The sequence below is a fragment of the Dendropsophus ebraccatus genome, chromosome 13 (genome assembly GCF_027789765.1).
Source record: "Dendropsophus ebraccatus isolate aDenEbr1 chromosome 13, aDenEbr1.pat, whole genome shotgun sequence".
NCBI classification, from domain to species: Eukaryota; Metazoa; Chordata; class Amphibia; order Anura; family Hylidae; genus Dendropsophus; species Dendropsophus ebraccatus.
In genome coordinates this window covers 82640587-82928944 of record NC_091466.1, presented here as the reverse complement: position 1 = coordinate 82928944, position 288358 = coordinate 82640587, and the positions used below count along the sequence as shown (strand labels likewise).

The window sequence follows — 288358 nt, the reverse complement described above, 5'->3', positions numbered from 1 at the left end:
ACACGCCCGGTGACAGGTGGTTGTTAGTGACACGCCCGGTGACAGGTGGTTGTTAGTGACACGCCCGGTGACAGGTGGTTGTTAGTGACACGCCCGGTGACAGGTGGTTGTTAGTGACACGCCCGGTGACAGGTGGTTGTTATTATTAGTGACACGCCCGGTGACTGGTTATTAGTGACACGCCCGGTGACTGTATTATTAGTGACACGCCCGGTGACGGATTATTATTAGTGACACGCCCGGTGACAGGTGGTTGTTAGTTGCACGCCTGGTGACAGGTGGTTGTTAGTTGCACTCCCGGTGACAGGTGGTTGTTAGTTGCACGCCCGGTGACAGGTGGTTGTTAGTTGCACGCCTGGTGACAGGTGGTTGTTAGTGACACGCCTGGTGACAGGTGGTTGTTAGTGACACGCCTGGTGACAGGTGGTTGTTAGTGACACGCCTGGTGACAGGTGGTTGTTAGTGACATGCCTGGTGACAGGTGGTTGTTAGTGACACGCCTGGTGACAGGTGGTTGTTAGTGACACGCCTGGTGACAGGTGGTTGTTAGTGACACGCCTGGTGACAGGTGGTTGTTAGTGACACGCCTGGTGACAGGTGGTTATTATTAGTGACACGCCCGGTGACAGGTGGTTGTAAGTGACACGCCCGGTGACAGGTTGTTGTAAGTGACACGCCTGGTGACGGATTATTATTAGTGACACGCCCGGTGACAGGTGGTTGTTAGTTGTACGCCTGGTGACAGGTGGTTGTTAGTGACATGCCCAGTGACGGGTTATTATTAGTGACACGCCCGGTGACGGTTTATTATTAGTGACACGCAAGCCCAGTGACAGGTGGTTGTTAGTGACACGCCCGGTGACAGGTGGTTGTTAGTGACACGCCCGGTGACAGGTGGTTGTTAGTGACACGCCCGGTGACAGGTGGTTGTTAGTGACACGCCCGGTGACAGGTGGTTGTTATTATTAGTGACACGCCCGGTGACTGGTTATTAGTGACACGCCCGGTGACTGTATTATTAGTGACACGCCCGGTGACGGATTATTATTAGTGACACGCCTGGTGACAGGTGGTTGTTAGTTGCACGCCTGGTGACAGGTGGTTGTTAGTTGCACTCCCGGTGACAGGTGGTTGTTAGTTGCACGCCCGGTGACAGGTGGTTGTTAGTTGCACGCCTGGTGACAGGTGGTTGTTAGTGACACGCCCGGTGACGGGTTATTATTAGTAACAGGTGGTTGTTAGTGACACGCCCGGTGACTGATTATTAGTGACATGCCCGGTGACAGGTGGCTGTTAGTGACACGCCTGGTGACGGGTTATTATTAGTGACACGCCTGGTGACAGGTGGTTGTTAGTGACACGCCCGGTGACGGGTTATTAGTGACACGCCCGGTGACGGGTTATTAGTGACACCCCCGGTGACGGGTTATTATTAGTGACACCCCCGATGACGGGTTATTATTAGTGACACCCCCGGTGACGGGTTATTATTAGTGACACCCCCGGTGACGGGTTATTATTAGTGACACCCCCGGTGACGGGTTATTATTAGTGACACCCCCGGTGACTGGTTATTATTAGTGACACCCCCGGTGACGGGTTATTATTAGTGACACCCCCGGTGACGGGTTATTATTAGTGACACCCCCGGTGACGGGTTATTATTAGTGACACCCCCGGTGACGGGTTATTATTAGTGACACCCCCGGTGACGGGTGGTTGTTAGTGACACCCCCGGTGACGGGTTATTATTAGTGACACCCCCGGTGACGGGTTATTATTAGTGACACCCCGGTGACGGGTTATTATTAGTGACACGCCCGGTGACGGGTTATTATTAGTGACACCCCCGGTGACGGGTTTTTCTTAGTGACACCCCCGGTGACGGGTGGTTGTTAGTGACACCCCCGGTGACGGGTTATTATTAGTGACACCCCCGGTGACGGGTTATTATTAGTGACACCCCCGGTGACGGGTTATTATTAGTGACACCCCCGGTGACGGGTTATTATTAGTGACACCCCCGGTGACGGGTGGTTGTTAGTGACACCCCCGGTGACGGGTGGTTGTTAGTGACACCCCCGGTGACGGGTGGTTGTTGGTGACACGCCAGGTTATTATTAGTCACTTAGTATAGTAAAGCAGCACAGGCAAAAAACTTTTGAAAAATTAGATTAGTGCACGCCTCACCAGACTGGGCTCAATGTCCGGACAGCACTTTGTGTGCTTTGTTAGAATGAAAAACGGTGACCTTTATTCACACCTTAATGTTGCGACGTTTCGGCTATACACATATATCATTAATGGACAACTGGGTGTATAAAATCCTATTAATAAACAACTGGGTGTATAATATATCATTAATAGACAACTGGATGTATAATATATCATTAATAGACAACTGGGTGTGTAATATATCATTAATAGACAACTGTAGTATAATATATCATAGACAACTGGGTGTATAATATATCATAGACAACTGGAAGTGTAAAATATCATTAATAGACAACTGGGTGTATAATATCATAGACAACTGGGTGTGTAATATATCATTAATAGACAACTGGGTGTGTAATATATCATCAATAGACAACTGGGTGCATAATATATCATTAATAGACAACTGGATGTATAATATATCATTAATAGACAACTGGGTGTATAATCATCAATAGACAACTGGGTGTGTAATATATCATTAATAGACAACTGGGTGTATAATCATCAATAGACAACTGGGTGTATAATATATCATTAATAGACAACTGGATGTATAATATATCATTAATAGACAACTGGATGTATAATATATCATTAATAGACAACTGGGTGTATAATATATCATTAATAGACAACTGGATGTATAATATATCATTAATAGACAACTGGGTGTATAATATATCATAGATAACTGGGTTTATAATAAATCATTAATAGACAACTGGGTGTATAATATAGACAACTGGGTGTATAATATATCATTAATAGACAACTGGGTGTATAATATATCATTAATAGACAACTGGGTGTGTAATATATCATTAATAGACAACTGGGTGTGTAAAATATCATTAATAGACAACTGGGTATGTCTATTAATATGTCAGGCCTCAGACATGGGGGGGGGTCACACACACACACACACTCACACACACACACACACACACAGGGGCCTCAGACATGGGGGGGGGTCACACAGGCCTCAGACATGGGGGGGGTCACACACACACACACACAGGCCTCAGACATAGGGGGTTACACACACACACACACAGGCCTCAGACATGGGGGGTCACACACACACACACACAGGGGCCTCAGACATGGGGGGTCACACACACACTCACACACACACACACAGGGGCCTCAGACATGGGGGGTCACACACACACAGGCCTCAGACATGGGAGGTTACACACACACACACACACAGGCCTCAGACATGGGAGGTTACACACACACACACAGGCCTCAGACATGGGGGGTCACACACACACAGGCCTCAGACATGGGGGGTCACACACACACAGGCCTCAGACATGGGGACACACACACACACAGGCCTCAGACATGGGGACACACACACACAGGCCTCAGACATGGACACACACACACACACACACACACAGGCCTCAGACATGGGGACACACACACACAGGCCTCAGACATGGACACACACACACAGGCCTCAGACATGGGGGGGTCACACACACACAGGCCTCAGACATGGGGGGGTCACACACACACACAGGCCTCAGACATGGGGGGGTCACACACACACACACACACACACACACAGGCCTCAGACATGGGGACACACACACACACACACACAGGCCTCAGACATGGGGACACACACACACACACACACAGGCCTCAGACATGGAGACACACACACACAGGCCTCAGACATGGGGACACACACACACACACACACACACACACAGGCCTCAGACATGGGGACACACACACACACAGGCCTCAGACATGGGGACACACACACACACAGGCCTCAGACATGGGGACACACACACACACAGGCCTCAGACATGGGGACACACACACACACACACACACACAGGCCTCAGACATGGGGACACACACACACACACACACACAGGCCTCAGACATGGGGGGTCACACACACACACACACAGGCCTCAGACATGGGAGGTCACACACACACACACACACACAGGCCTCAGACATGGGAGGTCACACACACACACACACACACACACACACAGGCCTCAGACATGGGAGGTTACACACACACACACAGGCCTCAGACATGGGGGGTCACACACACACAGGCCTCAGACATGGGGGGTCACACACACACAGGCCTCAGACATGGGGGGTCACACACACAGGCCTCAGACATGGGGACACACACACACACACACAGGCCTCAGACATGGGGACACACACACACAGGCCTCAGACATGGACACACACACACACACACACACAGGCCTCAGACATGGGGACACACACACACAGGCCTCAGACATGGACACACACACACACACACAGGCCTCAGACATGGGGGGGTCACACACACACAGGCCTCAGACATGGGGGGGTCACACACACACACAGGCCTCAGACATGGGGGGGTCACACACACACACACACACACACACAGGCCTCAGACATGGGGACACACACACACACACACACAGGCCTCAGACATGGGGACACACACACACACACACACACACACAGGCCTCAGACATGGAGACACACACACACAGGCCTCAGACATGGGGACACACACACACACACACACACACAGGCCTCAGACATGGGGACACACACACACACAGGCCTCAGACATGGGGACACACACACACACAGGCCTCAGACATGGGGACACACACACACACACACACACACAGGCCTCAGACATGGGGACACACACACACACACACACAGGCCTCAGACATGGGGGGTCACACACACACACACACACAGGCCTCAGACATGGGAGGTCACACACACACACACACACACACAGGCCTCAGACATGGGGGGTCACACACACACACACACACAGGCCTCAGACATGGGAGGTCACACACACACACACACACACACACACACAGGCCTCAGACATGGGAGGTCTCACACACACACACACACACACACAGGCCTCAGACATGGGGGGGGGGGGTCACACACAGGCCCTATATATGTACACCATCATGCAAGGAGAACCGAGCTCTACTACAGGTATCGTCCATATGGCCCCATTCATACTGAGCAAGAACGTCGGAATGCCGCCTTGCTCAGTGTCTCACTGTGAGTGAATGAGAGGGCGCACGCTCCTCCGCTGCTGCCGTGAGGTGACATGTCATTTCTCTGAGCGGAGAGCGGTGGCAGCGTAGGACGACCAGATCGGGCCCGTCGTCCGGTGACTTTTAAGAATTATCAGTTAACTTTTTGGGGCGATAGGTTCTTGTCCATAGGGCTTTCTCCATGCGGGATATATGATGTCATCCCCGTTACTTCCGTACCAGCGTATAAGTTTGTCATCTCTCGCTGGTGGACATGTTTGGGGGTTGTATCTGACTGTGAAGCAGGGGTGTATACATGACTCATATAGATGTGTGTGTGTGTGTGTGTGTATATATATATATATATATATATATATATATATATATATATATATATATATAATATCACGTGTGATGCGTTGGGGGGAGGGGTCACGTGATGCTGTGATGGGCTTGAGGAGGATGTTTGTGGTGGTAGACCCTCTGAGGATAGGCAGACACTAGTGTGGGGCGGCTGGAGCCTCATGTGCGTCATATTGGTGCAGAGCAAATCAAAACACCACAAATGGAGAAGTGGCTTATAACGCAGGGTAGCGGAGGGGTCCCGGCTCCATTCTGCAGGATAGTGGTTAGTAAGGGCCCTATTCCACAGTAACGATAATCTGCCCCATTTGGCCCGATTCGGACGATTGTCGTTCGGTGAAATAGAGAGAACAATCAGCCGAGATCTTGTCATCGGCTGATCGTTCATTTAGGGTCAGACCTAAAATCATTGTTCCCCCACCGCGCATCGCTACGGTTGAATAGCGGTGTGCGGCGGGCGACTGACGATTTGAGAAGAAGCAGCAGCATCATACATTACCTGGCTGCAGGGCTTCTCCGTGCTGTCTTCATCCCCGGGTCCCGTGTGCTTTATCTTCTGAATGGCCGGTCAGCTGACGGAGCGCTCAGCCAATCACAGGCCGGGACCGCCGCGGCCTGTGATTGGCTGAGTGTGGCCTGTCAGCTGACCGGCCATTCAGAAGATAAAGCGCGCGGGACCCGGAGCGGAGGCCAAGCCCTGCAGCCCGGTAATGTATGATGCTGCAAGGACATTGGTAACAATGTCCCTGCAGCCCTCGCTCAACGATCATCGGGTCGTGGAATAGGCCCAGTAAACCAGCTGCGATCTAGCAGATCGCCGCTCGTTTACATTGTTGATCGGGCCCTCCTCGGCCCGTGAAATAGGACCCTAAGACTTCACAGAGATGCAGATAATGTATCCCCTTACATGTCAGGCTGCGGTTCTGCATGCCTTGTGTACTATAATAGTGGTCCTCATACAAGGTCAGCAGCCATCTCCATTCTGCTCCATATTGGACCCTGTAGAGAGCAGCCGTGCTCATTGGCTGATCCATTTGCATTCCTCCAGGTTTGCCCGTGCTCTCTTTCTAGATTGTGTACATGAGTAATGGCCCTATTTCACGGGCCGTCCAGAGGAGCAAACGAGTGCTCGTTTGCTCCTCGTTCCCTGCTCGCTGCCGCCGCTATTCAACGCGGCTGCGGGAGGGGCGGGGGGGCTGCCCGGGTGATCGCTAATCGTCCGGGCAGCCCATAGGATTCAGCAGCGTCTGCTGCCGATGCTCCTATTCCACGACCCCACCGCAGAAGATCGACCAACGATCAGCCGACATCAACGATGTTGGCTGATCGTTGCACTCTATTCCACCGGACGATTATCGTCCGTAGCGGCCGATATCTGCCGATAATCGTTCCGTGGAATAGGGCCTTAAAGAGTCCCCCCGGGGGCAGGCAATATCAGTGCGGACAGGGTTATGGGCACCATGTTTTACCCCACCCGGGGGCAGGCAACATCAGTGCGGACAGGGTTATGGGCACCATGTTTTAGCCCCCCGGGGACTGGCAGCGTCAGTGCGGACAGGGTTATGGACACCATGTTTTTAGGTAGCTTCATGATGATGGGATATATGGAGCCATGAAATGTCTAATGGCAAACGGGTGTTCGGCCCGGCATGGTCACCGGCCTGAGCTCGCTACAGATGGATGCCACCATTCATGGGGAGCAGTATAGTATTAACAATACCTCCTATTTGTCTCCTCAGATAAACTAGATGGTTTAAAGACAAGGAAGCGGGACTGGGAGTCAATGGCCGGCTGCATGGAAGATTACCTGCAACTTCCAGATGATTACGACTCCCGGGAGTCAGCACCTGGGAAGAAAAGGGTAAAGCACAGTCCATGGGCGAGGATGGGCCTTATATACAGAAGCTGTCTGTGCACATCCTGACCATTAACCCGTCCTATCTCACCAGGTCAGATGGGCAGATCTGGAGGAGAAGAAGGATGCAGACCGGAAGAGAGCCATTGGCTTTATTGTTGGCCAAACAGACTGGGAGAAAATCACAGATAAAAGTGGACACCTGGCCGAGCGAGCGCTGAACCGCACCAAGTATATTTAGACGCCCCTGTGCCGGTGAGTAGGGCCCGATGGCCGCTTCTTGTACTTTATTCTTACGTGTCCAGCCCATGTCCTGGGATGGAGGATGGCGCTGTCACAATGATTTATATGTACTTCACGTAATATACTTCATATTTACTGAGTGGATTTTCTTCATTTTAGGTGAGAAGACGAGCAGGCTGTTCTCTCCTGCCATAAGGATGAGTTGGAGCTTAAGGCCCCTGTAGTAGCTGCATGCCACACTTGTGATCTGTGCACGTAGTCGGTTTTATATTGTCTTTTAGTTTCCTGTTCTCATTATGAAATAAATGAGGTTTGGACCGAGACGTCTTCTGCTTTGTCTTTGTTTGCACGTTCCCATCTCTTTGATTTTCTACAGTCAGTTCTTGGGAAGACATTATTTTTACCTTTGAGCAGAAAACCCCTTAGGCCTTGAAGGACGGTGTGGACAACCAAGAAGCCAGCGAGGTGTGCAGCAGGGTGTATGTGAGCGCCCCTATAGACAGGCCCAATGTTGGGCTACCACTCTGTAAACACTGAAACCACAATAAAACCTTTTTTTTACCAAGCTCATTTTTGTCTCCTTCCATTTCCTACATTTTATATAATTTAGCCTGCTGCGCGGTCTGCTAAGCTCGGTTACCCTACTGTCCGTTCCGGATGGAGAGCTCTGGGAGCATCAGAGACCGCTGCACTAAATGCTCACTGCTTGTGCGTGGGATTCACTGCTACGGACGCGTGTACACTACTCGTCACCAAAGGCGTTTGCCGAAGTCTCCATTGTGCCAATCTGTTAACAAGGCCCCATATTGAAATCTAATGGTACCTTGAAATCCCAAGGATAGATTTATAGAAGTGTTTGCGACGCTGAACGCGGATGTGTGCGCCACTTTGTACAGCGCTCCGAGAGCTGAGATGTCCCGGCAATGTTTGTGCTGTATAAGAGACCATAGTGGAGTTATGTATTATTCGGGGTAGACATTTCCGTGCTGTGTCTTCTCCAGGACAGTCCAGTACAATAAATATTTAGCTTTTCTTACAATTATCATTTTTCTTCTCAGCTCTGCGCCATTTGAGAAACTCGTCTGTTCTCACCAGGCCGCATCGTGTTCCAAATCTCATATAAGCACAATGATGAGGGAGACAATCTGGGGTGATGGAGAAGATTTGTAATCATCGCTGGAAGGAACAGATAAGTATTTAGAGCGGGCTGGAGCAGCTTCCTTGGTTTTGTCGCCGGTCGGAGCAGCACCCTCGGCTTTATCTGCAGTCGTAGCTAAACAATTTGGCTTTGTTGCTGATCGAAGGAGAACAATTTGCCTTTGTCGCCGTGTGAAGCAGCACAGTCTGCTTCGTGACCGGTCATAGCAGTAGCTTTGGCCTTGTTGAAGACTGGAGTAGTTAACTTGGCATTTTCACCAGTCGAAGCAGCAATTTTGGCCTCGTCGTGGGTCGGAGCAACACACTGTTTTGTCACAACATGGGTGGATAGGGAAGCCACATTGTTGGGAGTGCTAACTACATCATCCAGATGGTCTTGTCTTTACTACTGTAGCACCTGAGCCACACTGCACACATCATGTGACCTGCTAATGTTATGGAGAGAGTTTTTGTTTGCTGTTAATAAAGTTATTTTATATAAACTTCTTTAGTGCGGTGGAAATTGTAAGATGCACCCTGTTGCAAACATCAATGAGAGCGGTAACTAGGAGAGGGATGGTGGGAACATGGGTGATTGCGGGGTGAGAGGTCACTAGGAGAGGGGTGGTGGGAACATGGGTGATTGCGGGGTGAGAGGTCACTAGGCATGGTGCAGTTGGGAGTGTGGGGGGATAGCAGGACTGGTATCAGTCACAAGCACACTAATGCTAACAGGTGTGGCAGAGCATCAGGATGATAGGAGCATGGTTCACAATTTTGGCAAAACCCCAGCACTACATGGGAGGACCAGGCACCTTAATGAGGGGTTTCATACTGCAGCCTGTGGAGACCTCTGGTACTTTGCCATGACTTAATCCTGAAGGGTTTTCTTCGTCCTTCTAGGTTTAACTGATGATAATTCTGGCCTATGGAAGGTAAAGAAGCATGGTGGGATGTCTCCCCGCTACTTGTGGTGAGCTTTGCCATTACTGTGGAGGATAGTAGTGATCCAGCTCTTAATGTTCCTCTGATGGGACAAAAGATGGACAAGGTCAAAATGTGGTTGGCACTGTTAACGTGGAAGGAGTTGGAATAGTCATCAGTAGTCTGTGTGCCCCCTGCAAGATCTTGTGACCATGTAATATCATCATCAGTGCCATTGGGGCGGCTCTTGCGGTACAGGCTCTTTAGTGGGGACAGCTTGTAGGGTACAGGCTCCGTAGTGTGGGTGGCTCTTGCCGTACAGGCTCTGTAGTGGGGACAGCTTGTAGGGTACAGGCTCTGTAGTGCGGGTGGCTCCTGCGGTAAGGGCTACGTAGAGGGGACAGCTTGTAGGGTACGGGCTCTGTAATGATGGCGGACTGCATAGTATGGACTACTGAAAAATAATCCAGAACCACCTGAATCCCGCGTCGGCTTTAGATGAACAGTTGATAAAAGTTGAAAATCTTTTCTGATGTAAATTTTGCAGTTAATTGAGAACAGGATACGGGATACCCTGCCGCTCAATAAAAATCAATGTTTCAACAGTGAATAGATCCCAAATCACTGAATAAATATGAAACAAATCCCAGGATGGAATAATTGTATTTTGTCTGGATCTCCGAGATTAAACCTAAGAACAGGCATCCAGCAACAGCTTGCAGGAAGTGAGACACCTGGTGACAATTCAGATGAAGGGTGGGGAAGGGATAGGCATTTTTCGTAAATAAAGTGATTTACAAATATTTTAAGAATCGGATTGGTGCAGTTCTGGGGAATCCTGTGTCTGCATATAAATGTCAATAACCTGTATGATTTGCTTATATAATAAACAGAAAATTAGGATCCTGTGGCCTTATTCTTTTTGCATTTGAAGGTGTATAGTCTAAATTTACTCACCGAAATTTGTTTTTTCTGTGAGTCTGTAGGCAGCACAGGAAAACAATTGTGTGAACATGAGTTTCATCCTACCAGGCAGAAGAAACAAAGCATGAACAGGTGACATATCTTACCCTGCGTACCATGCTATATAATGCCCAGAAAGCACACTACGCAAGTTAATAATGCAGCAATAACAAAACTTTAATCGGGCGGGATGCTGTGCTGCCTACGGACTCATAGAAAGAAATTTCAGTGAGTAAATTTAGACTTTTCTATTTGTCCTACGGAAAACAATTGGGATAGAAAAGCAATTAGAGAATATGGAGAGTCACAAAGTAGCAGCTACTTCCAGCACTCTTTAGCCAAAGGACACCTCCTTGTTGCTGATCACATCCATTTTGTAATGCCTAATGAAGGTGTTGAGAGTTGATCATGAAGCTGCCCTGCAAATATCATCCAAAGAGACTTGGGCCAGATGAGCCCAGGGGGTGGCGGTGGATCTGGTAGAATGAGCCTTGGTTGAAGACCTTGGTTGGAATAGCAGAAAGAGACATCTTTCGCCCAACTAGCCTGGGAGGCTTTCAAAGCCGCTTTCCCCTTATTTGTGCCTTGAAATTGGATTAACAATGAATCTGAAAAATGCTAGAAAAAGGTAGAACAAAATCACCTGTTTCACATCTAGACGATGTAGCCTTTCCTACTCAGCTGCCTGAGGATTTTCACGTAAGGTTAATAGAATTATTTCTTGAGATATTAGAAGATGACGTTACCTTAGGAAGGAACTCTTGAGAAGTGCGAAGTATGAGACAATCTTGGTTAACTCTGAGGTACAGGGGTTTGCAAGAGAAAGCTGGTATCTCTCCAATCCTTTTCGTTGTGGAGATGGCGACAAGGAACAAGGCCTTTCATGGGAGAAGCTTGATGTCAGAATCTTCTATAGGTTCGAATGGGCTCAAGGTCAAGGCATTCAGTACCAGAGAGAGGTCCTAAGAAGCAATGGGCTTCTTTACTGTAGAACTTAAGTTCTTCACTGCCCTAAAGAATCTCTTAATTAAGGTTTGGTTAAAGAACTGTCCCTCGAAAAGATAATTGCTGGCTGAAAAGTGTACTTCAAGGGTGGTATATTTAACATTTTCCTTAAAGCGTTCTTGCAGAAATTTCAGCACAACAGGAGCTAATGTCGGAGGTTATACATTATTCAGAAAACACCAGGAACTAAAGATGCCAGCGATTCTGTCATAAACCTTACTGGTGGAAAGTCTTCTGGGAGACAGAAGAATGTCAACAACATCCTCAGCTAACCCCTTGTCTCTTAAAGGGTTATTCCCCCCAAAAAAACCATTTTTGCATGAAGACATTGTCCACCCGTAGCTTTCCATCTTTCCAATATCAATATATTATGGATTCTGCAGTTTTGCTGTTATCTAGATGCATTCACCCCCACCAAACGCAGAGAATCATCAAATCTAAGTCCAACCCAACCCTGCTCCTGGCCCCCACCCTCCGTGTCGGGATCACGTGTCCTCTGTCTCTTCAATGGACTGGTCAGTGATTCTAACCCTGCCTATTGAAGTGAGGGAGGACACTGACAGCTGCCGCTGATCAGTGTCCCCCAATTCCCTCCCCCCAGGTCACCTGTGGCTCCTGATGTATCACCTGGGGAGCCCTGGACAGACTCTTCCCGCATGAGACCTTGTCTGTCCAAATCCACCACATTAGGTCATTAAGGGTTGCTGGAGAGAGAGAAAAGGGGTTGTCCAGAGAAGACTGGTGATGATCCCACTGAGAGAGCAGGTCCTGCTAAAGGAGTCTCATGTGCGCCCTGGACCAACAGACTGCCTCCAGAGATGAGGTGGATTATAGGGTGTTGGTAAACATATATGGTCAGGTTGATATGCTGACGAAGAAGCTCTTCTGACTGGGCTTTGATGAGCCAGTCGTCCAAGTAAGGGACAACAAAGACTCCTTGGAGTCTCAGGTGCGCAGCTAGGGTCACTACAACTTTGCTGAAGAATCTCGGAGCCGATGAAATGCCGAAAGGAAGACACGTTAACTGCAAGTGACGGACTGTATTCTCTTGCCAAATGGCAATCCTGAGAAACTTGCGATGGGCCGTCAAAATTGGTATATGTAGACGTCATTTAGGCCCAGGGTTGCTGCCCAATTGTTCTCTTGTAAGAAGGTTGTAACTGATCTGATCATCTCCATTTTTTTTTTTTTTAATTCTTTATTTTCGGGATTAACAAGAGTGGAAGAGCGGGGACAACCCCCCCCGTCTCCCGGAAACACATTCTTGACAGTCAGGACAGGACGAAGAAAAACAAAGGAAAGAAAACGTATTAGTGCCTGAATGAAGCAGCGAGTAATAGAAGGCTCGAACTCTATACACCAAATAACATCATGTTCGTAACAATAACCAGTACGAAGGCCCTGTCAATATTACCATTCGTGATGGTCGTCCCCGGGTTAGAGGGCCCACCCCCACCCCGAATCCACCAAGTTTTCCAAGTAGAGTCCCCCTGATGAGGAGGGGGGGGGGGAACCCCCCCTGTCCTCAAATGAAGAGCACAGGGGAAGAAGAGAAAGCATAGGCGCTAGAAGGGGAGGGGAGAGAGCAGAGAGGGGAGCAAGAAGGAGGGGGGAGGGATGGAAGTAGGAAGGAATAGGGAAATGGAGGGAAGCCCCTCCAGCGTCACCCCCCAGGCAGGCATAGCCCTGATCAAACCAGAGATGTCAACCCACCAGAGCATCTCAGGGAGGACCCCTTATCCAGTGTCCAGAGTGTCATCACTCAACAGCGTCCGATAGTCAGGGGAACCTCTGAATTCAATCCATGCGAACCAGGTTGCTGTGAATTTGGCATTCTGTTCTTGGAGGGAAGACGTCAGGTCCTCCATGTGCATAATGTCATTCACCTTCGTCACCCACAAGGATATCGGGGGTGCTGAAGGTTTTTTCCAGAGCAATGGAACACAGGCTCTGGCGGCCACAACCAGGAACCTTAGCAAGGACTTCTTGTAGAGATGAGTGGGAAGTGGGCAGTGATGCAGGAGGAAAAGTGCTGGAGAAAGCTCAAAAGAAGCATTCGTCACTATAGTTTAGTCCCTTCAGAAAACGGGTGTCCATGTTCAATATCCAAAAGGCTTCACGATTAAAAAACTTTTGTGACCGGCTTCCACCTCTACAGTTCTTATTAACCTTTTCAATACCATAAAAAGAGAGACATTCTAAGTCTCCATTATGAATACTAATAAAGTGTCTTGCCGCTTCAGATACATTCTCCCCTTTTTGTCCAGTATCATAAACATGTTCTAATATAAGGAGAGAAGAAAGAGGAAAGCGGGGGCGCCTCCTGGTGCAATAAATAATGATAAAAAGTGTCAGACACGAGAAGGGGTGTTGCACTCACCTAAGAGAGTTGTGCTCAATTATAGGCACAACTCTATAACAGGCATAGAAAATAGGACACCGCAGCTCCTGCCGGGGTACGTCCAAGGGAGTCGTACGATGAGAAGTGTAGTAAACTTCTCATCGTACGATGAGAAAGGCCACCTTATATTTGGCGGCCGAAACGCGTCGTTTTTTAATAAATATCCCTTCCATGAAATAACCACTTCAATCTGTGGTCTCTTGGACACCTGCGTCCTACACAAGTCGGGACTTCATATGGTCCTAAAGCCTGCAGCAGCTGGCAATCTACATAAACATGTTCTAATATAAGGAGAGAAGAAAGAGGAAAGCGGGGGCGCCTCCTGGTGCAATAAATAATGATAAAAAGTGTCAGACACGAGAAGGGGTGTTGCACTCACCTAAGAGAGTTGTGCTCAATTATAGGCACAACTCTATAACAGGCATAGAAAATAGGACACCGCAGCTCCTGCCGGGGTACGTCCAAGGGAGTCTCAATCTGTGGTCTCTTGGACACCTGCGCCCTACACAAGTCGGGACTTCATATGGTCCTAAAGCCTGCAGCAGCTGGCAATCTACATAAACATGTTCTGCAATACGAGTTTTTAATTTCCTCGTTGTACATCCTAAGTACGTTTTGCTACAAAAGGAACAAACAAATTGCATAGATAACATGGTCACTATTGCAGTTAATAAACGTATTAATAGCATAGGTTTTTTTACTATCCTTATTTTTGAATGTAGTAAATTAACATACACTGCAGCGAGCCCCCCCACATGGGAAAGACCCTTTCTGTGATAGCCATGTTTTACCTTTGTGTTGTGGGGGAAGTGATGTTACCTAAAGTTAGGCCTCTTCTAGCTGTTACGTTGCACCCCTGTTCTAAGATTTTGCAGAGTTTTTCGGCTATATGACGTGGTAAAGGTGGGTTTATTATCAAAATTACCCTTTCCTTTTACTATGGAAAAAAACCAAAGACTCACGATCCCTTTGTGCTGCTAATGTTTTTGCTTTATTTGGCATCCATGGAGCATATTTTCTTTTTAGAAGTTTTTCAGCTATTGATTTAATCTCGTTATAATCCTCTTCCCTTGAGCATGCCCTTTTAGATCTAAGATATTCTCCCTTGGGGATGGCCGATATCGTATGCTTTGGATGGCAACTAGTAGCATCCAATATGGTGTTGGTAGCAATCGGCTTGCGATAGAAGCATGAGACTACAGTACCATCTCTGCCATTACCTTTTAGAGTCAAATCCAAGAAGTCAATAGACTCTACAAGATGAGTGAGAGTGAATCTGATGTTACAATCATTATCGTTGATGTATCTCACAAACTCCTGGACGGAGTGGGATTCTTCCCACTTAAAATAATGTAGTGATTTCAGAACTTCTTTGCTGTCTTTAAGGTCTCCTTCACAATTTTTCACTATTGGTTGCAAGAGACTATCCACCCATATACTGATATTTTTTTTTCAGACAATGACCTTATGCTGGAAATAACAGGTCTCAGGGGAGGAGGAAAAACAGCTTTGTGAACCTTTGGAAGTCCATGGAATACAGGAGTTACAGGATTCTCTACCATAAGATACGAACAATCCTTCTCCGTGAGAATTCCCAAACTCCTGCCTTCCTGGAGCAGATGTTGAAAAGAGGCTTTACATCATGGCTCTCCAAACTGCGAAACTACAACTCCCATCATGCCTGGACAGCTAAAGCTTTGGATTTGGCTGTCCAGGCATGATGGGAAATGTAGTTTTGCAACAGCTGGAGGGGCCGCAGTTTGGAGGCCCATGCTTTACATGCACGTTCAGAGTTCTCCCTTACTTTCCTATATGTGTTTGTGTATATATCTGACACATCTTGTTCCATGTTACTACATGTATCACTATCATCATCAAAAAATGTCTCTTTACCATTAATAGTCTAGCAAATTTGTTTACATCCAACAATGTATGAAACAAATCGAAATTCTGACCCAGAACAAAATGCAGTCCTTTTTGCAAAATGCCCCCCCCCCCCCATATACGTCACATATGACATGTTATATAGCGGTTACTATACATTATATATGACATGTTATATAGCGCTTACTATACGTTACATATGACATTTTATATAGCGGTTACTATACCTCACATATGACCTGTTATATAGCGGTTACTATACGTTACATATGACATGTTATATAGCGGTTACTATACGTCACATATGACCTGTTATATAGCGGTTACTATACGTTACATATGACCTGTTATATAGCGGTTACTATACGTTACATATGACCTGTTATATAGCGGTTACTATACGCTACATATGACATGTTATATAGCGGTTACTATACGTTACATATGACCTGTTATATAGCGGTTACTGTACGTCACATGACATGTTATATAGCGGTTACTATACGTTACATATGACATGTTATATAGCGGTTACTATACGTTACATATGACATGTTATATGGCGGTTACTATACATCACATATGACCTGTTATATAGCGGTTACTATACGTTACATATGACATGTTATATAGCGGTTACTATACGTCACATATGACATGTTATATAGCGGTTACTGTACGTCACATATGACATGTTATATGGCGGTTACTATACGATACATATGACATGTTATATAGCGTTATATATATATATATACATACACACTCACCGGCCACTTTATTAGGTACACCATGCTGGTAACGGGTTGGACCTCCTTTTGCCTTCAGAACTGCCCCAATTCTTGGTGGCATAGATACAACAAGGTGCTGGAAGCTTCCTCAGAGATTTTGGTCTATAGTGACATGATGACATCACACAGTTGCCGCAGATTTGTCGGCTGCACATCCATGATGCCAATCTCCCGTTCCACCACATCCCAAAGATGCTCTATTGGATTGAGATCTGGTGACTGTGGAGGCCATTGGAGTACAGTGACCTCATTGTCATGTTCAAGAAACCAGTCTGAGATGATTCTAGCTTTATGACATGGCGCATTATCCTGCTGAAAGTCGCCATCAGATGTTGGGTCCATTGTGGTCATAAAGGGATGGACATGGTCAGCAACAATACTCAGGTAGGCTGTGGCGTTGTAACCATGCTCAATTGGTACCAAGGGGCCCAAAGAGTGCCAAGAAAATATTCCCCCCACCATGACACCACCACCACCAGCCTGAACCGCTGATACAAGGCAGGATGGATCCATGCTTTCATGTTGTTGACGCCAAATTCTGACCCTACCATCCGAATGTCGCAGCAGAAATCGAGACTCATCAGACCGGGCAACGTTTTTCCAATCTTCTACTGTCCAATTTCGATGAGCTTGTGCAAATTGTAGCCTCAGTTTCCTGTTCTTAGCTGAGCGGAGTGGCCCCCGGTGTGGTCTTCTGCTGCTGTAGCCCATCTGCCTCAGAGTTGGCCGTACTGTGCGATCAGAGATGCTCTTCTGCCTACCTTGGCTGTAACGGTTGGCTATTTGAGTCACTGTTGCCTTTCTATCAGCTGGAACTAGTCTGCCCATTCTCCTCTGACCTCTGGCATCAACAAGGCATTTCCGCCCACAGAACGGCCGCTCACTGGATGGTTTTTCTTTTTCGGACCATTCTCTGTAAACCCTAGAGATGGTTGTGCGTGAAAATCCCAGTAGATCAGCAGTTTCTGAAATACTCAGACCAGCCCTTCTGGCACCAACAACCATGCCACGTTCAAAGGCCTCACATCCCCTTTCTTCCCCATACTGATGCTCGGTTTGAACTGCAGGAGATTGTCTTGACCATGTCTACAGTTGCCGCCATGTGATTGGCTGATTAGAAATTAAGTGGTAACGTGCAGTTGGACAGGTGTACCTAATAAAGTGGCCGATGAGTGTGTGTGTGTATATATATATATATATATATATATATATATACCTGCACAAGTTAAAAAAAAAATGCATAAATAAATAATTAAAATTAATTATAAAAAAAATTAATGAAATACATAAATGAATAAATATAAATAAATATGCACATTCCCTGCCCCCTTTGTAAATTATCTCCTATGAATAGGGGAATATAACATGTCATATGTAAGGTATAGAAACCGCTATATAACATGTCATATGTGACGTATAGTAACCGCTATATAACATGTCATATGTGACGTATAGTAACCGCTATATAACATGTCATATGTGACGTATAGTAACCGCCATATAACATGTCATATGTGAGGTATAGTAACCGCTATATAACATGTCATATGTGACGTATAGTAACCGCTATATAACATGTCATATGTGAGGTATAGTAACCGCTATATAACATGTCATATGTGAGGTATAGTAACCGCTATATAACATGTCATATGTGAGGTATAGTAACCGCTATATAACATGTCATATGTGAGGTATAGTAACCGCTATATAACATGTCATATGTAACGTATAGTAACCGCTATATAACATGTCATATGTGAGGTATAGTAACCGCTATATAACATGTCATATGTAACGTATAGTAACCGCTATATAACATGTCATATGTGAGGTATAGTAACCGCTATATAACATGTCATATGTGAGGTATAGTAACCGCTATATAACATGTCATATGTGACGTATAGTAACCGCTATATAACGTCATATGTGAGGTATAGTAACCGCTATATAACATGTCATATTTAACGTATAGTAACCGCTATATAACATGTCATATGTAATGTACAGAAAAATGATGAAAAACAGCTGCAAAATAGTGCTTTTTATTCGTACCACCTAATAATAATAAAAACAAATGATCAGGTTGTCACATGTCCCCCAGAATGGTACCGATGGAAACATCAACTTGTCTTACACAAATATTTTGGCACCATAAGGGCCTGTGTGACGCAGTATAATGGGTAAAAAAAAAAAACAAATAAAAAAAGGCTCCCAAATTCCCCAGGTGTCTGTCTGCGGCCTGTGAATGAGTCAGGTGACGCACTGCGGCCGCATATGGGGGATTTCTAAAAACATTGGAATAAGGGGAATAAATAGTGAGCTCCATTTCTCAGTCAGTATTTGCTGTGTAAGAGGAAAAAATGGATTAAAATAGAATATCTGCCAAAATAATGAAAATTTTAAATTTTCCCTCCAACTTGATTAAATTTCTACGAAACACCTAAAGGGTTAATAAACTTATAAAATGTTACTTTGAATACTTTGAGGGGTGCAGTTTTTACATTGAAGCGATTTATGGGGGTAACTAACATACTGGCCCAACAAATCCACTTCAGAACTGGACTGGTCCCCAAAAAATTTGAACTTGAAATTTTACTGAAAATTAGGAAAATCGCTGCAAAATTTCGAAGCCCTCTAACATCCTAAAAAGTAAAAGGACGTTCACCAAATAAGGTCACCATAAAGCAGACGTGTTGTAGATGTTGCATCAATAATTAGTTCATGTGGCATAACTATCTTTCTGAAGAAAAGAGAATTTTGAATATAAAAAAACGTAAATTTTTCAAATTCTTGCGCAAATGTGTTGATACTACTGAGTGTATCAACCAAAGTATACCACAAACATAAAGAGGAATATGTCGTGAAAAACAGTCTCAGAATAACCGCGGGCTGCTGGGGGGGGGAAACGGTAACGGGCTGGGGAGGTGGTAACGGGCTGCTGGGGGGGGAGGGTAACTGGCTGCTCGGGGGTAGGGGGTAACAGGCTGCTGGGGGGGAGAGGGTAAGTGGGAAGAATCCTTTTAGATGGTTTTCATGTGATGTAATCAGATTATATTCTTGCATTCCCCATAATTTAGTATTCGTGGCACTGGAAGACCATCTTAAAAGGGATAACCTGTATTCTGGAGAGATTAATGAATATATCATAATGGTGGTAAATTACCTTTTAAAAAAACTTTTTATTTGTTGGTTAATCTTAACTCCAGATAACAGGAGCCCCGATGGGGTCATGCTTTTCCCCCACGTTAGCTAACCTATATGGCTTGGTGGCAGAACGTTTCTCTTGTCAGAAAGGAACCCATGAAGACAGTGTATCGTCTGGTACGGGCAGCACATTGATGATCTCTTGATTGTTTGGGATCGCAATGTACCACCCGTCCAGGAGTTTGTGAGATACATCAACGATAATGATTGTAACATCAGATTCACTCTCACTCATCTTGTAGAGTCTATTGACTTCTTGGACTTGACTCTAAAAGGTAATGGCAGAGATGGTACTGTAGTCTCATGCTTCTATGGCAAGCCGATTGCTACCAACACCATATTGGATGCTACTAGTTGCCATCCAAAGCATACGATATCGGCCATCCCCAAGGGAGAATATCTTAGATCTAAAAGGGCATGCTCAAGGGAAGAGGATTATAACGAGATTAAATCAATAGCTGAAAAACTTCTAAAAAGAAAATATGCTCCATGGATGCCAAATAGAGCAAAAACATTAGCAGCACAAAGGGATCGTGAGTCTTTGGTTTTTTTCCATAGTAAAAGGAAAGGGTAATTTTGATAATAAACCCACCTTTACCACGTCATATAGCCGACAGTTCCCTGAAATAAAAAGAATTTTTAACAATTTACCACTTCTATTTCAGGATGAAAAACTCTGCAAAATCTTTGAACAGGGGTGCAACGTAACAGCTAGAAGAGGCCTAAGGGCCCTATTCCACCGGACGATTATCGTTTAGATTATCGTTAAATCGTTCGAATCTAAACTATAATCGTTCGGTTGAAATGCAGTTAACGATTAATGACTGAACGAGAAATCGTTGATTGCTTTATAAGACTTGGACCTATTTTTATCGTTGCTCGTTTGCATTGAATAAGACATCGCTCAGTTGTTTGCAATAGATATGAACGCAATAGCGAAGAAAAAACTATCGCAATTACGATCATAAGTAACGATTATCGTTCCATGGAAATGAGTGAACGTTTTCAGGTCTTACGCAATAGTGGTCGTTTGAGATCGTTAACGATTATGCAAACGATAATCGTCCGGTGGAATAGGGCCCTAACTTTAGGTAACATTACTTCCCCCACAATACCTAAGTGTAACACAAAGGTAAAACATGGCTATCACAGCAAGGGGTCTTTGCCATGTGGGGGGGCTCGCTGCAGTGTATGTAAATTTACGAAAAAAACAACTACATTCGAAAATAAGGATAGTTAAAAAACCTATGCTATTAATACGTTTATTAACTGCAATAGTGACCATGTTATCTATGCAATTTTTTTGTTCCTTTTGTAGCAAAACGTACTACGAGGAAATTAAAAACTCGTATTGCAGAACATGTTTATGATATTGGAAAAACGGAGAGAATGTATCTGAAGCGGCAAGACACTTTATTAGTATTCATAATGGAGACTTAGAATTTCTCTCTTTTTATGGTATTGAAAAGGTTAATAAGAACTGTAGAGGTGGGAGCCGGTCACAAAAGTTTTTTAATCGTGAAGCCTTTTGGATATTGAACATAGACACCCGTTTTCGAAGGGACTAGACTATAGAACAGATTTGATGTACATATATTAACCCCATAACTACCGTGGGCGTACATTTACGCCCCCACTGCCAGTGCCTTAACGCAGGAGGCGCGGTCCCGGGCTATGGAGAAGGCTCATGAATTGAGCTCGCCCCATAGCGGTGAGGACCGGCTGCTATCTGCAGCCGGGCCCTCACCCTCAATCGCTGTATTCAGACCGACCTACAGAATAAAGGAAAAATGCCAGTTTTACCACAAAGTGCATTATATAAACATAGAAGCCCCCCAAAATTTGCAGCATCGCATTTTTTGACCCAAGTTCACCCCATAAATGATATTTTGAAGGGTTCTGTCATTCCTTTTATGGCAGATTGAAAGATGCCATTACAAAGTACACCTGTTACAATTCCAATAGAGAATAAAGAACGTGGCACTCACCCCTTCTTAGAAGTCTTCAGTATCATCCTTTATTCTCGAGTAGAAAAATACATGTAGGCAGACAGACAACACGAGCGGAGCAGCTACAGCTGTTTCTTGCCTATACGGCACTTCATCACGGCTGCGTAAATCATGATGAAGTGCCGTATAGGCAAGAAACAGCTGTAGCTGCTCCGCTCGTGTTGTCTGTCTGCCTACATGTATTTTTCTACTCGAGAATAAAGGATGATACTGAAGACTTCTAAGAAGGGGTGAGTGCCACGTTCTTTATTCTCTATTGGAATTGTATTAGATGGACTGTTGCTATTTACGTAGAACACAACCCAGAAGTCAGCGTTGATTACATGATACCACCTGGTTCAGATAAGCCACAGTGGAGCCAGGGATCCACGAGCAGTGCCGCACTCACTTGTCTCTATTGCTTAGTGACAAAGTACACCTGTTCCTGAAAAACACATGGCCCTGTAGGTGGAAAAATAAGGTAATGTAAAGGTTGAGAGGTGGACCCACTTTGGTGTGAAGAACACCTGAGAAAGGTCTCTAGACAGCTGACATAGCCAAAGAGCTCCGCCCACCGCTACTGTAGCAATGGAGGCTTTTCAAAAAGTAGCAGCTGTTGTATAGATTCTCTTATTATGTCCATGGCGTTAGTATTAAAGATTCTTCTGCCGATAATCCGATTTCCTGAAAAGGCGGGCAACAGGCCTACTCCATCTATACAGTACATGTATACAGGACCCCCTACTCCATCTATACAGTACATGTATACAGGACCCCCTACTCCATCTATACAGTACATGTATACAGGACCCCCTACTCCATCTATACTGTACATGTATATACAGGACCCCCTACTCCATCTATACAGTACATGTATATACAGGACCCCCTACTCCATCTATACAGTACATGTATACAGGACCCCCTACTCCATCTATACAGTACATGTATATACAGGACCCCCTACTCCATCTATACAGTACATGTATACAGGACCCCCTACTCCATCTATACAGTACATGTATATACAGGGCCCCCTACTCCATCTATACAGTACATGTATACAGGACCCCCTACTCCATCTATACAGTACATGTATACAGGACCCCCTACTCCATCTATACAGTACATGTATATACAGGGCCCCCTACTCCATCTATACAGTACATGTATATACAGGGCCCCCTACTCCATCTATACAGTACATGTATACAGGACCCCCTACTCCATCTATACTGTACATGTATATACAGGACCCCCTACTCCATCTATACAGTACATGTATACAGGACCCCCTACTCCATCTATACAGTACATGTATACAGGACCCCCTACTCCATCTATACAGTACATGTATATACAGGGCCCCCTACTCCATCTATACAGTACATGTATACAGGACCCCCTACTCCATCTATACAGTACATGTATACAGGACCCCCTACTCCATCTATACAGTACATGTATACAGGACCCCCTACTCCATCTATACAGTACATGTATATACAGGGCCCCCTACTCCATCTATACAGTACATGTATATACAGGGCCCCCTACTCCATCTATACAGTACATGTATACAGGACCCCCTACTCCATCTATACTGTACATGTATATACAGGACCCCCTACTCCATCTATACAGTACATGTATACAGGACCCCCTACTCCATCTATACAGTACATGTATACAGGACCCCCTACTCCATCTATACAGTACATGTATATACAGGGCCCCCTACTCCATCTATACAGTACATGTATATACAGGACCCCCTACTCCATCTATACAGTACATGTATACAAGACCCCCTACTCCATCCATACAGTACATGTATATACAGGACCCCTAACTCCATCTATACAGTACATGTATACAGGACCCCCTACTCCATTTATACAGTACAGGTATACAGGACCCCCTACTCCATCTATACAGTACATGTATATACAGTGCCCCCTACTCCATCTATACTGTACATGTATATAGGACCCCCTACTCCATCTATACAGTACATGTATATACAGGACCCCCTACTCCATCTATACAGTACATGTATACAGGACCCCCTACTCCATCTAAACAGTACATGTATACAGGACCCCCTACTCCATCTATACAGTACATGTATACAGGACCCCCTACTCCATCTATACAGTACAGGTATATACAGGACCCCCTACTCCATCTATACAGTACATGTATACAGGACCCCCTACTCCATCTATACAGTACATGTATACAGGACCCCCTACTCCATCTATACAGTACATGTATATACAGGGCCCCCTACTCCATCTATACAGTACATGTATACAGGGCCCCCTACTCCCATCTATACAGTACATGTATACAGGACCCCCTACTCCATCTATACTGTACATGTATATACAGGGCCCACTACTCCATCTATACAGTACATGTATACAGGACCCCCTACTCCATCTATACAGTACATGTATACAGGACCCCCTACTCCATCTATACAGTACATGTATATACAGGGCCCCCTACTCCATCTATACAGTACATGTATATACAGGACCCCTACTCCATCTATACAGTACATGTATACAAGACCCCCTACTCCATCTATACAGTACATGTACATACAGGACCCCCTACTCCATATATTCAGTACATGTATATACAGGACTCCCTACTCCATATATACAGTACATGTATATACAGGACCCCCTACTCCATCTATACAGTACATGTATACAGGACCCCCTACTCCATCCATACAGTACATGTATATACAGGACCCCCTACTCCATCTATACCAGGGGTGGGGAACCTTTTCCATGTCGAGGGCCGGTCGGGCATTAATAAAATCATTCGAGGGCCGCATACCGTGCGCGGCAGTTAGTAGCGTGGGTTTGCAGCACCCGGGGCAAGGCACAGTATTGTTCCCCTAGTGCTCCTGCTATTGTAGTTAACCCCCAGTGATGCCCCTGCTATTGTAGTTAACCCCCCAGTGATGCCCCTTGTAGTCTAGTTAACCCCCAAGTCATGTCCCTGGTAGCCTAGTTAACCCCCCCAGTGATGCCTCTGGTAGGCCAAGTTAACCCCCATCAGTCATGTCCCTGGTGGCCTAGTTAACCCCCATCAGGCATGTCCCTGGTGGCCTAGTTAACCCCCATCAGTCATGTCCCAGGTGGCCTAGTTAACCCCCATCAGGCATGTCCCTGGTGGCCTAGTTAACCCCCATCAGGCATGTCCCTGGTGGCCTAGTTAACCCCCATCAGGCATGTCCCTGGTGGCCTAGTTACCCCCCATCAGGCATGTCCCTGGTGGCCTAGTTAACCCCCATCAGGCATGTCCCTGGTGGCCTAGTTAACCCCCATCAGGCATGTCCCTGGTGGCCTAGTTAACCCCCATCAGTCATGTCCCTGGTGGCCTAGTTAACCCCCATCAGGCATGTCCCTGGTGGCCTAGTTAACCCCCATCAGGCATGTCCCTGGTGGCCTAGTTATCACCCCCATCAGACATGTCCCTGGTAGCCTAGTTATCACCCCCATCAGGCATGTCCCTGGTGGCCTAGTTAACCCCGATCAGGCATGTCCCTGGTGGCCTAGTTAACCCCCATCAGGCATGTCCCTGGTGGCCTAGTTAACCCCCATCAGGCATGTCCCTGGTGGCCTAGTTAACCCCCATCAGGCATGTCCCTGGTGGCCTAGTTATCACCCCCATCAGGCATGTCCCTGGTGGCCTAGTTATCACCCCCATCAGGCATGTCCCTGGTGGCCTAGTTATCACCCCCATCAGGCATGTCCCTGGTGGCCTAGTTATCACCCCCATCAGGCATGTCTCTGGCAGCCTAGTTATCCCCCCCATCAGGCATGTTCCTTGTAGCCTAGTTATCACCCCCATCAGGCATGTCCCTTGTAGCCTAGTTATCACCCCCATCAGGCATGTCCCTGGTGGCCTAGTTATTACCCCCATCAGGCCTGTCCCTGGTGGCCTAGTTATCACCCCCATCAGGCATGTCCCTGGTGGCCTAGTTAACCCCCATCAGGCATGTCCCTGGTGGCCTAGTTAACCCCCATCAGGCATGTCCCTGGTGGCCTAGTTAACCCCCATCAGGCATGTCCCTGGTGGCCTAGTTATCACCCCCATCAGACATGTCCCTGGTAGTCTAGTTATCACCCCCATCAGGCATGTCCCTGGTGGCCTAGTTAACCCCGATCAGGCATGTCCCTGGTGGCCTAGTTAACCCCCATCAGGCATGTCCCTGGTGGCCTAGTTATCACCCCCATCAGGCATGTCCCTGGTGGCCTAGTTATCACCCCCATCAGACATGTCCCTGGTGGCCTAGTTATCACCCCCATCAGGCATGTCCCTGGTGGCCTAGTTATCACCCCCATCAGGCATGTCCCTTGTAGCCTAGTTATCACCCCCATCAGGCATGTCCCTGGTGGCCTAGTTATCACCCCCATCAGGCCTGTCCCTGGTGGCCTAGTTATCACTCCCATCAGGCATGTCCCTGGTGGCCTAGTTATCACCCCCATCAGGCATGTCCCTGGTGGCCTAGTTAACCCCCATCAGGCATGTCCCTGGTGGCCTAGTTAACCCCCATCAGGCATGTCCCTGGTGGCCTAGTTATCACCCCCATCAGTCATGTCCCTGGTGGCCTAGTTATCACCCCCATCAGGCATGTCCCTGGTGGCCTAGTTATCACCCCCATCAGGCATGTCCCTGGTAGCCTAGTTATCACCCCCATCAGTCATGTCCCTTGTAGCCTAGTTATCACCCCCATCAGACATGTCCCTGGTGGCCTAGTTATCACCCCCATCAGGCATGTCCCTGGTGGCCTAGTTATCCCCCCATCAGGCATGTCCCTGGTGGCCTAGTTATCACCCCCATCAGGCCTGTCCCTGGTGGCCTAGTTATCACCCCCATCAGACATGTCCCTGGTGGCCTAGTTATCACCCCCATCAGGCATGTCCCTGGTGGCCTAGTTATCACCCCCATCAGGCATGTCCCTTGTAGCCTAGTTATCACCCCCATCAGGCATGTCCCTGGTGGCCTAGTTATCACCCCCATCAGGCCTGTCCCTGGTGGCCTAGTTATCACTCCCATCAGGCATGTCCCTGGTGGCCTAGTTATCACCCCCATCAGGCATGTCCCTGGTGGCCTAGTTAACCCCCATCAGGCATGTCCCTGGTGGCCTAGTTAACCCCCATCAGGCATGTCCCTGGTGGCCTAGTTATCACCCCCATCAGACATGTCCCTGGTGGCCTAGTTATCACCCCCATCAGGCATGTCCCTGGTGGCCTAGTTATCACCCCCATCGGGCATGTCCCTGGTAGCCTAGTTATCACCCCCATCAGTCATGTCCCTTGTAGCCTAGTTATCACCCCCATCAGACATGTCCCTGGTGGCCTAGTTATCACCCCCATCAGGCATGTCCCTGGTGGCCTAGTTATCCCCCCATCAGGCATGTCCCTGGTGGCCTAGTTATCACCCCCATCAGGCATGTCCCTGGTGGCCTAGTTATCACCCCCATCAGGCATGTCCCTGGTGGCCTAGTTATCCCCCCCATCAGGCATGTCCCTGGTGGCCTAGTTAACCCCCAAATAAAAGAAATAAACATCCCACTCACCTTACCTCTGCTCCCACGCTGCCCATGTCCAGGGCCGCCATCAGGGCAGTATTGGCGGTACAGCTGTCAGGGGCCCCAGGCAAAACTGGAATCAGGGGGCCCGGCCATCCAGCCTCCCTGCATAGAGACTCCTGCCAGCTGTACCGCACACTGCAGCTCCCTGTCAGCCTGCTCACTGTCTCTATACAGTAATCGTACTATAAAGAGACAGGAAAGAAGGGTGACAGGGAGGTGTAGACACAAGCAGGGCCCCCTCCTCACTCCCCCGGCCCCTCCCCCACACACTCACTACTTTCTCTGCTAGCTTCCTGCTCTCTATGATGCCGGGAGAGAAGAGGGGGAGGGGCCCGGAGCGGCTGTGAGGAGAAGAGCTGAAGCTGAGACCTGCACCACATGGACCCCTGTAGCTTCCCTGCTGAGTAAGTATATTGGGGGGGGGGGGGGGGGGGTGTCAGTAGGATGGATCATGGATATGTATTGTGCATAAATCTGTGTAAAGTGTGACTGTAGTGTATACAGCATGTGTGTGTGTGTATGATGGATGGATGATATACATGTGTATGTGTGTGTATGATGGATGGATGATATACATGTGTATGTGTGTGTATGATGGATGGATGATATACATGTGTATGTGTGTGTATGATGGATGGAAAGTATACATGTGTATGTGTGTGTATGATGGATGGAAAGTATACATGTGTATATGTGTGTATGATGGATGGATGATATACATGTGTATGTGTGTGTATGATGGATGGAAAGTATACATGTGTATATGTGTGTATGATGGATGGATGATATACATGTGTATGTGTGTGTATGATGGATGGATGATATACATGTGCATGTGTGTGTATGATGGATGGATGATATACATGTGTATGTGTGTTGTGTGTGGATGATGGATGGATGATATACATGTGTGTGTGTGTGTATGATGGATGGATGATATACATGTGCATGTGTGTGTATGATGGATGATATACATGTGTATGTGTGTGTATGATGGATGGATGATATACATGTGTATGTGTGTGTATGATGGATGGATGATATACATGTGTATACACAAGCACACAGCAAAGAATATACATCCAAGCAAACTCAGGAAACCATGTATAGCTTTATTATCCATACAGAAAACTCACTAGAAGTCTGATACTTGGTTCCATAACAAACAAAAGACCAATGACCAATTTCCGCATCCAGGATCCTTTTACAGTGCGCATGCGGCTATCACAACTGCCAGCGGCATCTAACCGCTCCTGAGCAGCTGCATATGCAGCAAGGGTCTGCGGCATATGAAGCACCCACCACTGCTGATGACTGTGGCCCACGATCATCTAACCATTGCAGTCCCGTCCCCTATCATCTCCCTCTTGGATCTGCCGCTGCAGCCAGCGATCACTCGCACCCCAGGTCCACTCCCATCCTCCCCTGGAACCGTCACAGTAGCCAGCTGTCCCTCGCACCCCCAGGGCCACCCCCAAAACCACTCAACAACTACCAGCACAACAACTCCCAGCATATCATGGAGGTATGCTGGGAGTTGTAGTGCATAAAGAAGTATGCCAGGAGTTGTGTTGGGCGGCTGCTGCTGCACAACTGCAGCTCCCAGAATACCTCCTTGTGCACTATAACTCCCAGCATGCCTTGTGCACTATAACTCCCAGCATACCTTCTTGTGCACTATAACTCCCAGCATACCTTCACATACACTACAACTCCCAGCATACCTTCACATGCACTAAAACTCCCAGCATACCTTCTTGTGCACTACAACTCTCAGCATACCTTCATGTGCACTACAACTGTTGTGGTGCACAAGGAGTTATGCTAGAAGTTGTAGTGCACAAGAGGGTATGCTGGGAGATGTAGTGCACCAGGAGGTATGCTAGGAGTTGTAGTGCTCCAGGAGGTATGCTGGGAGTTGTAGTGCACAATGAGGTATGCTGGGAGTTGTAGTGCACAATGAGGTATGCTGGGAGTTGTAGTGCACAAGGAGGTATGCTGGGAGTTGTAGTGCACAAGGAGGTATGCTGGGAGTTGTAGTGCACAAGGAGGTATGCTGGGAGTTGCAGTTGTGCAGCAGCAGCCTCTCCATACAACAATAACTCCCAGCATACCCTCTTGTGCACTACAACTCCTAGCATACCTTTCTGTTCACTACAACTCCCAGCATAGCTCCTTGTGCACAAGGAGGTATGCTGGGAGTAGTTGTGCACAAGGAGGTATGCTGGGAGTAGTTGTGCACAAGGAGGTATGCTGGGAGTAGTTGTGCACAAGGAGCTATGCTGGGAGTAGTTGTGCACAAGGAGGTATGCTGGGAGTAGTTGTGCACAAGGAGGTATGCTGGGAGTAGTTGTGCACAAGGAGGTATGCTGGGAGTAGTTGTGCACAAGGAGCTATGCTGGGAGTAGTTGTGCACAAGGAGCTATGCTGGGAGTAGTTGTGCACAAGGAGGTATGCTGGGAGTAGTTGTGCACAAGGAGGTATGCTGGGAGTAGTTGTGCACAAGGAGGTATGCTGGGAGTAGTTGTGCACAAGGAGGTATGCTGGGAGTAGTTGTGCACAAGGAGGTATGCTGGGAGTAGTTGTGCACAAGGAGGTATGCTGGGAGTAGTTGTGCACAAGGAGCTATGCTGGGAGTAGTTGTGCACAAGGAGGTATGCTGGGAGTAGTTGTGCACAAGGAGGTATGCTGGGAGTAGTTGTGCACAAGGAGCTATGCTTTATTAAGTATTGAATTGGTATCAAGTAAGGATGGTCCGAACCTGAACTCTTGGCAATGATTCCCGCTGTCTTAAACCTCCGTGCAGAGAGTGGATACAGCCTATGGCTATGGCTGTATCCCAGTTTTCCAGGGGGTCCTCCGGCTGTATCCACCCGCTGCACGGAGCCGCCAGACAGTGGGAATCAGAAGCTGAGAGTTCAGGTTCGGACCATCCCTAGTATCAAGCATCGAAATATAAAAGATGGTGTCGGTATAACACATAATTCTGGTGATATTCCTACCTGCTGCAGATAATTGTGCCATGAATGGTTTATTCCCTATATTTTATGTTCTCCTACGCACCATATTCTGGTCTGATATATCATTATTATTGCCCTTGGACATGCTCTCAGTCTGATACATGCATATACAGTTTGAAGAGCACCATCTTTTTTGGGGGCATTGACCAATTCCCCGATATTGGGGGAATATACGGATGACACGTTTAGAAGCATTGGGGGAGATTGATCAGACATGGTGTAAAGTGAGACTGGCTCAGTCGCCCCCGGCAACCAATCAGATTCCACCTTTCATTTTCCAAAGAGTCTGTGAGGAATGAGAGGTGGAATCTGATTGGTTGCCGGGGGCGACTGAGCCAGTCTCACTTTACACCATGTTTGATAAATCTCCCCCATGGTGCTTGTACACTGACCGCACACAGGTTTGTAGAATCATTGTAAATTATTATTGCGGTTCTGTGTAAATAATGGAGCCAATTTAGTTTATGACTTAGTGAGACGATACGTGTGGAGTCTCATCCACTCATGGCAATGTAACTCCATCTACTTGTCCTGCAGATGCCTGAGTCACATGGTAACTGGCAGTGTCTGATATCTGGTCAGTGCAGGGACCTCTATCATTGTTTGTGACAGTGTCAGGTGGGTCTGTGGTACTGTGCCCACCCTGCTCTTCAACTATGGCTAGAGCAGTGGTCCAAGAGCTGGGCGGGTGTGAACAGTGTCATAGATCCGCCTCATTCCTAGTCACCTAGAAAATGCAATGCAGGGAACAGGAAACTGGCAGCTCTAATATGTGCATATCCGTACTTATATAATAGGGCTTGTGCATGGAAATTGGCTGGTGTGAGACATATCCGAAAAAAAACAATCTTCCAGTGGCATCTGCCTCTGCACACCGCTCCGGAGACGTCAGTCAAAGATACGTCTCAGATTGTTTTGTTAATGGGGGGCCCAGACACTTCAGCTGTATGGGGCCCTGAAATTCCTGATGGCTGCCCTGCCCAGGTCCTCTTCTGTCCCAGGTCCTCTGTGCCGATCTTCCCCTGCAGGCGGCGCGCGATGAAATGACGTCATCGCGCGGCCCGCAGGAGACTGAAGACACGCGCCGCTCTGCTGGGGAAGAAGCCGGCATAGACAGCATCCTCCTGTATCCGGCAGCTGTCACAGACACCGGAGGATGCTGTGTATGCCGGCTCCTTCCTCCTCCAGAGCGGCGCGCATCACAGGGGAGCTGCGGGCCACGGGCCGCATCGGGAGGTCTCAGGGGCCGGATGCGGCCCGCGGGCTGGAGGTTCCCCACCCCTGATCTATACAGTACATGTGTATACAGGACCCCCTACTCCATCTATACAGTACATGTATACAGGACCCCCTACTCCATCTATACAGTACATGTATACAGGAGCCCCTACTCCATCTATACAGTACATGTATACAGGACCCCCTACTCCATCCATACAGTACATGTATATACAGGACCCCCTACTCCATCTATACAGTACATGTATATACAGGACCCCCTACTCCATCCATACAGTACATGTATATACAGGACCCCCTACTCCATCCATACAGTACATGTATATACAGGACCCCCTATTCCATCTATACAGTACATGTATATACAGGACCCCCTACTCCATCCATACAGTACATGTATATACAGGACCCCCTATTCCATCTATACAGTACATGTATATACAGGACCCCCTACTCCATCTATACAGTACATGTATATACAGGACCCCCTACTCCATCTATACAGTACATGTATATACAGGACCCCCTACTCCATCTATACAGTACATGTATATACAGGACCCCCTACTCCATCTATACAGTACATGTATATACAGGGCCCCCTACTCCATCCATACAGTACATGTATACAGGGCCCCCTACTCCATCTATACAGTACATGTATATACAGGACCCCCTACTCCATCTATACAGTACAGGTATATACAGGACCCCCTACTCCATCTATACAGTACATGTATATACAGGACCCCCTACTCCATCTATACAGTACATGTATATACAGGGCCCCCTACTCCATCTATACAGTACATGTATATCTACAGGGCACTACAGGTATACCAAACTGTGACTGGGTAACACTGCCACACCAGACCTGACCAATACTGCCATACTGTGACTGGATAACACTGCCATACCAGACCTGACCAATATCGCCATACTGTGCTGGATAACACTGTCATACCAGACCTGACCAATACCCCCATACTGTGACTGGATAACACTGCCATACCAGACCTGACCAATATCGCCATACTGTGCTGGATAACACCATCATACCAGACCTGACCAATACTGCCATACTGTGACTGGATAACACTGTCATACCAGACCTGACCAATACCGCCATACTGTGACTGGATAACACTGCCATACCAGACCTGACCAATACCGCCATACTGTGACTGCATAACACCGCCATACCAGACCTGACCAATACCGCCATACTGTGCTGGATAACACCGACATGACCAATACTGACACACTGTGACTGAATAACACTGCCATACGGGTAAATACAACCCTGCAGGTATACAGGACCCCAAAACTATCCACTACAGGTGCACAGGACCTCCACAAAACTATATACTACAGGTATACAGGACCCCAAACTTTACACTACAGGTATACAGGACTCCGAAACTATACACTACAGGTATACAGGACCCCAAAACTATACACTACAGGTATACAGGACCTCCACCAACTATATACTACAGGTATACAGGACCCCAAAACTATATACTACAGGTATATAGGACCCCAAACTATACACTACAGGTATACAGGACCTCAAAACTATACACTACAGGTATACAGGACCTACACCAACTCTATAATACAGGTATACAGCACCTTCACCAACTCTATACTACAGGTATACAGGACCCCAAAGCTATATACTACAGGTATACAGGAACTCCACCAGCTATACACTACAAGTATACAGGACCTCCACCAACTCTATACTATAGTTATACAGGACCCTCAAACTATTCACTACAGGTATACAGGACCCCCGAACTATATACTACAGGTATACAAGACCTCCACCAATTATACACTACAGGTATCCAGGACCCTCAAACTATAAACTACAGGTATACAAGACCTCCACCAACTATACATTACAGCTATACAGCACCAACTATATACTTCAGGTATACAGGACCCCCGAACTATACAGTACAGGTGTACAAGACCTTCACCAACTGTACACTGCAGGTATACATGGCCTCCCTCAACTATACACTATAGGTATACAGCCCCCCCAACTACACACTACAGGTATACAGGACCCCCCCAACTATACACTATAGGTTTACAGCCCCCCCAACTATGCACTACAGATATGCGAGACCCCTAAAAACTATACATTGTGGGTATACAGAACCCCTCCAACTATGCACTACAGGTATACACTAATTTCACTGATTAACTCAGATGAACAAATCTAATTAACACACTGACACTTTATACCCGGGCAGCGCCGGGTACATTTTCTAGTTAATTATATAATGAAGAAATTAGACCTGCTCCCAAGAGCGTACAGACTAGGATGACTGAGGGGGACGCGAGAGCGTACAGACTAGGTGGACTGGAGGTGATACGAGAACGTACAGACTAGGGGGACTGGGGAGGGACACAAGAGCGTACAGACTAGGAGGACTGGGGGGGACACCAGAGCGTACAGACTAGGGGGACTGGGGGGGACACAAGAGCGTACAGACTAGGGGGACTGGAGGTGATACGAGAACGTACAGACTAGGGGGACTGGGGAGGGACACAAGAGCATACAGACTAGGTGGACTGGAGGTGATACGAGAACGTACAGACTAGGGGGACTGGGGGGGACACAAGAGCGTACAGACTAGGAGGACTGGGGGGGACACCAGAGCGTACAGACTAGGGGGACTGGGGGGGACACAAGAGCGTACAGACTAGGGGGACTGGGGGAGGGACACGACAGCGTACAGACTAGGAGGCGGACTGGGGGTGACACGAGAGCGTACAGGCTAGGTGGACTGGAGGTGATACGAGAGCGTACAGACTAGGGAGGCTGGAGGTGACACGAGAACGTACAGACTAGGAGGAGGACTGGGGGTGACACTAGAGCATACAGGCTAGGGGGACTGGGGGGATACGAGAGCGTACAGACTAGGAGGACTGGGGGGATACGAGAGCGTACAGACTAGGGGGGCTAGAGGTGACACGAGAACGTACAGACTAGGGGGACTGGGGGGGACACAAGAGCGTACAGACTAGGAGGAGGCCTGGGGGGATACGAGAGCGTACAGACTAGGGGGACTGGGGGGATACGAGAGCGTACAGACTAGGAGGACTGGGGGGGATACGAGAGCGTACAGACTAGGAGGAGGACTGGGGGGGAAACAAGAGCGTACAGACTAGGAGGAGGACTGGGGGTGACACGAGAGCGTACAGGCTAGGGGGACTGGGGGTGACACTAGAGCGTACAGGCTAGGGGGACTGGGGGATACGAGAGCGTACAGACTAGGAGGACTGGGGGTGACACTAGAGCATACAGGCTAGGGGGACTGGGGGGATACGAGAGCGTACAGACTAGGAGGACTTGGGGGATACGAGAGCGTACAGACTAGGGGGGCTAGAGGTGACACGAGAACGTACAGACTAGGGGGACTGGGGGGGACACAAGAGCATACAGACTAGGAGGAGGACTGGGGGGATACGAGAGCGTACAGACTAGGGGGACTGGGGGGATACGAGAGCGTACAGACTAGGAGGACTGGGGGGGATACGAGAGCGTACAGACTAGGAGGAGGACTGGGGGGGAAACAAGAGCGTACAGACTAGGAGGACTGGGGGGGATACGAGAGCGTACAGACTAGGAGGAGGACTGGGGGGGAAACAAGAGCGTACAGACTAGGAGGAGGACTGGGGGGGATACGAGAGCGTACAGACTAGGAGGAGGACTGGGGGGGAAACAAGAGCGTACAGACTAGGAGGAGGACTGGGGGGGAAACAAGAGCGTACAGACTAGGAGGAGGACTGGGGGTGACACTAGAGCGTACAGGCTAGGGGGACTGGGGGATACGAGAGCGTACAGACTAGGAGGACTGGGGGGGATACGAGAGCGTACAGACTAGGAGGAGGACTGGGGGGGAAACAAGAGCGTACAGACTAGGAGGAGGACTGGGGGGGATACGAGAGGCAACAAGGGATTTGTCAATGTTCCCGTCATTGTACAAAGAATCTCCAAGTGCCTACAGCTGATTGGGCGAGACGGTCACCCGCCATTTTCTGAGCTCAGGTAGCAGGTACAAAGTGGATGGCACCTGTCAAGAACACGCGCGCCAACCTGCGCCAGCCTGTGACGAGGGGGAGGGGAGACCTGACCACAAGAGGCGGAAAGACCTAAAACAAGGACCAAAGAGGGGAGAAGGACAAGACAAGGGGATCGGAGGAATTTGGGTACTCTGGACTCCCCTGGGTGGCTCTAGCCCTACAGGTCGATTCACCTCACGCACTCACGCTTTATACCCTGCTACCGGGCCGTAACTCGATCGTAAATCGCCACCTGCCGCACACCCAGACACCAGACACCCACTTGGCCACGAACACTGCCTGCTCGTTGGCCAACACAAACACGACACTTCGCTGTATCTGGACCCACCAGTCGCTGTCATACATGTGACCCACTGACCGCAGCCAGACACACATCCACGAAGCACGCACACAGAACTTGGCTATGTAAGGACCCACCAGCCGCTGCCAGACACCCAAACACAACATACATACACAACTTTGCTGCCACCACCCTATCTATTACCTTACTGGGGAGACAGGGAACCCCAAGAGTGTTCCACTCGCAAGCAGACACACCCACACGGTAGAGTAAGCCACCCGGTCATACACTATACGGTCACACACCGCACATGCACTCTTCCTGGAGATAACTAGGTTCGTTTAGGCTACAAGACAAACCATCAAACTTTTAGGTTTAATGCATTAAAATGGACAGTACTTGGTTACAAAAAGATGGTTACAAAAAGACATACAGACACTGCAAACAATGAAAACAAAAGGGATAAAATAAGAAAGTTCTAATACTTAGCACAGGAAGCGTCGTATAGGTTCTTCCTTCCCAGGGGATTTGGGCTTAGAAAGTGGTGCACAAACCAATTCGATTGGATCCCCAACTTTGTGACCATTACATGTTCCCTAGGTCTCACTTTTATGTAAGACCTGAAAGGATTGGTCAGAGGGGCGTCACCTGACATCTCTGACTCCGCCCCTCTGGGCAGAGCTTTAGTCACCGCCCTAAGCCATCAAGGGAACACACTTGGGAATATCAAAAAGATACTTTCCCAGACGCCATATCAATGGTACGGGCCCCAGCCCTTCTTCATAATTCATATCTCACCGTTCTGATTCCTAGCGTATCAAACATGAGGTGCCTCGGACACTCAGAAGGTGAGATACCCCTTATGGCATGATGAGGACAGGTAGACTGGCCATGTTTGGACTCCCCACTATGTCCTCATCATAACCGACGCTAGGAAGATGGTTCTGTGGCTCTATGTTTTATCTGTACCAAGTTATGGAAGATTTCATATTCCTTTTCCTTTCCTCAAAGAGAGTCCACCCCCTGCTGGCATGGAGTCAGTGAGCCTGCCTCAGAGGTGCTGGCATGGAGTCAGTGAGCCCACCTCAGAGGTGCTGGCATGAAGTCAGTGAGCCCACCTCAGAGGTGCTGGCATGGAGTCAGTGAGCCCACCTCAGAGGTGCTGGCATGGAGTCAGTGAGCCCACCTCACAGGTGCTGGCATGGAGTCAGTGAGCCCACCTCAGAGGTGCTGGCATGGAGTCAGTGAGCCCACCTCAGAGGTGCCGGCATGGAGTCAGTGAGCCCGCATCAGAGGTGTCGGCATGGAGTCAGTGAGCCCACCTCAGAGGTGCCGGCATGGAGTCAGTGAGCCCACCTCAGAAGTGCCGGCATGGAGTCAGTGAGCCCACCTCAGAGGTGCTGGCATGGAGTCAGTGAGCCCGCCTCAGAGGTGCTGGCATGGAGTCAGTGAGCCCGCCTCAGAGGTGCTGGCATGGAGTCAGTGAGCCCACCTCAGAGGTGCTGGCATGGAGTCAGTGAGCCCACCTCAGAGGTGCTGGCATGGAGTCAGTGAGCCCACCTCAGAGGTGCTGGCATGGAGTCAGTGAGCCCACCTCAGAGGTGCTGGCATGGAGTCAGTGAGCCCGCCTCAGAGGTGCTGGCATGGAGTCAGTGAGCCCACCTCAGAGGTGCTGGCATGGAGTCAGTGAGCCCACCTCAGAGGTGCTGGCATGGAGTCAGTGAGCCCACCTCAGAGGTGCTGGCATGGAGTCAGTGAGCCCGCCTCAGAGGTGCTGGCATGGAGTCAGTGAGCCCACCTCAGAGGTGCTGGCATGGAGTCAGTGAGCCCACCTCAGAGGTGTGCTCTCAACACTCTAGTCACAATCTACTCCACCATCTTCTTCACAGCTCCATGCTTATTCCCCCTTGCAGAGCCTTTTGGTCTTTTACAAAGGGTAAGTAGACAGCCTGACTCCAAGCTAATCAATAAGTCCATATGATTAGCTGGGAGCAGCTTTGGCCTGCACTAAATGCTAACACACATTAAATTTATAAAATATCAATTACAATCTATAAAATATCCACAGCTTGAATACATATAAGCACACCACACATAATACCACTATGCGTATTCATGACAGGGCTGTCCATAGTCCACACAGCACCAAAGAGGTTATAGAGAGAGGAAGGAGAAGGGAGAGCAGAGAGGGAGACGAGATTAGGAAATGGTATAAGCCTGAAGAGATGAGTCTATGGGGGGGGGGCGCTTGAAACGGGGTGTTGGTAATTAGTCTGAGCTCTTTGGGTAGGGAGTTCCAGAGGACTGGTGCAGCACGAGAGAAGTCTTGGAGGCAACAGTGAGAGGTTCTGATTATAGAAGAGGTTAGTGTGAGGTCATTAGCAGAATGCAGAGCACCGGAAGGATGGTAGGTGGAGATGAGGGAGGAGATGTATGGGGGGCAGAGTTGTGGAGATGAGGGAGGAGCTGTATGGAGGGCAGAGTTGTGGAGATGAGGGAGGAGATGTATGGGGGGGCAGAGTTGTGGAGATGAGGGAGGAGATGTATGGAGGGCAGAGTTGTGGAGATGAGGGAGGAGATGTATGGAGGGCAGAGTTGTGGAGATGAGGAGATGTATGGAGGGCAGAGTTGTGGAGATGAGGAGATGTATGGGGGAAGAGTTGTGGAGATGAGGGAGGAGATGTATGGAGGGCAGAGTTGTGGAGATGAGGGAGGAGATGTATGGAGGGCAGAGTTGTGGAGATGAGGAGATGTATGGGAGGGCAGAGTTGTGGAGATGAGGGAGGAGATGTATGGGGGAAGAGTTGTGGAGATGAGGGAGGAGATGTATGGAGGGCAGAGTTGTGGAGATGAGGAGATGTATGGGGGCAGAGTTGTGGAGATGAGGGAGGAGATGTATGGGGGAAGAGTTGTGGAGATGAGGGAGGAGATGTATGGAGGGCAGAGTTGTGGAGATGAGGAGATGTATGGGAGGGCAGAGTTGTGGAGATGAGGGAGGAGATGTATGGGAGGGCAGAGTTGTGGAGATGAGGGAGGAGATGTATGGAGGGCAGAGATGTGGAGATGAGGGAGGAGATGTATGGAGGGCAGAGTTGTGGAGATGAGGGAGGAGATGTATGGAGGGCAGAGTTGTGGAGATGAGGGAGGAGATGTATGGAGGGCAGAGTTGTGGAGATGAGGGAGGAGATGTATGGAGGGCAGAGTTGTGGAGATGAGGAGATGTATGGAGGGGCAGAGTTGTGGAGATGAGGGAGGAGATGTATGGAGGGCAGAGTTGTGGAGATGACGGAGGAGATGTATGGGAGGGCAGAGTTGTGGAGATGAGGAGATGTATGGAGGGCAGAGTTGTGGAGATGAGGGAGGAGATGTATGGGGGGCAGAGTTGTGGAGATGAGGGAGGAGATGTATGGAGGGCAGAGTTGTGGAGATGAGGGAGGAGATGTATGGAGGGCAGAGTTGTGGAGATGAGGGAGGAGATGTATGGGAGGGCAGAGTTGTGGAGATGAGGGAGGAGATGTATGGGAGGACAGAGTTGTGGAGATGAGGGAGGAGATGTATGGGAGGGCAGAGTTGTGGAGATGAGGGAGGAGATGTATGGGGGGCAGAGTTGTGGAGATGAGGGAGGAGATGTATGGAGGGGCAGAGTTGTGGAGATGAGGGAGGAGATGTATGGAAGGGCAGAGTTGTGGAGATGAGGGAGGAGATGTATGGAGGGCAGAGTTGTGGAGATGAGGCAGGAGATGTATGGAAGGGCAGAGTTGTGGAGATGAGGGAGGAGATGTATGGAGGGCAGAGTTGTGGAGATGAGGGAGGAGATGTATGGGGGGCAGAGTTGTGGAGATGAGAGAGGAGATGTATGGGGGGCAGAGTTGTGGAGATGAGGAGATGTATGGGGGGCAGAGTTGTGGAGATGAGGAGATGTATGGAGGGCAGAGTTGTGGAGATGAGGGAGGAGATGTATGGAGGGCAGAGTTGTGGAGATGAGGGAGGAGATGTATGGAGGGCAGAGTTGTGGAGATGAGGGAGGAGATGTATGGAGGGCAGAGTTGTGGAGATGAGGAGATGTATGGAGGGCAGAGTTGTGGAGATGAGGGAGGAGATGTATGGAGGGCAGAGTTGTGGAGATGAGGGAGGAGATGTATGGGGGGCAGAGTTGTGGAGATGAGGGAGGAGATGTATGGGGGGCAGAGTTGTGGAGATGAGGAGATGTATGGAGGGCAGAGTTGTGGAGATGAGGGAGGAGATGTATGGAGGGCAGAGTTGTGGAGATGAGGGAGGAGATGTATGGGGGGCAGAGTTGTGGAGATGAGGAGATGTATGGAGGGCAGAGTTGTGGAGATGAGGGAGGAGATGTATGGGGGGCATAGAGAGGAGGAGCTGGGGGCTACAGTGTCACACACTACAGATAGAGCGGAGCATGGAGAGGGGGAGCTGGGGGGCTACAGTGTCACATACAGATAGAGCGGAGCATGGAGAGGAGGAGCTGGGGGGCTACAGTGTCACATACAGATAGAGGGGAGCATGGAGAGGGGGAGCTGGGGGGCTACAGTGTCACATACAGATAGAGGGGAGCATGGAGAGGAGGAGCTGGGGGGCTACAGTGTCACATACAGATAGAGCGGAGCATGGAGAGGAGGAGCTGGGGGGCTACAGTGTCACATACAGATAGAGCGGAGCATGGAGAGGAGGAGCTGGGGGGCTACAGTGTCACATACTACAGATAGAGCTGAGCATGGAGAGGAGGAGCTGGGGGGCTACAGTGTCACATACAGATAGAGGGGAGCATGGAGAGGAGGAGCTGGGGGGCTACAGTGTCACATACTACAGATAGAGCGGAGCATGGAGAGGAGGAGCTGGGGGGCTACAGTGTCACATACTACAGATAGAGCGGAGCATGGAGAGGAGGAGCTGGGGGGCTACAGTGTCACATACAGATAGAGCGGAGCATGGAGAGGAGGAGCTGGGGGGCTACAGTGTCACATACTACAGATAGAGCGGAGCATGGAGAGGGGGAGCTGGGGGGCTACAGTGTCACATACATATAGAGCGGAGCATGGAGAGGAGGAGCTGGGGGGCTAGTGTCACATACTACAGATAGAGCGGAGCATGGAGAGGGGGAGCTGGGGGGCTACAGTGTCACATACAGATAGAGCGGAGCATGGAGAGGAGGAGCTGGGGGGCTACAGTGTCACATACAGATAGAGGGGAGCATGGAGAGGGGGAGCTGGGGGGCTACAGTGTCACATACAGATAGAGCGGAGCATGGAGGGAAGGAGCTGGGGGGCTACAGTGTCACATACAGATAGAGCGGAGCATGGAGAGGAGGAGCTGGGGGGCTACAGTGTCACATACAGATAGAGCGGAGCATGGAGAGGAGGAGCTGGGGGGCTACAGTGTCACATACAGATAGAGCGGAGCATGGAGAGGAGGAGCTGGGGGGCTACAGTGTCACATACAGATAGAGCGGAGCATGGAGAGGAGGAGCTGGGGGGCTACAGTGTCACATACAGATAGAGCGGAGCATGGAGAGGAGGAGCTGGGGGGCTACAGTGTCACATACTACAGATAAAGCGGAGCATGGAGAGGAGGAGCTGGGGGGCTACAGTGTCACATACTACAGATAGAGCGGAGCATGGAGAGGAGGAGCTGGGGGGCTACAGGGTCACATACAGATAGAGCGGAGCATGGAGAGGAGGAGCTGGGGGGCTACAGGGTCACATACAGATAGAGCGGAGCATGGAGAGGAGGAGCTGGGGGGCTACAGTGTCACATACAGATAGAGAGGAGCATGGAGAGGAGGAGCTGGGGGGCTACAGTGTCACATACTACAGATAGAGCGGAGCATGGAGAGGAGGAGCTGGGGGGCTACAGTGTCACATACAGATAGAGCGGAGCATGGAGAGGAGGAGCTGGGGGGCTACAGTGTCACATACAGATAGAGCGGAGCATGGAGAGGGGGAGCTGGGGGGCTACAGTGTCACATACTACAGATAGAGCGGAGCATGGAGAGGAGGAGCTGGGGGGCTACAGTGTCACATACAGATAGAGGGGAGCATGGAGAGGAGGAGCTGGGGGGCTACAGTGTCACATACTACAGATAGAGCGGAGCATGGAGAGGGGGAGCTGGGGGGCTACAGTGTCACATACATATAGAGCGGAGCATGGAGAGGAGGAGCTGGGGGGCTAGTGTCACATACTACAGATAGAGCGGAGCATGGAGAGGAGGAGCTGGGGGGCTACAGTGTCACATACAGATAGAGCGGAGCATGGAGAGGGGGAGCTGGGGGGCTACAGTGTCACATACAGATAGAGCGGAGCATGGAGAGGAGGAGCTGGGGGGCTACAGTGTCACATACAGATAGAGCGGAGCATGGAGAGGAGGAGCTGGGGGCTACAGTGTCACATACAGATAGAGCGGAGCATGGAGAGGAGGAGCTGGGGGGCTACAGTGTCACATACAGATAGAGCGGAGCATGGAGAGGGGGAGCTGGGGGCTACAGTGTCACATACAGATAGAGCGGAGCATGGAGAGGAGGAGCTGGGGGGCTACAGTGTCACATACAGATAGAGCGGAGCATGGAGAGGAGGAGCTGGGGGGCTACAGTGTCACATACTACAGATAGAGCGGAGCATGGAGAGGAGGAGCGGGGGGGCTACAGTGTCACATACAGATAGAGCGGAGCATGGAGAGGGGGAGCTGGGGGGCTACAGTGTCACATACAGATAGAGCGGAGCATGGAGAGGAGGAGCTGGGGGGCTACAGTGTCACATACAGATAGAGCGGAGCATGGAGAGGAGGAGCTGGGGGGCTACAGTGTCACATACTACAGATAGAGCGGAGCATGGAGAGGAGGAGCTGGGGGGCTACAGTGTCACATACAGATAGAGGGGAGCATGGAGAGGAGGAGCTGGGGGGCTACAGTGTCACATACAGATAGAGCGGAGCATGGAGAGGAGGAGCTGGGGGGCTACAGTGTCACATACAGATAGAGCGGAGCATGGAGAGGAGGAGCTGGGGGGGCTACAGTGTCACATACAGATAGAGCGGAGCATGGAGAGGAGGAGCTGGGGGGCTACAGTGTCACATACAGATAGAGCGGAGCATGGAGAGGGGGAGCTGGGGGGCTACAGTGTCACATACAGATAAAGCGGAGCATGGAGAGGAGGAGCTGGGGGGCTACAGTGTCACATACTACAGATAGAGCGGAGCATGGAGAGGAGGAGCTGGGGGGCTACAGTGTCACATACTACAGATAGAGCGGAGCATGGAGAGGAGGAGCTGGGGGGCTACAGTGTCACATACTACAGATAGAGCGGAGCATGGAGAGGGGGAGCTGGGGGGCTACAGTGTCACATACTACAGATAGAGCGGAGCATGGAGAGGAGGAGCTGGGGGGCTACAGTGTCACATACTACAGATAGAGCGGAGCATGGAGAGGAGGAGCTGGGGGGCTACAGTGTCACATACAGATAGAGGGGAGCATGGAGAGGAGGAGCTGGGGGGCTACAGGGTCACATACAGATAGAGCGGAGCATGGAGAGGAGGAGCTGGGGGGCTACAGTGTCACATACTACAGATAGAGCGGAGCATGGAGAGGGGGAGCTGGGGGGCTACAGTGTCACATACATATAGAGCGGAGCATGGAGAGGAGGAGCTGGGGGGCTAGTGTCACATACTACAGATAGAGCGGAGCATGGAGAGGAGGAGCTGGGGGGCTACAGTGTCACATACAGATAGAGCGGAGCATGGAGAGGAGGAGCTGGGGGGCTACAGTGTCACATACAGATAGAGCGGAGCATGGAGAGGAGGAGCTGGGGGGCTACAGTGTCACATACAGATAGAGCGGAGCATGGAGAGGAGGAGCTGGGGGGCTACAGTGTCACATACTACAGATAGAGCGGAGCATGGAGAGGAGGAGCTGGGGGGCTACAGTGTCACATACTACAGATAGAGCGGAGCATGGAGAGGAGGAGCTGGGGGGCTACAGTGACACATACAGATAGAGCGGAGCATGGAGAGGAGGAGCTGGGGGGCTACAGTGTCACATACAGATAGAGCGGAGCATGGAGAGGAGGAGCTGGGGGGCTACAGTGTCACATACTACAGATAGAGGGGAGCATGGAGAGGAGGAGCTGGGGGGCTACAGTGTCACATACTACAGATAGAGCGGAGCATGGAGAGGAGGAGCTGGGGGGCTACAGTGTTACATACATATAGAGCGGAGCATGGAGAGGAGGAGCTGGGGGGCTACAGTGTCACATACTACAGATAGAGGGGAGCATGGAGAGGAGGAGCTGGGGGGCTACAGTGTCACATACTACAGATAGAGCGGAGCATGGAGAGGAGGAGCTGGGGGGCTACAGTGTCACATACATATAGAGCGGAGCATGGAGAGGAGGAGCTGGGGGGCTACAGTGTCACATACTACCACTACAGATAGAGCGGAGCATGGAGAGGAGAAGCTGGGGGGCTACAGTGTCACATACTACAGATAGAGCGGAGCATGGAGAGGAGGAGCTGGGGGGCTACAGTGTCACATACTACAGATAGAGCGGAGCATGGAGAGGAGGAGCTGGGGGGCTACAGTGTCACATACAGATAGAGCGGAGCATGGAGAGGAGGAGCTGGGGGGCTACAGTGTCACATACAGATAGAGCGGAGCATGGAGAGGAGGAGCTGGGGGGCTACAGTGTCACATACAGATAGAGCGGAGCATGGAGAGGAGGAGCTGGGGGGCTACAGTGTCACATACAGATAGAGCGGAGCATGGAGAGGGGGAGCTGGGGGCTACAGTGTCACATACAGATAGAGCGGAGCATGGAGAGGAGGAGCTGGGGGGCTACAGTGTCACATACAGATAGAGCGGAGCATGGAGAGGAGGAGCTGGGGGGCTACAGTGTCACATACAGATAGAGCGGAGCATGGAGAGGGGGAGTTGGGGGACTACAGTGTCACATACTACAGATAGAGCGGAGCATGGAGAGGAGGAGCTGGGGGGCTACAGTGTCACATACAGAGAGCGGAGCATGGAGAGGAGGAGCTGGGGGGCTACAGTGTCACATACAGATAGAGCGGAGCATGGAGAGGAGGAGCTGGGGGGCTACAGTGTCACATACTACAGATAGAGCGGAGCATGGAGAGGAGGAGCTGGGGGGCTCCAGTGTCACATACAGATAGAGCGGAGCATGGAGAGGAGGAGCTGGGGGGCTACAGTGTCACATACAGATAGAGCGGAGCATGGAGAGGAGGAGCTGGGGGGGCTACAGTGTCACATACAGATAGAGCGGAGCATGGAGAGGAGGAGCTGGGGGGCTACAGTGTCACATACAGATAGAGCGGAGCATGGAGAGGAGGAGCTGGGGGGCTACAGTGTCAGATACAGATAGAGCGGAGCATGGAGAGGAGGAGCTGGGGGGCTACAGTGTCACATACTACAGATAGAGCGGAGCATGGAGAGGAGGAGCTGGGGGGCTACAGTGTCACATACAGATAGAGGGGAGCATGGAGAGGAGGAGCTGGGGGGCTACAGTGTCACATACTACAGATAGAGCGGAGCATGGAGAGGAGGAGCTGGGGGGCTACAGTGTCACATACAGATAGAGCGGAGCATGGAGAGGAGGAGCTGGGGGGCTACAGTGTCACATACTACAGATAGAGCGGAGCATGGAGAGGAGGAGCTGGGGGGCTACAGTGTCACATACAGATAGAGGGGAGCATGGAGAGGAGGAGCTGGGGGGCTACAGTGTCACATACAGATAGAGCGGAGCATGGAGAGGAGGAGCTGGGGGGCTACAGTGTCACATACAGATAGAGCGGAGCATGGAGAGGAGGAGCTGGGGGGCTACAGTGTCACATACAGATAGAGCGGAGCATGGAGAGGAGGAGCTGGGGGGCTACAGTGTCACATACTACAGATAGAGCGGAGCATGGAGAGGAGGAGCTGGGGGGCTACAGTGTCACATACAGATAGAGCGGAGCATGGAGAGGGGGAGCTGGGGGGCTACAGTGTCACATACAGATAGAGCGGAGCATGGAGAGGAGGAGCTGGGGGGCTACAGTGTCACATACAGATAGAGCGGCGCATGGAGAGGAGGAGCTGGGGGGCTACAGTGTCACATACAGATAGAGCGGAGCATGGAGAGGAGGAGCTGGGGGGCTACAGTGTCACATACAGATAGAGCGGAGCATGGAGAGGAGGAGCTGGGGGGCTACAGTGTCACATACTACAGATAGAGCGGAGCATGGAGAGGAGGAGCTGGGGGGCTACAGTGTCACATACTACAGATAGAGCGGAGCATGGAGAGGAGGAGCTGGGGGCTACAGTGTCACATACAGATAGAGCGGAGCATGGAGAGGAGGAGCTGGGGGGCTACAGTGTCACATACAGAGAGCGGAGCATGGAGAGGAGGAGCTGGGGGGCTACAGTGTCACATACAGATAGAGCGGAGCATGGAGAGGAGGAGCTGGGGGGCTACAGTGTCACATACAGATAGAGCGGAGCCTGGAGAGGAGGAGCTGGGGGGCTACAGTGTCACATACTACAGATAGAGCGGAGCATGGAGAGGAGGAGCTGGGGGGCTACAGTGTCCTGAAATATGTCACGTTCACCCCCACACAAGTCTCCACCCTAGTGACCACCATACCTGACCCCGAGAAACAGCCTATGCCATTCTATAGGCGGATGTGTCAGATTCAGAAGACATATGCTGCTACTTGGCAGGATCTCCATTCCCTTACTGAAATAAAAGCTTCTGACAGCTTTTTACCCCTGATGGCTCCAGCCTTCGACCTAAGTCAGTCCCCACCGACAGATAGCTATCCCTCAGGTCTTACATGTTGCCAACAACTGAAGCAATGGGCACAGGAGGCCCTGACAGACCTACAAGGCCTTAAGGCCCTATTCCACGGAACGATTATCGTTCGTATTCGGCTGATATCGGTCGCTACGGATGATAATCGTCCCGTGGAATAGAGTGCAATGATCAGCCGACATCGTTGCAGTCGCTTGTTTTTCAACATGTTGAAAAACAAGCGACTGATATAGCAGCGATCTGCTGTGGTGGGTCCGTTGAATAGGAGCGTCGTCAGCAGATGTTGCTATATCCTATGGGCTGCCCGGACGATCAGCGATCCCCCGGGCAGCCCCCCCGCAGCTCCCCGCTGCCCCTCCCGCACTCACCCGCTCGCTGCAGCCGCGTTGAATAGCGGCGGCAGCGAGCGGGGAACGAGGAGCAAACAAGCGCTGAGAGCGCTGGTTTGCTCCTCTGACGACCATAGGAATAGGGGCATTAGTCATTGTATATCTCAAGGGGTGAGACACCTGACTGAAGAAAGAAAACGAGCCATCTTGGCTGTCGCCTATCCAACTACTGTTAATTAATTGCAGTCCTTTCTAGGGTTAATCACCTACTGCAGACAGTGGATCCCAGATGCTTCCAGGCTCATGCAGCCCCTCTACGATGCTTTGAAGACTGGCCCTAATGAGGAAGATGTGCCAAACCCCTTCACATATGAACAGTATCAACAGTGTTTCCACCTCCTGAAAAACGCCATTGCCAGTGCTCCTGCCTTGGGTCTCCCAGACTATGTCAAACCATTTCCTCTTTATGTTTCTGAGAAAGATGGCCATGCGTCTGGTGTCCTTGCTCAGGACCATGGTGGTAAACAACGTCCCCTTGGATACTACTCTTGCAGACTGGATCCAGTCGCCAGAACATCACCTACCTGCCTGCGAGTGGCCCATGCAGCCCAGAAGCTCTTAGACAAAGTTGCAGACATCACATTGGGACATGACGTGATCATACAGGCCCCTCATGACCTTGCTGCAGTTCTCTCTCTCACCTTGCCTCGTCATCTTTCTCACCAGAAACACCTCAGACTTCAATGTTCGCTGTTACTCCCCTCCTATGTCTCTTTCAAAAAGTGTACCACCATCAACCCTGCCACAGGTCCCAAGGGGGGAAGGAGAACCTGACCCTGATGAATGGGAAGAACCACCCAACGACTGCTTGCACACGCTGAGCTTATACAAGGACTCATGCAGACCATGGAACTACCCACTCAAGTGGCTGTCATCAAAATGAAAGCACATGGGAGAATCAACAGCAAAGAAGCTAGAGGAAATCAGCTAGCAGACCAGGTGATAAGTCTAAATTTAGATGTTGACCTCTCTCTATGGAGAAAGAGTCTAAAACCCAGGATAAAGGATGGTTTTTTAATTATATCTAGAGTTGTAACCTGCAGTATTACCAGCTCGTCACTTATACATCACGGACACAGATAAGACAATGTATCATGATTATAAGCCTGGAGGAAATGGCCCAAGTTTTATTATGGTAATCACATTTTATAGACAGATAGAATATAGGGTGGTAACAAATGCTAATAAGACATAGATGAGGCGGTGCTAGTGATTTAGATATTCAGTCATGTGCAATGGCGTCTATATTAGTATTCATTATTATTAATCAAAAAGTTTAAAAAAGGGTAGAACAATACATTCTCTGCAAAGATACTTTCTCATGAATCCAAGAGCACAATGTAGTTGTTTTCCATAAATTGTTTATAGATAAGAGTCTCTGGGTCCTTGGGGATTGTGTCTACAAATGATAACTTTCCAGGAGTTGTTCTCAGTGACGTGCGTCCAGCATTCCTCTTCTTCATCCAGAACATCTCTCTGTCACCCTCTGATCATCTCCTCATTCAGAGGGCAGTCTATATAGGTGTAGTCATATAGGTACGGTGCAAGTAGGTAAAATCCCAATACCTGGCCTTATCACAGGCGGCAAAACAAGCTGCTATGGGACCTGTGTCCGTAAGATGGCAGTATATGGACTATCAGTGGGATCCTGTAGATACAGAAGTCACCACGGTGAGTACAAGGGCACAGAGGAAGACATTTCTAGAAAATGAGGATTTGAAAATACCAGCGGAGAATCCAACAGACTTGGTGGTGGTAAGGCCACCCTCTCTAAAACTGCAGCAGGAACAGTTCAGTGCACCTACAGAGGAAAGAAGACAATGGAAAAAAGAAGTATTGGAGAAACAGACAGGCCTATGGAAGAAGGAAAATGTGTATTGCCTCCCACAAAGAATGTACCCGGCCATGGCAGCATGGGCACATGGAGCTACACACAGAGGAAAGAACCAAGCTCTGGCTTACATCAGGAAGTTTTACCATGCTCCAGGAATCAGCACCACCCTGACGGCATACAATCAAGCTTGTCAAATTTGTCAGATCTGCAATCCCAGCAGTACCCAGACTGTTCCTGCCCAACACTTGGCCAAACCAGACTACCCATGGCAAAGGATACAAGTGGATCACATACATATGCCCCTGGCTGGAGGGTATGAGTATGTGCTCGTGGTGGTGGACATGTTCTCAGGATGGCCAGAAGCCTTCCCAGTCAAGAATATGACAGCAAAGACCACGGCTAAGAAGATGCTCATTGAAATTGCCTGCAGATTGGGCATTCAGGAAGTTATTGAAAGTGATCAAGGCCCAGCCTTCACGGCCTCAGTGTTCTCAGAGTTGTGGTTCATGCTTGGTGCACACCAAGGCTTACACACCCCTTACCACCCCCAGAGTTCAGGGAAAGTTGAGAGGATGAATGGCACCCTCAAAACTAAATTACTTAAAATGAGTCAGGAACATCCTCTCCCATGGCCAGACCTGCTGCCTATTGCTCTGTACCATGTCAGACACACACCACAGGCTAGACATGGACTTACTCCCTATGAGATCTTATTTGGGTCCCCTCCTAAGATAGCTGAGATAGACACTCAGGAATTGCAGAAAGGTCAGGATAAACTTGTACAATTTGTAATTTCTCTTGCTCGAGAACTGTCTAACTCTCGTACTGCAGTGTCTGCTTCTCTTCCAGAATCCACAGGAGACACAGTCCATCCGTTCAAACCGGGAGACAGTGTGTACCTGAAGAGACATATCAGGAGAGATTGCCTGGAACCTAGATTCGAGGGTCCCTACCAGTAGCGTAATTTGGTGGGGGCAGAGGGGGCGGTCGCTCCCGGGCCCACACAGGCAGGGGGCCCACTGATGATTTCACCAGTTAATGCTGTCCGCAAAAGCTATTGCTTATGCAGACAGACTTAACAAATGTCTATTGGCTGTAGGTGGCCCCTGGCCAGCAACCAGATCTCCTGGGGGGCCCACACGGCTACCGTATGTTGTGCCTGATTCGAAGAGAACATAGGGTTGAATGAGGCACAGTGATTAAAAAGGCTCTCCACCCTACCAATCACTGTTGTGGCCACAAGAGGCTGTTCCCTCCCTTAGAGCTGTGGGACCTCAGTGATGTCAGTTGTGTGTTTACAGAGCAGGGAGAGAGTTGACATCAGAAGACTAAAGTACTGCAACCGCACAGCAGGTAAGTATGGCTTTTTTCCCTTAATTATACAGGAGGAGACCTATGTGGGTGGGTGGGGCTAACTCCTGGAAAGGATGTTACCTATGGGGGTTGTGGTATGGGATGTGCTGGCTAATTGAAAAGAGGGTACCTAATTTTGAGGTACATTTGGTGGTGGTGGTGGGGTGTCTAACCACCAGGAGGATTACCAGGGAGATTACCGCTGGGGAAGGGGGTGGCTGCATGAGGAATAGATACTGGGGGGATTACCTACATGAGATGGTGCTGGAGGGGATGCCTACATGGAGAATAATACCTTCTATATGAGGGCCCTAACTACTACTATATGGTAACTGAGGGAAATAATAACTATATTGGGCCACAGAAGGTCTAACTACCATATGGATGCACAGAGAAGCTGAATTTCACATGAAGGTACAGAGGGGCCTGACTACTATATGGGGGTGCACAGGGAGGGTCTGTCTTCTACATGGAGGTAAAGGGGGGATAATCTAATATGTTAGGGTATAAATGGTGGTCTTTTTTCTATATGAGAGCATAGAGGGAACTACTGTATATGAGGGCTAAAACTGCGTCTAAATACTACATGAGGGCATAAAGTGGGTAACAGTGTAGAGCAATACAGATAGGGCTGGTGCCTTGGTGAGATGCCTAGAATGTTTGTCTGGCAGAGACGAAGCATCGCCAGGAGAAGTCTGCATGATGGCCGAGCCAGACAGAGGAAAAAGGAAAAGCAAACCACCTAGCAAACACGTCATTACATTTCATGCGGAGAATACGCCCCCAGTGCTTTGTCTGTTCAAGCCTAATGGGAATTGTAATTTTTAAAAATCTGGAAGGCGGTGAGTTTGACCCCCCTGGTATTAGTCACTATGGTGCGAAGGTGGTGTTGAGGTATTACTCGTAAAATTGTCTTATGTTAACTATATATATATATATATATATATATATATATATATATATATGTAATATTATTTTTTTACACATCCTAAAATTTGCTGCAGTCTTTAACTGTTGTGTGTGCCCCATGCCAGGCCCATAATGGTTGATAATCTATAGTAAATAGATATCATACAGTAATTATACCATTTAGTTATGTTGCAGTAGTCTGGCTTTTTTGTATATAGGTTATTTAGTATAGTTGCCTTAGACTTCATGGGACTATTTATTATTACCTTGCATTTGTACTATACATTTACACTATTGGTACTGCGGGTTCACCCTTCAGGTGTTGCCTCTTTGGTCACTGACCATCAGCTATGGTGTAGTCCTCATGCTGCCCAATAGAAATTAGACAGATAGATATGAGATAAAGAGATAGAAGAATGGATGGATGGAAGGAAGGATGGCTAATTAGAAAACAAACACAGCGCCATAGCTGCCCCTATGTTGTGTGTGGTACTACAACTTGGTTCCATTCTCTTTTAGTGGAACTGATCTGCACTACCACATCCAAGCTTTGGAGGTGAGTGGCGCTGTTTCTGGAAAAATACAGCTATGTTTTTGTAATGCTGCATAACCCCTTTAATTTGTACATGGTTACATATGTGACATGTAGAAAGTCTTTCCCACTGTTCTCAGTCCCTGTTCACTATAAATAATGTAGTAGAAAATACCCTTTATTACTCCGAAAGCATCGTCATCTACTGAGGTTCCCTATGGGTAACATAATCGGTTGGGGGCCCACTGAGACTCGCTCGCCCCCCCCTAGGCTGAACCCCTAGCTACGCCCTTGGTCCCTACAGAGTCCTGCGGATTACACCCACTGCTGTGAAACTCGAAGGGAAAGACCCTTGGATCCACGCCTCCCACTGTAAGAAGTCCCCGATCGAGGCATGATGGCGGATATCCTTTTCATTATTATTTGCAGTCTAGCTGCTGCAACTCACGCTTTGCCTGGTACAATCTTTTGGGTAAACACCTCTGTCCCTGTAGTTACGTTCCAATTCGACTATTGTGATGTAGTGAGACACGCTCACGTATGTAAAGAAGGGATTAAATTGGACCATGAGTCATACAACGAGGGAGAATCCTATTTGTGTGTAACTAGACCAGGGAATGAGAACTGTTATTATTGGTCAGACGTGGTTGGAACACAGGGACAGACTGAAATTATAAACCAAAGGAGGGGACTTCCGGTTCCGGCGCGGCCATGTGAGGAGCTGCGCGGCTGAGCTCCCGGGACCTGAGGCACACCTGACCTCTCCAAAACCGCCGGACTGGCGACCGACCTAGTGGGGAACACCCAGCAACTTACGGAGCCGCTGGGGAACCGTCCTATGGACCGGTACGTGCTCCGCAGCACGGCCAAACAGCCTCCCTCAGACGACACAGCAGATCAGGGTCCTGCCGAGATATCCAAGATGGCGCCGGCTGACGGCTCTCTGCAGCGACAGGACGTGCAGCGGGAGCTGGAGCTCCATGACACAGAGGTATCAGGGGATAAGCAGGCTGAGCGCCTGGTAGCTGAAGGAGCTGCAGAAAAGGTCTCCCCCATAGACTTTAAGCACATGGCCACAGAGGTCACCAAACTGATAGTAGCTGATTTCCAGAGACTCCTGGAAGAGGCCCTCAGGAGCTCTCGGACTCAGATTCATAAGGACATTTCTGACCACTCCACTAGACTAACTGAAGTGGAGCACAGGAGAGCGACCCTAGAAGATGAAAATGGCGGGAGAATTTGACCTTTTCGCAGATAAGCTAGATGATTTGGAAAATAGTTCTAGAAGGAACAATCTGCGTATTATTGGAGTGAAAGAATGAGTGCTGCCGGCCGATCTGCAGGCCTTCTGTGAAAGAGACATTCCTAAGGCCCTGGGTCTACCACACGCCTGCCGGGTGGAGCGGGCACACCGCCTGGGCCCTAATCCCGCAACAAGAGGAGAACCACAGACTAATCTTAGTCCACGGCCCCGCCAGGTGATTCTCCGCCTCCGAGACTTTAATGATAAAACTGCCATATTGCGGGCGTACAGGAAAAGTGCGCAACCTCCGGAGGTCAGAGGCATGAGACTGTTATTATTTGAGGATTTCTCGGCGGAGGTGACCAAACGGAGGAGGGCGTTTACTACAGTCTGCTCAGCCCTGTACAAGGCAAAGAGAAAATTTCAACTACAGTACCCTGCAATCCTAAGGGTCTTCCACTCTGACGGTTGTGTCCTCATATACCTCCCCGCGCAAGGCAGAGGATGCTTTGCAGAATTTTAGGGAGCCCTCACCCTCTGAGTCATCCAACTCCAGGCGCCCTAGGGGGAGGTCATTGAACAGATCACAGGATTATTATTCGCAGCCGGGCAGAGGAGAATCCCTTACATCGCATCGGCGCAGAAACCAATCGCCATTGCCACAGCGCAACAGATGCCGCCGCTCTCACGGGAGAGAGAAAGAGAAGATCGAGAACCCTGTCTCCTGATTGAGCTCCCCTGGACAACCTTCCTCTCTTAACCAGCGGACGATATGTCAGGTTTTCTAATAATGCCTCAGTGCGACGTATGCTTCTCTGTTCCTCAAGGGGGGCTACATTAGTTAGCTATTGATTGCCAGCTTCACCTGCTTATATCGTAGTTCCCCTCCCACTTCACTACCTGTTATTTTTTTTCTTTTTACCTGTCCTGGTTCTATCATTGAAAGTTGTAGTTTCTCTCTTCCTCCATTAGATGGCGCTTTAGTTGCGGCCAGTCATGTTTTAGTTAGCGGTGCACCCGTGGAGCTCACCATATGGCTGAAAAAAGAGGAGTCTTCATCTCTGATATGGGGGTCTGGGATATGGATCTTGCCGACCTCAGAGAATGAGAGTGGTTGTGTTTTTGTTTGTTTGATATGTTTGTGTTTTTATGTATTGGGTGATAGACTGCTGATCTTTATATGTATCTCATTGCTTCCTCTTAGACATCGGCCCCGGACGTTATGCACCTCAGATGTGTGGCGATGGGGAGGGAGATCCGAGCGCCCTGCCGCCCTAATTTAGTCAAGAAACCTGACCCCGGCCAGACGCTCAGGTATTTGTTCGCCATGATGGCGGCTTCTAGTACCCCCTAGTTTGGTTGCCATGGCAACGGTAATTACATGGAATGTAAAGGGACTGAAATCTCCACACAAACGAGTACAAGTTTTACGCTTTTTGAAACGGTTCCACCCTGACATTGTTCTCTTACAAGAGACGCACCTAGCGGCTGATGATTTAGTTAGAATGCAACGGATGTGGGTGGGCACGGCGCTCGGATCTCCGGCGGTGGGGGGCAGAGCGGGGGTGATCACTCTGATTAACAAATCTTTTCAGTTTTCCCTAGTTGCTCACAACCATGACACTGAGGGTCGCTTGTCACATATTCTCCTTGATCACCACGGGGAAACATATAGCATCTATAACATATATGGCCCGAATGGAGAAAATAAGTCGTTTATTACAGATGTGGCCGCTAGGCTGCGGGGTGACCCGACTGTGTGGAGGGTGGTGGGGGGAGATCTAAACACGGTGGCGTGTCCTCTGGAAGATAGGAAAACCTCTGCCATGGTCCTTCCAACAACTCGGGCCACAGACAAAATCTTTTTGGAACAAACGGGGTTGGAGGATGTGTGGCGCTTAACCCATCCGGCAGAGCGGGATTATACCCACTTCTCCCACTCCCATCAATCGTGCTCTAGACTAGACTATATCCTCACGAGCCCCTTAGTGAGTAGGAGTAGGAGGAGCATAAGGACTTGATTATCTCCGACCATGCCCCCGTATTGGTGCGGTTGTTCCCTACTACCCCACAGAGACTGACTATATCTGGCACTTCCCCTCCTTTTTAACACAGGATGAATCTTTTCGGGAACTCTTGCAGGGATGGTGGGTGGAATATGACTACTACAATAGTGCCCACAAAGCGGATCCCCTACTGTTTTGGGAGGCGGGAAAGTCTGTTTTAAGGGGGAAAATACTAGCACACATAATAGGGCTGAAGAAACGCACATCTCAACACTTCAAGACCTCCAGTGAGGCCCTTAGGCTGGCCTATACAAATTTTTTACAATCCCCTTCACATGACTCTAAGTCTAAGTGGCAGAAAGCGAGGGAGGATTTTGAGCTCAGGTTGGATAGGCGGGACAGATTATATCGCTCTCACCAAGAGGCAGATTTTTTTCGCTTTGGGAACAAGGCTGGGAAACTGTTGGCAAGGGTAGCGAGAGGCAAACACCCCCCATCTCATGTCCTAGCTTTACAGGATCATCAAGGTATCACTCATACTGACCCTGTACTCATTAATAAATTGTTGGGAGATTACTATAGCTCCTTATATGCCCCCCCCTCGGATCCGGGACCCCTGTCTACTTTTCTGCGCGACATTCGTCTGCCCTCCTTGTCAGAGGAACAACAAGAAATGTTTAACGCAGAAATCGCAGAAGGCGGAGGTGCGCTCGGTCATCAAGTCCGCCCATAGTGGGAAGGCTCCCGGACCTGATGGGTTCAGTGGGGAATTGTATAAATCCCTAGTAGATCAAGTCACCCCAGCCCTGGTCAGTCATTTTAATGCCATGTATGAAACAGGGAACATCCCGGCTGGAGCCAAATTAACGTATATCAAAGTCCTACCTAAACTGGGCAAGGATCCTTTACACCCGGGATCTTACCGTCCCATTTCCCTGATCAATCAGGACATTAAAATGTTGACAAAGATCCTTGCTGACAGGCTAGCGGTTCATTTACCGGAGATAATAAGCAATAATCAAGTGGGCTTTGTCAGGAATAGGGCAGCGGTGATTAATATACGTAAAGTGTTGGCGGTACTAGATAGGGTCCGACACCGTCCTCAGCCAGAAGAAACCCCAGCATTGTTAACCCTGGATGCCGAAAAGGCTTTTGATAGTGTAAGATTGGACTGGCTGTGGGCGGTGTTAGACAAAGTTGGGATACTAGGTAGATGGCAGACCTTTCTCAGGGGCCTATATAGAGATTCCATGGCCAGGGTCCACACGGCGGGGATACTATCGGCCCCGATTCCCCTAGCTAGGGGCACCCGACAAGGGTGCCCACTCTCACCCTTACTGTTCGATCTCGCGATCGAAGCTCTTGCCAGACACCTATGTGAATCAGATTTGTATGAAGGAATCAGGGTGGGGGACCGGGAAGTGCGCTTAACACTTTTTGCTGATGATGTACTCTTATTTATAAATAATCCCCATATTGGCGTTCCAAAGATCTTAGCCTTTTTAGAGGATTACGGTAAACTTACGGGGTATAAAGTAAATCCTGGGAAGAGTGAGATCATACCCGTGGGATTATCGCCCCCCTCTTGGCAGAGGTCTATAGCTTCACTGGAGGTCAGAGTGACTACTAGCCACATCACATATTCAGGAATCAAGGTGGGACGGACTCCGGACACCCTTTATTCCCTGAATTATCCACCCCCTTATAGATAAAATTCTTCTTGAGCTGAAAAGGTGGTCGCAACTGCCATTAGCCTTCTTGGGCAGATGTCACTTAATTAAGATGGTGAGCTTTTCTATCCGCTTCAAACACTACCATTACTGTTAAAGCACACAGATGTTACTAAACTAAGGCAAGCATTTTCTAAATTCATATGGGCGGGCAAACGCCCGAGGATCGCTTTCCCCAAGCTGGCATTATGTAAACCAGAAGAAGGATTAAATTTCCCAAACATCAGGGGATACAATGTAGTGTGCCTATTTCGGCACGTCATAGACTGGATCCACGGATCGTCCTTCCATTCTAATGTTTCTATAGAGAAGGCCTTTGCCCACCCATGGAACCTTACCGCTATTTTGCATTCCTCCCTGTCGCGCTTGCCAGCCTTTATTGAAAGCTCTGTCCTTATGCGTGACACCATCATGGCCTGGAGGGAGGTGCGCAAATTGTCACACTTACCCTTTCTACTATCTAAGCGCATGCCGCTGTTTGGCAATCCTGACACGCCATGGAGTTGTCACCCCTCCTGGGAACCGCTTTGGGTGGCTAAGGGGATAACCACTGTAGGGTCCCTAATCAATACTGAGACTTAAAAATGGCTCCCCCCGTCTGATATCATGGTTGGATTCTCTCTCCCTGCTACTCATTTCCTCTTTGTTCAGCAAGTCCGAAGCACTCCCCCACACATTAGATGGTATCATAGGGGAAGCTGCACGCAAGGTGTCTATATCAGAACTGTATAATGCCTTGAGGGCCACATTCCTGAAAATTGATCCCAAGTCTATTTTCCCTACTTGGGCTCGATGGACTAATGACCCTCAAATTCAGGACTGCATTCTTAAGGGGTGGACGGTGGTGCGTGCATGTATCCTAAACGAGAGATGGAGGGAAACATCATTGTGCCCTTTATGGGTTTAATATTCGGCCCTCACCCAACTTCCCAGATCGGATAACCGCATGCCCAAAATGCAAGGAATCCCTGACTAATTTATGGCATGGAGTATGGGAGTGTTCACACACTAAAGCTTACTGGCGTTCTGTAGCTTCTTACATTGACACTCACTGGCGGATCGCCTACCCAGATACGCCGCAGGCGTTCCTCTTTCCCCAACTACGACCCCCTGATGATGAGTCTCCTGCGACAAAAATCCCTGAAATGATCCACATAGTCTTACATGTGGCCCTCCGGTGTCTGTTTCATGAATGGCTGGCGGAGAAGGTGCCGGAGATGTCCATGATTGTGTCTCAATTAAAACTGCTTTTTAATGTTGATAGGATCTATGCAGAACAACATAAACGTACGGGCACAAAAAGGTTCTTTAAGAGATGGAAATCCTTTCTGGAACCGCACGAGATGAGAGATATTGTCTTTCCATTCAGATGCACTGATTGGTATTGTAGAAGCGACCTGGCAGGTACACTGGGATCCCTCCGCCTTTCACCGTCAGCCATGAGGGGTCGTACTGATTTTACCAACATTTAATGTGACATATTAGTGAGAGGATCTATAGGGAAGATGGGGGTGAGGAAAGGGGGGATGGGTGAGGATGGGAGGGAAGGGAGGGAGATGTCTTGGTATAGAACCAGCAAGGTGAGACATGTGATCTCCAGAACAGAGGCCGATGTCTATTAGTATTAATGTTGATGTTGATATGGCTATTGCTTTTTGTATTCACAATCAGTGACTTTATTTGTACATTCTTCAATGGTAATATGGTGTATACCCCATTATTGTTGGTCCTATGTTTGGACCTTTGTATTGTTGGTTTGTTCTGTTTAAAAAAAAAACTGATAAAAGATTGAATAAACATATATTTAAAAAAAAAAAAAAAAAAACCAAAGGAGGGCAGAGATCGTAAAGACAGTAAGGGAAGATCGCTACTGACCAGAATGACGCTAACTAGAGGTCGGAAAATCCCCTGGGGCCGATGTGCCCTAAAGAACTGTTTCCCCTTGTTCTTGAATATAGAAAACCCTTCTCCCGGTGATTTAGGCAAATATGTTCTCGGGGCACATATTGGTACCATTAATCCCTCATTAGGACTAGTAGAACTCAAGGATATAAAGTTAAAACCCACTGTAGCCCCCTCAGTTATTGGTAGCTTGAAAAACAACTGTGATAAAACAGTCCAGGACATCCTCCCCATTCCGGGACTATCCTGCCAGGATGTGTTTAGCATTGACACCCAGACTACTCCCAGGAAAAATTTATGGATTGAGTGGGTTAGGTATACAGTGAGAACGGCCAACATATCTGTAGGTTGTATAGCATGTGCAGCGGCAAATATATACCTGACTACAATACCCCTAGATCTCCCTGAAATAAATCACACAGAATGCCTCCTCAACTTATTAAGGGGTGAAAATGATACTAAATGTCCAGAACTCCGTCCCCTATTGACCCCCAAACCGAAGGGGAGACCCCCAGGAGAAGTCTATGTCCATGATGGTAACTACACTTGCTTTACAGCCAATGAAACTACTGGTACTCGAATGGGTATTTTTGGCCCTGGTTTCTGCAAGTATAACTCCTCTATTGGTTCCTCAATGTTACAGAATCTGACCCATGCTGTATTTGATGTATTCTGGTTATGTGGGGATGGGAGACTGAAAAACAAGTTGCCTAGCCTATGGAAGGGTCAGTGTACCCGAGTGAAAGTTATTATGCCCTTCCCAGTACTCCCATGGGATCCAGAAGCCCCAGATGCAGAATCCCAACCCAGTAGCCATCATAGACCAAAGAGATCTGCCCTATTGCGAGACTTTCAGCAGGACCCCCAGGTGTATATAGATGCTATTGGAGTGCCAAGGGGGGTCCCAGATGAGTTTAAGGCCCAAGATCAGATTTGTGCAGGTTTCCAGTCCATCATTCCCCAGGTACAGATCAACAAAAATGTGTCTTGGATCAATTACATGTATTATAATGAGCAGAGGTTTGTCCACTACAGTAGAGATGCTTTCCAAGGTATAGTTGAAGAATTAGGCCCCAATACTAGGATGACTGCAAAATAGGTTCATCATAGACATGTGGACAGCTGAGAAAGAGGAGCTTGCCCAATGATAGGAGAAGAATGCTGCACCTCCATTCCTGACAACACTGGAGATGATGGTAAAATCACGGTAGCCCTGGGTAAGATAAAAGGATTAGCTACGGAAATAAAGCAGAATGCTGGAGCAGGCACCAGCTGGGCCAATTGGATGACAGAATGGGCTGGAGGTTGGAAACGCTTCCTCCTCACCATAGGTATGATCTTGACAGGACTACTAATAGCTGGCCTGATTGTTCATACCCATTTATAAGAAATTAATGTTGAAGGTCACTGGGATAGAGATGGTAGTCTTGGGGCGACCAGAAGAGGAACCCCTAGTTGGTACCACAGAAATTGATATACCCACAAAGACTCCCTCATTCTCCAAGAAGTTTGAGTATCTGCTTATCAAGGGTTAATTTAGGGATAGATAAGGGAAGGGTAGACTCTCATGGTGGTTAAGGTCCCAGTGGAAGGAGGAGGTGTTAGGAACACAAACTCCAGTAGCTGGGTGAAGTATCCCCATCCCCTAACCCCCATCAGGAGATAGCTACAAAGGATCAAGACTATCAGTATTAGGGAAAAGAAAAATATAATTTAGGGGGGATTGTCAGGGTAGTTCTATGTTTTTATACTTTTATATTGAGAAGTTATATTTTCCTTTAAACGGACGAGCAATGCTTATGCAATTTAAGATGGTGCCTGTATCCTGCCAAGTATGCCTGAGAGCTGATAGAATAGTGACAAGATGTGAGGTACAACAAAGGAACTGCTGTGATCACGGGGAGAACATTGCAGAATACAGCGAGGGACAACACAGTCGGATACTAGATAGATATGCTTACTATCTGCTTTATACACGTCCTTCCTTTGTACTGTGTGTAAGCTATTACTTTCTCTCTAATAAACCTCGGTGCCGTGTGATGATCCCAAGGGCTGACACTGCAGGGACTGAGATTGAGGGTACAAACCCACACACCGTATACACAGCAGATACGCAGCAGATGTTAGTACAGATTTGATGCTGTGTTCAGTTATTTAGCTCTAATCTGCTGCGTATACGGTGTGTGGGTTTATACCCCTAATCTGAATTTTGCATCAGAGTCTTTCTTAGTGTGCGCACACCTGCCTGAATGATTTGGAGCAAGTGACTGACCACTATTAAAGAGACCCCTGTCCTTGGCGGGAGTCACGACCCCTGTCCTTGGCGGGAGTCACGACCCCTGTCCTTGGCGGGAGTCACGACCCCTGTCCTTGGCGGGAGTCACGACCCCTGTCCTTGGCGGGAGTCACGACCCCTGTCCTTGGCGGGAGTCACGACCCCTGTCCTTGGCGGGAGTCACGACCCCTGTCCTTGGCGGGAGTCACGACCCCTGTCCTTGGCGGGAGTCACGACCCCTGTCCTTGGCGGGAATCACGACCCCTGTCCTTGGCGGGAGTCACGACCCCTGTCCTTGGCGGGAGTCACGACCCCTGTCCTTGGCGGGAATCACGACCCCTGTCCTTGGCGGGAGTCACGACCCCTGTCCTTGGCGGGAGTCACGACCCCTGTCCTTGGCGGGAGTCACGACCCCTGTCCTTGGCGGGAATCACGACCCCTGTCCTTGGCGGGAATCACGACCCCTGTCCTTGGCGGGAGTCACGACCCCTGTCCTTGGCGGGAATCACGACCCCTGTCCTTGGCGGGAGTCACGACCCCTGTCCTTGGCGGGAGTCACGACCCCTGTCCTTGGCGGGAGTCACGACCCCTGTCCTTGGCGGGAGTCACGACCCCTGTCCTTGGCGGGAGTCACGACCCCTGTCCTTGGCGGGAGTCACGACCCCTGTCCTTGGCGGGAGTCACGACCCCTGTCCTTGGCGGGAGTCACGACCCCTGTCCTTGGCGGGAGTCACGACCCCTGTCCTTGGCGGGAATCACGACCCCTGTCCTTGGCGGGAATCACGACCCCTGTCCTTGGCGGGAGTCACGACCCCTGTCCTTGGCGGGAGTCACGACCCCTGTCCTTGGCGGGAATCACGACCCCTGTCCTTGGCGGGAGTCACGACCCCTGTCCTTGGCGGGAATCACGACCCCTGTCCTTGGCGGGAGTCACGACCCTGTCAGCTATATTTATAATAACCAGTTGCAGATTTAACTGTATTGAGCGCAGTGTCATAGTGCCACACTGTTATATACACCACTACACGCACCATAGTGGCGCAGGGTCTGATATCCATGACCCTGGGCTACCCCTATGCACCTTAGGGGTATGGACATGTACTATTCAGCTCACTTAATGGCTCTTTACATGACAATTGTTGTATACCAATCTATAATCCTTTAGCTGTATATATCCAGTGTAGGACCCGTGCCTCACTAGTACAAACAGTTAGACAGGGCCTCTTGGAGTGAGAGTTAGCCCCCCCTCTTTATCGCAGGGTATGAATAGGAGCTAAGGATAGGTTCCTGGGCGGGGCCGCACCTATCAGTGCGATCACTCAGCCTAGGGCAGGGCGAGGGAGGGAGCGGACGTGTAGGATGTAGATAGGTCCCACTAACCTCAATAGAACACCCTACTAATTACCCCTTCCCTCCGGACCGGGACATCCATACATCAGGGTCTCCGACTGCAGAGTAATTGATTTTTCTGGTGTCTGCACCTCTCATCCCCGGCAATTTGCTTTTCTTGTTGTCAGTAAATTTCCTGACGATTATTTTGGTATTTTTCTATATGTTTGTGTGTATTTGCCTAGACGAGGTATTTTACACATTATCTAATAAAAGTTATATTTTAGTTTTATTCTGTGATTCACTCATATACTTCACTGAACTTGGAATGTTACTGAGCATGTGCAATACAGATAGCTAGATAATCAGATAGATAGATAATCAGATAGATAATCAGATAGATAATCAGATAGATAATCAGATAGATAATCAGATAGATAGGAGATAGATAGATAGATAATCAGATAGCTAGATAATCAGATAGATAGATAGATAGATAGATAGATAGATAGATAATCAGATAGATAATCAGATAGATAGGAGATAGATAGATAATCAGATAGATAGATAGATAGATAGATAGGTAGGAGATAGATAGATAGGAGATAGATAGATAGATAGGAGATAGATAGGAGATAGATAGATAGGAGATAGATAGATAGGAGATAGATAGATAGGAGATAGATAGATAGGAGATAGATAGATAGGAGATAGATAGAGAGATAGATAGGAGATAGATAGATAGATAGATAGATAGATAGGAGATAGATAGATAATCAGATAGATAGATAATCAGATAGATAGGAGATAGATAGATAGATAATCAGATAGATAGGAGATAGATAGATAGATAGATAGATAATCAGATAGATAGATAATCAGATAGATAATCAGATAGATAGATAATCAGATAGATAGATAATCAGATAGATAATCAGATAGATAATCAGATAGATAATCAGATAGATAGATAATCAGATAGATAGGAAAAGAGAGATACATTGTCAGTCAGCTAGACACATCTGCTCTTACATACAGTATATACAAACACAATATAATATACAGTACATAGTAAGTCACACACATAGAACAATACAGACAGATCACATCACACATACATTACACACCACACATACATAGAACAGTACAGATAACATCACACATACATTACACATCACACATACATAGAACAGTACAGATAACACACATACATTACACATCACACATACATAGAACAGTACAGATAACATCACACATACATTACACATCACACATACATAGAACAGTACAGATAACACACATACATTACACACCACACATACATAGAACAGTACAGATAACATCACACATACATTACACATCACACATACATAGAACAGTACAGATAACATCACACATACATTACACATCACACATACATAGAACAGTACAGATAACATGACACATACATTACACATCACACATAGAACAATACAGACAGATAACATCACACATACATTACACATCACACATAGAACAATACAGACAGATAACATCACACATACATTACACATCACACATAGAACAATACAGACAGATAACATCACACATACATTACACATCACACACACATAGAACAGTACAGATAACATCACACATACATTACACATCACACATACATAGAACAGTACAGATAACATGACACATACATTACACATCACACATACATAGAACAGTACAGATAACATGACACATACATTACACATCACACATAGAACAATACAGACAGATAACATCACACATACATTACACATCACACATAGAACAATACAGACAGATAACATCACACATACATTACACATCACACATAGAACAATACAGACAGATAACATCACACATACATTACACATCACACATTCATAGAACAGTACAGATAACACACATACATTACACATCACACATACATAGAACAGTACAGATAACATCACACATACATTACACATCACACATACATAGAACAGTACAGATAACATCACACATACATTACACATCACACATACATAGAACAGTACAGATAACACACATACATTACACATCACACATACATAGAACAGTACAGATAACACACATACATTACACATCACACATACATAGAACAGTACAGATAACACACATACATTACACATCACACATACATAGAACAGTACAGATAACATCACACATACATTACACACCACACATACATAGAACAGTACAGATAACATCACACATACATTACACACCACACATACATAGAACAGTACAGATAATATCACACATACATTACACATCACACATACATAGAACAGTACAGATAATATCACACATACATTACACATCACACATACATAGAACAGTACAGATAACATCACACATACATTACACATCACACATACATAGAACAGTACAGATAACATCACACATACATTACACATCACACATACATAGAACAGTACAGATAACACACATACATTACACATCACACATACATAGAACAGTACAGATAACATCACACATACATTACACACCACACATACATAGAACAGTACAGATAACACACATACATTACACACCACACATACATAGAACAATACAGACAGATAACATCACACATACATTACACACCACACATACGTAGAACAATACAGACAGATAACATCACACATACATTACACACCACACATACGTAGAACAGTACAGATAACATCACACATACATTACACATCACACATACATAGAACAGTACAGATAACACACATACATTACACACCACACATACATAGAACAGTACAGATAACATCACACATACATTACACACCACACATACATAGAACAGTACAGATAACATCACACATACATTACACATCACACATACATAGAACAGTACAGATAACATCACACATACATTACACACCACACATACATAGAAGAGTACAGATAACATCACACATACATTACACACCACACATACATAGAACAGTACAGATAACACACATACATTACACATCACACATACATAGAACAGTACAGATAACATCACACATACATTACACATCACACATACCACTGCACATTGTACACATACAGTACTGTACTTACTCCTTGTGATATCCAGCTAGGTGCAGTGTAAAGCAGGGGCGGAACTACTGCCGTAGCAGCCGTAGCGGCTGCTACGGGGCCCCTAGCATCGGGGGGCCCGTGGCCTGGGCCCCCGGAGCTTACTGCCTACAACACCCCGTGGCCTCCCGGGCCTCCCGGGTGTTCAGTGTTCTGATTGACAGCGCAAGAAGCCATAGGCTTCCCGCCCTGTCAATAACTCTTGTGATCGCTTGCCTGCGATCACAAGAGTGTTGCCCCCGACAGATCAGCAGCTTCCAGGCGAAGTCCCAAGCAGCGACATCACTGAGGTCAGTGTGCGTCGCGGTGGCTGGGACTTCCGGTACAGGAAGTGACGCACACCCTGTACCGTTAGTCCCAGCCGCCGCCGCGCACAATGAGCTCAGTGGTGGCGCTGCCCGGGACTTCGCCTGGAAGCTGCTGATCTGTCGGGTGCAGATGAAGAGAGAAGAAGAGGCCGGCGACCGACGGGGGATCGTGTGCTTAGGTGAGTTGTTTTATTTTTAACTGGGCACTTTATATATATATAGGGGATGCACAGCGCTAGGGGCTGTATATATATATATTGTGGACATGTCACGGGAGAAGTGCTCGAGGGGGGTGTACATCTCACCCAGGTTAATACACAGCGTGAGATGGTGAGTCCAGGAGGCATCGGTGCTCAGCAGTGTTATGCTGCTGAGATTATTTATTATTGCCGGGCCTGGACTTACATGGAATGGCAGGTAGGTTGGTAGTGGGACTTGCCATTCCCTCCCCCCCGATCCAGGTCAGGTTTAGGGGTCAGGTGTTTCTGACCCTAATCAGCCTGAGAAGGTAAAAGCCCCGCAGAGGATCCAGTGTTTGCTCTCAGCCAGGGGTGAACAGCCTGCATGCTGGGTCTCCTGGGAGCAAGGAATACTGCCGCTGCTGGAGCCTATTCATACCCTGCGATACCGCCTATGGAAGCATCAGATAGGTGACCTGCCTGTTAGTAAGCGCCCAGACGGGCAGGACCTTTTTGTTTGTTTTATTCTTAAAGCACCGTGCTGCTGTGTTTTGTTTGATGGACGGTTTATGCTGCAAATAAACGCCAAGCTGTTATTTGCTGTGCATCCCATATATATATAGGGGATGCACAGCGCTAGGGGCTGTGTGTATATATATATATATATATATATAATATGGGGGATGCACAGCGCTAGGGGCTGTGTGTATATATATATATATATAATATGGGGGATGCACAGCGCTAGGGGCCGTATGTGTGTGTATATATATATATATATATATATATATATATATATATGGGATGCACAGCACTAGGGGCCGTATGTGTGTGTATATATATATATATATATATATATATATATATATATATATATATATATATATATATGGGATGCACAGCACTAGGGGCTGTATATATATATATATATATATATATATATATATAAAATATGGGGGATGCACAGCACTAGGGGCTGTATATGTATGTATATATATATATATATATATATAATATGGGGGATGTGTGTATATATATATATATATATATATATATATATATATGGGATGCACAGCACTAGGGGCTGTATATATATATATATGGGGAGGCACAACACTTGGGGCTATATATATATATATATGGTGGAGGGACAACACTTGGGGCTATATATATGGGGGAGGGAAAACACTGGGGGCTATATATATGGGGAGGGACAACACTGGGGGCCATTTGTAAGGGGAACAACACAGGGGGCAATCTATAAGGAGGACGTCACAGAGGAGGCATCTATAAGGGTAACTACACTGCGGGATGTATATAATAGGGCATGCGCAGGGGGGGGGGGGTATTTATTTTAGTGGACTAAACAGAGGGGTCATCTATAAGGGAATACACAGAGGGGGCCATATACTACAGGGCAGGGATAGGGAACCTTGGCTCTCCAGCTGTTTAAAAACTACAGCTTTAGCTTTGACTGTCTACACATGATGGGAGTTGTAGTTTTGCAACAGCTGGAGAGCGGAGGTTCCCTACCCCTGGTATAGGGGATGCACAGAGGTTGTCATCTACTATAAACACAGAGGGGCTCTCTACTATAGTAGATGCACACAGGGCCATCTATGTGGTGGACTGAACAAGGGACCATCTATAAGGAGCCAGGGCTACCCACTGAAAGAGGGCTTATAGGGGCCAATACAGATGTGCAGTGTGTATAGAGATGAGGATAGTGCCAGAGTGAGGAGCCTAATACTGTATGTCTGGCAGATTCTGTGGATTCGTGGCTCCGAGAAGTTCTCATAATGGCCCAGGACGGATGGAGAAGAAAATGAAAAGGGAAGAACTCCGATCAGAGGAGACGTCCCCTGTGAGTCACTAAATATAACTGCACTGTAATGTATATGTAGTACAGACCCTGTGTAGAGCTGGGTGTGTTGACGGTGTAGTGGTCGGTTGAGGGGGGGGCCCAGCCATTTCTAGTTACGCCCCTGGTGTAAAGGGTTACCTCAGCAGGCCGATGTGGATAGCAAAGGGCTGGCTGTCTCAGTGTGTGCTCAGGGTTTGCACAGTATTGTCCCTCCCTCCCTCCTCCTTGTAGTCCCGACTGCTGCTCTAATAACTTCCTCACACGCACTCAGGGGGAAGGAGGTGGGTCCGCAGCTTCTTAAGACGGCCATTTAAAGTGGCACTGCCAGCACACAGTGATACTGCTCAGTGCTGGGTATAGTAAACCTCGGCAGCTTCAGACAGGTTTACTTTTATATGGTTCAAGCTACTGCTACAGGGGGCAGTGCGATCATAGAAGCCGCCTCTCACATGGCCCCCTGCTTGATGTGATCCTCTCCTGTCGGCATGTGCAGCATAGGGCAGAGACAGTGTGCAGGAGACTCCTCTGATTACCGGGGGCAGAGACAGTGTGCAGGAGACTCTCCCCTGATTACCGGGGGCAGAGACAGTGTGCAGGAGACTCTCCTCTGATTACCGGGGGCAGAGACAGTGTGCAGGAGACTCTCCTCTGATTACCGGGGGCAGAGACAGTGTGCAGGAGACTCTCCTCTGATTACCGGGGGCAGAGACAGTGTGCAGGAGACTCTCCTCTGATTACCGGGGGCAGAGACAGTGTGCAGGAGACTCTCCTCTGATTCCCGGGGGCAGAGACAGTGTGCAGGAGACTCTCCTCTGATTACCGGGGGCAGAGACAGTGTGCAGGAGACTCTCCTCTGATTACCGGGGGCAGAGACAGTGTGCAGGAGACTCCTCTGATTACCAGGGCAGAGACAGTGTGCAGGAGACTCTCCTCTGATTGATTACCGGGGGCAGAGACAGTGTGCAGGAGACTCTCCTCTGATTACCGGGGGCAGAGACAGTGTGCAGGAGACTCTCCTCTGATTCCCGGGGGCAGAGACAGTGTGCAGGAGACTCTCCTCTGATTGATTACCGGGGGCAGAGACAATGTGCAGGAGACTCTCCTCTGATTACCGGGGGCAGAGACAGTGTGCAGGAGACTCTCCTCTGATTGCTTACCGGGGGCAGAGACAGTGTGCAGGAGACTCTCCTCTGATTGCTTACCGGGGGCAGAGACAGTGTGCAGGAGACTCTCCTCTGATTACCGGGGGCAGAGACAGTGTGCAGGAGACTCTCCTCTGATTACCGGGGCAGAGACAGTGTGCAGGAGACTCTCCTCTGATTGCTTACCGGGGGCAGAGACAGTGTGCAGGAGACTCTCCTCTGATTACCGGGGGCAGAGACAGTGTGCAGGAGACTCTCCTCTGATTGCTTACCGGGGGCAGAGACAGTGTGCAGGAGACTCTCCTCTGATTACCGGGGGCAGAGACAGTGTGCAGGAGACTCTCCTCTGATTCCCGGGGGCAGAGACAGTGTGCAGGAGACTCTCCTCTGATTGCTTACCGGGGGCAGAGACAGTGTGCAGGAGACTCTCCTCTGATTACCGGGGGCAGAGACAGTGTGCAGGAGACTCTCCTCTGATTGCTTACCGGGGGCAGTGCAGTCAATCAGAGGAGAGTCTCCTGCACACTGTCTCTGCCCTGGTAATCAGAGGAGAGTCTCCTGCACACTGTCTCTGCCCCCGGTAATCAGAGGAGAGTCTCCTGCACACTGTCTCTGCCCCCGGGAATCAGAGGAGAGTCTCCTGCACACTGTCTCTGCCCTGGTAATCAGAGGAGAGTCTCCTGCACACTGTCTCTGCCCCCGGTAATCAGAGGAGAGTCTCCTGCACACTGTCTCTGCCCCCGGTAAGCAATCAGAGGAGAGTCTCCTGCACACTGTCTCTGCCCCCGGTAATCAGAGGAGAGTCTCCTGCACACTGTCTCTGCCCCCGGTAATCAGAGGAGAGTCTCCTGCACACTGTCTCTGCCCTGGTAATCAGAGGAGAGTCTCCTGCACACTGTCTCTGCCCCCGGTAATCAGAGGAGAGTCTCCTGCACACTGTCTCTGCCCCCGGGAATCAATCAGAGGAGAGTCTCCTGCACACTGTCTCTGCCCCCGGTAATCAATCAGAGGAGAGTCTCCTGCACACTGTCTCTGCCCCCGGGAATCAGAGGAGAGTCTCCTGCACACTGTCTCTGCCCCCGGTAATCAGAGGAGAGTCTCCTGCACACTGTCTCTGCCCCCGGTAATCAGAGGAGAGTCTCCTGCACACTGTCTCTGCCCCCGGTAAGCAATCAGAGGAGAGTCTCCTGCACACTGTCTCTGCCCCCGGTAATCAGAGGAGAGTCTCCTGCACACTGTCTCTGCCCCCGGTAAGCAATCAGAGGAGAGTCTCCTGCACACTGTCTCTGCCCCCGGTAATCAGAGGAGAGTCTCCTGCACACTGTCTCTGCCCCCGGTAATCAGAGGAGAGTCTCCTGCACACTGTCTCTGCCCCCGGTAAGCAATCAGAGGAGAGTCTCCTGCACACTGTCTCTGCCCCCGGTAATCAGAGGAGAGTCTCCTGCACACTGTCTCTGCCCCCGGTAATCAGAGGAGAGTCTCCTGCACACTGTCTCTGCCCCCGGGAATCAGAGGAGAGTCTCCTGCACACTGTCTCTGCCCCCGGTAAGCAATCAGAGGAGAGTCTCCTGCACACTGTCTCTGCCCCCGGTAATCAGAGGAGAGTCTCCTGCACACTGTCTCTGCCCCCGGTAATCAGAGGAGAGTCTCCTGCACATTGTCTCTGCCCCCGGTAATCAATCAGAGGAGAGTCTCCTGCACACTGTCTCTGCCCCCGGTAATCAGAGGAGAGTCTCCTGCACACTGTCTCTGCCCCCGGTAATCAGAGGAGAGTCTCCTGCACACTGTCTCTGCCTCCGGTAATCAGAGGAGAGTCTCCTGCACACTGTCTCTGCCCCCGGTAATCAGAGGAGAGTCTCCTGCACACTGTCTCTGCCCCTGGTAATCAGAGGAGAGTCTCCTGCACACTGTCTCTGCCCCCGGGAATCAGAGGAGAGTCTCCTGCACACTGTCTCTGCCCCCGGTAATCAATCAGAGGAGAGTCTCCTGCACACTGTCTCTGCCCCCGGGAATCAGAGGAGAGTCTCCTGCACACTGTCTCTGCCCCCGGGAATCAGAGGAGAGTCTCCTGCACACTGTCTCTGCCCCCGGGAATCAGAGGAGAGTCTCCTGCACACTGTCTCTGCCCCCGGTAATCAGAGGAGAGTCTCCTGCACACTGTCTCTGCCCCCGGGAATCAGAGGAGAGTCTCCTGCACACTGTCTCTGCCCCCGGTAATCAATCAGAGGAGAGTCTCCTGCACACTGTCTCTGCCCCCGGGAATCAGAGGAGAGTCTCCTGCACACTGTCTCTGCCCTGGTAATCAGAGGAGAGTCTCCTGCACACTGTCTCTGCCCCCGGTAATCAGAGGAGAGTCTCCTGCACACTGTCTCTGCCCCCGGTAATCAGAGGAGAGTCTCCTGCACACTGTCTCTGCCCCCGGTAATCAGAGGAGAGTCTCCTGCACACTGTCTCTGCCCCCGGTAATCAGAGGAGAGTCTCCTGCACACTGTCTCTGCCCCCGGTAATCAGAGGAGAGTCTCCTGCACACTGTCTCTGCCCTGGTAATCAGAGGAGAGTCTCCTGCACACTGTCTCTGCCCCCGGGAATCAGAGGAGAGTCTCCTGCACACGGTCTCTGCCCCCGGGAATCAGAGGAGAGTCTCCTGCACACTGTCTCTGCCCTGGTAATCAGAGGAGAGTCTCCTGCACACTGTCTCTGCCCTGGTAATCAGAGGAGAGTCTCCTGCACACTGTCTCTGCCCTGGTAATCAGAGGAGAGTCTCCTGCACACTGTCTCTGCCCCCGGTAATCAGAGGAGAGTCTCCTGCACACTGTCTCTGCCCCCGGTAATCAGAGGAGAGTCTCCTGCACACTGTCTCTGCCCTGGTAATCAGAGGAGAGTCTCCTGCACACTGTCTCTGCCCCCGGGAATCAGAGGAGAGTCTCCTGCACACTGTCTCTGCCCCCGGGAATCAGAGGAGAGTCTCCTGCACACTGTCTCTGCCCCCGGGAATCAGAGGAGAGTCTCCTGCACACTGTCTCTGCCCTATGGTGCACATGCCGACAGGAGAGGATCACATCAAGCAGGGGGCCATGTGAGAGGCGGCTTTACTGGGGAACAGTGCGATCATAGAAGCCGCCTCTCACACGGCCCCCTCTTGCTGTGATCCTCTCCGGTCCGGCATAGGGCAGAGTAACCATGTCAGCGTGTGGGCCATAGAGGACAATGAGAGGAGCTGCAGACAGTTCTTCCTGCTGTCCTCTCATTGTCCCCTACGGCCCAGACGCTGACATGGTTACTCTGCCCTATGCCGGACCGGAGAGGATCACAGCAAGAGGGGGGGTTTTACTGGGGGCATTGAGCTGAAACTCTCTGCGGCAATGCCAGGCTCCCAGCCGCCATCTCTGCATGAGCAGCCGCTGTGTGATCTGCGCATACACAGAACAGTTTCTCCGATTGGAGCAAGTGCACAGGGAAGGCTCTGATTGGCTGCAACTGCAGACCAATCAGAGGAAAGCAGGAAGACACAGACTGACTGTGAATGACTGCATATGCAGGAGAGAGAGAAGGTCGGTTAGTGACGCATTGTCACAAAATGGTGGCGGAAAACGGGGGTCGACAGTCAAGAGGAGGACCTCAGGTTTTCAACTTCCTGTGGGGAGGAGCTGGGACCAAAAAGAAGACCAAGCTGCAGGAATCCATTAGGTAAGTATATTGCACTGTTATATAACTTTACCTAACCCTTTCATTGCAGAATAATTTTTTTTTCACATGTCTATTGGCATGCAAATTTAGTAAAGTAATAAGTATCAACTAAGGAAGGTTCCTGAAGTAGGTATATTTTACAATATGTGATAAGTTCCAAGATATACTTGGCTAAAAAATTAAAAATTAAAAGTACCTAACATGTATGGATGCCAAAGATCTGGCATGTCTTTTAATATATATTGAACAAATCTAACAACCTAAAAAAAAAAACCAACTAATAACTTCAGTATCGTATTAAATCGGGCCTGATGGCCCAATTGCCAATCGCCTCCTCCCACTAAGAAATTTCCAGAATCCCTAGTGTTCCTCTAAGATTTTCTCTAATATACCAGTCAGAGTTACAAAATGGTGTCATTAAATTATTCCGCTCTGGTTGCGACAGTTGTTTCTCAATAAACTTACTGTCACGGCCGCGGCGGCGTCCCGTGCTCCGGGCCGCCGCCGCGACCTCCCTCCATCTCATGCAGCTGCCGGGGTCCCTGTGCAGGGACCCGGCGCTGCTACACGTTCGGCCCCGGGGGGCGCCTCACCTCTCCACGCTCCTGTCTCTCGCTGTGCCGGCCGGCGCGCGCGTCCCCGCCTCCTAGGGCGCGCGCGCGCCGGCTGTCTCAGATTTAAAGGGGCAGTGCGCTCCTAATTGGTAGTTGCACCCAATCACTCCCCTATAAAGCCCAGCATGCCCTGTCCCCTGTGTTGGAGCCTCTACATGCTTCCCATAGCGTTTGGCCCAGCTCCCTGTTGTTCCTGTGTCCTGTCCGTTACCTGGTCCCAAGTCCCTGTTCCTGAGTCCTGTCCGTTACCTGGTCCCAAGTCCCCGTTCCTGGTTCCTGTTCCCCTGTCACTCCACCTGTTCCCGTGTCCAGCCTGTCACGTGCTCTCTCATCTGCAGACTATTGCCTGTGCCATCTCCTGCCACGCCTCGCCTGCCGACACCAGCAACCAAGCCAGGGGTAGCGACCTGGGGGTCGCCTGCCGCAGCAAGTCCATCCCGCCTTGCGGCGGGCTCTGGTGAAAACCAGCGGCCCCTTAGACTCCGCTCCCTGGTGAGGTTTGTGCCATCGCTGGTGCCGGTCCAGTGGATCCACTACTCCGGGCGTTACAGTAGGCTCCAACCATGGATCCCGGCGAGGTGCCTGATATCCGTGAGGTAGCCCGAGTGGTCGCCCTACAGGCTCAACAGATCCAGCAACAGTCACAGCTGATCCAACAACTGACTGCAGCCGTACAGCAGCATACCACAGCTCAGCAGTCATCACCCCCGGCAACCTCTTCAAAACTACGACTGGCTCTCCCAAGTAAATATGGAGGTGACCCCAAGTTGTGCAGAGGATTCCTGACCCAGTGCACTATGTATATCGAACTTTTAAGCAGTCAGTTTGCCACCGAGCGCTCTAAAGTGGCTTTCATTATCAGCCTATTGGAAGGTCGAGCTCTGGCCTGGGCCACACCACTATGGGACCGTAATGATCCGGTTGCTGCCAATTTCCGAATCTTCTTGGACGAGTTCCGCTCTGTCTTTGAGGAACCTGCCCGTGCGTCTTCAGCTGAGACTGCTCTTCTCAATCTATCCCAAGGTACTTCCTCCATTGGTGACTACGCCATCCAGTTCCGCACCCTGGCTGCGGAGCTAGACTGGAATGAGGCCGCTCTGATTGCCACCTTTAAAAAGGGCCTGTCCAGTCAAGTGAAGGATGTGATCGCTGCCCGGGACCTGCCTACCTCCCTGAACGAACTTATCCTACTAGCTACCAGAGTCTACACCAGGTTCGCCGAGAGAGAGGAGGAGGTCCGGCAAGGACGGCGTCTGAGTCTGCCCCGTCGCCATCCCCGGCTGGCACCGGTGTTCCAGAATCCCGTGGCTCCCATGTCTCAGTCGCCTCCAGAGGTTCCTATGCAGGTGGAACGTGCTCGCCTGACGACTGATGAGAGGAACCGTCGACTGGCCCAAAATCTCTGCCTCTATTGCGGTGGCGCGGATCACTATCGGCAGAGATGTCCCCAACGCCCTCAGCGTCCGGGAAACGCTCGCACCTAGGTCCGGTGGGAGAGGCCTCCCTAGGTGTGAATGCCACCTCTCCAAGGTTGACTATGCCCGTCTCTATCCAGACACCCTCAGGGCAAGTTTTTCAGTCTACTGCCCTCATCGACTCTGGCTCTGCTGGCAGTTTCATCTCTGCTTCGTTGGTCCAAAGATGGCGGCTACCCGTTATCCAGCTTGCCCAACCCCGGTCTATCTCTTCGGTTACGGGGGAGATTCTTTCCGAAGCTGTGTACAGCCAGACGGCACCCCTTGTCCTCCAGGTGGGCGCCTTACATCAGGAGAAGATCTCCTTCTATGTCTTGCGCCATTCCTCTTCCAACCTCCTGCTGGGTCTTCCTTGGCTGCAATTCCATACCCCTAAGCTGGACTGGAGAACTGGGGAGGTTCTCAGCTGGGGTCAGGACTGTCATAACCGGTGTCTGAGATCTCCTCAACCCAAGTGCTCTACAAGGTCACCTGCTTATGTCAAGCCTCTATCCGGGCTACCGGAGGACTACCAAGACTTTGTCGATGTTTTCTCGGCCAAGGAGGCGGACTCACTACCACCCCATCGGGCCTATGATTGCCCTATAGACCTCCTTCCAGGGGCTTCTCCTCCACGTGGTCGAGTATACCCTCTCTCTGTGCCCGAGACTGAAGCCATGTCCTCCTACATCCAGGAGAACTTACAAAAGGGCTTCATCCGTAAATCCACGTCTCCAGCTGGCGCCGGATTTTTCTTTGTTCAGAAGAAGGACGGTTCCCTCCGCCCATGCATAGACTATCGGGGCTTAAATAAGGTGACTGTTAAGAACCGCTATCCTCTTCCGCTTATTCCGGAACTATTCGACCGTCTTCGTGGAGCTAAGATCTTCTCCAAGCTGGATCTCAGGGGAGCGTATAACTTGGTCCGAATTCGTAAAGGAGACGAATGGAAGACCGCTTTCAACACCAGGGATGGGCACTACGAATATCTGGTCATGCCATTCGGCCTATGCAAAGCCCCAGCGGTCTTCCAGGAATTCGTGAACGATATCTTCCGAGACCTCCTCTATGTCTGCGTCATTGTCTATTTGGATGACATTTTGGTCTTCTCCCCGGACCAGCAGACTCATGTGGCACAAGTGCGTCAGGTTCTACGAAGGCTACGGGCCAATCATCTATACGCCAAGCTTGAGAAGTGTGTTTTCCATCAGCGCAGTCTTCCATTTCTTGGCTATATCGTCTCCGATCAGGGCCTACAAATGGATCCAGCCAAGCTCGCAGCTGTCCTTCAATGGCCACGCCCTGTGGGACTTAGAGCTATCCAACGTTTCCTGGGCTTCGCCAACTATTACCGGCAATTCATCCCTCACTTCTCTACCCTGGTCGCACCCATTGTGGCTCTCACTAAAAAGAAGGCGGACCCCAGACGTTGGCCTCCAGAGGCCGAACAAGCCTTCAATAGCCTCAAGTCTGCCTTTGCCTCTGCTCCTGCTCTAGTCCGCCCGGATGTCTCCAGGCCGTTTTCTCTCGAGGTCGATGCTTCTTCTGTGGGCGCAGGAGCCATTCTCTCGCAAAGGGACACATCAGGCAAGACCAGAACCTGCGGGTTCTTTTCCAAGACTTTCTCCCCTGCCGAGAGGAACTATACCATTGGGGACCGCGAACTCCTGGCCATTAAGTTGGCACTGGAGGAGTGGCGTCATCTACTAGAGGGGGCTAAACACCCTGTTAACATTTACACGGACCACAAGAACCTCCTCTACCTCCAATCGGCTCAACGCCTCAATCCCAGGCAGGCTCGGTGGTCCCTCTTCTTTTCTCGGTTCAACTATACCATCCACTTCCGTCCAGCCGAGAAGAACCTAAAGGCCGATGCATTATCCCGAGCATCCGATGTCATGGGGCAAGAGGAATCTCCTCGTCACATAATACCTCCCGACCGCCTAGTACCAGTTGCCACTTCTGCTCTGCAGAGACTGCCTCCCGGGAAGACTTATGTGCGCCCCGCACTCCGTAAACGCATCTTGAGGTGGGGGCATTCCTCCTTGGTAGCCGGGCATCCAGGAACCCAAAAGACCGGGCAATTGATCTCCCGTCACTACTGGTGGCCCAATCTCCTCCAGGATGTCAAGGATTTTGTGGCTTCCTGTGCAGTTTGTGCCAGGAATAAGTCTCCCCGTCAAAGACCTGCCGGCCTACTTTTGCCCTTGCCAGTCCCGGACCATCCCTGGCACCACATTGGGATGGATTTTATCACAGACCTACCTCCATCTGCGGGCAATACAGTCATTTGGGTGGTGACGGACCGCTTCTCCAAAATGGCTCACTTCGTGGCCCTTCCTGGTCTGCCCTCTGCTCCTCGTCTGGCTCAGTTGTTCTTCCGACACATCTTCCGCCTGCATGGACTTCCTCTTCACATTGTGTCCGACCGAGGCTCTCAATTTGTCTCTAAGTTTTGGCGTGCCCTCTGCTCGCAACTCCAAGTGAAGCTGGACTTCTCTTCGGCCTATCATCCTCAGACTAACGGGCAAGTGGAGAGAGTCAATCAGATTCTGGGTAACTACCTACGCCATTTTGTTTCCAGCCGCCAAGACAACTGGGCCGATCTACTCCCATGGGCAGAATTCTCATATAACCATCTGGACTCGACTTCCACAGGCAAGTCTCCTTTCTATGTGGTCTACGGGCATCATCCTCGTCCTCCTCTGCCTCTCTCTCCATCCTCCGAGGTCCCAGCCGTGGAGGAGTTGTTATCTGACCTGCAATCGATCTGGGAACAAACTCGACAGTCATTACTCAAAGCCTCTAAACGCATGAAGGATCAGGCTGATAAGAGGAGGAGACCTGCCACAAATTTTCTCCCAGGTGACAAAGTCTGGCTCTCGGCCAAATATGTCCGACTCAAGATTCCCAGCTACAAGTTGGGTCCTCGATTCCTCGGTCCTTTCTCGGTGCTAAGACGCATCAACCCTGTCACCTACAAGCTCCGCCTACCCCCCACTATGCGGATTCCGAACTCCTTCCATGTTTCCCTCTTAAAACCAGTGGTTCTGAACCGGTTCTCAGATAAGTCTTCGTTCTCTGCTCCTCAAGCCGTCTCTGACGACGTCTACGCTGTTAAAGACATTCTGGCCATGAAGACTGTCAGAGGGAGAAGGTTCTTCCTGGTGGATTGGAAAGGATTTGGTCCTGAGGAGAGGTCCTGGGAACCCGAGGCTAACATCCTGGACCAAGATCTCATCAAGAGGTTCCTGCAGGTTAGAAAGAGGGGGAGGCCAAAGGGGGGGGGTACTGTCACGGCCGCGGCGGCGTCCCGTGCTCCGGGCCGCCGCCGCGACCTCCCTCCATCTCATGCAGCTGCCGGGGTCCCTGTGCAGGGACCCGGCGCTGCTACACGTTCGGCCCCGGGGGGCGCCTCACCTCTCCACGCTCCTGTCTCTCGCTGTGCCGGCCGGCGCGCGCGTCCCCGCCACCTAGGGCGCGCGCGCGCCGGCTGTCTCAGATTTAAAGGGGCAGTGCGCTCCTAATTGGTAGTTGCACCCAATCACTCCCCTATAAAGCCCAGCATGCCCTGTCCCCTGTGTTGGAGCCTCTACATGCTTCCCATAGCGTTTGGCCCAGCTCCCTGTTGTTCCTGTGTCCTGTCCGTTACCTGGTCCCAAGTCCCTGTTCCTGAGTCCTGTCCGTTACCTGGTCCCAAGTCCCCGTTCCTGGTTCCTGTTCCCCTGTCACTCCACCTGTTCCCGTGTCCAGCCTGTCACGTGCTCTCTCATCTGCAGACTATTGCCTGTGCCATCTCCTGCCACGCCTCGCCTGCCGACACCAGCAACCAAGCCAGGGGTAGCGACCTGGGGGTCGCCTGCCGCAGCAAGTCCATCCCGCCTTGCGGCGGGCTCTGGTGAAAACCAGCGGCCCCTTAGACTCCGCTCCCTGGTGAGGTTTGTGCCATCGCTGGTGCCGGTCCAGTGGATCCACTACTCCGGGCGTTACACTTACGCCATACTTTGAAAACATGAGTTGTGTATCTGTCCGGAGTACGCAGGGTATCCAATCTCTCAATATAAAGTAAATCCTTTAATTGATCTGATAATTCAGATTGTGTTGGGATAGAATCTGTAAGCCAGTGCCGCAACAAGCATTTTTTCAACGCTAGAAGTGTGATCTGAATTCCTTTAGCACCTATCATTGGACGAGAGTTTGCCATATTTGATCTCGGTATATAGTGAAACAAACAACTCGTTGGGGAAAGTTGAATATCTCGTTCCCAAACGCATTGTATGAATGATAAACATTCCGACCAGCCTTTTTGTACTTCCGGACAGGTCCGCATGCAGTGGAAGAGATCCGCACGTGACAGTGCACATTTTGGACAGGCTCTTAAATAATGGCTAGGAGCTTCATCACTGGCTAAATTAAAGGCATATATGGCTTTATGAATGAATTTTAGGTGCGTCTCTCTCCACTGTTCTGACAGTGTACTGTCCCGGACACATCGTAATCCCACCAGAATCTTAGAAGATATGTCACTGTCGTCTAGAGTCATCTTCCATTTGTTAAATAAACTCTCCTCTTCTTTTGTCAGTACATATTTTTTCATAGAAGAATAAATCACAGATATAGAGTCCCTATCTTCTGCTTTACCAACAAGTAGGTCAAAAACTCCTTCTTTTTCTACTCTAGCAAAGTACTAAAGTTTTACAGAAGGAGGTTAGTTGTGCATATTGCAGGACGTGGTGAGACGCCAGCTCATATTTCTGTCGGATTTCCTCCCATGTGTATAAGATTCCTTCCCCTGTGTTGAGCAGAGCTCCGATATTTCGGATTCCCTTGGTCGTCCATTCTCTGAGAAGTTTATTTTGGTGGCTTTGAGTGAATGATAGTATACCTGACACAGGGAGATATTTGGAGAGACAGAATGGCAAGGAGTATATTTTTCTGATGGCCTTCCAGGCCGCTATAGTTATAGGGTGTTATTACAGGGTATATAGGGTGTATAGGGTATATAGGGTGTTCTTATAGGGTATATAGGGTGTATAGGGTGTTCTTATAGGGTATATAGGGTGTTATTATAGGATATATAGGGTATATAGGGTGTATAGGGTATATAGGGTGTTATTATAGGATATATAGGGTGTTATAGGGTATATACGGTGTATAGGGTATATAGGGTGTTATTATAGGATATATAGGGTGTATAGGGCATATAGGGTGTTATTATAGGATATATAGGGTATATAGGATACATAGGGTGTTATTATAGGGTATATAGGGTGTTATTATAGGATATATAGGGTATATAGGGTGTTATTATAGGATATATAGGGTATATAGGGTGTTATTATAGGATATATAGGGTGTTATTATAGGATATATAGGGTGTATAGGGTATATAGGGTGTTATTATAGGATATATAGGGTGTATAGGGTGTTATTATAGGATATATAGGGTATTATAGGGTATATATAGGGTGTATAGGGTATATAGGGTGTTATTATAGGATATATAGGGTGTATAGGGTATATAGGGTGTTATTATAGGATATATAGGGTGTATAGCAGGGGTCTCAAACTCAATTTACCCGGGGGCCGCTGGAGGTAGAGTCTGGGTGAGGCTGGGCCGCATCAGGGTTTCCACAAGAAAAGCTCTTACAAAAACATTCCAATGTCATCAAATGTTTTTATTTTTTCATCTGTTAAAACCACATATAGTTGCTGACTAGAGAAATGTAATTATTATTATTCAGATTCAAATGACAGTTCCTTAACATTTAAATTTCTGAACATGAATGGAACTTTGAACATAAACTTCTGAATGAAACATTGAACATGGCTTCTTCTGCCTACTTCTTGCTGCCAGAGATCTGGCAGCGCTTACTCTGGCATAGCCGAGCCACATTTGGCTTAAGGGAGGAAGCAGTTGAGACCCTCAGTAGGGCTTGAAGATGCTCATCAGTAAGTCCAGGGCTCCAGATGGCGACCAAAATGGTCGCCAATGCGACTGACTTTTTGCAAATGGCGCCCAGATTTATTAATCTGGGCGCCATTTGCGACTGGCCCCGGCGGCGGCGCGCTGTCTCTTTAAGATGCGCGGCTGATGCGCTGATGCGCGGCTGCCGGGGGTGTCCCGTCCTATCCCCGGCAGCGCGGCGCATCAGTGAGCTGCCTGGGGCCCTGACTTCCGGCACAGGAAGCGCGCGTCAGAGACGCTTCCTGTGTCAGAAGTCACAGCCCCGGCGTACAGGAGCTCACTGACGCGCCGCGCTGCCGGGGATAGGACGGGACACCCCCGGCAGCCGCGCATCAGCCGGGGACAGCGCCTGAAGAACAAGAGGATCGCCGGGGGAGCGGGTTGTCAGGTGAGTTTGTGTGTTTGTTTTTTTTAAAATATTGCTTAGCATAGAGGAAAGGGGGGGGGGGGGGGCATCTATAATGGGGGGAAGAGAAGGGGGGGCATCTATAATGGGGGGAAGAGAAGGGGGGGGCATCTATAATGGGGGGAGAAGAGGGGCCATCTTCAAGGGGGGGAGAGGGGGCCATCTATAATGGGGGGGGAGAGGGGGCATCTATAAGGTGAGGGGGTATCTATAAGGGGGGGAGAAGAGGGGGCATCTATAATGGGGGGGAGAGGGGGCATCTATAATGGGGGGGAGAGGGGGCATCTATAAGGTGAGGGGGTATCTATAAGGGGGGGAGAAGAGGGGGTATCTATAATGGGGGGAGAAGAGGGGGCATCTATAATGGGGGGAGAAGAGGGGGCATCTATAATGGGGGGAGAAGAGGGGGCATCTATAATGGGGGGAGAAGAGGGGGCATCTATAATGGGGGGGAGGAGGGGGCATCTATAATGGGGGGGGGAGAGGGGGCATCTATAAGGTGAGGGGGAATCTATAAGGGGGGGAGAAGAGGGGGCATCTATAATGGGGGGGAGAAGAGGGGGCATCTATAATGGGGGGAGAAGAGGGGGCATCTATAATGGGGGGAGAGAGGGGGCATCTATAATGGGGGGGGAGGAGGGGGCATCTATAATGGGGGGGGGAGAGGGGGCATCTATAAGGTGAGGGGGAATCTATAAGGGGGGGAGAAGAGGGGGCATCTATAATGGGGGGGAGAAGAGGGGGCATCTATAATGGGGGGGAGGAGGGGGCATCTATAATGGGGGGGGGGAGAGGGGGCATCTATAATGGGGGGGGAGAGGGGGCATCTATAAGGTGAGGGGGAATCTATAAGGGGGGGAGAAGAGGGGGCATCTATAATGGGGGGGAGAAGAGGGGGTATCTATAATGGGGGGAGAAGAGGGGGCATCTATAAGGGGGGGGAGAAGAGGGGGTATCTATAATGGGGGGGAGAAGAGGGGGTATCTATAATGGGGGGAGAGGGGGCCATCTATAAGGGGAGGGGGTATCTATAAGGGGGGGAGAAGAGGGGGCATCTATAATGGGGGGGGGAGGGGGCCATCTATAATGGGGGGAGGAGGGGGCATCTATAATGGGGGGGAGAAGAGGGGGTATCTATAATGGGGGGGAGAAGAGGGGGTATCTATAATGGGGGGGAGAAGAGGGGGTATCTATAATGGGGGGGAGGAGGGGAGGGGGCTATAAGGGGAGGGGGCCATCTATAAGTGTAGGGCAAACTGGCTGCAGACACTGGGAGATAGATATATGCACAATTATTATTATCAGGGCCCCTCAGGTGTCTGTATTGTAGGGGGTCACTTGCATTAGTCACTAGGTGAGAGATATATCTGTCTATATACACATCTTGTGGGGGGTCACTATGGCTGCAGTCATAAGTCTAGCTCAGTATGTATAGACTGTTGCAAGCTTTTAAAGGGAACCTGTCACCCCCCGTGACGGGGTGACAGGCTCCCAACCCCCCGTTAGAGCCCCCTATACTCACCTCATCGCGCCGGGTCCCGCTTCTGAAGATGGTCGGGTCACGGAGATCTCAGCCGCTGCAGCCCGGCGCGCACACTGAGAGATGAGTCCAACGCTCATAGAGAATGACGGAGCGCTGGACTCTCCCATCATTCTCTATGAGCGTTGGACTCATCTCTCAGCGCACGCCGGGCTGCAGCGGCTGAGATCTCCGTGACCCGACCATCTTCAGAAGCGGGACCCGGCGCCATGAGGTGAATATAGGGGGCTCTAACGGGGGGTTGGGAGCCTGTCACCCCGGCACGGGGGTCGACAGGTTCCCTTTAAGTTCAAGTTCAGAAGAGTAAGCCTCATTAATAGGCTAGCCAAGTGAAGCTGAAGTACTGAGTCAGACTGGATATGGTTGTCAAGTTGCAAGTTTCCATGTTGAACGTTTTCAAACTAAGAAAAGAAAGAATCTAAAGGAGGAGGAGGAGGAGGATGAGGAGGAGGAGGAGGCTGCCGCGGCCTCTGCACACAGTAAGTCCCATTTAACATAACATTAATTTTACATGGTTTAAAATGTTGGCGACCAAATATTCTATTTGGCGCCTAAATTTTTCAGGTTAGGAGCCAATGGCTCCCAGGTAAATTTTTTAGTCTGGAGCCCTGAAGTCTGGACCTGTACTTGGACTTATTAAAGTTCAAGGTAGAGAAGAGCTTTTCGCACAAATATGTGCTCCCAAAAAGACACATGGTTCGCTTGAACATTTGTGAAAGCTCAGGGAAGCTGGGGGGCAATTCCCTCAAAAATTGCCCGAGCTTGTCTGCTTTTCCACTCACCTCCCTAAACTTGGCTTTGAGTTCAGAGTTGCACTGCAGGTCAATGAGCTCCATTTGATACACAGGAGGGGCATCTTGCACATCAAAGGAGAAGGGGTCCGCAAAAATTTGAAATGTCGCTCTGTGCGTCTTGAAGTCTGCAAATCTGTGATCAAATTCCTCCTGTAGCTTCAAAATGACATCCACATACTCCTCACCACTGAATGGTGTGCCTGCATCCATGAGTTCCTTGCATGCTGGGAAATGGCAAAGGTTTGTCTGAGAAAGCTGGGCTTTCCATAGCATAAGTTTTGTAGAGAATGCTCTGACGTTGTCATAGGCAGCACTGACAAGTTGCCCCTGGCCTTGTAACTTCTTATTCAGTACATTAAGCTCATGTGTGATATCAACCAAAAATGCTAAGTCCATGAGCCATTTTGGATCACTTAGCAAGGGAACAGCAACCCCATCTTTCTCCATGAAGGCTTTCACATCTGCTCTCAACTCAAAAATCTCTTCAACATGTTTCCCCTGCTGAGCCAACGCACCTCGGTGAAGTAGAGCACATCCCCATATTCTGACTCCATTTCCTCTAAAAAAGCACGAAACCTTCTATGCTTTAAGCCCCTAGATCTGATTTGGTTGATGCATTTCACAACGAAAGACATCACATTGTCAAACTTCAGGCATTTGCTGCAAAGGGCCTGCTGATGGATAATGCAGTGCAGAGCAATGGCCTCCTCCACACCTTCCTCTTCCAGTTTTTTCTGAACAAGTGCCACCAGTCCATTTTTCCTCCCTGTCATTGATGGCGCTCCATCAGTTGTTATTCCAACAAACCTCCTCCAAGGCAAACCAGCATTCTCAATGGCATCACACAGCTGATGAAATATCTCCTGAGCGGTGGTCTGGCCATGCATTGCAATCACTGTGAGCAACTCCTCTATGACTTCAAAATTGTCATCAACACCACGAACAAAGATTGCAAGCTGGGCAGTGTCGGTAATGTCTGTGGTCTCATCAAGAGCGACTGAGTATACACTGAAACATTTTGCTTTCTCACACAGTTGATCATAAATGTCACTTGACAGGTCAGATATGCGCTCTGCTGTTGGCAGAAAGGCTGATGTTGCTAAACTGACCTTTCTTTTCTGGACAGACAATACTTGCAGCCTGTAATATGCAATTTTTTACAAATTCACCTTCTTTGAATGGCTTTCCTGCTTTAGCGATCATTTCACTAACCACGTAGCTAGCTTCCACTGCTGCATCATTCTCTTTGGTTGCTTTCTTAAATAAATTTTGTTGCCTCAATAGATTTGTTTTAAGATTAGCAACCCTTTGTGCTCTCTCATCTCCCTGGTATTTTTCATACTCTTCAGCATGTCTAGTTATGTAATGACGTTTCAAATTGTATTCTTTGTGCACTGCAACTTTCTCTGTGCAAATAAGACACGTCGGGATGCTCCTATGCTCAACAAAGAAATATTGCACTTCCCACTTTTCCTGAAATTGTCTGTGCTCATCACCAACCTTTCTCTTCACTGCAGGCTTAGAAGAAGACATGTTTGGGGTTGTGTAATATATATTCACTTGGTTTCACTGTGTTTAGCCTCTGAGCTGAGCAGCAATTTTTTTTCTGGGGGGTCCAAAAATTTTAAGAGGAAAAAAATAAACAATACGTTTACCTAATTCCTGTTTTAATCTGATAATTTGAATGTTGTTGTGCAATCATTGTAATAGAAAAGAGAAAAGTGATCCACCTTAAAACGATGCAAGAAAAGCGACCCTCCCTAGCCACGCCCCCATAGCCACTCCACTACAGTCACCACATGCTGCTTACTGAATAGTGCCCTATACAGTATCCAATCCCAATTATAGTGCCCTGTATAGTATCCAATCCCCCCATATAGTGCCCCACATAGTAGACAATGCCCCCATATAGTGCCCACTTAGTAGCCAATCCCCCATATAGTGCCCCACATAGTAGACAATGCCCCTATATAGTGCCTCACATAGTAGCCAATCCCCCATATAGTGCCCCACATAGTAGACAATGCCCCCATATAGTGCCCCACATAGTAGACAATGCCCCCATATAGTGCCCCACATAGTAGCCAATCCCCCCATATAGTGCCCCACATAGTAGCCAATCCCCCCATATAGTGCCCCACATAGTAGAAAATGCCCCCATATAGTGCCCACATAGTAGACAATCCCCCATATAGTGCCCCACATAGTAGCCAATGCCCCCATATAGTGCTCACATAGTATCCATTGCCCCCATATAGTGCCCACATAGTAGCCAATGCCCCCATATAGTGCCCACATAGTATCCAATGCCCCCATATAGTGCCCACATAGTAGCCAATGCCCCCATATAGTGCCCACATAGTATCCAATGCCCCCATATACTGCCCACATAGTATCCAATGCCCCCATATATGCCCACATAGTATCCAATGCCCCCATATAGTGCCCACATAGTATCCAATGCCCCCATATATGCTCACATAGCATCCAATGCCCCCATATATGCCCACATAGTATCCAATGCCCCCATGTATGCCCACATAGTATCCAATGCCCCCATATATGCTCACATAGCATCCAATGCCCCCATATATGCCCACATAGTATCCAATGCCCCCATGTATGCCCACATAGTATCCAATGCCCCCATATATGCTCACATAGCATCCAATGCCCCCATATAGTGCCCACATAGTATCCAATGCCCCCATATATGCCCACATAGTATCCAATGCCCCCATATAGTGCCCACATAGTAGCCAATGCCCCCATATAGTGCCCACATAGTAGCCAATGCCCCCATATAGTGCCCACATAGTATCCAATGCCCCCATATACTGCCCACATAGTATCCAATGCCCCCATATATGCCCACATAGTATCCAATGCCCCCATGTATGCCCACATAGTATCCAATGCCCCCATATATGCTCACATAGCATCCAATGCCCCCATATATGCCCACATAGTATCCAATGCCCCCATGTATGCCCACATAGTATCCAATGCCCCCATATATGCTCACATAGCATCCAATGCCCCCATATAGTGCCCACATAGTATCCAATGCCCCCATATATGCTCACATAGCATCCAATGCCCCCATATGGTGCCCACATAGTATCCAATGCCCCCATATATGCTCACATAGCATCCAATGCCCCCATATATGCCCACATAGTATCCAATGCCCCCATTTAGTGCCCACATAGTATCCAATGCCCCCATATATGCCCACATAGTATCCAATGCCCCCATTTAGTGCCCACATAGTACCCAATGCCCCCATATATGCTCACATAGCATCCAATGCCCCCATATATGCCCACATAGTATCCAATGCCCCCATATAGTGCCCACATAGTATCCAATGCCCCCATATATGCTCACATAGCATCCAATGCCCCCATATATGCCCACATAGTATCCAATGCCCACATAGTATCCAATGCCCCCATATATGCTCACATAGCATCCAATGCCCCCATATATGCCCACATAGTATCCAATGCCCACATAGTATCCAATGCCCCCATATATGCTCACATAGCATCCAATGCCCCCATATAGTGCTCACATAGTATCCAATGCCCCCATATATGCTCACATAGTATCCAATGCCCCCCATATAGTGCCCACATAGTATCCAATGCCCCTATATATGCTCACATAGCATCCAATGCCCCCATATATGCCCACATAGTATCCAATGCCCCCATTTAGTGCCCACATAGTATCCAATGCCCCCATATATGCTCACATAGCATCCAATGCCCCCATATATGCCCACATAGTATCCAATGCCCCCATGTATGCCCACATAGTATCCAATGCCCCCATATATGCTCACATAGCATCCAATGCCCCCATATAGTGCCCACATAGTATCCAATGCCCCCATATATGCCCACATAGTATCCAATGCCCCCATATAGTGCCCACATAGTAGCCAATGCCCCCATATAGTGCCCACATAGTAGCCAATGCCCCATATAGTGCCCACATAGTATCCAATGCCCCCATATACTGCCCACATAGTATCCAATGCCCCCATATATGCCCACATAGTATCCAATGCCCCCATGTATGCCCACATAGTATCCAATGCCCCCATATATGCTCACATAGCATCCAATGCCCCCATATATGCCCACATAGTATCCAATGCCCCCATGTATGCCCACATAGTATCCAATGCCCCCATATATGCTCACATAGCATCCAATGCCCCCATATAGTGCCCACATAGTATCCAATGCCCCCATATATGCTCACATAGCATCCAATGCCCCCATATGGTGCCCACATAGTATCCAATGCCCCCATATATGCTCACATAGCATCCAATGCCCCCATATATGCCCACATAGTATCCAATGCCCCCATTTAGTGCCCACATAGTATCCAATGCCCCCATATATGCCCACATAGTATCCAATGCCCCCATTTAGTGCCCACATAGTATCCAATGCCCCCATATATGCCCACATAGTATCCAATGCCCCCATATATGCCCACATAGTACCCAATGCCCCCATATATGCTCACATAGCATCCAATGCCCCCATATATGCCCACATAGTATCCAATGCCCCCATATAGTGCCCACATAGTATCCAATGCCCCCATATATGCTCACATAGCATCCAATGCCCCCATATATGCCCACATAGTATCCAATGCCCACATAGTATCCAATGCCCCCATATATGCTCACATAGCATCCAATGCCCCCATATATGCCCACATAGTATCCAATGCCCACATAGTATCCAATGCCCCCATATATGCTCACATAGCATCCAATGCCCCCATATAGTGCTCACATAGTATCCAATGCCCCCATATATGCTCACATAGTATCCAATGCCCCCATATAGTGCCCACATAGTATCCAATGCCCCTATATATGCTCACATAGCATCCAATGCCCCCATTTAGTGCCCACATAGTATCCAATGCCCCCATATATGCTCACATAGTATCCAATGCCCCCATTTAGTGCCCACATAGTATCCAATGCCCCCATATATGCTCACATAGCATCCAATGCCCCCATATATGCCCACATAGTATCCAATGCCCCCATGTATGCCCACATAGTATCCAATGCCCCCATATATGCCCACATAGTATCCAATGCCCCCATTTAGTGCCCACATAGTATCCAATGCCCCCATTTAGTGCCCACATAGTATCCAATGCCCCCATATATGCTCACATAGCATCCAATGCCCCCATATATGCCCACATAGTATCCAATGCCCACATAGTATCCAATGCCCCCATATATGCTCACATAGCATCCAATGCCCCCATATATGCCCACATAGTATCCAATGCCCACATAGTATCCAATGCCCCCATATATGCTCACATAGCATCCAATGCCCCCATATAGTGCTCACATAGTATCCAATGCCCCCATATATGCCCACATAGTATCCAATGCCCCCATTTAGTGCCCACATAGTATCCAATGCCCCCATATATGCTCACATAGCATCCAATGCCCCCATATATGCCCACATAGTATCCAATGCCCCCATTTAGTGCCCACATAGTATCCAATGCCCCCATATATGCTCACATAGCATCCAATGCCCCCATATATGCCCACATAGTATCCAATGCCCCCATGTATGCCCACATAGTATCCAATGCCCCCATATATGCCCACATAGTATCCAATGCCCCCATTTAGTGCCCACATAGTATCCAATGCCCCCATTTAGTGCCCACATAGTATCCAATGCCCCCATTTAGTGCCCACATAGTATCCAATGCCCCCATATATGCCCACATAGCATCCAATGCCCCCATATATGCCCACATAGTATCCAATGCCCCCATTTAGTGCCCACATAGTATCCAATGCCCCCATATATGCTCACATAGCATCCAATGCCCCCATATATGCCCACATAGTATCCAATGCCCCCATGTATGCCCACATAGTATCCAATGCCCCCATATATGCCCACATAGTATCCAATGCCCCCATTTAGTGCCCACATAGTATCCAATGCCCCCATTTAGTGCCCACATAGTATCCAATGCCCCCATATATGCTCACATAGCATCCAATGCCCCCATATATGCCCACATAGTATCCAATGCCCACATAGTATCCAATGCCCCCATATATGCTCACATAGCATCCAATGCCCCCATATATGCCCACATAGTATCCAATGCCCACATAGTATCCAATGCCCCCATATATGCTCACATAGCATCCAATGCCCCCATATAGTGCTCACATAGTATCCAATGCCCCCATATATGCCCACATAGTATCCAATGCCCCCATTTAGTGCCCACATAGTATCCAATGCCCCCATATATGCTCACATAGCATCCAATGCCCCCATATATGCCCACATAGTATCCAATGCCCCCATTTAGTGCCCACATAGTATCCAATGCCCCCATATATGCTCACATAGCATCCAATGCCCCCATATATGCCCACATAGTATCCAATGCCCCCATGTATGCCCACATAGTATCCAATGCCCCCATATATGCCCACATAGTATCCAATGCCCCCATTTAGTGCCCACATAGTATCCAATGCCCCCATTTATTGCCCACATAGTATCCAATGCCCCCATATATGCCCACATAGCATCCAATGCCCCCATATATGCCCACATAGTATCCAATGCCCCCATTTAGTGCCCCCACTATCCCACCTGACCCCCCCCCCCCCCCCCCCCCCCCCCAGGCCACCATCCTCACACACACTGCCAACCCCCAAGCCTTCCCACCCCCTGGCCGCCAATAGAATACTCACCAGCTTGCATCCGATCGCAGGGGAACAGCTGCCGGGTGACGTCCGGTGTAAACAAGAGGCAGAAGAGAGGCGCCGCAGGAGCGTGGAGCCGCCGCGGCCATCCATCCAATGAATGAGGGGCTGGATGACGTCACTCAGCGTCCTCAGCGTGCTGTACGTGCTGGGATCCGGCCTCAGGGGAGAGAGGGCCGTGCTGACACAGTGAGTGCCGGAGCGGGGGGGATCTTCTGGGGGCGATCGCTGTCTCGCCTCGGGCCACATATAATGCGGCACACTGGGTGAGGTGGGGGCCGCAAACTAGTGTCCCGCGGGCCGCAGTTGGCCCGCGGGCCGCGAGTTTGCGACCCCTGGTGTATAGGGTATATAGGGTGTTATTATAGGATATATAGGGTATTATAGGGTGTTATTATAGGATATATAGGGTATTATAGGGTATATATAGGATATATAGGGTGTATAGGGTGTTATTATAGGATATATAGGGTGTATAGGGTGTTATTATAGGATATATAGGGTATATAGGGTGTTATTATAAGATATATAGGGTATATAGGGTGTATAGGATATATAGGGTGTTATTATAGGATATATAGGGTGTTATAGGATATATAGGGTATTATAGGGTATATATAGGGTGTTATTATAGGATATATAGGGTGTTATAGGATATATAGGGTATTATAGGGTATATATAGGGTGTTATTATAGGATATATAGGGTGTTATTATAGGATATATAGGGTGTATAGGGTGTTATTATAGGATATATAGGGTGTTATTATAGGATATATAGGGTGTATAGGGTATATAGGGTGTTATTATAGGATATATAGGGTGTTATTATAGGATATATAGGGTATTATAGGGTGTATAGGGTATATAGGGTGTTATTATAGGATATATAGGGTGTATAGGGTATATAGGGTGTTATTATAGGATATATAGGGTGTATAGGGTGTTATTATAGGATATATAGGGTATTATAGGGTATATATAGGGTGTATAGGGTATATAGGGTGTTATTATAGTATATATAGGGTGTATAGGGTATATAGGGTGTTATTATAGGATATATAGGGTGTATAGGGTATATAGGGTGTTATTATAGGATATATAGGGTATTATAGGGTGTTATTATAGGATATATAGGGTATTATAGGGTATATATAGGATATATAGGGTGTATAGGGTGTTATTATAGGATATATAGGGTGTATAGGGTGTTATTATAGGATATATAGGGTATATAGGGTGTTATTATAGGATATATAGGGTATATAGGGTGTTATTATAAGATATATAGGGTATATAGGGTGTATAGGATATATAGGGTGTTATTATAGGATATATAGGGTGTTATAGGATATATAGGGTATTATAGGGTATATATAGGGTGTTATTATAGGATATATAGGGTGTTATAGGATATATAGGGTATTATAGGGTATATATAGGGTGTTATTATAGGATATATAGGGTGTTATTATAGGATATATAGGGTGTATAGGGTGTTATTATAGGATATATAGGGTATTATAGGGTATATAGGGTGTTATTATAGGATATATAGGGTGTATAGGGTATATAGGGTGTTATTATAGGATATATAGGGTGTTATTATAGGATATATAGGGTGTATAGGGTATATAGGGTGTTATTATAGGATATATAGGGTGTTATTATAGGATATATAGGGTATTATAGGGTGTATAGGGTATATAGGGTGTTATTATAGGATATATAGGGTATATAGGGTGTTATTATAGGATATATAGGGTGTATAGGGTGTTATTATAGGATATATAGGGTATTATAGGGTATATATAGGATATATAGGGTGTTATTATAGGATATATAGGGTATTATAGGGTGTTATTATAGGATATATAGGGTATTATAGGGTATATATAGGATATATAGGGTGTTATTATAGGATATATAGGGTGTATAGGGTGTTATTATAGGATATATAGGGTATATAGGGTGTTATTATAGGATATATATAGGGTATATATGGTGTTATTATAGGATATATAGGGTGTATAGGGTATATAGGGTGTTATTATAGGATATATAAGGTATTATAGGGTATATATAGGGTATATAGGGTGTTATTATAGGATATATAGGTTATATAGGGTGGGTGTATAGGATATATAGGGTGTATAGGGTGTTATTATAGGATATATAGGGTGTATAGGGTATATAGGGTGTTATTATAGGATATATAGGGTATATAGGGTGTTATTATAGGATATATAGGGTATTATAGGGTATATATAGGATATATAGGGTGTTATTATAGGATATATAGGGTGTATAGGGTGTTATTATAGGATATATATAGGGTATATATGGTGTTATTATAGGATATATAGGGTATATAGGGTGTTATTATAGGATATATATAGGGTATATATGGTGTTATTATAGGATATATAGGGTGTATAGGGTATATAGGGTGTTATTATAGGATATATAGGGTATATAGGGTGTTATTATAGGATATATAGGGTATATATAGGGTATATAGGGTGTTATTATAGGATATATAGGGTATATAGGGTATATAGGGTGTTATTATAGGATATATAGGGTATTATAGGGTGTTATTATAGGATATATAGGGTGTATAGGGTGTTATTATAGGATATATAGGGTGTATAGGGTGTTATTATAGGATATATATAGTGTTATTATAGGATATATAGGGTATTATAGGGTGTTATTATAGGATATATAGGGTGTATAGGGTGTTATTATAGGATATATATAGTGTTATTATAGGATATATAGGGTGTATAGGGTATATAGGGTGTTATTATAGGGTATATAGGGTGTATAGGGTGTTATTATAGGATATATAGGGTATTATAGGGTGTTATTATAGGATATATAGGGTATATATAGGGTGTTATTATAGGATATATATAGGGTGTATAGGGTATATAGGGTGTTATTATAGGATATATAGGGTGTATAGGGTATATAGGGTGTTATTATAGGATATATAGGGTATATAGGGTGTTATTATAGGATATATAAGGTATTATAGGGTATATATAGGGTATATAGGGTGTTATTATAGGATATATAGGGTATATAGGGTGTTATTATAGGATATATAAGGTATTATAGGGTATATATAGGGTATATAGGGTGTTATTATAGGATATATAGGGTATATAGGGTGGGTGTATGTGTCGGTGAGCCGTGATTGGCCAGCCCTATTACAGATAACATCCCTCCAGCAGTAAAGCGACAATCCATTACCTCACTGCGGCTGCTTGTGTTTGGAGTTCCATAGAGCTGCAATAAATAATGAATACAAAACCCCTTATCTGGAGGAAGTGACCCTTTAAAGTGAATAGAGACCAATTGTAATACCACACACAACCTGAGTACAGATGTGGCGCTGTTTGTAGAGGAAGGCAGCTCAGTGTAATGCTGGATGATCCCATAGCTGCCGCTCCCTCTCCCGCTGGGAATGCTACTTACCAGGTTCCCCCCTATCTATCAGTGGTACGATCTGTACTGTTTTGCTCACTAGAGGCAAGAGCTGACGTCACTTCCTGTCTCTGTCCAGCGGCACTGTCTATACTTCTTTCTACGCTCCGGACTCCGGAAGTGACGTTCCCTGCGCCTCCAGGGACCATAGGAGAGCCAGTTCCTACCGGAAGTAACACTCGCCTCCCCCCTTTCAGGGTCATTGGTCCGGTCCTGTTTCCGGCGTGTCCTTGAGCTGTGTCCCGACCATGTTGTCCCGTTGCCTGGCCCGGGCGCTGCGCTGCCCCGTTACTGCTCTGCGGCGGGTGAGTGACGGGATAAGGGGAGGTGGCAGGCAACCCCTCCCCCGTGTACCCCGATATATACCTCACACCTCCTCACTGTATCCCAATATATACCCCACACCTTACTGTACCTCTGATATATACCCCACACCCCTATGTGTACCCCAATTTATACCTCACACCCCCAATATATACCTCACACCTCCTCACTATACCCCAATATATACCCCACACCCCGATGTGTACCCCAATATATACCTCACACCCCCAATATATACCCCACACCCCTATGTGTACCCCAATTTATACCTCACACCCCCCAATATATACCTCACACCTCACTATACCCCAATATATACCCCACACCCCTATGTGTACCCCAATTTATACCTCACACCCCCAATATATATCTCACACCTCCTCACTATACCCCAATATATACCCCACACCCCGATGTGTACCCCAATATATACCTCACACCCCCAATATATACCCCACACCCCTATGTGTACCCCAATTTATACCTCACACCCCCAATATATACCTCACACCTCACTATACCCCAATATATACCCCACACCCCTATGTGTACCCCAATTTATACCTCACACCCCCAATATATATCTCACACCTCCTCACTATACCCCAATATATACCCCACACCCCGATGTGTACCCCAATATATACCTCACACCCCCAATATATACCCCACACCCCTATGTGTACCCCAATTTATACCTCACACCCCCAATATATACCTCACACCTCACTATACCCCAATATATACCCCACACCCCTATGTGTACCCCAATTTATACCTCACACCCCCAATATATACCCCACACCCCTATGTGTACCCCAATTTATACCTCACATCCCCAATATATACCTCACACCTCCTCACTATACCCCAATATATACCTCACACCCCCAATATATACCCCACACCCCTATGTGTACCCCAATATATACCTCACACCCCCAATATATACCCCACACCCCTATGTGTACCCCAATTTATACCTCACACCCCCAATATATACCTCACACCTCACTATACCCCAATATATACCCCACACCCCTATGTGTACCCCAATTTATACCTCACATCCCCAATATATACCTCACACCTCCTCACTATACCCCAATATATACCCCACACCACGATGTGTACCCCAATATATACCTCACACCCCCAATATATACCCCACACCCCTATGTGTACCCCAATTTATACCTCACACCCCCAATATATACCCCACACCTCCTCACTATACCCCAATATATACCCCACACCACGATGTGTACCCCAATATATACCTCACACCCCCAATATATACCCCACACCCCTATGTGTACCCCAATTTATACCTCACACCCATATGTGTACCCCAATTTATACCTCACACCCCCAATATATACCTCACACCTCACTATACCCCAATATATACCCCACACCCCTATGTGTACCCCAATTTATACCTCACACCCATATGTGTACCCCAATTTATACCTCACACCCATATGTGTACCCCAATTTATACCTCACACCCCCAATATATACCTCACACCTCACTATACCCCAATATATACCCCACACCCCTATGTGTACCCCAATTTATACCTCACATCCCCAATATATACCTCACACCTCCTCATTATACCCCAATATATACCTCACACCCCCAATATATACCCCACACCCCTATGTGTACCCCAATATATACCTCACACCCCCAATATATACCCCACACCCCTATGTGTACCCCAATGTATACCTCACACCCCCAATATATACCTCACACCTCCTCACTATACCCCAATATATACCCCACGCCTTACTGTACCTCTGATATATACCCCACACCCCTATGTGTACCCCAATATATACCTCACACCCCCAATATATACCTCACACCTCACTGTACCCCAATATATACCCCACACCCCTATGTGTACCCCAATATATACCTCACACCCCCAATATATACCCCACACCCCTATGTGTACCCCAATATATACCTCACACCCCCAATATATACCTCACACCTCACTGTACCCCAATATATACCCCACACCCCTATGTGTACCCCAATTTATACCTCACACCCCCAATATATACCTCACACCTCCTCACTATACCCCAATATATACCCCACACCCCGATGTGTACCCCAATATATACCTCACACCCCCAATATATACCCCACACCCCTATGTGTACCCCAATTTATACCTCACACCCCCAATATATACCTCACACCTTCTCACTATACCCCAATATATACCCCACACCCCTATGTGTACCCCAATATATACCTCACTATACCCCAATATATACCCCACACCCCTATGTGTACCCCAATTTATACCTCACATCCCCAATATATACCTCACACCTCCTCACTATACCCCAATATATACCCCACACCCCGATGTGTACCCCAATATATACCTCACACCCCCAATATATACCCCACACCCCTATGTGTACCCTAATTTATACCTCACACCCCCAATATATACCCCACACCTCCTCACTGCACCCCAATATATACCCCACACCTCCTCACTGCACCCCAATATATACCCCACACCTCCTCACTGCACCCCAATATATACCCCACACTTATTCACTGTACCCCAATATATACCTGCTCCTCCTTTCTGATGTGGTGTTGTGTTGCAGGGCCCCGGGGCGACTCGTCCTGTTATACGTGAGTACATCTCCTGCTCGCTGCCTCCTCTGCATTTTCTTCCTCCTTCAGCTTCTCATGTTTCTGTTCCAGAGATCACAGCAGCCGCCGAGCACAGGATCCTCCCGTAAGTGCAGGGGTGGAGTGAGTACAGTGCCCGGGGGGGGGGGAGCGAGTACAGTGCCCAGGGGGAAGGGGGGGGAGCGAGTACAGTGCCCGGGGGGAGTGGGGGAGCGAGTACAGTGCCCGGGGGAAGGGCGGGGGGAGCGAGTACAGTGCCCGGGGGGAGGGGGGGAGCGAGTACAGTGCCCGGGGGGAGGGGGGGGGGGGGAGCGAGTACAGTGCCCGGGGGGGGGGGGGGGGGGGGGGGAGCGAGTACAGTGCCCGGGGGGGGGGGAGCGAGTACAGTGCCCGGGGGGAGGGGGGGGGAGCGAGTACAGTGCCCGGGGGGAGGGGGGGGGGAGCGAGTACAGTGCCCGGGGGGAGGGGGGGAGCGAGTACAGTGCCCGGGGGGAGGGGGGGGGAGCGAGTACAGTGCCCGGGGGCGGGGGGAGCGAGTACTTGCCCGGGGGGAGGGGGGGAGCAAATACAGTGCTCGGGGTAAGGCGGGGGGAGCGAGTACAGTGCCCGGGGGAAGGCGGGGGGAGCGAGTACAGTGCCCGGGGGAAGGCGGGGGGAGCGAGTACAGTGCCCGGGGGAAGGCGGGGGGAGCGAGTACAGTGCCCGGGGGAAGGCGGGGGGAGCGAGTACAGTGCCCGGGGGAAGGCGGGGGGAGCGAGTATAGTGCCCGGGGGGAGGCGGGGGGAGCGAGTATAGTGCCCGGGGGAAGGCGGGGGGGAGCGAGTACAGTGCCCGGGGGAAGGCGGGGGGGAGCGAGTACAGTGCCCGGGGGAAGGCGGGGGGAACGAGTACAGTGCCCGGGGGGAGGGGGGGGGGGAGCGAGTACAGTTCCCGGTGGGAGGGGAGCGAGTACTGTGCCCGGGGGGAGCAAATACAGTGCTCGGGGGAAGGCGGTGGGAGCGAGTACAGTGCCCGGGGGGAGGGGGGGAGCGAGTACAGTGCCCGGGGGGAGGGGGGGAGCGAGTACAGTGCCCGGGGGGGGGGGGGAGCGAGTACAGTGCCCGGGGGGGAGGGGGGGGGAGCGAGTACAGTGCCCGGGGGGAGGGGGGAGCAAATACAGTGCTCGGGGGAAGGCGGTGGGAGCGAGTACAGTGCCCGGGGGAAGGCAGGGGGGAACAAGGGGGGGGAGCGAGCGAGTACAGTGCCCGGGGGGGGGGGGGGAGCGAGTACAGTGCCCGGTGGGAGGGGAGCGAGTACTGTGCCCGGGGGGAGCAAATACAGTGCTCGGGGGAAGGCGGTGGGAGCGAGTACAGTGCCCGGGGGGGAGGGGGGGGAGCGAGTACAGTGCCCGGGGGGAGGGGGGGAGCGAGTACAGTGCCCGGGGGGAGGGGGGAGCGAGTTACAGTGCCCGGGGGGAGGGGGGAGCGAGTACAGTGCCCGGGGGGAGGGGGGGGGAGCGAGTACAGTGCCCGGGGGGAGGGGGGAGCAAATACAGTGCTCGGGGGGAAGGCGGTGGGAGCGAGTACAGTGCCCGGGGGAAGGCAGGGGAACAAGGGGGGGGAGCGAGCGAGTACAGTGCCCGGGGGGGGGGGGGAGCGAGTAAAGTGCCCGGGGGGGGGGGGGGGGGGGGTGATGTGAGGGGGAGCGAGTACAGTGCCTGGGGGTGGGGGGAGCGAGTACAGTGCCCGGGGGTGGGGGGGAGCGAGTACAGTGCCCGGGGGTGGGGGGGAGTGAGTACAGTGCCCGGGGGGGGGGGAGCGAGTACAGTGCCTGGGGGGGGGGGAGCGAAGTACAGTGCCCAGGGGGGGGGGGTGAGGGGATGTGGGGGGGGGGGGGGGGGCGAGTACAGTGCCCTGGGGAGGGGGGGAGCGAGTACAGTGCCCAGGGGGGGGGAGGGGGAGAGCGAAGTACAGTGCCCAGGGGGGGAGAGAGCGAGTACAGTGCCCGGGGGGGGGGGGTTGGAGCGAGTACAGTGCCCGGGGAGGGGTTGGGGGGGCTGAGCGAGTACAGTGCCCGGGGGGGGGGGGGAGCGAGTACAGTGCCCGGGGGGGGGGGGGGGGGGGGGGGGGTGGAGCGAGTACAGTGCCCGGGGGGGTGGGGGGGTGGAGCGAGTACAGTGCCCGGGGGGGGGGGGGGGAGCGAGTACAGTGCCCGGCGGGGGGGGGGGGGGGAGAGAGCGAGTACAGTGCCCGGGGGGGGGAAGAGAGCGAGTACAGTGCCCGGGGGGGGGGGGGGAGCGAGTATAGTGCCCGGGGGGAGGGGGGGAGCGAGTACAGTGCCCGGGGGGAGGGGGGGAGCGAGTACAGTGCCCGGGGGGGGGGGGGGAGCGAGTACAGTGCTCAGGGGGGGGGGGGGGAGAGAGCGAGTACAGTGCCCGGGGGGGGGGGGGGGGGGGGGGGATGTGGGGGGGGGGGGGGGGCGAGTACAGTGCCCTGGGGAGGGGGGGAGCGAGTACAGTGCCCAGGGGGGGGGAGGGGGAGAGCGAGTACAGTGCCCAGGGGGGGAAGAGAGCGAGTACAGTGCCCGGGGGGGGGGGGTTGGAGCGAGTACAGTGCCCGGGGAGGGGTTGGGGGGGCTGAGCGAGTACAGTGCCCGGGGGGGGGGGGGGGGAGCGAGTACAGTGCCCGGGGGGGGGGGGGGGGGGGTTGGAGCGAGTACAGTGCCCGGGGGGGTGGGGGGGTGGAGCGAGTACAGTGCCCGGGGGGGGGGGGGGAGCGAGTACAGTGCCCGGCGGGGGGGGGGGGGGGGGGGGGAGAGAGCGAGTACAGTGCCCGGGGGGGGGGAAGAGAGCGAGTACAGTGCCCGGGGGGGGGGGGGGAGCGAGTATAGTGCCCGGGGGGAGGGGGGGAGCGAGTACAGTGCCCGGGGGGAGGGGGGGAGCGAGTACAGTGCCCGGGGGGGGGGGGGAGCGAGTACAGTGCTCAGGGGGGGGGGGGGAGAGAGCGAGTACAGTGCCCGGGGGGGGGGGGGGGGGGGGGGGGGGGAGCGAGTACAGTGCCCGGGGAGGGGTTGGGGGGGCTGAGCGAGTACAGTGCCCGGGGGGGGGGGGGGGAGCGAGTACAGTGCCCGGGGGGGGGGGGGTGGAGCGAGTACAGTGCCCGGGGGGGGGGGGGGGGGGTGGAGCGAGTACAGTGCCCGGGGAGGGGGGGAGCGAGTACAGTGCCCGGGGGGGGGCGGGGGGGGGGGGGGACTGAGAGCGAGTACAGTGCCCGGGGGGGGGGGGGAAGAGAGCGAGTACAGTGCCCGGGGGGGGGGGGGAGCGAGTATAGTGCCCGGGGGGAGGGGGGGGAGCGAGTACAGTGCCCGGGGGGGGGGGGGAAGAGAGCGAGTACAGTGCCCGGGGGGGGGGGGGAGCGAGTATAGTGCCCGGGGGGAGGGGGGGAGCGAGTACAGTGCCCGGGGGGGGGGGGGAGCGAGTACAGTGCCCGGGGGGGGGTGGGGGGAGCGAGTACAGTGCCGGGGGGGGGGGGGAGCGAGTACAGTGCCCGGTGGGGGCGGAGCGAGTACAGTGCCCGGGGGGAAAGGGGGGAGCAAATACAGTGCCCAGTGGGAGGGGGGGAGCGAGTACAGTGCCCGGGGGGGGGGGGGGAGCGAGTACAGTGCCCGGGTGGAGGGGGGGAGCGAGTACAGTGCCCGGGGGGGGGGGGGAGCGAGTACAGTGCCCGGGGAGGGGGGGGGAAGCGAGTACAGTGCCCGGGGGGGGGGGGGGGGGAGCGAAGTACAGTGCCCGGGGGGGGGGGGGGGGGGAGCGAGTACAGTGCCCGGGGGGGGGGGGTGAGGGGATGTGGGGGGGGGGGGGGGGCTAGTACAGTGCCCGGGGGGGGGGGGGGTGAGGGGATGTGGGGGGGGGGCGGGCGAGTACAGTGCCCTGGGGAGGGGGGGAGCGAAGTACAGTGCCCAGGGGGGGGGAGATCGAGTACAGTGCCCAGGGGGGGGGGGGAACGAGTACAGTGCCCAGGGGGGGAGGGGGGAGAGCGAGTACAGTGCCCAGGGGGGGGGGGGGGGGAGAGAGCGAGTACAGTGCCCGGGGGGGGGGGGGGGGGGTTGCTGAGCGAGTACAGTGCCCGGGGGTGGGTGGTGGGGGTGGCGGGGGGGCGGGGGGAGCGAGTACAGTGCCGGGGGGGGGGGGAGCGAGTACAGTGCCCGGGGGGGGGGGGGGAGCGAGTACAGTGCCCGGGGGGGGGGGGGTGGAGCGAGTACAGTGCCCGGGGGGGGGAGCGAGTACAGTGCCCGGGGGGGGGGGGGGGGGGGGCGAGAGAGCGAGTACAGTGCCCGGGGGGGGGGGGGGGGATCGAGTATAGTGCCCGGGGGGAGGGGGGGGAGCGAGTACAGTGCCCGGGGGGGGGGGGAGTGAGTACAGTGCCCGGGGGGGGGGGGAGCGAGTACAGTGCCCGGGGGGAGGGGGGGAGCGAGTACAGTACCCGGGGAGGGGGGGGGAAGCGAGTACAGTGCCCGGGGGGGGGGAAGCGAGTACAGTGCCCGGTGGGGGGGGGGGGAAGCGAGTACAGTGCCCGGGGGGGGGGGTGAGGGGATGTGGGGGGGGGGCGAGTACAGTGCCCCGGGGGGGGGGGGGGGGTGAGGGGATGTGGGGGGGGGGGGCGAGTACAGTGCCCGGGGGGGGGGGGTGAGGGGATGTGGGGGGGGAGCGAGTACAGTGCCCGGGGGAAGGCGGTGGGAACGAGTACAGTGCCCGGGGGGAGGAGGTGGGAGCGAGTACAGTGCCCGGGGGATGAGGTGGGAGCGAGTACAGTGCCTGGGGGAGGAGGTGGGAGCGAGTACAGTGCCTGGGGGAGGAGGTGGGAGCGAGTACATTTACAGGGGATTGTTATACAGTACAGGGGGCGCCACTGTCTCTGTTTCTCCTCTCTCTGCAGAGTCCCCTCTTTAGGCCTCCACATCGCCAGGTATTATCGGACGTCGGTGGTCTGCAGTAAGTGCCCTCAGACGGTTGTGGGTGGTGGCAGTGGGTATTTTGCTTGTGGTGGCAGGTAGAGTGCAGTGGGCTTGGTGGTTGGCAGTAGTGGTGGAAGCGGGCTCGCTGGTGGCAGTGGTCGTAATGGTGGGCGTGTTGCTTGGTGGCAGTGATGGGCACGTTAGCGGCAGTTGTGGGAGCAAGGGTGGTTGGTAGTAGTGGGGGTGGGCATGGCTGTGATTGGTAGCAATGGTGTTGGGTGCGGTGGTGGTTGGTCATGGGCACTGTTGTAGGGGGCACAGTTGTAGTTAGTGGGTGCGGCAGTGATGTGCACAGTGATGGTCTTGGTGGTGGCTGTGGTGGTTGCTGGCAGTGATGGGTGTAGTGGTCCTGGTGGCGGCGCAGTGGTTGTTGAGCATGCTGGAGGGTGATTGCAGTCGTGGGTGCAGTGGTGGGTATTGCGGTTGGTAGAAGTAGTAGCTCGGTGGTGGAAGGGGGGGGGGGTGATGGAAGTGGTGGCAGTGGGGGGTCCTCCAGACGGCCCGCCTTCCCTCCTCCTCCCGATGGCCCGCCTTTCCTCCTCCCTCTCCCCGTGGCCCGTCTTCCCTCCTCCTCCTCCTCCCGGTGGCCCGTCTTCCCTCCTCCTCCTCCCGATGGCCCGTCTTCCCTCCTCCTCCTCCCGATGGCCCGTCTTCCCTCCTCCTCCTCCCGATGGCCCGTCTTCCCTCCTCCTCCTCCCGATGGCCCGTCTTCCCTCCTCCTCCTCCCGAAGGCCCGTCTTCCCTCCTCCTCCCGATGGCCCGTCTTCCCTCCTCCTCCCGAAGGCCCGTCTTCCCTCCTCCTCCCGATGGCCCGTCTTCCCTCCTCCTCCCGATGGCCCGTCTTCCCTCCTCCTCCTCCCGGCGGCACGTCTTCCCTCCTCCTCCTCCCGGCGGCACGTCTTCCCTCCTCCTCCTCCCGGCGGCACGTCTTCCCTCCTCCTCCTCCCGGCGGCACGTCTTCCCTCCTCCTCCTCCCGGCGGCACGTCTTCCCCTACTCCTCCTCCCGGCGGCACGTCTTCCCTCCTCCTCCCGGCGGCACGTCTTCCCTCCTCCTCCTCCCGGCGGCACGTCTTCCCTTTTTCCCTCCCCCTCCCCCCGGCGGCACGTCTTCCCTCTTTCCCCCCTCCTCCCCCGGCGGCACGTCTTCCCTCCTTCCCCCCTCCTCCTCCTCCCGGCGGCACGTCTTCCCTCCTCCTCCTCCCGGCGGCACGTCTTCCCTCCCCCTCCCCCCGGCGGCACGTCTTCCCTCTTTCCCTCCTCCTCCCCCCGGCGGCACGTCTTCCCTCCTTCCCTCCTCCTCCCCCCGGCGGCACGTCTTCCCCCCTCCCCTCCTCCTCCTCCTCCTCCCGGCGGCACGTCTTCCCTCCTTCCCTCCTCCTCCTCCCGGCGGCACGTCTTCCCTCCTTCTCTCCTCCTCCTCCCGGCGGCACGTCTTCCCTCCTTCCCTCCTCCTCCTCCCGGCGGCACGTCTTCCCTCCTTCCCTCCTCCTCCTCCCGGCGGCACGTCTTCCCTCCTTCCCTCCTCCTCCTCCCGGCGGCACGTCTTCCCTCCTTCCCTCCTCCTCCTCCCGGCGGCACGTCTTCCCTCCTTCCCTCCTCCTCCTCCCGGCGGCACGTCTTCCCTCCTTCCCTCCTCCTCCTCCCGGCGGCCCATCTTACCTCCTCTCTTCTCCCAGTGACCCGTGTTCTTTTCTCCTGGCAGGGCAGGACTTGCTCACGGTGAACACTCCGGCATTCGCTGAGTCGGTCACAGAAGGGGATGTCAGGTGGGAGAAGGGTGAGTGCTGATGGCTGGATGTGGTTGGACGCTGCACAGCCATGTGACCTTCCTGGGGGGAGGGATTTGGAGACATCTTTTGGCCCCGTCTGGTAACGTTTCTCTCTGCCGCAGCTGTCGGGGACTCTGTGAGTGAAGATGAAGTTGTGTGTGAGATTGAGACGGACAAGGTAAGTGATTAGGCAGAACCCCTGACCCCCCCCCGCCCCCATTCCGCTATCTTTACTTCTACCCATTCTCTTTACTCATAGACATCGGTGCAAGTCCCGGCACCATCTGCAGGAGTGATCGAGGCTCTGCTGGTACCTGACGGAGGCAAAGTGGAGGGCGGCATCCCACTGTTTGTACTCAGGAAGTCTGGAGGTACCCGACGTTGTCCGTCCTGCCCGCTCTGTGTCCCATCTGGTGCCCACCGCACAGCCTCACTCACCATATCTCCATGTCTTCTTCAGCTGCTCCGAAACCGGCTGAGACCACAGCGCCCTCTGCAGCTGCCCCACCTGCCCCTGCTGCCCCCACAGGGCCCATCCCCACAGCTATGCCTCCAGTGCCACTCGTGTCAGCACAGCCCCTGGAGACCAAGCCTGGTGAGTGCCCCCAGGGAGGGGTCAGAGGTGGTGGGGGGAAAGACTTCAGGGGTCAGACTGGTGGGGGGGAGGGAGAGACTTCCTCCATGTTACAGCTGCTTCTTCCTCCAGTGTCTGCACTGAAGCCGACCTCCCCTCCCCCCACCTCGTCTGCCGGTGCCGCTCCTGCCGCTGCTCGTTCGGAGCACAGGGTAAGTGCCGCCACATCTGGTTGCGGTTTCAGGTGAGGCGGCTTCTCATCCATCGTTTCCTCTTCAGGTAAAGATGAATCGAATGCGGCAGAGGATCGCGCAGCGGCTGAAGGAGGCTCAGAACACCTGCGCAATGCTGACCACCTTCAATGAGGTGGACATGAGGTGAGTGCTGGGGCCGGAGGAGGGGTCACAGGGGGAGTGGCAGCTGGAGGAGGGGTCACAGGGGGAGTGGCAGCTGGAGGAGAGGTCACGGGGAGTGGCAGCTGGAGGAGGGGTCACGGGGAGTGTCAGCTGGAGGAGGGGTCACGGGGAGTGGCAGCTGGAGGAGGGGTCACGGGGGAGTGGCAGCTGGAGGAGGGGGTCACGGGGAGTGGCAGCTGGAGGAGGGGTCACGGGGAGTGGCAGCTGGAGGAGGGGTCACGGGGAGTGGCAGCTGGAGGAGGGGTCACGGGGAGTGGCAGCTGGAGGAGGGGTCACGGGGAGTGGCAGCTGGAGGAGGGGTCACAGGGGGAGTGGCAGCTGGAGGAGGGGTCACAGGGGGAGTGGCAGCTGGAGGAGGGGTCACAGGGGGAGTGGCAGCTGGAGGAGGGGTCACAGGGGGAGTGGCAGCTGGAGGAGGGTCAAACCAAAAAGAGAACACAAGCTAAACACCATAATAACGCACACCACCAAAATAATATATAATCAGTTTTATTTATACAAGATTCCACAGAAAAACAAGACAAAAAGAAGCACCATAACAAACATGATTAACCCCTTAAGGACAGAGCCTGAAATGGCCTCAAGGACCGGAGCAAATGTTATTCATGAATAAAGTGACACTGGTCATATTCATAACTTCGGGATGCTTTTACCTATCCGGCTGATTCTGAGTTTGTTTTCTCGTGACATATTGTACTTTACATTACTAGTAAATTGGAGTCGATACTTATAACGAATCTTTATGAAAAAAAAAAAAAATAGCGTGAAAAATTGTGAAAAAGTGCATTTTTCCAACTTTAAAACTTTTCTGCTTATACAGAAAATGGTTATACCACATAAATTATATATTAAATAGCATGAGCAACTTTTTTTAGACAATAGAAAGCGTAAAACATTAGCAGCAAATTTCCAAATTTGAGGGGCCTGTATGTTAGAAAGCCCCACAAAGCACCCCATTTCAGAAACTGCACCCCCCACACTCTGCAAAAGCACATCCAGAAACTGTTTTAACCCTTTAGGGGAGTCACAGAAATAAAAGCTAAGTGTGTAAGAAATTAGAAAATTTTATTTTTCTGTGCAGAGATTTTATTGTAATCCAATATTTTTCATAATTATAAACTTATTACCAAAGAAATGCACCCCAATAATTATTGCCCCGTTTCTGCAGTTTATAGAAATACCCCATATGTGGCCCTATTGCGCTATTTAACGCAACCACAAGCCTCAGATATAAGGGAGCGCCTAGTGAATTTCAACGCCTCCGTTATATTTGGTAATTTCTGACTGTACCACTTCAGGTTGGCAGAGGCTCTGGGGTGCCACAACCTAAAAAACACCCCTAAAGGGACACCATTTAGAAAACTACACCCCTCAAGGAATGTAACAAGGGGTGCGGTGAGGATCTGGACCCCACAGGTGCTTCACAGATTTTCCCAACAATATGGCGTGAAAAAAGACAAAAGTATTTTTTACACTAAAACGTTGTTCTAGCCTTCAATTTTTCATTTTCACAAAGGGATAAAAGGAAAAAAAAGACACAAAACATGTAGCGCAGTTTCTCCCGAGTACAGGAAATACCCCACATGTGGCCATAAAGTGCCAAGCGGGCGCAGGATGAGCCTCCAAAGGGAAGGAGCGCCAATTGGCTTTTGGAAGCTGGATTTCACTGGAATGGATTTCAAGGGCCATGTCGCATTTACAGAGCCCTCGTGCTGCCAAAACACTGGAAACCCCCCACAAGTGACCCCATTCTGGAAACTACACCCCTCAAGGAATCTAATAAGGGGTGCAGTGAGCATATGGACCCCACTGGTGACGGGCACAAATGTGGCCGTCATCCAGGGGTCCATATCCTCGGTGCACCCCTTGTTAGATTCCCTGAGGGGTGCAGTTTCCAGAATGGGGTCACTTGTGGGGGGTTTACAGTGTTTTGGCAGCAGGAGGGCTCTGTAAATGCGACATGGCGTTCATCATCCATTCTAGCCAAATCCAACCTCTAAAATCCAAATGGTGCTCCTTCCCTTCGGAGGCTTGCCCTGCACCCACATGGCGCTTTATGTCCACATGTGGGGTATTTACGGACTCAGGGGAAATTGCTCTACGCATTTTGTGTTTTTTTTTCTCTTTTAACCCCTTGTGAAAATGATAAATTCAAGGCTAAACCAACATTATAGTGTAAAAAATGTAATATTTCATTTTCACGCCACATTGTTCCACATTTGTGTCCGTCACCAGTGGGGTCCATATGCTCACTACACCCCTTGTTACATTCCCTGAGGGGTGTAGTTTCCATAATGGGGTCACTTGTGGGGGGTTTCAACTGTCTTGGCAACACAGAGGCCTTTTAACCCTTTAAGGACATGGCCCATTTTCGTTTTTACGTTTTCGGTTTTTCCTCCTTGTGTTTAAAAGGTCATAGCACTTGCATTTTTCCACCTAGAAACCCCCATGACCCCTTATTTTTTGCGTCACTAATTGTACTTTGCAATTACAGGCTGAATTTTTGCATAAAGTACACTGCGAAACCAGAAAAAAATTCGAAGTGTGGTGAAATTGAAAAAAAAAAACGCATTTCTTTTATTTGGGGGAAATGTGTTTTTACGCCATTCACCCTGGGGTAAAACTGACTTGTTATGCATGTTCCTCAAGTCGTTACGATTAAAACGATATATAACATGTATAACTTATGTTGTATCTGATGGCCTGTAAAAAATTCAAACCATTGTTAACCAATATACGTTCCTTAAAATCGCTCCATTCCCGGCTTATAGCGCTTTTATCCTTTGGTCTATGGGGCTGTGCGAGGTGTCATTTTTTGCGCCATGATGTGATCTTTCTATCGGTACCTTGATTGCCCATATACGTCTTTTTGATCGCTTTTTATTACATTTTTTCTGGATTTGATGCGACCAAAAATGCGCAATTTTGCACTTTGGGATTTTTTTGCGCTGACGCCGTTTACCGTACGAGATCAGGAATGTGATTAATTAATAGTTCGGGCGATTACGCACGCGGCGATAGCAAACATGTTTATTTATTTATTTATTTGTTTACTTTTATTTAAAACCTGGGAAAAGGGGGGTGATTCAGACTTTTATTAGGGGAGGGGGCTTTTTACTATTAACAACACTTTTTTTTTTTTTTTTTACACATATACTAGAAGCCCCCCTGGGGTTAGGGTTATTCCCCCCCTGGGGTTAGGGTTATTCCCCCCCTGGGGTTAGGGTTATTCCCCCCTGGGGTTAGGGTTATTCCCCCTGGGGTTAGGGTTATTCCCCCTAGGGTTAGGGTTATTCCCCCCCCTGGGGTTAGGGTTATTCCCCCCTGGGGTTAGGGTTATTCCCCCTGGGGGACTTCTAGTATATACACTTTGATCTCTCATTGAGATCTCTGCAGCATAGATATGCTGCAGAGATCCATGAGATCGGCACTCGTTTGCTTTCGGCTGCTGCAGCCGGAAGTAAACGAGTGCCGAGCCGAGGACGGCGCCATCTTGGACGCGTCCCCGGCCGGCATCAGTAACGGAGATCGCTCCTCCGGGACAAGGTCCTGGAGGAGCGATCTCCCCCACTAGACACCAGGGAAACGTTGCCTCCGGTAATCGGAGGCAGCTGTCAACTTTGACAGCTGCCTCCGATTAGCTAATTAGCGGGCACGGCGATCAGACCGTGCCCGCTAATAGCGGCGGTCCCGGGCTACACGCGGCACCCGGGATCGCGGCACTTCAAAGCGGGGCCGCCGCGCGGCCCCGCTTTGAAGTGCAAGTGAGGACATAGGACGTACCGGTACGTCCTATGTCCTTAAGAGGTTAAATGCAACATGGCCCCTCGAAATCCATTCCAGCCAAATCCAGCCTCAAAAAACCAAATGGCACTCCGTCCCTTCGGAGGCTTACCCTGCACCCACATGGCGCTTTATGTTATAATGGCGATCAGAATAATCCCTGGATCAACGTGACCCCTGAAATAGGAATAAGGGACAGAATTTAGATAATGTAGAACCCCAGTGACGTGTGGTGCGCCTTGGAGCGATCCAGTATGCAGAGGCCGGGGTGATCAGGACAGGTGTCACACTGGAAAATGGTGTCCTTCCTGATCCCCCTGTTACACCACACTCTACACTTCTTCTGGGGTCTCCCTTTCTCCAGTGTGGGGGACGTCACCTGGAAAATGTTGTCCTGGTGCGATACGGGGTCCTTCATATCCAGAAGCGCTGGGTCCGCTCCATGGCTGCTAAATATTAGGGCTGGTATTACTACTTCTGATATTTTCGGATCGTGCCGCAAGCTACAGTAGCTCGGGCAGCGAGGGACCAGAATAGGGGGTGCTGGTGTAAAAGTTATCCCCATACAGGTGGTGACCTTTATCCAGCAGTGGGAAGATCAGTTCCCCAACGATCTTCCCACTAACTCCGAGGATGGGGAGGAATCTGGGGGCTGGATTCGGGTGTCCATTCCTTCATACACTCTAAGGGTACGTGCACACTGCGGAATGGCGAAGGATAACCCTTTGTGCATTCCACAGCTGGCTCCCGCCGGCGGTCTGATACAGGCACACGTCTCCGTTCGTGTCATAGACTCCATTCTATGCACGGACGGATTCCGCTCTCCGTCCAACGTATTCATTCTTTGGAAGGACGATGGAATCCGCCCGTGCATAACATGGAGTCTATGACACGGGTGGAGACACGCGCCTGCATCAGTCCGCCGGCGGTTGCCAGCTGCGGAATGCACAAAGGGTTATCCTTCGCCATTCCGCAGTGTGCACGTACCCTAAATCTGTAAGTGCACCCTGAGGTACTCTCACAGAGTTAGTAGAATTTCACGCCATATAGTCATCTTTTATTGGGAGGGTACTGGCAGAAAAGACGTGTCTGGGAGGCAGCGTACGCTACGCTACCCCCAGATACGTCATTGAAGGATGAGGATAAGGATGAATGGAGGAAAAAAGGATCCCCCCCCATTCATCCTCACTGGCTGTTTCGGTGTCTGAGGCAATAATAGCGTATGCGTCCAATACCGAAAACACACCGGGGGCCACTTTTATATAGGGATTGGTATATGGGGTATGTAGTGGTGTAGTGTCAAACTTTATTCAATGTAGTGTAGTGTAATGTAGTGTTTTTTACGTGTTTTTTTACAGTAAGTATAAAAAAAAAAAAAAAAAACCTACGCCAAAAATGGTGTTGCTGATAAATGCCGCACTTATGTGCGGCACTTATCAGCAGACCGTGGCAGTAGGATATAGAAAAAAAACACCCTACGCCAAAAAGGAGGAGTTGCTGATTAGCAGCGCACTTTCGTGCAATGCTGATCAACACTCAGCAGCGATAGGGTGCGGAAAATAGAAAAAAAAAAAACAAACCTTTATTACATATTGAACATCCCTATAGCTGCTGATACGTGTATAATAATAATAAATAATAAATTTATTTGTATAGCGCCAACAGATTCTGCAGCGCTTTTTTTCTATGCATACAGTACAGAGGTACATAATACGCAGTTAAATTGGAATAAATAAGTACATAGTTAATAAAAATAACAAAAATACAAAATACAGAGTATAGACGAGACCTGCTGGTTGGAGCTTACAGACTAATTTTCATAGACACCAGGCATAAGTGCTTTATTTGTCCATGGTCTGGCCATTGTACATAATTAGAATTACAGGATGAACCAGTAACAACGCCAATGTCTGATGCAGGTAAACATATAAAGTGCAGGAACCGTCAGAGAAATAGAGCAAGGGAAACAGAAGGGGAAACAGTTTAGGGAACGTTATAAGCGAGCCTGAAGAGATGAGTCTTCAGGGCACGCTTGAAACTGTGGGTATTGGGTATTAGTCTGATGTGTTTGGGTAGGGTATTCCAGAAAATTGGTGCAGCACGAGAGAAGTCTTGGAGGCGGGAATGAGAGGTTCTGATTATGGAAGATGTTAAGGTTAGATCATTTGCAGAGCGCAGAGCACGGGAAGGATGGTAGGTGGAGATGAGGGAGGAGATGTATGGAGGGGCAGAGTTGTGGAGAGCTTTATGGGTGAGGAGCTTGAAGTGGATTCTGGATTTGATGGGTAACCAGTGCAGTGACTGGCACAGAGGAGAGACATCGGTATAGCGGCTGGAGAGGAAGATGAGCCTGGCTGCTGCGTTCAGGATAGACTGAAGAGGGGAGAGCTTAGACAGAGGAAGACCGAATAGTAGGGAGTTACAGTAGTCAAGACGGGAGTGGATCATGGCGACAGTCAGAGTCTGAGCGGTGTCAGTGGTGAGGAATGGGCGGATTCTGGAGATGTTTTTGAGATGGAGATGACAGGAGCGTGTAAGAGCTTGGATATAGGGAGTAAAGGATAGATTGGAGTCCAACAAAACCCCCAGACATCGAACCTGATGCACAGGAGTGATGCTAGTACCATAGACTGAGAGGGAGATGTCGGGTTTAGGATTGTTAGAGGGAGGAAATACAAGAAGTTCAGTTTTAGAGAGATTAAGTTTGAGAAACAGAGAGGTCATGGTGTTAGAGAGAGCGGATAGACAGTCACTAGTATTTTGCAGGAAGGCAGGGGAGACGTCACAGGAAGAAGTGTATAACTGGGTGTCATCAGCATAAAGATGGTATTGGAAACCAAACCTGCTGATGGTCTGTCCGATGGGGGCTGTATAGTGGGAGAAGAGGAGGGGACCCAGGACTGACCCCTGGGGAACCCCAACAGAGAAAGGTAAGGGAGAAGAAGTAGATCCCGAGAGGGATACACTGAAGGAGCGGTCAGAGAGGTAGGAAGAGAACCAAGAGAGAACAGAGTCCTTGAGGCCAAGAGAGCTGAGCATGGAGAGGAGAAGCTGGTGGTCCACAGTGTCAAACGCTGCTGAGAGATCCAGGAGAATCAGTATGGAGGAGTTTCCTTGTGACTTGGCCTTCAGGAGGTCGTTTGACACTTTGGTGAGAGCAGTTTCAGTGGAGTGAAGGGGTCGGAAACCAGACTGTAGAGGGTCAAGAAGAGAGTTATCAGAGAGATAGCGGGTTAGGCGAGAGTAGACAAGACGTTCCAGGAGTTTAGAGATGAAGGGGAGATTGGAGACAGGCCGATAGTTGGCTGCACAGGATGGATCTAAAGAAGGTTTTTTCAGCAGTGGGGTTATAATAGAGTGTTTGAATGAGGAGGGAAAGATACCAGCGGAGAGGGAGAGGTTGAATATTTTGGTGAGGAGCAGTGACAGCAGGAGAGAGGGACTGGAGGAGGTGCGAGGGAATAGGGTCACTAGGGCAGGTAGTAGGACGAGAGGAGGAGAGGAGCTTGGAGACTTCTTCCTCTGTCACTGGGTCAAAGGCTGAGAGCAAAGGGGGAGAGGGAAGGGGATCTATGGGAGAAGTAATAGGAGCTATGGGACTTTGGGGCTGGGAGGTAATGTCGGAGCGGAGAGTGTCAATTTTGGTTTTAAAGAAGGAGGCCAGGTCTTCAGCGCAGAGGTCAGTAATGGGTGTCTGAACTTTGGGCTTAAGAAGAGAGTTAAAGGTGTTGAAGAGGTGTTTTGGATTGTTGGAGAGGGAAGAGATGAGAGAGGTAAAGTAAGCCTGTTTGGCAAGGTGGAGGGCAGAGTAATAAAATTTGAGGGTGAATTTGTAATGAATGAAATCAGCGGAGGTTCTCGATTTCCTCCACAGACGTTCGGCCGTCCTGGAGCACCGCCGAAGAAAGCGAGTTTCCGGGGTGTGCCAGGGCTGCCGGCATCTGTGGCGGGGTGTGCGGAGAGTAGGGGGGTCTACAGAGTCTAGGGTAGTTTTAAGGGTGTTGTGGTAGTGTTGTGTGGCTGTGTTTGGGCAGGTGAGGGATGAGATTGGGGACAGTGAGGATTGAAGGAAATCTATGAGTTGAGGAGTGTTAATACCACATAGATTTCTGTATATGTATGGGGTAGGAGTGTCAGGAGGGGGGGCAGATGTTGGTAATGGAGAAAGAGAGAAGGTTGTGGTCTGATAGCTCAGATGGATCGTTAGAAAAGTTAGAAACAGAACAGTGGCGGAAGAAGATCAGATCCAGGGAATTCCCACCATTGTGTGTGGGAAAGTTGGTTAGTTGTGAGAGGCCAAAGGAGGAGGTTAGAGAGAGAAGCTGAGAGGCAGCAGGGGAGATGGGAATATCAATAGGGATGATGAAGTCACCCAGAATAAGTGTGGGGACTTATGTACATAAGAAATGAGGGAGCCAGGTGGCAAAGTGGTCAAGGAATTGTCGAGGAGAGCCAGGGGGACGGTAGATGAGAGCTACTCTAAGGGGGAGTGGGCGGAAGAGTCTGAGGGTGTGAACCTCAAAGGAGGGGAATGAGAGTGAGGGCTCAGGTGAGATTACCTGGAAGGTGCACTGTGGGGAGAGAAGGACCCCAACTCCTCCACCATGCCTACCCTCAGGTCTGGGGGTGTGGGAGAGATGAAAACCACCATAGGATAGGGCAGCAGGGGAAGCAGTGTCCGATGGTTGCAGCCAGGTTTCAGTGAGGGCAAGAAGGGTGAAGGATTTGTTAATGAAGAGATCATGATTCTCAGTGAGTTTGTTACACACTGAGCGAGAGTTCAAGAGGGCGCAGGTGAAAGATGCTTGAGAGACCGAGGAAAGGGAGGACGGCAGACAGTGGTTCTTAGTGAGCTTAAAACAGTTTTTGGATGGAAGTGAAAGAGAAGGATTAGCAGTAAAGGAAGGAGGACCAGGATTAGGAGAGATGTCACCAGCAGCCAGAAGCAGGAGGATAGAAAGAGACAGCAGGTGGTTAAGCAGAAGGTTAAAAGACTTGTGAGAGCGACTTCTGTGCTGAACAGTGGAAGGAGTTGTAGGGAGGTGAGTGAGAGTGTACAGGGTATGGGAGCAATGCATAGGGGAGGAGAGAGGGGCTGATGTGGATGTCATTTATAGTGTGGATAGAGGGTGGGTAGGACAGACAGAGAACACAGGAGGTGCAGACAAGGAGAGTTAGGAAGTTAATGAAGTATTTCATGGTGATCAGATGTAACTTACAAAAGAGTGTATTTTCAGCAGTCCTTCACTGATCAATTCTGATCCAATTCTGGCCTAATTCTGAATTTAGCACTTAAAGATTGCACTTTAAGATGTGCAAAAATGAGACCAAGTGTATTACACTTATCAGCCGCTAGAGGACAGCAGAGCACAAAAACCGAAAAAAGACGACACTGGAGCCGAAAAAAGCCGAAGGGAACCACACGGAAGAAGCCGAAGACCCGACGAGAAGACGAGGACGCCGCAAACCCGGAAGACGCCGATCAGGACCCCAGGACAGGTGAGTAATGTACAAATAGCTGCTCTGGACCCCTCAGCTAACCTAGCTGAGGGGTCCAGAGCAGGTATTTATAACTTTTGGGGACCTTGATCGCCGTGAACGGGCGGCCGGTAGCGGCCGGCCGTTCACGGCGATCGGGCCGGTGGCGCCGTGACCACCATTACTTTTTACAGTAATTGCGGTCGGTGCTGTCCTCGAACAGCACCGACCGCCATTTTTTCCGGGTCATTGGGTCACCGATGGCCTGGAAAGGTTCCGATCGCCGCTATTGGCTGATCTGAATTGATAAGCCAATAGCGGCGATCGTTAACAACCCCCCATGCCGACAGGGAGAGATGGCCTGCAGTGTATTTCTGCATGTCATCTCTCCCGATCGCATGCGGCCGGTCCGCAGCGCCCTCTTAAAGGACCCGCGTACCGGTATGTCATGGGTCCTTAAGAGGTTAAAAACAATTAAAAAACCATATAGGTATGAAAACAATCCAAAGGGTGAGAGGACATGATAGAACTTTCACTACCTCAGGGCATAACCGGAAAAAACAATCTTATCTCATGGTCAGACCAACATATATATAGTAATGTATAAAAACTCTATCCTATTGTGCAGTATAATCAATTATACAAACTGGCGTCAAAAAATTTTATACAAGTGAAAAATAGAACCCAACCGTGACAACTACTTCTCTAAAAATCCTCTCTAAGGGTATAAACCCACACACCGTATATGCAGCAGATATGCAACAAATACGCAGCAGATTTGTTGGTACAGATTTGATGCTGTGTTCAGTTATTTAGATCTAATCTGCTGCGATTTTGCTGCGAGTTTGCTGCGAGTTTGCTGCGTATCGCAGCAGTAAATATGCTGCATATACGGTGTGTCGGTTTATACCCCTAATGTATAATTGTCTATCACAAATACCTAAAAACAACTAAATATGAAAAGTGCTAAACTAAAAAAGTGCTACATACTATGACATAATATAAATATACAAATTGATAAAAACGCCAGAAAAATAAGCACAGATGACAAGACCATGAGATCCGGTGTCCTGACTGAGACCCAACGCGTCTAGTCACCGCAGTGGTTGTTTTTCAATGCAGCTGCAGGAGGGGTCACAAGGGGAGTGGCGGCTGGAGGAGGGGTCACAGAGGTAGTGGCATCGGGAGGAGGGGGTCACAGAGGGAGTGGCAGCTGAAGGAGGGGTCACAGGGGGAGTGGCATCGGGAGGAGGGGGTCACAGAGGGAGTGGCAGCTGGAGGAGGGGTCACAGGGGGAGTGGCAGCTGGAGGAGGGGGTCACAGGGGGAGTCCCGGCTGGAGGAGGGGTCACAGGGGGAGTCCCGGCTGGAGGAGGGAGTCACTTGGGGGTCTGTGTGATAACGCTGCCGGTGTCTCTGTCCAGTACCATCCAGCAGATGAGGAGTCTGCACAAGGAGGCCTTTCTCAAGAAACACAGCCTCAAGCTTGGCTTCATGTCAGCGTTTGTTAAGGCGGCTGCTTACGCACTCCAGGACCAGCCTGCTGTTAACGCTGGTGAGTTCTGTGCAAACTGCCCCCTCCCAGACTCCTGCCTTACTGCCCCCCTCCCCTCCCAGACTCCTGCCTTACTGCCCCCTCCCAGACTCCTGCCTCACTGCCCCCTCCTCTCCCAGACTCCTGCCTCACTGCCCCCTCCTCTCCCAGACTCCTGCCTTACTGCCCCCTCCTCTCCCAGACTCCTGCCTTACTGCCCCCTCCCAGACTCCTGCCTCACTGCCCCCCTCCTCTCCCAGACTCGTGCCTCACTGCCCCCCTCCTCTCCCAGACTCCTGCCTCACTGCCCCCTCCTCTCCCAGACTCCTGCCTTACTGCCCCCTCCCAGACTCCTGCCTCACTGCCCCCCTCCTCTCCCAGACTCCTGCCTCACTTCCCCCCTCCTCTCCCAGACTCCTGCCTCACTGCCCCCCTCCTCTCCCAGACTCCTGCCTCACTGCCCCCCTCCTCTCCCAGACTCGTGCCTCACTGCCCCCTCCTCTCCCAGACTCCTGCCTCACTGCCCCCTCCTCTCCCAGACTCCTGCCTTACTGCCCCCTCCCAGACTCCTGCCTCACTGCCCCCCTCCTCTCCCAGACTCCTGCCTCACTTCCCCCCTCCTCTCCCAGACTCCTGCCTCACTGCCCCCCTCCTCTCCCAGACTCCTGCCTCACTGCCCCCTCCCAGACTCCTGCCTCACTGCCCCCCTCCCCTCTCGGACTCCTGCCTTACTTGACCCCTCCTCTCCCAGACTCCTGCCTCACTGCCCCCCTCCCCTCTCGGACTCCTGCCTCACTGCCCCCCTCCCCTCTCGGACTCCTGCCTTACTTGACCCCTCCTCTCCCAGACTCCTGCCTCACTGCCCCCCTCCCCTCTCGGACTCCTGCCTCACTGCCCCCCTCCCCTCTCGGACTCCTGCCTTACTTGACCCCTCCTCTCCCAGACTCCTGCCTCACTGCCCCCCTCCCCTCTCGGACTCCTGCCTCACTGCCCCCCTCCCCTCTCGGACTCCTGCCTTACTTGACCCCTCCTCTCCCAGACTCCTGCCTCACTGCCCCCCTCCCCTCTCGGACTCCTGCCTCACTGCCCCCCTCCCCTCTCGGACTCCTGCCTCACTGCCCCCCTCCCCTCTCGGACTCCTGCCTCACTGCCCCCCTCTCTTGCAGTTATTGATGATGCCACCAAGGAGATTGTGTACAGGGATTACATTGATATCAGCGTGGCCGTCTCTACACCCAGGGTAAGTAGTAGGGAGGTTGAGGGGAGTGCGGGGTGGTACAGAGGCTGCTCACTGATACCCCCCAATGTCTCTCTGTAAAGGGTTTGGTGGTTCCGGTGCTGAGGAACGTGGAGTCCATGAACTTCGCTGACATTGAACGAACAATAGCTGAGCTTGGAGAAAAGGTGATGAATCCTCAGGAGTACCCCACCCCTCATATCCCACCCCGCCCCTCCCCTCCTCCCAACAGACCCTCATACCCCGCCCCTTCCCTCCTCCAAACAGACCCTCATACCCCGCCCCTCCCCTCCTCCCAACACACCCTCATACCCCGCCCCTCCCCTGCTCCCATCACACCCTCATACCCTGCCCCTCCCCTCCTCCCAACACACCCTCATACCCTGCCCCTCCCCTCCTCCCAACACACCCTCATACCCTGCCCCTCCCAACAGACCCTCATACCCCGCCCCTCCCCACCTCCAAACAGACCCTGATACCCCGCCTCTCCTCCCAACAGACCCTCATATCCCACACCTCATACCCCGCCCCTCCCCTTCTCCAAACAGACCCTCATATCCCACCCCTCCCCTCCTCCAAACAGACCCTCATATCCCGCCCCTCCCCTTCTCCAAACAGACCCTCATATCCCACCCCTCCCTTCCTCCAAACAGACCCTCATATCCCGCCCCTCCCCTCCTTCCAACACACCTCATACACCGCCCCTCCCCTCCTTCCAACACACCTCATACCCCGCCCCTCCCCTCCTTCCAACACACCTCATACCCCGCCCCTCCCCTGCTCCCATCACACCCTCATATCCTGCCCCTCCCCTCCTCCCAACACACCCCCATACCCCGCCCCTCCCCTCCTCCCAACAGACCCTCATATCCCGCCCCTCCCCTCCTCCCAACACACCTCATACCCCGCCCCTCCCCCGCTCCCATCATACCCTGCCCCTCCCCTCCTGCCTACAGACCCTCATACCCCGCCCCTCCTCTCCTCCCAACAGACCCTCATATCCCACCCCTCCCCTCCTCCCAACAGACCCTCATACCCCGCCCCTCCTCTCCTCCCAACAGACCCTCATACCCCGCCCCTCCCCTCCTCCCAACAGACCCTCATATCCCACCCCTCCCCTGCTCCCATCACACCCTCATACCCTGCCCCTCCCCTCCTCTCCTACCAACAGACCCTCATACCCTTCCCCTCCTTTCCTACCAACAGACCCTCATACCCCGCCCCTCCTCTCCTCCCAACAGACCCTCATACCCCGCCCCTCCCCTCCTCCCAACAGACCCTCATATCCCACCCCTCCCCTCCTACCAACAGACCCTCATACCCCGCCCCTCCTCTCCTCCCAACAGACCCTCATACCCCGCCCCTCCTCTCCTCCCAACAGACCCTCATATCCCGCCCCTCCCCTCCTCCCAACACACCTCACACCCCGCCCCTCCCCCGCTCCCATCATACCCTGCCCCTCCCCTCCTGCCTACAGACCCTCATATCCCACCCCTCCCCTCCTCCCAACAGACCCTCATACCCCGCCCCTCCTCTCCTCCCAACAGACCCTCATATCCCACCCCTCCCCTCCTCCCAACAGACCCTCATACCCCGCCCCTCCTCTCCTCCCAACAGACCCTCATACCCCGCCCCTCCCCTCCTCCCAACAGACCCTCATATAACACCCCTCCCCTGCTCCCATCACACCCTCATACCCTGCCCCTCCCCTCCTCTCCTACCAACAGACCCTCATACCCCTCCCCTCCTTTCCTCCCAACAGACCCTCATATCCCGCCCCTCCCCTCCTCCCAACAGACCCTCATACCCCGCCCCTCCCCTCCTCCCAACAGACCCTCATACCCCTCCCCTCCTCACAACACACCCTCATACCCCTCCCCTCCCAACAGACCCTCATATCCCACCCCGCCCCTCCTCCCAACAGACCCTCATATCCCACCCCGCCCCTCCTCTCAACAGAACCTCATATCCCACCCACCCCCACCCCTCCCCTCCTTCCAACACACCTCATACCCTGCCCCACTCCTCCTCCCAAAAGACCCTCATACCCCGCCCCTCCCCTCCTCCCAACAGACCTTCATATCCCACCCGCCCCTCCCCTCCTACAAACATACCTCATACCCCGCCCCTCCCCTCCTGCCAACAGACCCTCATATCCCACCCCTCCCCTCCTCCAAACACACCTCATACCCCGCCCCTCCCCTCCTCCCAACACACCCTCATACCCCGCCCCTCCCCTCCTCCCAACAGACCCTCATATCCCACCCTGCCCCTCCTCCAAACAGACCCTCATACCCCTCCCCTGCTCCCATCACACCCTCATACCCCGCCCCTCCCCTGCTCCCATCACACCCTCATACCCTACCCCGCCCCGCCCCTGCTCCCATCACACCCTCATACCCTACCCCGCCCCGCCCCTGCTCCCATCACACCCTCATACCCCTCCCCTCCTCCCCACACACCCTCATATCCTACCCCGCCCCTCCCCTGCTCCCATCACACCCTCATACCCCTCCGCTCCTCCCCACACACCCTCATACCCTACCCCGCCCCTCCCCTGCTCCTAACAGACCCTCATACCCCGCCCCTCCCCTGCTCCCAACAGACCCTCATACCCCGCCCCTCCTCTCCTACCAACAGACCCTCATACCCCTCCCCTCCTCCCCACACACCCTCATACCCTACCCCGCCCCTCCCCTGCTCCCAACACACCCTCATACCCCGCCCCTCCCCTCCTCCCAACACACCCTCATACCTCGCCCCTCCCCTCCTCCCAACACACCCTCATTATAGTGGCCGTTGTGTTTGTTACCATCAGGCTCGGAAGAATGAGCTGGCTATAGAAGACATGGATGGGGGGACGTTCACAATTAGTAACGGTGGAGTATTCGGCTCATTGTTTGGGACCCCGATCATCAATCCCCCACAGTCTGCTATTCTGGGCATGCATGGCATCTTTGAACGTCCGGTGGCAGTGGCTGGAAAGGTGAGTACACAAAGGTGTAATGTATTCTGGGAGAGGAGCCAGTGTATTCTGGGAGAGGAGCCAGTGTATTCTGGGAGAGGAGCCAGTGTATTCTGGGAGAAGGAGGACGAGTCCTGGACGTTGCATGATGGAGGACCCTCATACCCCGTTGCATTATGGAGGACGAGTCCCGGACGTTGCATGATGGAGGACGAGTCCCGGACGTTGCATGATGGAGGACGAGTCCCGGACGTTGCATGATGGAGGACGAGTCCCGGACGTTGCATGATGGAGGACGAGTCCCGGACGTTGCATGATGGAGGACGAGTCCCGGACGTTGCATGATGGAGGACGAGTCCCGGACGTTGCATGATGGAGGACGAGTCCCGGACGTTGCATGATGGAGGACGAGTCCCGGACGTTGCATGATGGAGGACGAGTCCCGGACGTTGCATGATGGAGGACGAGTCCCGGACGTTGCATGATTTTCAGAGGAGGGAGGAGTGTCGGCTGGTGCATGACTGAAGATGGGGGCTGTTTGGTGCTTGGGGCGGAGTCTGGGGCATACTGGGGGTGGGGTTCAGGCTGCTGGAGGTGGAGGCATGCTGGGGGCGGAGTCTGAGCCGCTGGGGGTGGAGTCCGGGTTGGTGCTTTCTGGGGTCAGGGTTCCTACCGGGGGCGAGGTCTGATTGCCCTGGAGGCGGGGTCCCATCTGGTTTGTCGGTCACACATGGTGGCTTCTCTCGCTCCTGCAGGTGGAGGTGCGTCCTATGATGTACGTGGCTCTGACCTACGATCACCGGCTCATCGATGGCAGAGAAGCCGTATTGTTCTTGCGTAAAATCAAGTCTGCAGTGGAGGATCCGCGGGTTCTGCTGCTGGACCTGTGAGCCGCCCCTGGTTTTATGCTCCCCCTCCTCTGTGTCAGAGCTTTTAGGATTATCTGTGGAGGGGGCCCTGTGTACAGACTCTTCCCCCTCCCCACTGCACATGGAGGACTGGGGTCTCCGCACCTTGTAACCCGCATACCCTGGGAATACCATATTAAAGACCACTTGGTTCTTAAAGGAGTATAAAATAAATGCCTTTAAAATAAAGTCTGGTGAGCTAATGGCCTGAGCGGCCTCCTGCGGGGGAACGGATTGTAACCCCAAATCTGCCTCTGTCTCTACCATCATCTCTGGAGACTGAGAACCATGCACTATGGCAGCCGCACCATCTCTTCTGCCTGCTACTGTATGACCATAGAGTATCACTGCGGGTGTATGACCATAGAGTATCACTGCGGGTGTATGACCATGGATTATCACTGCGGGTGTATGACCATAGAGTATCACTGCGGGTGTATGACCATAGAGTATCACTGCGGGTGTATGACCATGGAGTATCACTGCGGGTGTATGACCATGGAGTATCACTGCGGGTGTATGACCATGGATTATCACTGCTGGTGTATGACCATGGATTATCACTGCGGGTGTATGACCATGGATTATCACTGCGGGTGTATGACCATGGAGTATCACTGCGGGTGTATGACCATGGATTATCACTGCGGGTGTATGACCATGGATTATCACTGCGGGTGTATGACCATGGATTATCACTGCGGGTGTATGACCATGGATTATCACTGCGGGTGTATGACCATGGATTATCACTGCGGGTGTATGACCATGGATTATCACTGCGGGTGTATGACCATGGATTATCACTGCGGGTGTATGACCATGGATTATTATCACTGCGGGTGTATGACCATGGATTATTATCACTGCGGGTGTATGACCATGGATTATTATCACTGCGGGTGTATGAGGTGTATGACCATGGATTATCACTGCGGGTGTATGACCATGGATTATCACTGCGGGTGTATGACCATGGATTATCACTGCGGGTGTGTGACCATGGATTATCACTGCGGGGGTGTGACCATGGATTATCACTGCGGGTGTATGACCATGGATTATCACTGCGGGTGTATGACCATGGATTATCACTGCGGGTGTATGACCATGGATTATCACTGCGGGGGTGTGACCATGGATTATGACTGCAGATGTATGGGGTGTATGACCATGGATTACCACTTCGGGTGTATGACCATGGATTATTATCTCTGCTGGTGTATGAGGTGTATGACCATGAATTTTCCCTGTGGGGGTGTGACCATGGATTATCACTGCGGGTGTATGACCATGGATTATCACGGAATGTGTATGACCATGAATTCTCACGGAGGGTGTATGACCATGGATTATCACGGAGGGTGTATGACCATGGATTATCACGGAGGGTGTATGACCACGGATTATCACTGCGGGTGTATAAACCATGAATTATCACTGCGGTTGTATGACCATGGATTATCACGGAATGTGTATGACCACGGATTATCACTGCGTGTGTATGACCACGAATTATCACTGCGTGTGTATGACCACGGATTATCACGGAGGGTGTATGACCGTGGTTTATCGCTGTGGGCGTATGACCATGGATTATCACTGCGGGCGTATAAACCATGGATTATCACTGCCGGGTGTATGACCATGGATTATCAATTCGGGTGTATGACCATGGATTATCGCTGCGGGTGTATGACCATGGATTATCGCTGCGGGGGTGTGACTATGGATTATCGCTGCAGGTGTATGACCATGGATTATCACTGCTGGTGTATGACCATGGATTATCACTGCTGGTGTATGACCATGGATTATCACTGCGGGTGTATGACCATGGATTACCACTGCGGCTGTATGACCATGGATTACCACTGCGGCTGTATGACCATGGATTATCACTGTGGGTGTATGACCATGGATTATTATCACTGCGGGTGTATGAGGTGTATGACCATGGATTACCACTGCGGGTGTATGAGGTGTATGACCATGGATTACCACTGCGGGTGTATGACCATGGATTACCACTGCGGGTGTATGACCATAGATTACCACTGCGGGTGTATGACTGGATTATCACTGCGGGTGTATGAGGTGTATTACCATGGATTATCCCTGCGGGGGGGTTAATATGGATTACCACTGCGGGTGTATGACCATGGATTACCACTTCGGGTGTATGACCATGGATTATTATCACTGCTGGTGTATGAGGTGTATGACCATGAATTATCCCTGTGGGGGTGTGACCATGGATTACCACTGCGGGTGTATGACCATGGATTACCACTTCGGGTGTATGACCATGGATTACCACTTCGGGTGTATGACCATGGATTACCACTTTGAGTGTATGACCATGGATTATTATCACTGCTGGTGTATGAGATGTATGACCATGGATTATGACTGCAGATGTATGGGGTGTATGACCATGGATTATCACTGCGGGTGTATGACCATAGAGTATCACTGCGGGTGTATGACCATGAATTATCACTGCGTGTGTATGACCATGGATTATCACTGCAGGTGTATGACCATGGATTATCACTGCAGGTGTATGACCGTGGTTTATCGCTGTGGACGTAAGACCATGGATTATCACTGCAGGTGTATGACCATGGATTATCACTGCGGGTGTATGACCGTGGTTTATCGCTGCGGGTGTATGACCATGGATTATCAATTCGGGTGTATGACCATGGATTATTGCTGTGGGGGTGTGACTATGGATTATCATTGTGGGTGTTTGACTGAATTATCACTGCGGGTGTATGACCATGGATTATCACTGCAGGTGTATGACTATGGATTTTCACTGCTGGTGTATGACCATGGATTATCACTGCGGGTGTATGACCATGGATTGTCACTGCGGGTGTATGACCATGGATTATCACTGCGGGTGTATGACCATGGATTATCACTGCGGGTGTATGAGGTGTATGACCATGGATTATCACTGCAGGTGTATGACTATGGATTTTCACTGCTGGTGTATGACCATGGATTATCACTGCTGATGTATGACCATGGATTATCACTGCGGGTGTATGACCATGGATTATCCCTGCGGGTGTATGACCATGGATTATCACTGCGGGTGTATGACCATGGATTATCACTGCGGTTGTATAAACAAGGATTATTACTGCAGGTGTATGACCGTGGTTTATCACTGTGGGCGTTTGACCATGGATTATCACGGAGGGTGTATGACCATGGATTATCACTGTGGGTGTATGACCGTGGTTTATCGCTGTGGGCGTATGACCATGGATTATCACTGCGGGTGTATAAACCATGGACTATCACTGCCGGGTGTATGACCATGGATTATCAATTTGGGTGTATGACCATGGATTATCACTGCGGGTGTATGACCATGGATTATTGCTGCGGGGGTGTTACCATGGATTATTGCTGCTGGGGTGTGACTATGGATTATCACTGCTGGTGTATGACCATGGATTATCACTGCTGGTGTATGACCATGGATTATCACTGCGGGTGTATGACCATGGATTATCACTGCTGGTGTATGACCATGGATTATCACTGCGGGTGTATGACCATGGATTACCACTGCGGCTGTATGACCATGGATTACCACTGCGGCTGTCTGACCATGGATTATCAATGCTGATGTATGACCACTGATTATCACTCGGATGTATGACCACGGATTATCACTCGGATGTATAACCACGGATTATCACTGCGGGTGTATGACCACGGATTATCACTGCGGGTGTATGACCACGGATTATCACTGCGAGTGTATGACCACGGATTATCCCTGCGGGGGTGTGACCATGGATTATCACTTTGGGGGGTGTCTATGGATTATCACTGCGGGTGTATGACCATGGATTATCACTGCGGGTGTATGACCATGGATTATCACTGCATGTGTATGACCACGGATTATCACTGCGGATGTATGACCATGGATTATCACTGCGGGTGTATGACCATGGATTATCACTGCGGGTGTATGACCATGGATTATCACTGCTGGTGTATGACCATGGATTGTCACTGCATGTGTATGACCACGGATTATCACTGCGGATGTATGACCATGGATTATCACTGCTGGTGTATGACCATGGATTATCACTGCGGGTGTATGACCATGGATTATCACTGCGGGTGTATGACCATGGATTATCACTGCGGGTGTATGACCATGGATTATCACTGCGGGTGTATGACCATGGATTATCACTGCGGGTGTATGACCATGGATTATCACTGCGGGTGTATGACCACGGATTATCACTGCGGGTGTATGACCACGGATTATCACTGCGAGTGTATGACCACGGATTATCCCTGCGGGGGTGTGAATATGGATTCACTGCGGGTGTATGATCATGGATTATCACTGCGGGTGTATGACCATGGATTATTCCTGCGGGGGTGTGACCATGGATTATCACTTTGGGGGGTGTCTATGGATTATCACTGCGGGTGTATGACCATGGATTATCACTGCGGGTGTATGACCATGGATTATCACTGCATGTGTATGACCACGGATTATCACTGCGGATGTATGACTATGGATTATCACTGCTGGTGTATGACCATGGATTATCACTGCGGGTGTATGACCATGGATTATCACTGCGGGTGTATGACCATGGATTATCACTGCGGGTGTATGACCATGGATTATCACTGCGGGTGTATGACCATGGATTATCACTGCGGGTGTATGACCATGGATTATCACTGCGGGTGTATGACCATGGATTATCACTGCGGGTGTATGAGGTGTATGACCATGGATTATCCCTGTGGGGGTGTGACCATGGATTATGACTGCAGATGTATGGGGTGTATGACCATGGATTATCACTGCGGGTGTATGACCATGGATTATCACTGCGGGTGTATGACCATGGATTATCACTGCGGGTGTATGACCATGGATTATCACTGCGGTTGTATGACCATGGATTATCACTGCGGGTGTATGACCATGGATTATCACTGCGGGTGTATGACCATGGATTATCACTGCGGCTGTATGACCGTGGATTATCACTGCGGCTGTATGACCGTGGATTATCACTGCGGGGGTGTGACCGTGGATTATCACTGCGGGGGTGTGACCGTGGATTATCACTGCGGGGGTGTGACCGTGGATTATCACTGCGGGGGTGTGACCGTGGAGTATTACTTTGGCCCGGTCTGGGGCTCAGAGCTCTCTTCCTCCAGGATATCCCTGTACTTGGCTGCATTAAACTTTTTTGGAGAGAAAGGTTAAGAAGTACCCCGAGATCAGTATGGCGGAGCTCCAGAGATGCAGCAGGGAGATGGGAGAAAACTCCACAACTATCACTGCAGCCTCCAGCTGTCGGAAACCAGAGAGGATCTGCCAGGAAGAATAGTGGAGGACCCCCAAATCCAGGGGGCTTCTACTCACTACTGAGCACAGGGAGGAGGGGGCTTCTACTCACTACTGACCACAGGGAGGAGGGGGCTTCTACTCAGTACCGACCACAGGGAGGAGGGGGCTTCTACTCAGTACTGACCACAGGTAGGAGGGGGCTTCTACTCAGTACCGACCACAGGGAGGAGGGGGCTTCTACTCACTACGGACCACAGGGAGGAGGGGGCTTCTACTCAGTACCGACCACAGGGAGGAGGGGGCTTCTACTCAGTACTGACCACAGGGAGGAGGGGGCTTCTACTCAGTACCGACCACAGGGAGGAGGGGGCTTCTACTCAGTACCGACCACAGGGAGGAGGGGGCTTCTACTCACTATTGACCACAGGGAGGAGGGGGCTTCTACTCACTACTGAGCAGAGGGGAGGAGGGGGCTTCTACTCAGTACCGACCACAGGGAGGAGGGGGCTTCTACTCAGTACCGACCACAGGGAGGAGGGGGCTTCTACTCACTACGGACCACAGGGAGGAGGGGGCTTCTACTCACTACGGACCACAGGGAGGAGGGGGCTTCTACTCAGTACCGACCACAGGGAGGAGGGGGCTTCTACTCAGTACTGACCACAGGGAGGAGGGGGCTTCTACTCAGTACCGACCACAGGGAGGAGGGGGCTTCTACTCACTACTGACCACAGGGAGGAGGGGGCTTCTACTCAGTACGGAGCACAGGGAGGAGGGGGCTTCTACTCACTACTGACCACAGGTAGGAGGGGGCTTCTACTCACTACTGAGCACAGGGAGGAGGGGGCTTCTACTCACTACTGACCACAGGGAGGAGGGGGCTTCTACTCAGTACGGAGCACAGGGGGGAGGGGGCTTCTACTCAGTACCGACCACAGGGAGGAGGGGGCTTCTACTCACTACCGACCACAGGGAGGAGGGGGCTTCTACTCACTACCGACCACAGGGGGGAGGGGGCTTCTACTCACTACTGACCATAGGGAGGAGGGGGTTTCTACTCACTACCGACCACAGGGAGGAGGCGGCTTCTACTCAGTACCGACCACAGGTAGGAGGGGGCTTCTACTCAGTACCGACCACAGGGAGGAGGGGGCTTCTACTCACTACCGACCACAGGGGGGAGGGGGCTTCTACTCACTACCGACCACAGGGAGGAGGGGGCTTCTACTCACTACTGACCATAGGGAGGAGGGGGCTTCTACTCACTACTGACCATAGGGAGGAGGGGGCTTCTACTCACTACTGAGCACAGGGAGGAGGGGGCTTCTACTCACTACTGACCATAGGGAGGAGGGGGCTTCTACTCACTACCGACCACAGGGGGGAGGGGGCTTCTACTGACTACAGGGAGGAGGGGGCTTCTACTCAATACTGAGCACAGGGAGGAGGGGGCTTCTACTCACTACTGACCACAGGGAGGAGGGGGCTTCTACTCACTACTGACCACAGGGGGGAGGGGGCTTCTACTCACTACTGACCACAGGGAGGAGGGGGCTTCTACTCGGTACTGACCACAGGGGGGAGGGGGCTTCTACTCACTACTGACCACAGGGGGGAGGGGGCTTCTCACTACCGACCACAGGGAGGAGGGGGCTTCTACTCACTACTGACCACAGGGAGGAGGGGGCTTCTACTCACTACTGAGCACAGGGAGGAGGGGGCTTCTACTCACTACGGACCACAGGGAGGAGGGGGCTTCTACTCACTACTGACCACAGGGAGGAGGGGGCTTCTACTCACTACCGACCACAGGGGGGAGGGGGCTTCTACTCACTACCGACCACAGGGAGGAGGGGGCTTCTACTCACTACTGACCATAGGGAGGAGGGGGCTTCTACTCACTACTGACCATAGGGAGGAGGGGGCTTCTACTCACTACTGAGCACAGGGAGGAGGGGGCTTCTACTCACTACTGACCATAGGGAGGAGGGGGCTTCTACTCACTACCGACCACAGGGAGGAGGGGGCTTCTACTGACTACAGGGAGGAGGGGGCTTCTACTCAATACTGAGCACAGGGAGGAGGGGGCTTCTACTCACTACTGACCACAGGGAGGAGGGGGCTTCTACTCACTACTGACCACAGGGGGGAGGGGGCTTCTACTCACTACTGACCACAGGGAGGAGGGGGCTTCTACTCGGTACTGACCACAGGGGGGAGGGGGCTTCTACTCACTACTGACCACAGGGGGGAGGGGGCTTCTCACTACCGACCACAGGGAGGAGGGGGCTTCTACTCACTACTGAGCACAGGGAGGAGGGGGCTTCTACTCACTACTGAGCACAGGGAGGAGGGGGCTTCTACTCACTACGGACCACAGGGAGGAGGGGGCTTCTACTCACTACTGAGCACAGGGAGGAGGGGGCTTCTACTCACTACCGACCACAGGGAGGAGGGGGCTTCTACTCACTACTGAGCACACGGAGGAGGGGGCTTCTACTCACTACTGACCACAGGGGGGAGGGGGCTTCTACTCACTACTGAGCACAGGGAGGAGGGGGCTTCTACTCACTACTGAGCACACGGAGGAGGGGGCTTCTACTCACTACTGACCACAGGGGGGAGGGGGCTTCTACTCACTACTGAGCACAGGGAGGAGGGGGCTTCTACTCACTACCGACCACAGGGGGGAGGGGGCTTCTACTCACTACCGACCACAGGGAGAAGGGGGCTTCTACTCGGTACTGACCACAGGGAGGAGGGGGCTTCTACTCGGTACTGACCACAGGGAGGAGGGGGCTTCTACTTACTACCGACCACAGGGAGGAGGGGGCTTCTACTCACTACCGAGCACAGGGAGGAGGGGGCTTCTACTCACTACGGAGCACAGGGAGGAGGGGGCTTCTACTCACTACCGAGCACAGGGAGGAGGGGGCTTCTACTCACTACTGACCACAGGGAGGAGGGGGCTTCTACTCACTACTGACCACAGGGGGGAGGGGGCTTCTACTCACTACTGAGCACAGGGAGGAGGGGGCTTCTACTCACTACGGAGCACAGGGAGGAGGGGGCTTCTACTCACTACGGAGTGTCCAGTATTGGTGTGGGGGGGGGGGGGGGGTGCAGAGTGACCAGTAATGGGGGAGGGGGGATGTGCAGTGACCAGTAATGGGGGGGGGGGGGTGCAGAGTGTACAGTAATGGGGGAGGGGTGTGTGCTGTGACCAGTAATGGGGGGGTGCAGAGTTTACAGTAATGGTGGTGGGGGGGTGCAGAGTGACCAGTAATGGGGGAGGGGGGTGTGCAGTGACCAGTAATTGGGGGTGCAGAATGTCCAGTAATGGGGAGAGGGTGTCCATAAAGGAGCAAAAATTTAAAGGGATGTGAGTATTTTCTGCCCTTATGCTTGGTGTGCCTCTGGGGTGGACCGCCCCGATGCTTGTTGTGCACCGCCCCGATGCTTGGTGTGCCTCTGGGGTGGACCGCCCCGATGCTTGGTGTGCACCGCCCCGATGCTTGGTGTGCCTCTGGGGTGGACCGCCCCGATGCTTGGTGTGCACCGCACCAATGTTTGGTGTGCACGGCCCCGATGCTTGGTGTGCTTCTGGGGTGGAGCGCCTCGATACTTGGTGTGCCTCTGGGGTGGACCGCCCCGATGCTTGGTGTGCCTCTGGGGTGGACCGCCCCGATGCTTGGTGTGCCTCTGGGGTGGACCGCCCCGATGCTTGGTGTGCCTTTGGGGTGGACCGCCCCGATGCTTGGTGTGCCTCTGGGGTGGACTGCGCCGATGCTTGGTGTGCACCGCCCTGATGCTTGGTGTGCCTCTGGGGTGGACCTCCCCGATGCTTGGTGTTCTTTCGGGGGTGGACCGCTCCAATGCTTGATGTGCCTCTGGGGTGGACCTCCCCGATGCTTGGTGTGCTTCTGGGGTGGACCTCCCGATGCTTGGTGTGCCTCTGGGGTGGACCCCCCCGATGCTTGGTGTGCTTTTGGGGTGGACCGCCTTGATGCTTTGTGTGCTTCTGGGGTGGACCTCCCCGATGCTTGGTGTGCTTTTGGCGTGGACCTCCCCGATGCTTGGTGTGCTTTTGGCGTGGACCTCCCCGATGCTTGGTGTGCTTTTGGCGTGGACCTCCCCGATGCTTGGTGTGCCTCTGGGGTGGACCTCCCCGATGCTTGGTGCGCACCGCCCCGATGCTTGGTGTCCACCGCCCCGATGCTTGGTGTGCCTCTGGGGTGGACCGCCCCGATGCTTGGTGTGCTTTTGGGGTGGACCTCCCCGATGCTTGGTGTGCCTCTGGGGTGGACCTCCCCGATGCTTGGTGCGCACCGCCCCGATGCTTGGTGTCCACCGCCCCGATGCTTGGTGTGCCTCTGGGGTGGACCGCCCCGATGCTTGGTGCGCACCGCCCCGATGCTTAGTGTGCACCGCCCCGATGCTTAGTGTGCACCGCCCCGATGCTTGGTGTGCCTCTGGGGTGGACCGCCCCGATGCTTGGTGTGCTTCTGGAGTAGGGGCGTCAGCCCTTCGGGTGGACTGGAACTTTCCTTGCCCCCTTTACTCACTCGGCTGTCGGGAGCAACAATCAAGGTTTTCCTGAATGGGTGATAAATTTGGGGGGGATGTGAGGGGGGGGGGGGGTCTTTCTGACCCAACAAGCTAAACCCAGGAGAAGCGGCACACCACACTGCCCCCGACCCTAGTGATGGAGAAACCTTGAATGGCCTGGTGGGTGGCTTCTCTAGGTCTGAGGAGCTGCTGCTTTCTCCTTCTGCTTCTTGGACATCTTTCTGACCTTGGGCTTCCCAGGAAAAGAGATTTGAGGGGCTCCCGGACGATCCTTAGCTGTTCCGGCCTATGACCTCCTGGCGGGAGCAGGGACCTTATTCCAGGGATTGTGCAGAAGTGGGTCCATCTTTGTTGTCGCCTGGACACCCAATCCTCCCCGCAACGGCCAGACACAAACACCAGGCAAGATTTGGTTCTTTATTGATCAAGTGGCAGCCGTCTCACTGGCTATGACATCACTGAGTAGCAGCAGCACCATCACTGACCTCACAGGTCTGCTAACCAGGTGTGACATCATTAGGAGGGTGACCAGCTGTGCCCAACCTTGCTCAGCTTTGTGCATCATATAGCGATTGTGGTGTGTGACTACATGCATCTGCCGGCTCCTCCTCCTCATAGCGCGCTCCACTGGACGTCACTGAAGAACGGGTGCGACTTAATCCTTTGTGCTCCTCCAGGACCGGAGCCGAGACGTTTGTCTGGATCATAATTGAGCAGCTGAAATGAGGACAGAGGGGAGGTGATGGGGCAAAGACGGGACCGACCAGTGACCCCCTCCTATGTCTGTAAACCAACAGAGACCCCTACAGCCCCTCCTCTGCAGGCCGTCACCCTTCTCAGAGTCCCCCCTCCCCCCCCTTTCCAGGCCGTCACCTTTCTCAGCCCTCCCCCCCTCTGCAGGCCGTCACCCTTCTCAGCCACCCCCACCTGCAGGCCGTCACCCTTCTCAGCCCCCCCACCTCCCCGCAGGCCGTCACCCACCACAGAGCCCCCCCTCCCCGCAGGCATCAGCCACTACAGAGCCCCCCCTCCCCGCAGGCCGTCACCCACCACAGAGCCCTTCCCTGGCAGGCATCACCCACCACAGAGCCCCCCCTCCCCGCAGGCCGTCACCCACCACAGAGCTCTTCCCTGGCAGGCGTCACCCACCACAGAGCCCCCCCACCTCCCTGCAGGCATCACCCACCACAGAGCCCCCCCTCCCCGCAGGCATCACCCACCACAGAGCCCCCCCCCCCACCTCCCTGCAGGCCGTCACCCTTCTCAACCCCCCCCCCACCTCCCTGCAGGCGTTACCCACCACAGAGCCCCCCCACCTCCCTGCAGGCATCACCCACCACAGAGCCCCCCCACCTCCCTGCAGGCATCACCCACCACAGAGCCCCCCCCTTCCCGCAGGCATCACCCACCACAGAGCCCCCCCCACCTCCCTGCAGGCCGTCACCCTTCTCAACCCCCCCCCACCTCCCCGCAGGCCGTCACCCACCACAGAGCCCCCCCCTCCCCACAGGCATCACCCACCACAGAGCCCCCCACCTCCCTGCAGGCATCACCCACCACAGAGCTCCCCCACCTCCCCGCAGGCGTCACCCACCACAGAGCCCCCCACCTCCCCACAAGCATCACCCACCACAGAGTCCCCCCTCCCCGCAGGCGTCACCCACCACAGAGCCCCCCACCTCCCCACAAGCATCACCCACCACAGAGTCCCCCCTCCCCGCAGGCGTCACCCACCACAGAGCCCCCCACCTCCCCACAAGCATCACCCACCACAGAGTCCCCCCTCCCCGCAGGCGTCACCCACCACTGAGCCCCCCACCTCCCCGCAGGCGTCACCCACCACAGAGCCCCCCCACCTCCTCGCAGGCGTCACCCACCACAGAGCCCCTCCACCTCCCCGCAGGTGTCACCCACCACAGAGCCCCCCCACTTACGGCTCTTAGCAGAGACACGGCATCGGCACTGAGCTCCTCGGGGAAGGGGATGTCCATGTGACTGCGGAGCCCGGACATCAGGCTCTTGTACAGCGGCTGAGGAGACACAGAGTCAGCCATCCCCACCACACCAGCGAGCAGCCAGGAGCCGCAGCCGCCATGTTCTCACCTGACCACTCATCATCTCATACAGCAGCACTCCCAGACTCCACCAGTCACAGGCCTCGTCCACCACGGCCACTCCCGAGACCTCTGCAAGACAACAGGAGGAAAAAGTCAGGGTGAGGGCCGGGGGGCGAGGGCGGAGGTCCGCTGCACCGGAACATGGAGCCTACCTGGGGCAACATACAGCTGCTCCGCCGCCTCCGGACAACACGAATGGTCGACCTCTCGCCATCGGCCAAAGTATGTGAGTAGTGCATCACCTGGCGAGACATAGAAGAGAGGTCACCCCAGAGCGTGCGTCCCCGCCACACAGCTGCCCACAGCGCCCGCTCACCATTGTCTCCCAACAGCACATTGCGCGGATTCAGATCCCTACACAGAATCCCTTCCTGGTGGAGAGTGTCCAGCGCCAGGACTAGCTGTGCCCCCCACCGCCTGACCTGGGACTCCAGGACCCCCCGCACAGGCTCATGGGATGGGCTCCCATGGCTGACCAGACGCTGGCTGTCCTGAGCCTGGTATTTCCTGAGATGTCCCCAGAGACGTCCGGCTGCAGGAACAAAGCGGGAGATGTGAACACACGGACAATGGAGACCCCCGACCCCTGACCTCCAACCCCAGCAATGTCTGACCTGGAATGTGCTGCAGCTGAAGATACAGAGAATCTTCCCCCACGTAAAACTTCTGCAGCTGTACCATGTAGGGGACGCTCTGCGGAATAACCGTGACCGATCCATGGCCACACCGGCCCGACTTCATCAGAGACTGCAGGGAGAGCACTGTAGGCTGAGGCTGCGTGGGGGTCCCCAGCCCTGCCCCCCGTCCCAAACTCACCACCCCCCTCCCCCGGCCATACACACCAGGCACACAGCCCCCCAAACCCCCGGACATACACACCAGGCACACCGCCCCCCGAGCCCCCTGACATACACACCAGGCATACCGCCCCCCCGAGCCCCCGGACATACACACCAGGCACACCGCCCCCTGAGCCCCCTGACATACACACCAGGCATACCTCCCTCCAAACCCCCGGACATACACACCAGGCACACCGCCCCCTGAGCCCCCTGACATACACACCAGGCACACCGCCCCCGAGCCCCCTGACATACACACCAGGCACACCGCCCCCGAGCCCCCTGACATACACACCAGGCACACCGCCCCCTGAGCCCCCTGACATACACACCAGGCATACCTCCCTCCAAACCCCCTGACATACACACCAGGCATACCTCCCTCCAAACCCCCGGACATACACACCAGGCATACCTCCCTCCAAACCCCCGGACATACACACCAGGCACACCGCCCCCCGAGCCCCCTGACATACACACCAGGCATACCGCCCCCCCGAGCCCCCGGCCATACACACCAGGCACACCGCCCCCTGAGCCCCCTGACATACACACCAGGCATACCTCCCTCCAAACCCCCGGACATACACACCAGGCATACCTCCCTCCAAACCCCCGGACATACACACCAGGCACACCGCCCCCCGAGCCCCCTGACATACACACCAGGCATACCGCCCCCCCGAGCCCCCGGACATACACACCAGGCACACCGCCCCCTGAGCCCCCTGACATACACACCAGGCATACCTCCCTCCAAACCCCCGGACATACACACCAGGCACACCGCCCCCTGAGCCCCCTGACATACACACCAGGCACACCGCCCCCGAGCCCCCTGACATACACACCAGGCACACCGCCCCCGAGCCCCCTGACATACACACCAGGCACACCGCCCCCTGAGCCCCCTGACATACACACCAGGCATACCTCCCTCCAAACCCCCTGACATACACACCAGGCATACCTCCCTCCAAACCCCCGGACATACACACCAGGCATACCTCCCTCCAAACCCCCGGACATACACACCAGGCACACCGCCCCCCGAGCCCCCTGACATACACACCAGGCACACCGCCCCTCGAGCCCCCTGACATACACACCAGGCACACCGCCCCCGAGTCCCCTGACATACACACCATTCACACCGAGCCCCCGGCCATGCATACCATTCACACCGAGCCCCCGGCCGTGCACACCATTCACACCGAGCCCCCGGCCATGCACACCATTCACACCGAGCCCCCGGCCATGCACACCATTCACACCGAGCCCCCGGCCATGCACACCATTCACACCGAGCCCCCGGCCATGCACACCATTCACACCGAGCCCCCGCCCATGCACACCATTCACACCGAGCCCCCGGCCATGCACACCATTCACACCGAGCCCCCGACCATGCACACCATTCACACCGAGCCCCCGACCATGCACACCATTCACACCGAGCCCCCGACCATGCACACCATTCACACCGAGCCCCCGACCATGCACACCATTCACACCGAGCCCCCGGCCATGCATACCATTCACACCGAGCCCCCGGCCATGCACACCATTCACACCGAGCCCCCGGCCATGCACACCATTCACACCGCCCCCGGCCATGCACACCATTCACACCGAGCCCCCGACCATGCACACCATTCACACCGAGCCCCCGGCCATGCATACCATTCACACCGAGCCCCCGGCCATGCACACCATTCACACTGCCCCCGGCCATGCACACCATTCACACCGCCCCCGGCCATGCACACCATTCACACCGCCCCCCGAGCCCCCTGCCATACACACCAGGCACACCGCCGCCCAAGTCCCCGGACATACACACCAGGCACGCCGCCCACCAGGCACACTGCCTCCCGAGCCCCCTGACATACACACAAGGCACACTGTTCCCCGAGCCCCCGGACATACACACCAGGCACACTGTTCCCCGAGCCCCCGGACATACACACCAGGCACACTGTTCCCCGAGCCCCCGGAAATACACACCAGGCACACCGCTCCCCGAGCCCCTGGACATACACACCAGGCACACCGCTCCCAAAGCCCCCGGACATACACACCAGGCACACCGCCCCCAAAGCCCCCGGACATACACACCAGGCACACCGCCCCCAACCCCCCGGCCATACACACCAGGCACACCGCCCCCCCGAGCCCCCGGCCATACACACCAGGCACACCGGCCCAGAGCCCCCGGCCATACACACCAGGCACACCGCCCCCCCGAGCCCCCGGCCATACACACCAGGCATACCGCCCCCCGAGTCCCCGCATATACACACCAGGCACACCGCTCCCCAAGCCCCCGGCCATACACACCAGGCACACCGCCCCCCGAGCCCCCGGCCATACACACCGCCCCGCGAGGCACACCGCCCCCCCGGGCCCGCGGACATACACACCAGGCACACCGCCCCCCCGGGCCCGCGGACATACACACCAGGCACACCGCCCCCCCGGGCCCGGGGACATACACACCAGGCACACCGCCCCCCCGGGCCCGCGGACATACACACCAGGCACACCGCCCCCCCGGGCCCGCGGACATACACACCAGGCACACCGCCCCCCCGGGCCCGCGGACATACACACCAGGCACACCGCCCCCCCGGGCCCCCGGACATACACACCAGGCACACCGCCCCCCCGGGCCCCCGGACATACACACCAGGCACACCGCCCCCCCGGGCCCCCGGACATACACACCAGGCACACCGCCCCCCCGGGCCCCCGGACATACACACCAGGCACACCGCCCCCCCGGGCCCCCGGACATACACACCAGGCACACCGCCCCCCCGGACATACACACCAGACACACCAGGCACACCGCCCCCCCGGACATACACACCAGACACACCAGGCACACCGCCCCCCCGGACATACACACCAGGCACACCGCCCCCCCGGGCCCCCGGACATACACACCAGGCACACCGCCCCCCCGGGCCCCCGGACATACACACCAGGCACACCGCCCCCCCGGGCCCCCGGACATACACACCAGGCACACCGCCCCCCCGGGCCCCCGGACATACACACCAGGCACACCGCCCCCCCGGGCCCCCGGACATACACACCAGGCACACTGAGCCCTGGTCATGCACACCATTCACCCCCCCCCCCCCCGGAGCCCCGGCCATGCACACCAGGCACACCGCCCATTCGGACCGGCCCCCAAGCCACCGGCCATACACACCTGGCACACCAGGCACACCGCTCCCCAAGCCCCCGGCCATACACACCAGGCACACCGCCCCCCGAGTCTCCGGACATACACACCAGGCACACCGCTCCCCGAGCTACCGGCCATACACACCAGGCACACCGCCCATTCAGACAGGCCCCCGAGCCCCCGGACATAGACACCAGGCACACCGGCCCCCGAGCCCCCAGCCATACACACCAGACACACCGAGCCCCCCGCCATACACACCAGGCACACCGCCCCCCGAGCCCCCGGCCATACACCCCAGACACACCGAGCCCCCGGACATGCACACCATTCACACCGAGCCCCCGGCCATGCACACCATTCACACCGAGCCCCCGGCCATGCACACCATTCACACCGAGCCCCCGGCCATGCACACCATTCACACCGAGCCCCCGGCCATGCACACCATTCACACCGAGCCCCCGGCCATGCACACCATTCACACCGAGCCCCCGGCCATGCACACCATTCACACCGAGCCCCCGACCATGCACACCATTCACACCGAGCCCCCGGCCATGCACACCATTCACACCGAGCCCCCGGCCATGCACACCATTCACACCGAGCCCCCGGCCATGCACACCATTCACACCGCCCCCCGAGCCCCCGCCATACACACCAGGCACACCGCCGCCCAAGTCCCCTGCCATACACACCAGGCACGCCGCCCACCAGGCACACTGCCCCCCGAGCCCCCTGACATACACACCAGGCACGCCGCCCACCAGGCACACTGCCCCCCGAGCCCCCTGACATACACACAAGGCACACTGTTCCCCGAGCCCCCGTACATACACACCAGGCACACTGTTCCCCGAGCCCCCGGACATACACACCAGGCACACTGTTCCCCGAGCCCCCGGACATACACACCAGGCACACCGCTCCCCGAGCCCCCGGACATACACACCAGGCACACCGCCCCCAAAGCCCCCGGACATACACACCAGGCACAGCGCCCCCAACCCCCCGGCCATACACACCAGGCACACCGCCCATTCGGACCGGCTCCCGAGCCCCCGGCCATACACACCTGGCACACCGGCCCCCGAGCCCCCAGACATAGACACCAGGCACACCGGCCCAGAGCCCCCGGCCATACACACCAGGCACACCGCCCCCCGAGCCCCCGGCCATACACACCAGGCACACCGCCCCCCGAGTCCCCGCATATACACACCAGGCACACCGCTCCCCAAGCCCCCGGCCATACACACCAGGCACACCGCCCCCCGAGCCCCCGGCCATGCACACCGCCCCCCGAGCCCCCGGCCATACACACCAGACACACCGCCCCGCGAGGCACACCGCCCCCCTGGGCCCGCGGACATACACACCAGGCACACCGCCCCCCTGGGCCCGCGGACATACACACCAGGCACACCGGCCCCCGAGCCCCCGGCCATACACACCAGGCACACCGCCCTCCGAGCCCCCGGCAATACACAACAGGCACACCGCCCCCCGAGCCCCCGGACATACACACCAGGCACACCGCCCCCGAGCCCCCGGACATACACACCAGGCACACCGCCCCCGAGCCCCCGGACATACACACCAGGCACACCGCCCCCGAGCCCCTGGACATACACACCATTCACACTGAGCCCCGGCCATGCACACCATTCACACCGCCCCTGGAGCCCCCGGCCATGCACACCAGGCACACCGCCCCCCGAGCCCCCGGCCATACACACCAGGCACACCGCCCCCCGAGCCCCCGGACATACACACCAGGCACACCGCCCCCCGAGCCCCCGGACATACACACCAGGCACACCGCTCCCCGAGCCCCCCGCCATACACCCCAGACACACCGCCCCCCGAGCCCCCGGACATGCACACCATTCACACCGAGCCCCCGGACATGCACACCATTTACACCGAGCCTCCGGCCATGCACACCATTTACACCGAGCCTCCGGCCATACACATCGGGCACACTGCGCATTCACACCGCTCACACGGGATGTTACCTTGAGAATAAATTTTGTTTCTGAGGATGGGTCGTACACCAACTGCACCTGGATAGGGACAGAGAAGAAGGTAATGCAGCTACAGGGGGTGCGAGGTTGGCCCACCCGGTCCCCTGCCTCCGCACGCACCTTATCGATAATCTCCAGGACACGGCAGCTCTTCAGGTTCTCCACAGCCGCACTCAGGACTCGGATTGGTCGGAATCTGAGGCTGCTGTAACCCTGGAAGAGAAGAGGCAGGATAGAGGCCGGCCCCCAAGGAGCGAGGTCACATGATTACAGAAGAACTTACACCCCACCCCCTTACCTCTGCTGCTCCGCTCACATTTCCCAGAGGCCTTTGCAGGTGGCAGTTGAATATTTCCTCGGCCCGTTTCAGGTACTGCGAGATCTTGCGTTTCACGGCATCACGGCGCTCTCTGCTGGGATCAACTGGAGGAGAAAGAGGGGCGTGAGCAGAGGGGGTGTGATGGGGTCAGATGCTACAGGGGGAGGGGTGGGATGGAGGGCAGATCCTGCAGGGGGAGGGGTGGGATGGAGGGCAGATCCTGCAGGGGGTGGGGTGGGATGATAAGGGACCCTGTGGGGCGGATCCTGCAGGGGGAGGGGGTAGAATGATGAGGGACCCTGTGGGGCGGATCCTGCAGGGGGAGGGGTGGGATGGAGGGCAGATCCTGCAGGGGGAGGAGGTGGGATGAGGTCAGGTATGGGAGGGGTGGGATGGGGCCAGATCCTACAGGGGGAGGGGGTGGGATGATAAGGGACCCTGTGGGGCGGATCCTGCAGGGGGAGGGGGTGGAATGATAAGGGACCCTGTGGGGCGGATCCTACAGGGGGAGGGGGTGGAATGATAAGGGACCCTGTGGGGCGGATCCTGCAGGGGGAGGGGGTGGAATGTTAAGGGACCCTGTGGGGCGGATCCTACAGGGGGAGGGGGTGGAATGATAAGGGACCCTGTGGGGCGGATCCTACAGGGGGAGGGGGTGGAATGATAAGGGACCCTGTGGGGCGGATCCTGCAGGGGGAGGGGGTGGAATGATAAGGGACCCTGTGGGGCGGATCCTACAGGGGGAGGGGGTGGAATAATAAGGGACCCTGTGGGGCGGATCCTACAGGGGGAGGGGTGGGATGATGAGGGACCCTGTGGGGCGGATCCTACAGGGGGAGGGGTGGGATGATGAGGGACCCTGTGGGGCGGATCCTACAGGGGGAGGGGTGGGATGATGAGGGACCCTGTGGGGCGGATCCTACAGGGGGAGGGGGTGGGATGATGAGGGACCCTGTGGGGCGGATCCTACAGGGGGAGGGGTGGGATGATGAGGGACCCTGTGGGGCGGATCCTACAGGGGGAGGGGTGGGATGATGAGGGACCCTGTGGGGCGGATCCTACAGGGGGAGGGGTGGGATGATGAGGGACCCTGTGGGGCGGATCCTACAGGGGGAGGGGTGGGATGATGAGGGACCCTGTGGGGCGGATCCTACAGGGGGAGGGGTGGGATGATGAGGGACCCTGTGGGGCGGATCCTACAGGGGGAGGGGTGGGATGATGAGGGACCCTGTGGGGCGGATCCTACAGGGGGAGGGGTGGGATGATGAGGGACCCTGTGGGGCGGATCCTACAGGGGGAGGGGTGGGATGATGAGGGACCCTGTGGGGCGGATCCTACAGGGGGAGGGGTGGGATGATGAGGGACCCTGTGGGGCGGATCCTACAGGGGGAGGGGTGGGATGATGAGGGACCCTGTGGGGCGGATCCTACAGGGGGAGGGGTGGGATGATGAGGGACCCTGTGGGGCGGATCCTACAGGGGGAGGGGTGGGATGATGAGGGACCCTGTGGGGCGGATCCTACAGGGGGAGGGGTGGGATGATGAGGGACCCTGTGGGGCGGATCCTACAGGGGGAGGGGTGGGATGATGAGGGACCCTGTGGGGCGGATCCTACAGGGGGAGGGGTGGGATGATGAGGGACCCTGTGGGGCGGATCCTACAGGGGGAGGGGTGGGATGATGAGGGACCCTGTGGGGCGGATCCTACAGGGGGAGGGGTGGGATGATGAGGGACCCTGTGGGACGGATCCTGGAAGAGTTGGGAGGAGATGGGCCCTGACCTGTCACCCCGCTCAGCAGCAGCTCCACCCCATGCTTGTAGTGACTGAACGCCGCCTCATACTCCTCATTGGCATCTCGCTCTTGTGCCACGTGCAGCTGCTTAGCGGCGTCCACCAGGTAATCGCGCTTCACCTGCTCAGAGACCCCCGAAAATCCAATGCGATATTGAGAGTGCAGTTCGCGGTCACAGCTCATCGCCCCCCAGAAGATGGCCGGCGACCCTGCAAGACAGCGAACAAGCCCCAAATCAGACACTGACAGTGTGACAGAGAAGAGCGCAAGAGACCGCCCAGTGCGAGACATACCGCTCCATCACACATAGGAGACCACCCAGTGCGAGAGATACCGATCCATCACACATAGGAGACCGCCCAGTGCGAGACATACCGCTCCATCACACATAGGAGACCACCCAGTGCGAGAGATACCGATCCATCACACATAGGAGACCGCCCAGTGCGAGACATGCCGCTCCATCATACATAGACCACCCAGTGCGAGACATACCGCTCCATCTCACATAGGAGACCGCCCAGTGCGAGACATACCGCTCCATCGCACATAGGAGACCGCCCAGTGCGAGACATACCGCTCCATCACACATAGGAGACCGCCCAGTGCGAGACATACCGCTCCATCGCACATAGGAGACCGCCCAGTGCGAGACATGCCGCTCCATCACACATAGACCACCCAGTGCGAGACATACCGCTCCATCTCACATAGGAGACCGCCCAGTGCGAGACATACCGCTCCATCGCACATAGGAGACCGCCCAGTGCGAGACATACCGCTCCATCACACATAGACCACCCAGTGCGAGACATACCGCTCCATCACACATAGGAGACCGCCCAGTGCGAGACATACCGCTCCATCGCACATAGGAGACCGCCCAGTGCGAGACATACCGCTCCATCTCACATAGGAGACAGCCCAGTGCGAGACATACCGCTCCATCGCACATAGGAGACCGCCCAGTGCGAGACATACCGCTCCATCACACATGGACCACCCAGTGCGAGACATACCGCTCCATCGCACATAGGAGACCAACCAGTGCGAGACATACCGCTCCATCTCACATAGGAGACCGCCCAGTGCGAGACATACCGCTCCATCGCACATAGGAGACCGCCCAGTGCGAGACATACCGCTCCATCGCACATAGGAGACCGCCCAGTGCGAGACATACCGCTCCATCGCACATAGGAGACCGCCCAGTGCGAGACATACCGCTCCATCGCACATAGGAGACCGCCCAGTGCGAGACATACCGCTCCATCTCACATAGGAGACCGCCCAGTGCGAGACATACCGCTCCATCTCACATAGGAGACCACCCAGTGCGAGACATACCGCTCCATCGCACATAGGAGACCACCCAGTGCGAGACATACCGCTCCATCACACATAGGAGACCGCCCAGTGCGAGACATAACGCTCCATCACACATAGGAGACCGCCCAGTGCGAGACATACCGCTCCATCGCACATAGGAGACCGCCCAGTGCGAGACATACCGCTCCATCGCACATAGACCACCCAGTGCAAGACATACCGCTCCATCACACATAGGAGACCACCCAGTGCGAGACATAACGCTCCATCACACATAGGAGACCGCCCAGTGCGAGACATAACGCTCCATCACACATAGGAGACCGCCCAGTGCGAGACATACCGCTCCATCGCACATAGGAGACCACCCAGTGCAAGACATACCGCTCCATCTCACATAGGAGACCACCCAGTGCGAGACATACCGCTCCATCGCACATAGGAGACCGCCCAGTGCGAGACATACCGCTCCATCGCACATAGGAGACCGCCCAGTGCGAGACATACCGCTCCATCACACATAGGAGACCGCCCAGTGCGAGACATACCGCTCCATCACACATAGGAGACAGCCCAGTGCGAGACATACGCACACTCATCGCACACTCACATACTCAAGCAGCTCACACAGTGGTACCTTGGATTAAGAGTAACTTGGATAAAGAGCGTTGCAAAACTGCTGTTGCGAAACTACAACTCCCATCATGCCTTGACAGCTAAAGCTATGGATTTGGCTGCCCAGGCATGATGGGAAATCTAGTTTTGCAACAGCTGGAGGGCCGCAGTTTGGAGACCCATGCTGTAACCCCTTTGTCCCCGGACAGAGAGTGCTGCATGTATGTGCCCACATCTGTCCTGCTCCCTGCAGTCTCTGTCAGTGTGTTTCCTATCCTCTCCATTACTGCTATACACTCAGCCATTTACACTGCTGCTATAATGTGCCTGCACTCACACTCAGTTATACACATTGCTGCTATAATCTGCCTGCACTTACACTCAGCTATACACACTGCTGCTATAATCTGCCTGTGCTTGCACTCAGCTATACACACTGCTGCTATAATCTGCCTGCATTTACAGTCAGCTATACACACTGCTGTTATAATGTGCCTGCACTCACACTCAGCTATACACACTGCTGCTATAATCTGCCTGCACTCAAACTCAGCTATACACACTGCTGCTATAATGTGCCTGCACTCACACTCAGCTTTACACACTGCCGCTATAATGTGCCTGCATTTACACTCAGCTATACACACTGCTGCTATAATCTGCCTGCACTCACACTCAGCTATACACACTGCTGCTATAATCTGCCTGCACTTACACTCAGCTATACACACTGCTGCTATAATCTGCCTGTGCTTGCACTCAGCTATACACACTGCTGCTATAATGTGCCTGCACTTACCTCAGCTATAAACACTGCTGCCATAATGTCCCTGCACTCTCACTAAGCTATACACACTGCTGCTATAATGTGCCTGCACTCACACTCAGCTATACACACTGCTGCTATAATCTGCCTGCACTCAAACTCAGCTATACACACTGCTGCTATAATGTGCCTGCACTCACACTCAGCTTTACACACTGCCGCTATAATGTGCCTGCATTTACACTCAGCTATACACACTGCTGCTATAATCTGACTGCACTCACACTCAGCTATACACACTGCTGCTATAATCTGACTGCACTCACACTCAGCTATACACACTGCTGCTATAATCTGCCTGCACTCACACTCAGCTATACACACTGCTGCTATAATCTGCCTGCACTCACACTCAGCTATACACACTGCTGTATAGAGAAGTTTCTATCACTGTCCTCCAGCACAGCTCTGTGATTCTCATTTACTGATTGGTCCATGCTGAACACATCCCCTTTCCCCATTGCTGTCATGTGACCACACAGACCTCTCACAGCAGCCCTGCTTCTCTATTCTAGCCTGTTGTACTACACTACTGCATTATGGGGATCTGCAGCTCTATCCTGTATCTACAAGCTGCTGCTGCAGTGTTATCAGGGTAATGCAGTTACTATACATTATACACCACATGCTGCTATACTGTACAGCAACTTATATATCACATATCCAGCTGCTGTGTTATCAGGGTTATACAGTTACTATACATTATACACCACATGCTGCTATACTGTACAGTAACTTATATATCACATATCCAGCTGCTGTAATATCAGGGTTATACAGTTACTATACATTATACACCACATGCTGCTATACTGTACAGTAACTTATATATCACATATCCAGCTGCTGTGTTATATATCACATATCCAGCTGCTGTGTTATCAGGGTTATACAGTTACTATACATTATACACCACATGCTGCTATACTGTACAGTAACTTATATATCACATATCCAGCTGCTGTGTTATGAGGGTTATACAGTTACTATACATTATATACCACATGCTGCTATACTGTACAGTAACTTATATATCACATATCCAGCTGCTGCTGTGTTATCAGGGTTATACAGTTACTATACATTATACACCACATGCTGATTGCTATACTGTACAGTAACTTATATATCACATATCCAGCTGCTGTGTTATCAGGGTTATACAGTTACTATACATTATATACCACATGCTGCTATACTTTACAGTAACCTATATATCACATATCCAGCTGCTGCGTTATCAGGGTTATACAGTTACTATACATTATATATCACATGCTGATTGCTATACTGTACAATTACTTATATATCACATATCCAGCTGCTGTGTTATCAGGGTTATACAGTTACTATATATTATACACAACATGCTGCTATACTGTACAGTAACTTATATATCACATATCCAGCTGCTGCTGTGTTATCAGGGTTATACAGTTACTATACATTATACACAACATGCTGCTATACTGTACAGTAACTTATATATCACATATCCAGCTGCTGTGTTATCAGGGTTATACAGTTACTATACATTATATACCACATGCTGCTATACTGTACAGTAACTTATATATCACATATCCAGCTGCTGTGTTATCAGGGTTATACAGTTACTATACATTATATACCACATGCTGCTATACTGTACAGTAACTTATATATCACATATCCAGCTGCTGCTGTGTTATCAGGGTTATACAGTTACTATACATTATACACCACATGCTGATTGCTATACTGTACAGTAACTTATATATCACATATCCAGCTGCTGCTGTGTTATCAGGGTTATACAGTTACTATACATTATACACCACATGCTGCTATACTGTACAGTAACTTATATATCACATATCCAGCTGCTGTGTTATCAGGGTTATACAGTTACTATACATTATACACCACATGCTGCTATACTGTACAGTAACTTATATATCACATATCCAGCTGCTCTGTTATCAGGGTTATACAGTTACTATACATTATATACCACATGCTGCTATACTGTACAGTAACTTATATATCACATATCCAGCTGCAGTATTATCAGGGTTATACAGTTACTATATATTATACACCACATGCTGATTGCTATACTGTACAGTAACTTATAATATCACAGATTCTGCTGCGTCTCATTGTTTCATCTCTTCTACATGTTATTCAGAATTGTAACGCCCGGAGTAGTGGATCCACTGGACCGGCACCAGCGATGGCACAAACCTCACCAGGGAGCGGAGTCTAAGGGGCCGCTGGTTTTCACCAGAGCCCGCCGCAAGGCGGGATGGACTTGCTGCGGCAGGCGACCCCCAGGTCGCTACCCCTGGCTTGGTTGCTGGTGTCGGCAGGCGAGGCGTGGCAGGAGATGGCACAGGCAATAGTCTGCAGATGAGAGAGCACGTGACAGGCTGGACACGGGAACAGGTGGAGTGACAGGGAAACAGGAACCAGGAACAGGGACTTGGGACCAGGTAACGGACAGGACTCAGGAACAGGGACTTGGGACCAGGTAACGGACAGGACACAGGAACAACAGGGAGCTGGGCCAAACGCTATGGGAAGCATGTAGAGGCTCCAACCCTAAGGACAGGGCATGCTGGGATTTATAGGGGAGTGATTGGGTGCAACTACCAATTAGGAGCGCACTGCCCCTTTAAATCTGAGACAGCCGGCGCGCGCGCGCCCTAGGAGGCGGGGACGCGCGCGCCGGCCGGCACAGCGGGAGACAGGAGCGTGGAGAGGTGAGGCGCCCCCCGGGGCCGAGGTGACAGCAGCGCCGGGTCCCCGACTATGGACACCGGCTGCTGCATAGGGCAGGTAGCGGTCGCGGCGGCGGCCCGGAACGCGGGACGCCGCCGCGGCCGTAACAGTACCCCCCCCCTTTGGCCTCCCCCTCTTTCTTGCCTGCAAATGGCACAGGAAGCCACAAAGTCTTTGACATCTTGGGATAGGCTGGGCCACCAGTAGTGGCGAGAGATCCGTTGGCCGGTCTTACGGACTCCCGGGTGCCCGGCCTCCAACGAGGAATGTCCCCAGTTCAAAATACCTCTTCGAAGCGCAGGGTGAACATGAGTCTTTCCGGGGGGTACTCTCTGAAGAGTGGAGGTGACGACTGGTACTAGGCGATCAGGCGGTATAACGTGGCAAGGGACCTTCTGTGAGTTCTTCCGGTGGAGAGAGGACACGACCTTAGTCTTGGGTACGGGGAGAGGGTACACCTCGGCAGAGAAGGCATCCGCCGAGTCTTGGTCTTCTGCCGGTAGGCCGGATAGAGGCTTGGCCGGGACAGGAAATGACATAATACACTTGGTCTGAGGTGACTTGAGACACTGGTGGGAACAGTCCTGACCCCAACTGAGAATCTCCCCGGTTCTCCAGTCCAGCTGAGGGGCATGTTCTTGTAGCCACGGGAGTCCCAGGAGGACCGCGGGGGAAGAATGGGGCAGGACGTAGAAGGATATCTCTTCTTGATGTGAAGGACCCACCTGGAGGACTAAAGATGCGGTCTGGTAGTACACACGGTCGGTAAGAATTTCGCCCGTGACCGAGGAGATAGTCAGGGGCCTGGCTAGTCGGGTCACGGGTAGCCGCCATCTTTGGACCAATGTTGCCGCAATAAAACTGCCTGCTGAGCCAGAATCGAGGAAGGCAGTAGTCTGATGATTTTGTCCTGAGGGAGTCCGGATGGAAACTGGCATAGACAGACTTGGAATGGTGGCATTCACACCTAGGGACACCTGTCCCACCGGACCTAGGTGCGAGCATTTTCCGGATGTTTGGGGACGTAGGGGACATCCCAGCCGGAAGTGATCGGAACCACCGCAATAGAGACAGAGATTCTGCTCCAGGCGCCGGATTCTTTCATCAGGCGTCAGGTGAGCCCGTTCCACCTGCATAGGAATCTCAGGAGAGGGTTGGGACATCGAAAGATCAGGATTCTGGAAAACCGGCGCCAGCTGGGGATGGCGACGGGAACGGGTTAGTAAATGTTCATGCCGAACCTCCTCCTCCCTCTCCGAAAAAACGAGTATCAACTCGGGTGGCCAGTAGAATGAGTTCGTTCAGGGAGGTAGGCAGGTCTCGGGCAGCGAGCACGTCTCTCACACGACTAGACAGGCCCTTCTTGAAGGTGGCCAATAGGGCGGCCTCGTTCCAGTCCAATTCGGCTGCCAGGGTGCGGAACTGGATGGCGTAGTCACCAACAGAGGAGCTGCCTTGAGAGAGGTTGAGGAGAGCAGTCTCGGCTGAAGAAGCACGGGCAGGTTCCTCAAAGACGGAGCGAAACTCGAATAGGAAGGCCCGGAGATTGGCAGCAACTGGATCATCACGGTCCCACAGTGGCGTGGCCCAGGCCAGGGCTCTACCTTCTAATAGGCTGATGATGAAAGCCACTTTAGAGCGCTCGGTGGAAAACTGACTACTCAAAAGTTCAATGTGCATGGTACACTGAGTCAAGAATCCTCTGCACAACTTAGAGTCCCCAGAGTACTTGCTTGGGAGGGCCAGTCGGAGTGAAGAAGAAGCGTCAGGAGGTGGTGTGCGCTGGGCAGTAGTCTGCTGCTGTAAGGCGGCAGTGAGTTGCTGGATCTGCTGTGACTGCTTCTGGATTTGTTGCGCCTGCTGAGTGACCACTCTGGCGACATCACGGAGATCAGGCACCTCGCCGGGATCCATGGTTGGAGCCTACTGTAACGCCCGGAGTAGTGGATCCACTGGACCGGCACCAGCGATGGCACAAACCTCACCAGGGAGCGGAGTCTAAGGGGCCGCTGGTTTTCACCAGAGCCCGCCGCAAGGCGGGATGGACTTGCTGCGGCAGGCGACCCCCAGGTCGCTACCCCTGGCTTGGTTGCTGGTGTCGGCAGGCGAGGCGTGGCAGGAGATGGCACAGGCAATAGTCTGCAGATGAGAGAGCACGTGACAGGCTGGACACGGGAACAGGTGGAGTGACAGGGAAACAGGAACCAGGAACAGGGACTTGGGACCAGGTAACGGACAGGACTCAGGAACAGGGACTTGGGACCAGGTAACGGACAGGACACAGGAACAACAGGGAGCTGGGCCAAACGCTATGGGAAGCATGTAGAGGCTCCAACCCTAAGGACAGGGCATGCTGGGATTTATAGGGGAGTGATTGGGTGCAACTACCAATTAGGAGCGCACTGCCCCTTTAAATCTGAGACAGCCGGCGCGCGCGCGCCCTAGGAGGCGGGGACGCGCGCGCCGGCCGGCACAGCGGGAGACAGGAGCGTGGAGAGGTGAGGCGCCCCCCGGGGCCGAGGTGACAGCAGCGCCGGGTCCCCGACTATGGACACCGGCTGCTGCATAGGGCAGGTAGCGGTCGCGGCGGCGGCCCGGAACGCGGGACGCCGCCGCGGCCGTAACAAGAATAGTAATCAGTATATTTGGGGGGTGGAACCAATTGTCTGCAAATCAGTGATTTCTTATGGGAATATTTGCTTTGGTATAAGAGTGATTTAGATTACAAGCACCATCCAGAAACTGATTATGCTCGTAATCCAAGGCACTACTTTATATTTATTCTGCTAGTGTTATATCCCTAAAAGAGATGATTTCCCTCCAGTCCTGACTACAGAAGCCGCAGAGAGATGGACATGAAGCAGTACTCACCGCCGGCTCCTCAGGAGGTGTCAGTGCCGGCTATGGCTTCTGCTGCTGTATATATAGTCAGATCTTTGCTATTGTGAAATCCTTAATAATGGTGTCTATATATGAGGGGTAGGTCACCCCCTCGGGGTGTTAGTGCTCAGTAAGGAAGTTCCTGATTGTATCTGTAATGTAGGACAGGTTGTGCCATACGCCTATTGCAGGGACCGCACAAACTTTATAAGAACATTGTGACACTCAAACAGCTGATTCATCCTGAGCAGCCTGTCCATTATGGAGCAATAATGGGGTGGGGTCATATAGTGCCATCTGCACGGCCGAAAGTAGGCTGAGAGTTAGGTGGAGGAGGAGGAAGAAGGTGTCCGGGAGGAATTGCAGTGTCCCAGAGCATGATCCCTGCGGCTGGACCAAGGATGGCACCTGTTCACTAACTGTTATATGTAATGTCATAATATGTATTCTCTGTACCAGTGTAACTGGCAGGGATGTGTGGATTACATGGGACCGAAAGGCATTTTCCCCCGAGTTCTGCCCCAGCTACTGACTGGCTGAGCGGACAATCCATCGATTGTTATAGTTATTGATTAAGAGACAAAATCTGTTTTATTGAGAGACTCAGACCATTAGCTATGTGCTGCTAGACCTAGACTTGGGGTAACTGGACAATAGGAAGCAGCCTTGCCTACACCGAGGATCTTACCTTCAGGACAGTCACCCCCTAAGAAGAGGGACTGATCCACAGTAGTGCACAGATGCAAGTAAGCTATGTTTTTGTTTTTGTTTTTTTCATATTAAGACAGGCAGATTATTACAGTCTGTAAATATAGAAATGAGTAATGAACAACGTAGATCGCAGTCACATTAGCCAGAAACCAACACTGTAATAACCTTAACAAGAGCAGAAGCTGCAAAATAGAGGCCGCTCTTAAACTATTTTAGAAAAATTAGAAAGGAAGAGAGGAGAGAAAGAAAGAGAAAAATGGTAGGGGAGGGAAGGGGTAAAAGAAGATCTCCCCAACTGTACACAAGAACCCCTAAATTGTCAACAGCTGCTTATAGTGGGTGGACCCCTCCAAGACAGTCCAAGCCATCCAGAGGCGAATTTCTCAGACCGTTCCTGCCAAGATGCCGTCAGCTCCTCCATCCTCTGTACGTCCTCCACCCTGCGGATCCAATGACCCAACGTGGGTGGGATCCTGGACTTCCAGTGGGATGGAATTCAGGCTCTAGCTGCGTTAACTAAAAATTTTAGTAAAGATTTTTTGTATCTCTTGGTAGGGATGTCAGACAGGTGTAATAAAAAGAAAGCTGGGGTGTTCGGGATTTGAAATTGCAATTTATTACTGATAACATGGTAGACTCCCTACTCCCTCCCAGAAAGGACGTAGGACTGGACAGGACCAAAAAATGTGGAGCAATGTTCCCTCCTCCACTCCGCCAACAAGTAGGGGAGCGGGTACGTAATACCATCTCACCAACAATTTATACCCTGCCTCCTGGAATTTACTAGCAATTGAGGATTTGTGGGTAAATTGGAGCACCCTTTCTAATTGTTTATCAGTCAAAGTGACTCAGGTCCGTCTCCCACTTTGCCACAACGGGAGGATAGAAACCTACAGGAGGAGAAACGAGGAGAGAATTGAATATAGAAAGAGAGTGGTGCAATGAATCAGAACCCAAAAGAGGTGAGGGTACGAGCGTACCCCGATGGTTCCAGGAGAGACCTCAAAAAATGTGTCCGCTCTCTGATCCTCCAGTCACCCAAATTGGTCAGGTCTCGAATATCCAAAGGTTCCTGAGCAGTGAACCATCTGTCATTTTGGAGGAAATCCTGCGCCCTGTATTTCCCCGCAGTCCGCCAAGACCCAAATGGCCGCCAAATGGTGGAGAAGGTCTAGAGCAAAGTCCGGCCGGAGGGCCATTTGCGGCCCGCGTTCCGAACTTTTACGGCCCCCCAGGTATCCAGCTTGCTATTATCTGCCTGTGTTATAAAGCATATAGCATGTAGCATGTAAAATGGTCGGCCCTCGCACATGTTCACTTCATCAAATTTGGCACTCTTCGAAAAAAGTTTGGACATGCCTGGTCTAGGGGAAATGTCCGCCTTAGTTACCACCTTTTGGCAGGTCACTAATGTTGGACCAATAGAGGGGTACCGAGAAAAATTTCCCAGGTGCGCAAGGTGGATCCAGGGGAGAGACGTAAGTGGCACAGAGATGAAAGTTTGTTCCAGGCGGACCCACTGCTTTAGATCTCTCTGCAGTACGGAGACCTGATAATAAGCCCTGACATTTGGTAGACCTATACCACCTCAGTGTTTTGGTATGAGGAGAAGAGTGCATGAGATTCTAGCAGCCTTCCCTGCCCAAATAAACTTGGTCAAGTCCCTGGAGAGGTGAAAGAAGTGCGCAGGGTGAAGTTTAATCGGAAGGGTCTGAATATGGTTTAGAGTTCAGGGCAGCATCTTCCTTTATAGAGCATCTACCGAAGCAAGTGTAGAGCCCCTTAGACCACCTACTTAGATCCCTGTCAAGTACATTTTGGTAAATTTAAAAAGTTGTGGGCGTACAATTCTGACAGATGACTGGAGATCCACACTAGAGATGAGCGACCCTGGAGCAGCTGGAGTCCATCCCAACCCGATCGATCAGTATGTGATTAGCTGGGGCTCCTGAAGCTTTAAGGTTGTCTGGAAAACATGGGTACAGCCAATGACTATATCCATGATTCCCACATAGCCTTAGGGCTTCATCCAACTTCAGCAGCCGCCGCTAATCACATGCCGAACGATCGGGTTCGGATGGACTCCAGCTGCTCCAGGTTCTCTCATCTCTAATCCACACCCCTAAATATCTAATGTCATTAGACGACCAATGGAATGAAAAGGAATCTGCCTGAGAAGACTGTAATGATGGAGCCTCAGATTTTTGGTAGAAAAATTAGCCAGGCCGGAGAACGTCCCCAATTCGGCCAACAGATGTTAGATGGATCTTTTAATGGGTTTTCTGATAGAGTATGTAATTCATATCATGGCCAAAGGCGTTTCCTCACTGACCTCTTCATCAGTGGCTGGGTTATAATAGTAATATTACAGTATAAATGGTTCCTGACATGGACAGAGGTGGCAGCAGAGAGAATACACCACATACAGCAGCTGATTAGTACTAAAAGACTGGAGATTTTTATATAGAAATAATTTACGAATCTACTCTATAACTTTCTGAAACTAGTTGATCTGAAAGAAAAGGATTTTCAGATTAATCCAGATGCATAATGTTTCCGAGGAGCCTGCGGCTGACCTGTCCATGCCCCTGGGGCAGAATCTGCATGGAAGACGTGGATTGTCAGGACGGGCTGTCCGGGATGGACGTTATCTGTTAGAATGATTCTGGACTGTCACTTTATCATTTCACCTTGTTGTTTATAGTCCCCTTGAGCATAAAGGTCAGTCGTCCGCCCCAATCCCGGACGAGCCCCCAATGGAAGGGGCCGATACTGTCTGACCACAAATTCTTCTTCAGGCAGAAGTTTCTTGACCTCCTGTGAATCCAGTGGACACCCTATGAGGTCTGGTCCAAATTTGTAACAATTAGATGACAACATTTTGCTAAAATCAATCACAACAGAGGCTCAAAAATCCCCTTGGAAATCTTTATTTAAGGAGAACTCTGTCACCCGCTTACTTCCCAGGCTCCGGCGCTGCCGCCCGCCAATCACTGGGAATTCAGGAGAAAAAGCCAAAGGTTTGTTCTAATGGAAAGTGACCTATAAGCACATTCCAGTAATGTCTCTCTACAGTCTCTTGTTGGGCTGTGTGATGGCTCAGGGGCTCTGTGTTATACCTCTCATGCTGGAGACCTGGGTTCAAATCACCTCAAGGCTCTTTATTCTCAGTTATATATTATATTGTATTGTATTGTATGCTCAGAGGAGTCAAACATAAGATTATCAAAAAGTCTCTTTTGTAGTGACTGCTCTGATGGCTCAGGGGGTCTCTGTTATACCTCTCATGCTGGAGACCTGGGTTCAAATCACCTCAAGGCTCTTTATTCTCAGTAGAAGGTATATATTATATTGTATGCTCAGAGGAGTGAAAATTATGTGACTGCTTTGGGGGCTTAGGGGGTCTTCCTCATCATGCTGGAGACCTGGTTACAGAAAGATTAAGATTCCTAGAAGAATTCTCTCATGCATAGAAGACAGTAGATTCCTTGAGTGTAGTAGTACTAGTGTAGATGATGTTGTTGTAGTAGTAGTATATATATATCTCTAGCTGTAGAAGACAGTAGATTCCTTGATAGCTGTTGGAGATAGTGTGTTATGGAGATAGTGTGTTATATTCTCAAAGGCCTAAAAATTTTTCACCATAGTCTCTTCTGGTGTGTCGTGTGTCGGATCTGGGATCTGGGATCTGCTTCTCATGCTGGAGACCTGGGATTACTAGGATCTAGTGAGTCATAGAAGCATGCTGGAGACCTGGGATTACTAGGATCTAGTGAGTCATATAGAAGGACACAGTTATGGCCTCCAATGTATCAGCTTATGAAGCAAGAGCCACCCAGTAGAGGGCAGCTCCCTTATATAGAGTACATGGAGTCCCTAACAAACAGGGACCTGGCACTGCTATTAGCAAGGAGCCGGTCAGGATTGCACCCTCCTAGCACAGGGTACTGCCCCCAGGTTACTCACACCAGCACAGAGCATTGCACCTTCATCACCAGCACATGAAGCATCGGGTCCTGGACCTGGGTCTCTAAGCCAAGCCAGCAGGGGGTGCTGCTCCTGGGAGTCACTGCTCCCCAACACCTAGCCAGCATTGGGTATTAACCTGGGTCACTCACACCAAGCCAGCACTGGGTCTGGTAGCACAACAGCAGACAGCACTGGGTTCTGAACCTGGGACTGCAGCACCACATCTGGGAACTCACGGTTCTTACCCCCTGAGCCACAGCTCCTGCTCCCAGAGTCAGCGGAATAAGGGAAAGATGGAGGTCCTGGTCAGAGTAAAGGAAGGTTCTAGAAAATGGACAACCCAGGCCACAGGAACAATCCTATAAGGAGATGACACAGGATTAGAACCCTGGTCTCCAACATACAGCACAGGCAGGCTACTCAGACCACTGAGCCACAGCTCCTGCTCCCAGACTCAGCGGAATAAGGGAAAGATGGAGGTCCGAGTCAGAATAAAGGAAGGTTCTAGAAAATGGACAACCCAGGCCACAGGAACAATCCTATAAGGAGATGACACAGGATTAGAACCCTGGTCTCCAACATACAACATAGACAGGATACCCAGACCACTGGACCACAGCTCCTGCTCCCAGAGTCAGTGGGAATAAGGGAAAGATGGAGGTCCTGGTCAGAATAAAGGAAGGTTCTAGAAAATGGGCAACCCAGGCCACAGGATCAGTCCTATAAGGAGATGACACAGGATTAGAACCCTGGTCTCCAACATACAGCACAGGCAGGAGACTCAGACCACTGAGCCACAGCTCCTGCTCCCAGAGTCAGTGGGAATAAGGGAAAGATGGAGGTTCTAGTCAGAATAAAGAAAGGTTCTAGAAAATGGACAACCCAGGCCACAGGAACAATCCTATAAGGAGATTACACAGGATTAGAACCCTGGTCTCCAACATACAACAAAGACAAGAGACTCAGACCACTGAGCCACAGCTCCTGCTCCCAGAGTCAGTGGGAATAAGGGAAAGATGGAGGTCCTGGTCAGAATAAAGAAAGGTTTCAGAAAAGAGGCAGCTCAGAATTAGAACCCAGGGCCCCCAGTATATAGTCTGACACCGAACCCTCCAGGCCACAGAAACACAGAATGAAGAGGAGGATCTGTCAGATTATAAAGAAAATTTACTCTTCCTGTACGATGTATAGAGCTGCCACCACACCAGCTCTCTTATATAGAGTCCCTAACAAACAGGGACCTGGCACTGCTATTAGCAAGGAGCCAGCACTGGGGATCACACCTGGGACAGCACTGAGGATCAGCCATGGAGGCCAATACATGAAGCATTGGGTACTGGGTCTCTATGCCAAGCCAGCAGGGGGTGCTGTATCCATCACCAACAGCCAGTATTGGGTAGTAACCCGGGTCACTCACACCAAGGCAATATAATACCAGGGAGGCCGACACCTACAGCCAGCACTGGGGACTGAAGCTGGGTCTGTTGGGGCACCATGGTTCTTACCCCATGAGCCACAGCTCCTGCTCTGAGATCTATGGGAAATAAGTGAAGGTGAAGGTCGTGGTCCGAAGAAAGGAAAGTTTCTAAAACAGGAAGAACCAGGATTAGATCCCAGGGCCCCAGCACTTACTCAGCCCTCCAGGCCACAGCAATAATATTAGAAGGACCCAGGTCTGCTAGTGGTCAGTATTCTAGAAAGAATGTCATGCAAGTTATATTAGAATCTATCTATCTATCTGACAGGATATTGAAGCTCCTTCTCCAACACCACAGATTAGCTCCCTGAGCTCCTGCTCTGAGAATGACGCTCCCCGTATACACCCGGATTGCTTAGAAGCTTCACCAGCCCTTCGTCTTCAGCCTTGTTCTATCCCATTGTCTATAGAGAAGACTATGGCCGGGATGAGGGGAGGGACATAGGGGCAGCGGCCGCAGATGATTGGCTGATTTGTTTAGCATCTAATTACAGAGAGATAAAATAAACTAAATTCATTGACTTATATTGGAGACTATCTGTTCTGTGGGTCGATAAATCTTCCAGCAGAGAGACTTCTGGTCTTGTCGTCCTACAGGGAAACCAGACTGTGTATACAGCTCCCTGTATACAGCTCCCTGTATACAGCTCCACCGGGAGACATGTCGGCCACCAGTGCACAAGGCTCCAAACTCATCAGACAAGACGCTACATCTTGGAGGAAGCTCTCATAGAACTTGGTTTGGACCAGAGCAGACGGCCATATGAGCCGGCCATAGCACCGGCCGCATCTCCTGTGGGTTCTGCCATGGCGGTGAGGTGGGTCACAGATCTGCCACACAGGAGGATCAGCTGGAGAAGATCCTGCAGCCTACGAAGCTAAAGGTCGAAGCAGACGCCCCCTCAGAGCTTCCTGGGCCTCCTATGTGCTGAGGGACGTGTTCCGGAAGGGATTCAGCCCCCAGCGGATGTCATACAGGGTTATACTAAGGTCCCTATTCCACAGTAACGATAATCGGCCGGATCGGCCCCATTTGGCCCAATTCGGCCGATTATCGTTCGGTGAAATAGAGAGAACGATCAGCCGATGATCGTGTCATCGGCTGATCGTTCATTTAGGGCCAGACCTAAAATCATCATTCCCCCACCGAGCATCGTTACGGTTGAATAGCGGTGTGCGGCGGGCGACTGACGATTTGAGAAGAAGAAGAAGCATCATACATTACCTGGCTGCAGGGCTTCTTCTCCGCGCTGTCTTCATCCCCGGGTCCCGTGCGCTCTATCTTCTGAATGGCCGGTCAGCTGACGGAGCGCTCAGCCAATCACAGGCCAGCTGTCAGCTGACCGGCCATTCAGAAGATAGAGCGGGGGGACCCGGGGAGGAGACGGAGGACAAGCCCTGCAGCCAGGTAATGTATTGCTGCAAGGACATCCGTAACTATGTCCCTGCAGCCCTCGCTCAACGATCATCGGCCGGTGAAATAGGACCCTTAGGGTGGTATTACACGGGCCGATGGGGGCCCGATAATACCTGTAAACGAGCACGTTGCTCGTTTACTTGGCCTATTACACACCCCGATAATCGTTAACAAGGGCTGCAGGGACATCGTTACCGATGTCTTTGCAGCCTTTGTTTAAACTGTATACATACCCAATCCATGGTCCAGGGTTCCTCTTCTTCTTAACTTCTCCCCAGGTCCGCGCACTTCAGCTTCACAGCGGCTTGTCTCTGCTGACAGGCCGCTCGGCCAATCACTGGCTGCGGCGGTTCCGGCCTGTGATTGGCCGAGGGGCCTGTCAGCTGACACAGGCCGCTGAGAAGCCGGAGCGCACGGGAACCGGTAAGAAGCTCTGAGGAAGAGGAACCCTGGACCATGGATTAGGTATGTATTCTTCTTTGCTAATCGTCATACACATCACACACCTCATACACATCACACACCTCTCATACACATCACACACCTCATACACATCACACCTCTCATACACATCACACACCTCTCATACACATCACACACCTCATACACATCACACCTCTCATACACATCACACCTCTCATACACATCACACCTCTCATACACATCACACCTCTCATACACATCACACACCTCATACACATCACACACCTCATACACATCACACACCTCTCATACACATCACACACCTCATACACATCACACACCTCTCATACACATCACACACCTCTCATACACATCACACACCTCTCATACACATCACACACCTCATACACATCACACACCTCTCATACACATCACACACCTCATACACATCACACACCTCATACACATCACACACCTCATACACATCACACACCTCTCATACACATCACACACCTCTCATACACATCACACACCTCATACACATCACACACCTCATACACATCACACACCTCATACACATCACACACCTCTCATACACATCACACACCTCTCATACACATCACACACCTCATACACATCACACACCTCATACACATCACACACCTCATACACATCACACACCTCATACACATCACACACCTCTCATACACATCACACACCTCATACACATCACACACCTCATACACATCACACACCTCTCATACACATCACACACCTCATACACATCACACACCTCATACACATCACACCTCTCATACACATCACACACCTCATACACATCACACACCTCTCATACACATCACACACCTCTCATACACATCACACACCTCATACACATCACACACCTCATACACATCACACACCTCATACACATCACACACCTCATACACATCACACACCTCTCATACACATCACACACCTCATACACATCACACACCTCATACACATCACACACCTCTCATACACATCACACACCTCATACACATCACACACCTCATACACATCACACACCTCTCATACACATCACACACCTCATACACATCACACACCTCATACACATCACACCTCTCATACACATCACACACCTCATACACATCACACACCTCATACACATCACACACCTCTCATACACATCACACACCTCATACACATCACACACCTCATACACATCACACACCTCTCATACACATCACACACCTCTCATACACATCACACACCTCTCATACACATCACACACCTCTCATACACATCACACCTCTCATACACATCACACCTCTCATACACATCACACACCTCTCATACACATCACACACCTCTCATACACATCACACACCTCATACACATCACACCTCTCATACACATCACACACCTCTCATACACATCACACACCTCATACACATCACACACCTCATACACATCACACCTCTCATACACATCACACACCTCCCATACACATCACACACCTCATACACATCACACCTCTCATACACATCACACACCTCTCATACACATCACACACCTCATACACATCACACCTCTCATACACATCACACACCTCATACACATCACACACCTCATACACATCACACCTCTCATACACATCACACACCTCTCATACACATCACACACCTCTCATACATATCACACACCTCATACACATCACACACCTCATACACATCACACACCTCTCATACACATCACACACCTCATACACATCACACACCTCTCATACACATCACACACCTCATACACATCACACACCTCATACACATCACACACCTCTCATACACATCACACACCTCTCATACACATCACACACCTCATACACATCACACCTCTCATACACATCACACACCTCATACACATCACACACCTCATACACATCACACACCTCATACACATCACACACCTCATACACATCACACACCTCATACACATCACACACCTCTCATACACATCACACACCTCTCATACACATCACACACCTCATACACATCACACACCTCTCATACACATCACACACCTCATACACATCACACACCTCTCATACACATCACACCTCTCATACACATCACACACCTCTCATACACATCACACACCTCTCATACACATCACACACCTCATACACATCACACACCTCTCATACACATCACACACCTCATACACATCACACACCTCTCACACACATCACATACCTCACATATACATCACACATCATACAGATCATACACTATCGCACAGATCACACACTATCACACATCACACACCTCACATATACATCACACAGATCACACACTATCACACAGATCAGACACTATCACACAGATCAGACACTATCACACAGATCACACACTATCACACACATCACACACTATCACACACATCACACACTATCACACACATCACACACTATCACACAGATCACACACTATCACACATCACACACCTCACATATACATCACACAGATCACACACTATCACACAGATCACACACTATCACACAGATCACACACTATCACACAGATCACATACTATCAGACAGATCACACACTATCACACAGATCACACACTATCACACAGATCACACACTATCACACAGATCACACACTATCACACATCACACACCTCACATATACATCACACAGATCACACACTATCACACAGATCAGACACTATCACACAGATCACACACTATCACACAGATCACACACTATCACACAGATCACACACTATCACACAGATCACACACTATCACACAGATCACACACTATCACACAGATCACACACTATCACACATCACACATCTCACATATACATCACACAGATCACACACTATCACACATCACACATCTCACATATACATCACACAGATCAGACACTATCACACAGATCACACACTATCACACAGATCACACACTATCACACAGATCACACACTATCACACAGATCACACACTATCACACACTATCACACAGATCACACACTATCACACAGATCACACACTATCACACACTATCACACATCACACATCTCACATATACATCACACAGATCAGACACTATCACACAGATCACACACTATCACACATCACACATCTCACATATACATCACACAGATCAGACACTATCACACAGATCACACACTATCACACAGATCACACACTATCACACATCACACATCTCACATATACATCACACAGATCAGACACTATCACACAGATCACACACTATCACACAGATCACACACTATCACACAGATCACACACTATCACACATCACACATCTCACATATACATCACACAGATCAGACACTATCACACAGATCACACACTATCACACATCACACACCTCACATATACATCACACAGATCACACAGCCTCCATCTCTAACCTTCAGGATGGATCCAGCATGAAGCAGCAGCCGCACCCTGAGCTCCTTCTCTGCTCATCAGCTGAATGATGTCACAACCTGAGGGCGGAGCCTCCTGAGTTTCTCATGTGCTCCGCCCCCAACTGCTAGCATCATCATCATCATCATGATCATCAGCATCTTCATCACGATCTTCATTATCATCATCACTATCATCACCAATATTATCATCACCACATTCATCCCTATCACAAACATCCTAATCACCATCATCATCACTATCATCAGCACCAACATCATCAGCATTATCCCCATCATCATCACCTCTACTGTAACTAATAAGACTCCTCCCCCACCTCTACTGTACCTAATAAGACTCCTCCCCCACCTCTACTGTAACTAATAAGACACCTCCCCCACCTCTACTGTAACTAATAAGACACCTCCCCCACCTCTACTGTAACTAATAAGACTCCTCCCCCACCTCTACTGTAACTAATAAGACTCCTCCCCCACCTCTACTGTAACTAATAAGACACCTCCCCCACCTCTACTGTACCTAATAAGACTCCTCCCCCACCTCTACTGTAACTAATAAGACACCTCCCCCACCTCTACTGTAACTAATAAGACACCTCCCCCACCTCTACTGTAACTAATAAGACTCCTCCCCCACCTCTACTGTAACTAATAAGACACCTCCCCCACCTCTACTGTAACTAATAAGACTCCTCCCCCCACCTCTACTGTAACTAATAAGACTCCTCCCCCACCTCTACTGTAAGTAATAAGACTCCTCCCCCCACCTCTACTGTAACTAATAAGACTCCTCCCCCCACCTCTACTGTAACTAATAAGACTCCTCCCCCCACCTCTACTGTAACTAATAAGACACCTCCCCCACCTCTACTGTAACTAATAAGACACCTCCCCCACCTCTACTGTAACTAATAAGACTCCTCCCCCCACCTCTACTGTAACTAATAAGACTCCTCCCCCCACCTCTACTGTAAGTAATAAGACTCCTCCCCCCACCTCTACTGTAACTAATAAGACTCCTCCCCCCACCTCTACTGTAACTAATAAGACTCCTCCCCCACCTCTACTGTAAGTAATAAGACACCTCCCCCACCTCTACTGTAAGTAATAAGACTCCTCCCCCCACCTCTACTGTAACTAATAAGACTCCTCCCCCCACCTCTACTGTAACTAATAAGACTCCTCCCCCCACCTCTACTGTAACTAATAAGACTCCTCCCCCACCTCTACTGTAACTAATAAGACTCCTCCCCCACCTCTACTGTAACTAATAAGATTCCACCCCCACCTCTACTGTAACTAATAAGACACCTCCCCACCTCTACTGTAACTAATAAGACTCCTCCCCCCACCTCTACTGTAAGTAATAAGACTCCTCCCCCACCTCTACTGTAACTAATAAGACACCTCCCCCACCTCTACTGTAAGTAATAAAACTCCTCCCCCCACCTCTACTGTAAGTAATAAGACTCCTCCCCACCTCTACTGTAACTAATAAGACACCTCCCCACTTCTACTGTAACTAATAAGACTCCTCCCCCACCTCTACTGTAACTAATAAGACACCTCCCCCACCTGTACTGTAACTAATAAGACTCCTCCCCCCACCTCTACTATAACTAATAAGACTCCTCCCCCACCTCTACTGTAACTAATAAGACTCGTACCCCACCTCTACTGTAACTAATAAGACTCCTCCCCTTACCTCTACTGTAACTAATAAGACTCCTCCCCCCACCTCTACTGAAACTAATAAGACTCCTCCCCCCACCTCTACTGTAACTAATAAGACTCCTCCCCCATCTCTACTGTAACTAATAAGACACCTCCCCCACCTCTACTGTAACTAATAAGACACCTCCCCCCACCTCTACTGTAACTAATAAGACTCCTCCCCCCACCTCTACTGTAACTAATAAGACACCTCCCCACCTCTACTGTAACTAATAAGACACCTCCCCCACCTCTACTGTAACTAATAAGACTCCTCCCCCACCTCTACTGTAACTAATAAGACTCCTCCCCCACCTCTACTGTAACTAATAAGACACCTCCCCACCTCTACTGTAACTAATAAGACTCCTCCCCCCACCTCTACTGTAAGTAATAAGACACCTCCCCCACCTCTACTGTAAGTAATAAAACTCCTCCCCCCACCTCTACTGTAACTAATAAGACTCCTCCCCACCTCTTCTGTAACTAATAAGACACCTCCCCACTTCTACTGTAACTAATAAGACTCCTCCCCCACCTCTACTGTAACTAATAAGACACCTCCCCCACCTGTACTGTAACTAATAAGACTCCTCCCCCCACCTCTACTATAACTAATAAGACTCCTCCCCCACCTCTACTGTAACTAATAAGACTCGTACCCCACCTCTACTGTAACTAATAAGACTCCTCCCCTTACCTCTACTGTAACTAATAAGACTCCTCCCCCCACCTCTACTGAAACTAATAAGACTCCTCCCCCCACCTCTACTGTAACTAATAAGACTCCCCCCCCCACCTCTACTGTAACTAATAAGACACCTCCCCCCATCTCTACTGTAAGTAATAAGACACCTCCCCCACCTCTACTGTAACTAATAAGACACCTCCCCCACCTCTACTGTAACTAATAAGACACCTCCCCCACCTCTACTGTAACTAATAAGACTCCTCCCCCACCTCTACTGTAACTAATAAGACACCTCCCCCACCTGTACTGTAACTAATAAGACTCCTCCCCCACCTCTACTGTAACTAATAAGACTCCTCCCCCACCTCTACTGTAAGTAATAAGACTCCTCCCCCCACCTCTACTGTAACTAATAAGACACCTCCCCCCACCTCTACTGTAACTAATAAGACACCTCCCCCACCTGTACTGTAACTAATAAGACTCCTCCCCCACCTCTACTGTAACTAATAAGACTCCTCCCCCACCTCTACTGTAAGTAATAAGACACCTCCCCCACCTCTACTGTAAGTAATAAGACTCCTCCCCCCACCTCTACTGTAACTAATAAGACTCCTCCCCCACCTCTACTGTAAGTAATAAGACTCCTCCCCCACCTCTACTGTAACTAATAAGACTCCTCCCCCATCTCTACTGTAACTAATAAGACTCCTCCCCACCTCTACTGTAACTAATAAGACTCCTCCCCCATCTCTACTGTAACTAATAAGACTCCTCCCCACCTCTACTGTAACTAATAAGACTCCTCCCCCACCTCTACTGTAACTAATAAGACACCTCCCCCCACCTCTACTGTAACTAATAAGACACCTCCCCCACCTCTACTGTAACTAATAAGACTCCTCCCCCCACCTCTACTGTAACTAATAAGACTCCTCCCCCCACCTCTACTGTAAGTAATAAGACTCCTCCCCCCACCTCTACTGTAACTAATAAGACACCTCCCCCCACCTCTACTGTAACTAATAAGACTCCTCCCCCACCTCTACTGTAACTAATAAGACTCCTCCCCCATCTCTACTGTAACTAATAAGACTCCTCCCCCACCTCTACTGTAACTAATAAGACACCTCCCCCACCTCTACTGTAACTAATGAGAGACCCCCGGTGTTTCTCCGTGCTGTGATTGGCTAGCTCCTCTCCTTACCCCTCCTCTTCCCCCTGCTGTGATTGGCTCACTCTTCTCTTTAATCCGCCCATTTTCGTAGATCGCAAGTTAATGACGTCACAAAGCCTGAGGAGGACGCGTAGTATTATGGTGGGTAAAGGGCGTGGTCTATTGGTCCCCGCGAGTTTATAGCACCATCCCTGGTATTGGTCACGTGTGCTCGGTCGCCATCTTTGTACACCTTCCATTCTGTCATCATGCCGGCGGCCACAGAGAAGGAGTCGGAGCTGTCGGAGCGGATCGAGGCGTTCATCACCGGCCTGAAGCGCGGCGGCAGCGAGCGGCAGAGCTCTGAGGAGACAGCCCGGGAAACGGTGGCCCTGCTGCGGAGAATCATCGCCCAGGCCCGATGGGGAAACGCAGGTGAGAGCGGGAGCACAGTGTGACTGATGACCTACGTGTATATATATATACCCCCCTCCTGTGTATATACCCCCATATATATATACACCCCCCTCCTGTGTATATACCCCCATATATATATATACCCCCCTCCTGTGTATATACCCCCATATATATATATATATACCCCCATATATATATATCCCCATATATATATATATATACCCCCCTCCTGTGTATATACCCCCATATATATACACCCCCCTCCTGTGTATATACCCCCATATATATATATACCCCCATATATATATATATATATACCCCCCTCCTGTGTATATACCCCCATATATATACACCCCCCTCCTGTGTATATACCCCCATATATATATATACCCCCCTCCTGTGTATATACCCCCATATATATATATACCCCCCTCCTGTGTATATACCCCCATATATATATATACCCCCATATATATATATATATACCCCCCTCCTGTGTATATACCTCCCATATATATATATATATATATATATATATATATACCCCCTCCTGTGTATATACCTCCCATATATATATATATATACCCCCTCCTGTGTATATACCTCCCATATATATATATATATATATATATATATACCCCCCTCCTGTGTATATACCTCCCATATATATATATATACCCCCCTCCTGTGTATATACCCCTATATATATATATATACCCCCCTCCTGTGTATATACCCCCATATATACACCCCCCTCCTGTGTATATACCCACATATATATATATACCCCCCTCCTGTGTATATACCCCCATATATATATATATACCCCCATATATATATATACCCCCATATATATATATATATACCCCCCTCCTGTGTATATACCCACATATATATACACCCCCCTCCTGTGTATATACCCCCATATATATATATACCCCCATATATATATATATACCCCCCTCCTGTGTATATACCCCCATATATATACACCCCCCTCCTGTGTATATACCTCCCATATATATATATATATATATATATATATATATACCCCCCTCCTGTGTATATACCTCCCATATATATATATATATATACCCCCTCCTGTGTATATACCTCCCATATATATATATATATATACCCCCTCCTGTGTATATACCTCCCATATATATATATATATACCCCCCTCCTGTGTATATACCCCCATATATATATATACCCCCATATATATATATATACCCCCCTCCTGTGTATATACCTCCCATATATATATATATATATATATATATATATATATATATATACCCCCTCCTGTGTATATACCTCCCATATATATATATATATACCCCCTCCTGTGTATATACCTCCCATATATATATATATATATATATATATATACCCCCCTCCTGTGTATATACCTCCCATATATATATATATATACCCCCCTCCTGTGTATATACCCCTATATATATATATATACCCCCCTCCTGTGTATATACCCCCATATATATACACCCCCCTCCTGTGTATATACCCCCATATATATATATACCCCCCTCCTGTGTATATACCCCCATATATATATATATACCCCCATATATATATATACCCCCATATATATATATATATACCCCCCTCCTGTGTATATACCCCCATATATATACACCCCCCTCCTGTGTATATACCCCCATATATATATATACCCCCATATATATATATATACCCCCCTCCTGTGTATATACCCCCATATATATACACCCCCCTCCTGTGTATATACCTCCCATATATATATATATATATATATATATATATATATATACCCCCTCCTGTGTATATACCTCCCATATATATATATATATATACCCCCTCCTGTGTATATACCTCCCATATATATATATATATACCCCCCTCCTGTGTATATACCTCCCATATATATATATATATATATATATATATATATATATATATATATATATATATATATATATATACCCCCCTCCTGTGTATATACCTCCCATATATATATATATATACCCCCTCCTGTGTATATACCTCCCATATATATATATATATATATACCCCCCTCCTGTGTATATACCTCCCATATATATATATATACCCCCCTCCTGTGTATATACCCCCATATATATATATACCCCCCTCCTGTGTATATACCCCCATATATATATATACCCCCATATATATATATACCCCCATATATATATATATACCCCCCTCCTGTGTATATACCCCCATATATATACACCCCCCTCCTGTGTATATACCCCCATATATATATATACCCCCATATATATATATATATACCCCCCTCCTGTGTATATACCCCCATATATATACACCCCCCTCCTGTGTATATACCCCCATATATATATACCCCCCTCCTGTGTATATACCCCCATATATATATATACCCCCCTCCTGTGTATATACCCCCATATATATATATACCCCCATATATATATATACCCCCATATATATATATATACCCCCCTCCTGTGTATATACCCCCATATATATATACCCCCCTCCTGTGTATATACCCCCATATATATACACCCCCCTCCTGTGTATATACCCCCATATATATATATACCCCCCTCCTGTGTATATACCCCCATATATATATATACCCCCCTCCTGTGTATATACCCCCATATATATATATACCCCCCTCCTGTGTATATACCCCCATATATATATATACCCCCATATATATATATACCCCCATATATATATATATACCCCCTCCTGTGTATATACCCCCATATATATATATACCCCCCTCCTGTGTATATACCCCCATATATATATATATATACCCCCATATATATATATATACCCCCATATATATATATATATATATACCCCCCTCCTGTGTATATACCCCCATATATATACACCCCCCTCCTGTGTATATACCCCCATATATATATATACCCCCCTCCTGTGTATATACCCCCATATATATATATACCCCCCTCCTGTGTATATACCCCCATATATATATATACCCCCATATATATATATACCCCCATATATATATATATACCCCCTCCTGTGTATATACCTCCCATATATATATATATATATACCCCCCTCCTGTGTATATACCTCCCATATATATATATATACCCCCCTCCTGTGTATATACCCCCATATATATATATACCCCCCTCCTGTGTATATACCCCCATATATATATATACCCCCATATATATATATACCCCCATATATATATATATATACCCCCCTCCTGTGTATATACCCCCATATATATACACCCCCCTCCTGTGTATATACCCCCATATATATATATACCCCCATATATATATATATATACCCCCCTCCTGTGTATATACCCCCATATATATACACCCCCCTCCTGTGTATATACCCCCATATATATATATACCCCCCTCCTGTGTATATACCCCCATATATATATATACCCCCCTCCTGTGTATATACCCCCATATATATATATACCCCCATATATATATATATACCCCCCTCCTGTGTATATACCCCCATATATATACACCCCCCTCCTGTGTATATACCCCCATATATATATATACCCCCCTCCTGTGTATATACCCCCATATATATATATACCCCCCTCCTGTGTATATACCCCCATATATATATATACCCCCATATATATATATACCCCCATATATATATATACCCCCTCCTGTGTATATACCTCCCATATATATATATATATATATACCCCCCTCCTGTGTATATACCTCCCATATATATATATATACCCCCCTCCTGTGTATATACCCCCATATATATATATACCCCCCTCCTGTGTATATACCCCCATATATATATATACCCCCATATATATATATACCCCCATATATATATATATACCCCCCTCCTGTGTATATACCCCCATATATATACACCCCCCTCCTGTGTATATACCCCCATATATATATATACCCCCATATATATATATATATACCCCCCTCCTGTGTATATACCCCCATATATATACACCCCCCTCCTGTGTATATACCTCCCATATATATATATATATATATATATATATACCCCCTCCTGTGTATATACCTCCCATATATATATATATATACCCCCTCCTGTGTATATACCTCCCATATATATATATATATACCCCCTCCTGTGTATATACCTCCCATATATATATATATACCCCCCTCCTGTGTATATACCTCCCATATATATATATATATATAAACCCCCCTCCTGTGTATATACCCCTATATATATATACCCCCCTCCTGTGTATATACCTCCCATATATATATATATATACCCCCCTCCTGTGTATATACCTCCCATATATATATATATATATACCCCCTCCTGTGTATATACCTCCCATATATATATATATATATATATACCCCCCTCCTGTGTATATACCTCCCATATATATATATAAACCCCCCTCCTGTGTATATACCCCTATATATATATATATACCCCCCTCCTGTGTATATACCTCCCATATATATATATATATATATATATATATATATATATATATATATATATATATACCCCCCTCCTGTGTATATACCCCCATATATATACACCCCCCTCCTGTGTATATACCCCCATATATATACACCCCCCTCCTGTGTATATACCTCCCATATATATATATATATATACCCCCCTCCTGTGTATATACCCCCATATATATATATACCCCCCTCCTGTGTATATACCCCCATATATATACCCCCCTCCTGTGTATATACCCTCATATATATACACCCCCCTCCTGTGTATATACCCCCATATATATACACCCCCCTCCTGTGTATATACCCCCATATATATACACCCCCCTCCTGTGTATATACCTCCCATATATATATACCCCCTCCTGTGTATATACCCCCATATATATATATACCCCCCTCCTGTGTATATACCCCCATATATATATATATATATACCCCCCCTCCTGTGTGTATATACCCCCATATATATATATATATATATATACCCCCCTCCTGTGTATATACCCCCATATATATATATATATATACCCCCTCCTGTGTATATACCTCCCCATATATATATATATATATATATATATATATATATTACACCCCCTCCTGTGTATATACCTCCATATATATATATATATATATATATATATATATATATCCCTCTCGTGTATATACCCCCTCCTGTGTGTATATACCTCCCCATATAATATATTGCAGTCACACTATGCAGTGCTCCTATATACCATGTATTACGGTAATAGCCAGGACTAGTTAGTCCCCTGAAGACCATAGGGTGACACCTACATGTAATGCTGCGTTTACACAGAAAGATTATCTGCCAACGATTTGAAGCCAAAGCCAGGAATGGATTTGAAAAAAGGAGAAATCCAGTCTTTCCTTTATGACCTGATCTCTGTTTATATTCTGTTTCTGGCTTTGGCTTCAAATCTTTGGCAGATAATCCGTCAGATAATCTTTCTGTGTAAACGCACCATAATGCTACGTTTACACGAAGCGATAATTCGCCCAATCGTTTAACGATTTGGTTTTCATAACGATCAGCGTTTAGATGAATAAATCGTAAGAAAAATCGTTATTGTGATTAAGATCGTTTGCGCCCATCTTTTATATAGGGTGAATCTTTGAAAGACTGTTTACACGAAGCGAACGACGAACGATGATTTAAGAAGATGTTAAAAGATGAAAATTAACGATTTTTCACTCATCGCTCAATCGTTTGCCGTGTTTACATGGAACGATTATCGCTCAATGCCATCGTTTTTGCGAAAATTCACCTGATAATCGTTCTGTGTAAACGTAGCATAAGACGAACTAAAGAATGTCAACTTTTAACCCCTTCAGGTCCATTCCCCCACTGTTAACCCCTTCACATCCACCACAGTTTAATTCATATACTGTTAAATATTCCTGGAGCTGAAGGGGTTAATTTTTTTCTAACTATATGTAGAACCATCCTACAATGTTAAAGTGGAATCTGTTGGTGCTAATTTTAAGTAACACCTATAAGAAAATAAATGTGTTTTGCGTCATTGCGTCTATTTGGGGCTATACACCTGATAATATGAAGTCCAATAAAATCCCAAAATCCAATAGTTCTCCATCTTGTTCTCGTTGTTGGACGTTCTCGGTAGACGACTTCCAATCAGGGACCAGTTCCATGGCAGATGGAGGAGAACCATTACCAGACTGTCTCAGGACTGTCCTTCTAGTTTAATAAGTCTATGTTCCTGTTAGGTTTGGGTTAGGGACTGGCAGGAGAGTGACGACCCTTGATGTGGCTTGCGAGATTACCAGATTTCTTGCCTATTTTTTTCTTCTAGTTTTCACGGTAAAAGATTTCTACTAATACCTGATTGAAGATTGGACATGGAGCCATCAAGGAGCCCCACTAGACTAAAGCTGCTTTCACATGCCGCAGATTTTAGGCAGATTTTCTGCAGCAGATTGTCTGTTGCCAAACCAAAGTCAACCTGAAGTTTCAAATCTGCTGTAGAAAATCTGCATCAAATCCGCAGTGTGTGAAAGCACCCTTACTATTCTGCAAGTCTTCCCCAGGGCATTATAGGGCCATGCAGCTGCCACTGACTGACAGCTACTTACCGCCCGAGCGGTCTTGTCTCTGCCACCTAATAAAGAGTGCTGAGGGGCCTGTGTGAGCTGCTGGTGCCTGCTGACGCCCCTCCCCCGTGCCGACCTCTATGCTTTTATAGAACAAGTCTGGCTAAAAGATTTTTGTATTGTTATTGTATTGTCCCCCAAAAGTTATACAAATCCCCAATATACACCTAGTACCGGAAATGCTTAGAAAGCGCTTTTCACCCTGCACTTACTACTGCATCAAGGCTTCACTTCCCGGATAACGCGGTGACGTCGCTTCCCGGATAACGCGGTGACGTCGCTTCCCGGATAACGCGGTGACGTCGCTTCCCGGATAACACGGTGACGTCGCTTCCCGGATAACACGGTGACGTCGCTTCCCGGATAACATGGTGATGTCACTTCCTGGATAACATCCACTTCCTGGATAACATGGTGATGTCACTTCCTGGATAACACGGTGACGTCACTTCCTGGATAACATCCACTTCCTGGATAACACGGTGACGTCGCTTCCTGGATAACACTGTGACGTCGCTTCCTGCATAACACTGGAGGGACACTGAGCATCCCCCTGCCATTATCCTCTCCAGCAGCCACAGCCCGCACAGCTCTGGGAGTCGGGTCGTTACATCACCGTGTTATCCGGGAAGCGGCGGTGACCGCGTTATCCGGGAAGCGGCGGTGACCGCGTTATCCGGGAAGCGACGGTGACCGCGTTATCCGGGAAGTGAAGCCTTGATGCAGTAGTAAGTGCAGGGTGAAAAGCGCTTTCTAAGCATTTCCGGTACTAGGTGTATATTGGGGATTTGTATAACTTTTGGGGGACAATACAATAACAATACAAAAATCTTTTAGCCAGACTTCTTCTATAAAAGCATAGAGGTCGGCACGGGGGAGGGGCATCAGCAGGCGCCAGCAGCTCACACAGGCCCCTCAGCACTCTTTATTAGGTGGCAGAGACAAGACCGCTCGGGCGGTAAGTAGCTGTCAGTCAGTGGCAGCTGCATGGCCCTATAATGCCCTGGGGAAGACTTGCAGAATAGTAAGGGTGCTTTCACACACTGCGGATTTGATGCAGATTTTCTACAGCAGATTTGAAACTTCAGGTTGACTTTGTTTTGGTAACAGACAATCTGCTGCAGAAAATCTGCCTAAAATCTGCGGCATGTGAAAGCAGCTTTAGCCTAGTGGGGCTCCTTGATGGCTCCATGTCCAATCTTCAATGAGGTATTAGTAGAAATCTTTTACCGTGAAAACTAGAAGAAAAAAAATAGGCAAGAAATCTGGTAATCTCGCAAGCCACATCAAGGGTCGTCACTCTCCTGCCAGTCCCTAACCCAAACCTAACAGGAACATAGACTTATTAAACTAGAAGGACAGTCCTGAGACAGTCTGGTAATGGTTCTCCTCCATCTGCCATGGAACTGGTCCCTGATTGGAAGTCGTCTACCGAGAACGTCCAACAACGAGAACAAGATGGAGAACAATTGGATTTTGGGATTTTATTGGACTTCATATTATCAGGTGTATAGCCCCAAATAGAGACTTTCCCATCACATTACTCCGAATCCCTACAGTAACAATGATTCTTCTATATCTAAGAGAAATAAGAGAAATAAATTACAATGAGCCGGGTTTTCAGGTGTTAACAATTATGTGGTGAAATTTAATGCATCACAAGAACCAGAACCCCATTGACCGTCACAGTACGAGGACTCACAGCCTCAATCCGCTGCCAATCCGGGACATGGGAAGCTGCCCGAAGGCCGTTATAAGTGCATGAACGACGCAAAACACGTTTATTTTCTTATAGGTGTTACTTAAAATAAGAATAATATTTATATAGCACCAACAGATTCCACTTTAAGATGGTTCTACATATAGTTAGAAAAAAATAAAATATTCCTGGAGCTGAAGGGGTGGAACTGTGGTGGATGTGAAGGGGTTAACAGTGGGGGAATGGACCTGAAGGGGTTAAAAGTTGACATTCTTTAGTTCGTCTTATGCTACGTTTACACAGAACGATTATCGGGTGAATTTTCGCAAAAACGATGGCATTGAGCGATAATCGTTCCATGTAAACACGGCAAACGATTGAGCGATGAGTGAAAAATCGTTAATTTTCATCTTTTAACATCTTCTTAAATCATCGTTCGTCGTTCGCTTCGTGTAAACAGTCTTTCAAAGATTCACCCTATATAAAAGATGGGCGCAAACGATCTTAATCACAATAACGATTTTTCTTACGATTTATTCATCTAAACGCTGATCGTTATGAAAACCAAATCGTTAAACGATTGGGCGAATTATCGCTTCGTGTAAACGTAGCATTATGGTGCGTTTACACCGAAAGATTATCTGACGGATTATCTGCCAAAGATTTGAAGCCAAAGCCAGAAACAGAATATAAACAGAGATCAGGTCATAAAGGAAAGACTGGATTTCTCCTTTTTTCAAATCCATTCCTGGCTTTGGCTTCAAATCGTTGGCAGATAATCTTTCTGTGTAAACGCAGCATTACATGTAGGTGTCACCCTATGGTCTTCAGGGGACTAACTAGTCCTGGCTATTACCGTAATACATGGTATATAGGAGCACTGTAATTCCTAGTGCTGATAGTGTTACTCCATTTTAGTGAAGTGCTGATAGCGTGACTGCAGTATATATGTATATACCCCCCTTCTGTGTGTATATACCTCCCCATATATATAGCCCCTCCTGTGTAAATACTGTACCCCCTTATATACTGCCCCTTCTGTGTAAATACTGTACCATATATAATCACTATACCCACTCCTGTGTATATACCTCCCCATATATATATATATATAGCCCCTCCTGTGTATATAGCCCCTCCTGTGTATATAGCCCCTCCTGTGTAAATACTGTACCCCCTTATATACTGCCCCTTCTGTGTATATACTGTACCATATATAATCACTATACCCCCTCCTGTGTATATACCTCCCCATATATATATATATATATATATATATATATAGCCCCTCCTGTGTATATACCTCCCAATATATATAGCCCCTCCTGTGTAAATACTGTACCCCCTTATATACTGCCCCTTCTGTGTATATACTGTACCATATATAATCACTATACCCCCTCCTGTGTCTGTCTCTCTCCTCCTGGTGGTGACCCTCCTTATACTGGGGGAGAGCCTCTCAACAATTGTGGGTGAGAGGGGCGGGTGCAGTGCAGGAGGCAGTGGTGTGTCGTGGCAGCACATGCCCTTATCGGTCAGCCAGATAGCAGCGGTACATGTTCTTGGCGGGCAGCCGGATGGCGGTAGCATCACATGCCCTTGTCAGTCAGACAGATGGCGGTGTCTCCCCTGCTCATCTTCACATGGAACAAGTATGGCCGTCTTTTCCCTTTTTTTTTTTTCCACCACCCCCTGTTGCAGATCCAGCTCCTCAACCGTTAGCTCAGAGTCCGTGGTGGCAAACTGACTGGCCGCATTATCTGCCATCCACGCCAACACCTGCTCACATGTTCAGTAGTGTCCCTGCTAACGGGGCGGTGGCCGGGGATCCTGCATAGGCTGTGGTGGCCGTGCTGGTGGTGTTGTGCCTCAGCAGCCGGCTATGATTCAAGACGTTCAGGCCCAAGGCTTGTGCCTGCGCTCTCATCAGTGCGCCCACGTCCTCCTCCACGTCCCTTTACACTGGTATTTATTTTATTTAGGAATTTAGCGTTTAGTCGCCACCAGGGACATTACTACCAGGAGTATATACAATGGCGTGTACTCAGCCACCACCACCAGGGACATTACTACCAGGAGTATATACAATGGCGTATACTCAGCCACCACCACCAGGGACATTACTACCAGGAGTATATACAATGGCGTATACTCAGCCACCACCACCAGGGACATTACTACCAGGAGTATATACAATGGCGTATACTCAGCCACCGCCACCAGGGACATTACTACCAGGAGTATATACAATGGCGTATACTCAGCCACCACCACCAGGGACATTACTACCAGGAGTATATACAATGGCGTATACTCAGCCACCGCCACCAGGGACATTACTACCAGGAGTATATACAATGGCGTATACTCAGCCACCGCCACCAGGGACATTACTACCAGGAGTATATACAATGGCGTATACTCAGCCACCGCCACCAGGGACATTACTACCAGGAGTATATACAATGGCGTATACTCAGCCACCGCCACCAGGGACATTACTACCAGGAGTATATACAATGGCGTATACTCAGCCACCGCCACCAGGGACATTACTACCAGGAGTATATACAATGGCGTATACTCAGCCACCGCCACCAGGGACATTACTACCAGGAGTATATACAATGGCGTGTACTCAGCCACCGCCACCAGGGACATTACTACCAGGAGTATATACAATGGCGTGTACTCAGCCACCACCACCAGGGACATTACTACCAGGAGTATATACAATGGCGTGTACTCAGCCACCGCCACCAGGGACATTACTACCAGGAGTATATACAATGGCGTGTACTCAGCCACCGCCACCAGGGACATTACTACCAGGAGTATATACAATGGCGGGTACTCAGCCACCGCCACCAGGGACATTACTACCAGGAGTATATACAATGGCGTGTACTCAGCCACCACCACCAGGGACATTACTACCAGGAGTATATACAATGGCGGGTACTCAGCCACCACCACCAGGGACATTACTACCAGGAGTATATACAATGGCGTGTACTCAGCCACCACCACCAGGGACATTACTACCAGGAGTATATACAATGGCGTGTACTCAGCCACCACCACCAGGGACATTACTACCAGGAGTATATACAATGGCGGGTACTCAGCCACCACCACCAGGGACATTACTACCAGGAGTATATACAATGGCGTGTACTCAGCCACCGCCACCAGGGACATTACTACCAGGAGTATATACAATGGCGTGTACTCAGCCACCACCACCAGGGACATTACTACCAGGAGTATATACAATGGCGTATACTCAGCCACCACCACCAGGGACATTACTACCAGGAGTATATACAATGGCGGGTATACTATGCTTATATACTGTCCTATATATCGGAGGGATTGTGTGCGTCCTGGGCTGTGATGGAGTGTATAAGCAGGTATACACGCGGCGGGGGAGGTGGGCGGTGTCGGACGTTGTATCTAGTCCCTGCCGGCAATTACAGTTCTTTATGCAAATTGAAAAAGGTGTTATGTTCCTTTTACATGGAGCGATTACTGTTAGAATTTTCACGAGAACGATGGCATTTGATCGATAATCGGCTTGTTTAAACACAGCAAGCGATGAGTGAGAAATCGTTCATCTTGATCTTTCAAGTTCTCAAATTGTTGGTCATTCAGTTTAAATTTGCCGATCGCTTGGTGTGAACAGTCTCGTGGCTTCATCCATTTGCAATTCATCTATACCGATAGCATTTTTTTAAACGATTTATCTTGTCTTCTAAATGCTCATTTATAAAAATAAAATCGTTGCTTTAAAATCCTTAAACGATCGATTGGCTGAATTATCGCTCCATGTAAAAATCTTTAGAAATGCTGGAGGTGCCGGCGGTCTGGATGTAACTAGAGATGGAAGTTCTTGCCCCTGATGGTCCACACTTGGATCTGTGAAACCATTGAGGATGATGGGGTAGGTAGCACAGCTACATTGACTTGCCATCCTGGATGAGCTGCACTACCTGAGCCACTTGTATGGGTTGTAGACGCCGCCTTTTTAAACGTCTATCACTGCCTGCGGGAAACCAGAACATGTAACTTTTATTAAATAACTCTAAAAACTAATATAGTTTCCCCCTTATGAATAAGTCAACACTAAACCATAAGCAATCATGAAGAAAATGACAAAGGAAACAAGAAGCCACAGAGAGCAGGAGCCATCGGCTGCCCCCATCTCCTGGACTTCTGATTGGCCGTCCCTATAGCTAACCACATGGGCCAGGTTGTGAGGTGCACAGGGGAGCAATCTGACCAGGTGGGTGCCAGACTAATGTTAGGGTCTATTTGCCCCAGCTCAAAGCACATAGCTAAGGATATACAAGGTGTCAGTGGTCCATAGGATGTCCTATATACACATGCAGTCTACTTCCTCTGCATAAGTGGTCTTATTAGGCTAGCCAGCATAGATGTGGAAGCATGAACCGGGTATTCAGGGAGCTAATCATTTTCTCCGATCAAGGGGGGATCTTTTCCAGGCTCATGAAGATCCTCTACTGAAACTTGTGAAATTCATCCTTACACACGTGTTTTCTTTTCGATGGCCCACACCTTTCCCCAGCTCAGGGGGACGTCAATGGGAAGCCCCTGTGCTCCCATGTATGCCAATCCCTTCCTGGGCTGGTGGGAGGACACCATTGTTTTTCCACCAGAGGACTCTGCCTGGACATCTATTCCTTTGGACCAGATACATCGATGATGTATTTATCCTTTGGTCCGGCACACAGGAGAGTTTATCAATTCACAGATCACCTCAATGTGAATGAACTTGGTCTTAAAAGGGTATCTCCCCCCCCCCCCCCCCCATTTTTTTTTTTTTTTGCATTAATACATTGCCTACCCATAGCTTTTCATCTTTGCAGAATCCATCATAATTTGATATTGGACAGTTTTGCTTTTATCTAGGTGCATTATCTGTGCAGAGAGTACCGCCGCTCGAGTCACCCCCCCCCCCCCCAACCCAATCCCAGCACCAAACCAGGCCCCCCCCCCCGACTGTCAGCCACAGCACACCAGCCACCCCTGCGACTGTCACCCACGGCTCAAGCCCGCCAACCCCCCCGTCCCCCCGGCAACTTTCACCTGCGGCACACACACCCTTGACTGAGTACCCCGCCCGCCCCTTTAAGTTTACCTACGAAATTGACCAGGTAAGAATCGCCTTCTTAAATAATCTGATTTATACGAACCAATCAGGTGGCCTCTCCACCACCCTGTATAGAAATCTGACAGAAACCATCAGTCTCCTGCACTGGCAGAGTCATCATCCAGTGTACCCCAAAGGGGCAGTACCTATGGCTTAGGAGAAACCTAGAGGCAAGGGACCTGCAGCACCCATTCTTGGAGAGAGGGCACCCACCACACATTCTGAGATCAGCCTTTCAGTCCGGACCTGTATACCTGTAGTGTATAGTTTGGGGGTCAGGGGGTTATAGTAGTATTGGTCAGGTCTGGTATAGCGGTGTTATCCAGTCACAGTATGGCCGTATTGGTCAGGTCTGATATGGTGGTGGTAAATGTGACCTCTGGAGCTATTACCTACCAATCTATCATGATGCTAATTGGTGAGTGAGGATGGGGTGTCCTCAGATGTAGTGCTTAGGGCAGCAGCAGCAGCTGGTAATACTGTCCTGTATACATGTACTGTATGGATGGAGTAGGGGGCCCTGTATATACATGTACTGTATGGATGGAGTAGGGGGCCCTGTATATACATGTACTGTATGGATGGAGTAGGGGGCCCTGTATATACATGTACTGTATGGATGGAGTAGGGGGCCCTGTATATACATGTACTGTATGGATGGAGTAGGGGGCCCTGTATATACATGTACTGTATGGATGGAGTAGGGGGCCCTGTATATACATGTACTGTATGGATGGAGTAGGGGGCCCTGTATATACATGTACTGTATGGATGGAGTAGGGGGTCTACCAGTTATTTCTGTGGATCTGTTGTGAGGCAGCTTCCCTACCAACCACAGCTCCCTGTGAAAATGAAAGCAGTAATCCTATTGGTTGCTAAGGCTCCCAACTGCCATTACTGCTGGAGAGCTGCAGCTAATTATATCACCTGTGTTTGCAGTGAGGAGATTTCCCCGTTCATCTGTATGGGGCGTTGCTCTTCCCCCTCCCCCTCCTCTCCTGTACATCTGGGGGAGACGGGACCTTCGCTCTAACCTTCCCGGGCACCCAATGTATCTGTGGACCAAATTTGGGGTCAAACGGTTCAGGGGTTTGGAAGTCTTTAGGGGCAGATAGACAGACTTTCATTTTTATGACATAGATATCTAAATTAGTTTTTTATTAATGGGAATTTTTAACAGCTGATTCTAGTTTCTGTGGTCGTTGTTGCAATTAGAGATGAGCGGAACTTTTGGTCTGAAAGCCGCTCACTCCAGTGCGATGCCTGCGATCCTGGGAATCTGCGTCCGGGATCTTTCAGGGAATTCAAGATACATTCCCTGGAAGATCCTGCCCACAGATTCCCGGGATCGCAGGCATAGTATTTGAGCGAAGACGCCGGTTTGCTCATCCCTAGTTGCAGTAACTAATCCACAATATGGCGATATGTGCAGGAACTATGTGCCCCCCCTCCTATGGGTTATCAGCCATTGTCCGAAGCCCTTCCTATATCTTACCTTCATCAGGGTGGGAACAAATGATCACTCCAGGAATTTTTCCCTTTTGTTTCCCGATGTTTTGTATCTTTGTCTCTGGACCTGTGGTGATTTGGCTACAGTGTTGTGTAGTTGGTATTGTGCCCCGCGTTTTCTAAGTAGATATGTGACCTATTTCTAGTGCACCTCATTAGAATAACCACGCCTGCGCCTTAGCTCTACATCATGACACGCTTTGGATCCATAATGGCACGGTGCACGTGTGCCGCAGATTTATAAGTGCGTCTTGAGATCTAACATGCCTGCGCCGTCTTCATGGTGAGCAGGACCTCCACGCGTGTGCATTTGGGTTTAATCACGGTATATCATGGCGCATCTACCATGCATGCGTGTGCACTGGGTGCAATCACGGCATCTCATGACACATGCGTGGTGTGTCTGACATGGTTATCACTCGGAGTCCCCAGCACAGCTCCCCAGGCTCCTCCTCCTGTCAGCCCGGAACTGTGGCTCCTCCTCTGCTGTCGGGCCAGCCTGTCCTGATGCTTCTGGGTCCTTCTGCACTCCTCTTGTGGTTCACAGCTCCCCCTGCTGTCGGCTTACTGGTACAGCTGCTAGACCTTCAGTGGATCCCTCCTGCTGAAATCTCCAGGCCGTGCAGCGCTTCCCTATACAGCAAGTCTTCCTTCACGCAGGTCACTGCTCCTGCGCTTCACCCTCCATCTCTGGCAGCTGTGCAGAGCAGCCTTGGCTCTGGGAGTATCTGGTCTGGATACTTGGGTGCATACACCTTAGAGGTCAAGTGCTATCTCTGCTTGCTGTCAGTGACTGCAGCATATGTACCTGTCTGTGTCACAGCTCTATGTATGGTAAGTGTTATGGATATTTTGGATGCAACTAAAATGTTTTTATTCATGGTCAGCAAGCAGAGGTCTAAACCTACACCCCCCCCCCCCTTTCCCTGGTAAACAGAGGCCTGTTATGCAGCACATGGCTACACCAGGGCGCGCGTCGGCTCTGCTCACAGAGGTCCAATCACAGCCAGAGGAATTGCTCCATAGAAAATGGTGGCAATCGGGTCTGCAAGGGCCCTGCTGCTTTGTCTTGCCCATTCTGACTAGTCACCAGTGTTGTCAGAAAGGTAAAAATCTGGTGGGATGGGAGCTTAGAACTGCCATGTCTTTACTCCTCCATAGCCACGCCCCCTCCGTCAGAGCCTAGAACTCCCATGTCTTTACTCCTCCATAGCCACGCCCCCTCCGTCAGAGCCTAGAACTCCCATGTCTTTACTCCTCCATAGCCACGCCCCCTCCGTCAGAGCCTAGAACTCCCATGTCTTTACTCCTCCATAGCCACGCCCCCTCCGTCAGAGCCTAGAACTCCCATGTCTTTACTCCTCCATAGCCACGCCCCCTCCGTCAGAGCCTAGAACTCCCATGTCTTTACTCCTCCATAGCCACGCCCCCTCCGTCAGAGCCTAGAACTCCCATGTCTTTACTCCTCCATAGCCACGCCCCCTCCCCCTCCGTCAGAGCCTAGAACTCCCATGTCCCCGCTCCTTGGTTACACTCTTCGGTGTATACACTCCTACCTGGATCTGAGCTCTTCGGTGTATACACAGGTGCAGTACTCTGTGATATGGTAGGGGGCACTGTGTGATGTTGTCTCCTCCTCTTCCAGGTGAATTAATGGAGATTATCCGCAGGGAGGGTCGGAGAATGAGTGCAGCTCAGCCGTCTGAGACCACAGTGGGCAACATGGTGCGGCGCGTCCTGAAGCTGATTCGGGAGGAGTACAGCAGGTGAGGAGAGCAGAGGAGTGCAGCAGGCGTGTGGGGGGGGGAATGAGCGCAGCAGGAGCGGAGCGCAGCAGGGGAGGGGAGGGGAGGAGCGGAGCGCAGCAGGGGAGGGGAGGGGAGGAGCGGAGCGCGGCAGGGGAGGGGAGGAGCGGAGCGCGGCAGGGGAGGGGAGGAGCGCAGCGCGGCAGGGGAGGAGGGAGGGGAGCGCAGCAGGGGAGGGGAGGAGGGAGGGGAGCGCAGCAGGGGAGGGGAGGAGGGAGGGGAGCGCAGCAGGGGAGGGGAGGAGGGAGGGGAGCGCAGCAGGGGAGGGGAGGAGGGAGGGGAGGAGGGAGGGGAGCGCAGCAGGGGAGGGGAGGAGGGAGGGGAGCGCAGCAGGGGAGGGGAGGAGGGAGGGGAGCGCAGCAGGGGAGGGGAGGAGGGAGGGGAGCGCAGCAGGGGAGGGGAGGAGGGAGGGGAGCGCAGCAGGGGAGGGGAGGAGGGAGGGGAGCGCAGCAGGGGAGGGGAGGAGGGAGGGGAGCGCAGCAGGGGAGGGGCGGAGGGAGGGGAGCGCAGCAGGGGAGGGGCGGAGGGAGGGGAGGGGAGGAGGGAGGGGAGCGCAGCAGGGGAGGGGCGCGCAGCAGGGGAGGGGCGGAGCGCGGCGGGCGAGGTGAGGGGCGAGGCGAGGCGGGCGAGGGGAGGGGCGAGGGTAGGGTCGCAGCAGGTGTGTGGAGGGGAGGAGCGCAGCGAAGCAGGCGGGGGGCGGGGCAGGGGCGAAGCAGGTGAGGGGCGGCGGGCGAAGCAGGGGAGGGGTGGGGCGTGAGGGGCGGCGGGCGAGGCAGGGGAGGGGCGCGGGAGGGGAGGGGCGCGGCAGGTGTGTGGAGGGGAGGAGCAGAGCGCAGCAGGCGAGAGGCATGGGGTGCGGGTGGGGCGGGGCGGCAGGGGAGGGGCGGGGCGGAGCGGAGCAGGGGAGGGGCGCGGCAGGGGAGGGAAGGGTTAAGAGGTGCCACAGCCCCCCCTGACATGTACTCTGTTTAGGCTCCGAGGGTGCAGTGAAGAGAACGACCAGCAGGAGTCGCTGCACAAGCTGGTGACAGCCGAGAGGCTAAGTGACGACTTTAACACTCCATTTGCGTTGCTGAAGGCCAATGTGATTGAGGTGGTGAACGAGCTGCTGCTGGAGCTGGGTAGTGCCCTCTTTGTGCCGCCATCTTTGTTGTCAGCTCTGCCACCTTCTCATTCCATGCTGAGTCCATGTTTTATCTTCTGCACAGAGGGCACGACGGACAATATTGCAGCTCAGGCCAAAGAGCACATCCATTCCAATGAGGTGATCATGACCATTGGCCGATCACGGACTGTACAACTTTTCCTGGAAGAAGCCGCCCGCAAGCGCAAGTTCCATGTGATTGTGGCAGAATGCGCCCCCTTTTGTCAGGTTAGTGTCTGTACATGTGTGTCCTGCCCCCTGGGGTCTTCTCACTGATCAGATGTATTTCCAGGGCCATGATATGGCGGTCAGCTTATCCAAGGCAGGAATAGAGACCACTGTCATCACGGATGCCGCCATCTTTGCTGTCATGTCGCGTGTGAATAAGGTAATAGAGGAAAGACCTAGGCGTGACCTCCTCCCAGATGTGACCGGAGAACATGACGTTCTGAGTTCCCTTCTAGGTCATCATTGGAACCAAGACCATCCTGGCCAATGGCTCCCTGCGGGCGGTTTCTGGTACCCACACACTGGCCCTGGCCGCCAAGCATTACTCCACCCCCCTGATTGTGTGCGCCCCCATGTTCAAGCTCTCCCCTCAGGTATCTACCCTACCCCTGATGTATATGTAAGGTAGGATGGTGCCCCCCCCCCCAGGTACATGTAGGGTAGGATGGAGTCTCATTGTTCTTTCTCTCCAGTTTCCTAATGAAGAGGACTCCTTTCACAAGTTTGTGTCCCCACAGGAGGTGCTTCCCTTCTCAGAGGGTGAGTGTGGGGGATTTGGGGGCCATGTGTAGTGTTGGGGGCTGATGAGCGGCTTCTACATCTCTTCTCTCATTGTTCCGGTAGGGGAGATTCTGGCGAAGGTTAGCGCCCACTGCCCCATCTTTGATCATGTACCGGCGGAGCTGATCACTCTCTTCATATCCAACATTGGAGGAAATGCCCCATCCTACATCTACCGCCTGATGAGTGAGCTCTACCACCCCGCCGACCACCAGCTGTGAGCACAGCGGCTGCCAGAAAGCGTTCTCTGCACCTACCACCCCGCCCACACCAGCTGTGAGCACAGCGGCTGCCAGAAAGCGTTCTCTGCACCTACCACCCCGCCCACACCAGCTGTGAGCACAGCGGCTGCCAGAAAGCGTTCTCTGCACCTACCACCCCGCCCACACCAGCTGTGAGCACAGCGGCTGCCAGAAAGCGTTCTCTGCATCTACCACCCCGCCCACACCAGCTGTGAGCACAGCGGCTGCCAGAAAGCGTTCTCTGCATCTACCACCCCGCCCACCACCAGCTGTGAGCACAGCGGCTGCCAGAAAGCGTTCTCTGCACCTACCACCCCGCCCACACCAGCTGTGAGCACAGCGGCTGCCAGAAAGCGTTCTCTGCACCTACCACCCCGCCCACACCAGCTGTGAGCACAGCGGCTGCCAGAAAGCGTTCTCTGCACCTACCACCCCGCCCACACCAGCTGTGAGCACAGCGGCTGCCAGAAAGCGTTCTCTGCATCTACCACCCCGCCCACACCAGCTGTGAGCACAGCGGCTGCCAGAAAGCGTTCTCTGCATCTACCACCCCGCCCACCACCAGCTGTGAGCACAGCGGCTGCCAGAAAGCGTTCTCTGCATCTACCACCCCGCCCACCACCAGCTGTGAGGCCAATAAACACACTGACTTGTGCACAACGGCTGCCTGAGATCATTCTGTTTACATGGGTGACATTCCTTCCTCATACAGCAAAGTGGACTCTTCACCCACTGACACCCTCTGCCCCCGCTCACAGTCCCTCTTCGTGCACCAGCACAGTCTCTGCCCCCGCTCACAGTCCCTCCTCGTGCACCAGCACAGTCTCTGCCCCCGCTCACAGACCCTCTGCCCCCGCTCAGTCCCTCTTCGTGCACCAGCACACCCTCTGCCCCCGCTCAGTCCCTCTTCGTGCACCAGCACACCCTCTGCCCCCGCTCACAGTCCCTCTTCTTGCACCAGCACAGTCTCTGCCCCCGCTCACAGTCCCTCTTCTTGCACCAGCACACCCTCTGCCCCCGCTCACAGTCCCTCTTCTTGCACCAGCACACCCTCTGCCCCCGCTCACAGTCCCTCTTCTTGCACCAGCACAGTCTCTGCCCCCGCTCACAGTCCCTCTTCTTGCACCAGCACACCCTCTGCCCCCGCTCACAGTCCCTCTTCTTGCACCAGCACACCCTCTGCCCCCGCTCACAGTCCCTCTTCTTGCACCAGCACAGTCTCTGCCCCCGCTCACAGTCCCTCCTCGTGCACCAGCACAGTCTCTGCCCCCGCTCACAGTCCCTCTTCTTGCACCAGCACACCCTCTGCCCCCGCTCACAGTCCCTCTTCTTGCACCAGCACAGTCTCTGCCCCCGCTCACAGTCCCTCTTCGTGCACCAGCACACCCTCTGCCCCCGCTCACAGTCCCTCTTCGTGCACCAGCACAGTCTCTGCCCCCGCTCACAGTCCCTCTTCTTGCACCAGCACACCCTCTGCCCCCGCTCACAGTCCCTCTTCTTGCACCAGCACACCCTCTGCCCCCGCTCACAGTCCCTCTTTGTGCACCAGCACAGTCTCTGCCCCCGCTCACAGTCCCTCTTCTTGCACCAGCACACCCTCTGCCCCCGCTCACAGTCCCTCTTCGTGCACCAGCACACCCTCTGCCCCCGCTCACAGTCCCTCTTCGTGCACCAGCACAGTCTCTGCCCCCGCTCACAGTCCCTCTTCGTGCACCAGCACACCCTCTGCCCCCGCTCACAGTCCCTCTTCGTGCACCAGCACACCCTCTGCCCCCGCTCACAGTCCCTCTTTGTGCACCAGCACAGTCTCTGCCCCCGCTCACAGTCCCTCTTTGTGCACCAGCACAGTCTCTGCCCCCGCTCACAGTCCCTCTTCGTGCACCAGCACAGTCTCTGCCCCCGCTGACATCCTCTCCTTGTATCGCTGCCAGGCGCGCTGCTGTCGTCCCAGACGCTTTAGGTTTGGAGTTGGAGTAACCTGGGGTGGAGAAGACGTGATATGAGGATCTCTAGGGCAGAGTATTAGAGGAGGAGTAAGTCGCCCTCCCGCCTACCCTGCAGTCAGTGCACTCACCTCTGGCTCAGGTGCAATGTGCTGCAGGTCTGCGAGGGGTAGGATAGAAGGACGTCCATGTGCACATTGGAACGGTAGAGAACACTGTGCCAGGGAGTACATGAGATGGCAGCACTCATCCATGGTGAGCGGGTGGTTAAACTTCACTGCCCCTGTAGGCACAGCAGAGGGTCAGACACTACCCAACAACCTAGGGGGCAGCACAGGCGTAATGTATGGACCGTGTTCTCACCATGACAGGCCTGTGACGCCAGCACCCGGAGGACGACTCCTGGCACAGCCCCATGTCCTGCACCCAGCACCTGCAACAACTAAACACACCAGTCACATGACTCACCTGGGCTGTGATTGGAGGATGCAGTCACATGGTCAGCACTCCCCAGATCTCACCTGTGCCTGTTCCTGCAGATATTCCTGAGAGGGAGGAGTCAGTGAGTTGCGGTATCTGTATCCCTACCCCCAATGCTCCTGCACGCCTACTTACCTCCACAAGTCTCTGCACCACCGGTGTCCGTCCTCGCTGCGTCTCATTGACTTCTCTTTCCACAAAGCATAAAGGAATCTTAGTGACCAAAATACAGGGGCTCCCAGGGTCCGGGAATGAAACTGAAAGCCCAAGTCTCCGCAGAGTCCCAGCTCGTGTCCTGCAGGGGCAGACGGAACGGTCACGGCCATCAGGTCATACGCCAGTCACATGACCAGACCCAAGAATTACCTGAGAACACGATAGGCCTCCGACGATACATGAATAGCTAAAGGAGGCTCCACCACAGAAACTTTCAGATGTCTCTCGCCAGATTCTGAGACCTCAAAAGAGTCTGTGGGGGAAAAAGAGACAGTCATGTGACCAGAAAGACCGCAGGCCGCCATTATCAGTAGAAATACACTCTGAAAATGCTACCTGCAATGAGCTGCTCCAGACGGACCCGCTCGTGTGCTGCATGCTGGTCCACCAATACCAGGAGATGGCCGCCTACACGGGAGAGACGCATAACATGAGGACAGAGCGCTCAGTCACATGGGAGAGACACATGAGGACAGCGCTCCGTCACACGGGAGAGACGCATAACATGAGGACAGAGCGCTCCGTCACACGGGAGAGACACGACATGAGGACAGAGCGCTCCGTCACACGGAAGAGACGCATGACATGAGGACAGAGCGCTCCGTCACACGGGAGAGACGCATGACATGAGGACAGAGCGCTCCGTCACACGGGAGAGACACATGACATGAGGACAGAGCGCTCCGTCACACGGGAGAGACGCATGACATGAGGACAGAACGCTCCGTCACACGGGAGAGACACATGACATGAGGACAGAACGCTCCGTCACACGGGAGAGACACATGACATGAGGACAGAGCGCTCCGTCACACGGGAGAGACGCATAACATGAAGACAGAGCGCTCCGTCACACGGGAGAGACACATGACATGAGGACAGAGCGCTCCGTCACACGGAAGAGACGCATGACATGAGGACAGAGCGCTCCGTCACACGGGAGAGACGCATGACATGAGGACAGAGCGCTCCGTCACACGGGAGAGACGCATGACATGAGGACAGAGCGCTCCGTCACACGGGAGAGACGCATGACATGAGGACAGAACGCTCCGTCACACGGGAGAGACGCATGACATGAGGACAGAGCGCTCCGTCACACGGGAGAGACACATGACATGAGGACAGAACGCTCCGTCACACGGGAGAGACGCATGACATGAGGACAGAACGCTCCGTCACACGGGAGAGACACATGACATGAGGACAGAGCGCTCCGTCACACGGGAGAGACACATGAGGACAGAGCGCTCCGTCACACGGGAGAGACACATGACATGAGGACAGAGCGCTCCATAACACGGGAGAGACACATGACATGAGGACAGAGCGCTCCGTCACACGGGAGAGACACATGACATGAGGACAGAGCGCTCCGTCACACGGGAGAGACACATGAACATGAGGACAGAGCGCTCCGTCACACGGGAGAGACACATGACATGAGGACAGAGCGCTCCGTCACACGGGAGAGACACATGACATGAGGACAGAGCGCTCCCGTCACACGGGAGAGACACATGACATGAGGACAGAGCGCTCCGTCACACGGGAGAGCCTCATGACATGAGGACAGAGCGCTCCGTCACACGGGAGAGACACATGACATGAGGACAGAGCGCTCCGTCACACGGGAGAGACACATGACATGAGGACAGAGCGCTCCGTCACACGGGAGAGACACATGACATTGAGGACAGAACGCTCCGTCACACGGGAGAGACACATGACATGAGGACAGAGCGCTCCGTCACACGGGAGAGACACATGACATGAGGACAGAGCGCTCCGTCACACGGGAGAGACACATGACATGAGGACAGAGCGCTCCGTCACACGGGAGAGACACATGACATGAGGACAGAGCGCTCCGTCACACGGGAGAGACGCATGACATGAGGACAGAGCGCTCCGTCACACGGGAGAGACGCATGACATGAGGACAGAGCGCTCCGTCACACGGGAGAGACACATGACATGAGGACAGAGCGCTCCGTCACACGGGAGAGACACATGACATGAGGACAGAACGCTCCGTCACACGGGAGAGACACATGACATGAGGACAGAGCGCTCCGTCACACGGGAGAGACACATGACATGAGGACAGAGCGCTCCGTCACACGGGAGAGACACATGACATGAGGACAGAACGCTCCGTCACACGGGAGAGACACATGACATGAGGACAGAGCGCTCCGTCACACGGGAGAGACACATGACATGAGGACAGAGCGCTCCCGTCACACGGGAGAGACACATGACATGAGGACAGAACGCTCCGTCACACGGGAGAGACACATGACATGAGGACAGAGCGCTCCGTCACACGGGAGAGACACATGACATGAGGACAGAGCGCTCCGTCACACGGGAGAGACACATGACATGAGGACAGAGCGCTCCGTCACACGGGAGAGACACATGACATGAGGACAAAGCGCTCCGTCACACGGGAGAGACGCATGACATGAGGACAGATCGCTCCGTCACACGGGAGAGACGCATGACATGAGGACAGAGCGCTCCGTCACACGGGAGAGACACATGACATGAGGACAGAGCGCTCCGTCACACGGGAGACACACATGACATGAGGACAGAACGCTCCGTCACACGGGAGAGACGCATGACATGAGGACAGAACGCTCCGTCACACGGGAGAGACACATGACATGAGGACAGAGCGCTCCGTCACACGGGAGAGACGCATGACATGAGGACAGAGCGCTCCGTCACACGGGAGAGACGCATGACATGAGGACAGAGCGCTCCGTCACACGGGAGAGACACATGACATGAGGACAGAGCGCTCCATCACACGGGAGAGACACATGACATGAGGACAGAACGCTCCGTCACACGGGAGAGACGCATGACATGAGGACAGAGCGCTCCGTCACACGGGAGAGACGCATGACATGAGGACAGAACGCTCCGTCACACGGGAGAGACTCATGACATGAGGACAGAGCGCTCCGTCACACGGGAGAGACACATGACATGAGGACAGAGCGCTCCGTCACACGGAGAGAGACACATGACATGAGGACAGAGCGCTCCGTCACACGGGAGAGACACATGACCTGAGGACAGAGCGCTCCGTCACACGGGAGAGACACATGACATGAGGACAGAGCGCTCCGTCACACGGGAGAGACGCATGACATGAGGACAGAGCGCTCCGTCACACGGGAGAGACGCATGACATGAGGACAGAACGCTCCGTCACACGGGAGAGACACATGACATGAGGACAGAGCGCTCCGTCACACGGGAGAGACACATGACATGAGGACAGAGCGCTCCGTCACACGGGAGAGACGCATGACATGAGGACAGAGCGCTCCGTCACACGGGAGAGACACATGACATGAGGACAGAGCGCTCCGTCACACGGGAGAGACACATGAGGACAGAGCGCTCCGTCACACGGGAGAGACACATGACATGAGGACAGAGCGCTCCGTCACACGGGAGAGACACATGACATGAGGACAGAGCGCTCCGTCACACGGGAGAGACACATGACATGAGGACAGAACGCTCCGTCACACGGGAGAGACACATGACATGAGGACAGAACGCTCCGTCACACGGGAGAGACACATGACATGAGGACAGAGCGCTCCGTCACACGGGAGAGACACATGACATGAGGACAGAACGCTCCGTCACACGGGAGAGACGCAATGACATGAGGACAGAGCGCTCCGTCACACGGAGAGACACATGACATGAGGACAGAGCGCTCCGTCACACGGGAGAGACACATGACATGAGGACAGAGCGCTCCGTCACACGGGAGAGACACATGACATGAGGACAGAACGCTCCGCCACACGGGAGAGACACATGACATGAGGACAGAGCGCTCCGTCACACGGGAGAGACACATGACATGAGGACAGAGCGCTCCGTCACACGGGGAGAGACACATGACATGAGGACAGAGCGCTCCGTCACACGGGAGAGACACATGACATGAGGACAGAGCGCTCCGTCACACAGGAGAGACACATGACATGAGGACAGAGCGCTCCGTCACACGGGAGAGACGCATGACATGAGGACAGAACGCTCCGTCACACGGGAGAGACACATGACATGAGGACAGAACGCTCCGTCACACGGGAGAGACACATGACATGAGGACAGAGCGCTCCGTCACACGGGAGAGACACATGACATGAGGACAGAACGCTCCGTCACACGGGAGAGACACATGACATGAGGACAGAACGCTCCGTCACACGGGAGAGACGCATGACATGAGGACAGAGCGCTCCGTCACACGGGAGAGACGCATGACATGAGGACAGAGCGCTCCGTCACACGGGAGAGACACATGACATGAGGACAGAACGCTCCGTCACACGGGAGAGACACATGACATGAGGACAGAACGCTCCGTCACACGGGAGAGACACATGACATGACAGAGCGCTCCGTCACACGGGAGAGACACATGACATGAGGACAGAGCGCTCCGTCACACGGGAGAGACACATGAGGACAGCGCTCCGTCACACGGGAGAGACACATGACATGAGGACAGAGCGCTCCGTCACACGGGAGAGACACATGACATGAGGACAGAGCGCTCCGTCACACGGGAGAGACACATGAGGACAGCGCTCCGTCACACGGGAGAGACACATGACATGAGGACAGAGCGCTCCGTCACACGGGAGAGACACATGACATGAGGACAGAGCGCTCCGTCACACGGGAGAGACACATGAGGACAGAGCGCTCCGTCACACGGGAGAGACGCATGACATGAGGACAGAGCGCTCCGTCACACGGGAGAGACGCATGACATGAGGACAGAACGCTCCATCACACGGGAGAGACACATGACATGAGGACAGAGCGCTCCGTCACACGGGAGAGACACATGACATGAGGACAGAGCGCTCCGTCACACGGGAGAGACACATGACATGAGGACAGAACGCTCCGTCACACGGGAGAGACACATGACATGAGGACAGAGCGCTCCGTCACACGGGATCGTCACACGGGAGAGACGCATGACATGAGGACAGAACGCTCCATCACACGGGAGAGACACATGACATGAGGACAGAGCGCTCCGTCACACGGGAGAGACACATGACATGAGGACAGAGCGCTCCGTCACACGGGAGAGACGCATGACATGAGGACAGAGCGCTCCGTCACGCAGGATACATCACAGTTCTAGTAGTTGATCAGCAGCTTCTTTAAGCCGCAGACCTCTGTCACTTTTGGGAGACACTTGTACGACTGTGTTCACACTGAGTAATATTGTCTCTCCGTCTGCCTTAGTGTCCCTCACTATCTCTATGGGGGGGATCTGTGCGCCTCGGATTCTGTCACTTTGCAGAGTGGTGGGAGCGCAGACGCACAATCCCACTATAGTGAGGGAGACTGAGGCAGGCGGAGGCCGATATTACTCACCTGTACAAGCAGGAGCTATTCTTACGCTAGATATCGGACATCTTTAACCTTTCATAGCCTGCACTACCTGTCACCTGCTCATGGGGGCGCTCAGCACATGTACTCACCTGATGCCACGCTCTGCTCAGTCTCTGCATTCATCAGGCAGGCTATGAACTTACTGTCCACTTGCTGCAGCACCTGGAAGATTAACACAGTCACTGCCGAGAACCGTACTGTACACCAGGAGTAGAGCAGCCCCCCACCAGTACACTGGACCGCCCCACCAGTACACCGCCCCCCCCAGTACACTGGACCTGCTCCCCCAGAAGTACAACAGCCCCCACCAGTACACCCCCCCCCCCACCAGTACACCGCCCCCCCCAGTACACTGGACCTGCTCCCCCAGAAGTACAACAGCCCCCACCAGTACACCGCCCCCCCCCCCCCCCACCAGTACACCGGACCCCCCACCAGTATACCAGACCCACTCCCCCTAGAGTACAGCAGCCCCCACCACCAGTACACCAGACCCACCCACCAGTACACCGAACCCCCCAGTACACTGGACCCACTCCCCCAGAAGTACAGCAGCCCCCCCACCAGTAGACCGCCCCCCCCCCCCCCAGTACACCAGACTCCCCCCACCAGTACACCGGACCCCAGAAGTACAGCAGCCCCCCACCAGTACACCGGACCCCACACCCACACCAGTATACCAGACCCACTCCCCCTAGAGTACAGCAGCCCCCACCACCAGTACACCGCCCCCACCCCCCCACCAGTACACCAGACGCCCCACCAGTCCACCAGACCTGCTCCCCAAGAGTACAGCAGCCCCCACCAGTACACCAGACCCCCCCCCTCCACCAGACCCCCCCCCCCCACCAGTACACCAGACCCCCCCCCCCTCCACCAGTACACCAGACCCCCCCCACCAGTACACCGGACCGCCCCACCAGTACACCAGACGCCCCACCAGTACCCCCCCCCCACCAGTACACCGGACCCCCCCACACACACCAGTATACCAGACCCACTCCCCCAAGAGTACAGCAGCCCCCACCAGTACACCGGACCGGCTCCACCAGGAGTACAGCAGAACACCCGACCGACCCCCCTCCCCTCCTGTATACTGGACCCTTCACCTTTATGCTGTGCACCATTTCCTTGGTGAAGCGATACGGATACAGGATGTTGTGGATCTTTACAGAAAGATAATCAGAGTGCCCCCTGCTGACATCCACGGCAAGCTGCAAGAGAGGAGAGCGGTTGTCACTTACACACATATATGTAGAGTCCTGCCTGGTGTATACTATCCGGGGGCACATATACATGTACAGAGTCCTGCCTGGTGTATACTATCCGGGGGCACATATACATGTACAGAGTCCTGCCTGGTGTATACTATCCGGGGGCACATATACATGTACAGAGTCCTGCCTGGTGTATACTATCCGGGGGCACATATACATGTACAGAGTCCTGCCTGGTGTATACTATCCGGGGGGCACATATACATGTACAGAGTCCTGCCTGGTGTATACTATCCGGGGGCACATATACATGTAGAGTCCTGCCTGGTGTATACTATCCGGGGGGCACATATATATGTAGAGTCCTGCCTGGTGTACACTATCCGGGGGCACATATACATGTACAGAGTCCTGCCTGGTGTATACTATCCGGGGGCACATATACATGTACAGAGTCCTGCCTGGTGTATACTATCCGGGGGCACATATACATGTACAGAGTCCTGCCTGGTGTATACTATCCGGGGGCACATATACATGTACAGAGTCCTGCCTGGTGTATACTATCCGGGGGCACATATACATGTACAGAGTCCTGCCTGGTGTATACTATCCGGGGGCACATATACATGTACAGAGTCCTGCCTGGTGTATACTATCCGGGGGCACATATACATGTACAGAGTCCTGCCTGGTGTATACTATCCGGGGGCACATATACATGTACAGAGTCCTGCCTGGTGTATACTATCCGGGGGGCACATATACATGTACAGAGTCCTGCCTGGTGTATACTATCCGGGGCACATATATATGTAGAGTCCTGCCTGGTGTATACTATCCGGGGGCACATATACATGTACAGAGTCCTGCCTGGTGTATACTATCCGGGGGCACATATACATGTACAGAGTCCTGCCTGGTGTATACTATCCGGGGGCACATATACATGCACAGAGTCCTGCCTGGTGTATACTATCCGGGGGCACATATACATGTACAGAGTCCTGCCTGGTGTATACTATCCGGGGGGCACATATATATGTAGAGTCCTGCCTGGTGTATACTATCCGGGGGCACATATATATGTAGAGTCCTGCCTGGTGTATACTATCCGGGGGCACATATATATGTAGAGTCCTGCCTGGTGTATACTATCCGGGGGCACATATATATGTAGAGTCCTGCCTGGTGTATACTATCCGGGGGCACATATACATGTACAGAGTCCTGCCTGGTGTATACTATCCGGGGGCACATATACATGTACAGAGTCCTGCCTGGTGTACACTATCCGGGGGCACATACATGTACAGAGTCCTGCCTGGTGTATACTATCCGGGGGCACATATACATGTACAGAGTCCTGCCTGGTGTATACTATCCGGGGGCACATACATGTAGAGTCCTGCCTGGTGTATACTATCCGGGGGCACATATATATGTAGAGTCCTGCCTGGTGTATACTATCCGGGGGCACATATACATGTACAGAGTCCTGCCTGGTGTATACTATCCGGGGGCACATATACATGTACAGAGTCCTGCCTGGTGTATACTATCCGGGGGCACATATACATGTACAGAGTCCTGCCTGGTGTATACTATCCGGGGGCACATATACTTGTAGAGTCCTGCCTGGTGTATACTATCCGGGGGGCACATATACATGTACAGAGTCCTGCCTGGTGTATACTATCCGGGGGCACATACATGTAGAGTCCTGCCTGGTGTATACTATCCGGGGGGCACATATACATGTACAGAGTCCTGCCTGGTGTATACTATCCGGGGGCACATACATGTAGAGTCCTGCCTGGTGTATACTATCCGGGGGGCACATATACATGTACAGAGTCCTGCCTGGTGTATACTATCCGGGGGGCACATATACATGTACAGAGTCCTGTCTGGTGTATACTATCCGGGGGGCACATATACATGTACAGAGTCCTGCCTGGTGTATACTATCCGGGGGGCACATATACATGTACAGAGTCCTGCCTGGTGTATACTATCCGGGGGGCACATATATATGTAGAGTCCTGCCTGGTGTATACTATCCGGGGGCACATATACATGTACAGAGTCCTGCCTGGTGTATACTATCCGGGGGCACATATACATGTACAGAGTCCTGCCTGGTGTATACTATCCGGGGGCACATACATGTAGAGTCCTGCCTGGTGTATACTATCCGGGGGCACATATACATGTACAGAGTCCTGCCTGGTGTATACTATCCGGGGGCACATATACATGTACAGAGTCCTGCCTGGTGTATACTATCCGGGGGCACATATACATGTACAGAGTCCTGCCTGGTGTATACTATCCGGGGGGCATATACATTACCTTACATGTCACAGAGTCCTGCCTGGTGTATACTATCCGGGGGCACATATACATGTACAGAGTCCTGCTTGTGTGTATACTATCCGGGGGCACATATACATGTACAGAGTCCTGCCTTGGTGTATACTATCCGGGGGCACATATACTATGTAGAGTCCTGCCTGGTGTATACTATCCGGGGCACATATACATGTACAGAGTCCTGCCTGGTGTATACTATACGGGGGCACATATACCTGTACAGAGTCCTGCCTGTGTATACTATCCGGGGGACATATACATGTACAGAGTCCTGCCTGGGTATACTATCCGGGGGCACATATACATGTACAGAGTCCTGCCTGGTGTATACTATCCGGGGGAACCATATACATGTACAGAGTCCTGCCTGGTGTATACTATCCGGGGGCACATATACATGTACAGAGTCCTGCCTGGTGTATACTATCCGGGGCACATATACATGTAGAGTCCTGCTGGTGTATACTATCCGGGGGGCACATATACTATGTAGAGTCCTGCCTGGTGTATACTATCCGGGGGGCACATATACATGTACAGGTCCTGCTGGTGGATACTATCCGGGGGCACATATACATGTACAGAGTCCTGCCATGGTGTATACTATCCGGGGGCACATATACATGTACAGAGTCCTGCCTGGTGTATACTATCCGGGGGCACATATACATGTACAGAGTCCTGCCTGGTGTATACTATCCGGGGGCACATATACATGTACAGAGTCCTGCCTGGTGTATACTATCCGGGGGGCACATATACATGTACAGAGTCCTGCCTGGTGTATACTATCCGGGGGCACATATACATGTACAGAGTCCTGCCTGGTGTATACTATCCGGGGGGCACATATACATGTACAGAGTCCTGCCTGGTGTATACTATCCGGGGGCACATATACATGTACAGAGTCCTGCCTGGTGTATACTATCCGGGGGCACATATACATGTACAGAGTCCTGCCTGGTGTACACTATCCGGGGGCACATACATGTACAGAGTCCTGCCTGGTGTATACTATCCGGGGGGCACATATACATGTACAGAGTCCTGCCTGGTGTATACTATCCGGGGGCACATATACATGTACAGAGTCCTGCCTGGTGTATACTATCCGGGGGGCACATATACATGTACAGAGTCCTGCCTGGTGTATACTATCCGGGGGCACATATACATGTACAGAGTCCTGCCTGGTGTATACTATCCGGGGGCACATATACTTGTAGAGTCCTGCCTGGTGTATACTATCCGGGGGCACATATACATGTACAGAGTCCTGCCTGGTGTATACTATCCGGGGGCACATATACATGTACAGAGTCCTGCCTGGTGTATACTATCCGGGGGCACATATACATGTACAGAGTCCTGCCTGGTGTATACTATCCGGGGGCACATATACATGTACAGAGTCCTGCCTGGTGTATACTATTCGGAGGCACATATACATGTACAGAGTCCTGCCTGGTGTACACTATCCGGGGGCACATATACATGTACAGAGTCCTGCCTGGTGTATACTATCCGGGGGCACATATATATGTACAGAGTCCTGCCTGGTGTATACTATCCGGGGGGCACATATACATGTAGAGTCCTGCCTGGTGTATACTATCCGGGGGCACATATACATGTACAGAGTCCTGCCTGGTGTATACTATCCGGGGGCACATATATATGTAGAGTCCTGCCTGGTGTATACTATCCGGGGGCACATATACATGTACAGAGTCTGCCTGGTGTTATACTATCCGGGGGCACAATATACATGTAGAGTCCTGCCTGGTGTATACTATCCGGGGGCACATATACATGTACAGAGTCCTGCCTGGTGTTATACTATTCGCGGGGCACATATACATGTACAGAGTCCTGCCTGGTGTATACTATCCGGGGAGCACATATACAATGTACAGAGTCCTGCCTGGTGTAGACTATCCGGGGGCCACATATACATGTACAGAGTCCTGCCTGGTGTTACTATCCGGGGGGCACATATACATGTACGCAGAGTCCTGCTGGTGTATATTACTATCCGGGGGCACATATACATGTACAGAGTCCTGCCTGGTGTATACTATCCGGGAGGCACATATACATGTACAGAGTCCTGCTGGTGTATACTATCCGGAGGGGCACATACATGTAGAGTCCTGCCTGGTGTATACTATCAGGGGGCACATATACATGTACAGAGTCCTGCCTGGTGTATACTATCCGGGGGCACATATACATGTACAGAGTCCTGCCTGGTGTATACTATTCGGAGGCACATACATGTACAGAGTCCTGCCTGGTGTATACTATCCGGGGGGCACATATACATGTACAGAGTCCTGCCTGGTGTATACTATCCGGGGGGCACATATACATGTACAGAGTCCTGCCTGGTGTATACTATTCGGAGGCACATACATGTCCCATCCTCCACACTCACCGATGGCTGGCGCACATACACCGGGTTCTTCCATTCCGTGTACAGGGAGGACAAGTCGCCAATATCTGCAGAAGACAGGAAGTTTACTTGGCTGCTGATCAGACTGGAGGAGCAAAGATGAGGTGCAGCATTAATACCTCTTGGTCCACCAGGGTCTCTCTCAGCACGAGGCCGGGGTAAGAACGGTGACAGGGCTGGAGTCTTATAAGGATGACACTGGGACTGGAAGCCTACAGAAAGGGGGGAACGTCAGAGGGGCCCTGGAAGGTGACAGGTAGTGGGGAGGTGACAGGTAGAGGGAATGGTAATGAGGAGGTGACAGGCAAAGGGGAGGTGATGCATTAGGTAGGTGTGAGGTAGCAAAGAGGTGACTATAACACCACCACCACTAGACACACCTGTCCTGTACACTGTAACACTACCACCACTAGACACACCTGTCCTGTACACTGTAAAACTACCACCACTAGACACACCTGTGCTGTACACTGTAACACCACCACCACTAGACACACCTGTCCTGTACACTGTAACACCAACACCACTAGACACACCTGTCTTGTACACTGTAATACCACCACTAGACACACCTGTGCTGTACACTGTAACACCACCACTAGACACACCTGTCCTGTACACTGTAACACTACCACCACTAGACACACCTGTCTGTACACTGTAACACCACCACCACTAGACACACCTGTCCTGTACACTGTAACACCACCACCACTAGACACACCTGTCCTGTACACTGTAACACCACCACCACTAGACACACCTGTCCTCTACACTGTAACACTACCACCACTAGACACACCTGTCCTGTACACTGTAACACCACCACCACTAGACACACCTGTCCTGTACACTGTAACACCACCACCACTAGACACACCTGTCCTCTACACTGTAACACTACCACCACTAGACACACCTGTCCTGTACACTGTAACACCACCACTAGACACACCTGTCCTGTACACTGTAACGCCACCACCACTAGACACACCTGTCCTGTACACTGTAACACCACCACCACTAGACACACCTGTCCTCTACACTGTAACACTACCACCACTAGACACACCTGTCCTGTACACTGTAACACCACCACCACTAGACACACCTGTCCTCTACACTTTAACACTACCACCACTAGACACACCTGTCCTGTACACTGTAACACCACCACCACTAGAAACACCTGTCCTGTACACAGTAACACCACCACTAGACACACCTGTCCTGTACACTGTAACACTACCACCACTAGACACACCTGTCCTGTACACTGTAACACCACCACCACTAGACACACCTGTGCTGTACACTGTAACACCACCACTAGACACACCTGTCCTGTACACTGTAACACCACCACCACTAGACACTCCTGTCCTGTACACTGTAACACTACCACCACTAGACACACCTGTCCTGTACACTGTAACACCACCACCACTAGACACACCTGCCCTGTACACTGTAACACTACCACCACTAGACACACCTGTCCCGTACACTGTAACACCACCACCACTAGACACACCTGTCCTGTACACTGTAACACCACCACCACTAGACACACCTGTCCTGTACACTGTAACACCACCACCACTAGACACACCTGTCCTGTACACTGTAACACCACCACCACTAGACACACCTGTCCTGTACACTGTAACACCACCACTAGACACACCTGTCCTGTACACTGTAACACCACCACCACTAGACACACCTGTGCTGTACACTGTAACACCACCACTAGACACACCTGTCCTGTACACTGTAACACCACCACTAGACACACCTGTCCTGTACACTGTAACACTACCACCACTAGACACACCTGTCCTGTACACTGTAACACCACCACCACTAGACACTCCTGTCCTGTACACTGTAACACTACCACCACTAGACACACCTGTCCTGTACACTGTAACACCACCACTAGACACACCTGTCCTGTACACTGTAACACTAACACCACTAGACACACCTGCCCTGTACACTGTAACACCACCACTAGACACACCTGCCCTGTACACTGTAACACCACCACCACTAGACACACCTGCCCTGTACACTGTAACACCACCACTAGACACACCTGTCCTGTACACTGTAACACCACCACCACTAGACACACCTGTCTGTACACTGTAACACCACCACTAGACACACCTGTCCTGTACACTGTAACACTAACACCACTAGACACACCTGCCCTGTACACTGTAACACCACCACTAGACACACCTGTCCTGTACACTGTAACACCACCACCACTAGACACACCTGTCCTGTACACTGTAACACCACCACCACTAGACACACCTGTCCTGTACACTGTAACACTACCACCACTAGACACACCTGTCCTGTACACTGTAACACCACCACCACTAGACACACCTGCCCTGTACACTGTAACAACACCACCACTAGACACACCTGTCCTGTACACTGTAACACCACCACTAGACACACCTGTCCTGTACACTGTAACACCACCACCACTAGACACTCCTGTCCTGTACACTGTAACACCACCACCACTAGACACACCTGTCCTGTACACTGTAACACCACCACTAGACACACCTGCCCTGTACACTGTAACACCGCCACCACCACTAGACACACCTGTCCTGTACACTGTAACACCACCACCACCACTAGACACACCTGTCCTGTACACTCTAACACCACCACCACTAGACACACCTGCCCTGTACACTGTAACACCACCACCACTAGACACACCTGTCCTGTACACTGTAACACCACCACCACTAGACACACCTGTCCTGTACACTGTAACACCACCACCACTAGACACACCTGTCCTGTACACTGTAACACCACCACCACTAGACACACCTGTCCTGTACACTGTAACACCACCACTAGACACACCTGTGCTGTACACTGTAACACCACCACTAGTCACACCTGTCCTGTACATTGTAACACTACCACCACTAGACACACCTGTCCTGTACACTGTAACACTACCACCACTAGACACACCTGTCCTGTACACTGTAACACCACCACCACTAGACACACCTGCCCTGTACACTGTAACACCACCACTAGACACACCTTCCCTGTACACTGTAACACCACCACCACTAGACACACCTGTCCTGTACACTGTAACACCACCACCACCACTAGACACACCTGTCCTGTACACTGTAACACCACCACTAGACACACCTGCCCTGTACACTGTAACACCACCACCACTAGACACACCTATCCTGTACACTGTAACACCACCACTAGACACACCTGTCCTGTACACTGTAACACCACCACTAGACACACCTGTCCTGTACACTGTAACACCACCACCACTAGACACTCCTGTCCTGTACACTGTAACACCACCACTAGACACACCTGCCCTGTACACAGTAACACCACCACTAGACACACCTGCCCTGTACACTGTAACACCACCACCACTAGACACTCCTGTCCTGTACACTGTAACACTACCACCACTAGACACACCTGTCCTGTACACTGTAACACCACCACCACTAGACACACCTGTCCTGTACACTGTAACACTACCACACTAGACACACCTGTCCGTACACTGTAACACCACCACCACTAGACACACCTGTCCTGTACACTGTAACACCACCACCACTAGACACACCTGTCCTGTACACTGTAACACCACCACCACTAGACACAACTGTCCTGTACACTGTAACACCACCACCACTAGACACACCTGTCCCTGTACACTGTAAACACCACCACCACTAGACACACCTGTGCTGTACACTGTAACACCACCACTAGACACACCTGTCCTGTACACTGTAACACCACCACTAGACACACCTGTCCTGTACACTGTAACACTACCACCACTAGACACACCTGTCCTGTACACTGTAACACCACCACCACTAGACACTCCTGTCCTGTACACTGTAACACTACCACCACTAGACACACCTGTCCTGTACACTGTAACACCACCACCACTAGACACACCTGTCCTGTACACTGTAACACTACCACCACTAGACACACCTGTCCTGTACACTGTAACAACACCACCACCACTAGACACACCTGTCCTGTACACTGTAACACCACCACTAGACACACCTGTCCTGTACACTGTAACACCACCACCACTAGACACACCTGTCCTGTACACAGTAACACCACCACTAGACACACCTGTGCTGTACACTGTAACACCACCACTAGACACACCTGTCCTGTACACAGTAACACCACCACTAGACACACCTGTCCTGTACACTGTAACACCACCACCAGACACTCCTGTCCTGTACACTGTAACACCACCACCACCACTAGACACACCTGTCCTGTACACTGTAACACCACCACTAGACACACCTGTCCTGTACACTGTACCACCACCACTAGACACACCTGTCCTGTACACTGTAACACCACCACTAGACACACCTGTCCTGTACACTGTAACACCACCACCACTAGACACACCTGTCCTGTACACTGTAACACCACCACTAGACACACCTGTCCTGTACACTGTAACACCACCACTAGACACACCTGTCCTGTACACTGTAACACCACCACCACTAGACACACCTGTCCTGTACACTGTAACACCACCACCACCACTAGACACACCTGTCCTGTACACTGTAACACCACCACTAGACACACCTGTCCTGTACACTGTAACACCACCACCACTAGACACACCTGCCCTGTACACTGTAACACCACCACCACTAGACACACCTGTCCTGTACACTGTAACACTACCACCACTAGACACACCTGTCCTGTACACTGTAACACCACCACCACTAGACACACCTGCCCTGTACACTGTAACACTACCACCACTAGACACACCTGTCCCGTACACTGTAACACCACCACCACTAGACACACCTGTCCTGTACACTGTAACACCACCACCACTAGACACACCTGTCCTGTACACTGTAACACCACCACCACTAGACACACCTGTCCTGTACACTGTAACACCACCACCACTAGACACACCTGTCCTGTACACTGTAACACCACCACCACTAGACACACCTGTGCTGTACACTGTAACACCACCACTAGACACACCTGTCCTGTACACTGTAACACCACCACTAGACACACCTGTCCTGTACACTGTAACACTACCACCACTAGACACACCTGTCCTGTACACTGTAACACCACCACCACTAGACACTCCTGTCCTGTACACTGTAACACTACCACCACTAGACACACCTGTCCTGTACACTGTAACACTACCACCACTAGACACACCTGTCCTGTACACTGTAACACTACCACCACTAGACACACCTGTCCTGTACACTGTAACACCACCACCACTAGACACACCTGTCCTGTACACTGTAACACCACCACTAGACACACCTGTCCTGTACACTGTAACACCACCACCACTAGACACACCTGTCCTGTACACAGTAACACCACCACTAGACACACCTGTGCTGTACACTGTAACACCACCACTAGACACACCTGTCCTGTACACAGTAACACCACCACTAGACACACCTGTCCTGTACACTGTAACACCACCACCAGACACTCCTGTCCTGTACACTGTAACACCACCACCACCACTAGACACACCTGTCCTGTACACTGTAACACCACCACTAGACACACCTGTCCTGTACACTGTAACACCACCACCACTAGACACACCTGTCCTGTACACTGTAACACACCACCACTAGACACACCTGTCCTGTACACTGTAACACCACCACCACTAGACACACCTGTCCTGTACACTGTAACACCACCACTAGACACACCTGTCCTGTACACTGTAACACCACCACTAGACACACCTGTCCTGTACACTGTAACACCACCACCACTAGACACACCTGTCCTGTACACTGTAACACACCACCACCACTAGACACACCTGTCCTGTACACTGTAACACCACCACTAGACACACCTGTCCTGTACACTGTAACACCACCACCACTAGACACACCTGTCCTGTACACTGTAACCCCACCACCACTAGACACACCTGTCCTGTACACTGTAACACCACCACCACTAGACACACCTGTCCTGTAACACTGTAACACCACCACCACTAGACACACCTGTCCTGTACACTGTAACACCACCACTAGACACACCTGTCCTGTACACTGTAACACCACCACTAGACACACCTGTCCTGTACACTGTAACACAACCACTAGTCACACCTGTCCTGTACACTGTAACACCACCACCACTAGACACACCTGTCCTGTACACTGTAACACCACCACCACTAGACACACCTGTCCTGTACACTGTAACACAACCACTAGACACACCTGTCCTGTACACTGTAACACCACCACCACTAGACACACCTGTCCTGTACACAGTAACACCACCACTAGACACACCTGTCCCGTACACTGTAACACCACCACTAGACACACCTGTCCTGTACACAGTAACACAACCACCACTAGTCACACCTGTCCTGTACACTGTAACACCAACATCACTAGACACACCTGTCCTGTACACTGTAACACCACCACTAGACACACCTGTCCTGTACACAGTAACACCACCACTAGACACACCTGTCCTGTACACTGTAACACCACCACCACTAGACACTCCTGTCCTGTACACTGTAACACTACCACCACTAGACACACCTGTCCTGTACACTGTAACACCACCACTAGACACACCTGCGCTGTACACTGTAACACCACCACTAGACACACCTGTCCTGTACACTGTAACACCACCACTAGACACTCCTGTCCTGTACACTGTAACACCACCACCACTAGACACTCCTGTCCTGTACACTGTAACACCACCACTAGACACACCTGCGCTGTACACTGTAACACCACCACTAGACACACCTGTCCTGTACACTGTAACACCACCACTAGACACTCCTGTCCTGTACACTGTAACACCACCACTAGACACACCTGCGCTGTACACTGTAACACCACCACTAGACACACCTGTCCTGTACACTGTAACACCACCACTAGACACTCCTGTCCTGTACACTGTAACACCACCACTAGACACACCTGCGCTGTACACTGTACATACATTCCCCTGGAGTGGTGTGTATATCCGGTGCGCTGGTTTGGGGGATCTCTTTCCCGGTATACATACCACTCTTGCAGACAACCAGCATACTGGAGAGATCTTGGATGCAGGCTGCTGTCTGCTCCCTGGTGGGGGCGCTATAACTGCTGAGACCTGTGGCCGTATTGATGAAGATATTTTTTCCCAAGGACTCTTCATAGCATTGCAGCCATTCCTTAGACATAGGGGAGTCTGGAGGACTCTCACTCATTCGGCCATCTTGCTGTGACTGACCATCACTATCTTTACAAGCAGTGGACGTGGGGGAGGAGCCTGGGGTTTGGATACCTCCCCCGCCCTGTGCAGCCTCCTCATTGTTCTTCAGCATGCACAGTTTTGATGTTAATGTAGGGGTACACTCTGGATCATGGGACTGTTTTGGGTGTGAGAGGTTCGGCACAGCTGACCCCTCTTGAACGTTGGTGAAAGCGTCTGCTCCAGCCTTCCTGGGTTGTTGGGGTTCGCAGTACTGTCTACCCACACAGCCACTCTTTCCATAGAGTCTCCTGAACTTGTCCAGGGATCCTCTCAGACCTGTGGGCGTGCTCACCTTGATGTAAGCAGGGGGCGGGCCACATCTAGGTGGGATCCATTTACTAATGCCGGCTCGTACATGCTCACATCGAAGACTTCTAGGGTTAGTAGGGTTTTGAGCTGGACAGGGGGAGACCCCAGCTGCCCCCTGTATTGTGGAGGTATCAGGGGATGTGAGGGGGCTGCCATCTTGACTTATCTCCAGTGTGTTTTCAGGTATGTGATCAGACTCCTGATGGGCTACCAATGGAGGTGGTGGGGACTCCTGGTGGGCTCCCAGTGAAGGCGGTGGGGACTCCTGGTGGGCTACCAATGGAAGTGGTGGGGACTCCTGTTGGGTTACAAATGGAAGTGGTGGGGACTCCTGTTGGGTTACAAATGGAAGTGGTGGGGACTCCTGGTGGGTTCCCAAATGAGGAAGTGGGGACCCGTGGTGGGCTCCCAGTGGAGACAGTCCGGACTCCTGGTGGGCTACACAAGGAGGTGATGGGGACTCGTGGTAGACTTCAAATAGAGGCGGTGAGGACCCATGGTGGGATCCCAATAGAGATGGTGGGGACCTGTGAAGGGCTCCCAGTGAAGGTGCTGTGATGTCCCTGCTCCTGCGCACACATCGGGACCTCAGATAAGCTATACTGGAGGTGCCTACTGTCCTGGTATCATGGGGGGCAACTGGCTGCTTACCCCCCTCACAGGATAAGTTGTAGTGATGCTTTTGGCTGAATTCTGCCACCTCGTCTTTGGACACTTCTAAGAATAGGTTCTCTCTCTTGAGAAAGTTCCGGAGCCCCTGCTCAGCGCACAGCATCACCCGGTCCCAGTCTCGGAACTCTATCAGCGTCTTATCAGGCTGAAAGCAAACGTCGTACTCAGACACATGACATTGAATGTTAATTACAAAGACCCCGTAGAGATCAGAGGCAGAGCACGGGCGGCCGCTTCTCCCCCTGCAGATGGTGCTCTCTCCCCGGATGATGAAGTCCAAGAGTTTATGGAGCTTGGTCTTCAGGACCAGGCGCTTGTTCACATACAAGAACTGCATGGTCTTGTTGTAGTGGCCCTCGCAGCTGACCAGCCCATGGATGGTGAGGCCACTGTGTGTGTGCTGCACCTCCCGGAGGCCCTGGCTTCTGCCCGGCCCATAGATCTGGCAGAATCGGGAAGACAGCTCCTTGGTTTTTGGCAAGTGGAGTACCACTGAGTGAACAGCGTTGTTTCTTAAGGAGAAAGAGATGTCTGGCTTCATCAGGGCGATTGCCTCCAACCGCTGCTGGATGCGTTCTAGCTCCAGCGCCTGCTCCAGGTGTTTTCTGCGGACAGGCAGGGAGGAGAACAGGTTGTATAGCGTGACTGTTGTCCCTGCACTCGGACGGGTGGTTTCTACTTCCACAAGTGCCAGCGAGTTCCCGTTACGGAAGGTTCTGCTGAACGTCTGAGCTGTATCCTTGTGTCTGGAGCAGATCTCCACCACACCGGACACATCCACCATACTGGCCAGCGCCTCTCCACGAAAGCCAAAAAACCGCAAATCCTCCAAGTCCTGTACACTGTGACACTTGCTAGTACAAAACCGGGTCCCCACACGATCCATGTCCTCGCGGCACAATCCGCAGCCATTGTCCACCACTTGCACCTTGAAGGTTTCCAAGTCAATGCGAACCGCAATGCACGTGGCCCGTGCGTCAGCACTGTTAAGGACAAGTTCTTCTACACACTGTGCCACCGACGTGATGGCCACCCCCGATCGCAAACGGCATCTGACATCATCTGACAACACCCGGATCATGGGTCAAGACGTCCACACTGTGCAACAAGGACAAGAGAGAAGACATGACAAAGTGTAACCCAGCACGACCCTTGGATGACATCACTGATATATGACATGTGACCCACACACCTTATACTATATGAACAGCTATTCATCTATCACTGCTGACACCCAGCCTGTATATCATGTGTATATAGAGGTGGTCACAGCCCCGCCCCTCCTGTATATCATGTGTATAGAGAGGTAGTCACAGCCCCGCCCCCTGTATATCCTGTGTATAGCGAGGTAGTCACAGCCCCGCCCCTCCTGTATATAGTTGGTCACAGCCCCGCCCCCTCCTGTATATCATGTGTATATAGAGGTGGTCACAGCCCCGCCCCTCCTGTATATCCTGTGTATAGAGAGGTAGTCACAGCCCCCCTCCCTTTATATCATGTGTAGAGAGAAGTGGTCACAGCCCCGCCCCCTGTACATCTTGTGTATAGAGAGGTGGTCACCCCCCGCCCCCTACTGTATATCATGTGTATAGAGAGGTAGTCACAGCCCCGCCCCCTGTATATCCTGTGTATAGAGAGGTAGTCACAGCCCCCCTCCCTTTATATCATGTGTATGGCGAGGTAGTCACAGCCCCGCCCCCTCCTGTATATAGAGGTGGTCATAGCCCCGCCCTCTCCTGTATATCATGTGTATAGAGAGGTAGTCACAGCCCCGCCCCCTGTATATCCTGTGTATAGCGAGGTAGTCACAGCCCCGCCCCCTTCTGTATATAGAGTTGGTCACAGCCCCGCCCCCTGTATATCCTGTGTATAGAGAGGTAGTCACAGCCCCCGCCCCCTGTATATCCTGTGTATAGAGAGGTAGTCACAGCCCCGCCCCCTGTATATCCTGTGTATAGAGAGGTAGTCACAGCCCCGCCCCCTGTATATTATGTGTATAGAGGTAGTCACAGCCCCACCCCCTGCATATCCTGTGTATAGAGGGAGTCATAGCCCCGCCCCCTGTATATCCTGTGTATAGAGAGGGAGTCACAGCCCCACCCCCTGTATATCCTTTGTATAGAGGGAGTCATAGCCCAGCCCCCTGTATATCCTGTGTATAGAGGGAGTCATAGCCCCGCCCCGTGTATATCGAGAAGGAGTCACAGCCCCCCTCCCTTTATATCATGTGTATAGAGAGGGAGTCACAGCCCCGCCCCCTGTATATCCTGTGTATAGAGAGGGAGTCACAGCCCCGCCCCCTGTATATCCTGTGTATAGAGGGAGTCATAGCCCCGCCCCCTGTATATCCTGTGTATAGAGAGGGAGTCACAGCCCCGCCCCCTGTATATCCTGTGTATAGAGGGAGTCATAGCCCCGCCCCCTGTATATCCTGTGTATAGAGGGAGTCATAGCCCCGCCCCCTGTATATCCTGTGTATAGAGAGGGAGTCACAGCCCCGCCCCCTGTATATCCTGTGTATAGAGGGAGTCATAGCCCTGCCCCCTGTATATCCTGTGTATAGAGGGAGTCACAGCCCCACCCCCTGGATGTCATCACTGATGATGTCATCCACACATCTTATACTTCAGAGTGTGGGGTATAAGACACTTATCTCACGGCGATGGACAAAGACAAGAGAGAAAAAGAGGATAATGAAAGTTTCCTTTAATCCTCAAGACATAACTACACACTGGGGGAGCGGGACACCTGAAGGAAGGACAGCATGCATAGATATCTCCGTACATCAATGTGTGGCAGCGGGCCATTGGTCTCTCAGGGGGCCGCGAGCAGAGCCTAGCTGTCACTTGTGGATCTGGAAGCTGACATGATCAAGTTGCTGGATCTTCCTTTCATTGTGGAATTGGGCCCTGGTGATTCTGGACTTGGGGCTCCCTGTTTCCTGCAGCCATCGCTGCATCTCCCGCACTTTGGCTACTGGGCCTTGTAAGTGACCTCTGACTGTCCCACGTTCTGTATTCTGCACGCATCCAACAAGACCCAAGCGGGTCCCCTCCGCCTGTAACAGGCAAACACAAACACCCCATCACCAGGAGCCCCGATAGGGGCAATCATCACTATGGCCCACCAGCTCTATTACCTGGGTGTACTTCCGAAAGAAAACGCCTTGAACCTTCCCAAACACCTCAAAATCCAGACAGATGAGAAAGTCGGCCTCTGTCATGGTCCTAGAACAGACGTCCCAATTCAGGTCACACGATGGTCACCTAGAAACAGGACAAGACAGACAATGGGCTTACACCTGCTGCACCCCTGAACTGGCAGTCTCCACTGATGATAGCAGTGGCCACATTATACATACAGATAGCAGTAACCATCAGCCTAATACATACAGGGGGTGCAGTAACCATCAGCCTAATACATACAGGGGATGCAGTAACCATCAGCCTAATACATACAGGGGGTGCAGTAACCATCAGCCTAATACATACAGGGGGTGCAGTAACCATCAGCCTAATACATACAGGGGGTGCAGTAACCATCGGCCTAAGACATACAGGGGGTGCAGTAACCATCGGCCTAACACAGGGGGTGCAGTAACCATCAGCCTAATACATACAGGGAGTGCAGTAACCATCAGCCTAATACATACAGGGGGTGCAGTAACCATCGGCCTAACACAGGGGGTGCAGTAACCATCAGCCTAATACATACAGGGGGTGCAGTAACCATCAGCCTAATACATACAGGGGGTGCAGTAACCATCAGCCTAATACATACAGGGGGTGCAGTAACCATCGGCCTAAGACATACAGGGGGTGTAGTAACCATCGGCCTAATACATACAGGGGGTGCAGTAACCATCAGCCTAATACATACAGGGGGTGCAGTAACCATCAGCCTAATACATACAGGGGGTGCAGTAACCATCAGCCTAATACATACAGGGGGTGCAGTAACCATCGGCCTAACACAGGGGGTGCAGTAACCATCAGCCTAATACATACAGGGGGTGCAGTAACCATCAGCCTAATACATACAGGGGATGCAGTAACCATCGGCCTAAGACATACAGGGGGTGTAGTAACCATCAGCCTAATACATACAGGGGGTGCAGTAACCATCAGCCTAATACATACAGGGGGTGCAGTAACCATCAGCCTAATACATACAGGGGGTGCAGTAACCATCAGCCTAATACATACAGGGGGTGCAGTAACCATCGGCCTAATACATACAGGGGGTGCAGTAACCATCGGCCTAATACATACAGGGGGTGCAGTAACCATCGGCCTAAGACATACAGGGGGTGTAGTAACCATCGGCCTAATACATACAGGGGATGCAGTAACCATCAGCCTAATACATACAGGGGGTGCAGTAACCATCAGCCTAATACATACAGGGGGTGCAGTAACCATCAGCCTAATACATACAGGGGGTGCAGTAACCATCAGCCTAATACATACAGGGGGTGCAGTAACCATCAGCCTAATACATACAGGGGGTGCAGTAACCATCAGCCTAATACATACAGGGGGTGCAGTAACCATCAGCCTAATACATACAGGGGATGCAGTAACCATCAGCCTAATACATACAGGGGGTGCAGTAACCATCAGCCTAATACATACAGGGGGTGCAGTAACTATCAGCCTAATACATACAGGGGGTGCAGTAACCATCAGCCTAATACATACAGGGGATGCAGTAACCATCAGCCTAATACATACAGGGGGTGCAGTAACCATCAGCCTAATACATACAGGGGGATGCAGTAACCATCGGCCTGATACATACAGGGGGTGCAGTAACCATCAGCCTAATACATATAGGGGGTGTAGTAACCATCAGCCTAAAATATAAAAAGGGGTACAGTAACTATCAGCCTAATACATACAGGGAGTGCAGTAACTATCAGCCTAATACATACAGGGGATGCAGTAACCATCAGCCTAATACATACAGGGGGTGCAGTAACCATCAGCCTAATACATACAGGGGGATGCAGTAACCATCAGCCTAATACATACAGGGGATGCAGTAACCATCAGCCTAATACATACAGGGGGTGTAGTAACCATCAGCCTAATACATACAGGGGGTGCAGTAACCATCAGCCTAATACATACAGGGGGTGCAGTAACCATCAGCCTAATACATACAGGGGGTGCAGTAACCATCAGCCTAATACATACAGGGGGTGCAGTAACCATCAGCCTAATACATACAGGGGGTGCAGTAACCATCAGCCTAATACATATAGGGGGTGTAGTAATTTTCAGCCTAAAATATAAAAAGGGGTACAGTAACTTTTAGCCTAATATGTACACGGGGTGCAGTAACCATCAGCCTAATACATACAGGGGATGCAGTAACCATCGGCCTAAGACATACAGGGGGTGCAGTAACCATCAGCCTAATACATACAAAGGATGCAGTAACCATCAGCCTAATACATACAGGGGGTGCAGTAACCATCAGCCTAATACATACAGGGGGTGCAGTAACCATCAGCCTAATACATACAGGGGGTGCAGTAACCATCAGCCTAATACATACAGGGGGTGCAGTAACCATCAGCCTAATACATACAGGGGGTGCAGTAACCATCAGCCTAATACATACAGGGGATGCAGTAACCATCGGCCTAACACATACAGGGGTGCAGTAACCATCAGCCTAATACATACAGGGGGTGCAGTAACCATCAGCCTAATACATACAGGGGGTGCAGTAACCATCAGCCTAATACATACAGGGGGTGCAGTAACCATCAGCCTAATACATACAGGGGATGCAGTAACCATCGGCCTAACACATACAGGGGTGCAGTAACCATCAGCCTAATACATACAGGGGGTGCAGTAACCATCGGCCTAATACATACAGGGGGTGCAGTAACCATCGGCCTAATACATACAAGCGGTGTAGTAACCATCAGCCTAATACATACAGGGGGTGCAGTAACCATCAGCCTGATACATACAGAGGGATGCAGTAACCATCGGCCTGACACATACAGGGAGTGTAGTAACCATCAGCCTGATACATACAAGGGGTGTAGTAACCATCAGCCTAATACATACAGGGGTGCAGTAACCATCAGCCTAATACATACAGGGGGTGCAGTAACCATCAGCCTAATACATACAGGGGGTGCAGTAACCATCGGCCTAATACATACAGGGGGTGCAGTAACCATCAGCCTAATACATACAGGGGGTGCAGTAACCATCAGCCTAATACATACAGGGGGTGCAGTAACCATCAGCCTAATACATACAGGGGATGCAGTAACCATCAGCCTAATACATACAGAGGATACAGTAACCATCAGCCTAATACATACAGGGGTGCAGTAACCATCGGCCTAATACATACAGGGGGTGCAGTAACCATCAGCCTAATACATACAGGGGTGCAGTAACCATCAGCCTAATACATACAGGGGGTGCAGTAACCATCAGCCTAATACATACAGGGGGTGCAGTAACCATCAGCCTAATACATACAGGGGGTGCAGTAACCATCGGCCTAATACATACAGGGGGTGCAGTAACCATCAGCCTAATACATACAGGGGATGCAGTAACCATCAGCCTAACACATACAGGGAGTGTAGTAACCATAAGCCTGATACATACAAGGGGTGTAGTAACCATCAGCCTAATACATACAGGGGTGCAGTAACCATCGGCCTAATACATACAGGGGGTGTAGTAACCATCAGCCGAAAATATAAAAAGGGGTACAGTAACAATCAGCCTAATACATACAGGGGGTGCAGTAACCATCCTCCTCCTCTGTAATATATTTGTCAGAACAGGGGAGGTAGGGACAAGACACAACAGTGAGCCCTACTAATGAGCCGACGCACTGTCCCTACCCACTTGTCTCAAATGGCAACCACGAAGGCTGCCGCTGCTATGCTATAGGTGAACACAGAATGAGACAGAGGAACAAACACAAAGGGAGAGTCGAACAAGCCAAAGTCCAAACCAAACGGGCAACGCAGTACAGAATCAGGAACCAGTCAGATAGTCAAAGATCAGGCGGGAAGTCAGATAACAAGTAAATCCAACAGAGGAATTAGGTACGGGGATGGCAGGAATAGACAGGGGGAGGTGGGATCAGGGTATGAACCTTAATAGCCAGCGCTAAGAGACTGCCTCAGCTTTCTTTTATGAGGATCAAGAGCCAGGTCCGGATCCCTATTGGAACGGCACTCTGATCCTCCAGTTTTCAGACAGGCAGTGAAAAACGTCAATCAAACACTTGCTCAGCTGTGGCAATCAAGGCTGGGAGAGTTCAGTGTAACTCTTGCATTGCCGGAATCTAAGAAGCAATCGGATGTGTCACACAGAAGCAAAAGCAGGCTCAGTTCACACCAGGCTACTGCACATTCCTGACAGTATCCCCCCCCCCCGCCTCTTATGAGGGGCCTCAGGACCCTTATGGAGCAGACCAGGCTTAGACGGATTTTGTGCGTGATATTGTCGAACCACCTGTGGGGCATGCATATCCTTCCCAGAAACCCACGTACGTTCCTCTGGTCCAAAGCCCTTCCAGTGGACCAGACACTGTATAGACCACTGAACCCAAGGAGCATTAAGAATTTTCTCCACCTCATATTCCAACTCGCCTTGGATGACTAGTGGAGCAGAAGGAGTTGATGGAGATACCGGGAGAATGTATTTTTTCAAGAGTGCATTATGGATACGAAATGAAGCAGGCAATTTCAATCTAAAAGTAACTGGGTTAATTATCTCGGCTTTGACCAAACTCTGATGAACTTGGGCCCAAACTGTGGCTTTGGCTGAGGGGTTAACTGACTTGGCACCATAAGTAGAGGAATACCTTGGGTTAAAACCATAGTTGCAAAAGAACGGTGACATCTTAAGTGAGCGCTGCTCATGATTGTTTAAGGCGAATTCAGCTAGAGATATAAAAGTCCCTTCATTTGTCTTGGGCATCAGCCAAACATCTCAAAAACTGTTCTAGAGACTGGTTGATCCTCTCCATCTGCCCATTCGTCTGCGGATGGAAGGCAGAAGAGAAAGACAAGGCGGTACCCAACTGACCACAAAAATCTCTCTTAAACTTAGCCACAAACTGAACACTCTGGTTGGACAAAAAATTTTTCAGGAATACAATCGATATATGTGTCCACAGTCTCGTAGGCACAGGTAGAGGGTGTAATAACCTTTCAGGTGACCTACAAGGGACCTTGGACGTAGCACAGGTCTTACATCCACGAAGGACTTAACATCTCGGGCCCAGGAAGGCCACCAGTAGTGGCGCAAGTGCAAGTATTTGGTTCCTGCCACCCCTGGGTGTCCATCTAACACGGAGCTGTGAATCTCCTCCAAAACTCAGAGGCGAAGATTGGGGGGTAAAAATAGTTGTGACTCCGGAGTGTTCTGGGGTGCCAAAGACTTAGACTCAGCGATTTGAGTTCCCAGGTCCGGCTGCAAAATGGCCACTACCACACCAGGGGACAGGATGGTATCGGGATGGATCCTAGGCGTAGTCTCGATGTCAAAGCCGCGGGACAGGGCGTCAGCCTTGACATTCTTGGAACCAGGCTGGTAGGTTATCTCAAAATTGAACCTAGTGAAAAACAAGGCCCTTCTGGCTTGGGAGTGGTGTGAGACGTTTGGCTTGATCTAAATACATGAGATTCTTGTGATCAGTAAGAACCATCATCTTATGTTTTGCCATTTTTATAGCCAACTAATCTCTATTACTTATGTCAAAGTTGCACTCTGCCTTGGAGAACTTTCTCGAGAAGAATACAACGGGTTGAAGGTTGGTAAGAGCTGCCGACCTTTGAGACAGAACAGCTCCTACCCCACCTCGAATCGCCCACCTTCACTACAAAAGGACGCTTAAAATCCGGCCATATCAGCACCGGAGCCTCTGAGAAGCACCACTTGAGTCAAATGCCAAGTTAGCGTCAAAGGTCAAATTTACCAGATCCGCCCCCTTTTTGGATAAATCGGCGAGAGGTTTGGCTATGAGCGAGAAGCCCTTAATAAATTTCCAATAGTAATTGGCAAAACCCAAGAACCTCTGCAGAGCCTTAAGGTTATTGGGTCGCTCCCAGTTCTCAATAGCTTGGACTTTAAAGGAGAAGTCCAGCGGAAATTTTTATTAAAGTATTGTATTGACGGGACTGAGGGACACAGGGCACTGAAGGGATACTGAGCCCGCACAGCTCTGAGAGTCGGGTCATGACATCACCATTTAATCCAGGAAGCGACGTCACCGTGTTATCCAGGAAGCGACGTCACCGTGTTATCCAGGAAGCGACCTCACCGTGTTATCCAGGAAGCGACCTCACCGTGTTATCCAGGAAGCGACGTCACCGTGTTATCCAGGAAGCGACGTCACCGTGTTATCCAGGAAGCGACGTCACCGTGTTATCCAGGAAGCGACGTCACCGTGTTATCCAGGAAGCGACGTCACCGTGTTAACCAGGAAGCGACGTCACCGTGTTAACCAGGAAGCGACGTCACCGTGTTAACCAGGAAGCGACATCACCGTGTTAACCAGGAAGCGACATCACCATGTTATCCAGGAAGTGAAGCCTTGATGTAGTAGTACGTGCAGGGAAAAAAGCCCTTTATAAGCATTTCTCATAATAAGTCTATAGTGGTGATTTGTATAACTTGGGGGGCAATACAATACTTTAATAAAAATTTTCACCGGACTTCTCCTTTAAGAGGGTCCATACTAAACCAGTTTGATGTTATCTTATACCCAAAGGGCATAAGGGAATGAGACCTCCTGAATTCCAAATTGGCAATTACACAGCTTGGCACACAGCTGATTAGCTCTCAGAAGTTCCATGACAGTGCGGACATGCAAAATGTGAGAAGACCAGTCAGGGGAATAAATCAAAATGTCATCAAGATATACAACCAAGAAAGGACCAAAGTACTCGTGGAATACATAATTTACAAAGTGTTGGAAGACTGCTGGGGCATAACAAGGTATTCGAAATGCCCTTCAGGGGTATTGAAGGCGGTCTTCCATTAATCACCCTCCTTAATCCTTATTATATCGTATGCTCCCTGCAAATCAATTTTAGAAAACCACTTAGCACCCACAATTAAATTAAATAAATCAGGAATAAGGGGTAGAGGATGTTGATTTTTCACAGTAATTTTGTTCAATTCACGATAGTCAATACAAGTTAAGTTTAATATGATATAAAAATGGGATATTTGGCCCCAGGCAAGAGATCAATTGAGCAATCATAGGGTCGATGGGGGTGGGGTGGGGGTAAAGCCCCCACTGAACTTTCATCAAACATGTCAGCATAATCAGACAAAAACTCAGGAATCTCCCCCTCCCCAGGGGAACATTCTGTAATACAGTAATACAATGGGAACCACATCTAGACCCTCACCGAACCAGTTCCCTGCTGGACCAATTGAACACAGGGTTATGTGCTTCCAGCCAGGGCAACCACAGAATAACATCAGATTATTCATAATAAGAAAATCAAGAGTCTTCACATGTACCGACCCCACATTTACTTCGGGGGGGGGGGGGGGGGGGGGGTGGTGTTATGTCGGAAGAACCAGAATCCACCTGGGCGTACCCAGAAATAAATCTATTCCCCAACACCAGAGAAATAGGCAGGTTACCTGTGCGCCTGAGTGACCCCCTCGATAGACGCTCAGGCACCTAGAGGTTTCTGGCGGTGGTTCTGGCCTGGAAGGACATTGCCGTACTCTATGTCCTGCTTTCCCACAATACAGGCAGAGGTCGTTTTGGAGGCGATGTGCCCGTCTCGCCCTGGCATTGGTGGAGTCAACCTACATGTTCCTCAAGAGGGGGAAGAGACGAGAGAGGAAAATTTAGGATAAGGAGTCCGGGGGAACATAGGTTTGGGAGAGTCAGAGGTCGCCTTCTCTCTTTGTCCATCCCTCATGCGTCGGTCCACCGGGATGGCTAGTGTCATAGCTTCCTCAAGGGTCTCTGGGTAAGGATAGGCCACTAACAGGTCCTTGAGACGGTCACACAGCCTTGCTCGGAACTGGTATCTAAGGGCAGGGTCAATCCAGGCAGAGGGACCGCACCACTGTCCTAATTCCGCACAGTAGTCTTCTACAGGACGTTTATCTTGCCTCAAAGACGTCAGCTGACGTTCCACCTTAGCGCCACAATCCACAATCCGACACGAGATGCGGTGAGTATAATGCACCACACTTCCGGGTCTAGTGTGAGTTGTAATGTGTGTTATTTTGTGAATAATTGCTTAGCGTCGCACTACCCCTTTAATAGCCAGTGCTGAGAAGTCTCAGCCTTCTTTTATGAGGATCAAGAGCCCGGTCCGGATCTCCATTGGACCAGCGCTCTGATCCTCCAGGTTCCAGACAGGCAGAGAAAAACGTCAATCAAACAACACTGCTCAGCTGCAGCAATCAAGGCTGGGAGAATTCAGTATAATGCTGCGTTTACACACAGAGATTTATCTGATTTTGGATGCCAAAGCCAGGAATGGATTTGAAAACAGGAGAAATCTCAGTCTTACCTTTATCACCTGTTCCCAGTTTATAATCTGCTCATGGTTTTGGCTTCCAAAATCTGTCAGATAAATCTGTCTGTGTAAACGCACCATTGCTCCTGCATTGCCGGCAGCGGAGAAGCAATCGGGTGTGTCACACAAAAGCTAAAACCAGGCCCAGTTCACACCAGGCTACTGCACATTCCTGACAGTACTATCATCCTACTCCTCTGTAATATGATATTATCCCCCTCCTCTGACCACATGACCCCTGCAGCCCCCCCTAACATCACCCCCTCACATGACCTCTGCATCACATGGCCCCTTCTGCCCCGCCCCTCACATGGGCCCTGCAGCCCCCCCCATCACATGACCCCTGCAGCCCCCCCATCACATGGCCCCTGCAGCCCCCCCCATCACATGACCCTGCAGCCTGCCCATCACATGACCCCTGCAGCCTGCCCATCACATGACCCCTGCAGCCTGCCCATCACATGACCCCTGCAGCCCCCCCCATCACATGACCCCTGCAGCCCGCCCATCACATGACCCCTGCAGCCCCCCATCACATGGCCCCCTCACATGACCTCTGCATCACATGGCCCCTTCTGCCCCGCCCCTCACATGGGCCCTGCAGCCCCCCCCATCACATGACCCCTGCAGCCCCCCCATCACATGGCCCCTGCAGCCCCCCCCATCACATGACCCTGCAGCCTGCCCATCACATGACCCCTGCAGCCTGCCCATCACATGACCCCTGCAGCCTGCCCATCACATGACCCCTGCAGCCCCCCCCATCACATGACCCCTGCAGCCCGCCCATCACATGACCCCTGCAGCCCCCCATCACATGGCCCCTTCTGCCCCCCCCTCACCCCCTCACATGGCCCCTGCAGCCCCCCCCATCACCCCCTCACATGGCCCCTGCAGCCCCCCCCCCATCACATGGGCCCTGCAGCCCCCCCCCTCACATGGCCCCTGCAGCCCCCCCATCACCCCCTCACATGGCCCCTGCAGCCCCCCCATCACCCCCTCACATGACCCCTGCAGCCCCCCCCATCACCCCCTCACATGGCCCCTGCAGCCCCCCCCCTCACATGGCCCCTGCAGCCCCCCCATCACCCCCTCACATGGCCCCTGCAGCCCCCCCATCACCCCCTCACATGGCCCCTGCAGCCCCCCCATCACCCCCTCACATGGCCCCTGCAGCCCCCCCATCACCCCCTCACATGACCCCTGCAGCCCCCCCCCATCACATGACCCCTGCAGCCCCCCCCATCACATGACCCTGCAGCCCCCCCCCCATCACATGACCCTGCAGCCTGCCCATCACATGACCCCTGCAGCCCCCCCAATGTCACCCGTGCAGCCACCTCAGTCCCCGCCCAGTATAACCCCCAGCCTCATGCTGGGAGTGGTAGTTTTGCAGGATATAGAAGAGATAACACACGCGTGGGACGTTTCCGTTACTCACCCGCTCCGCTCGTCTCTATGACAATGCTCAGAACGGAAGCGCCGGGTGATGACGCCATCAGGTGCCGCCCATCAGTGACGTCAGCGGGTGCGGTCTCCTAGCAACCAGTACAACAGTCCCTGCGAGAGCCGAGAGCGGGATGGCCAGGCTGGAGCTGTCTCCTTACCGCCACATTGAGGCCCAGGCTGAGGGGCAGCTGTCCTCCCTCCGGAGGGGGCCCCAGGGGCCCCAGGGGCTGTCCAGACTGGAGCTGCTGAGGAGTGAGTACCAGGAGAGGGCGCTGCGGGACAAGGAGGACAAGATGCTAAAGCTGCTGACACAACAACAGCAACAACAGCAGCAGCGCATCAAGGGTTACAGGGTCCACCAGCCCCCAGAGGACAGGGCCTGGGCCTCCAACTGGACTGTGCCTAAAAGGACTGCGGGGGTGGACAGGGCACACCCTCTAAGGCCCGTCTTCCCCCGCACCCCGTCCGCTCACATCACAGCCACCGCCGCCAAAGTCCCGCTGCCTTATGTGCGCTCCAAGTCCGGACCCGGCCGTCCTGACCAATGGCAGGAGCTGGAGAAAAGCGAGATGAACCTGGAGGCCGAGATCCGCAAGAAGGAGGCGCTGCTCCGAGAAAAGCTGCGGAGGACGGAGGAAGAGCTGAGGCGGATCCAGAGAGAACGGCAGGAGGAGGAACAGGGGGTCCGAGAGATCCAGAGAGAACGGCAGGAGGAGGAACAGGGGGTCCGAGAGATCCAGAGAGAACGGCAGGAGGAACAGGGGGTCCGAGAGATCCAGAGAGAACGGCAGGAGGAGGAACGGGGGGTCCGAGAGATCCAGAGAGAACGGCAGGAGGAGGAACAGGGGGTCCGAGAGATCCAGAGAGAACGGCAGGAGGAGGAACGGGGGGTCCGAGAGATCCAGAGAGAACGGCAGGAGGAGGGACGGGGGGTCCGAGAGATCCAGAGAGAACGGCAGGAGGAGGAACGGGGGGTCCGAGAGATCCAGAGAGAACGGCAGGAGGAGGAACGAGGGGTCCGAGAGATCCGGAGGGGACGGGAGGAGGAGGAACGAGGGGTCCGAGAGATCCGGAGGGGACGGGAGGAGGAGGAACGAGGGGTCCGAGAGATCCGGAGGGGACGGGAGGAGGCTGAACGGGGGGTCCGAGAGATCCGGAGGGGACGGGAGGAGGCTGAACAGGGGGCCCGAGAGATCCAGAGAGAACGGCAGGAGGAGGATCGGGGGGTCCGAGAGATCCAGAGAGAACGGCAGGAGGAGGAACGAGGGGTCCAAGAGATCCAGAGGGGACGGGAGGAGGCTGAACGGGGGGTCCGAGAGATCCGGAGGGGACGGGAGGAGGCTGAACGGGGGGCCCGAGAGATCCGGAGGGGACGGGAGGAGGCTGAACGGGGGGCCCGAGAGATCCGGAGGGGACGGGAGGAGGCAGAACAGGGGGCCCGAGAGATCCGGAGGGGACGGGAGGAGGCTGAACGGGGGGTCCGAGAGATCCGGAGGGGACGGGAGGAGGCTGAACGGGGGGCCCTAGAGATCCGGAGGGGACCGGAGGAGGCTGAACGGGGGGCCCGAGAGATCCGGAGGGGACCGGAGGAGGTTGAACGGGGGGCCCTAGAGATCCGGAGGGGACCAGAGGAGGCTGAACAGGGGGCCCTAGAGATCCAGAGGGGACGGGAGGAGGCTGAACAGGGGGCCCTAGAGATCCAGAGGGGACGGGAGGAGGCTAAACAGGGGGTCCGAGAGATCCAGACGGAATGGGGAGTCCAAGAGATCCAGAGGGGACGGGAGGAGGCTGAACGGGGGGTCAGAGAGATCCAGAGGGGACGGGAGGAGGCTGAGCGGGGGGTCCGAGAGATCCAGAGGGGACGGGAGGAGGCTGAACGGGGGGTCAAAGAGATCCGGAGCAACAAGATGGGACCCAGACTAGAGGACCGAGGCACTGGAAGCCATGTGGAGGCTGGAAAGGCCAGTCCCCTCTCTAGAGACCATTACACCAGGGGCAATTGGAAGGCCAGTCCCCTCTATATAGGCGAGTCCGATCTGACCTTTCCCTCCTCACAGCGCCCTTCTCTTTCACATGTTGAAGACGTTTTTTGTCGGCTGAAATTGGAAACTGGGGGAGTACAGGATGGTGAACGTCCACCATCTGGGAACTTAGAAGAGAAGAACAACCCCCAGAGTCTGGGACAGCCACTGGTCCCATGTCTGTTGTGTGGACGACGTTTTATGGAACATCGCCTGCAGAAGCACAGCGTGGTATGTGAGAAAACGCAGCGCTCCAGGAGGAAAGTGTTTGACTCCTCAAAGGCCCGAGCCAAGGGAACAGATCTAGAGCAATACCTGCAGAAGAAAGGGAGACGACCCTCCCCACCCCCCCAGGTCAGCAGCATTTCTCATATTATATTCCACCATAGGCTGGATTTATATGTAATCTCCCCTCTATTTCCCCCCTGGTCTCCTGCACCTTCCTCCCTTCATTCCCCCTGGTTTCCTGCACCTTCCTCCCTTCATTCCCCCTTTGTCTCCTGCACCTTCCTCCCTTCATTCCCCCTTTGTCTCCTGCACCTTCCTCCCTTCATTCCCCCTTTGTCTCCTGCACCTTCCTCCCTTCATTCCCCCTGATCTACTGCACCTTCCTCCCTTCATTCCCCCTTTGTCTCCTGCACATTCCCCCCTCTTTGCCTCATACATCTCCCCCACCGTGTTCTCACTTGTCTTTGATAGGTCGGGACCACCTCCTGGCGCCAGAAGCACGAGTCTTTCCTGAGGACCATCCGCCAGACTCGTGTAGTGCAGGACGTTGTGGCCAGAGGGGGGAGAATATCTGATCTGCCGCCCCTTCCCCCAGAGGAAAACCCGGACTACTTGACTTGTCCTCACTGTAGTCGACGCTTTGCTCCACGTGCAGCTGAACGACATATTCCAAAGTGTGAGACCATTAAAAGCAAGCCACGTCCTCCACCAGCCCGTCGCCGCTGACACAGGTACCACGTGCTCCATGTTTGTGGTTTATAATGGGTGAATGTGGGGGAGGCAACAGCCTCTCCCACATCTTGTGTCTACACCACAGTTAAGGGAGCGTGTGCCAAATATAGGGCGGCACCAAAAAGGGAAACCACAGCGCCCTGCAGCGATGTACTGGCCTGTACATGGGTAGTCACCACTTCCTACGTACACACACTTAGCTGGACTAAATAGGGACTCCCTTGGTCCAATACTTCCTACCTATGTCCAGCCCACTAAAGAGAATGGAGCCCACTGCAGTGCCCAAAGTAGATGTTGGCATCCTGGTGACAAAGGCGCCCTGCATGAACACTGTGTGAATTGAGCCTAAGAGCAGATGGGTGTTAATACTGAGCTATCCAGATGATAGAAGGCTGCTGCACCATATAATGTGTTACACTGGAAGCCTATAACGGTGGCCAGGTATCCTGTCCACTGTCTTCTGCGGCAGGCGATGGCCCTGCCCTCTGTGGCAGCCTGGATCATTCGGGTCTAGATGCATGGGTCGAGCCGCATGTGTCTCTTTGTGCAGTATACATCCGGCCACCGGAGGGGGCACCCTTTCTGGATTTAAAGGTTCAGTACCTTAATTATCTCCACCTGTGCATAGGTATACAAGGAGTTTTTTTCTTTCTTGCACATGTGCCCTGCCTGAGCATTGTGGTCCTTCTAAGATCTCTCTGCTATTTTGCTAAGCGAGTATTCCTGAGCTCCTTTACCCAGTGTTCTTGAATTTTACTTTCTGGTTCCTGTGTTCTTGTGTTCCTGCTGTCTGGGCCTACTTTTCCAGTTGGTTCCCATATACCTGTGTTTTCCCGCCGTGAGTGTGAACCTGACTCAACCCGTTTGTACTAGCTATCTATTCCTGCATAGTGTGACCTGCACCCATGTCTTTGTCTCCAACATCTGTCACCTGCATCTGGTGTGTCCTGTATAGACGTATTTGCCTGTACTATCTGTTTGGCAATTTGAGTTGTTACCATGCTTGCCATCTTATCTGCCCGCTCCAGCTGGCACTTGATCAGTATATACCCCTCCTAGATGTGACTGATATAAATATATATACTCCTCCTCGATGTGAGGGAATGACATCTTCTCAGTGATACTCTGGTTCTGTAGAAAGCTCAATGTGCTGACACCAACATCCCACACACATCATCCCTGGGAATCCCATGTATTATCGAATGGCGGCCTGGAGGTGGCGTCACACACAGAATTACAGTGGTAGCTCTCTCAAGGCTGATGTATTGTGTGTGTGGTCTCCACATGCCTGTCTAACCTCACTACAAGGCCCGGGCATGCTCCTGATGAGGTGTATGACTTCCCTACATGTCCCCGGCATGCTCCTGATGAGGTGTATGACCTCCCTACAAGGCCCAGGCATGCTCCTGATTAGACGTCTGTATGACCTCCCTACAAGGCCCGGGCATGCTCCTGATGTGGTGTCTGTATGACCTCCCTACAAGGCCCGGCCATACTCCTGATGAGGCGACTGTATGACCTCCCTACAAGGCCCAGGCATGCTCCTGATGAGGTGTCTGTATGACCTCCCTACAAGGCCCGGGCATGCTCCTGATGAGGTGTATGACCTCCCTACAAGGCCCGGCCATGCTCCTGATGAGGTGTATGGCCTCCCTACAAGGCCCGGGCATGCTCCTGATGAGGTGCCTGTATGGCCTCCCTACAAGGCCCGGGCATGCTCCTGATGAGGTGGCTGTATGACCTCCCTACAAGGCCCAGGCATGCTCCTGATGAGGTGTCTGTATGACCTCCCTACAAGGCTCAGGCATGCTCCTGATGAGGTGGCTGTATGACCTCCCTAGAAGGCCCGGCCATGCTCCTGATGAGGTGGCTGTATGACCTCCCTACAAGGCCCGGGCATGCTCCTGATGAGGTGTATGACCTCCCTACAAGGCCCGGGCATGCTCCTGATGAGGTGTATGACCTCCCTACAAGGCCCAGGCATGCTCCTGATGAGGTGGCCGTATGACCTCCCTACAAGGTCCGGGCATGCTCCAGATGAGGTGGCTGTATGACCTCCCTACAAGGCCCAGGCATGCTCCTGATGAGGTGTATGACCTCCCTACAAGGCTCGGGCATGCTCCTGATGAAGTGGCCGTATGACCTCCCTACAAGGCCCGGGCATGCTCCTGATGAGATGTATGACCTCCCTACAAGGCCCGGGCATGCTCCTGATGAGGCGACTGTATGACCTCCCTACAAGGCCCGGGCATGCTCCTGATGAGGTGTCTGTATGACCTCCCTACAATGCCCAAGCATGCTCCTGATGAGGTGTATGACCCCAATACAAGGCCCGGGCATGCTTCTGATGAGGTGTCTGTATGGCCTCCCTACAAGGCCCCGGCATGCTCCAGATGAGGTGTCTGTATGGCCTCCCTACAAGGTCCGGGCATGCTCCTGATGAGGTGTATGACCTCCCTACAAGGCCCGGGCATGCTCCTGATGAGGTGTATGACCCCCCTACAAGGCCCGGGCATGCTCCTGATGAGGTGTCTGTATGACCTCCCTACAAGGCCCGGGCATACTCCAGATGAGGTGTCTGTATGGCCTCCCTACAAGGTCCGGGCATGCTCCTGATGAGGTGTATGACCTCCCTACAAGGCCCGGGCATGCTCCTGATGAGGCGTATGACCTCCCAAAAAGGTCCGGGCATGCTCCTGATGAGGTGGCCGATGGTCTCCTGAGACATCTTCACCCAGACCTGGACTAAAGCAGCTGCCAACTCCTGGACAAGTCTGTACTGCAACGTGATGTTGGTGGATTTACGGTGTTGGGCTGTGAGCAAAACCCCCATCTGTAGACGTCAGGCCCCCATACCATCCTCATAGAGTCAGTCTCTAACAGTTTGTGCAGACACATGCACATTTTAGGCTGCTGGAGGCAATTTTGCAGGGCTCTGGCAGCGTTCCTCCTGTTCCTTGCACAAAGGCAGAGGAAGCGGTCCTGCTGCTGGATTGTTGCCCTCCTATAGCCTTCTCCATGTCTCCTGGTACTTTGTGGACGGTGCAAAGTCCTGCTGACTTTCTCCTGTCATTCAGGCAGCAGCCACCAGTACACCTCCTCCTCCAGCTGGAACTGGTCACACCTCACAGGAAGGGCTCAGTGGTTCCTGCTACTTGTCTCCATCAATATGGTGTTACAGAGCTTTCGATCAATCTCACCAGCCATGTTTCTTCATAGAGCTGGATCTATCTGATTAGCCATGTTTTTCTGCAGAGATCTGGATCCATTGGCCTGGCCATGTTTCCCCTCAGAGGTTTGGATCCATCTGACAAAGCAGTGTTATCTATCTCTAGTTGACTGAGCTTTGATTGGGCCATGTTTCACCACAGAGATCTGGATCTATCTGATCGTCCATGTTTCTCCACCGAGACCTGGATCCGTCTTATGTGGCCACGTTTCTCCACAGAAATCTGATCGTCCATGTTTCTCCACAGAGACCTGGATCCGTCTTATGTGGCCACGTTTCTCCACAGAGATCTGGATCTGATTGTCCATGTTTCACCACAGAGATCTGGATCTGATTGTCCATGTTTCACCACAGAGATCTGGATCCATCTCATGTGGCCACGTTTCTCCACAGAGATCTGGATCTGATTGTCCATGTTTCACCACAGAGATCTGGATCCATCTCATGTGGCCACGTTTCTCCACAGAGATCTGGATCTATCTGATCGTCTATGTTTCTCCACCGAGACCTGGATCCGTCTTATGTGGCCACGTTTCTCCACAGAAATCTGATCGTCCATGTTTCTCCACAGAGACCTGGATCCGTCTTATGTGGCCACGTTTCTCCACAGAAATCTGATCGTCGATGTTTCTCCACAGAGACCTGGATCCGTCTTATGTGGCCACGTTTCTCCACAGAAATCTGATCGTCGATGTTTCTCCACAGAGACCTGGATCCGTCTTATGTGGCCACGTTTCTCCACAGAAATCTGATCGTCGATGTTTCTCCACAGAGACCTGGATCCGTCTTATGTGGCCACGTTTCTCCACAGAAATCTGATCGTCGATGTTTCTCCACAGAGACCTGGATCCGTCTTATGTGGCCACGTTTCTCCACAGAAATCTGATCGTCCATGTTTCACCACAGAGATCTGGATCTGATTGTCCATGTTTCACCACAGAGATCTGGATCTGATTGTCCATGTTTCACCACAGAGATCTGGATCTGATTGTCCATGTTTCACCACAGAGATCTGGATCTGATTGTCCATGTTTCACCACAGAGATCTGGATCTGATTGTCCATGTTTCACCACAGAGATCTGGATCTGATTGTCCATGTTTCACCACAGAGATCTGGATCTGATTGTCCATGTTTCACCACAGAGATCTGGATCCATCTCATGTGGCCACGTTTCTCCACAGAGATCTGGATCTATCTGATCGTCCATGTTTCTCCACCGAGACCTGGATCCGTCTTATGTGGCCACGTTTCTCCACAGAAATCTGATCGTCCATGTTTCTCCACAGAGACCTGGATCCGTGTTATGTGGCCACGTTTCTCCACAGAGATCTGGATCTATCTGATTGTCCATGTTTCTCCACAGAGACCTGGATCCGTCTTATGTGGCCACGTTTCTCCACAGAGACCTGGATCCGTCTTATGTGGCCACGTTTCTCCACAGAGATCTGGATCTATCTGATTGTCCATGTTTCTCCACAGAGACCTGGATCCGTCTTATGTGGCCACGTTTCTCCACAGAGACCTGGATCCGTCTTATGTGGCCACGTTTCTCCACAGAGATCTGGATCTATCTGATTGTCCATGTTTCTCCACAGAGACCTGGATCCGTCTTATGTGGCCACGTTTCTCCACAGAGACCTGGATCCGTCTTATGTGGCCATGTTTCTCCACAGAGATCTGGATCTATCTGATTGTCCATGTTTCACCACAGAGACCTGGATCCGTCTTATGTGGCCATGTTTCTCCACAGAGATCTGGATCTATCTGATCGTCCATGTTTCTCCAGAGACCTGGATCCGTCTTATGTGGCCATGTTTCTCCACAGAGATCTGGATCTATCTGATTGTCCATGTTTCACCACAGAGATCTGGATCTATCTGATCGTCCATGTTTCTCTACAGAGACCTGGATCTGTCTTATGTGGCCACGTTTCTCCACAGAGATCTGGATCTATCTGATTGTCCATGTTTCACCACAGAGATCTGGATCTATCTGATCGTCCATGTTTCACCACAGAGATCTGGATCTATCTGATCGTCCATGTTTCTCCACAGAGACCTGGATCCGTCTTATGTGGCCATGTTTCTCCACAGAGATCTGATCGTCTATGTTTCTCCACAAAGACAGTTTTTTCAGTTTTGTTCCTGGCATTGCCTTTCTGTTCTGCTCATACATGATGTAGTTGGAGCTGCTGGTCTATTATATCTGTTCTCGGGAGCGGACCGCTGTGGCTCAGACTGCTTAGTTGGATATCAATGTTGTATTTGGCTGCAGTTTCCGGGCTCCTCTTCATCACAACCATTTCTTGATGTGGTCCTCTGATCGATCTGTAGATGAGTTTCTTGTGTCAGGATCCCCTATATAACTAGATGACGACACCATTCCCTGTATACTCATAACCCATTCTGTCAGTACACACATGGGGGGCACTTACTCCACATGACACAGCTGCTCAGCTTCACACAGTGTTTTATTCACATTTGGTGTGAGGAGGCCTGAAGCATGGCTGAATAGTGGTTCAGCCTGCCAGGCCAGGGAGCGCTGTGCTCAGCGCTGGCAGTGCCCGGATTCACTCACATCTTTGGCAAATTAAAAGGTGGCCGTGCGGAAAGGAACTGTCCATTCTGGCAATAAAATACCCTCCCCCACTCCCTGCTGCTCTTCATGACACCAGACACATAGGGGGCGCTGTGCTCATACATAAGGCACTGACAAGTCTTTCTTTTTATGACAGATCCACAGATCACATGGGCGTCCCAGAAGCTGAGCGACAGGGGTCTGCACCCAAGAAGCACCACGATCCCTCATCACAGTCTTCTCTGGAGGTCTCTGTGCTGACACCAGTGGAGGATGCCCCCTTCATACAGAGCACCACCTACAAAAAGAAGAGCAGAACATTGTCAGATAAAGGCAGCCCGGCTGTATTCCACATGTGTGTATGCCCCATGAGCCACACATATGCCCCCCCCCTCCCGATGAGCCATACATGTGCCGCCATACCCCAAGATCCTGTGTAGCATAAGCCACACATATGGGGCCCCCCCAAACCTGTGTAGCATTAGCCACACATATGCCCCCCGCTGAACTTGTGCAGCATAAGCCACACATATGGGGCCCCCCGCTGAACCTGTGCAGCATAAGCCACAAATATGGGGCCCCCCACTGAACCTGTGCAGCCTGAGCCACACATATGCCACCCACTGAACCTGTGCAGCATAAGCCACACATATGCCCCCCCGCTGAACCTGTGCAGCATAAGCCACACATATGGGGCCCCCCGCTGAACCTGTGCAGCATAAGCCACACATATGCCCCCCCCCCCCCCCCCGCTGAACCTGTGCAGCATTAGCCACAAATATGCCCCCCCGCTGAACCTGTGCAGCATAAGCCACACATATGCACCCCGCAGAACCTGTGCAGCATAAGCCACACATATGCACCCCGCAGAACCGGTGCAGCATAAGCCACACATATGCCGCCACCCCACCTCCCCCCAGAACCTGTATACCTGAGCCACAGACATGTCATCGCCCCCCCCCCCACCCCCCCAGGTCCTATGTAACATGAGCTGCGTCCAAATGCCCTAAGCCCACCCTGTCTGCCTCTCTGCAGGGTATTATACATTTTTATTTTATCAATTAAAATAAGTGATTGAGACACTTGTTGTTGTTTTTTTTAAATAACTTTTATGGTAAAGAATAGTGGGCATGCTTTGTGACCTGTGTAGAGGTGTGTGCATTGATGGGGAACAGTGACCATAACCTTCTGACTATGGGAGAGCACAGTGGGCATGCTCTGTTTCTGATGTAATTAGTGGAGCGATGCTCTGGAGGCTATAACGCTACAGCAGTGTTAGCAGAGGAGTGCTATGGCTAACCACATGATAATCTCCCCCACCCTGGTGTGCCCCGGCGGTCTCCTGTTACCACAATGAATTAGATGCCGGTGATGCTCAGACTTTCTGCTTTAATTCAGTTGGATGAACTAAATGATTGTATAAAGTTGTGAGGAACTAAGCATCAGGTACCCGAGTGTACCCGTGTGTCATGGCATCCGTAAGGGGGTGCATAGAGGCCTCACAATGTAGCACCCTGCTCCCGGCTGCTATTTGTACTCTGAGGACTTCCACAATTCTCTCAAGCCTCACTGGGGAACCTTTCACTCCGGATAGCCCGCTACCATAGCGCATATCCATGGTGCCCATCATGCGGGCACACATCACAGGGGCCATTGCAAAAGAGAATAAAGAACAATGCGGCGCACAGACTGACCCATCCTACCAGCTCCTCTACACAGGATTATCTAGTATAAAGATCTACTGGACGCCATTACATTGGCCAAAGATAACTGAAACACCTGAGAACGGGTAGCCTCCGACATCCACCATCATGGAAACTTACCTGACTGACCTATATTCAGTGGCCCAACCATTGCAACCTGACGTGGCATCTTCTCAATTCTTCAGCCCTTCCCTTTCCCGAGAACAGCGTGATCGCCTCTCGCATCCAATTAGACATGGAGAGGTAGCAAACACCCTTTCAGCCCTGCACAATAGTAACGCTGGCCCAGATGGCCTTACTGCAGATTATTACAAAATTCTTATGTCACAAATAGTGCCCTTCCCCCACAGAACTTCTCCATGATTCCCACAAAATGGTTTCCCTAAGCCCCTGTGACCTCATACCATTCCATTTCACCATAGATTGTGAACTGTCAGCCAGCATTGAGGCCAATAGGCTGCAAACTTTCTGACCCCAACTCCTATCCCCCCCATCAATTGGGGTTCACAAAAGGCGGAAACTTCCGGAGTCTGCTCAGTAGTTTCTGCCCCCACAAGCACGCTTCTTGGCCTAGACACTAAGAACATGTTTGACTCCATATCCCGGAATCATTACAACATTTGGAGACACATCCCTACAGTTCCTTCACACACTCCAAACCTTAACTAGGACTAGATTCTCAATAACCTTCTAACCCCACCAGTAGTGATGGGAAGAGGCACAAGGCAGGGCTGTCCACTCTCCCCCGGACCCCCTCATTCGTCACCTGCACAAATGACCCACTTTCAAAGCTAATATATTTTGCTCTATAGCTCAAAAAATAACGGCCTTTGCGGACGTTCTCTTAATGTTAGCCCTGCTTCTGCAAGAAAGGCCGATACATTGAGATTCCACAATAGACGATACATTGGATTTCAAAATAAACATAGAAAAATCAGAAACCCCCCTAACAGGCCCATCAATCCCGACTTACATAGACGGATTCCCTCTCAAATGGCAATATAACTGGGTGATCCCAATGATCCAAATGACACTGCCGGAATATCCAAGTGTCTCTGTAAGATGACATCCATGCCTAGAGTTCCTTTGTTCATAGGCAGCCAACCTATATGAAATCATCCCCCGCTGCTATACTGTTCTCCTCCCACTCCATTTGCATCCAAGGGATGAACAGCGTTTGAACGCAATGACCAGAGCGTTGATTTGGCTCGGCAAGAGGCCAGGAATTGGATATAAAATTCTATCACAACCCAGATTTAAGTGAGGCATTAATCTCAGACCTTAAACTCTTCATTTAGCTGCCAACATGAGAATTCTGTATGCTCAGTTTGGAAGGCTTCTTTATACTCCCGGATCGTCTCCCCACCCCAAGCCTTGCTGCACTCCCCTTCTTCTCTCATTCTGAGGCTCAAAAAGTCAACCCGTTGTCCATGTCAGTGTGGAGGTCATGAAACGCTATACGGCACATATGCAAGAGCGCTCTGGCCAGTGGTCTCTCTACCAACCATTTTGCGACAACCCCCTTCTCCACTAAGGAAGACCTCACCCAATATTACGGCCGTGGCCGACCTGCAGATTTAAGATTGTGGTGGACGAAAGTTCTCTAAGGCATGCTTGAAATATGATTATCTACGGCCCCATATGTTTTACTTCTGTAGGGTTGGGGGGATTTGTTGTGTCCCCACCTGGCTGCCTCCTCCCAAACTGAGGGCCTCAATTCCAGCAACCCTATGTGCCTCAGGTCTTCTCTCCACTACACTCACCACCTACAACCACAACCACGACCTACAACCGCGCCCGCATTTCTCCCCATCAGCATCCTCCTCCTTCAACTCTTCACCAAAACACTCAAATTTACTCCCTCCAAATAAAAATCTTACACATCTCTTCAACGAAACGTTATCATGGGGAATCTTTCTTCCCGAGCTTGTTCCAGCTGTAAGGAGACCACCGCTGACCACTTCCACTGCTTGTGGGATTCTCCCCAAATTAAATCATTTTGGCCCCTCTTATCCCTGAGGCTTATGAACGGCCGCACCGTGCAGTCACCCCTATTCCTGAGGCTTATAACTGTCCGGAGCGTGCAGTCACCCCTCTTATTCCTGAGGCTTATAACTGTCCGGAGCGTGCAGTCACCCCTCTTATTCCTGAGGCTTATAACTGTCCGGAGCGTGCAGTCACCCCTCTTATTCCTGAGGCTTATAACTGTCCGGAGCGTGCAGTCACCCCTCTTATTCCTGAGGCTTATAACTGTCCGGAGCGTGCAGTAACCCCTCTTATTCCTGAGGCTTATAACTGTCCGGAGCGTGCAGTGACCCCTCTTATTCCTGAGGCTTATGAGCGGCCGGAGCGTGCAGTCACCCCTCTTATTCCTGAGGCTTATAACTGTCCGGAGCGTGCAGTGACCCCTCTTATTCCTGAGGCTTATGAGCGGCCGGAGCGTGCAGTCACCCCTCTTATTCCTGAGGCTTATGAGCGGCTGCAGCGTGCAGTCACCCCTCTTATTTCTGAGGCTTATGAGCGGCCGCGGCGTGCAGTCACCCCTCTTATTCCTGAGGCTTATGAGCGGCCGCAGCGTGCAGTCACCCCTCTTATTCCTGAGGCTTATGAGCGGCCGCAGCATGCAGTCACCCCTCTTATTCCTGAGTCTTATGAGCGGCCGCACCGTGCAGTCACCCCTCTTATTCCTGAGGCTTATGAGCGGCCGCAGCGTGCAGTCACCCCTCTTATTCCTGAGGCTTATGAGCGGCCGCACCGTGCAGTCACCCCTCTTATTTCTGAGGCTTATGAGCGGCCGCGGCGTGCAGTCACCCCTCTTATTCCTGAGTCTTATGAGCAGCCGCACCGTGCAGTCACCCCTCTTACTCCTGAGGCTTATGAGCGGCCGCAGCGTGCAGAGACCCCTCTTATTCCTGAGGCTTATGAGCGGCCGCACCGTGCAGTCACCCCTCTTATTCCTGAGGCTTATGAGCGGCCGCGGCGTGCAGTCACCCCTCTTATTCCTGAGGCTTATGAGCGGCCGCAGCATGCAGTCACCCCTCTTATTCCTGAGGCTTATGAGCGGCCGCACCGTGCAGTCACCCCTCTTATTCCTGAGGCTTATGAGCGGCCGCACCATGCAGTGACCCCTCTTATTCCTGAGGCTTATGAGCGGCCGCGGCGTGCAGTCACCCCTCTTATTCCTGAGGCTTATGAGCGGCCGCACCGTGCAGTCACCCCTCTTATTCCTGAGGCTTATGAGCGGCCGCACCGTGCAGTCACCCCTCTTATTCCTGAGGCTTGTAACTGTCCGGAGCGTGCAGTGACCCCTCTTATTCCTGAGGCTTATGAGCGGCCGCACCGTGCAGTCACCCCTCTTATTCCTGAGGCTTATGAGCGGCCGCACCGTGCAGTCACCCCTCTTATTCCTGAGGCTTATGAGCGGCCGCACCGTGCAGTCACCCCTCTTATCCCTGAGGCTTATGAGCGGCCGCACCGTGCAGTCACCCCTCTTATTCCTGAGGCTTGTAACTGTCCGGAGCGTGCAGTGACCCCTCTTATTCCTGAGGCTTATGAGCGGCCGCACCATGCAGTCACCTCTCTTATTCCTGAGGATTATGAGCAGCCGCAGCGTCCAGTCACCCCTCTTATTCCTGAGGCTTATGAGCGGGCCGCAGCGTGCAGAGACCCCTCTTATTCCTGAGGCTTATGAGCGGCCGCACCGTGCAGTCACCCCTCTTATTCCTGAGGCTTATGAGCGGCCGCGGCGTGCAGTCACCCCTCTTATTCCTGAGGCTTATGAGCGGCCGCAGCGTGCAGTCACCCCTCTTATTCCTGAGGCTTATGAGCGGCCGCACCGTGCAGTCACCCCTCTTATTCCTGAGGCTTATGAGCGGCCGCACCGTGGCAGTCACCCCTCTTATTCCTGAGGCTTGTAACTGTCCGGAGCGTGCAGTGACCCCTCTTATTCCTGAGGCTTATGAGCGTGCCGCACCGTGCAGTCACCCCTCTTATTCCTGAGGCTTATGAGCGGCCGCACCGTGCAGTCACCCCTCTTATTCCTGAGGCTTATGAGCGGCCCGCACCGTGCAGTCACCCCTCTTATCCCTGAGGCTTATGAGCGGCCGCACCGTGCAGTCACCCCTCTTATTCCTGAGGCTTGTAACTGTCCGGAGCGTGCAGTGACCCCTCTTATTCCTGAGGCTTATGAGCGGCCACACCTTGCAGTCACCCCTCTTATTCCTGAGGCTTATGAGCAGCCGCAGCGTCCAGTCACCCCTCTTATTCCTGAGGCTTATGAGCGGCCGCAGCGTGCAGTGACCCCTCTTATTCCTGAGGCTTATGAGCGGCCGCAGCGTGCAGTCAACCCTCTTATTCCTGAGGCTTATGAGCGGCCGCACCGTGCAGTCACCCCTCTTATTCCTGAGGCTTATGAGCGGCCGCACCGTGCAGTCACCCCTCTTATTCCTGAGTCTTATGAGCAGCCGCACCGTGCAGTCACCCCTCTTATTCCTGAGGCTTATGAGCGGCCGCACCGTGCAGTGACCCCTCTTATTCCTGAGGCTTATGAGCGGCCGCAGCATGCAGTCACCCCTCTTATTCCTGAGGCTTATGAGCGGCCGCACCGTGCAGTCACCCCTCTTATTCCTGAGGCTTATGAGCGGCCGCACCATGCAGTGACCCCTCTTATTCCTGAGGCTTATGAGCGGCCGCGGCGTGCAGTCACCCCTCTTATTCCTGAGGCTTATGAGCGGCCGCACCGTGCAGTCACCCCTCTTATTCCTGAGGCTTATGAGCGGCCGCACCGTGCAGTCACCCCTCTTATTCCTGAGGCTTGTAACTGTCCGGAGCGTGCAGTGACCCCTCTTATTCCTGAGGCTTATGAGCGGCCGCACCGTGCAGTCACCCCTCTTATTCCTGAGGCTTATGAGCGGCCGCACCGTGCAGTCACCCCTCTTATTCCTGAGGCTTATGAGCGGCCGCACCGTGCAGTCACCCCTCTTATCCCTGAGGCTTATGAGCGGCCGCACCGTGCAGTCACCCCTCTTATTCCTGAGGCTTGTAACTGTCCGGAGCGTGCAGTGACCCCTCTTATTCCTGAGGCTTATGAGCGGCCGCACCATGCAGTCACCTCTCTTATTCCTGAGGATTATGAGCAGCCGCAGCGTCCAGTCACCCCTCTTATTCCTGAGGCTTATGAGCGGCCGCAGCGTGCAGAGACCCCTCTTATTCCTGAGGCTTATGAGCGGCCGCACCGTGCAGTCACCCCTCTTATTTCTGAGGCTTATGAGCGGCCGCGGCGTGCAGTCACCCCTCTTATTCCTGAGGCTTATGAGCGGCCGCAGCATGCAGTCACCCCTCTTATTCCTGAGGCTTATGAGCGGCCGCACCGTGCAGTCACCCCTCTTATTCCTGAGGCTTATGAGCGGCCGCACCGTGCAGTCACCCCTCTTATTCCTGAGGCTTGTAACTGTCCGGAGCGTGCAGTGACCCCTCTTATTCCTGAGGCTTATGAGCGGCCGCACCGTGCAGTCACCCCTCTTATTCCTGAGGCTTATGAGCGGCCGCACCGTGCAGTCACCCCTCTTATTCCTGAGGCTTATGAGCGGCCGCACCGTGCAGTCACCCCTCTTATCCCTGAGGCTTATGAGCGGCCGCACCGTGCAGTCACCCCTCTTATTCCTGAGGCTTGTAACTGTCCGGAGCGTGCAGTGACCCCTCTTATTCCTGAGGCTTATGAGCGGCCACACCTTGCAGTCACCCCTCTTATTCCTGAGGCTTATGAGCAGCCGCAGCGTCCAGTCACCCCTCTTATTCCTGAGGCTTATGAGCGGCCGCAGCGTGCAGTGACCCCTCTTATTCCTGAGGCTTATGAGCGGCCGCAGCGTGCAGTCAACCCTCTTATTCCTGAGGCTTATGAGCGGCCGCACCGTGCAGTCACCCCTCTTATTCCTGAGGCTTATGAGCGGCCGCAGCGTGCAGTCACCCCTCTTATTCCTGAGGCTTATGAGCGGCCGCAGCGTGCAGTCACCCCTCTTATTCCTGAGGCTTATGAGCGGCCGCACCGTGCAGTCACCCCTCTTATTCCTGAGGCTTATGAGCGGCCGCACCGTGCAGTCACCCCTCTTATTCCTGAGGCTTGTAACTGTCCGGAGCGTGCAGTGACCCCTCTTATTCCTGAGGCTTATGAGCGGCCGCACCGTGCAGTCACCCCTCTTATTCCTGAGGCTTATGAGCGGCCGCACCGTGCAGTCACCCCTCTTATTCCTGAGGCTTATGAGCGGCCACACCGTGCAGTCACCCCTCTGTATGGTAGATTGGAGGTGATATGCGACACCCTGGAGAGTACTGGTCCCTTTATTCTACCATTATTATTCTCATTATTCTACCATCATCCACCATACTCACAGTGGTGTGAACGACCGTATGTGTCGCACAGCCAAAGCCACTGATTGGCCGGGCGGGAGAGCAGGACAGCGGAACCCCGTGCAGCGAAGACAGATAACGTATATACAGACACAGCGAGGCGGGAGCCGAAGGGGTTAAGGAGCCTGTAGAATTACATACACGCAGCGGTCGTTCATTTACGCTGCGAGTCCTTAGGTGTAAAGGCACCCTTTAGAGGGATTCTTTTTAAGGATGCGTTCACACGTACAGGATTGGCAGCAGATTTAATGCTGTGTTCAGTATTTAGTAACATCGATATCTGCACCGCCCAGTCTGCTGCCGATCCTGTATGTGTGAACGCACCCTAAAGGGGTATTACAGCCTAAATTAACTGGGGCACCCCTTTAAGCTCTTTTGGTGGACAGGGATGGCGCAGCGCTTTACCTGTCTCTGCAGCACCTGGATAGCTTCTCCTTGTTTACTGACCGTCTGACCCTGCTGGAAGACAAAGCAGAAGTGATGCTCAGTCAGCGTCCGCCACAACAGCTCCCTGCAGCGCGCCCCCCACCCTGCGCCCTCCCTCTCCGCAGCGCCTGCAGCCCCCCCTCTCCGCAGCACCCCACACCCACCTGCAGCAGCAGCTTCTCCTCCAGCTCCTGAACCTGCAGCACCAGCCGTGCATTGTCCCGGCGCAGACTCTCCTGCTCACTCATACAGGCGGCCACCAGTCCCTGCAGTCTCCTCACCTCCTCCTGCAGAGCGCTGCACACACAGGGCTGAGACTGCTGGAAAGATGGGGTTCATCATGTGACGTCACCACCCCAGCGTATCCCCCTATACACTTATGTGCCCCCCCCCCCCCACCTGTGGAGCTGCAGCTGGACTGTCTGAGGAAACCAACGGTGGAGACGCGTCCTGCGAGAACTCCATACTCTGGAAGGCCGGCGTTTCTGGCATCGGAATAAACTCTGCCTCCTCCAACTCCTGCAAACACAGAAGTCACATGGTCATAACCCGAGCCTGACACTGCTGCCAGTGACAGCAACCACCAACGCTGCCCGCAAGCTACAATGCTGGGCAGGAGCAGGGGCCGGGGTAGTACCTGTCGCAGCCAGCAGGGGCCGGGGTAGTACCTGTCGCAGCCAGCAGGGGCCGGGGTAGTACCTGTCGCAGCCAGCAGGGGCCGGGGTAGTACCTGTCGCAGCCAGCAGGGGCCGGGGTAGTACCTGTCGCAGCCAGCAGGGGCCGGGGTAGTACCTGTCGCAGCCAGCAGGGGCCGGGGTAGTACCTGTCGCAGCCAGCTGGGGCACGCACTGCTCTCCATGTTTCCAGTGGTGCTGAATGGTCCGGTCTCTGGCTCCGCCTCCATAGTCCCGCGGAAGCAGTCACTGGGCTCAGACACTATGGACTCATTGGCGCTGTCCCCTTCCCCCGCTGCAGACCCCCGCGAGGAGCAGCTCTGTGCAACTGTGGAGGCAAAGGGATACATGAAAGCCTGGCACCGACCCCAGCAATGTACCCGCCCCCCTCACCGACCCCAGCAATGTACCCGCCCCCCTCACCGACCCCAGCAATATACCCGCCCCCCTCACCGACCCCAGCAATGTACCCGCCCCCCTCACCGACCCCAGCAATGTACCCGCCCCCCTCACCGACCCCAGCAATATACCCGACCCCAGCAATGTACCCGCCCCCCTCACCGACCCCAGCAATGTACCCGCCCCCCTCACCGACCCCAGCAATGTACCCGCCCCCCTCACCGACCCCAGCAATATACCCGCCCCCCTCACCTACCCCAGCAATGTACCCGCCCCCCTCACCGACCCCAGCAATGTACCCGCCCCCCTCACCGACCCCAGCAATATACCCGACCCCAGCAATGTACCCGCCCCCCTCACCGACCCCAGCAATGTACCCGCCCCCCTCATCCAGCACCGACCCCAGCAATGTACCCGCCCCCCTCACCGACCCCAGCAATATACCCGCCCCCCTCACCGACCCCAGCAATATACCCGCCCCCCTCACCGACCCCAGCAATGTACCCGCCCCCCTCACCGACCCCAGCAATATACCCGACCCCAGCAATGTACCAGCCCCCCTCACCGAACCCAGCAACGTACCAGCCCCCCTCTCTGACCCCAGCAACGTACCTGCCCCCCTCACCGACCCCAGCAACGTACCTGCCCCCCTCACCGACCCCAGCAACGTACCAGCCCCCCTCACCGACCCCAGCAACGTACCAGCCCCCCTCACCGACCCCAGCAACGTACCTGCCCCCCTCACCGACCCCAGCAACGTACCCGCCCCCCTCATCCAGCACCGACCCCAGCAATGTACCCGCCCCCTCACCGAACCCAGCAATGTACAAGCCCCCCTCACCAACCCCAGCAATGTACCAGCCCCCCTCTCTGACCCCAGCAATGTACCAGCCCCCCTCACCAACCCCAGCAATGTACCAGCCCCCCTCTCTGACCCCAGCAATGTACCAGCCCCCCTCACCGACCCCAGCAATGTACCAGCCCCCCTCACCGACCCCAGCAATGTACCAGCCCCCCTCTCTGACCCCAGCAATGTACCAGCCCCCCTCTCTGACCCCAGCAATGTACAAGCCCCCCTCACCAACCCCAGCAATGTACCAGCCCCCCTCTCTGACCCCAGCAATGTACCAGCCCCCCTCACCGACCCCAGCAATGTACCAGCCCCCCTCACCGACCCCAGCAATGTACCAGCCCCCCTCTCTGACCCCAGCAATGTACCAGCCCCCCTCTCTGACCCCAGCAATGTACAAGCCCCCCTCACCAACCCCAGCAATGTACCAGCCCCCCTCTCTGACCCCAGCAATGTACCAGCCCCCCTCACCGACCCCAGCAACGTACCTGCCCCCTTCACCGACCCCAGCAACGTACCCGCCCCCCTCATCCAGCACCAACCCCAGCAATGTACCCGCCCCCCCTCATCCAGCAATGCACCCGCCCCCCTCATCCAGCAATGTACCCGCCCCCCTCATCCAGCAACGTACCCGCCCCCCTTTCTGACCCCAGCAATGTACCAGCCCCCCTCACCGACCCCAGCAATGTACCAGCCCCCCTCACCGACCCCAGCAATGTACCCGCCCCCTCACCGACCCCAGCAATGTACCCGCCCCCTCACCGAACCCAGCAATGTACCCGCCCCCCTCACCGACCCCAGCAATGTACCAGCCCCCCTCTCCGACCCCAGCAATGTACCAGCCCCCCTCACCGACCCCAGCAATGTACCAGCCCCCCTCTCCGACCCCAGCAATGTACCAGCCCCCCTCACCGACCCCAGCAACGTACCTGCCCCCCTCACCAACCCCAGCAACGTACCTGCCCCCCTCACCGACCCCAGCAATGTACCCGCCCCCCTCACCGACCCCAGCAACGTACCCGCCCCCCTCATCCAGCACCGACCCCAGCAATGTACCCGCCCCCTCACCGAACCCAGCAATGTACCCGCCCCCCTCACCGACCCCAGCAATGTACCCGCCCCCCTCACCGACCCCAGCAATGTACCAGCCCCCCTCTCTGACCCCAGCAATGTACCAGCAATGTACCAACTCACGTGTTCCGATGGACAGGCCGCTGCTGTTGGAACGAATTGTTTTTGAGTTCAGAACTTTCTCTGTAAATAAATAGAGAAGGCGATAAGATTGGCACCAGGGCGCCACCCGCAGGCAGAGACCAGGACCAGCGCTCACCCACAATGAGGATGGTGTGCCAGCCACTGCAGGACAGGTCAGTCACATGATGTAGAGAGCCAAAGATGGGGCGGGGCCAAGAGGTGCAGATGTCTGAGCCCTGGGGGCGCTCATTGGGCGTCATAGCCAGGCGGCCATTTCCCCCGTTTCCCCAGGCAAAGATGTGGTTATCTGAGGAGAAGAAACTGAGGTGAGAGGCAGCTCCCCGCACACCCTGTACGCACCCCGGTGCTCCTTGCACCCCCCACTACGCACCCCCGTGCTCTCCGCACAGCTCCCCCCCAGTACGCACCCCTGTGCTCCCCGCACACCTCCCCCGTGCTCCCCGCACACCTCCCCCGCAGTACACCCCCCTGTGCTCCCCGCCCCCAGGCTCCCCTCACACCTCCCCCCCAGTACGCACCCCCGTGCTCCCCGCACACCTCCCCGTGCTCCCCGCCCCCAGGCTCCCCTCACACCTCCCCCCCAGTACACACTCCCGTGCTCCCCGCACACCTCCCCCGTGCTCCCCGCACACCTCCCCCGCAGTACACCCCCCGTGCTCCCCGCCCCCAGGCTCCCCTCACACCTCCCCGTGCTCCCCGCACACCTCCCCCGTGCTCCCCGCACACCTCCCCCGCAGTACACCCCCCGTGCTCCCCGACCCCCAGGCTCCCCTCACACCTCCCCCCCAACGCACCCCCGTGCTCCCCGCACACCTCCCCGTGCTCCCCGCCCCCAGGCTCCCCTCACACCTCCCCCCCCCTACGTCCCCAAGGTCACTCACCATCAGTGGCTGCAATAGTGAATTCATCGCCACAGGACACGCGGATCACCTGCTTCCCTCCCAGGGGGCCGCCCAGCAGATTTATGCCCAGATGCTTCCGGTAGTCGCCCACTCCCAGCTGGCCGCACTTGTTAGACCCGAACGTCAAGAGACGACCGCGCTCTGCAGAGACGGAGGGGACCGTGAGAATGGGGGCAAAACCCAAAGGTAGGGGGGAGGGGGACAGTGATGGCAGGGGGGCAAAACCCAAAGATAGGGGGGAGAGGGGGACAGTGATGGCAGGGGGCAAAACCCAAAAGGTAGGGGGGAGGGGGACAGTGATGGCAGGGGGCAAAACCCAAAGGTAGGGGGGAGGGGGACAGTGATGGCAGGGGGCAAAACCCAAAGGTAGGGGGGAGGGGGACAGTGATGGCAGGGGGCAAAACCGAAGGGAGGGGGGAGGGGGATAGTGATGGCAGGGGGCAAAACCCAAAGGGGTAGGGACACTGGAAGAGGGAGGGGAGCAATGGGCACTCCTCACCGTCAATGGCCGCCGTGTGCGTCTTTCCTGGGGAGATACTGCGCACCTTATAGAAGGACAACTGCTTGGCCAAAGTCAGCGAGGTGGTGTAGGGCACCTCCCGGTAAGCCTGTGGACACACAAAGTAAGGACCTCCCCATCAGCAACCAACCAATCTACTTACCTATCCCTGAGAGCAGCCCCCGGACATCCCCCCCTCCCCCATCCCTGAGAGCAGTCCCCGTCCCCCGTGGCCCCTTGCTCACCTCGTGGTTGATGATCCCGGCCGTGCACTGGTTCAGGCCCAGCTTGTTGTGCTCATTGAGGCCGCAGGCCAGAACCTTCCCCGACTGAGTGAGCAGGAAGGAGCCGTCCGCCCCACAACTCACACTGACAATAGAGAGACCGCGCTGCACCTCCACCTGCCGCCAGGAGAGAAAGAGAGAGAGAGAGCGTCACACATCGGGGGGGGGGGGGAGGGAGAGAGAGCGTCACACATCGGGGGGGGGGGGAGGGAGAGAGAGCGTCACACATCGGGGGGAGGGAGAGAGAGAGCGTCACACATCGGGGGGGAGGGAGAGAGCGTCACACATCGGGGGGGGGGGGGGGAGAGTGTCACACATCGGGGGGGGGGGGGGGGAGAGGGGGAGAGAGCGTCACACATCGGGGGGGAGGGAGAGAGAGCGTCACACATCGGGGGGGAGGGAGAGAGAGAGCGTCACACATCGGGGGGAGGGAGAGAGAGCGTCACACATCGGGGGGAGGGAGAGAGAGCGACACACATCGGGGGGAGGGAGAGAGAGCGTCACACATCGGGGGGGAGGGAGAGAGTGTCACACATCGGGGGGGGGGGGGGGAGAGCGTCACACATCGGGGGGGAGGGAGAGAGAGCGTCACACATCGGGGGGGGGGGGGAGAGAGCGTCACACATCAGGGGGGAGGGGGAGAGAGAGCGTCACACATCGGGGGGGGGGAGGGAGAGAGCGTCACACATTGGGGGGGAGGGAGAGAGCGTCACACATTGGGGGGGAGGGAGAGAGAGCGTCACACATCGGGGGGAGGGAGAGAGCGTCACACATCGGGGGAGGGAGAGAGCGTCACACATCGGGGGGGGAGGGAGAGAGAGTGTCACATTGGTGTGGGGGAGGGGGGGAGAGAGTGTCACATTGGGGGGGGGGGGAGAGAGCGCGTCACACATCGGGGGGGAGGGAGAGAGAGAGAGTGTCACATTGGGGTTGGGGGGGGGGGGGGGTAGAGAGAGCGTCACACACCTTCTGGGGGGTGCAGACGTCGTCCTCGGAGTCCAGCCCCAGGCGCCCTGTATGGAGGAGACGCAGGTTACAGCCGCCCCGGCTCACCAGTGTGGGGTGGACACAAGAGGTGACACTCACCGTACTCGCCGCAGCCCCAGGCATACACACACTTGCTGCGGCGTGTCAGGACCATAACGTGACTGTCCCCGCATGACACCTGCTCCACCGGCTCATTCAGGAAGAAATCCACCAGCACCGGCTCCAAGACCTCCGAGCCCTGAGCCACCCCCAGGCAGCCATAGTAGTCCGAGCCAAAGGAGTACAGCTGCCCCTCGTCTGTATATGGGAGGAGACAGTCAGTGGCCGCCCTGGCCCGCCCCTCAGGCAGCGCGCCCTGGCCCGCCCCTCAGGCAGCGCGCCCTGGCCCGCCCCTCAGGCAGCGCGCCCTGGCCCGCCCCTCAGGCAGCGCGCCCTGGCCCGCCCCTCAGGCAGCGCGCCCTGGCCCGCCCCTCAGGCAGCGCGCCCTGGCCCGCCCCTCAGGCAGCGCGCCCTGGCCCGCCCCTCAGGCAGCGCGCCCTGGCCCGCCCCTCAGGCAGCGCGCCCTGGCCCGCCCCTCAGGCAGCGCGCCCTGGCCCGCCCCTCAGGCAGCGCGCCCTGGCCCGCCCCTCAGGCAGCGCGCCCTGGCCCGCCCCTCAGGCAGCGCGCCCTGGCCCGCCCCTCAGGCAGCACGCCCTCACCTGTGGTGCACATGGTGAAGTCCCCCCCACAGCTGACTTGCTGCACTGCCTTCCCCTGCAGCTTCTCCACGTGTTTCGGCTGCCGGTAGGAGGCGCGGTCCCCGTGTCCCAGCTCCCCGTGCAGCTTGGAGCCTCCTTGCATGTTCTGGGGGTGAGGAGACATCAGGAGGTCAGCAGCAGGCAGACACGGCCGCCCCCGGCACTGCATTGATCTCAGCACTCACCACCCACGTGTACAGCTCCTTCTCCACAGTCACCACCGCAAAGTGAGCGTCTCCTGCACACACCTGCCGCGCCCGACACCCGCCCTTGAACACATCAAGCTTCTGTGGAGTCGACTTTCCACCCCCCCACACGTAAACTTCACTGCTCCGAGATGTGACCACAGCCACCGGGGCCTCAGTGACTGTGCCAGGCCTAAAGAGACAGCAACAAAGAGAGAGCAGTTAAGAGCGCCAACCCCCCTCAGTGACTGTGCCAGCCTTACAGACAGCAACAAAGAGAGAGAGAGGAGGTAAGAGAGCGCCAATCCCCCTAACCTGGGCCGCTTGTTGGACTTGTTCAGGAGAGAGACCTGTTCTTCCATGTCCCTGTAGGAAAAGCAGTGGGAGGTGAGACCCTGGAGGAGACACCTTCCCCCCCCCCCCCCAATATCCCGTTACCTCCTCCGCCGGCTCAGCAACGGCCGCTCCAGGATCTCATCTGCACTCGGCCTCTTCTCTGGGTCCTAAAACACAAAACAAGCCCTGAAGCCTCTACATTGTATAGAGCCTGACCTATGAGTGCACACTCACCTGCCGCAGACACAGCCGCACTCCATCTATCAGGAGCGCACACTCACCTGCTGGAGACACAGCCGCACGCCATTTATCAGGAGCGCACACTCACCTGCTGCAGACCCAGCTGCACTCCATCTATCAGCTCCTGGGAGTGCACACTCACCTGGTGCAGACACAGCCGCACTCCATCTATCAGGTCCTGGGAGCGCACACTCACCTGCCGCAGACACAGCCACACTACATCTATCAGCTCCTGGGAGCGCACACTCACCTGCCGCAGACACAGCCGCACTCCATCTATCAGCTCCTGGGAGCGCACACTCACCTGCCGCAGACACAGCCACACTACATCTATCAGCTCCTGGGAGCGCACACTCACCTGCCGCAGACACAGCCGCACTCCATCTATCAGCTCCTGGGAGCGCACACTCACCTGCCGCAGACACAGCCACACTACATCTATCAGCTCCTGGGAGTGCACACTCACCTGCCGCAGACACAGCCGCACTCCATCTATCAGCTCCTTTGAGTGCACACTCACCTGCCGCAGACACAGCCACACTACATCTATCAGCTCCTGGGAGTGCACACTCACCTGCTGCAGACACAGCCGCACTCCATCTATTAGCTCCTGGGAGTGCACACTCACCTGCTGCAGACACAGCCGCACTCCATCTATCAGCTCCTGGGAGTGCACACTCACCTGCTGCAGACACAGCCGCACTACATCTATCAGCTCCTGGGAGTGCACACTCACCTGCCGCAGACACAGCCACACTACATCTATCAGCTCCTGGGAGTGCACACTCACCTGCTGCAGACACAGCCGCACTCCATCTATTAGCTCCTGGGAGTGCACACTCACCTGCTGCAGACACAGCCGCACTCCATCTATTAGCTCCTGGGAGTGCACACTCACCTGCTGCAGACACAGCCGCACTACATCTATCAGCTCCTGGGAGTAGACACTGTTGTCCAGCTCCACGGCCCAGTTTCCCTGCACGATCTTCACACACAGGTTGAGCGGGTTCTGAGGGGGGAAAGGACAGTCAGACGGCAGTGCGTGGTGTGTGCATGTCACATATGTGGCAGGGAAGAGAGGAGGCGGTACTCACTGTGGCATCAAAGGTGCGAGTGAGGGTCAGAAGCTCGTACAGCACGCAGCCCACCGCCCAGATGTCAGACTTGAAGCTGTACTTCACCCCCTGGCAGAGCTCTGGAGACATGTAGTACAGGGTGCCGACACACTGCAAGAGAGCGCGGAGCGGGGGGGAGGGGTTAGAGAAGAGAGCGCGGGTGGGGGGGGGAGAGAAGAGAGCGCGGGGGGGGGAGAGAAGAGAGCGCGGGGTGGGGAAGGAGAGAAGAGAGCGCGGGGTGGGGGGGAGAGAAGAGAGCGCGGGGTGGGGAAGGAGAGAAGAGAGCGCGGGGTGGGGGGGAGAGAAGAGAGCGCGGGGTGGGGAAGGAGAGAAGAGAGCGCGGGGTGGGGGGGAGAGAAGAGAGCGCGGGGTGGGGGAGGAGTAGAGAGGGGCGCACACTGACAAAGAACCAAACAACTCAACTTACCGTCTCCGCCATTGAGAACTCAGAGTTCAGCTGCTTGGCCAGCCCATAGTCCCCCAGCTTAATCAGATTGGCCTTAGTGAGGAATATGTTCAACGTCTTAATGTCCCTGTTAGAGAGAGACACCACCTGTCAGACCCCACCCTCATCTCCAGACCCCGCCCTCATCTCCAGACCTCGCCTGTTAGACCCCACCCTCACCTCCAGACCACGCCCTCATCTCCAGACCTCGCCTGTCAGACCCCGCCCTCATCCCCAGACCTCGCCTGTCAGACCCCGCCCTCATCCCCAGACTTTGCCTGTCAGACCCCGCCCTCATCTCCAGACCTCGCCTGTCAGACCCCGCCCTCACCTCCAGACCCCCACCCTCACCTCCAGACCCCCGCCCTCACCTTCAGGCCCCGCCCCCACCTCCAGACACCACCCATCAGCCCCGCCCTCATCTCCAGACCCCGCCTGTCAGCCCCCTCACAGCGACTGCCCAGGGTGGGTACTCACCGATGCAGGATGCCGGCCCGGTGGATACAGCTGACTGCAGAGACTATTTGGAATAGATACCAGAGAACCATCTGTGAAGAGAGGAGGGGAAGTGACATCACCGATACAGGCAGCTAGTAACCCCGCCCCCGAGGAGCCCACTCACCTCCTCCTGGAACAGCTGCTCCTTCTGCCGCACAATCTTATCAAACAGATTCCCACCTGCAGAGATGAAGCTGATGTCAGAGAAACTGCGGGACCCCTGGGAGGACCCCGGACCCCTGAGAGCCCCGCTCACCGTTGCAGTACTCCAGCTCTATCAGCAGAGTGTTACTGTCCAAGAAGTGGTTGTAATAAGCGATAATGTTATCGTGCTGCAGGAGGGACAGGATGACTATCTCATTCAGGGCATCGCGCCGCTCCTTCTCCGACAGCCGGGCAAGGCCCACCTCCTTCCACACCACCAGGGAGTCATCCTGAGGGGATAGAGGCGGGGCGTCACTGGGTGGGGGGAGGGGAAGAGGAAGAGGAAGGGGGGGAGGGACAGAGGAAGAGGAAGGGGGGGAGGGGAAGAGGAAGTGGAAGGGGGGGAGGGGAAGAGGAAGTGGAAGGGGGGGAGGGGAAGAGGAAGTGGAAGGGGGGGAGGGGAAGAGGAAGTGGAAGGGGGGGAGGGGAAGAGGAAGAGGAAGGGGGGGAGGGGAAGAGGAAGGGGGGGAGGGGAAGAGGAAGAGGAAGGGGGGGAGGGGAAGAGGAAGAGGAAGGGGGGGAGGGGAAGAGGAAGAGGAAGGGGGGGAGGGGAAGAGGAAGGGGAAGGGGGGGAGGGGAAGAGGAAGGGGAAGGGGGGGAGGGGAAGAGGAAGGGGAAGGGGGGGAGGGGAAGAGGAAGGGGAAGGGGGGGAGGGGAAGAGGAAGGGGAAGGGGGGGAGGGGAAGAGGAAGGGGAAGGGGGGGGGGGAAGAGGAAGAGGAAGGGGAAGGGGGGGAGGGGAAGAGGAAGGGGAAGGGGGGGGGGGGAGGGACAGAGGAAGAGGAAGGGGGGGAGGGGAAGAGGAAGTGGAAGGGGGGGGAGGGGAAGAGGAAGGGGAAGGGGGGGAGGGGAAGAGGAAGGGGAAGGGGGGGAGGGGAAGAGGAAGGGGAAGGGGAAGGGGGGGAGGGGAAGAGGAAGGGGAAGGGGGGGAGGGGAAGAGGAAGGGGAAGGGGGGGAGGGGAAGAGGAAGAGGAAGGGGGGGAGGGGAAGAGGAAGAGGAAGGGGGGGAGGGGAAGAGGAAGAGGAAGGGGGGGAGGGGAAGGGGGGGAGGGGAAGAGGAAGGGGGGAAGAGGAAGGGGAAGGGGGGGAGGGGGAAGAGGAAGAGGAAGGGGGGGAGGGGAAGAGGAAGAGGAAGGGGGGGAGGGGAAGAGGAAGAGGAGGGGGGGGAGGGGAAGAGGAAGAGGAAGGGGGGGAGGGGAAGAGGAAGAGGAAGGGGGGGAGTGGCAGAGGAAGAGGAAGAGGGGCCGGGGAAGAGGAAGAGGAAGGGGGGGAGGGGAAGAGGAAGGGGGGGGGGGGAAGAGGAAGAGGAAGGGGGGGAGGGGAAGAGGAAGAGGAAGGGGGGGAGGGGAAGAGGAAGAGGAAGGGGGGGAGGGACAGAGGAAGAGGAAGGGGGGGGAGGGACAGAGGAAGAGGAGGGGGGGAGGGACAGAGGAAGAGGAAGGGGGGGGAGGGACAGAGGAAGAGGAAGGGGGGGGAGGGACAGAGGAAGAGGAAGGGGGGGAGGGACAGAGGAAGAGGAAGGGGGGGAGGGACAGAGGAAGAGGAAGGGGGGGAGGGACAGAGGAAGAGGAAGGGGGGGAGGGACAGAGGAAGAGGAAGGGGGGGAGGGACAGAGGAAGAGGAAGGGGGGGAGGGACAGAGGAAGAGGAAGGGGGGGAGGGACAGAGGAAGAGGAAGGGGGGGAGGGACAGAGGAAGAGGAAGGGGGGGAGGGACAGAGGAAGAGGAAGGGGGGGAGGGACAGAGGAAGAGGAAGGGGGGGAGGGACAGAGGAAGAGGAAGGGGGGGAGGGACAGAGGAAGAGGAAGGGGGGGAGGGACAGAGGAAGAGGAAGGGGGGGAGGGACAGAGGAAGAGGAAGGGGGGGAGGGACAGAGGAAGAGGAAGGGGGGGAGGGACAGAGGAAGAGGAAGGGGGGGAGGGACAGAGGAAGAGGAAGGGGGGGAGGGACAGAGGAAGAGGAAGGGGGGGAGGGACAGAGGAAGAGGAAGGGGGGAGGGGAAGAGGAAGAGGAAGAGGGGGAGGGACAGAGGAAGGGGGAGGGACAGAGGAAGGGGGGGAGGGGAAGAGGAAGAGGAAGGGGGGGGGGACAGAGGAAGAGGAAGAGGGGGAGGGACAGAGGAAGAGGAAGGGGGGGAGGGACAGAGGAAGAGGAAGGGGGGGAGGGACAGAGGAAGAGGAAGGGGGGGAGGACAGAGGAAGAGGGAGGGGGGGAGGGACAGAGGAAGAGGAAGGGGGGGAGGGACAGAGGAAGAGGAAGGGGGGAGGGACAGAGGAAGAGGAAGGGGGGGGGAGGGACAGAGGAAGAGGAGGGGGGGGAGGGGAAGAGGAAGTGGGAGGGACAGAGCGAGGGGGAGGGACAGAGCGAGGGGGAGGGACAGAGCGAGGGGGAGGGACAGAGCGAGGGGGAGGGACAGAGCGAGGGGGAGGGACAGAGCGAGGGGGAGGGACAGAGCGAGGGGGAGGGACAGAGGGAGGGGGAGGGACAGAGGGAGGGGGAGGGACAGAGCGAGGGGGAGGGACAGAGCGAGGGGGAGGGACAGAGCGAGGGGGAGGGACAGAGCGAGGGGGAGGGACAGAGCGAGGGGAGGGACAGAGCGAGGGGAGGGACAGAGCGAGGGGGAGGGACAGAGCGAGGGGGAGGGACAGAGCGAGGGGGAGGGACAGAGCGAGGGGAGGGACAGAGCGAGGGGAGGGACAGAGCGAGGGGGAGGGACAGAGCGAGGGGGAGGGACAGAGCGAGGGGGAGGGACAGAGCGAGGGGGAGGGACAGAGCGAGGGGGAGGGACAGAGCGAGGGGGAGGGACAGAGCGAGGGGGAGGGACAGAGCGAGGGGGAGGGACAGAGCGAGGGGGAGGGACAGAGCGAGGGGGGGGACAGAGCGAGGGGGAGGGACAGAGCGAGGGGGAGGGACAGAGCGAGGGGGAGGGACAGAGCGAGGGGGAGGGACAGAGCGAGGGGGAGGGACAGAGCGAGGGGGAGGGATCAGAGCGAGGGGGAGGGACAGAGCGAGGGGGAGGGACAGAGCGAGGGGGAGGGACAGAGCGAGGGGGAGGGACAGAGCGAGGGGGAGGGACAGAGCGAGGGGGGGGGACAGAGCGAGGGGAGGGACAGAGCGAGGGGGAGGGACAGAGCGAGGGGGAGGGACAGAGCGAGGGGGAGGGACAGAGCGAGGGGGAGGGACAGAGCGAGGGGGAGGGACAGAGCGAGGGGGAGGGACAGAGCGAGGGGGAGGGACAGAGCGAGGGGGAGGGACAGAGCGAGGGGGAGGGACAGAGCGAGGGGGAGGGACAGAGGAAGGGGGAGGGACAGAGGAAGGGGGAGGGACAGAGGAAGGGGGAGGGACAGAGGAAGGGGGAGGGACAGAGGAAGGGGGAGGGACAGAGGAAGGGGGAGGGACAGAGGAAGGGGGAGGGACAGAGGAAGGGGGAGGGACAGAGGAAGGGGGAGGGACAGAGGAAGGGGAGGGACAGAGGAAGGGGGAGGGACAGAGGAAGGGGGAGGGACAGAGGAAGGGGGAGGGACAGAGGAAGGGGGAGGGACAGAGGAAGGGGGAGGGACAGAGGAAGGGGGAGGGACAGAGGAAGGGGGAGGGACAGAGGAAGGGGGAGGGACAGAGGAAGGGGGAGGGACAGAGGAAGGGGGAGGGACAGAGGAAGGGGGAGGGACAGAGGAAGGGGGAGGGACAGAGGAAGGGGGAGGGACAGAGGAAGGGGGAGGGAACTAGGAGGGGGAGGGAACTAGGAGGGGGAGGGAACTAGGAGGGGGAGGGAACTAGGAGGGGGAGGGAACTAGGAGGGGGAGGGAACTAGGAGGGGGAGGGACCTGGAGGGGGAGGGACCTGGAGGGGGAGGGACCTGGAGGGGGAGGGACCAGGAGGGGGAGGGACCAGGAGGGGGAGGGACTAGGAGGGGGAGGGACTAGGAGGGGGAGGGACTAGGAGGGGGAGGGACTAGGAGGGGGAGGGACTAGGAAGAGGAGGAGCAAAGTACCACAGAGAGGAGTACCCCCCTGTACACTGCCCCTCCCCCTCGAGCCCCCCTGTACACTGCCCCTCCCCCTCATACCCCCCTCCTCCTGCACACTGCCCCTCCCCCCCGTACACACCCCCTCCCCCTCGTACCCCAATTCTCCTGCACACTGCCCCTCCCCCTCGTACCCCCTCCTCCAGCACACTGCCCCCCCCACCCGTACACACCCCCTCCTCCTGCCCCTACCCCGTACACACCCCCTCCTCCTGCCCCTACCCCGTACACACCCCCTTCTCCTGCACACTGCCCCTCCCCCCGTACACACCCCCTGTACACTGCCCCTCCCCCCGTACACAACCCCTCCTCCTGCACACTGCACCTCCCCCCGCACCCCCCTGTACACTGCCCCTCCCCCCGCACCCCCCTGTACACTGCCCTTCCCCCTCGCACCCCCCTCCTCCTGCACACTGACCCTCCCCCGTACACCCCCCTCCTCCTGCCCCTCCCCCCGTACACACCCCCTCCTCCTGCACACTACCCCTCCCCCCGTACACACCCCCCTCCTCCTGCACACTGCCCCTCCCCCCGTACACACCCCCTCCTCCTGCACACTGCCCCTCCCCCCGTGTGGCCCCTGAATACCCCACAGTACAGTGTGGCCCCCGTATGCCCCACAGTACAGTGTGGCCCCCGTATAGTCCCGGTTACCCAGTACAGTGTGGCCCCCGTATCCCCCACAGTACAGAGTGGCCCCCGTATCCCCCACAGTACAGAGTGGCCCCCGTATCCCCCACAGTACAGAGTGGCCCCCGTATCCCCCACAGTACAGAGTGGCCCCCGTATCCCCCACAGTACAGAGTGGCCCCCGTATCCCCCACAGTACAGAGTGGCCCCCCGTATCCCCCACAGTACAGAGTGGCCCCCGTATCCCCCACAGTACAGAGTGGCCCCCGTATCCCCCACAGTACAGAGTGGCCCCCGTATCCCCCACAGTACAGAGTGGCCCCCGTATCCCCCACAGTACAGAGTGGCCCCCCGTATCCCCCACAGTACAGAGTGGCCCCCGTATCCCCCACAGTACAGAGTGGCCCCCGTATCCCCCACAGTACAGAGTGGCCCCCGTATCCCCCACAGTACAGAGTGGCCCCCGTATCCCCCACAGTACAGAGTGGCCCCCGTATCCCCCACAGTACAGAGTGGCCCCCGTATCCCCCACAGTAAAGAGTGGCCCCCGTATCCCCCACAGTACAGAGTGGCCCCCGTATCCTCACGGTTTCCCAGTACAGTGTGGCCCCCGTCTCACCCACAGCACAGTGTGGCCCCCGTATCACCCACAGTACAGAGTGGCCCCCGTATCACCCACAGTACAGAGTGGCCCCCGTATCCTACCGGTTGCTCAGTACAGTGTGGCCCCCATATCCCCCACAGTACAGTGTGGCCCCCGTATCCATCACAGTACAGTGTGGCCCCCGTATCCATCACAGTACAGTGTGGCCCCCGTATCCATCACAGTACAGTGTGGCCCCCGTATCCATCACAGTACAGTGTGGCCCCCGTATCCATCACAGTACAGTGTGGCCCCCGTATCCTAACGGTTGCTCAGTACAGTGTGGCCCCCGTATCACCCACAGTACAGAGTGGCCCCCGTATCCCCCACAGTACAGAGTGGCCCCCGTATCCCCCACAGTACAGTGTGGCCCCCGTATCCTCACGGTTTCCCAATACAGTGTGGCCCCCGTCTCACCCACAGCACAGTGTGGCCCCCGTATCACCCACAGTACAGAGTGGCCCCCGTATCACCCACAGTACAGAGTGGCCCCCGTATCCTACCGGTTGCTCAGTACAGTGTGGCCCCCATATCCCCCACAGTACAGTATGGCCCCCGTATCCATCACAGTACAGTGTGGCCCCCGTATCCTAACGGTTGCTCAGTACAGTGTGGCCCCCGTATCCCCCACAGTACAGTGTGGCCCCCGTATCCTCCCGGTTGCTCAGTACAGTGTGGCCCCCGTATCCTCCCGGTTGCTCAGTTCAGTGTGGCCCCCCTATCACCCACAGTACAATGTGGCCCACGTATCATCCCGGTTGCTCAGTACAGTGTGGCCCCGTATCCCCCACAGTACAGAGTGGCCCCCGTATCCCCCACAGTACAGAGTGGCCCCCGTATCCCCCACAGTACAGAGTGGCCCCCGTATCCTACCAGTTGCTCAGTACAGTGTGGCCCCCGTATCCCCCACAGTATAGTGTGGCCCCCGTATCCTCCCGGTTGCTCAGTACAGTGTGGCCCCCGTATCCTCCCGGTTGCTCAGTACAGTGTGGCCTCCATATCACCCACAGTACAGTGTGGCCCCCGTATCACCCACAGTACAGTGTGGTCCCCGTATCACCCACAGTACAGTGTGGCCCCCGTATCATCCCGGTTGCTCAGTACAGTGTGGCCCCCGTATCATCCCGGTTGCTCAGTAGTGTGGCCCCCGTATCCCCCACAGTACAGTGTGGCCCCCGTATCCCCCACAGTACAGTGTGGCCCCCATATCCTCCCGGTTGCTCAGTAGTGTGGCCCCCGTATCACCCACAGTACAGTGTGGCCCCCGTATCCTCCCGGTTGCTCAGTACAGTGTGGCCTCCATATCACCCACAGTACAGTGTGGCCCCCGTATCATCCCGGTTGCTCAGTACAGTGTGGCCCCCGTATCACCCTCAGTACAGTGTGGCCCCCGTATCACCCACAGTACAGTGTGGCCCCCGTATCACCCACAGTACAGTGTGGCCCCCGTATCCCCCACAGTACAGTGTGGCCCCCGTATCACCCACAGTACAGTGTGGCCCCCGTATCACCCACAGTACAGTGTGGCCCCCGTATCACCCACAGTACAGTGTGGCCCCCGTATCACCCACAGTACAGTGTGGCCCCCGTATCACCCACAGTACAGTGTGGCCCCCGTATCACCCACAGTACAGTGTGGCCCCCGTATCACCCACAGTACAGTGTGGCCCCCGTATCATCCCGGTTGCTCAGTACAGTGTGGCCCCCGTATCATCCCGGTTGCTCAGTACAGTGTGGCCCCCGTATCATCCCGGTTGCTCAGTACAGTGTGGCCCCCGTATCATCCCGGTTGCTCAGTACAGTGTGGCCCCCGTATCATCCCGGTTGCTCAGTAGTGTGGCCCCCGTATCCCCCACAGTACAGTGTGTGGCCCCCCGTATCCCCCACAGTACAGTGTGGCCCCCTATCCTCCCGGTTGCTCAGTACAGTGTGGCCCCCGTATAACCCACAGTACAGTGTGGCCCCCGTATCACCCACAGTACAGTGTGGCCCCCCTATCCTCCCGGTTGCTCAGTACAGTGTGGCCCCCGTATAACCCACAGTACAGTGTGGCCCCCGTATAACCCACAGTACAGTGTGGCCCCCGTATAACCCACAGTACAGTGTGGCCCCCGTATCACCCACAGTACAGTGTGGCCCCCGTATCCTACCGGTTGCTCAGTACAGTGTGGCCCCCGTATAACCCACAGTACAGTGTGGCCCCCGTATCCCCCACAGTACAGTGTGGCCCCCGTATCCTCCCGGGGCCCCGCACACCTCGGTTCTCCGGTACAGGGTGGCCTCGCCGTAGGCCCCGTGTCCCAGCACCCGGATCGGGATGTAGTGCAGCTCCTCCTGCTCCGTCCCGCAGCTCCGCACCGAGTCCCCATAGTCGGAGTTGATGGAGTCGCAGTGCCGGTCATACCGGCTGAGCGCGGACATGGCGAAATCAGCGGCCGCTACCAGCCGCCATATTGGTCACCCCTGACCCGGAAAAAGACATCTCTGGGCGTACGGGTCATGTGACCACAGCTGCGGCCGCCATGTCTGCTCAGGGCAGATTCCGGAAGTGAGACACCTACCGGCCATGTGAGTAACTGCACCCCAACATTACCGGACCCGCAGACAGACTGCACCCCAACATTACCGGACCCGCAGACAGACTGAACCCCAACATTACCGGACCCACAGACTGCACCCCAACATTACCGGACCCACAGACAGACTGCACCCCAACATTACCGGACCCACAGACTGCACCCCAACATTACCGGACCCACAGACAGACTGCACCCCAACATTACCGGACCCACAGACTGCACCCCAACATTACCGGGTCCGCAGACAGACTGCACCCCAACATTACCGGACCCACAGACTGCACCCCAACATTACCGGACCCACAGACTGCACCCCAACATTACCGGACCCACAGACTGCACCCCAACATTACCGGACCCGCAGACAGACTGCACCCCAACATTACCGGACCCGCAGACAGACTGAACCCCAACATTACCGGACCCACAGACTGCACCCCAACATTACCGGACCCACAGACAGACTGCACCCCAACATTACCGGACCCACAGACTGCACCCCAACATTACCGGGTCCGCAGACAGACTGCACCCCAACATTACCGGACCCACAGACTGCACCCCAACATTACCGGACCCACAGACTGCACCCCAACATTACCGGACCCACAGACTGCACCCCAACATTACCGGACCCGCAGACAGACTGCACCCCAACATTACCGGACCCGCAGACAGACTGCACCCCAACATTACCGGACCCGCAGACAGACTGCACCCCAACATTACCGGACTTGCAGACAGACTGCACCCCAACATTACCGGACCCACAGACTGCACCCCAACATTACCGGACCCACAGACTGCACCCCAACATTACCGGACCCGCAGACAGACTGCACCCCAACATTACCGGACCCACAGACTGCACCCCAACATTACCGGACCGAAAGACTGCACCCCAACATTACCGGACCCACAGACTGCACCCCAACATTACCGGACCCACAGACTGCACCCCAACATTACCGGACCCGCAGACAGACTGCACCCCAACATTACCGGACCCGCACAGACTGCACCCCAACATTACCGGACCCACAGATAGACTGTACCCCAACATCACCGGACCGACAGACTGCACCCCAACATTACCGGACCGAAAGACTGCACCCCAACATTACGAGACCCAAAGACCGACTGCACCCCAACATCACCGAACCGACAGACTGCACCCCAACATTACCGGATCCAGACAGACTGCACCCCAACATTACCGGACCCACAGACTGCACCCCAACATTACGGGACCCACAGACAGACTGCACCCCAACATCACTGGACCGACAGACTGCACCCCAACATTACCGGACCCACAGACTGCACCCCAACATTACCGGACCCACAGACAGACTGCACCCCAACATTACCGGACCCACAGACAGACTGCACCCCAACATTACCGGATACACAGACAGACTGCACCCCAACATTACCGGACCCACAGACAGACTGCACCCCAACATTACCGGACCCACAGACTGCACCCCAACATTACCGGACCCGCAGACAGACTGCACCCCAACATTACCGGACCCGCAGACAGACTGCACCCCAACATTACCGGACCCACAGACAGACTGCACCCCAACATTACCGGACCCACAGACTGCACCCCAACATTACCGGACCCGCAGACAGACTGCACCCCAACATTACCGGACCCACAGACAGACTGTACCCCAACATCACCGGACCGACAGACTGCACCCCAACATTACCGGACCGAAAGACTGCATCCCAACATTACGAGACCCAAAGACCGACTGCACCCCAACATCACCGGACCGACAGACTGCACCCCAACATTACCGGATCCAGACAGACTGCACCCCAACATTACGGGACCCACAGACAGACTGCACTTCAACATCACTGGACCGACAGACTGCACCCCAACATTACCGGACCCACAGACTGCACCCCAACATTACCGGACCCACAGACAGACTGCACCCCAACATTACCGGACCCACAGACAGACTGCACCCCAACATTACCGGACCCACAGACTGCACCCCAACATTACCGGACCCACAGACAGACTGCACCCCAACATTACCGGACCCACAGACTGCACCCCAACATTACCGGACCCACAGACAGACTGCACCCCAACATTACCGGATACACAGACAGACTGTACCCCAACATTACCGGATACACAGACAGACTGCACCCCAACATTACCGGACCCACAGACAGACTGCACCCCAACATCACCGGACCCACAGACTGCACCCCAACATTACCGGACCTACAGACAGACTGACCCCCAACATTACCGGACCCACAGACTGCACCCCAACATTACCGGACCCACAGACAGACTGCACCCCAACATTACCGGACCCACAGACAGACTGAACCCCAACATTACCGGACCCACAGACAGACTGAACCCCAACATTACCGGACCCACAGACTGCACCCCAACATTACCGGACCCACAGACAGACTGCACCCCAACATTACCGGACCCACAGACAGACTGCACCCCAACATTACCGGATACAAAGACAGACTGCACCCTCAAAAGGGGGGTGTATCCTATAGGGGGAGGGGTGTATCCTATAGAGGGGGGTGTATCCTATAGGGGGAGGGGTGTATCCTATAGAGGGGGGGTGTATCCTATAGAGGGGGGTGTATCCTATAGGGGGAGGGGTGTATCCTATAGAGGGGGGTGTATCCTATAGGGGGGTGTATCCTATAGGGGGGTGTATCCTATAGAGGAGGGGTGTATCCTATAGGGGGTGTATCTTATAGGGGGGTGTATCCTATAGGGGGTGTATCCTATAGGGGGGTGTATCCTATAGGGGGGTGTATCCTATAGGGGGTGTATCCTATAGGGGGGTGTATCTTATAGGGGGGTGTATCCTATAGGGGGGTGTATCCTATGGGGGGGGTGTATCCTATAGAGGAGGGGTGTATCCTATAGAGGGGGGTGTATCCTATAAAGGGGGGGTGTATCCTATAGGGGGGTGTATCCTATAGAGGGGGTGTATCCTATAGAGGAGGTGTATCCTATAGGGGGGTGTATCTTATAGGGGGGTGTATCCTATAGGGGGGTGTATCCTATAGGGGGGTGTATCCTATAGGGGGGTGTAGCCTATAGGGGGAGGGGTGTATCCTATAGGGGGGGTGTATCCTATAGGAGGGTGTATCCTATGGGGGGGGGGTGTATCCTATAGGGGGTGTATCCTATAGGGGGGTGTATCCTATGGGGGGGTGTATCCTATAGGGGGAGGGGTGTATCATATAGGGGGAGGGGTGTATCCTATAGGGGGAGGGGTGTATCCTATAGAGGGGGGGTGTATCCTATGGGGGGGTGTATCCTATAGAGGGGGGTGTATCCTATGGGGGGGTGTATCCTATAGGGGGGGTGTATCCTATGGGGGGGTGTATCCTATAGAGGGGGGTGTATCATATAGGGGGGTGTATCCTATAGGGGGGGGTGTATCCTATGGGGGGGTGTATCCTATGGGGGGGGTATATCCTATGGGGGGGTGTATCCTATAGAGGGGGGTGTATCCTATATATAGGGGGGGGGTGTATCCTATAGGGAGGGGTGTATCCTATGGGGGGGGTGTATCCTATGGGGGGGTGTATCCTATAGAGGGGGGTGTATCCTATAGGGGGGGGTGTATCCTATAGGAGGGGTGTATCCTATAGAGGGGGGTGTATCCTATAGAGGGGGTTTATCCTATAGAGGGGGGTGTATCCTATGGGGTGGGTGTATCCTATAGAGGGGGGTGTATCCTATAGGGGGGGGGGTATCCTATGGGGGGGTGTATCCTATAGAGGGGGGTGTATCCTATAGGGGGGTGTATCCTATAGGGGGGTGTATCCTATAGGGGGGGTGTATCCTATGGGGGGGGGGGTGTATCCTATGGGGGGGGGTGTATCCTATGGGGAGGGGTGTATCCTATGGGGGGGGTGTATCCTATAGAGGGGGGTGTATCCTATAGAGGGGGGTGTATCCTATGGGGGGGGGTGTATCCTATAGGGGGGGGGGTGTATCCTATAGAGGGGGGTGTATTTTATAGGGGGGGTGTATCCTATAGGGGGGGTGTATCCTATAGAGGGGGGTGTATCCTATAGGGGGAGGGAAGTATCCTATAGGGGGGGTGTATCCTATAGAGGGGGGTGTATCCTATGGGGGGGGTGTATCCTATAGAGGGGGGTGTATCCTATAGAGGGGGGTGTATTTTATAGGGGGGGGTGTATCCTATAGGGGGGTGTATCCTATAGAGGGGGGGTGTATCCTATAGGGGGGTGTATCCTATGGGGGGGGTGTATCCTATAGGGGGGGGTGTATCCTATGGGGGGGGTGTATCCTATGGGGGGGGGTGTATCCTATGGGGGGGGTGTATCCTATGGGGAGGGGTGTATCCTATGGGGGGGTGTATCCTATAGAGGGGGGTGTATCCTATAGGGGGAGGGGTGTATCCTATAGGGGGGTGTATCCTATGGGGGGGTGTATCCTATAGGGGGGGGGTGTATCCTATAGAGGGGGGTGTATCCTATAGGGGGGTGTATCCTATGGGGGGGGGTGTATCCTATGGGGGGGTGTATCCTATGGGGAGGGTGTATCCTATAGGGGAGGGTGTATCCTATGGGGGGGTGTATCCTATGGGGGGGTGTATCCATAGGGGAGGGTGTATCCTATGGGGAGGGTGTATCCTATGGGGGGGTGTATCCATAGGGGAGGGTGTATCCTATAGGAGGGTGTATCCTATGGGGGGGGGTGTATCCTATAGGGGGGTGTATCCTATGGGGGGGTGTATCCTATAGAGGGGGGTGTATCCTATAGGGGGGGGTGTATCCTATGGGGTGGGTGTATCCTATAGGGGGTGTATCCTATAGGGGGAGGGGTGTATCCTATAGGGGGGGGTGTATCCTATGGGGGGGTGTATCCTATGGGGGGGTGTATCCTATGGGGGGGTGTATCCTATAGAGGGGGGTGTATCCTATAGGGGTGGGTGTATCCTATAGGGGGGGGTGTATCCTATAGGAGGGGGTGTATCCTATGGGGGGGTGTATCCTATGGGGGGGTGTATCCTATGGGGGGGTGTATCCTATAGAGGGGGGTGTATCCTATAGGGGGGGGTGTATCCTATGGGGGGGTGTATCCTATGGGGGGGTGTATCCTATGGGGTGGGTGTATCCTATAGGGGGGGGTGTATCCTATGGGGGGGTGTATCCTATAGGGGGGGGGTGTATCCTATGGGGGGGTGTATCCTATAGGAGGAAGTGTATCCTATAGAGGGGGGGTGTATCCTATGGGGGGGTGTATCCTATGGGGGGGTGTATCCTATAGAGGGGGGTGTATCCTATAGAGGGGGGGTGTATCCTATAGAGGGGGGGTGTATCCTATGGGGGGGTGTATCCTATGGGGAGGGGTGTATCCTATAGGGGGGGGTGTATCCTGTGGGGGGGTGTATCCTATGGGGGGGTGTATCCTATAGGGGGGGGGTGTATCCTATGGGGGGGTGTATCCTATGGGGGGGTGTATCCTATAGGGGGGGGGGTGTATCCTATGGGGTGGGTGTATCCTATAGGGGGGGGTGTATCCTATGGGGGGGTGTATCCTATGGGGGGGTGTATCCTATAGGGGGGGGGTGTATCCTATGGGGGGGTGTATCCTATAGGGGGGGGGTGTATCCTATGGGGGGGTGTATCCTATAGAGGGGGGGTGTATCCTATGGGGGGGTGTATCCTATGGGGTGGGTGTATCCTATAGGGGGGGGTGTATCCTATGGGGGGGTGTATCCTATAGGAGGGGGGTGTATCCTATAGGGGGTGTATCCTATGGGGGGGTGTATCCTATAGGAGGGGGGTGTATCCTATAGGGGGTGTATCCTATGGGGGGGTGTATCCTATGGGGGGGTGTATCCTATAGGGGGGGGGTGTATCCTATGGGGGGGTGTATCCTATGGGGGGGTGTATCCTATAGGGGGGGGGTGTATCCTATGGGGGGGTGTATCCTATAGGGGGGGGTGTATCCTATGGGGGGGTGTATCCTATGGGGGGGTGTATCCTATAGGGGGGGGGTGTATCCTATGGGGGGGTGTATCCTATAGGGGGGGGGGTGTATCCTATGGGGGGGTGTATCCTATGGGGGGGTGTATCCTATAGGAGGGGGTGTATCCTATAGGGGGGGGTGTATCCTGTGAATGAGAGGCGGCGTCACGTGCTCGGTATTTCGGTGGACACTCCGTGCCGGTTCAGCACCTCCATCATTCCGTATCCCGAAAACGAGCAGGCCGTCCATGCGGTGGGCGTGGTCGCAGCTAAACAACCTATAGGACGCGTGATTGCTTCGTAACTAGGAAAAGAAGAAGGCGGTGAACATAACACCATGGCAACGCCCCGCCCACTGCTGCTTAACATACACACAAATTCTGTAGCAACAGAAAGCGTGTGACGTAGGAACGTCACGCACAATGATGAGCCATATATGGAGTCGGAAATGGACGTCACTGCTAGCTACTGAGCTGCCTGTCACCAGGGAAACCAAACAGAGGAGTGAGCGAAGTGACGTCACCCAGCGTGCCCCGCCCCCTGTTACCGCTATCGCTAAACATAGAAAGATCTATATATAGGGGAGTATAGAGGTATACAGGTATATATAGGGGAGTATAGAGGTATACAGGTATATATAGGGGAGTATAGAGGTATACAGGTATATATAGGGGAGTATAGAGGTATACAGGTATATATAGGGGAGTATAGAGGTATACAGGTATATATAGGGGAGTATAGAGGTATACAGGTATATATATAGGGGAGTATAGAGGTATACCGGTATATATAGGAGAGTATAGAGGTATACAGGTATATATAGGAGAGTATAGAGGTATACCGGTATATATAGGGAGTATAGAGGTATACAGGTATATATATAGGGAGTATAGAGGTATACAGGTATATATAGGGAGTATAGAGGTATACAGGTATATATATAGGGAGTATAGAGGTATACAGGTATATATAGGGGAGTATAGAGGTATACAGGTATATATAGGGAGTATAGAGGTATACAGGTATATATATAGGGGAGTATAGAGGTATACAGGTATATATATAGGGAGTATAGAGGTATACAGGTATATATATAGGGAGTATAGAGGTATACAGGTATATATATAGGGGAGTATAGAGGTATACCGGTATATATATAGGGAGTATAGAGGTATACAGGTATATATATAGGGAGTATAGAGGTATACAGGTATATATATAGGGGAGTATAGAGGTATACAGGTATATATATAGGGGAGTATAGAGGTATACCGGTATATATAGGGAGTATAGAGGTATACAGGTATATATAGGAGAGTATAGAGGTATACAGGTATATATATATAGGGAGTATAGAGGTATACAGGTATATATAGGGAGTATAGAGGTATACAGGTATATATATAGGGAGTATAGAGGTATACAGGTATATATATAGGGAGTATAGAGGTATACAGGTATATATAGGGGAGTATAGAGGTATACAGGTATATATATAGGAGAGTATAGAGGTATACAGGTATATATATAGGAGAGTATAGAGGTATACAGGTATATATATAGGGAGTATAGAGGTATACAGGTATATATAGGGAGTATAGAGGTATACAGGTATATATATAGGGAGTATAGAGGTATACAGGTATATATATAGGGAGTATAGAGGTATACAGGTATATATATAGGGGAGTATAGAGGTATACCGGTATATATAGGGAGTATAGAGGTATACCGGTATATATAGGGAGTATAGAGGTATACAGGTATATATATAGGGGAGTATAGAGGTATACCGGTATATATAGGGAGTATAGAGGTATACAGGTATATATATAGGGGAGTATAGAGGTATACAGGTATATATATATATATATAGGGGAGTATAGAGGTATACAGGTATATATATAGGGAGTATAGAGGTATACAGGTATATATAGGGGAGTATAGAGGTATACAGGTATATATATAGGGGAGTATAGAGGTATACAGGTATATATATAGGGGAGTATAGAGGTATACCGGTATATATAGGGAGTATAGAGGTATACAGGTATATATATAGGGGAGTATAGAGGTATACAGGTATATATATATATATAGGGGAGTATAGAGGTATACAGGTATATATATAGGGAGTATAGAGGTATACAGGTATATATAGGGGAGTATAGAGGTATACCGGTATATATATAGGGGAGTATAGAGGTATACAGGTATATATATATATATAGGGGAGTATAGAGGTATACCGGTATATATAGGGAGTATAGAGGTATACAGGTATATATATAGGAGAGTATAGAGGTATACAGGTATATATATAGGGAGTATAGAGGTATACAGGTATATATAGGGAGTATAGAGGTATACAGGTATATATAGGGAGTATAGAGGTATACAGGTATATATATAGGGAGTATAGAGGTATACAGGTATATATATATATATATATAGGGGAGTATAGAGGTATACAGGTATATATATAGGGGAGTATAGAGGTATACAGGTATATATAGGGAGTATAGAGGTATACAGGTATATATATAGGGAGTATAGAGGTATACAGGTATATATATAGGGGAGTATAGAGGTATACCGGTATATATAGGGGAGTATAGAGGTATACAGGTATATATATAGGGGAGTATAGAGGTATACAGGTATATATAGGGAGTATAGAGGTATACCGGTATATATAGGGAGTATAGAGGTATACAGGTATATATATAGGAGAGTATAGAGGTATACAGGTATATATATAGGGAGTATAGAGGTATACAGGTATATATAGGGAGTATAGAGGTATACAGGTATATATATAGGGGAGTATAGAGGTATACAGGTATATATAGGGGAGTATAGAGGTATACAGGTATATATATAGGGGAGTATAGAGGTATACAGGTATATATATAGGGGAGTATAGAGGTATACAGGTATATATATAGGGGAGTATAGAGGTATACAGGTATATATAGGGAGTATAGAGGTATACCGGTATATATAGGGAGTATAGAGGTATACAGGTATATATAGGGAGTATAGAGGTATACAGGTATATATATAGGGGAGAGGTATACAGGTATATATATAGGGAGTATAGAGGTATACAGGTATATATATAGGGAGTATAGAGGTATACAGGTATATATATAGGGAGTATAGAGGTATACAGGTATATATATAGGGAGTATAGAGGTATACAGGTATATATATAGGGGAGTATAGAGGTATACCGGTATATATAGGGAGTATAGAGGTATACAGGTATATATAGGAGAGTATAGAGGTATACAGGTATATATATAGGGGAGTATAGAGGTATACCGGTATATATAGGGAGTATAGAGGTATACAGGTATATATAGGGAGTATAGAGGTATACAGGTATATATATAGGGGAGTATAGAGGTATACAGGTATATATATAGGGGAGTATAGAGGTATACAGGTATATATATAGGGAGTATAGAGGTATACCGGTATATATAGGGAGTATAGAGGTATACAGGTATATATAGGGAGTATAGAGGTATACAGGTATATATAGGGAGTATAGAGGTATACAGGTATATATATAGGGGAGAGGTATACAGGTATATATATAGGGAGTATAGAGGTATACAGGTATATATAGGGGAGTATAGAGGTATACAGGTATATATATAGGAGAGTATAGAGGTATACAGGTATATATATAGGAGAGTATAGAGGTATACAGGTATATATAGGGAGTATAGAGGTATACCGGTATATATAGGGAGTATAGAGGTATACAGGTATATATAGAGGAGAGTATAGAGGTATACAGGTATATATATATAGGGGAGTATAGAGGTATACCGGTATATATAGGGAGTATAGAGGTATACAGGTATATATAGGAGAGTATAGAGGTATACAGGTATATATATAGGGGAGTATAGAGGTATACCGGTATATATAGGGGAGTATAGAGGTATACAGGTATATATATAGGGAGTATAGAGGTATACCGGTATATATAGGGAGTATAGAGGTATACAGGTATATATATAGGGAGTATAGAGGTATACAGGTATATATATAGGGGAGTATAGAGGTATACCAGTATATATAGGGAGTATAGAGGTATACCGGTATATATAGGAGAGTATAGAGGAGAGTATAGAGGTATACAGGTATATATATAGGGAGTATAGAGGTATACAGGTATATATATAGGGGAGTATAGAGGTATACAGGTATATATATAGGGGAGTATAGAGGTATACAGGTATATATAGGGGAGTATAGAGGTATACAGGTATATATAGGGAGTATAGAGGTATACAGGTATATATAGGGAGTATAGAGGTATACAGGTATATATAGGGAGTATAGAGGTATACAGGTATATATATAGGGGAGTATAGAGGTATACCGGTATATATAGGGAGTATAGAGGTATACAGGTATATATAGGAGAGTATAGAGGTATACAGGTATATATATAGGGAGTATAGAGGTATACAGGTATATATAGGAGAGTATAGAGGTATACCGGTATATATAGGGAGTATAGAGGTATACAGGTATATATAGGGAGTATAGAGGTATACAGGTATATATAGGGAGTATAGAGGTATACAGGTATATATAGGGAGTATAGAGGTATACAGGTATATATAGGGAGTATAGAGGTATACAGGTATATATATAGGGAGTATAGAGGTATACAGGTATATATAGGGGAGTATAGAGGTATACAGGTATATATATAGGGAGTATAGAGGTATACAGGTATATATAGGGAGTATAGAGGTATACAGGTATATATAGGGAGTATAGAGGTATACAGGTATATATATAGGGGAGTATAGAGGTATACAGGTATATATAGGGAGTATAGAGGTATACAGGTATATATATAGGGGAGAGGTATACAGGTATATATATAGGGAGTATAGAGGTATACAGGTATATATATAGGGAGTATAGAGGTATACAGGTATATATATAGGGGAGTATAGAGGTATACAGGTATATATATAGGGGAGTATAGAGGTATACAGGTATATATATAGGGGAGTATAGAGGTATACAGGTATATATATAGGGGAGAGGTATACAGGTATATATATAGGGGAGAGGTATACAGGTATATATATAGGGAGTATAGAGGTATACAGGTATATATATAGGGGAGTATAGAGGTATACAGGTATATATATAGGGGAGTATAGAGGTATACAGGTATATATATAGGGGAGTATAGAGGTATACCGGTATTTATTTAGGGGAGTATAGAGGTATACAGGTATATATAGGGGAGTATAGAGGTATACAGATATATATATATATATATATATATATATAGGGGAGTATAGAGGTATACAGGTATATATATAGGGGAGTATAGAGGTATACAGGTATATATATATAGGGAGTATAGAGGTATACAGGTATATATATAGGGAGTATAGAGGTATACAGGTATATATATAGGGAGTATAGAGGTATACAGGTATATATAGGGAGTATAGAGGTATACAGGTATATATATAGGGGAGTATAGAGGTATACCGGTATATATATAGGGGAGTATAGAGGTATACAGGTATATATAGGGAGTATAGAGGTATACAGGTATATATATATATATATAGGGGAGTATAGAGGTATACAGGTATATATAGGGAGTATAGAGGTATACAGGTATATATAGGGAGTATAGAGGTATACAGGTATATATATAGGGAGTATAGAGGTATACAGGTATATATATAGGGAGTATAGAGGTATACAGGTATATATATAGGGAGTATAGAGGTATACCGGTATATATAGGGAGTATAGAGGTATACAGGTATATATAGGGAGTATAGAGGTATACAGGTATATATATAGGGAGTATAGAGGTATACAGGTATATATAGGGAGTATAGAGGTATACAGGTATATATAGGGAGTATAGAGGTATACAGGGGATCACAGGACTGGTAGGGGGGGTGGGAGATCACAGGACTGGTAGGGGGGATGGGGGATCACAGGACTGGTAGGGGGGGTGGGGGTGACAGGACTGGTAGGGGGGGGTGGGGGTGACAGGACTGGTAGGGGGGATGGGGATCACAGGACTGGTAGGGGGGGTGGGGGATCACAGGACTGGTAGGGGGGGTGGGGGTGACAGGACTGGTAGGGGGGGTGGGGGATCACAGGACTGGTAGGGGTGGTGGGGGTGACTGGATTGGTAGGGGGGATGGGGGATCACAGGACTGGTAGGGGGGGTGGGAGATCACAGGACTGGTAGGGGGGGATGGGGGTGACAGGACTGGTAGGGGAGGGTGGGGGGTCACAGGACTGGTAGGGGAGGGTGGGGGGTCACAGGACTGGTAGGGGAGGGTGGGGGGTCACAGGACTGGTAGGGGAGGGTGGGGGGTCACAGGACTGGTAGGGGAGGGTGGGGGGTCACAGGACTGGTAGGGGGGATGGGGATCACAGGACTGGTAGGGGGGGTGGGAGATCACAGGACTGGTAGGGGGGGATGGGGGTGACAGGACTGGTAGGGGGGTGGGAGATCACAGGACTGGTAGGGGGGGATGGGGGTCACAGGACTGGTAGGGGAGGGTGGGGGGTCACAGGACTGGTAGTCATAGGGCTGATGCGCTGCAGGGGGAAAGCTGTGAAGTAACCATCTAGTCTGACTAGTCACAGCTCTGACGGGGTGTAACATAACAAACAGCTAATACCTCTCCGGAAACTCGGCCCCCCCAACTCCTTGCTAATGGTGTAAAGGTCACGCCAGGTTCAGTATAAAGTTTATGAGGCTCTCCCAAACATACATCAACAAATGTCTGTGCAAGTAGGGGTCAGAGGGGAGAGGCCGTCGGCTCCAGGATCGGCGGCAGTGAGGGGAGAGGCCGGCGGCTCCAGGATCAGCTGCAGTGAGGGGAGAGGCCGGCGGCAGTGAGGGGAGAGGCCGGCGGCAGTGAGGGGAGAAGCCGGCGGCTCCAGGATCGGCGGCATTGAGGGGAGAGGCCGGCGGCAGTGAGGGGAGAGGCCGGCGGCTCCAGGATCGGCGGCATTGAGGGGAGAGGCCGGCGGCTCCAGGATCGGCTGCAGTGAGGGAAGAGGCCGGCGGTAGTGAGGGGATCGGCCGGCGGCTCCAGGATCGGCAACATTGAGGGGAGAGGCCGGCGGCAGTGAGGGGAGAGGCCGGCGGCAGTGAGGGGAGAGGCCGGCGGCTCCAGGATCGGCGGCAGTGAGGGGAGAGGTCGGCGGCAGTGAGGGGAGAGGCCGGCGGCTCCAGGATCGGCGGCAGTGAGGGGAGAGGCCGGCGGCAGTGAGGGGAGAGGCCGGCGGCTCCAGGATCGGCGGCAGTGAGGGGAGAGGCCGGCGGCAGTGAGGGGAGAGGCCGGCGACTCCAGGATCAGCTGCAGTGAGGGGAGAGGTCGGCGGTAGTGAGGGGATCGGCCGGCGGCTCCAGGATCGGCAACATTGAGGGGAGAGGCCGGCGGCAGTGAGGGGAGAGGCCGGCGGCTCCAGGATCGGCGGCAGTGAGGGGAGAGGTCGGCGGCAGTGAGGGGAGAGGCCGGCGGCTCCAGGATCGGCGGCAGTGAGGGGAGAGGCCGGCGGCTCCAGGATCAGCTGCAGTGAGGGGAGAGGTCGGCGGTAGTGAGGGGATCGGCCGGCGGCTCCAGGATCGGCAGCAGTGAGGGGAGAGGCTGGCGGCTCCAGGATCGGCAGCAGTGAGGGGATCGTCCGGCGGCTCCAGGATCGGCAGCAGTGAGGGGAGAGGCTGGCGGTAGTGAGGGGATCGGCAGCAGTGAGGGGATCGTCCGGCGGCTCCAGGATCGGCAGCAGTGAGGGGAGAGGCTGGCGGTAGTGAGGGGATCGGCAGCAGTGAGGGGATCGTCCGGCGGCTCCAGGATCGGCGGCAGTGAGGGGAGAGGCTGGCGGTAGTGAGGGGAGAGGCAGCAGTGAGGGGATCGTCCGGCGGCTCCAAAATCGGCAGCAGTGAGGGGAGAGGCTGGCGGTAGTGAGGGGAGAGGCAGCAGTGAGGGGATCGTCCGGCGGCTCCAGGATCAGCAGCAGTGAATGAACACACAAACAGGGATTTAGGAAATGCAGATAAGTTTTTATTGTCAGTAGTGTGGACAGGAGCAGGAGACCAGGAGAGGCAGCGGGCCCCCATCCTCTAAGGGCCCATGAGAGGCAGTGGCTCCCCGTCCACAGGAGTAGAAAAAAAAAACAAAAAAAACAAATAAAAATATAAATATTCTTAATTCCAAAATAAATAACCAGAACAGTCTACAGAAATAAAACGTTTTCATGGAAAACTTGGAAAGACGGCGAGACGGGATTACAGTCAACGGAAGATACAGCACGTTCACCATGTGTCCGGCTTCAGGGCTCATATATATATATATAGACTATTAGTCAGACGTCTCACAGGGTTATCTGGGCAGGGCGGGGCTGCCCGCCAGCACCATAACAAGCTGCACTGGGGCCCCATGGAGGAGTGGGGCCCCGCAGCACAACGCTTCTACATCAGGAGACAAGAACACATCACAGTCACCGCAGTGACCGACATCATGCTACATAGCAACAAGAGTGACAAGAGTCCATGCCACCTCAGGAAGAGGCTATCCTCAGGGGCCGGACGGAGGGCCGGATCACCAGTCTCTAAGAAACGCTGTGTGCCCAGCCGCCCCCCAGGCTACAGCTCTGGCTGGAGAGGACCGGACTGCACATGCAGAGTGCACACGAATAGCAGCGAAGAGGCAGTGTCACAACACGGGGAGGTAAACCCACAGCCCTTGCGGCTCTGAGCGGCGTGCGGGCACAGTCCCAGATTGCAGGCTGCCACCACAGGAGTCTGAGTGCCAGGGCAGAGTTACAAGGCCAGCAAGGTGGGAGAGTTGAGAGAGTCCGAGGATTGCTCGTTGCTGCTGCTTCCTCTGCGATGGGCAGCGCCACAGTTGGCAAAGGAGTCAGACTCCGGGTAAGTGAAGACAAAGGAGGTGGTGTAGGTGGTGGGGGTGCAGGTGACCACCGGGGTGCACAGCGGCTCCATCTCCACTGACAGGGTGCTGTACAGTGGCTCCCAGTCGGCAGTGTACACGTCCACGTCCGGCACAGAGCGGGCAGCCTCAGCGGGGGAGCTGAACAGGAAGTCATCCAGAGGCTCAGCCTTCAGGTCTAGCGGCAGCTGCAGGGGGGCGCTCTCCTTCTCCAACATGGAAGACTGGGTAATGCCCAAAGGAAAGCCCTCCGGGGGGGTGGGGGTGAGGTCAGAGATCAGGCCTAGGTCCAGGGAGGAGGTCAGCTCCTGGAACGCCCCCTCCAGGTCATGTGGGATCTTGCAGGCTGGTTTATGTGCTGCCAGGATGAACTCCAGCTTCTCCTTCTCCTTCAGCAGGGCGGCGATCTCCGTCTGCAGGACCGATCTCTCATCCTCCAGCTCATCCGTCTCCTGGAAACAACAGGCAGGTTAGAGCTCAGGTGCATGGGGAAGATGGAGGAGTATTATTAGTATTGGGGGTGGGGGAGGGGCTTACCGCTTGGAGGGTGTCGGTCAGCTCGCGGCGGCGGTTGCGGCATTTGGCTGCTGCCATCTTGTTCCTCTCTCTCCTGACTCTCCTCTTCTCCTCCTCCTCCGGAGACAGCTGCTCCATCTTCCCTCTCCTGCCCTGGCTCTGGCCTCGTCCGGACGACCCCTTCATCACCCCGCTGCGGCTGAAGGCGGGGGCTGCCCCATAAGGGTGGGCTCTAGACTGCGACGGGGCCACAGAGGAGATGAGGGTGGGCTGCACCAACCACTGGAGGTCCGGAGATGTGGAGATGGCTGTGACCGTGGGGACAAAGCTGCTGCTCGACTCCGCACTAAACTCCTGCACAGAGAGAGAGAGAGGAGGGTGAGTACGATGGGGACCTCCCAGCTGTCACCAACAGCTCCCCTCATCCAGCCTGACCCCCCCACCCATACATCCAGCCTGACCCCCCCCCCACCCATACATCCAGCCTGACCCCCCCCCCCCACCATACATCCAGCCTGACCCCCCCCCCACCATACATCCAGCCTGACCCCCCACCATACATCCAGCCTGACCCCCCCCCCCCACCATACACCAGCCTGACCCCCCCCCCCACCATACATCCAGCCTGACCCCCCCCCCCCCCCACCATACATCCAGCCTGACCCCCCCCCCCCACCATACATCCAGCCTGACCCCCCCCCCCACCATACATCCAGCCTGACCCCCCGGCCCCACCATACATCCAGCCTGACCCCCCCCCCCCCACCATACAATCCAGCCTGACCCCCCCCCCCACCATACATCCAGCCTGACCCACCCCCCCCCCACCATACATCCAAGCCTGACCCCCCCCCCCCCCACCATACGAATCCAGCCAGACCCCCCCCCCCCCACCATACAATCCAAGCCTGACCTCCCCCCCCAACCATACATCCAGCCTGACCCCCCCCCCCCACCATACATGCAGCGACCCCACCCCCCCCCCACCATACATCCAGCCTGACCCCCCCCCCCCACCATACATCCACCTGACCCCCCCCCCCCCCACCATACATCCAAGCCTGACCCCCCCCCCCCACCATTACATCCAGCCTGACCACCCCTCCCCACCATACATCCAGCCTGACCCCCCCCCCCCCACCATACATCCAGCCTGACCCCCCCCCCCCACCATACATCCAGCCTGACCCCCCCCCCCCCACCATACATCCAGCCTGACCCCCCCCCCCCCACCATACATCCAGCCTGACCCCCCCCCCCCACCATACATCCAGCCTGACCCCCCCCCCCCCCCCACCATACATCCAGCCTGACCCCCCCCCCCCCACCATACATCCAGCCTGACCCCCCCCATACATCCAGCCTGACCCCCCCCATACATCCAGCCTGACTCCTATCGCCCTGTATCCCGGTACCGCAGCCGTATTCCTCCCGGGAGCCGCACACGGAGCGGATATAAATAGCTGTGACGTCACCAGTGACGCAGAAGCCGCCGGAGTCTCCTGAATGAACCCGGGATTTATCAATGAATCGTCCGCACGTGTGCGGGGGGGGGGGGGGGGGGGCGGGGCCAGCTGTCAGCTACACACATACACACCATATATACATTATCCCCCCCCCCCACTATATACACATCATATATATATATACACACACACACACACACACACACCATATATATATATATCTATATATATATATATATATATATATATATATATATATATATATATATATATATACACACACACACACCATATATATATATATACACACACACACACACCATATATATATATATATATATATATATATATATATATATATATATATATATATATACACACACACACACCATATATATATATATATATATATATATATATATATATATATATATATATACACACACACACACACACACCATATATATATATATATATATATATATATATATATATATATATATATATATATATATATATATATATATATATATATACACACACACACACACACACCATATATATATATATATATATATATATATATATATATATATATATATATATATATATATATATATATATATATATATATATATATATTATCCCCCCCACTATATACACATCATATATATATATATATATACACACACACACCATATATATTATCATCATCCCCTCCCCCTACACACACAGCCGCCTCTTACCTGCGGGGTGAGCGGGGAGCCGAGGCTGGAGAAGGAGGCGGCCGGGGACGGGTAATAAGCTCCGCTCTCCGCTCCGGCCGGGGAGGCGCTGCTGCAGGGGGATGAGGAGGCGGCGTCGTAGTCGGCGGGGAATCCGTGGTACATGGCGGCTGTGGCTGCGCTGAGGCTCCGGTACCGTGTGTCTCCGCTCTGTCAGCTGTCACTGCTGAGGAGAGCGGCTCCCCGCCTTATATACCCGCCGTGGACTCCTCATGAATGAACGAGACGTCACCAGCCAAACCAACTCAGCAGCTGCGGGGGGGGATGACCCTCCGGGACTCGGTATCTAGGAGCTCGTCAGCGGCCACTCACCCGCCGGCCGTTCTGCAGCCCCGCCCCCATCCTATCCGCCACACCGCGCCCGCATTCTCTGCCTCCTCTTACTGGGGGCTCTACTACGTCCCCCCATGGATTCCCCTAAATGGACTGCTCCAGACGCGAGAATCCACTGACGCAGATACCCTTATATGGAAAACATCCTGTTTTGAGGGCGGGCTGCCGGGAAGAGCCCTGAGAACAGCAGAGGAGGGGGCGGGGCTGAGACAAACACACACAAACAAGGCAGAGAGTGTCATGGACACAGAGGAGACACAATACATACAGTATATACACACACAGCTATATACAGTATATACACACACAGCTATATACAGTATATACACACACAGCTATATACAGTATATACACACACAGCTATATACAGTATATACACACACAGCTATATACAGTATATACCCAGCACTATATACAGTATATACAGACACAGCTATATACAGTATATACACACACAGCTATATACAGTATATACACACACAGCTATATACACTATATACACACACAGCTATATACAGTATATACACACACAGCTATATACACTATATACACACACAGCTATATACAGTATATACACACACAGCTATATACAGTATATACACACACAGCTATATACAGTATATACACACACAGCTATATACAGTATATACACACACAGCTATATACAGTATATACACACACAGCTATATACAGTATATACACACACAGCTATATACACTATATACACACACAGCTATATACAGTATACACACACAGCTATATACAGTATATACACACAGCTATATACAGTATATACACACAGCTATATACAGTATATACACACACAGCTATATACAGTATATACACACACAGCTATATACAGTATATACACACACAGCTATATACAGTATATACACACACAGCTATATACAGTATATACACACACAGCTATATACACAGTATATACACACAGCACTATATACAGTATATACACACACAGCTATATACACAGTATATACACACAGCTATATACAGTATATACACACACAGCTATATACACTATATACACACACAGCTATATACAGTATATACACACACAGCTATATACAGTATATACACACACAGCTATATACACTATATACACACAGCTATATACAGTATATACACACACAGCTATATACAGTATATACACACACAGCTATATACACAGTATATACACACACAGCTATATACAGTATATACACACACAGCTATATACAGTATATACACACAGCTATATACAGTATATACACACACAGCTATATACAGTATATACACACACAGCTATATACAGTATATACACACACAGCTATATACAGTATATACACACACACAGCTATATACAGTATATACACACACAGCTATATACAGTATATACACACACAGCTATATACAGTATATACACACCCAGCTATATACAGTATATACACACACAGCTATATACAGTATATACACACACACAGCTATATACAGTATATACACACACAGCTATATACAGTATATACACACACAGCTATATACAGTATATACACACACAGCTATATACACAGTATATACACACAGCTATATACAGTATATACACACACAGCTATATACAGTATATACACACACAGCTATATACAGTATATACACACACAGCTATATACAGTATATACACACAGCTATATACACTATATACACACAGCTATATACACTATATACACACAGCTATATACACTATATACACACACAGCTATATACAGTATATACACACACAGCTATATACACAGTATATACACACAGCACTATATCCAGTATATACACACACAGCTATATACAGTATATACACACACAGCTATATACAGTATATACACACACAGCTATATACAGTATATACACCCAGCACTATATACAGTATATACACACACAGCTATATACAGTATATACACACACAGCTATATACAGTATATACACACACAGCTATATACAGTATATACACACACAGCTATATACAGTATATACACACACAGCTATATACACAGTATATACACACAGCACTATATACAGTATATACACACACAGCTATATACAGTATATACACACACACAGCTATATACAGTATATACACACACAGCTATATACAGTATATACACACACAGCTATATACAGTATATACACACAGCTATATACAGTATATACACACACAGCTATATACAGTATATACACACACAGCTATATACAGTATATACACACACAGCTATATACAGTATATACACACACAGCTATATACAGTATACACACACAGCTATATACAGTATATACACACAGCTATATACAGTATATACACACACAGCTATATACAGTATATACACACACAGCTATATACAGTACATACACACACAGCTATATACAGTATATACACAGCACTATATACAGTATATACACACACAGCTATATACAGTATATACACACAGCTATATACAGTACATACACACAGCTATATACAGTATATACATACAGCTATATACAGTATATACACACACAGCTATATACAGTATATACACAGCACTATATACAGTATATACACACACAGCTATATACAGTATATACACACAGCTATATACAGTATATACACACACAGCTATATACAGTATATACACAGCACTATATACAGTATATACACACACAGCTATATACAGTATATACACACAGCTATATACAGTATATACACACACAGCTATATACAGTATATACACAGCACTATATACAGTATATACACACAGCTATATACAGTATATACACACAGCTATATACAGTATATACACACAGCTATATACAGTATATACACACAGCTATATACACTATATACACACACAGCTATATAAAGTATATACACACACAGCTATATACAGTATATACATACACAGCTATATACAGTATATACACACACAGCTATATACAGTATATACACACACAGCTATATACAGTATATACACACACAGCTATATACAGTATATACACACAGCTATATACAGTATATACACACACAGCTATATACAGTATACACACACACAGCTATATACAGTATATACACACACAGCTATATACACTATATACACACACAGCTATATACAGTATATACACAGCACTATATACAGTATATACACACACAGCTATATACAGTATATACACAGCACTATATACAGTATATACACACACAGCTATATACAGTATACACACACAGCTATATACAGTATATACACAGTATATACACACAGCACTATATACAGTATATACACACACAGCTATATACACAGTATATACACACAGCTATATACAGTATATACACACACAGCTATATACAGTATATACACACACAGCTATATACAGTATATACACACACAGCTATATACAGTATATACACACAGCTATATACAGTATATACACACACAGCTATATACAGTATATACACACACAGCTATATACAGTATATACACACACAGCTATATACAGTATATACACACACAGCTATATACAGTATATACACACACAGCTATATACAGTATATACACACACAGCTATATACAGTATATACACACAGCTATATACAGTATATACACACACAGCTATATACAGTATATACACACACAGCTATATACAGTATATACACACAGCTATATACAGTATATACACACACAGCTATATACAGTATATACACACACAGCTATATACAGTATATACACACACAGCTATATACAGTATATACACACACAGCTATATACAGTATATACACACACAGCTATATACAGTATATACACAGCACTATATACAGTATATACACACACAGCTATATACAGTATATACACACACAGCTATATACAGTATATACACACACAGCTATATACAGTATATACACACACAGCTATATACAGTATATACTGTAGGGATCTTCCCGGGGGATGGTGTGTTTGGACACAGTTCAGGCAGCAAACTTGGGCTCATAAAACAGCTTTGGTGTTTATTTGTAGCATAAACCGTCCAGTAACATAAATACAGCAACACTGTGCAGTGAGAATAAACAAAACAAAAAGTCCTGCCCGTCTGGGCGCTTACTAATACAGCAGGTTACCTCTCTGTCACTTCACTTGGCAGGTAATATTGCAGGGTGTGCATAAGCCCCAGCTCCCAGCGAACACACCATACAGGCTGTTCACTCCTGTCTGAGAGACTCCCCTGCACACTGAGCTCACCTTTTGCCTTCTCAGGCTGATTGGGATCAGAGCTCACCTGATCCCAAAACCCATACTGGATCGAGGGGGAGGGAATGGCAGATCCCACTACCAACCTATCCACCATTCCAGTAAATCCAGGCCCGGTAAAAATAAATAATAACTCAGCAGCATAGCACTGCTGAGCAACAGATCCCTCCTGGACTTACCACCTTACACTACGCATCAGCCTAGGTGAGATGTACCTCCCCTCGAACACATCTCCAGTGACATGTCCACATATCCCCCCCCTCTTCTTCAGACCGGAGGGCTGAGCGTTTTGTCCCCACAGGCAGTGTACCCTTGATAGGGCGTCAGCATTCGCCTGTAATTTCCCTGGCCGGTGTTCTACAGTGAAATTGAAGTTTTGTAGGGACAGAAACCATCTAGTCACCCTTGCGTTTTTTTCTTTGTTAAGCTTCATCCATGTTAGGGGGGCATGGTCTGTCACTAACTTGAATCTCCTGCCTAGCAAGTAGTACTTCAGGGATTCGAGGGCCCACTTCACTGCCAGACACTCTCGCTCAACTATGGCATAGTTTTTCTCGGCCGGGGATAGCTTCCTGCTTAAGTACATCACCGGGTGCTCCTCGCCATTCACGACCTGTGAGAGGACGGCACCTAACCCTGTGTTAGAGGCATCTGTCTGGACCAGAAACTCTTGCCTAAAGTCAGGGGTAACTAGCACAGGCTGTTGGCACAGGGCAGACTTAAGGCTTTGAAAAGCCTTCTCGGCCTCTGGAGTCCATGTCACCATTGCGGACTTCGCACCCTTTGTCAGGTCAGTTAGCGGGGCTGCAACTGAAGCAAAATTCGGCACAAACCTTCGGTAATAGCCCGTAATACCCAGGAAAGCTCTGACCTGTTTCTTTGTGAGGGGTTGAGGCCAATTCTGTATTGCCTCAATTTTATTTAGTTGTGGTTTCACTAACCCCCTCCCAATAATGTAGCCCAAGTATTTGGCCTCCTCTAAGGCTAGTGCACACTTCTCTGCATTGATGGTTAACCCCGCATCACTTATGGCATCTAACACCGCCTGGACCTTACAGAGGTGACTTTCCCAATCCGGGCTAAAAATGACCACATCATCGAGGTAGGCAGCGGAGTAATCACGATGTGGTCGCAGAATCAAGTCCATCAACCTCTGAAAAGTGGCAGGGGCTCCATGTAACCCGAATGGCATCACTACGTATTGGAAGAGCCCATCAGGGGTGGAGAATGCAGTCTTCTCTCTAGCCTTAGGAGTGAGTGGGATCTGCCAGTAGCCCTTAGTGAGATCGAGGGTAGTTATGTACCTGGCATTACCCATCCTTTCTATCAACTCATCTACCCTGGGCATGGGGTAGGCATCGAACTTGGAGATCTCATTTAACTTTCTAAAATCATTACAGAACCTCCAAGTTCCATTGGGCTTTGGGATTAACACAATCGGGCTGGACCACTCGCTCTGAGACACCTCAATGACTCCTAGGTCAAGCATACGTTTTACCTCGGCTGACACCGCCTCCCTCCGTGCTTCTGGTATCCTATAGGGCTTAAGGTTTACTCTGCTTCTAGGCTCAGTTTCAATATGATGACTAATGAGATGCGTACGCCCTGGTAGGTCAGAAAACTTGTTTTTATTTTTCTGCAGGAACTCCTTAGCTTCCTGCTTCTGGGACACTGATAGGGTGTCACCAATCCTGACCGGAGGGATTGGTGGTGACAGATGACCAACAGGATTTGTCGCCACCAAGGATTCCCTGTCTTTCCAGGGCTTGATCAAGTTTATGTGATAAACTTGGAAAGGCTTCCTTCTACCTGGTTGGTGTACCTTGTAGTTGACCTCACTGATCTTCTCTACAATTTCATAGGGACCCTGCCACTTTGCTAAGAATTTGCTTTCTACCGTGGGAACAAGTATGAGTACCCGGTCACCTGGGCTAAATGTCCTGATTCTTGCAGAACGATTGTAAATTCTGCTTTGGCCCTCTTGCGCCCTCTGGAGGTGTTCCCTTACTAGGGGCATTACAGTGGCTATACGGTCCTGCATTTGTGCTACATGCTCTATAACACTCTTGTATGGGGTGGACTCACTTTCCCATGTCTCTTTCGCTATATCCAACAAACCCCTAGGGTGACGACCATAGACTAATTCGAAGGGAGAGAACCCTGTGGACGCTTGGGGTACTTCCCTAATAGAAAACATCAGGTAAGGTAGTAAGTGATCCCAATCCCGACCATCTTTTTCCACTACTTTCTTTAACATATGTTTCAGGGTTTTATTAAACCTCTCCACTAACCCGTCTGTCTGTGGGTGATATACAGAGGTTCGTAGGTGTGAGATTTTAAACAGTTTGCATAGCTCTTTCATTACCTTTGACACAAATGGTGTACCTTGGTCGGTCAAGATTTCCTTGGGGATCCCCACCCTGGAAAACATATAAAACAACTCACGGGCAATTGTTTTAGAGGCAGTGTTTCTTAGGGGTACAGCCTCAGGATAGCGGGTCGCGTAGTCCAACACAACTAGAATGTACTGGTGTCCCCTAGCCGACTTTACAATGGGGCCCACCAAGTCCATTGCGATCCGGTCAAAAGGTTCCTCTATGATGGGGAGTGGGACCAAAGGACTGCGAAAATGCGACACTGGAGCGCTAAGCTGACATGTGGGGCACGACTCACAGTATTTTTTTATGTCAGCATAAATCGCAGGCCAATAAAACCTCTGGAGGACTCTCTCCTGCGTTTTATCGGTCCCCAAGTGGCCCCCAAGGACATGATTATGGGCCATGTCGAGTACCTGACGCCGGTACGACTTAGGCACCAGAAGCTGTTCCACAACCTCATCATTAATCCTAGTGACTCTATAGTAGAGATCGTTAGTCATAGAAAAATGTGGAAATTTTTTCTCAGCTTCTGGCTCCTGAGGTACCCCATTCATAACAGTGACCTGCTCTCTAGCATTTTTGAGAGTGGGGTCCTGTAATTGTGCAGTACCAAAATTATCCCTAGACACCTCTAAGTCTGGAACATTCTGCGCAGTGGGAGGAGCCTCTTCCTCACCAGCCAGGACCTGCAAAGGAAAAGCATCATTTTCATCCTGTACATTTTTATCATTTACCGTGGGTAATGCAATAGACTTAGGGGTCTCCTCACTCCTTTCAGGGGATTGTTGTTTTCCCCATAGAGCCCAGAACAAAGGAAAATCACGCCCCAATATCACATTATGCATAAGGTTTTTAACCACACCCACTTCATATTGTACAGCGCCTAGTTCAGTCCCGACATTAGCCCGCACTATAGGGTAAACCTTTGTATCGCCATGTATGCACACAACGCTCATATGTCTTGCTGGCACAAAGTCCCCAGTCACCAGGCTGGCATGCACCAGGGTGACAAGGCTTCCTGAGTCCAGCAACGCCTTAACAGGAAAGTCATTTACAGTAATGTTGCAGACTTGTGGTTCAGTCTCTAGTCCAGTGACTGCAACAAAAGACGGCTCCGCAAATAGCGACTGACGCCGGCTAGCGTCACACTCCATGGGCTCAGTGGTAAGAGGGCAATGGGCAGACATATGTCCCGTCTCATGGCATCTCCAGCACTGGATAGGGCCTGGTCTCCTTGGCAGGGAGTCCTTTTTAGGGCCACTTAGCCACCGGGGACCACCACCAGTCTTTTGCCCCTGAGACGCCTCCTGAGCGCTCTTCCCTCTATCAGCACCCCTCCACACTCCCCCAATAGATGGAAGTCTCTTACCAGCTGACGGCACAGGTCTGGCACTCCGGGGAGGTGACGGTGCTGCAGGAACATCACGGAGGTAGTCCTCGGTCGCCTGGAACCTCTCCACAAGGCTGACAAGTTCGTCGGCACTCTTAGGGTCGCCTTGTCCCACCCAGCGTTGTAGATCAGCAGGAAGGGCGCGGAGGTAGCGATCCATCACGACCCTCTCTAGGATCTGTGCAGGAGTAGAGGTGTCTGGCTCCAACCACTTTCTTGCCAAATGAATCAGGTCGTACATCTGGGACCTCGCTGACTTGTCCAGACTGTAGCTCCAGTTGCGGACTCTCCGGGCACGGACAGCAGCAGTAACTCCTAGTCGGGCGAGTATCTCTGCTCTTAGCCGAGGATAGTCCTTGACCTCTTGCTCACTGAGGTCATAATAGGCCTTTTGAGGTTCGCCTGTTAAATAGGGAGCAATGACCTCTGCCCACTCAGTGGAGGGTAACTTTTCTCGCTCAGCCACACGCTCAAAGACAGTTAAATAGGCCTCAACATCGTCATCAGCAGTCATCTTTTGCAGCGCACGCTGCACGGCTCTTCTCACAGACAAAGTCTCTGGAGCGGCTGCTGCCACCAGCTGGGGATTAGCACCTGCAGACGCCTCTTGCTTTGCTATCAGGTGCTCAATAAGTCTCTGTTGTTGAGCCATTGCTTGCTGATGTGCAGCCATTGTCTGTTCATGGCGCAGATTAGCGGCTGCCTGATCCTGTTTAGCGGCTGCCTGAGCCTGTTGTTGTGCGGCCAATGCCTGTTGTTGTGCGGCCAATGCTGGCTCATGGCGTAGGTTAGCGTCTGTCAGAGCCTGTTGTTGCTGCATATTCACTTGTATTAACTGCTTCATCATCTCCTCCATGTTGCTCGACTGTTTTTGGAGTGAAGCCGCAGCCTTCACCCAGGACATAAGCAGCTGTAGCCAAGTTGATGCACACCGTTGCCCCTAGCAACCGTTTTGCCCGCTCCGCAGCACCAATTGTAGGGATCTTCCCGGGGGATGGTGTGTTTGGACACAGTTCAGGCAGCAAACTTGGGCTCATAAAACAGCTTTGGGTGTTTATTTGTAGCATAAACCGTCCAGCAACATAAATACAGCAACACTGTGCAGTGAGAATAAACAAAACAAAAAGTCCTGCCCGTCTGGGCGCTTACTAACACCGCAGGTTACCTCTCTGTCACTTCACTTGGCAGGTAATATTGCAGGGTGTGCATAAGCCCCAGCTCCCAGCGAACACACCATACAGGCTGTTCACTCCTGTCTGAGAGACTCCCCTGCACACTGAGCTCACCTTTTGCCTTCTCAGGCTGATTGGGATCAGAGCTCACCTGATCCCAAAACCCATACTGGATCGAGGGGGAGGGAATGGCAGATCCCACTACCAACCTATCCACCATTCCAGTAAATCCAGGCCCGGTAAAAATAAATAATAACTCAGCAGCATAGCACTGCTGAGCAACAGATCCCTCCTGGACTTACCACCTTACACTACGCATCAGCCTAGGTGAGATGTACACCCCCTCGAACACATCTCCAGTGACATGTCCACAATACACACACAGCTATATACAGTATATACACACACAGCTATATACAGTATATACACACACAGCTATATACAGTATATACACACACAGCTATATACACTATATACACACACAGCACTATATACAGTATATATACACACAGCTATATACACAGTATATACACACACAGCTATATACAGTATATACACACACAGCTATATACAGTATATACACACAGCTATATACAGTATATACACACACAGCACTATATACAGTATATACACACACAGCTATATACAGTATATACACACAGCTATATACACAGTATATACACACAGCACTATATACAGTATATACACACACAGCTATATACACAGTATATACACACAGCTATATACAGTATATACACACACAGCTATATACAGTATATACACACACAGCTATATACAGTATATACACACAGCTATATACAGTATATACCCAGCACTATATACAGTATATACACACACAGCTATATACAGTATATACACACACAGCTATATACAGTATATACACACACAGCTATATACAGTATATACACACACAGCTATATACAGTATATACACACACAGCTATATACAGTATATACACAGCACTATATACAGTATATACACACACAGCTATATACAGTATATACACACACAGCTATATACAGTATATACACACACAGCTATATACAGTATATACACACACAGCTATATACAGTATATACACACACACAGCTATATACAGTATATACACACACAGCTATATACAGTATATACACACACAGCTATATACAGTATATACACAGCACTATATACAGTATATACACACACAGCTATATACAGTATATACACACAGCTATATACAGTATATACACACAGCTATATACAGTATATACACACACAGCTATATACAGTATATACACACACCGCTATATACAGTATATACACACAGCTATATACAGTATATACACACACAGCTATATACAGTATATACACACACAGCTATATACAGTATATACACACACAGCTATATACAGTATATACACACACAGCTATATACAGTATATACACACACAGCTATATACAGTATATACACACACAGCTATATACAGTATATACACACACAGCTATATACAGTATATACACACAGCTATATACAGTATATACACACACGGCTATATACAGTATATACACACACAGCTATATACAGTATATACACACACAGCTATATACAGTATATACACACAGCTATATACAGTATATACACACACAGCTATATACAGTATATACACACACAGCTATATACAGTATATACACACAGCTATATACACTATATACACACAGCTATATACAGTATATACACACACAGCTATATACAGTATATACACAGCACTATATACAGTATATACACAGCACTATATACAGTATATACACACACAGCTATATACAGTATATACACACACAGCTATATACAGTATATACACACACAGCACTATATACAGTATATACACACACAGCTATATACAGTATATACACACACAGCTATATACAGTATATACACACAGCTATATACAGTATATACACACACAGCTATATACAGTATATACACACACAGCTATATACAGTATATATACACACAGCTATATACACAGTATATACACACACAGCTATATACAGTATATACACACACAGCTATATACAGTATATACACACAGCTATATACAGTATATACACACAGCTATATACAGTATATATACACACAGCTATATACAGTATATACACACACAGCTATATACAGTATATACACACACAGCTATATACAGTATATACACACACAGCTATATACAGTATATACACACACAGCTATATACAGTATATACCCAGCACTATATACAGTATATATACACACACAGCTATATACAGTATATACACACACAGCACTATATACAGTATATACACACACAGCTATATACAGTATATACACACAACTATATACAGTATATACACACACAGCTATATACACTATATACACACACAGCTATATACAGTATATACACACACAGCTATATACAGTATATACACACACAGCTATATACAGTATATACACAGCACTATATACAGTATATACACACACAGCTATATACAGTATATACACACACAGCACTATATACAGTATATACACACACAGCTATATACAGTATATACACACAGCTATATACAGTATATACACACACAGCTATATACAGTATATACACACAGCTATATACAGTATATACACACAGCACTATATACAGTATATACACACACAGCACTATATACAGTATATACACACACAGCTATATACAGTATATACACACACAGCTATATACAGTATATACACACGCAGCACTATATACAGTATATACACACACAGCTATATACAGTATATACACACAGCTATATACAGTATATACACACACAGCTATATACAGTATATACACACACAGCACTATATACAGTATATACACACACAGCTATATACAGTATATACACACACAGCTATATACAGTATATACACACAGCTATATACAGTATATACACACACAGCTATATACACTATATACACACACAGCACTATATACACTATATACACACACAGCTATATACACTATATACACACACAGCTATATACAGTATATACACACACAGCTATATACAGTATATACACACACAGCACTATATACAGTATATACACACACAGCACTATATACAGTATATACACACACAGCTATATACAGTATATACACACACAGCTATATACAGTATATACACACAGCTATATACAGTATATACACACACAGCTATATACACTATATACACACACAGCACTATATACACTATATACACACACAGCTATATACACTATATACACACACAGCTATATACAGTATATACACACACAGCACTATATACAGTATATACACACACAGCTATATACAGTATATACACACACAGCTATATACAGTATATACACACACAGCTATATACAGTATATACACAGCACTATATACAGTATATACACACACAGCTATATACAGTATATACACACACAGCACTATATACAGTATATACACATACAGCTATATACAGTATATACACACAGCTATATACAGTATATACACACAGCACTATATACAGTATATACACACACAGCACTATATACAGTATATACACACACAGCTATATACAGTATATACACACACAGCTATATACAGTACATACACACACAGCTATATACAGTATATACACACACAGCTATATACAGTATATACACACACAGCTATATACAGTATATACACACACAGCTATATACAGTATATACACACGCAGCACTATATACAGTATATACACACACAGCTATATACAGTATATACACACAGCTATATACACTATATACACACACAGCTATATACAGTATATACACACACAGCTATATACAGTATATACACACACAGCTATATACAGTATATACACACACAGCTATATACAGTATATACACACACAGCTATATACAGTATATACACACACCGCTATATACAGTATATACACACAGCTATATACAGTATATACACACACAGCTATATACAGTATATACACACAGCTATATACAGTATATACACACACACCGCTATATACAGTATATACACACAGCTATATACAGTATATACACACACAGCTATATACAGTATACACACACAGCTATATACAGTATATACACACACAGCTATATACAGTATATACACACACAGCTATATACAGTATATACACACAGCTATATACAGTACATACACACAGCTATATACAGTATATACACACAGCTATATACAGTATATACACACACAGCTATATACAGTATATACAGTATATACACACAGCTATATACAGTATATGCACACACAGCTATATACAGTATATACACACAGCTATATACAGTATATACACACACAGCACTATATACAGTATATACACACAGCTATATACAGTATATACACACACAGCTATATACAGTATATATACACACAGCTATATACAGTATATACACAGCACTATATACAGTATATACACACACAGCTATATACAGTATATACACACACAGCTATATACAGTATATACACACACAGCTATATACAGTATATACACAGCACTATATACAGTATATACACACAGCTATATACAGTATATACACACAGCTATATACAGTATATACACACACAGCTATATACAGTATATACACACAGCTATATACAGTATATACACACACAGCTATATACAGTATATACACACACAGCTATATACAGTATATACACACACAGCTATATACAGTATATACACACAGCTATATACAGTACATACACACAGCTATATACAGTATATACACACACAGCTATATACAGTATATACACACACAGCTATATACACTATATACACACACAGCTATATACAGTATATACACACACAGCTATATACAGTATATACACACACAGCTATATACAGTATATACACACAGCTATATACAGTATATACACACAGCTATATACAGTATATACACACACAGCTATATACAGTATATACACACACACAGCTATATACAGTATATACACACACAGCTATATACAGTATATACACACAGCTATATACAGTACATACACACACAGCTATATACAGTATATACACACACAGCACTATATACAGTATATACACACACAGCTATATACAGTACATACACACACAGCTATATACAGTATATACACACACAGCACTATATACAGTATATACACACACAGCTATATACAGTATATACACACACACAGCTATATACAGTATATACACACACAGCTATATACAGTATATACACACACAGCTATATACAGTATATACACACAGCTATATACAGTATATACACACAGCTATATACAGTATATACACACACAGCTATATACAGTATATACACACACAGCTATATACAGTATATACACACACAGCTATATACAGTATATACACACACAGCACTATATACAGTATATATACACACAACTATATACAGTATATACACACACAGCACTATATACAGTATATACACACACAGCTATATACAGTATATACACCCAGCACTATATACAGTATATACACACACAGCTATATACAGTATATACACACAGCTATATACAGTATATACACACACAGCTATATACAGTATATACACACACAGCTATATACAGTACATACACACACAGCTATATACAGTATATACACACACAACTATATACAGTATATACACACACAGCACTATATACAGTATATACACACACAGCTATATACAGTATATACACACACAGCTATATACAGTATATACCCAGCACTATATACAGTATATACACACACAGCTATATACAGTATATACACACACACAGCTATATACAGTTTCCTGATCGTCCTCGGCAGCACACAAATGGGTTAATGGATTCTCATTGACCCGGAGCAGAAGGGTTAATCTAGCAATAGAAACATAAAGATTAATGCATTGCACCTGGTGATCCCCTATAAGAGGCCTAAGGAAGACACAGACCCTTGTATTTTTTTCTCTTCTCTGTTCAGAAGGGTTGTGAAGAGTGATAAGATGGTGATGGCCTCTATACTGTGGATACTCCCGGTCCCTGGGGCTGACAGGGTTACCAGCTGTATACCGGGGTTAACCTGGTCCCTCGGCTGAAGTTCATGTGCATGGGTTAAACCACCATCGCTTCCTATGTTAACCCTCCATGAAGTACAGTGTCATATCATACAGGTGAGCGTATCTATGCATTATGTTTCTCTTGCACTATACCTCACCTTTGGATGTATGCACTCCTTAGTGTTTGCCTCTCACCCAAGTGTTTCAACTTTATTTTTTTCCCCATGTTACCCTGTCATGGTGTAGATCTCGGCCGGCGCCAGTCTCCAAGATGGTGGCGGTGTCCTTCCGGTCCTCTGCGCCTGCGTCTCTGCTCGCTGCGGCGGGGGGGCGTGGCGGGCGCGCGGAGTGGCGTTCTCCGTCATTTCCGGTTCCGGGTCCGCTGCCAGTCTGCGTAATGGCGGCGGCGTTCTCGGGACTATCTGCGCGTGCGCACGCGCTCCGTCGCGGTGGTGGGCGGGGCGGGGGCGTGGAGGCAGGATTTCGCGGGCTTTTTTCCCATAAAAGCCGCTGGTTTCAGTCAGGGACCACGCTCTGCCAGGGCAGTGGATCCCTTTGCTGTAGAAGGTATTGTTATAACCTGGAGATCTCCCACCTTGTGTTTATTTTAGTCCTGCTGCCTCACACATATACCTTGTATGTTTTGCAGAATGTCTGACTCTGGGGAAAAAAGGAGGAGAAAGTCCAGACATAATGTCTGCTCAAAATGCCAGCAGCCATTACCTGACTCATGGGAACATTCCACCTGTTCTATATGCATGTCTGCAAGCTCTACTGAACAGATGCGTCCCAATGATTTTCTGAAATGGTTTAAGGACCAATTAACAGATACCTTT

General features: G+C 51.7%; 9 protein-coding genes across 19 annotated transcripts in view; 4 read left to right on the top strand and 5 right to left on the bottom strand.

Moving 5' to 3' along the window:
- The window catches only part of YLPM1 (YLP motif containing 1), a 94370-nt gene extending 86306 nt beyond the window's left edge, over positions 1–8064 (top strand). For both annotated transcript variants that reach the window (XM_069951169.1, XM_069951170.1), the window contains 3 exons: positions 7385–7506; positions 7595–7755; positions 7903–8064. In XM_069951169.1, the coding sequence (XP_069807270.1) occupies positions 7385–7506; positions 7595–7741 (269 nt within the window). In that variant the 3' untranslated portion in view covers positions 7742–7755; positions 7903–8064. The remainder of the gene's footprint in view (positions 1–7384; positions 7507–7594; positions 7756–7902) is intronic.
- Positions 8065–94197: 86133 nt separating this feature from the next.
- Positions 94198–120868, top strand: DLST (dihydrolipoamide S-succinyltransferase). 2 transcript variants are annotated; one of them, XM_069950400.1, is made up of 15 exons: positions 94199–94327; positions 96996–97023; positions 97096–97129; positions 101937–101992; positions 103719–103793; positions 103908–103963; positions 104045–104156; positions 104246–104380; positions 104492–104571; positions 104639–104736; positions 115460–115590; positions 116736–116809; positions 116890–116973; positions 119625–119792; positions 120527–120868. In XM_069950400.1, the coding sequence occupies exons 1-15, from the start codon at positions 94271–94273 to the stop codon at positions 120659–120661; spliced, it is 1323 nt and encodes a 440-aa protein (XP_069806501.1). In that variant the 5' UTR covers positions 94199–94270; the 3' UTR covers positions 120662–120868. The 2 variants fall into 2 exon arrangements, with proteins under 2 accessions (XP_069806500.1, XP_069806501.1); XM_069950399.1 differs by having other exon boundaries at positions 94198–94327; positions 96996–97129.
- Positions 120869–131020: 10152 nt separating this feature from the next.
- Positions 131021–160838, bottom strand: RPS6KL1 (ribosomal protein S6 kinase like 1). 2 transcript variants are annotated; one of them, XM_069949984.1, is made up of 11 exons: positions 160773–160838; positions 140900–141121; positions 139100–139224; positions 138922–139014; positions 138793–138840; positions 133348–133480; positions 133050–133265; positions 132886–132975; positions 132720–132802; positions 132551–132646; positions 131021–131333 (listed from the first exon to the last, which is right to left on the bottom strand). In XM_069949984.1, exons 1-11 carry the CDS (start codon positions 160828–160830, stop codon positions 131229–131231), a joined length of 1269 nt encoding a protein of 422 aa, XP_069806085.1. In that variant the 5' UTR covers positions 160831–160838; the 3' UTR covers positions 131021–131228. The 2 variants fall into 2 exon arrangements, with proteins under 2 accessions (XP_069806085.1, XP_069806086.1); XM_069949985.1 differs by having other exon boundaries at positions 139118–139224.
- A 3700-nt stretch (positions 160839–164538) lies between these two features.
- On the top strand, positions 164539–184465 carry EIF2B2 (eukaryotic translation initiation factor 2B subunit beta). Its single transcript, XM_069949947.1, has 8 exons — positions 164539–164785; positions 181471–181591; positions 182603–182751; positions 182839–183002; positions 183067–183162; positions 183239–183376; positions 183476–183542; positions 183627–184465. Exons 1-8 carry the CDS (start codon positions 164620–164622, stop codon positions 183782–183784), a joined length of 1059 nt encoding a protein of 352 aa, XP_069806048.1. The 5' UTR covers positions 164539–164619; the 3' UTR covers positions 183785–184465.
- A 1119-nt stretch (positions 184466–185584) lies between these two features.
- Positions 185585–207462, bottom strand: MLH3 (mutL homolog 3). Of its 3 annotated transcripts, XM_069949427.1 has the most exons (12): positions 205156–207462; positions 198078–198170; positions 197941–198005; positions 193017–193121; positions 191997–192069; positions 186781–186852; positions 186595–186697; positions 186364–186523; positions 186270–186293; positions 186112–186190; positions 185880–186031; positions 185585–185783 (listed from the first exon to the last, which is right to left on the bottom strand). In XM_069949427.1, exons 1-12 carry the CDS (start codon positions 207446–207448, stop codon positions 185667–185669), a joined length of 3336 nt encoding a protein of 1111 aa, XP_069805528.1. In that variant the 5' UTR covers positions 207449–207462; the 3' UTR covers positions 185585–185666. The 3 variants fall into 3 exon arrangements, with proteins under 3 accessions (XP_069805528.1, XP_069805529.1, XP_069805530.1); XM_069949428.1 differs by lacking the exon at positions 186270–186293; XM_069949429.1 differs by lacking the exon at positions 198078–198170.
- Positions 207463–209055: 1593 nt separating this feature from the next.
- ACYP1 (acylphosphatase 1) lies at positions 209056–219427 on the bottom strand. Of its 3 annotated transcripts, none has more exons than XM_069951079.1 (3): positions 219363–219427; positions 209507–209633; positions 209056–209425 (listed from the first exon to the last, which is right to left on the bottom strand). In XM_069951079.1, the coding sequence occupies exons 2-3, from the start codon at positions 209588–209590 to the stop codon at positions 209210–209212; spliced, it is 300 nt and encodes a 99-aa protein (XP_069807180.1). In that variant the 5' UTR covers positions 209591–209633; positions 219363–219427; the 3' UTR covers positions 209056–209209. The 3 variants fall into 3 exon arrangements, with proteins under 3 accessions (XP_069807180.1, XP_069807182.1, XP_069807181.1); XM_069951081.1 differs by lacking the exon at positions 219363–219427 and adding an exon at positions 219262–219325; XM_069951080.1 differs by lacking the exon at positions 219363–219427 and adding an exon at positions 217026–217175.
- Positions 219314–229222, top strand: LOC138770607 (trichohyalin-like). Its single transcript, XM_069949709.1, has 3 exons — positions 219314–221745; positions 222091–222350; positions 228317–229222. The coding sequence occupies exons 1-2, from the start codon at positions 219502–219504 to the stop codon at positions 222343–222345; spliced, it is 2499 nt and encodes an 832-aa protein (XP_069805810.1). The 5' UTR covers positions 219314–219501; the 3' UTR covers positions 222346–222350; positions 228317–229222.
- Positions 228035–260515, bottom strand: NEK9 (NIMA related kinase 9). Of its 4 annotated transcripts, none has more exons than XM_069951078.1 (23): positions 260371–260515; positions 246316–246493; positions 246184–246239; positions 246039–246109; positions 245544–245649; positions 245096–245227; positions 244900–245010; positions 243864–243928; positions 243741–243791; positions 243426–243618; positions 243202–243346; positions 242603–242800; positions 242483–242529; positions 241478–241633; positions 241233–241341; positions 240713–240874; positions 239947–240117; positions 239811–239870; positions 237517–237695; positions 237093–237212; positions 236858–237013; positions 236673–236726; positions 228035–228457 (listed from the first exon to the last, which is right to left on the bottom strand). In XM_069951078.1, the coding sequence occupies exons 1-23, from the start codon at positions 260497–260499 to the stop codon at positions 228326–228328; spliced, it is 2781 nt and encodes a 926-aa protein (XP_069807179.1). In that variant the 5' UTR covers positions 260500–260515; the 3' UTR covers positions 228035–228325. The 4 variants fall into 4 exon arrangements, with proteins under 4 accessions (XP_069807179.1, XP_069807176.1, XP_069807178.1 ...); XM_069951075.1 differs by lacking the exon at positions 260371–260515 and adding an exon at positions 253814–254044; XM_069951077.1 differs by lacking the exon at positions 260371–260515 and adding an exon at positions 253814–254044 and having other exon boundaries at positions 236673–236723.
- Positions 260516–268234: 7719 nt separating this feature from the next.
- FOS (Fos proto-oncogene, AP-1 transcription factor subunit) lies at positions 268235–272310 on the bottom strand. Its single transcript, XM_069949235.1, has 3 exons — positions 271870–272310; positions 269679–270011; positions 268235–269593 (listed from the first exon to the last, which is right to left on the bottom strand). The coding sequence occupies exons 1-3, from the start codon at positions 272011–272013 to the stop codon at positions 269015–269017; spliced, it is 1056 nt and encodes a 351-aa protein (XP_069805336.1). The 5' UTR covers positions 272014–272310; the 3' UTR covers positions 268235–269014.
- Positions 272311–288358: the final 16048 nt, after the last annotated feature.

Bases quoted from the DNA above. Each gene is read 5' to 3' on its own strand.
- DLST (XM_069950399.1), top strand. From the start codon at position 94,271: ATGTTGTCCCGTTGCCTGGCCCGGGCGCTGCGCTGCCCCGTTACTGCT. The intron at 94,328-96,995 runs GTGAGTGACGGG...GTTGTGTTGCAG, and splicing joins CCGTTACTGCTCTGCGGCGG to GGCCCCGGGGCGACTCGTCC. The intron at 119,793-120,526 runs GTGAGTACACAA...TCGCTCCTGCAG, and splicing joins CGGTGGCAGTGGCTGGAAAG to GTGGAGGTGCGTCCTATGAT.
- RPS6KL1 (XM_069949984.1), bottom strand. From the start codon at position 160,830: ATGAGCAGAGAAGGAGCTCAGGGTGCGGCTGCTGCTTCATGCTGGATC. The intron at 139,225-140,899 runs GTCAGGGCCCAT...TTTCTCCTCCAG, and splicing joins GCTGCTGAGCGGGGTGACAG to TTGATCCCAGCAGAGAGCGC. The intron at 133,266-133,347 runs GTCAGACATTGC...TTGTTCCTGCAG, and splicing joins TCAGCTGCAGCACATTCCAG to CCGGACGTCTCTGGGGACAT.
- EIF2B2 (XM_069949947.1), top strand. From the start codon at position 164,620: ATGCCGGCGGCCACAGAGAAGGAGTCGGAGCTGTCGGAGCGGATCGAG. The intron at 164,786-181,470 runs GTGAGAGCGGGA...CTCCTCTTCCAG, and splicing joins GGCCCGATGGGGAAACGCAG to GTGAATTAATGGAGATTATC. The intron at 183,163-183,238 runs GTAATAGAGGAA...GTTCCCTTCTAG, and splicing joins TCATGTCGCGTGTGAATAAG to GTCATCATTGGAACCAAGAC.
- MLH3 (XM_069949427.1), bottom strand. From the start codon at position 207,448: ATGATCCGGGTGTTGTCAGATGATGTCAGATGCCGTTTGCGATCGGGG. The intron at 198,171-205,155 runs GTATGTATACCG...CCCTTTCTGTAG, and splicing joins GCTGGTTGTCTGCAAGAGTG to GCTTCCAGTCCCAGTGTCAT. The intron at 186,294-186,363 runs GTAAGTAGGCGT...CCTCCCTCTCAG, and splicing joins TGGTGCAGAGACTTGTGGAG to GAATATCTGCAGGAACAGGC.
- ACYP1 (XM_069951079.1), bottom strand. From the start codon at position 209,590: ATGACAGAGGCCGACTTTCTCATCTGTCTGGATTTTGAGGTGTTTGGG. The intron at 209,426-209,506 runs GTAATAGAGCTG...TGCCTGTTACAG, and splicing joins TCTTTCGGAAGTACACCCAG to GCGGAGGGGACCCGCTTGGG.
- LOC138770607 (XM_069949709.1), top strand. From the start codon at position 219,502: ATGGCCAGGCTGGAGCTGTCTCCTTACCGCCACATTGAGGCCCAGGCT. The intron at 221,746-222,090 runs GTCAGCAGCATT...TGTCTTTGATAG, and splicing joins GACCCTCCCCACCCCCCCAG to GTCGGGACCACCTCCTGGCG.
- NEK9 (XM_069951075.1), bottom strand. From the start codon at position 253,978: ATGTCCGCGCTCAGCCGGTATGACCGGCACTGCGACTCCATCAACTCC. The intron at 246,110-246,183 runs GTGAGTGGGCTC...CTCTCTTCACAG, and splicing joins AGCAGCTGTTCCAGGAGGAG to ATGGTTCTCTGGTATCTATT. The intron at 245,650-246,038 runs GTGAGTACCCAC...TCTCTCTAACAG, and splicing joins CGGGCCGGCATCCTGCATCG to GGACATTAAGACGTTGAACA.
- FOS (XM_069949235.1), bottom strand. From the start codon at position 272,013: ATGTACCACGGATTCCCCGCCGACTACGACGCCGCCTCCTCATCCCCC. The intron at 270,012-271,869 runs GTAAGAGGCGGC...CTCTCTGTGCAG, and splicing joins GCTCCCCGCTCACCCCGCAG to GAGTTTAGTGCGGAGTCGAG. The intron at 269,594-269,678 runs GTAAGCCCCTCC...TGTTGTTTCCAG, and splicing joins TGACCGACACCCTCCAAGCG to GAGACGGATGAGCTGGAGGA.